The 288358-nt window shown below is 39.8% G+C and overlaps 4 protein-coding genes, 1 long non-coding RNA gene and 2 other non-coding genes across 20 annotated transcripts; 3 read left to right on the forward strand and 4 right to left on the reverse strand.

Annotated features, from left to right (window-relative positions):
* Window positions 1–26127: 26127 nt before the first annotated feature.
* On the reverse strand, window positions 26128–30401 carry LOC139363113 (uncharacterized). Its single transcript, XR_011623022.1, has 3 exons — window positions 30098–30401; window positions 29282–29397; window positions 26128–26384 (listed from the first exon to the last, which is right to left on the reverse strand). It is a non-coding gene; the product is annotated as an uncharacterized lncRNA (long non-coding RNA).
* Window positions 30402–31173: 772 nt separating this feature from the next.
* On the forward strand, window positions 31174–47435 carry CCN6 (cellular communication network factor 6). The gene is made up of 5 exons (XM_011772504.2): window positions 31174–31986; window positions 38541–38838; window positions 42338–42580; window positions 45685–45878; window positions 47154–47435. The coding sequence occupies exons 1-5, from the start codon at window positions 31885–31887 to the stop codon at window positions 47433–47435; spliced, it is 1119 nt and encodes a 372-aa protein (XP_011770806.1). The 5' UTR covers window positions 31174–31884.
* On the reverse strand, window positions 45534–65419 carry LOC105499733 (tubulin epsilon 1). 10 transcript variants are annotated; one of them, XR_011623295.1, is made up of 15 exons: window positions 65286–65419; window positions 65109–65182; window positions 64439–64491; window positions 62082–62139; window positions 59704–59829; window positions 59163–59278; window positions 57720–57841; window positions 54514–54606; window positions 54034–54268; window positions 52827–52967; window positions 50554–50694; window positions 49703–49877; window positions 49224–49378; window positions 47183–47429; window positions 45534–45805 (listed from the first exon to the last, which is right to left on the reverse strand). XR_011623295.1 is itself a non-coding variant. In XM_011772505.3 (14 exons), exons 1-14 carry the CDS (start codon window positions 65308–65310, stop codon window positions 47381–47383), a joined length of 1599 nt encoding a protein of 532 aa, XP_011770807.2. In that variant the 5' UTR covers window positions 65311–65419; the 3' UTR covers window positions 46857–47380. The 10 variants fall into 10 exon arrangements, 4 of the variants coding, with proteins under 4 accessions (XP_011770807.2, XP_011770810.2, XP_011770809.2 ...); XR_011623294.1 differs by having other exon boundaries at window positions 54034–54271; XR_011623293.1 differs by having other exon boundaries at window positions 45538–45805; window positions 54034–54209; window positions 54419–54606.
* LOC139363530 (U6 spliceosomal RNA) lies at window positions 60206–60312 on the forward strand. Its single transcript, XR_011624148.1, has one exon. It is a non-coding gene; the product is annotated as a U6 spliceosomal RNA (small nuclear RNA).
* A 30-nt stretch (window positions 65420–65449) lies between the features above and the next one.
* On the forward strand, window positions 65450–78825 carry LOC105499735 (family with sequence similarity 229 member B). Of its 4 annotated transcripts, none has more exons than XM_071096339.1 (4): window positions 65450–65585; window positions 75275–75434; window positions 77227–77365; window positions 78611–78825. In XM_071096339.1, the coding sequence occupies exons 3-4, from the start codon at window positions 77241–77243 to the stop codon at window positions 78726–78728; spliced, it is 243 nt and encodes an 80-aa protein (XP_070952440.1). In that variant the 5' UTR covers window positions 65450–65585; window positions 75275–75434; window positions 77227–77240; the 3' UTR covers window positions 78729–78825. The 4 variants fall into 4 exon arrangements, with proteins under 4 accessions (XP_070952440.1, XP_011770819.1, XP_070952439.1 ...); XM_011772517.3 differs by having other exon boundaries at window positions 65460–65585; window positions 75278–75434; XM_071096338.1 differs by having other exon boundaries at window positions 65466–65596.
* Window positions 78826–86105: 7280 nt separating this feature from the next.
* Window positions 86106–234934, reverse strand: LOC105499731 (laminin subunit alpha 4). Of its 2 annotated transcripts, none has more exons than XM_071096337.1 (39): window positions 234689–234934; window positions 234217–234541; window positions 197103–197204; window positions 187394–187518; window positions 182067–182147; window positions 172181–172395; window positions 169532–169600; window positions 167862–168019; window positions 165635–165745; window positions 158126–158237; window positions 155321–155488; window positions 152613–152806; window positions 145199–145315; window positions 138704–138852; window positions 134920–135061; window positions 134206–134302; window positions 130517–130633; window positions 128167–128346; window positions 124501–124640; window positions 121823–121996; window positions 121062–121207; window positions 120460–120622; window positions 119452–119585; window positions 118822–118993; window positions 115843–115974; window positions 114185–114327; window positions 110920–111058; window positions 110323–110460; window positions 108225–108358; window positions 107135–107299; window positions 105897–106050; window positions 98994–99181; window positions 97287–97476; window positions 96160–96315; window positions 94765–94924; window positions 92886–93016; window positions 91684–91777; window positions 91096–91215; window positions 86106–86571 (listed from the first exon to the last, which is right to left on the reverse strand). In XM_071096337.1, the coding sequence occupies exons 2-39, from the start codon at window positions 234409–234411 to the stop codon at window positions 86426–86428; spliced, it is 5451 nt and encodes a 1816-aa protein (XP_070952438.1). In that variant the 5' UTR covers window positions 234412–234541; window positions 234689–234934; the 3' UTR covers window positions 86106–86425. The 2 variants fall into 2 exon arrangements, with proteins under 2 accessions (XP_070952438.1, XP_011770804.1); XM_011772502.2 differs by having other exon boundaries at window positions 167862–168013; window positions 169505–169600.
* Window positions 176989–177095, reverse strand: LOC112423308 (U6 spliceosomal RNA). Its single transcript, XR_003013736.2, has one exon. It is a non-coding gene; the product is annotated as a U6 spliceosomal RNA (small nuclear RNA).
* Window positions 234935–288358: the final 53424 nt, after the last annotated feature.

Below are 288358 nucleotides of genomic sequence, written 5' to 3' on the forward strand. Positions count from 1 at the left end.
TATAAATGAGAAAATTTGTGGCTCAAAGTCACCCAGTTAGCAGAAACAGACTCTTCACCTTGTTCTGTGCGGTACTAAAGCACACACACTTATTACTAGGCTGACAGTGTAAGGATTTGTGTGTGTGTGGCAGTGGCATCAGGGGCCGGAGGGAAGGGGGACAGGTAGGAAAAACCAAGCTTTTCAGGGAGTCATTTTTGTCTTATTAGTACCTATTTGGATCTGGGTAACTAATTCCTATTCAACAATGATTAGAGCTGTGAAGATGGTTTTAAACGAGTAAGTCTATGAGTGGGTTCTCCCCATGAACATTTGGCTAGCACGCATTTCTCAGGTTCTCACTAAATTATACATGGACTGGGAAAAGCTTGGCCAATTTCAGAGACAGGTCCAGAGCTGTATAAAAGCAGTGGGCAGTGGTTTGAATGGCACCCAAACATACTTCTCCTCCCTGAAAATACTAACTCTCCGTTCCAATAAAATCAGTTTGGTTGTCAACTAAGAGGGAGTGGAAAAAAATTGAGTCCAGGACATAAATTCTGATGAGAGCAAGAAGGGGCAGGAATAGAGGGGCCCCCTAAGGGAGCGGGCCATCGACGGTTGGGATTACTTGAAGGAGTGAACACCTGAGCTTGTCTGGGAACTCCTAAATGAAGAAAGTGTCGATAATGAAAGAACTATGGAGGATAACTTTTGTTTTACAACGTTACCTAGATCTGGCCTTGAGGTAGCGGATTAACATTCTGGAAATCAACAGCTATTGCCCTCACATGCCAGATCTCAGTCTCATATGCACCATTTATTTTGGAGGGGTATTTAGTATTGGTGTCGTGTTAAATTTCAGCTTGTTAAAAAGCCACCATGATAATAACTGAAAAAGTCCTGGTTGGCATATGGGCTATGGGGATGTTAAAGTTACTTTTTGCTCTTTCCCCTTCTTTAACATATGCATTCCAGCTGAGCTGATAACCAAACCCCAACCTCCTTCAATAAATTTACGTCACCGCTCTGTCCAGAAGGGAATATCTACATATATACAAGATTTCTTCTATGCAAGAAGCAACCCCTTACCCCCACACCTTCTATTCCTTTTGTGGTTCTCTCTGGATTTGCAAATGAAGCTTCTCATGTTCTTTTTTAAATGGAGAATTTTAAAGGCCAAAGCGTTTTCAAATGCAGGTTTCTGGACACCAGACCTCTTCTGGAGGCCCTGGGTCTCTCTCTCTTGCTGAACTGCAGGCCACTGTCCTGGGTAGAAGAGGCTGTAGCTGCCATGCTTATGCATTCACCTGCAATTCCCATGGCAATGGCATGAAGCTACATGACCTCACTGAGCCTCATGTCCTCTGTCTGTAAAATGAGGCTAATAGAAGCAACCACTTCACAGGACTCTTGTGAGGGTTAAATAATAATGCACAGAAAAACATCTGGTGCACTACTTATCACAGAGCGAGCACTCAATAAACGACAGTGAGAATCATCCCTCCAGTCTTGTCTGAGCGTGGCCTGTGTCCTCCTAAGTGCCACAGTCATGAAAAGGTAAGTATACTCCTGTACGCCTGAGAAACTCAGGAGAGAACCTTATGATTTTCTTTAACTCCTTGAAAGCTGGTGCTAACTTACTTGTGCCTCTTTCATTAGCATTAAAGGAATGCCTCGCACTTTCTCAAATCTGGAATTAAAATCAGGGGCTGCATTCATTGCCCTGAGTTATACTAGGCATAAATAAGCTTCCCTGAGAAAGTTGGAAACTTGCCTAGATTGAGATTGATTAGCTCTGCATCTCCAGAGTGTGTACATAAAGGTGCGTCGACTTCTACCAACTTAGAAACCTTGTCATTTAAAGGCCTTTAGGGGTTTGGGAGGGGTGCATAGCACATTGATAAGGGTTGTGGCATTTTTGCTTGTGTTTGGGGCTTATGTGAGGGTGTGGTCCATCTGATCGTTGTGGTTAAGAGTTTTGGTGTCAGGGATTAGCCTTCTATTGGGAGTTTTCAGGTAATTAACCTTAGCAGTTTTAAGAAGGACTCACAAGGTAGACTTTGGGCAAAACAGCTGAGTAGGGAAAACTATGGCATCCATCTTCTCTCTGTCGGATCCCGGAATTCCAACTAGAACAGTTCCAATGGCCATTCTCTCTGCTGTTCTAAAAGTTATGGGGTCAAGGGATTCTTTTTGATTGTGCCTCCCAGGGCAAAGCATCTTGTTGTCAGTGATTGCTGTCTTTCATTCCTTTCTCACATGCTTTCCTAATAACCTCTCCAATCAGACGTTTGCCCACCTCTGCATTCAAACTGCTCTTGTGAAGTTCAGCGGTGTCCTCCACATTGCAAAGCCAGTGCTTGGAGATTTTATTTTCCTTGGCTTATCATTAGCATCTGACACTGGATTATCCTCTGCCGTTCGGAAGCGTTATCTGCTGGGCTCTTGGGGGCCTCCTAGTTTCCCCTCCACATCTCCAGCTGCTGCTTCTAAGTTTCCTTTGCTGATTTCTCCTGGTATTCCAGATCTTTGAACATTGGAGGGTTCCAGGCCCAGTTTTTGAACATCTTTTTCTTTTTAAAATTAAACTGCTTTATTGAGATATGATTGACATGCAAAAAGCTGTAGATGTAAAATGCATACAACTTGATGTGTTTGGAGATAAGTATTCACCTGCGAAATCATCCAACCATCATCACCATCAATGCTCTAAACTTATCCATCACCTCCAAAAGATTCCTCTCATTCCCTTTGTGGCTGTTATTATTTTTTCCTTTGGTGGTAAGAGCACTTAACATAAGATCTACCCTCATAGCAAATGTTTAAGTATACCATAACAGTACTGTTAGTCATAGGCCCTATGTTGTATAGTAGATCTCCAGGGCTTATTTATTTTGCATAACTCAAATTTGTACCCTTTGATAAACACTTTCCCCTTTCTCCCTTTCCCCCTTCCTGGCAACCAGCATTCTACTCTCTGTCTGATTCCATTATTTGACTATTTCAGATTCCACACATAAGTGAGACCATGCAGTATTTGTCTTCGTGTGTCTAGTCTGTTTCACTTAGCATAATGTTCTCCAGTTCTACCCATATTGTCACAAATGGCAAGATTTCTTCTTTCTTTTTTAAAAGCAGAATAATATTCCACTGTATGTGTAAACTACATTTTCTTTATTCATTCATTTGTCAATGGACATTTAGATGGCTTCCATATCTTGGCTATTGCGAATAATGTTGCAATGAACATGGAAGTGTGGACATGTCTTCGAGATTCAGACTTCAATTTCTTTGGATATATACCCAGAAGTAGGATTATTGGATCAAAAGCTAATTCTATTTTTAATTTTTTGAGGGGACATCTTATTTTTCTACACTCACTTCTGAGGTGTTCCAGACTTATGACATTAAATACTACTTGTATACTGATAAGTTACAGATTTAGACCTTCAGCTTGTACCTCTTCCTGAAATCCAGAGTTATATAGGGAATTGCTTATGCAACATTGCCACTTGGATCTCTGTGGTAGGCTGAATCATGACTCTTTCCAAAAGATATTCATGTCCTAATCCCTTTATATGTTACCTTAGATGGCAAAGAGCTGATGTGATTACATTAAGGATCTTGAAGTGGAGGGATTATCCCAGTTTTTCTGAGTGGACCCTAAATGCAACCACATGTATCCTTACAAGAGGGAGGTACGGGGAGATTTGACATACTGAAGAGGAGAAAGCAATGTGACAACAGAGGCAGAGACTGAAGTGATGCAACCACAAGCCAAAGAATGCTGGCCGCCACCAGAAGCCAGAAGAAGCAAGGAACAGATTCATCCCACAGCCCCGGCAGGGAGTGTGGTCCTGCCAATACCTCAATTTCAGCCCAGTGAAATAGAGTTAGAACTCCTGGCCTCTAGAACTGTGAGATAACATTTTTATTATTTGAAGCACCAAGTTTCTGGTAATTAGTTATAGCAGCCCTAGAAAACAAATGCAATATTCAATAGGCATCTCAAACCCTACACATCCAGAGCTGATCTGCCTGCAAATCTGCTCATCTCCTTGTCCTCCCTGTCTCAGAGAAATGAAAATTCTATTCTTTTAGTTGTTCAGGTCAAAAACTCTAGAATAATCTGTAACTCTTCTTTTTATTTCATACTTCACGTCTTACTTAGTGAATCCTGTTTGCTCTACTTTCAAAGTGTATTCAGAATCAACACTGCTGCCAAGCCACTGTCACCTCTTGTTTGAATTATTGCAACAGCCTCCTAACCTGTCTCCCTGCATCCTCCTGTGCCTCAGACACAGTCTAGAAGAGATTGCATGGCAGCCAATGATCTTTCTTATGCCTCCCTGTTGCACTCAGAGCAGAAGCCACAGTTGTTACTGTGTTTTCAAGGCCCTCTGTGACTCAGCCCCTGGTACCTCCCTCAACTCCATGTCATACCCTCTCTCATTCAATATCAGCCACACTGGCCTGTTCTGTCCCTTGAATTTTTTAAGCACACTTCTGCCTCAGGACCTTTGCACTTACTGTGTCCTCTGCTCACTTCCCAGATATCTGATGGCTCACTCCTTCACCTCTTTCAGATCTTTATTCAAATGTCGCCTTCTCAATGAGGACTCCCTGGCCACCTTATCTAGTATTGCATCCCTAGTAAATCCCCCACCCCAAACGTATCCATGCTTTGATTTTCTTTATAGCATTTGTAACTCTCTGACATACTATATACAGACTTATTTACTTGGTTGTTTATCTTTCTGTCTCACTGGAGTATAAGTTTCATGAAGATAGGGACTTTTGTTAATTTTATCTATTGCCATATTCCCAATGTCTAAAACTGTACTTAGCACATGATAGATGTTCAATAAATACTTTTGAATGACTGAAAGGATTTTCTAGTGGTCCTTTTGGCCAGGAAAATGCAGATATTCATACTCTTATACAAGAAGACCCGTGGAACCCACAAACCTTTTAACTAATTAAGGTTCACTGATGGCCTACAGCTGAGAGAGAGCCATGTTGGTTAAGCAGAGGATCCTTTGTTTAAAATGAAAATAATAATAATAATTCTTGAATTTTCTTTGGCCTCAGTCTCTCTCCTATTAGCTGTTTCAGTTCTTCATTCTTATTTTTTTTCCCTTAAAAGTTTTCCTGCTCTTTTGAATTTCCCAGGTTGTATAAGTTACAGGAACACTGGAAATGCTCAAGAGAAAGTGATGAAAATCTAGAATCATTTTTGCTTTTGAAGTTTCAGTGTTAGGAAACAATAAAATAACATAAAATACTTTTCCCTGTAGGTCACACCTGGCCGTGTGAGTACCACAGCTCTGCACCATGCATGGGGCAGTTGCTCAGTGTCTAGTGAATCCAAGTAATTGCAAAGCCACCTCACATTCATCGCTCTTGTGTGCTTCTTGAGTGCTTCTGTGTATCCGTGCTCTGCACTGAAGATAAATTATGAAATGTCCCGACACAACAACGGGTTGTAAATTAGGACTTATTATGTCAGAATTTGGGACATCTACTCCCATCACTGCCACACAGAATAGGAAATAATTTTGAACATCATGAGACATCATTGGTCTTCTGCGCCAAGGACTGTTCTAAGCACTATGCAAGTATTAACTAATTTAATTCTCATAACAACTCCATGAAGTAGGGACCATTACTAATATCATTTTTAAAAAATGAAACCGAGGCACAAAGAGGTTAATTTGCCGCAGGTCATCTAAGGCTGCCATAACAATGTACTACAAATTGGGTGGCCCAAACAACAGAAGTGTATTGTCTTACAGTTCTGGAGGCCAGAAGTCTGAAATCACAGTCTCAGCAGGGCTGTGCTCCCTGTGAAGATGCTAGGGAAAGATCTGTTCCAGGCCTCTCTCCAGGCTTTTGGTGGTTCGTTGGCTGGTGGCAGCATGATTCGTCTTCACGTGGCATTCTCCATGTGTGCATGTCTTTGTGTCCAAATTCCCCCTTGTTTTAAGGACACCAATTCTATTGGATTAGGGGCCCAGCCTACTGTAGTATTACCTCATCTTAGCTTAATGAATTACATCTGCAATGGCCCTAGTTCCTTGTAAAGTCACATTCCAAGGTACTGAGCGTTAGTACCTTAGGAGGACATAACTTCACCTATAACAATTACTTGCTGGTTAGTAAATGGCAGAGCCAGGTCTTGAACCTAGCTCTGTTCTGTTGCCCCTGATGCATGGCTATGGTAGTTGCAGCTGTCATTAATTATGTGGAGCCCAGAGTATTTATTCACTTTCATTTCCTACCTTCACGGAAAAAAGTACATCACAGGAGAATAGAACTATGGAAGATGTTTCCCAATTTTTATGACAGATTTTATGTGCTTTTGAGTGTTCAAATTGTATTTGTGGCAGTTTTGATGGCTCCCCTCTGGGCTTTAGGATTTACATTGGGACATTATGCAGGATCAGGGGATGGCATGATTCCTCCTACCCAGGGACTAACTGGAAAGCAAATGACTTATTATTGCATTCGTTAACCAGTAAATAACTACCAAGGCCTCCTATTGTGCCTGGCAGTGTGCTGAGCACAGGAGTAACCTGTGACCATGTCGGACATCAGGCCTGCCCTCTTGGAGCTCACAGTCTTGTTATCATAAGCTGGGTCACTACAAAAGTGTGATAGACCTCTGGAGGGGCGTGAGCAGGCCACAGAGGCCTGAGACCAGAAAGGAAGGTGGCGGTGAAGACTCAGCTTTTAGTATTGATGAACGCCGATTACCGTGCATGGAAAGTCCTGGGTACAGTTTCATATCTTAGAAGAAGCAGTGCTATGGATACATGTGGATGGCATTGAGATTGCAGTACTTTCCTGTTACTGAGCGATGAGGAGGATTCAAAGAAGGTAGAGTGAGGGAAAACCAAAATGGCTGCCTTCCTGTGCCCCTTCTGTTGTGATTTGCTGTGCAATGCCTCTCGCCCCCTGCCCTACCTGACCTACGTGTACCTGGGGTCAAAGGTCAAGCTGGAAAACCAGCTGCTGGACGTGTCATGGCTTACACAGGGGGCATCTGGAGTCTGGTTCTTCTCCAGGCGGAATCCTTCTTTATCTCAGTCTCCAAATACTGGAAATCACACTTTTGCTCACACTCTCCCTTCTCTCATCTTACTAAAGGCACAGATGGCCCAGAGCACTGGTAGGGCAGAGAGCACGCCCAGGACAACTCTCATTTGTGAGAGAAGCCAATCCCAAATGGGAAGGGGAGATCCAGGGGCAGCCAGCACGGTGCAGAGTGTGCAGTAGAGGGCCAGAAACACATCCCAGCCTGGAGAGAGGCAGGACAGGACCTTAACAGGAGGGGCGGCCAGGGAGAGCCTGGGCACACCAGAACCCAAGCCCTATGGTCATGAACTGGTTTTCACTAGTTCCTGGATGCTAAGGAGGTGGGATTGCCTCTCAGAGACCCGTGTCTACCATCTGAAGTTGTATATTTAGGGATTTCTACATGAGTGGTGTGGTAACAGGCATCAAATTCTCATTCTGGTGTATTGGTCCAATCTTTTCCTAAAGGTTGCTTTTGGTACATTCTTAAGGTCCTTAATTAAATAACCCTCCCAGTTGTCACTTTAGTTGGTTGCCTGGATGGAGCTGACCTTACCTAATAATTCAAATCTACTCAGTGGCCTAAGTGAGAAAACCGAGAAAACCACACACCTTCCAGAATGGAGCTTAAACAGGGCTTATTTCAGTCTGAGTCTGTTAGCCGTTATACCCCCATTGTATAGCAGGGGCTGAGTTGATAATTTATTTAACCCCCATAACACCAAACACAATGCCTTGTAAATGGTAGGCATTAAATACATAGGTTGAATTAAACCGCATGTTTTGACATTGTCAGTAAAACCTGCATATATTTGGTGGGGGTTTTCAGACACCCTGTTCCATCTTGCCCCATAAGGCTACCAAGATCTATGAATTTTGACTGTCTAACCACATCCTGTTGTGCATGGGTACTTGCAGCCAAGTGCTTGCAACAGCATTTAACACTAGTGATAAAAGATTACCCAAGATAAAGTTCTATAATTGCCTCCAGAGTAGGAGAGCTATTGCTGCTATTGTTTGGAAATCAGGTACAAGCTGAGATTGTCCTTCCTGAATTAGAAGGCAGATTCCAAAAATGTCTCTCATAGAAAAAAATCTCAGCATTCAAATTGGACTTTAAACACTACATCTTGAGAGGCAAGATATCTGATACACAGAGTAGATAGTCCCAGTTAAATGACATGCTGCAGATCAATGTGTAGATTCTAATTCTTAGTGAAAAGGTCAGAGGACTGCCACCCGCCTCGTGGGAGCTTTCAGTATCATGTGTCTGGGTGGTGAATTCCCAGGTTGGACTGGAGGGGGTTACTGTCCTCCAAGAGGCAAAAATTAGGAGAACTTGGCTTCAGTCTGCCTTTGCTGTTGCCTGCCTCTTCTTTTCAATCCCTCCTTCCTTCCATCCAGCCCTCAGAACTCACTTTAAGAAAGTGTGGGCTTTGAGGTCAAGAGATCGAGACCATCATGGCCAACATGGTGAAACCCTGTCTCTACTAAAAATACAAAAATCAGCTGGGTGTGGTAGTGTGTACCTGTAGTCCCAGCTACTCGGGAGGCTGAGGCAGGAGAATCGCTTGAACCTAGGAGGTGGAGGTTGCAGTGAGCTGAGATTGTGCCACTGCACTCCAGCCTGGCGACAGAGCAATGACCTCTGGGATATCTCCCTAGATACCAAAGTCCATGAAGCTTGGACAGGGTAATGCGTTTTGGATTTGAACTCAATGATTATATCTAAAAGTTGCTACTGGCATCTCCTTCCTTTATATTAGACAAATAAAATGCAAACCCAACTGATACATCTAAGAAGTATGGAATCCAGAGAAGCCAGAGACTTACACCAGTGTGAAATGATCATTCGGTCACGTGGCACAGAGAAAGCGCAAAAACATGGAGTCTTTGTGGAAATGCTTGAGCCTTTCTATTGGTTACACGTTTCCCTTCTCAAGCGTCTTACTGCTGGAGTCTCGCATTGTGGGAAAGGGAAGGGCTGTCGAAGAAAGGCCTTGATGTTCTTAACTGCTCTAAGGTTAAGAGCAGTTCAGACAAATTTAATGGAAAGACATTTAAGGGATCTATGGCAAGAATTATGTTTCCATTGTGTGCAGCATGCTGAATTCACCGCAGCCGTTTTGGACATCGCCCTCTGCTGGTGGTGGTTGCAGACTACTTGTTTGTTAAGGCAAGGACCTCTGCCCAAGTCGATTTTCTCTTGTTACCATGTTGGAATGATTAAGATTGGGCTCGTCTACAAAGAGGCAGCTGCTTTAGAACTGGTCTGAGGGTCCGACAGATGTGTTCTGGTGTGGGTACAGATAGAAGGCAGGATGAGTAACATGAGAGAAATGTAAGATGCCTGTAGTTCTGTCCAGGAAGGTTTCTGAAGACATTTCTTCTGCTGAAGACTTTGCTTAGGAGGCATCCTCCTTAAACCAGCACATTCTTCATCTGAAAGACTTTACTGTTTAAGATTCAGAAACCGGCTAATTTACTGCTCACTCTACAAATGTTCTACCCATTCTATGTCTTTGACTGTCAAGATAAATGAGATAGACTAGAAAGCATCTGAGAGTTAGGAAGGCAAAAGGAATCATGCAATTTAAGGTGTGGTGGCCAGTATGGACTTTTTTTTTTTGTTATACAGAAGAGGCCTGTTTAGTAGGCCTTCTGCCTCCGTGTCCTCTGTGGCTGCTTGCCCTGGGAACATTTTTGGGTGGAGGAGAATCTGTTTCTCTATTATTCCGCAATTAGCATGGTCTGGTCATTATGTACCAAGCACTGTATTCTTCCAGCGTCTACTCCTCTGTTTCCAAGTGATCCAGTAGATCCAGAGAGGCAAAAGATCATTGGCCTCATGGAAAGGTTAGACCTCTATCCATCCACAGTCTCAGAATAATTCCACAAAGATGTAAATGTCATAATTGTGTTTGGGCACAATTTGGACACTTAGGACTGAATGATTTAGAGAGTATAACTGTGTCCTGGGTCTGGGACAACATGCTTACTTGAAATCATTCATGCAGGCATGCACTCAACAAATAGTTTCTGGACACCTACTGTTGCCAGACTTTAACTAAAGGCTTCTAACCCACTCTTCTCCCTCTTCAGGCTTTTTCTGATATGGCCCCACCCGACCTATCGAATTTTTCTTCCCACTCAGGCATAACCTGCTTTACTGGCTCTCACACAAGTGTATGTCTGGAAGGCGTGTCGCTGCCCGCCAGCATGCTGTGTGTGCTGTCAGCCACGCCTCCCATCTGAATGTCACTGATCCTCACCGTGGTGCACACACAGCAGATCTCCAATAAATATTTGGTTCATTGATTAATCTGTAAAGCTACCATGGTTGAGCATCTGCGAAATCATCAGTAAGGAGTGTCTTAGCTCCCCGATGCAACAGAAACAGGACATATTGAGAAACGGAGGAATTTAGGGCAGTTTCTGCTTTGAATTTGAGACTGAAAGTAATGCAAAATGCAGAAATCTGGAACCATTTTGCTGGTTAGAACTTGCCAGTGAAGGCATGGAGAAGTGTGTTTCCTTTTCCTTAGGGCCCATTTATAACATCCTGGAAACTGTCCTTGGATCCTAAGTCTCTGCTCTCTGTGTGCTAAGATCTCTCTGTCTAACCCCTGACCTCCTCTCTGTCAGTCTGTCCTCTCCCCTAGACAAAAATAAACTTCATTACTTTCCTGTAAGTCTTGCCTTTCTCACCTCACCCAGACCATTGTCTAATTTTCTCCTTTCCTCTGGTTCCTGGAGTTCATTGCCATCCTTTTTCCCGTTCCCAGAGATGGCCTGAACTCTCACCAACATCAAAATGATCTTCCTCCAAAGTATTTACTAAGTGGCTTTCTGCATGCAGTGCTGTGCGGGACAAACACCACATAAGTTCATAGAGCAAGGTCCACGCCCTTCGAGTGTGTTGTCCTTCTGTAAATGCCAACAGGGATGGGACGTCGAGGACTTTTGGTCAGTTAATAAACACAGTACTTCTTTCTTTTCCTTTTATTTCTCTTGTGCATGAGCTCTCTTTTTTGTCTGTAAAATGGGAACAAGATCACTTGCCTCACAGAGCTGTTTAGAGGAATAAGTGAGGTAGTTTACCCAAAAGTACTGGACAACTATGAAGTTCCCTGTGTGCACGCTTGTTTTGATTTTCACCGCCTGGCATCATGCCTGGAATGTCAGGTGCTTGGTAATTCTTCTGTTGGAAGAATAAGTGAATGAAAGCTTAAAAAGTCTCTGCACTCCGCTAGAATCAGGTTGGAAAGTGGCTGTGCATACTCATGAAATACTGTGAGAACCACATATCACAGCACCTCGCTTACTGAGATGCCTTTTTTGTGTAAAAGCAATTATCTGGAACATAGGTAAAAAGCAGTGTTCCCAGAGCAGTCAGAAACAATGTCCCCGAACACAGGCACCCCAGTGTATGCACGTTATTCATTGAGAAGGTCTTGAAACAGAGTCTCCTTCGTTTGGGAATTTTATTCATTCTTTTAACAAACCTGCTTCTCCGGGATCCCAGCCCTACAGCAACATTTTAGGGTAGAAATGGAAAGTGGACTCACCCGTTAAAGGGAACACATAGCTGATAGGAGGTATCACTGCAATACCAGCCTTCTATAAAAATGCATATTTTCCATAATGGCCATTTGTGATCAAATAAAGTCCAAACTAGATTTAGTATCTTCTGAAGTCATTCGTGTTAAATAATGTGTTTTAGATATGTTAAAAAGAAAAGGAATATGTACTCTTAAAATATTAACTCCACTGGTCAGAAAAATGCAAGTTGCAAGTAGCACGCAGCATGATTGTCAACCAATGGGAAAGGACGCTGTCCAGGCTCAACACATAAGCGTTGGAGGCTCAAGCACAGGCTACCCACAGTGGGCACCTTCCCCTGGAGGGGAGAATTTGAGCAGTAGCAGCAGCTGTGGCAGCAGGTGCCTTCCGCAACGCTCGGCAATACTCTAATTTCCGTGTCTGTATTAACACATTCAATTCTTGCGACCGACCTATCAGGTAGCCTTATTATTATTATCCTTTTCCAGATAAGAAACGGAGAACAGAGAGGCTCAGTAACTTGCCCAAGGTCACACAGGAGTGGAAGTAAGCCTATGCTACTCATTACCGTGCTAATCGCTTCCCCAGGTTCTAAAAGAGAAGAATAAAATTCACTGGTGAGGAGAAGAGTAACAGGAGCAGTGCATTGAGCAGCGATGGCAATGGGAAAAGGAATTATTAAGTTGATGCTTTAAAGTACTGGAGATTTTAAAAGCTGCCATGTAGTTTTTTTGTAAGATAAAGAAAACTCCATGAAAAAAGTGTAGCTAGGGTATCGTCTGAAGGATGCATTTAAAGAGACCATCGTTCAGAAATGGGGTGACTATGTAACATGGGTGACTATGATTTCATACAGCTGTTTCAGGTGTGTGTGTTGGGATCTGGTATAAAATATTTTTCTTCCTGGGAATCCAGTCAAGAGACTTTGAAAGCACTTGCTCTATAGAGTTAGATGCCCCACAAGGACAAAGCTGGCAGGAGTGGCCAGGGACTGGCGATCAGATTTGGTGTCTCATTGTTTGCTGTCTCCATTTGTTCCAGAGACACCTTCTAACTTACTAGTTCCATCTGCCTTGCCTGCTAGTATTTGCAAAGGGAGGGACCATATCTGACCCAAGTGCTCAGGAAAGCATCCAGATGTGGGTATGTTTGCAAAGCTGTTCTTACTGGATACTGTGTAAATGCACAGAAGACCACTCATGCGATAATACATTGATGGAGAGCTTACTATGTTAAGGGCCCTATGTTAGGAGACCGAGTTCTGCCATTTTTGGTTTAACAAATAGATATCTGATGTAACAATTTTAAATGGCAGAGAGAAAAATTTTATTTGAAAGGAGAGAAAGAAAACAAATCCCTTCCCGTCTATCCCTTCCCCCTTATATCCCTTCCCCTGTATATCCCTTTCCCCATATATCCCTTTCCTCGTATGTCCCTTCCCCCATATATACCTTCCCCTGTGTATCCCAGCCCCTGTATATCCCATCCCTCATATATCCCTTCCCCTGTATATCCCTTCCTCTGTCTATCCCTTCCCCTGTATATCCCTTCCCCAGTCTATCCCATCCCCCGTATATCCCTTCCCCCATATATCCCTTCCCCCGTATATCCCATCCCCTGTATATCCCATCCCCTGTATATCCTGTCTCCCGCATATCCCTTCCCCTATATATCCCTTCCCCTGTCTATCCCTTCCCCTGTATATCACTTCCCCTGGATATCCTGTCCCCCGTATATCCCATCCCCTGTCTATCCCTTCCCCTGTGTATCACTTCCTCTGTATATCCCTTCCCCCGTATATCCCATCCCCCGTATATCCCTTCCCCTGTATATCACAGCCCCTGTATATCCCATCCTCTGTATATCCCTTCCTCTGTCTATCCCTTCCCCTGTCTATCCCTTCCCCAGTCTATCCTTTCCCCTGTCTATCCCATCCCCCATATATCCCTTCCCCCGTATACCCCTCCCCCTGTCTATCCCGTCCCCTGTATATCCCATCCCCTGTATATCCCATCCCCTGTATATCCCATCCCCTATATATCCCTTCCCCTGTCTATCCCTTCCCCTGTGTATCCCTTCCCCTGTATATCTCTTCCCCTGCATATCTATCTCTTCCTCTCTGTATCTCTTCCCTTGTATATCCCTTCCCCTGTATATCTGCAGCTTGACAAGCTTCAGTTTGAGAGCTGGCTTTAAGTCTGTTTTCATTTCCAGTGGGTACGCTTTGAGTTGGCACACAAATTCAATGTGTGAATGGTGTGGGAGTTAAGAAAGTTGCATTGCTATTTCTCTTTTTAAAATTAACAGTGGAATCCTTATGCGAGCCGTGTAGGCTCCGGAATGTGCCACACACTGTTCTCTAACTGCATAATTAGGGAGTTCTCCATAATAAAGTAGTCCTCATTCTTGCCGAAATTGGTGCCCCTCCTCCACACCCTCCTCTGAGAGGCAGGAGACTGACAGCTGCTCTGCAGGCTTCCCCAGCTCCTATAATTTCACTGTCAATGTAGCCTCCACATCCTGGCTATAGGGCTTCTTAGGTGAGGCTTACCGATTGAGTCTGCTTACTCTGAAGTCCCTGTCCCCTTTAGCTTCCTGGCTTTTCTGAATTCACCATGAATACCTCCCTGATCTACATTCTGTGCACATACACTGCTTGGCAAGGTCAGTTCCCAGTGGCTCTCTGCTACCCTTTATAGGGAAGACCTTTCTACATAAATGTGGTCCTTCAACCAGCAGAAATGGCATCATGGGAGTGTATTAGAAATGCAGATTCCAAGGGCCACCCCAGCCCTACTTCCTCAGAACCTGCAGTTTAACGAGCTCCCCCAGATGATTTGTGTGCACACTGCGGTCTGAGGCGTGCTGGGTGTATACTTGAGAGCAGATCAGAAGGCTGCCTAGGTTTCTGTCTTCGGTCTTGATTAACCAATGAACTAATCATCTAATCAAGGACTACCTTCCTATATGGATCATCTTTCATGTGCTAAATGTGGAAATCACAGTAATAAAAAGGTACCAGCCCTGGAGGCTGACAAGTAAAGACTTTTCTCATGGCGATTGCAAGATTAAGGACAGTAACATGGCCCAGGAAGGTTGGAACATGGGAGACATCTGAGAATTCTGTGGCCGCTGCGAATGCAGAGGCTGCAATGCAGTTTAGGCTCCTGCAGTGACCTATCGGGATTATCTTACATTGGGTGGTCAGTGCTGACAGCAGGGAAAAAGGTGTCTGATTCTGGTTTTTGAGAAAAAGCCATGGCTGGAGCAGGTGGGTGGGTGTGCAGGCAGGCCCTGTGTCCTGTTGTGGCTTCTGCATGGCTAACTTAAAATCTCTTCAAGAAATTCATCAACTAGAAAATTTTAGTTATAAAATTATGATGAAAGCATTCCTCAGGGATATACTGACCACATATTTAAAGTGTTCCTTTTAGGCTGCTTGCAGTGGCTCATGCCTATAATCCTAGTACTTTGGGAGGCTGGGATGAGTGGATCACCTGAGGCCAGGAGTTCGAGATCAGCCTGGCCAACATAGTGAAACCCTGACTCTACTAAAATTCAAAAATTAGCCGGGTGTGGTGGCGGGCACCTGTCGTCCCAGCTGTTCTGGAGGCTGAGGCAGAAGAATCGTTTGAGTCTGGGGGGCGGATTTGCAGTGAGCCAAGATCGCACAGCTGCACTCCAGTCTGGATGACAGAGCGTGACTCTGTCTCAAAAATAAAAATAAAATAGTAATAATAACAATAGCAAATTAAAAAATAAAGTATTCCTTTTAGGTTCTTAAAGTCCTGTTTGGCTCTTCTCTTTCCTATGCTTCCATCATCCAACATGCCTTCAAGGTTATTAATTCTTTAGAAATGTGTTTCCATTAACTTCTTTCATTTCCTTTCCTGTGCCATCCCTAAAGTCCAAGCTATTATAACTTCTAATTATAACAGTTATGAGATGACTACTTGTTTCCACAATATTTCCCCAAACACATCTTAAGAATGTCTTCAGCTGCAGAGAATTTCCTAAGATGATGTTTATCAGGCTACTTTCCTGTTTCATAACCACAGTGATGTTCCATCTAAATGACTCTCCTTTATCTTCAGTGCTTCGGCGACCTGGCCTCATGTCACCCGGACAAACTTGGCATGTATACCAAAAATATTAATCAAGATTTCTTTCCTAATATCATCTCTTGGCAAATAGAAAGTCACTTTAGATGTGTCTTTACAAAGTTGGGTGCCTTTTGAAAAAGCACTGGTAATGTGTGTATTTTCTCTACTACTTTATTTGGGGAAAAAAAAAGCACTGCTTGGGGATCACATTTTAGACTGATTGAGGATGCTTATTGAGGTTAGCTGTTCAAACAAAAAAAAAATGTAGGAAAAGACATCAAATACTAGTAATTACTTCTGGGAGCATGACCTTACTTCTAAGATTTTAAAAGTCATTTTAAAGATAAAAGTTTTTGCAAGATTACTTTAAAAATACAGTAAGAAGGTACTTTATGGAGATCATGAGTATGCAATTACAGGAAGAAGGTTATAAAAACTAATCTAATGGGATAGAACTGGTAAATTGTGGCTTGGGTAAAATATTTAATAACAACTTCATACATGGATTGAAATCATGCCATATATCCAACACCTTGGATGACCGTAGAGATGAGGTACTCTGTAAAATTGTGATAGATGACTCAAAATACGGCCTTAAGGGATGATGGTGATTCATGAGAAGAGTTTCAAAAACTGATGCATAAAATGTGAGAATGGAGAAAAGCAGTGTTTGTATGTTGTATAAGATATGCCTGTAAACAAGCATATGCATTCAAGGAAAGCCTTGTTGCCCACACATTGACACCATCAGGGCATTCCTTAGCAGGATTAGCTGCTAGCCTGAAGTCTCACTACTGGGTCAGTCCACATCAGGTGACCAAGCAAGGTAAAGACATAAAGCCCTGGCCACTTTGGCTTCACTGAGGGTAACTCTGGTGGGCAACATTTGCTCCAGAGCTCCCTGCAGGGTTGGTGGAGTCTTTGTCAGGCTTGTATCACAGTTTAATATCTTCCTCTGCTAAATCCTGCTTCTTTTCTCTTTCTTTGACAGGTATTGATCTCTGAAAAGTATTTCACATTCCAAACTCCATCTCAGCATCTGTTTCTGGAGAATTCAGTCTGTGACAGCATGGGTACGACATTAATAAATATTACAAGGAGATGTCGACTAGTTCATCTACCACCTTACCAGTTTACACATTCAGGTCGGTTACTAAAATTTTTCTTTAAAAATTATCTCATTGGGAAAACTGGGTATCGCCTTATGAATAAGGTCATTTTTTATTGCATACACTCAGTATTCCCATCGATACTGTATTGAGGCTGGTCCACTCACTGTCCCTCTTGCCTATGCCCTATCCCCATATCATACCCCATTGTACTCATTCCTGCTCTTAGGCTCTGGCTCATGCCATTTCCTAAAAGTAAATTTCTGTCCTTCTGCTCTCTTGCGCATGTAGACCCGACTCATTCTTCAAGGTCTTCAAAGAAAGCACCACTTCCTCCACAAAGACCTCTTTGACTTATGTAGCCTTCTCTTTTACTACTTAATTTAAAAAAAAATAAATGTTATTTTGTTTTAAAAATGCAACTCAGTTCAGTGCAGCTATTTTCTAATACTTTCATGTGAATTTTATCTCCCAGTACCTAATACAGCACAGACAGCATACAGTAGTTACCTGTAAAAACACTAGTCAATTGAGTAAAATTGATTGATAACGATATTGAAAATATTGGGGAACATCCAAAAAGTTTAAAGTTTAAATTATACCCTGAGAGAGCAGTGTGTTCCAAAGCCTGTTTCCTGGATTTTCCTTTTCTTTAAAAAAAGTTTTCATGGTCAAATTTGTTTGGAAAATGTTGCCTGTCATGTCTTCCTACTGGGGATGAGTGCACTGGGTAATTAAAGGATTTGAGAAGTCTCTCAGTAAATAAATCTGGCTGACTTTAACCCAAACTACTTTAATAAAAATGCATTTATTCCCTGTTTTAAATAGCATCTACGAGCATCTCTGTGGCATTTGTGTTGTGCAGAACATAATTTGGGAGCTGTGTCCCAGCAGATAGCAGAGACCTAGATGCTCATAGAAATAGACTCCATGCCAAATGGGCTGACGACTGACACCTTCAAATCTAAGGGGGGACATGGCTCTAGCAGGCTTGCGAAGTCACCGTTGCAGGCACAGGAAGCCAGTTGAAGGAACAGTGGGAGGAGGAGCTGGCAGTTAATGCCAGTGACTCATGGGAAAGGGTTGCTTTCGGGTAGCCAGCCTCAACCCTGGCTGCACATCGGAATCACCCAGGGAGCTTTAAAACATCCTGACGCCTGGGTCTCACCCCTGGAGACGCTGATGTCATGGGTCTGAGATGGGGCCTGAGCACTGGGATATTGTAAATTCCCCACATGATTCTAGTTGCAGCCAAAGCTGAGAGCCACTGCTTCAGGCAAGTGGGGGTGCTCATGTGTGAAAGGATTTTTTTCTTCTCTGTTCCAGGCTTCCTTTATTGAATGTATCTGCTGTACTGGAAATTACTCTGGGAAACTGTTATGTAAATAACCATGTTGCTGCTCACCTTGGCGCTTGAACCTCCGACTACAAGTAGGGTCTGAGAACCGTCAGAGCTGGTTAGAAAGGCAGAGTTTCCCACCCCACCCAGATCCCAATCATGACGCCTGGGTGATCTGCAGGAGCATTGCAGCCTGACAGCCCTGAGCTAGACTGGAGTTGCCCTGTGGAAAGCAGTTCCACTCACTGGAAGCCTGTGAACCAGAGGGCCTGCTGTGTGCCTGCTTCTTACTTCATCTCAGTCCCAGAGGCATAGTCAGACTGGCTTCTATGCCTCTGTCCCGCTTCCCCAGAAGATGGCTGCCTACCTCTCAAACGAGCCTTCAGGGCCCCCCCCAACAGTGCCGGTTTCAAACACCAGTTAGTTGGGGGATCCCAAACTGGTGGAAATCTGTCTTCCCCTGATACAATAAGCAGCAGGAAAACAAAACAAACAAACAAGCAAACAGAAATGTAATTTTATTTCTGTAGATGACAAACATTGTCAGAAATGGTTCTTCTCCTTCTTTGTTTTGGATTCAATAAAGAGTGGGAGAATATCAGAAATGAAGGCCCTGAGAGATGAGCCACATCATCCAAACGTATATGAGCAAGGTGTGGCCGAGTCTGTCCCTTCAGGGGCCCGAGGGAGCTGAGCTGGATGAACGCAGAGCGAAGAGTCAGAAATCCCACGGATGCCAGTGATGAACTCTTAGCTGTCCTTTGACTGTGTCGGTGCATCTCGCTCCACCATCAAACAGGGTCACAACTTGCTCCATCAGTGACCGGTTCACAGCGCGTATCTGTCTCAGGCAAGGTGTGCTCGTTACCTTAACTGAAGGTTTACCTTGTAAACGTTTCTCGGAAAAACAGACCAAATAACCTCACATTTTTGTGATGAGTAGATTTTTTTGGATCATCAGCCCTGCGCTTTCTCCATTACCGAGCTCACGGCAGGGCTGACATTCCAGGGCAAACACCTGCCTTCTTGGTGCCCATCAGCAGCGGACTCCTCATTCTGCTTGGGTTTACTGCTTCCGCATTAACTCATCCACTGGCTCCCTTATTCATTTGTTCAACAGACAATTATTATCTACCGTGTTGGCAGCAGTGCTAGGCACTGGGTCTTCATGTTCTTATCTACCTAGAATTCAGAGAAGAACACAGTGCATAGATTGCCTAGGATTGGAGAAAAGCTTGATGTGGTAACTTCCAGATCCTATCATAGGAGATGGAGCCGCATGTCCCTCCAAGATGTATATTCTGGGAGGTTTATTCCCAAGTAAGAAGAGAGTGTGGGTGATAGGCATCCCCAAACATAGCGAATGTTCACTAAAGATAGTATCTTTACTACAGTTGGTCCATCTGCATTCTCCTATTCCATGCCCATTGCCTGTGAAGAGTCTGCAAGGGTTAGGTGCTCCTGCAGCTGACCCGGCCTTCTGCATAGGGAGGAAGACAAGTTAGACTCCCAAACAAGGTGGCATACAAGTGAGAACTCGTTTGGAGGCAGTTAGCAGAAACCCAATCCAAATTAGCTTAAGCAAAACAGAAATTTTATTTTAAGGATGTGGGAGAGATTTGTCCATTACAGCTCAATACAACTGCAGAAAAAAAGAATATGGGGGAGGAGCATGTCTCATGGAATCCAATGGAATCCATGCTTGGACTTTGGGAATGACACAAATCCAAAAACATGAATGTTGTCAGGACAACATAAATGTAAAAATTTATTTTTTTTAACAAATAAATGTAAAAATTTATTTTTACAACAACTCTGTACAATCTGAACTAAAATTATTCTGTTTTTCAGAGGTGGAAGTCTGGGGAAGTAAAGACATGTGTCCAATGTCACACAGCTATTGTAGTAAGAGAGCGAGTGTGAATCCACAGCCTGTACTGGTGACCCTCACCACATCGTCGTCTCCTGCCTTGGTGCAGACTGCTGTCCTCTGCCCCTCAGCTCAACACACCCCAAGTTTCACACATGCCATCCATCAGTCTATGGAGACACCACACTTTTCTGTGTCTCCAGTCATCTCTCAAGGAAAGGACTATGATTGGCCAGCTTGGGTGAGGTCCCAGGGGTATCACCCAGAGGGGCTCTGCCATACCAACTAGAACAGATGGGTAGGAGTGAGGGCTTCAGAGGCAAGGCGACCATTTTCAGGAACTGAGTGTTTCTGAGCAGCCAAACAATGGTTAACTATAAATTTCACCTTTGCCTCCTGCATGACTTTTCATTTTTGCTTTACTTTCCAGCAATTTAGAAATAAATTTAATTTTCAAAGGCATGGACTAACTCATTCCATGTGTCTGGGAGCATCTAGTTCTCTGCTCTATTTTACAGAGCTTTCCTCTTCTTTTACTGTTTTTTTCAATCATTAAAAAAAACTCAATTCTCCTGTTTTATACTGTGCTTGATTTTTTTGTAAGCTGTCTTAGCTTACAAAAACATTTATGAAAATATGTGAGGGATAAATTATGGATTAAAAAATAAAAAAGACTTCAGAGTTATGCTATCAACATGGTAACTACTAGCCACTTATGACTATTTAAACTTAAATTAATTAAAATTAATTAAAATAAAAAACGTAGTTCTTCATTCACACTAGCCATATTTTAAATGCTCAACAGCACATTATAGTTCTATATTATAGACTATTTCCATCATTGCTGAAAGTTCTGCTGGACAGTGCTGCTACACAGGGTTCCAACAATGGTGTGCTGTCTCTGAAATAATGAGCTCCCTAAAGGAAGTGGCCTGGTGACCTGCATTCACCCTCCAGATCCCAGGGGTTGTGAGTCCCAGCTTTCTTTCCCACCATTATGCTTCCTGTTGATTACTTCCTGACTCACTTCCCTATTCATTTTCTCAAAGCCAACATTTACATCACATAAACTTAAGTTACTCCTTTTCTATAGTAGAAAAAAATATTCAATTGTAATAGACATTTTTGGGGAGTGGAAGGGACATTTATTACTGATACTACAAATGTAATGCCCTTGCTTAATTAGAGGTGGGACTGAAGGAATGCATGAACTGAAAATGCTGGCTAACAAAACAAAGTGTTTATACATGGAAATGCTTCAAGAGCCCCAAAGCAGAGCTCCCATGTTCTCCATGGTGGGAAAGTTTCCATCCTTCCTCTTTTTGTAACTGTCCAGAAAAAACAATGATTTTGATCAAAGTGGCTTTGAATCTTTAGCATTACTTTGCCCCATTAGAACAGAACTTTTTCCCATGCAGTGCCAATCCACACATTTAGTTTCTGCAGCTCCTTAGTTTTCTTGGGAATGGGGGTGAGGGTGGGGGCACCATCTTGTTTGAAAGGGTTTACAGCTGATACTACTGTTTACAGTAAATTCCTAGAGTGGGAGGAGGAAGTGGCACATTTTTGGAGCAGCTAGGTGACTGGAAGAGATTCTCTGCCTCCAAGACTGGTCAGAGGTCCTGTGAGAATGGGAGCTGCTCACCTCTCCTTGGCAGCGTGCTGGGCTGGGGAGGTGCCAAGACATCCCTAGCAGCGACTCCAGCCAGGGAGATTGCTCCCTAGATGCAGCATCTTCCAGTGCACCAATGTTCTCATGCCCCAAGGCTGATACTGAAATAGCAGGATTGTCAAACCCGAAGGAACCATTGCCTGTGGAATGCATGAACCTGGAACCCTGACCCAAACCAGGATGGAGGAGTTGCCCAATAATGATTATGACTCAGCTGTCCAACAGCTCCGTAAAAGGGGGACTTGGAGTTACATGCAACTTGATTTAAAGGATTCTAAAAATATATGATATGTATTTTGAACCTGAGTTTAAGAACTGAAAGAACTGATATTCTTGCTTACCGAAGTCGGACATACTAAGTTTGGACATAAAAACTGAGGGGCAGGTAAGGGCAGTGTCTGTGTGCCTGGCACGCACAGGACACAGATGGCATTCTGAAAGTCACCATCCAGGACTGAAGAGTTGCTTTCCATACTCTGAAATTGTGGCACGAGGTTCACTTTGGAGAGTCTTTGGTGGATGAGCCTCATTGATTAACAGTCCTAGTGTGTGTAAGCGTGAGCTCGGTTTTGTTCTGTCAAGTCTTAAGACAGCATTTGATTTAGCAATTGATTCAATTACATTACATGTGGATTTGGCAAAGTGGGGTGTGTGTGTGTGTGTGTGTGTGTGTGTGCATTTCTTTTAAACAATGATGATAACCTTTCTGAATTCAGGTGGAAGCTGTCTTGATTGACCTCCGCGTACCCGGACAGATTAATTAACTCTCAGTTTCTTTCGTGAAACATACGAACATGCCCTGAGCTCACTGAGAGCTTGCAGGTGGTAGGACAGGAGGCTCCTCTTTCATAGGCCCACAGTGTGTTGTTTGCCTCTTTCCTAGTCTGTTCATTCCACTTAATTGTATCCCGATAATGACACAATTTGAGCAAATATTAATTTGAGCAAATATTACTAAAACTAGTGATACACAGATACATGAAGAAAGGGGAGATATTTCCAATGAAAACAAAAGCAAAATGCTTGGGAAAGAGTCAATAGGAAAAGCTGCTTTAAATGTGTTGTTGAATTATATTTGATGGTTATGAGTACAGAATCTAAGATTCTTTAGTTAAGATGCTTTACACTGTCTTTAAATTCTCATTTCACAAAGGAAACTCAAATGAAACAAAATGGAGGATGCATTATATGTGTGGCTCACAAAGAGAGGGAACAATACAGCACTCTAATCAGCACATCTATATTCAAAGAAAGGCACTGGCTAAATAAAAGCACTGGTGAGTAAATAGACATCTCAGTTCCCTGCTAAAATAAAATGTTTGCATAGGCAGGGCTCCTGCGAGATCCCCTTTGACTGCCCATTGAGCGCCCTCTGCTGGCCCGGAGGGAAGGGTGCCACGGCGGGGACGGCGTGGAGGCCCCACCCACGGTTTAGTTTCAGATCAGCGCTTTTCAGTTCCAAGATGCCGATTTCCGGTTCCAGTGAATGCCGGCTGAAAATACGGCCGTGGTTTTAAATAGCATGAAACTATTTTACGTCCGTAGTACTTTCATCTATTTTTATAAGAATGCTTTGTAACTGAGAAACCTAAAGAGGTGATGAATCTCCCCCACTGCCCCCGACTATTTTGCCTTTCAGTGACTCGGTAATATTTTACGATAGGTGCCGATTCAAACCAGTGGCTTTCAACAAGTACAGCTGCTATTCTTTGGTGCCGCTATTCAGAATGAGAACGTGAAATAAAAATGATTCTGACTATGGGAAAGTCTGGTCTTCCTATGAATGAAAACAATCCTGTGTGCCACAGAGAGCTCTCTCTTTCCAGCTAACGAGGAACTTTCTGCAGAGAGAGAAAAGGATCCTAAAAGCATGTTTCCGATACTGCAGACTTGGCGAGATGGCGGCGGGCTCCTCCCGCCTCTGCGGCAACGTCACAATCAATAATGCAGGGCTCTGCGGCAGAGGAAGAGCCTGCTTTTATATACGGGCGCCCGGACCCCAGAGCAGGGCTGGTCCCTTAACCCATTGCGCCATCTAGCGTCCGCAGGGGCTCGTGGCCGGTTGAAGCTGGACAGTCTGGAAACTGCAATCTAGATTTTGCAGAAGGGTGACCTTCGGCCTTCTGCAAAACCTAGATCTCACTTAATGTAGATCTCACTTAAGAAGGCAAATAAAAAGTGAGTGGAGTGTTTATTCATTTGCCTGTAAGATTAGTAATTTTAAAGCTAGGAACTCTAAAGTAAATATTTACCAAGCCCCTGCTGTAGGTCAATCATGTTGTGGGTACCAAGGCTATGAAGATGTCTCAGTCTCTATTCTCAGTGACCCAGTCTAGTAGGGACAAGCCATATGAACATATACCCAGTTAAATTTGAACTTCAGGTTAACAAGGAATTTTTTTTTTAAGTGTAAGTGTGTCCCATATATGCTAAAGCAGTTAACTGGGCATCTATTATTATCATTATTTTTACAAGCAAAATCTTGCAACCCTGCATATAAACAGATGATTGCAGTATGGGTTTTACAAGGGCATGGTGGCGCACTAATTGCTTGAGGAGCTTTGCTGTGGGTGCTGGTTAGGAAGCCTTCTCAGGGGAGAAGTCACTTGTGCAAACCACTTAGATAAAGCAACGGGCAGGGTTGTTCTGGTAGAATCGCATAAGCAAAAGCAAGAGGCTGGGGGACTCACAGCACAGCAAGTCTGTGCTACCCAAGCTGGCAGGTGAGGCAAGGATAGCGCAGGAGTGAGGTTGCTTCATCGTTGAAGGCCTTCTACCGTGTGTCCCAGGAGCTGGGTTCTATTCCAGGGGGAGTGAAAATGGGTTTTGAGTGGGAGAGTGACTTGATCAAATTTGTGTTTAAGGAAAAGAGATCAAATAGCAATGTTGAGGCTGGACTGGGGGAGGTAGAAAGCTTGGAGGCAGGGAGGCCTGAAGGAAATTGTCTGAGGCGAGTGAGCTCAGAAAAGTAGCAAAGCTTGAATGTGAATGAGGGTCTTTTGACTCCAAGTCCAGGATGCCTGTCACTGTCCCGATCTGATTGAATTATGATTCACATGTGCAAGCATTTTACAAATCAGGAATGACACACACCACATTATGCATACTTTTCCTTCTCTGAAAGATTAACTTCACCCGCATTTGGAAATACTGAAAATTCTTCTGTCCTCCTCTTCTCTCACTTCTCCTTTGCATGTGGTCGGCCTCGGTGTCTGCCTCTGATCAACTCGGCCCTGTTTCCCACACAGAGCTCCCTCTGTAAACCAGGCCAACACGGCCAAGTGACAAAATGAATTATATCCCTCTGAGATATTTGGCCTTGTTTTCCTTGGGCCACAGCCTGACTTTTCTAAATGCCCTTGGAATGAGGATACCTGCTTATTTTCAAGGAGACTCTGACCCAAGCCCCACGCAGATGGCTAGGCAGAGCGTTTTGTGGTGGTTAGGGGTTGCTTGTTTTTGGACTTGGTTTATTAAAAGTTGGACTGGAGACCAAGCAGAGCCTGGCACCTCTTTGTCCCTCCATCCATGGGGGCATTGGCAGCACTCTAGCACACACAGAACAGCCCCTCAGAGAATGCACAGGTGTCAATTAACAAGGCTTGTATACATATTAGTGGAGGAAGAAGAGAAAACAAACCTTCTCTCTCATGCACATGTCACTAGAATCATGTTGGGATCTTGAGACCAGTGCTTTGTAAAAAAACTGGATGCTTTTAACAGAAAGACATATAGAAAAAAAGGTAAGTGAGATGTGCAATACAGTCACATGTCACACAATGACATTTTAGTAAATGACAGACCACATATACAAAAGTGGTCTCATAAGGTTATAGTGTAGCTGAAAAACTCCAATCACCTAGTGATGTCATAGCCACTCCAACATCACAGCGCAATGCATTGTACGTTTGTGGTGATGCTGGTGTAAACAAACCAGCTGCACTGCTAGTCATATAAAAGTATAGCATGTACAATTATGTACAGTACATAATACTTGAGAATGATAATAAATGATGACATTACTGGTTTATATATTTACTATACTATATTTTTATCATTATTTTTGTGTGTAATCCTTCTACTTATTAAAAAAAGTTAGCTATAACACAGGACAGGCAGATCCTTCCGAAGGCATTGTTATCATAGGAGATGACAGCACCATGCATGTTTTTGCCCCTGAAGACCTTCCTGTGGGACAGGACATGGAGGTGAAAGACAGTGATATTGATGATCCTACCCTGTGTAGGCCTAGGCTAATGTGGGTGTTTGTGTCTTAGTTTTCAATAAAAAAAGTTTTAAAAGTAAGAAAAAACATTAAAATTAGAAAAAGCATATAGAATAAGGATACAAATAAATTATTTGTGTATAGCAGTACAATGTGTTTTAAGCTGTATTATAAAAGAGTCAAAAAGTTGGCCGGGCACGGTGGCTCACCCCTGTAATCCCAGCACTTTGGGAGGCCAAGGTAGGTGGATCATTTGCAGTCAGGAATTTGATACCAGCCTGGCCAATACGCTGAAACCTCATCTTGACTAAAAATACAGAAATTAGCCAGGTGTGGTGGCAGGCACCCGTAGTCACAGCTGCTCGGGAGGCTGAGGCAGGAGAATAGCTTGAACCTGGGAGGTGGAGGTTGCGGAGATCTAAGATCGCACCACTGCACTCCAGCCTGGGGGGACAGAGTGAGACTGTTTCAAAAACAAACAAACAAAAATCAAAAAGTTATAAAAATGTTAAAATGTCTATAAAGTAAAAAAGGTACAGTAAGCTAAGGTTAATTTAGTATTGAACCTATTTGTTCATCAGGTCAACAGTAGTGCATAGTAATGTCCTAGGCCTTCCCATTCACTCGCCACTCACTCACCCAGAGCAACTTCCTGTCCTGCAAGCTCCATTCATGGCAAATATCTTATGCAGGTGGACCATTTTTAATCTTTTATACGATCTGTTTACTGTACCTCTTGTATGTTTAGATACACAAATACTTACCATTGTGCTACAATTGCTGACAATATTGAGTACAGTAACATGCTGTACAGGTTTGTAACCTAGGAGCAGCAGGCTCTACCATACAGCCTAGGTGTGTAGCAGGCTATAGGTTTGTGTAAGTTCACTCTACGATGTTTGAACAATGACAAAATTACCTAACAATGTACATCTTAGAACATATCCCTGTCTTTAAGGGACATATGACTGTAATGGTAATAGTTTGCAAATGGCAGGGAAGAATGCAATGGATAAATGTATGCAAAATTAAAGACATGCTTAGCTTTGGTAGTATGCAGTACGTAGTATAAGGTGATTTAAAAGGACTCTCTTTTGAATCACCAAGTCTATTGAGCACCCACCGAGCAAACGTCCTTCAGCCTTGTTGGGCCTGCAACCCAGCGGGTAGAATTGCTGCATTATTAGAGACCCAGTTGCAGGCCAAGCCAGGAGTGAACAGAGAGCCATGGGACATGGTACAGATGCTCGGGCATTGGTTTTGGTTCTGAGTTCTGTGAATTTTCAAGGGAGAGTCCACACTCCAGGAGAATGGCAATTTTGTGAAGCTTGTGGTATTTGTAGCAAGTATGAGTGTGACTTCACAAATTCATTTTCTTTAATTCAAATTAAACCAGGCTCTGGGCCGCGTGCAGTGGCTCACACCTGTAATCTTAGCACTTTGGGAGGCTGAGGTGGGTGGATCACACGGTCAGGAGATTGAGACCATCCTGGCGAACATGGTGAAACTCCGTCTCTACTAAAAATACAAAAAAAATTAGTGAGGCGTGGTGGTGGACGCCTGTAGTCCCAGTTACTCAGGAGGCTGAGGCAGGAGAATGGCATGAACCTAGGGGGCGGAGCTTGCAGTGAGCGGAGACCACACCACTGCACTCCAGCCTGGGTGACAGAGCGAGGCTCCGTCTCAAAACAAAAACCAGGCTCTGAACCCTCCTCTCCTGCCTCCACCATGCCTCCACCCTGCCTCCACCCTGAGATGGATTTATTCTAAGGTGTCATTGGTGCATTCCTCCCCGTCCGCAATACCATGGCCACCATCATGACCACCCACCCACCCACACCACTGCCACCACGAGTGGGGGTTGAACGATAATCCAGCAGACCTAGAAGGTGCCTAGAAAAGAGGCCAGGCCTCTGATTATCAGTTCAAGTATTCTGCCAATACCTGTATCATCCACGCCTGCATAGACACTTGAGGCTTTGCATCCTCACCAAGTTCTTTGAGGGACTTAACCAGCTCAGGGCATCCTGGTACTGGGTCAGCCTCCTGGAAGCACCATGAATCATCAAGTCCCTCTGAGCTTTAGCCACCTCCCTGGGGTGCCGCACAGAGAGGCCTGAACGCCCAGTCCTCACCCAACCCTCGGCTGCGCTCCTCTTCCTCCACCTTGTCTCCCAGCATCACCTCTCACCAGTGAGAACAAGGCAGGATCTCAAAAGGCAAGATAACGCATGCCAGCAGCTTCCACCCTGTGCTTAGAGGATGGATAGGCGGGAACCCTAAAGGGCCTCACTAACTTCTTGAAACCCAGGAGGGGAGCAGGCGGAAGAAAAATACAGAGAACTCAATGCAAATTAATATCTCAATAAATCATCCTGCTACTGATCATGGAGTCATTTATAGGCCATGCGGACAGCCGCAGAGCATGGTAATGAAATTCTTGCAGTCTTGGTTCTACCTCTTGCTATCCATGTGACCTTGCCCCGGTTTCCTAGTAAGTAAACCAAAGATGGTAATCGTAGCACACAGACCCAGTGTTGCTGAAGGGATCAGATGAGTTAATACTTGTACAGCACTCGGTACAATATTGAGACACAGTGACTCTTAGCCAATGTTAGCTCTTATTATTATTATAATTTTTTTTCAAGACAGGGTTTCTCTCTGTTTCCCAGGCTGGAGTGCAGTGGTGTGATCATAGCTCACTGCAGCCTCAACCTCCCGGGTTCAAGCAATCTTCCTGTCTCGGCTTCCCAAGTAGCTAGGACTACAGGTATGCACCACCACACCTGACTAATTGTTTTACTTTCTATTTTGTAAAGATGGGGTCTCACTACGTTGCTCAGGCTGTGTTATTGTTACTATATCTCTAGTTTCCCAGGAGCAAACATTGACCCCCCTCAGCACACATTCAATGCATTACTTCCACAAACGATAACTGTCTCTTTTCTCAAGGCTGGCAATACACCTTTCTCCACAACCAGTAAGATCAGAAGATAAGGAAAGAGGGGACGAGGAAAGGAAGACTCATACTGTACTAAGCTTGCTGACCACAGGCATGAGCTCCGAACCCTGCCTGCCCGGATGGCTGGTACTCCCAGGAGAAGGGACTATTCTAGCTGTGATGACGTTCCTAACGGAAAGATATTTAGGAATCTTATGGGAAGAGGAGTGGGACGTGCTCTGTGCAGGGAAGATCACCACCCTTAGAGGTGTGCATCTTGCCAGTGGAGGGAGTCCTGGACTGGGAGTCATCTCCTGACTCTTCATCTAGCTTCATCTCTTGACTGTAAGTGTCACTTCCTCTGATGTCCTCTCTGCCCCCAATCTAAATTAGCTCTCACCTGTCATTGTCTCTCATAGTCTCTTCTTTCCTCTTATTAGCCTTTATTCAACTTTCAACGACAGATAGTTTGTGTGTTTATTTGTTCAGCATCTTCTCTCCCAGTAGATTATTTAGCTGTAGAGGGCAGAGATTAAGTGTGTTTTATTGACCAAGTATAATCGCTTAGCTTTCACTTTTTAATCTGTTAAATGAGGATGGTAATACTGCTTTTGCCCACCTCACTGAGCTGTGAAATTAAAAAACATAATATGCAGGAAAATTCTTTGTAAATCACAGAACATGGTGCACATTGAGTTACGCTTAGCGCCATGTCTATTTTAACGTACATCACAAACGGAACACTTGTGAAATGGGCTCCTGGACAGATTAGCATTCTGTTAAATGAGATAACAGGGAAATATGCTCAGAACAGGACACACACTGTGATAGCTTTTATTGTGTAAGGTCAAAAATAGCAGCCCTAACCTCTAAAAATACCTTATACACGGAGTCCACCCACAGTTGGCTGGAAAGAGTTAGATAGGAGTTCCCACAGCCAAAGGTGTCTAAACACGTGACAGAGTGAGTAACCCAGCGCAGGTGTGTTCCACAGCTGGGGGAGGTTTTGCAGGTTACTTTTCAAGTAAGATGTTCCTTTCCTACCAAGAGGCAAGGACGGGCAACATCTATCTTCCCCTGCTCCACAGCAGCGAGACTGCAGAGGGATGGAAGACGATTCCAGAAAAACACCTGCTGCCGCCAGCATTTCACAGACAGCAAATGGGAGGAGGGTGACACTCCTTAAATTCAAACATTACACAGGTATGTGCATTACTCTATGTGGAACCGGGAGAGCTGGAGCTGGGGAGACACAGTTGATGAATATCCCAGCGTTGGGCTGTGACTCCTCTGCTTTTCATAGACAAACCAGAAACATGAAATTATCCATCCTGACGGCCGGTGTGGTGTGGGAATCACAGGCTGGGAACCAACAGACCAACGGTGCTACCAGGAGATAAAACGAAAAAGATCAGATTGAATCAAAACGGACACATTTTCTTCACTACTCCATTCTCTGGTTTTGTCCTATTTCTTAGGGAGGCAGGATAAGGCGCTGACACCCTAACTACAGTGGGTATTCCTTGTTGTTCGATGTGTGTATACTTACAGTTTAACTGACTCCGTAGTAAGCTCTGTGTGATCTGCAGGTTTTAGGGTGTCCGTGGTTCTCCAAGGACACCAGCTTCTCTGTGGTGGAGGACAACCTCGCTTTTCCCAGGCCCTCAGCTCAGACCTAAGTGAGGCCTGACATTGTCTTTTTACAGTAGTGACTGCCTTGAACAGAAACAAAGGTGAGCAATGTGTATAGAATAGGTAAGGCAGCAGGAAAAGGCGGGATAGGTAACTGATCAAAGGAAATAGAAATAGGTCTTGGGATGTGGGCAGGCAGGTGGGACTCCTCAGGGACCTGAGAGGGACAAAGCGCCATGGTAGTGGCAAGTGAAGATGGGACACAGACCCAGGCTGAGAACATGGAGAAGCAAAGGTCCCACATGATGACACAGGAGGAGATGGGCTGGTGGCCACACGTTTCAGGGAGGTGCGTGTGAAGAAGAGGAGTACAAACCTGTCAAAATTTTATTTTTAATCTTTTTTTTTTTTTTGAGACGAAGTCTTGCTCTTGTCCTCCAGGCTGGAGTGTAGTGGTGCGATCTTGGCTCACTGCAACCTCCGCCTCCCGGGTTCAAGCGATTCTCCTGCCTCAGCCTCCCAAGTAGCTGGTATTACAGGCACCCGCCCTCAGGCCCGGCTAATTTTTGTATCTTTTTTTAGTAGAGATGGGATTTCACCATATTGGCCAGGCTTATTTTTAATCTTAATTCATTAAATGAATGATTGCTACCAGTGTAACTGTTTTATTTTAGGCCCGGAAAAATGGAGGTTGACTTCATTGTCATCTGTCACGGAACTGTGGCCGCAAAAAGAGGCGTCTCTCAGGCCAGGTACTGTAGGAGTCTGCCCCCTGCTCCATCTATATTTTTTCCACTCAGAGTCCACCTGGCATGAGAAAGGTGTTGGGATAAAGGTGAGCCCAGGGCACTGTGGGTGCCTCCGAGAGAATCTGAGCTAGGGGAGTCAGGGTCCCTCGAGAGCCTGCCATTAATATGGAGGGGCAAAGCCAGGGCTAGGCTGCGATGGGTCCTGTGGGGGTCCAGGCGTGCACTCTGTACGTGAGGATGAAGGGGGAGGAGGAGGCAGCCCAGAGAGGACCCGGAGCAGGGCAAACACAGATGGAGAAGCTGAGGGCAAGGAAGGGAATGACGTGGGACCCCACCCGTTGTTGGGGGCAGGTCGCAGAGTCACTTAGAGAACAGTCACTACTTGCCCTGCCCTCGTGAGCCCCGGGAGGAAAGTGCTCGCCCGCTCCTGACCTGTGACACGCTCACAGCGAAGGCAGGTATTAGAAGAGTCCCATGAAAGTAAACAGGATATTAAAATGGATCCTTAAAAATAAAAGTGCAGGCTGAGAGTTGGTAGTGTGGGAGGTGGCGGGTGTGTGTTCTTGTGCAGAGGAGCTTGGGGTTTGCAGAGGAGACAGGGGAGCTTTGTGTAGCCGGAGCAATGAACAAGCGGCGACTTCTCTACCCCTCAGGGTGGCTCCACGGTCCCAGCGACATGCGGGGGCTCCTCTTCTCCACTCTTCTGCTTGCTGACCTGGCACAGGTAAGTCCTCTCCCCCGACTTTTCCCTTCCGGAGACTACAGCCATCCTCAGTTCTTCAGGCCAAAGCTAAACAAAACGAAGATGGGGAAGAGGGAGGATCAATGGCTTGTGCATCTACTTCATAAGAAATAGGAAGCCATTTTTCTTTCCAAATAAAGTTCTGTGTTAGTTCATGGGCTTCCTGAAAGAAATGTAAAACATTTCTCCCTTTCAGGTAATGGCACTGAAGCCTCCTTTCGCTATGTTTGAACAGCCCCCCGCTTTCCTATATATTTTTGTAGCAGAGTCTAAGGCATGGCCTGGCACAGTGTGGGAAACAGTGTCTCTCCATGCCAGCTCCAGGCGGAGGCTCAACTTTCCATTGCTGTCTGCAAAATGTGCAAAGAGTCCCTGGAAAAACGAATTTTGACAGCGGCTTTTTCCAGTTAAGCCTGTCCTTGTTTGAAAGGGGCACTTTGGAACAAACATTTACATTTTTAAAACATTCTCTTACTTTGTCTTTTCTCAGTCCATGTGTTTCTCACTTCCTGAAAGGGTAGCAGTCTATGGAGGCTTGGAAATATTTCAAGCAACAGACCAAAGGGAAGTTTAACTTACTATGAGCAATTCATTGCCTTAGTCTTTTTAAATAAGAAGATGAAAACTAGGTGACTTAATTGTTGATTTATTTACGCGGTAGACAGGGGACAGAGTTTTGAAATCTGGTGATTTAGAAAACATGGGCGTGTCTGTGAGTTAGTAGTTGATTGGGACCATAAGTAGTAGATATATCTTAGAAAACAAGGAATTGGAAGTTGTTATACCATATAGAGAGATATTTACGATTTCAAAAGAATCATGCAAGAATGTCAGTGGTGTAGGTCATTGCTGCTGTTCTGTGGAGGGGCTCACTCCCCTGTCTGTGTGTCTCCTATTCCACTGTTCTTGAGAAAAAGCCTGTCATTGTGGATTGAGAGCGGCTGCATGTTCTTAGACAGCAAGTATTCCAACACAGAGAGATGTGTATAAAATAAACAACAACAAACACAGAAAGGTGTTACACACAGAGAGGTAAGAATGGATTATTTTGTGCTTAACTTTGCTTTTATGAATTCACAAATTCATAAAATATCTGATAATACCTAGCATTTACTGAATATCTGCTATATGCCAAATACTGTGCTGGCTGCTTCATTTATTTATTTAGAGACAGAGCCTCACTCTGTTGCCCAGGCTGGAGTGCAGTGGCGCAGTCTCGGCTCTACCTCCACCTCCTGGGTTCAAGTGATTCTTGTGCCTCAGCCTCCTGAGTACCTGGGATTACAGGCATGCACCACCACACCTGGCTGATTTTTGTATTTTTAGTAGAGATAGGGTTTGCCATGTTGGCCAAGCTGGTCTTGAACTCCTGACCTCAAGTGATCCGCCTGTCTCGGTCTCCCAAAATATTCGGTTTACAGGTGTTAGCCACTGAGCCCGGCCCAAGGGTGCCGGGGGTTATATAATAATAAATCTTAATTATCAAAACAACTTTAAAGGTCGGCATTATTAATCCCATATTACAGAGGAGATCAAATGGTGGGAAGTTCTGTAAGATCACAGAGCTATCGCAAAGCTCGGATCTGTTGCCAAAATGCTTATTCTTTCTATTGCACCATTCTAGTGCCGCTTATTGTCTTGAAATTTTGCTGTTGAAAACAATCAAAATATGTCTGAGGAAAAGAGAAAAATATAAGATTCTTTATATTTACCCACATATTGACTATGTCCAGGCGTCTTCATTTCTTACTGTATTTCTAAGTTATTATCATAACAGAAGATCTGCCGACTGAAGATCCTCCTTTAGTATTTCTTGTGAGGCAGATCTGCTAGCAACAATTTCTCTTAGGTTGTGTTTACCCAGAAATGGTTTTTATTTCACCTTCATCTTTGAAAGATTGTTTCACTGGCTATATAATTCTGGGTTGACAGGATTTCTCCCCCCCCCCCACCATTTAACATTGTCTCTGGGCATCTGGTTCTTCTCTCTCTCTCCCTCTTCCTCCTTCTTTTGATGAGAAGTCAGATCTCAATTTTATTGTACTTTTGTATGTAATGCTTCCCCCTTTCCTCAGTCTACTGTTACGATTTTCTTTCTTTATTTTGAGATGGAGTCTCCCTCTGTTGGCCAGGCTGGAGTGCAGTGGTGCGTCTCGGCTCACTGCAACCTCTGCCTCCTGGGTTCAAGCAATTCTCCTGTCTCAGCCTCCTGAGTTGCTGGGACTACAGGTGCACGCCGCCACACCTGGATAAGTTTTTGTATTTTTAGTAGAGATGGAGTTTTGCCATGTTGGCCAGGCTGGTCTTGAACTCCTCACCTCAAGTGATCCACCTGCCTCAGTCTCCCAAAGTGCTGGGATTACAGGTTATGTCAGCTTCATTTTTGAAAGATAGTTTCACTGGCCATATAATTCTGGGTTGACAGGTTGGGTTTTTTTTTCCTTTCAACATTGTCTTTGAGCATCTTCTTCTCCATCTCTTCCTCCCCCTCTGTCTTTTGATAAGAAGTCAGATCTCATATTTAATGTAATTCTGTATGTAATGCTTTTCTCAGTCTACTGTTATGATTTTCTCTTTATCCTTGGATGTCAACAGTGTTACCTTTTGACTTCAGAGATGATCTGGAAATGCTTAAAAACTGGAGAGATAAAGAGGCATCCGGGGGGGCAGTTTTGGGAGTGCGCATTTCATTAGAAAGAACACGAGAAAAAGCAGGCAGGAGAAAACCAACCCAGGGAGTCCAGCAAATGGCAAGGCATGGAAGGAGAGTGTGTGAGAGCTAAAGCTCAAGAGGTAGGCAGGGGAGGGCTTTGGATACCTGGCCCAGAAGTTTAGGTTGCCCAGTATAGACTGTGGGGAACCCCTGATTGGGCTTTAAGGAGAGGAGTAATATAACCAGACATGTGCTTTAAAGAGATTACTCCATCGGCAATGTAGTAGATACACTTGAAAAGTCATTCTGGAGGGAGGAAGGCCAGTCAGGAACTCGTAGTGATAGTGCTTACTTAGTAGCAGTGAAATGGGGAAGAGTGTCTAGTTCTGGGAAGGCAAGGACAATAGAATACATAAGATAGGTCACTGAATGGCCATAGGAGGTGAGAGAGAGGAAGACGACATAGATGAATCCAGATTCCTGACTCCAGACTTTGAAGAGTGAAAAATGATGACTTTTGGACTTGAGTATTTCCTGGAGGACATTTGGGCGGAGACGTCCAGTAGGGAGTTAGCTCGTGGGTCTAGGGCTCAGTGGAGAAGTCCAGGCTGGAAATTTAGATTTCAAACTTGCATAGGATGAAAACTGAAAGCAAGGGGGTGGGTGAGATTGCCAAGAGACGGTGTGTAGAGTGAGGCAAGCAATACATTGAAGCTAAGAAACACCAATAGGCCTAAATCTAAGTCAAATTCAGGGTAACAGGAGCCTGTGGAGGAGACTGAGAAAGTACGTTGAAAAGTAAGGGGTGTATTGGGGGGACCAGATGTAATGAAATCCAAGGTAGAGGAGAGTCAAATGCCTTAGAGAGGTGGGGCAAGAGGGGGGACTGAAGAGATTTCACGGACGTGAGACCAGCAAAGAGGCCATGGAACCTGGCATCCTGAATCACTGGTGGCTATAGCTGAACATGTGCAAAATTGAGAAGTAGGCAAAATTTTTTAAGTTTAAACATTTTTTAGTATTCTAGCTTTACTATTTCTACTCCCTTCTCCACTTTGGTGTTTCCTTTTCCCCTGTTCCTTGTCCAGAAGCCCAGCAGTGTCCTATCCTCCCCATCAAAACCCATTCTCACGTTGTGCATGCAACTTTTGAATGGCAGCTGAAATGTTACTCTTTACTGGGGCATACGTGTTTTACCAGCGGTAGGAAAAAAGGCTGAGTGTTTAATATTAGGTGGAATTTCATACAGATACTTCTAAATGTAGAGTTTTTGAGGTGCAAATTGACTTAGATCTAGGAATCAATTCAACAGCCCCCAGTTCCATCAAATAAACATTAAGAGTTATTTACATAAGTGAATTGGCAGGCACTGTGCTAAGTGCTGGTGGTATACTCACAAACAAACCACAAGCACCTGAGGTTGGGTGACTTTATGGTTAGTGGAAGAGATAGGCACTTACTTGGGTAATTTCAGTTTAAAATTGTGCAAGGCAGGGAAGTTACAGGAACCTTTCTGGAAAAGATGATACTGAAACAGAACCTTGAAGGATAACTAGATGAAGAAGGAGCAGGGTCTCAGCAGAATGTTCCAGGCAGGAGGAACAGCATCACATATGCAGGGAACTGCAGGCACTTTAACTTTCTGGAACCTAATGCATACAAGAACTGCAAGACACGAGGAGGGACCTGAATGCTGTGCATAAGTGCTTTCACCTTTCCTGTAGGTCAGACACTTTCAGGTGTGAAGGATGAGGGAGAGGAAGAAATCCAGATGGTTTTCAGCTTCCTGACTAGGGGTCCTGAGTGAATGGTGATGCCATTCACTAAAATGGGAACTGCTAGTTGAGGAGCAGTTTGTCAGGGGGAGGCTAGTTGTAGAACCTCAACGTACATATGTCCAGTAGCAACGAATAAGTTGTAAGCTTAAGGGATGAGGTCTAGCCTGGAGAAACAGATGCAGAGATTCAGTGATTTGCTCAGTATCAAAGCTGGGTTGCAGTAGGAGTTGGACTAGGAAAGGAAGGAGGGTAAGTGTTGAGAGCTTAGGCTCTGGAAACTGCCTGCCTGATATAAATTGCTCTTCTACCTCTTGATCTGTCACATAGGACAACTTAAATAATTTGAGTCTCAGGGTCCTCACTGATAAAATGGAGTATACTATTGCTGCTGTAAGAAATCACCAAATTGAATGGCTTAAAGCCACAAGATTATTTACAGTTCTGGACATCTGGTGTCCAAAAGTGGGTCTTACAGGGCTAAAATCAAGTGTTGGCAGGACTGCTGCCCTTCTGGAGGCAGCAGGGGAGAATCCATTCTTTGCCTGTTCCGGCTTTTAAAGGCTGTCTGGCTTCCTTGGACCATGACCCCTTTCAGCAACGGCATCGCTCCTACCTCTGCTTCTGCCATCGCATCTTCTCTGACAGGCCTGACTCCTTCACCGGTGGACCCAATGTACTTGTGATTACCTTGAGCCCACCTGGATAATCAAGAGTGATAACCTCAAGATTCTTAAATTGATCACATATGCAAACTCCCCTTCATTGTTTTAGGTAATATATATGCACGGGCTCCAGGGATCAGGACATGGACATCTTTGAGGGGACCATTATCTGCCTATTGCATGGTATAATCACCACTGCACACTGTTGCTATGAAGGTTGATTGAAATAACCACGTAAAGTGATTTATAAAGATTGCAGTCGTCAAGACAGACATTAGGCAAAGACCTTGCTTTCAAGATGCTTACATTCTTGGTGCAGGTATCAGAAAGTAAACAACTGAAATGTGTAGGTAATAAGAAAGGTGGGAAACTCTATGGCAAAAGGACTGGGATAGGGTGCTCTTTCACAAAAAGTGGTCAAAGAGGGCCTCACTGAGAAATTTGAGCACAGACCTGAAGACAATAAAAGAGTGAGCCATGAAGATATCTAGGGGCAGAATGTGCTTGGAGTCAGAGAACAAGGATGCTGGTGTGGCTGGTGTGGAGGCACAAAGCGGGTGAGTGGCAGTGGGCAAAGTAATATGGGGAGGGGGACCACATGATTCAGGGCCATGGCGGCACTTTGAATTTTACATTGAAATGGGAGGCCATGAGGAATTCACTCCATATGAGCAAAGAGTGATATGACCTGGCTTATTTTAAAAGAATCGTTCTGGATGTCAAGTGGACAAAGGAGCAAGCAAGGCGAACATTCAGGAGGCTATTGTAATCATCCAAGGGAAAAATGGTGACTTGGATTACGATGGTAACAGAGAGGGCATCAATAAATGATTAGTGTGGGTATTTTTAAAGGTGTAATAAACAGCATTTATTGATGGAATTAGATGTAAAATGTTAAAGAGAAGAGTCAAGCATGATCTAATATCAAGGTATTTTGGAAATATATTGGCATTTGCTCAAATGGGGAAGTGTGTGGAAGAACAGATTGGGGGAAGCTTGGGGGCTTGTTTTTGGTCATATTAAATTTGCTATGCCTATTAAACATCGAAGTGGAGATGTTAAGTAGGCAGTTTGAGTTCAGAAGAGGGGTATGAGTTGGAGATAAGAGATATTAGTGAGGGAAGATACTTTAGAGGCCTTATCCATGGGGCTCTGAGGTTTATAGATTAAGAGGATGAGAAGAAACTGGCAAAGGAGAGTGAGAAGGAGCAGTCAATGAGAAAGGAGGAATAAGAGTGGAATAAGTGGAATAAGAGCCTCTAAGAGTCTGGGAGGCTGAGTGAAGAATAGTTTAAGGAGAGTAATTGTGTCAAATGCTGATAGGTGTTATAATGATTATAACTCACCACACTGTATACTACTTGTTTGTGGGAAATCTTCTATTCCTATTATACTATTACATAGAGAAGCTATTTCTAACATCACCTTTAATATCAAATGAAGTTCTGCTGCAGGGCACAGGGCACTGGACCGTTAGATACAACACCCGAAGGAAGGCCTGGAGAAGTGTCAGATGCACGTCAGCGTAAACAGTTTTGTCACTGGCCCTGCAAATGCCCTCATCAGAAGCCCCATTGCCCTCCTGGAGTGAGCCTGGTGAGAGACGGCTGTGGATGCTGTAAAATCTGTGCCAAGCAACCAGGGGAAATCTGCAATGAAGCTGACCTCTGTGACCCACACAAAGGGCTGTATTGTGACTACTCAGTAGACAGGCCTAGGTACGAGACTGGAGTGTGTGCATGTAAGTGTCTTCTTCTGGACCTGCTGGAAAAGATTGAGTCTAGACAGATTTCTTTCCTGCAATTGTTAGCTTCGAGTGATCAGCTTAGTTTGGCTAAATATGAAGTGGGTTTAGTTTTCATGCACCAGTGGGACTGGCTCCATTGTATTGGATACTACATGAAATTAGCAGATGCTTACACACATTCAGAAACCCATTATTTTCATTGCATTGAGGTGATCTTGCAGTTCTTCTCAGGTAATTGCTTTTAATGATAGAAAATAAAAGGAATTATCTAGAGTCTGACCTCTTAAAGTGCTACAAAATGACAGCTTTTGTTAATACTGTCAAAAACAATCCAACTTCAGCCTTTTCTGTAACAAAAAATAATCTGCTTAAAAATATTAGAATGTATACCCAGTATTCAGAGATACAACTTTAACCTCAGCTTTGCCAACTAATGATTGAGTTGCTGTGCCTTTTACTTCAGCAGAGTTGTAAAAAAAAGGTGAGGTCACCCGAAACCACAATCTGACCCTCAGCCTTGTGTGACTAAGCTCTGGAGATGGATTCAGACCATCTAAACATTGACACTAATTCAGGATGCCAAATTATTTAGGATAAAAAAATAAAATTTCTAAGGAAAGAGAAATACTCATATCACCTGGGCAGTTTAGTCCGTCTGCAGAAAAATCTAAGCAGGAAGGCAAATTACGATCAGAAGTTTGGTTAAGAGCCACCGAATGAGAGTCTATCTTTGGAGTCACGCTGAATGTGTAGAGTGCTCAAGCTTGATAGCCGAATGCCCCTGCCAGCACTGTATTGTATGGTTAAAAATGTGGGATCTAGGTTCAAGTCCTGACTGCTTTGCTCACTGAATACACTTGATCAAGTTGTTTATTTTCTCTGTGCCTCAGTTACATAATATGTACTTCCTAGCTTATAGAGTTGCTGGGCGGATCAAATAAAATAATGACATAAAACACCTAGCACAACATCTGGTATTCAGTAGGCTCTCAAAAATGTTATTTATTGGAATCCTATAAGGAAAACATGACCTATCAAACAATGTGGCATTCAGGACACCCATTTTTCCCAAGCTGGGCAGGTTATTTCATTAACCCCTTAGTGACCATCCACTACACAACCAAGCACTGTGGCCAGCAACTGAGGACATGACAGGGAAAACAAGAGATACAGGCCTTGGCCTCAGAAAATCAAATATTAAGGTGTCAGACCTTTCCATAAGTAATTTCACACAAAATGTGATGAGACTTTTAACAGAGCATAGCCACGAGGATAGGAATGGGGATGATCTGTAACTAGGGCCCCAAACTATGACCTGAGAGTCAAATCTAGCCCACAGCCTGTTTTTGTAAATAATGCTTTATTGGAACATGGCACATTAACGTAGAGTCTACGGCTGCTTTTCAATGGCAGAGTCAGTAGTTTTCACTAAACACTCTCTGGCTTGCAAAGGCTAAGATATTTTCTATTTGGCTCTTTGCAGAAAACTTGATGATCCCTGATCAAGAGCAACATTGTAAAAACTTTGATCTGAGGACCCCTTTATAGTCTTAGAAATGACCCCTTTTAGTTTAGTCATTTAGAAATGACCCCTTATAGTCTAAAAATTACCCCTTTATACTCTAAGAAATTAATGAGGACCTAAAGAGTTTTTATGTGGGTTTTATCCATTGATATTTGATGGATTAGAAATTTAGAAATATTTATTAATTCATTTAAAAAGAATAAACCCATTGCAGATTAATAAGAATAATGTTTTTATGAAAAAACATATAACTTATTTTCCAAAGAAAAATTCAGTAAAAGAGTGTCATTGTTTTACATGTTTTGAAAATCTCTCTAGTGTCTAGCTCAATAGAAGATAGCTAGAGTCACACATCTGCTGCTTCTTTCAATTTGTTACTATGTGTTTTTCTGGTTGAAATATGTGAAGAAAATCTGGCATCACACAGATATGTAATTTGAAAAGGGGGGAATATTTTAACAGGCTTTTCAGATAATTGTGAATACACTTTTATGTTTATTGATATGTTAAAACTTGACAAGTGATAGTGTCTTAAAAATTAGCTGCATCATGGAATCTGAAACCACATCAATGAACTTTCAACTCTGTGACATTAAAATGCATTGGTCTGTCCAAGACCCATTTGGAATAGATCTTTTACTCATGCATAATTTTGCCATTCTACGCATTGTTCATTTGGAAAATATGTTTACTGTGTTGTAGAGATGTTCAAAATATTGATACACTTAATTATGTAACATCTAAAAAAATCACATTAATGTCATCCTCACCAGAAAAGTCTACATATTGGATAAATATAAAGATTTCAGTGATGGATACAAGTTTTCCAAAATTTGAATTTTTCCTTGAAATCTCGAATTCTCGCATTGACAAAAAATGCTGTCACAGTTGTTTTCCTTGAAGTGGCAGGCTCAGTTTGCTCATTTTCAAAGAAAAAGGTTTCCAAAATACGAAAGTCTGAATAACCAGTTTATCATCAGTCATTTCTTCAAGTAAAATTCCCACTAAAAAAAGTGGTTAGCTCAGCTCACAACTTTACCAATGACATGGTTCCTTAAGTTTCCCTGAGACAGTCATTTGCTGAAGTTTCAAGACAGCTATTGCACTGTAATATTCTATGTATATTTCCTATTTTGTTACATAGAATATTAAAGACACCAGTGCTTGATGATTAAGATTTAATAAAATTAATACTTTTTACTGTGCCATCAAGGACATTCTTAGGTAAAACTCCTCCCCCTTTTAAAGTATAAGTACCTGGCAAGGAAAATACAAGATTACTTCTACAGTTTGATTCATGCCAAGGCACCAGCAGTTCAGTTTTAGCTACAGTTGCTTTTGTACACCAGTGCAAATACTAACACAGTGAAAAAGGCCAGCCACATCTTAGTATTTGGAAAAGAGTTTTGACCTTGCAGATCCCCTAAAAGTGTCTCAGGTACTGCCAAGGGATTAGAGGACCGCACCTGGGGAAGAGCCTATCCAGAAGGTCAAGAATACCCCTCAGAGGAAGTGAAACTCTCCTACAATCTCTTAACAAAAACCATCAGTACCTTGCAGTTCTGTAGTTAACTAAAGTATAGTTTCTTCAGACATTCACTTGTCCTGTCTTCCTAAGAATATATCCTAGCCTATTGTTGGATGTCTGGGAAAACCTGTCTCACTAGGCATCAGCCTATCTCAGATTTATTATCAACTGCTATTCTTATGGTGATTTTACAGGATATTTACTTGGTCTTAATTCTGGAAGTGACCATGTGGGGTGTATAGCCTACAATATAATGAAAATGCCTCACTTTAGAAACCGTTCTACAGATGTCCCATGAAGGAGGTTCCAAATGGAACCTAAGAGGTTGAGAGCTATACTTCATACAGGAGATAATCCATTTCTTCTTAGGTTTATAATTGGAGGTCTACACTGTCACAGGTTATGGCTTCTTTGACAATTTTGCTCTTTTCTCTTTTCAGACCTTGTAGCTGTTGGATGCGAGTTCAACCAGGTACATTATCACAACGGCCAAGTGTTTCAGCCCAACCCCTTGTTTAGCTGCCTCTGTGTGAGTGGCGCCATTGGATGCACGCCTCTGTTTATACCAAAGCTGGCTGACGGTCACTGCTCTGGAGCTAAAGGTGGAAAGAAGTCTGATCAGTCAAACTGTGGCCTGGAACCATTACTACAGCAGCTTTCAACAAGCTACAAAACAATGCCAGGTGCTCATAAGTAGAGTTATTTTTCATGTATGACCTTGGTGGTATTCCTTCATGTTCCTTTTATGTACCATAGGTACTCAGTAAGTACTTACTGATTGGTGGTCAGAGTGAGATATAGTTTGAGTGTATCATTTTACTCAATCTTTGCCTCAGACCGGGATAAACTTTTGAAAAGGAAATGTTATAATGTTTTAGAATTTTCTGGTAAAACATTTAAAAACATTTTTAAAAGATCTACTAGGTCAGGAAGCTCTTCTAAAATCTTACACCTCTGCTTATTCCCAAACTCTTCTCAGGAAAATTGACCAAATATTGTTCACAGGTACCCTGGAATAACTTATTTGTATTGTTCTATTATGGGCAAGAAGTTTGACCATCCACTTCCCCAAATTTTAAAAGGCAACATTTCTATGTGATACAGGCAGAAATGAGAGGCTACTGCTGAAAAATAAAAACTGACACATATTTTGAACTTGTAAATATTATTTCTAAAAATAGAAATCTCATAGGAAGTCCGTTCATTCACTCTGAAATTGAAGTTCAATTGCTAATCTCTCTGTCTGTAAACACACACACATACACACAGAGGCATTTTTAAGTAGGTTACCCATGTATCTATGTACTCAGAAAACTGAAGTGTGATTCTTCATTACTCATCTTGTATACCTGACCATTTGCAAACAGCTTAAGTATATTCATAAACCTTGTATCCTGGTCTGCTCTAAGTTAGCATTTTATTTAAGCATCAGCATATTTTGGGAACAGGAGTTTTAAAACCACCAGCAAATATAGAAGAGGAAGGACTCGGAAGGGGTAACATTGAAGTCTGGTTCTTGTTCACACCTCTGTGTTCTCAACCAGAAATCAAGAATGGCTTTTTCTTAAAGTTTAGAGCTTAGTGAGAGGTGCCATGCAAATGCAGAATACTTGTATATGTTAACAACTCATAAGTTCATTTTTATTAAGTGGATATTTAATAAAGGCAACCATAAGCAGGGAAATGAGTTTTAGATATTTAAAAACTAACTCTATAAAAGGAACATCCTCAGCAACTCCAGTTTTGTCAGTTAATTGGAAAAAAAGTTTACCAGGTTGTGGTGAATTTGCATTTACTAGACATGTTCAGTTGACAACATGACACTGTTAATGCTCTAAAACCTCTGAAATTATAAGCCCTATCCTTATTATTTTTTTTCAAAATGTACAGAACAGTTAGTTTTCTGCGTTGGATTTTAGTGATTCAATATAAGGCTCTTAGAACCCATGCATAAACTTCCCTGGAAAGACTACCTTAGAGCAGTTTTCCACGAGTGGAGTCCTTTGGATCAAGTTCAAGTTGGTCTCATTTTAGAAGTTAGAGCAGTTCAGTGGATTCACTTTGACCTTGGTTGGGAAAGGCATCAGATAGTCAGTCTTGGTAGTTAGCGCTTTGAGTGTTCTCTAGTATTTGCGATTTAGAGCTAGATGTGTTTCAAATGAAGTACATGTTCAGTCTAATGTCTCTTCTTTGCTTAACTGTGAAATTATATTTATGGCCCACACAGGAATTTGGCTTTTAAAATGAACCATAATGACAAAAACACATACTTTAAGATACATTTGTGACAGTAATTTGTAGTCTATGGTTGGAATCTAGCTTTTGCTAGGTCAGTATGAAGCATGCAATGACATAATGCCCTCATGCTTTCTTCAATGCTCACCAAACACTAAGCTTTGTTTAAAAAAAATCTCTTCTAGTTTTCTTGCTTTTTAATGAATGGTAAATTCCTGAACTACAGCTCTTGGTTTAACAAGTAGGATTACTGGTAACACGGTAATCTAACCTGCGTTTATTTATTGCAGATGTGTGCCAAGCTTCTAATCTGCTTCCTGCAAACTATTTCAGAGGTCTTTAAACTGTTGTCTACCTTCCAGGTATCTTCACGTTTCTGCTTCCTCTCCTCAGTTCTACGTGCAATTGCAAGAGACTTTACTGTAATAACACTGAAAGCAGTGTCATAGTATCAGTTAAAATAGAGCACATACTTTAAAGAGACTATTTCCTATGAAGAAGGCCTTTTTTTTTTTTTCTGGGTCTTTTTCAAGTTTTAAATTGATTTTTTTGAAGTAATATAGCCAGAATTTTGCTGTGCAGACTCAAATCACAACCGTACTCCCAAAGCATTCATTTCAAGATGCACATTAACCTTAAGGAAATGCCTTGAGACAGTAAGTCAATATGTAGTTTGCTTAAAATGAGCCAAGGGCTTGATTCATTTATAACAAGCAGCTCCCAGTGACCTTACATGGAAATGGGAGCATTATTATACCCTCTTATATTCTTTCTTCCCCTTCTATTTCCCTTTAGCAGCAGACATTGGAGGGTCTCTATCTACTCACTCACTGACCCATCTATTGATCCATCCATTCTGTTTTTTCATAAGTAATTTGAAATCCTACCCAATTGGAGAGTGCTTTGGGCCTAAGAACATAGGGAGTGTGACAATTAAGTTGAATGAATGAAATTATACACTTGCAATAACTTTGTATATAAACTATTAGTTTAGTTCAGTATAGCATTAGTTAATTAGACAGTTTTCTAAAAGACTAGATTAAAACAAGTGGAAGAAATCTGGTCTCGCTGATAGTCTCATTCTCAAATATAATTTTTGTATTTTAGATTTTAACATATTATGAAAGTTAACATTAAGATCACACTGTTCTGATCAATATCTCAAATTCTCTAATTTTTGTTTCAACGTCTGTTAGAAATGATCAGGCAAGAACCAGGGAAAAGACAACTCAACAGGAACATAAGCTTAGGCTTAGGATTCAGAGGACAGGCAAAGCAGAAAAATGCAAATGAGTAAATCTTCTCAGTTTTTCAAAGATAAAGTATTTTTATTCCTCCTAAGAGGTTGGACTGTAATACTTGATTGAAAGTTAATTCTGGGGTTGGGAAAGAGGGAGATAGAATGATAAATTAGACCATCAGCTTCTTTTATTCTGAGTTATATTATACAAAAATATTCAGATTTCTTAAACATTAGCTTAAACATGGTTAAAAATTATCTATTTATACAAGTACATTTATATGTATACATATGTACTTTTCTCCGTTTTAGCTTATAGAAATCTCCCACTTATTTGGAAAAAAAAATGTCTCGTGCAAGCAACAAAGTGGACTCCCTGCTCCAGAACATGTGGGATGGGAATATCTAATAGGGTGACCAATGAAAACAGCAACTGTGAAATGAGAAAAGAGAAAAGACTGTGTTACATTCAGCCTTGTGACAGCAATATATTAAAGACAATAAAGGTAAAGTTTAAATATGTTTAACTTAATTCCATATTAAGAGATTCCTGAAAAGTAAGCATGTGTGTGTTTTGGAGGGAGGGATGGTGTTTAGTTCTTAGAAAAATAAAACCATCTCATTATAATGCTTAAAGTCAAACTATTTCAGAGGAAAACAGGTAATAACTGCACGTTGTGGGGAAAATTTTACCAACCAGAGCAGATTCTAACTTGTCTTTTCTATGTTAATGAATAAAAGATTTTGGTTGCTACACTATAATTATGAAAACAGATACTATGAACATTAGAGAAGTCCTGATCTTAGTTATATATCACTAACTTGGAAGGAAGCCACACCATTTCCAAAATGCTCTATGCTTACATAGTAAACTTGCTAAAACACTACAATAAAATATTTACCCTAAGATTGTTTGGTATAACTAGAGCTGGTCTTACTTCTTGAACGAGGCAGGAAGTCTGTCTCAAAAAGGATAATTTTTAGAAATGCTACACAATCCTCTCACCCCAAAGTTATTCTCTATCATATTAGCAAGTTGACAACTCCGTTTTTTTATTTTTATTTTTTATTTTTTTTGTGAGACGGAGCCTTGCTCTGTTGCCCAGGCTGGAGTGCAGTGGCGTGATCTCAGCTCACTGTAAGCTGCGTCTCCTGGGTTCATGCTATTCTCCTGCCTCAGCCTCCCGAGTAGCTGGGACTACAGGCACCTGCCACCTCGCCCGGCTAATTTTTTGTATTTTTAGTAGAGACGGGGTTTCACCATGTTAGCCAGGATGGTCTCAATCTCCTGACCTCGTGATCTGCCTGCCTCGGCCTCCCAAAGTGCTGGGATTCCAGGCGTGAGCCACTGTGTCCGGCTGACAATTCAGTTTTAAAGAAAGATTAGGGTAAGTATTCATCTACCCATCCACTGAAAACTGTCTGGGCTGTGTTATGGACTTTGCTAAGTCTTAGATAAATATTTAATAAGACATGGCCCTTGATATTAAACAAAACAGAAATTTCTATTTATTGTAAAATTGAGTAAAGAACAGATAGCAAAAAACATTGAGGAATAGGTGCTATAATATGATGGAGGAAGAACAGAGAGGACAGTTAGGACAGACCTCTGATGAGAAGGGGATCTTAAGGGTAGAGAAGAGAGTGCTGGAAATCACTACATAACAACTTTTATTAATGCCTCCAAATAATTGTTTGTACTATAAAATATTCTACATGTTGTTTTTCTAAACTATTGTAATCAAATTTAAAGAATGACTTCATTTTATGTATCTTTTCAGATCCCCAAAGGAAAAACATGCCAACCTACTTTCCAACTCTCCAAAGCTGAAAAATTTGTCTTTTCTGGATGCTCAAGTACTCAGAGTTACAAACCCACTTTTTGTGGAATATGCTTGGATAAGAGATGCTGTATCCCTAATAAGTCTAAAATGATTACTATTCAATTCGATTGCCCAAATGAGGGGTCATTTAAATGGAAGATGCTGTGGATTACATCTTGTGTATGTCAGAGAAACTGCAGAGAACCTGGAGATATATTTTCTGAGCTCAAGATTCTGTAAAACAAAGCAAATGGGGGAAAAGTTAGTCAACCCTATCATATAATAAAAAAATTAGTGAGTATAAAATGGTGGCAAATCTGCTTTGTTTAAAACAGTATGAATGCCTGTTCTTAGATCACTACATTTAAGGCATTAGAAGCTTTTAAAAAAAGATATCCTAAAAATATACATAAAATTTGAAAAAGTTAAAAATTGAACTAATTTCTAAAACATATCCTATAATTATATAATATGCAGACATTTGATACCATCTAAGCATTTTGTATATGAAAAAATATGCAATTTACAATAAAATATTTTACAAAACAATCTGGAATACTTGCTAAAGATGTATAAAAAGCATACTAAATTTTACTCTGGGCACAGTGGCTCATGCCTGTAATCCCAGCACTTCGGGAGGCCGAGGTGGACAGATCATTTGAGGTCAGGAGTTTGAGACCAGCCTGGTCAACAAGGTAAAACCCTGTCTGTAATGTAAAAATTCAAAAATTAGCTGAGTGTGGTGGCGTGTGCCTGTAATCCCAACTACTGGGGAGGCTGAGGCAGAAGAATTGCTTGAACCCAGGTGGTGGAGGTTGCAGTGAGCTGAGATTGCACCACTGCACTGGCACGGAGGAGCAAGACTCCTTTGGGGGGAAAAAAAGCATACTAAATTTAAAAAATTTAATCTATATTTGACAATGTAGCCTGGGTGCCCATTAGTTGATAAATCATTATAGGGCAAGTGAAATTCTAGATTAATTCTTGAACAGTAATAAGATTAAGCTGTAAATATATTTAGACTTTTCATTGCCTGATCTTTAACATCAGTTTCTTTTGGAGAGGAGAAAATGCAACTTTTCTGGCCACTGTTAACAACTGCAATCTAAAATTTTTTATATTGAATATTATAAAAAATTAAATTTCCAAGACAAAGACCAAGAACCGTATCATTACATTGCAAAGGAAAGAAATATAAATAATAAAACTTAAAATTAACCTGTGGATCTGAAATATAAATTGCTATTAAAAATAAATTAATGTTAAGGCTAGAACTGAAGATTATAGTAACTGGAACAATTACAGCCATTTATTGCAAAGTTTGGAAGGTATCAAGCTTAGTAACATTCTGTTCATTTGTATAAATGACATGCAGAACAATAACAAGTAGTACTGTTGAAAAACATGGACATTTATTATAAAATCAATTGGTTTGATAAGAAAGCAATTATTTAAAAAGTTTAATACAAATACATGTTAAGTGTACAAATTAGGATTCTTTTGAGCAAATTGTTATCTAAAGAAGCAGCAAAACCTCCTTAACAGTTGTAATAAAACCTATGCCTGAAAATTTAGTGGATATTACACGGAAATATTTATACTGTGTTCTTCTACTCCCAGGATCTACGTTTAAAGAATCAGGATAACTTAAATAGAATATCAAAATATAAATTATAAATAATTATACAAATATATCTATACAAGATTTTAATTGAAGATATGATTATCAGTGCATAAATGCCTAAATATGAGGCTATAAATACAGCAAAATATTCAAGAACTCTGTTCTCTCAATTTTAGAAAAGGGAATTTTCTGAAGAGAAATGTTTGAAGTTAAGGTACTAAGATTTCATTAATTTCACACATTGGTATTACTAACAAATTGTGATTAAACAGAAATCACTCTTTTAGACAAAAATATTTCCTAATATGAAAAAACTGGTTTCCAAATTACAAAAATATTGAAACAGAAAGGTCAGAAAAAACAATGTGAAATTAAGAAAGTATTTTTGAGGGTTTCTTTTTTACATAGCTATGCTTAGTCTGGGTAAATCTTGCACAGGCATGTTTTTTGTGGCATCCAGTTGGTTATATTCCTGTATGAGTGCTGATAAAGATGACACAGCTTCTGTGAAACAGCTTTCTTCCATCCCTTCAACTTGTAGATAGTGATGAAGGTGAGCCTATAAATTAAAAAATTAGGTAACGTTTACCACTTCAGGAACTTTAATACATATGACTATCCTAAAAGGTAAATATTCCTTATTAAAATTAGAGTTCAGCTCTACACTTGAAAGAGAACTTGTGTCAAATTGAATGAATCCCATAAACTCATGAATGTTCTCATTTAGAGTAAAAGTAGTATGAGCAAGCCTCTCCTCTTCAGTTATAATCAGTACAACACATATAGAAAAGATCACCTCTGATTTGTAATAGTGTAATTTTTAAGAATACATCTTAAATAGCCAAAATAAACACATACAGTTACAAAGCTGTACGATAATTACCTTTTTCTTGTAGAGCCTCATGAATCTCTCCTTCAGTTCCATGAAGGTGGGCTTCACACATGTGTTATTTGCTAAAGCTAATAAAGAATGAGAATGGCCCACAGGAGGTATGGAACACAGGCTGGTCTTCCAGCCTTCTTGATTCCAGGAGACAAATTGTAGAGATGGTTTTAATCTGAGATTCAAAAAAAAAATCTCAAAGGTAAGAACTAAGTTACTAAAAATGTCTGCCATATTATGGCAGTGCTCATATTAGTTAAACCAGAACATTATGGATGGTACCATTCTAATTGCTTAGTTTAGATGCTAAATTATCTATGTTTTACCACTGGCAATAACATGGTACAGTCGGACAGTGAACTAAGAGACATTTTGTAGGGGAACATTAAGTTGGCTGTGATGGTGATTCAAGAAGCTAGAAACTCATTCCTCAAGAGGAGAAATCTAGGGATATAAACAAATGAAGGTACTATCATTTTCCTTACTTTGTAATTCAACAGACTAGTTTTCTTATAAATAGAATGAAATAGTAACACAAAAATCAGAAGTAGTAGTAGTAGTAGTAGTAGTAGTGGTGGTACTGGTAATAAAAATAGTATAGCTATGATTTTCTGAACACTTTCATAAAACATGTCATATATCATTTAATACTCCTAAATAAAAACTATGTACTATTATTATCCTTATTTTACACTTGAAGAAAACAAGGCACAAAGAGACTAAGTAGTTTGTTCAAGGTCACACTTTAGTAAGTGGCATTGTTAGAATTTGAAGGGCGGCTGTTAACTAACTACTATGCCACACTGTCCCAAGCAGCACACACAAATTATCTTTAAAAATAGAAACCAAACCTTTCAATATTTCTACGAACATCTGAAATGTGTACATTTCCTCTAACCATGAGCGCACAGGCAAGGTAAAGACTGTGTTTGGGGTCTGCCCGAAGCAGCTGGTGGTCTTTACTAAAGGCATCTGAAAACATCTGATCCAATCTGCAACAGTGAAAGTGTCATTGTTTATACAAAATACTACTGCTTTCCTCTAGGTATAACTAAAATGAAGACAGTCCCCTATCAGTAAATGCACCACACTAAACATTACACTAACAAAATATTAGATTACATGTATTCTACAAATATTAAATGACTATAATTTTCTTGAAGCAATCTTGATGATATGAAAAGAGAAGAAATCATGTAATATTTTCTTTTTCTGGGAGGAAAAAGCTTCTGCAGTATATTGGTGATTTCAGGTAGCTACAAAATGTTGACTGTAGTACTACTGAACTCTATGTAGTACTGATTTTTGAAATTTGTATCATTATTACTTAGTTCAGTATACCTTATTTATTTCATAGTATCCAAACTACTAAAACTAATTAAAAGCCTGTAACATTAAGACTATTACTTTGTAAAGTATATTATATCGTAAATTAGTTAACAGGAGGAAATTATCAAAGGACAATGTGAAGCTCTCCTATAAAAGATGAAACTCCAGCCGGGCGCGGTGGCTCAAGCCTGTAATCCCAGCACTTTGGGAGGCCGAGACGGGCGGATCACAAGGTCAGGAGATCGAGACCATCCTGGCTAACACGGTGAAACCCCGTCTCTACTAAAAATACAAAAACTTAGCCGGGCGAGGTGGCGGGCGCCTGTAGTCCCAGCTACTCGGGAGGCTGAGGCGGGAGAATGGCGTGAACCCGGGAGGCGGAGCTTGCAGTGAGCTGAGATCAGGCCACTGCACTCCAGCCTGGGCGACAGAGCGAGACTCCGTCTCAAAAAAAAAAAAAAAAAAAAAAAAAAAAAAAGATGAAACTCCATAGTAGTGCTCCTAAAAGCAGACTTTTAACCTAAGTCTTTTAACTGAAAGATAAAAGACGAAAATAAAGGTGACTGACAAAGTTTTTATGTAACAATACACAGACTCCAATGCTAGGCTGATGCCAATGGACATTTAATAATCACCATGTTGCACACACTGGGTATGATGCTTAGCTTGTTAAGGTCACCAGCATCCCATGCAGAAAGGGAGTCCTATCAGTTGGCAAAGTGGTCATTTGCTGTTGGCTTAGATGAAAACTTACCAATATCACTTGCGACATTCCTAAAGTATAGAATTATCTTGTCAAAACTTTAATTATAAAAAGGAATCTTTAATTTAGTTTTCTTTAAAAACTTTTTAAAAATTATTTTCAATCTGTTTTAGAGACAGGGTCTTGCTTTGTTGCCCAGGCTGGAGTGCAGGGTCAAAATCATAGCTCAATGCAGCCTCAAACTCCTGGGTTCAAGTGATCCTCCCACTTCAGTCTCCAGAGTAGCTGGGACTACAAGTGCAGATAGGGTCTCACTATGTTGCCCTGGCTGGTCTTGAACTCCTGGGCTCAAGTGATCCTCCCATTTCATCCTTTCAAAGTGTTGGGATTACAGGTGTGAGCCATGGCACTCAGCCAATTTAGTTTTTCCTTTCTTATTTACATACTGTCCCCTTACAGAGTTTGGCAGGACTTTTGCCCTCAGTCAACTGTGAATGCCACTGTGAACTTCTCAAGCTCATCGTCGGTATACATGCTAAAAGTATCTTTCAAAACTACATTTTTTGTTAAGTATACTGATGTAATCTTTATGCTTAACAATGACACACAGTTATAAAGCAAGGTGTTCTGGAAAACATACAAAGTTACATCTGAAATTCTTCTATGGTACTGGGCTGTGATAGTAGCTTTAAAACAAACTCATTTAATCTACCCAGTAAGTATATGAGGTAGGTACTATTTCATTTTTACAGATGAGAAAAACTAAGAAAGTTTAAGTCACTTGCCCAAGGTCCTGTAGCTAGTGACAATTAGGATTCAAATGTGTTTGTCAGACTTCAAAGGACTTTTCATAAGCCTACACATTTAATCATTAAAGTTCAAACAGTTTAATACTGACATTTTTCAACAATTAATTCTAAATAAAGATGCATTCATCTAACGGAAAAATGGCTGTCATCAACTGTATTTTATATACTTCTCACAGATAAGATGATACAATTAAATAACTAGAGTTATTGCAAACTTTTTTCTCTTAAAAATGTTTTTTAAAGTAATATGAAGCCTCAAAAAATTGAAACAGTTACACCTTACCTTCTAGGAGGAATGTTAACATCTGTAAGTGTATACAGAGGTGTTAGGCTTGACACGAGATAATGAAGTTGAGGAAAAGGAACTAAATTCATGCTGATTTCATTAAGGTCCATATTAAGGGATCCTTCAAATCTTGCAGAGCTAAAAAGTTAAGATTAAAATGATGAGAAAATGTTTAATTTTAAAATTATACACTTTTAAATGTAGCTTGATTTACTCAGCAGGTAGTTTCTCAAATTCTTCAGTGTAGAACACATGCTTTTCTTCCATATTAGTGAAATTTAGTATCAGAACAATGATGTATAAAATAAAACATAACACACAACATCTAAATTTTTTTTTTTTTTTTTTGGAGACAGGGTCTCACTCTGGTTGCCCAGGCTGGAGTGTAGTGGTGTGATCTCAGCTTACTGCAACCGCCGCCTCCCAGCTCAGCCTCCTGAGCAGCTGAGACTACAGTAGGTGTACAGTACCATGCCTGGCTAATTTTTTATTTTTTGTAGAGATGGGATTTCACCATGTGCCCCAGGCTGATCTCCAGCTCCTGGGCTCAAGCAATCTACCTGCCTTGGCCTCCCAAGGTGGTGAGATTACAGGCATGAGCCACCATGCCTGGCCCTACAGTAATTCCTGTTTCTGGATTATCTGAAGTGTAACCAATATACTATTACAGTTGCTTATTACACATACAAAAATATCCTATTTAAAACAAACTTTATATTTGAGTTAAACACATATAGGTCAATAATTAGGAACTGAGAAACAACTAAATTCCTCAAGAATCTGCTTAATATATTCTATAATCTAGAATATAATAATGTCAAAGCAATCTCTGATACCAAAAAGCCACAGAAATCTTTTGGTCCAGCTAATGAGGAGGTACAGATTAGTTGGTTTAAATGATTAAGACATTCCACAGCTAAAAAATATTTAATTTTGTCTAGGTGTTTCGCAAGTGTGTCAACCACAAAATCTTTTACATCATATGATACCTATTAATATTCCATGGAATATACTTGGGGAAATGCTGCTTTGGAGTCATAGAAATTAAAATTATGCTTGATCACTCCAAGAAAAGAAGATAGAAGACAAAATAAAAACAGAAGCAGCTTCTACAATTTAGAATAACTAAAAAATGATACTACAAAAATTCAAAATATCACCAAAAGCACAATAAAGTTTTTCGACTATCCCTGGATAGAATTACCTCGTTAGGTTGAGCAGCAAATTTGCCACAATGTTATTCATTGCATCAAAGGGCTTCTTATGCCGCGTTTTTAAAGCCCCAGAACTTGAAGTAACCAGACTCTTTGGCTTCACAGTTGTACCCAACTTTCCAGAATTCACCATGAGGTCGATTTTGCTAATGATGTCAAATAAAGACTTTTGAGGGAAAAACATCAGGAGAGAAGCTATTAAGAAGAGTGGATATAGATGATATTCTACTAGGAAAGAGAAAGAAAAACAATTTAAACTGATTTTTTCTCTAAGAAGGCTGAAAAGTGAAGAGAATGTTTAATATAAACACATAAACATAATACAAGACTGAATATACATAACATTCATCCATAAGTTCCAATGTCATTTCTTACTTGATTGTCAATGGGCAACACACAGTCTGCATGCTCATTAAGTTCCTTCATTGCCAAGATGCTATTATAAGGTGAGGTTATGACATCATCCTCACCAGAAGGATAAATGGAAGTCACAAATCTGTATACTTCTGGGAATTCGTCTTCAAGCATCTTTAAAAGAAATGTGCCAAGTCCAGATCCTGTTCCTGAGGATTAAAATATTTTAAAAAATTAGCATAAATGATTCAGAATATAATTGTGAGGAATTTGACACTTTATTTTTTTTGAGACAGGGTCTTGCTCTGTCTCCCAGGCCACAGTGCAGCAGCATAATCACGGCTCAATGTGGCCCTGATCTCCTAGGGTCAAACGATCCTCCTGCCTCAGCCTCCCAAGCATCTGGGACCGCAGGCATGTGCCACCAGGCCTGGCTAACTTTTTAATTTGTGTAGAGACAGGGTCTACCTATGTTGCCCAGGCTGGTCTTGAATGCCTAGGTTCAAGCAAGCTTCTGCCTTGGCCTCCCAAAGTGCTGGAATTATAGGCATGGGCCACCACAACTGGCCAGAATTTTATATTTGAAAAACTAATTTTCAACTTATTTCTGTGATTATATATTAACTAATCTAATTTTGGCAGGAAATGAAGGCAACATTCAGGAAATGAAGTCCTGAATTCCATCTCTGGCTCTGACAGTGAGTTTGGGAGGGCTATCTATATTTTACTCCTTTTCATAATTAAGTTATACCTATGTAATGCCACAAGAACCAACTGCACATGCACAAGTAAAAACTTCAACTAAGAGAGTGTTCAGTCTACATTTGATATTAAGCAACTTAAGAAAACTAACTTGACAGCTTTAGTGTAGTGTGTATACAATCTTCATGATGAAGAAAACTATCATGTCATCAAGCAATTTAAACAGTTAAAATTGTTTACAATTAAGCATGTCTACCTCGAATTTCAAAAATTTTCAAATATGAAGCACATCTTATTTAAAAGCAGAAACTCTAGGAATCTCATTAAAGGTACTTTTCTGATACATAAAGTTACACTTACATAAATTCAGAAATTTTTCAGAACTTAAAACTGGAATCCTCTAATCCAGTGTTTTTCAAACTGGGTTCTGAACTATTAGCAGGCTATGAAACTAATGAATAGATTAGTACTGTTTTCTTTTCTTAAATGAAACAGTAGAAAATAACATGTCAGATGTAGTATGAGTAAATAATGTTTTCTTAATATATTTTTTCGTGTGTGTATGCTGCACTGTGATATATAAAATGTATTTCATACCATTCTGTTAAAACAAAGTTTAAAAGCCAATGTTCTAATCCATGCAGATAAATATTAAAAGGCTGTGATGCTAAAAGTACTAAGTCAAAGTGAGGGAGATTCTTGGGGTGATCTTTAATGAGAAGGACTTTCTAAGCATCATTAAAAAACCGGAGCCATTACAGAAAAGACAGTTTTGATTTCATTAAAAAGAAACAAAACTTCTATATATACTTAAAAAACCCATAAACAAAATAACAGGACAAACTTACAAAAAAACCCTTCAATGTATATGATGGAGGACTAAGTTTCTCTAAGAAAAAGTTCCCACAAATCAACAACAAAAAATATGAATAATGCCACCATGAAATGGGCAAAGGATAGAAATATTTAACTCATAATAAAAGAAATACAAATTGCAAATAGAAGTAAAGATGCTCAACCTTTCTAATTAAAACTAGATATACTTTTGCATATAATAGATTTATGTCTCATGATACTCGGTGTTGGTGCTAGTGTAGGGAAATAGAAACTCATACACATTGTTGTCAGTAAGAAGCACTGGTGCAATATTGTAGGAAGGTGTATAGGTAATATCAGCCAAAATTTTAAATGTACATATGCTTTGGTCCTATCTTCTTCCTAGGAATACTGTCTAAAGCTATAGTGGCACAAATGCAGAAGTATTTGTCCCACACTTTCACTGATGATGGGATGTAAAAACTAAATATCATAAACACTTAACACCCATCAATAACAAACTCACTTTAAATTGTATAATTGATTCTATGACAGACAGCTGATATGGAAAGATGTTCAGGAAGAGATAAAGTGGAATATATTGAATAATAGTATATAGAATAGAATATATTGGATAATCTTGTTTATGTAAAAATATACATACATGCTTTGATAGGCATAGAATATATCTGAAAGAACAGACATAAAAAGACCCCGCAAACCTGACCATCTGTGAGGACAGGGAGTAGGGATTAGACGTGGGAAAAAAGCACTTTACTTTTAACCTTTAGTAATATTTATTTTTGCCATTTTAAGTGAATTGTAAGTATGTTCTTCTCAGATGCTGGGTAATAAAGGTATTTTTTAGAAAGATATAATGAACTATAAATCAATTAAAAAAACTAACTCAAATTTGCAGGTTAATTATACTAGTACAAAGACAAATTTGTTTCTTAACTGAATGATTATGAGGGTCTTTTAAAGACATGGTTACACAGCAATTTTAACTTTTAATTTTACAATGCTATGTCAATGAATAATATGTATAAAAATCAACTGTACATACACATAACTTGCTGAATATAAAATCTTAATCTCAGGTTGGAGGAAAAAAGTGTGACAATTTTATTCTTTTAATATTTGCTAAGCCTATTTAAAAATCAGCAAATTACATTCTGTTTCTATTTTTACAGAAGAGGGGAGCAAAATACTTCAGTTCTAAGGTATAGGCTTCCCTGGGGGAAGGAAGCAATGCTGATTATTTATTTTTAGTTCAAGTCAATTAACTGCCGTGTAATAAATGATCTAAAGGAATTGACTAAACTAGTTTTACTTTTTTTTCTCTTTTTGGAGACAAGAAAGGCTTGAAGATGGTTAAAGACAGGGTATTGATATTCTTTGGCAAGCATACTTTATGAACATGTCAAAAATGCTTCACTCTAGGAAACAGGACTGTACAGGCAAACTCTGAGGAGAAAGTCAGCATTCCTCAAAAGCTCATACATCCTGAAAAGTAGCTGCATGTTCCGTAAAAGAAACTAAAGGTACGAGAAAAAAAATTTTCCAGTATAGTTCTGTTGATTCTTAAGAGGGCTTACATTAAAAAAAAAAAAAGAGAGAAAATAGTGACATAATACCACAAAATTTTAAGATAAAAAGGTGTATGTTAACATACTCAAACTATACACCCTCCAAATAGTTCTATTTTTATCAAGCACATGTCTAAAAACAAGACTTATGTTTGCAAAATGAATTCCCACTTATACTTTAACACTGTTACAGGCAAGTGAGTGAAAAATTTTACCTCCTCCCATGGAATGTATTATAAAGAAACACTGCAAACAATCACAGTGCTCTGCCGACTTTCTGAGTTTCTCTAAAATCTGGTCTTGGTAAAGACTGCCGAAAACTCTGTGACCCACAGCCCTGAAAATAAGAACAAGGATTTTTAAAATTCCTTGCATTTTTTTATTAGTTCTAATCTAAATAAAAGGATTTTAAACAAATTTGAAAAGTATTTTTATTGAGCTAAAGTCTATTCTTGTTTCATGTAAATAAATCATACAATATCCTGAAGATACTAGATAGAAAACTTAACAAATATTCAATATCTATGATCTTCAAATATGTGGATAAGTAAGATCATCAGTAATGAATACTAAACTATGATTTTCTAAATTTATCTTCTTAACCTTCTCTTAAGGTACAATTCCGACAAAACAAGATTTCAGTTACATAATTTTTTCTTCTCTCCATTTAAGGTAAGCTCTGAATTGTAGTGGATTTTACATATTAAAAAGCAAAATATGGTAAACTAAAGAGACACTGAAAAAATTTAAACAAACCTATTCTGGTTTCATATATGAGAAAAAAATGGTCATATCATGTTATTAGATGAAATGGCACATGGTAGAAATTGATATTTATGCAGCTCGGCAAGTCTTTTTAGTGGTCCAGATTTGCAAATATCACTATGATGAATTAAAGTAAAAAAATTTCCCATAACATGCATTTCAGGTATAACTCAAAAGTTACATAATAAGTTACAGAACAATTAGTGAAAATGCAGTTAGGTGGTCAGATGGGCTCACGTACTAAGTGACTGGTTCTCTGGGAACACAAGATTCAAATTTATGTTTTAGTAAAATTATACATCACTCCACATTATGAACCTGAGGGACTGGCTGTAAATAGTGAAAATAATGAATATGAGAGATTTGCAAATAATAAGGAGCTACTTAATTTCTAAAAAACAACAACAGTCTCAACGTGAATTCTTAAGTAATCACTGTTGAAGCTTTTTTTACAGTAAAGAGATCATGATATACTCAAGGGCCTAAAAAGCCTCAGGCTCAGCTTGAATGCTAGGATACTGGTCTGGCTTGCATCTCTATCAATTCTATTACATCTGACCAACTGGACAACTTGAGAGCGAGTCAAATAACATAGATAACAGTTAATGGAAATACTTAAAACATTTGTCACTATTTAGTGTTCTTCAAGAATGAATTTATGAAAAGGAATTCAGCGAATTAATTTTTCATAATTCATCTTTTTCTTTAAAAAAGAAGGAACTAGGAGTAAATACAGATGGCTTCCAAGCCACCATTTATTAAGGTGGTGGGCTGAAAGGCCTAGCCTTATGTGGCAAATTGCATCTTGTTTCACATCAGTGGAATCTCACAATGAGGAAAAGATTGCTCATTTTTTTCAGAAAATATTCAATTTTTACGCTGTGTATTCTCACCAATTATTTCCTGAGCCAGAAATATCAGTGATCAGCTGTTTCGTATCAAATACATCTCTCAGTGGTCCCTGCAGAATTTCATTCACTACCCCTTCTTCCATATCAATCAAGACAGCCTGAGAAAGAAAAATAAAATTAATGTATTTTCCTTTAGAGTTATTTACTCTGTAAATGAAAATAATTTATGCACTGAATATTACACTGTTCTCTTGATAGTTTAAGCTTAAGTAAAATCTTTATGTAGAATCTGTTGTAAAAAGTAAAAAATAATTTCACTCTGTTTGAAAGGTGGAATCCAATTAAAAAATGGATTCTAAATTCTTTTATCCTACTCTAAAATGCCTAGTTGGGGAAAAAAAGCCCAAGAATAATCCCCTCAACTGAATTTCTAACAAGGTCTCAGAAATGTAAAAGGCATCCTTAACCAGAATAAGTTCTCAATCAATATGGGATGCATTAATGCATCTGCATACCGGGAACAATCATGCTGCTCTTTATGAACCACAGCCCAAAACTGCCCAATTCAAATGAGTAAATTTACCATTACGTGCAAAGCAAAGGCACTGGGATAGATGTGAAAAGTGACAACATGGTCCTTTCCCCCAAGTAATTCACGATCTAATTCATTACCACAAACTTTAGCTGACATGACAGAAAACCTATATTTCTAAGAAGAAATGAGAATACAAAACACGAAATTAATTATGGAAAGAAAAAACAGAAAAAAAAAGATGAAGGAAATCTAGTAAAACGTAAAGCAGGGATAGCTTGGCAGTAGGATTATATGTCCCATCCTCCCACTTCCCTGTACTTTCCATATATTCTACAGTGAGGAAGAACAGTGAAAAAGTAAACTAAGTAGAGTTAAATAAAAAAGCAAAGCTGAAACAAATGCTTAGGGTACACTAAACAATGATTTGTTAACTCTTTGATTCAGTGTCGCAGAAGAAGTGCTTGGTTTATGGCTTTCAGTTCTGTTACCATTATGCAGTGAGTTTAATCATTTGTGTAATTAACCATGCTACTTTAAGATTTACAATTAAGTGCTCGCTTCGGCAGCACATATACTAAAATTGGAACGATACAGAGAAGATTAGCATGGCCCCTGCGCAAGGATGACACGCAAATTCATGAAGCGTTCCATTTAAAAAAAAAAAAAAAAAAAAAAAGGTTTACAATTAAAATAATATAGCAGTATATCATAAAGACTATAAAACTATGTTTTACAAATGTGCTTCTTTATATAGAGCAATCATATATACACTTTACATACAGAGTACTGTATAGGATGTTTGGCAATGTTAGGTATTTTCAAGGATATTTCTGACAATACGCAATTTTGACTTCAAATGCTGACGACTTTAACACCTAAACCAACCAAAGAGAGACTTCACTGTATGGGCAAATTTTAGGACTACAAGTTGTGAGATTATAAAAGAAAAAACAAATTAGATTATACTGGCCTTGTTCCAAAATAGATTTATTGAGGTATGTGGAAGATTAAACATACATAAATTATACCCTCAATTACTCTGCTACTTGGCAAGGGAAGCAATATGCAAATACAAACTGATATTCGGGTACCTCCTGAAATTAGTTTTGATAGAATCATTATTGCCCTAGTCACTTAACATTAAAATCCTGACATATAACTCTTCCAGACCTTCCTTGTTACATCAGGCCCTTGTTTTTCCTTTGGAAATTAACTAAACTTTGGGAGAGTATTTTGGGTTCTTCACTTAGGCATCCAAGGTCTGGAGTCACAACTGTTCTAGGATTTGATGTTTGTATTTCCTTTCAGAGCCGACTGGTTTTTCCCTAATTGTAACATAGGATTTATAAAATTCTTAGTATTCATTAACCTAAGAAACTGAATACAGTGGAGGGACCCAAGCACCAAGCTATCTTATGAAGCCTGGACTCTTCAGTGATCACAACCACACAATACTGAGAGCTCCTAAGGAGAAAATGGAAGAGTACCTTCTCGGAAAAAAAGTCAAAGGCCACAAAAACATGCTGATTTATTTTTTCCTAATAGTGTTTCCTCCACCTCTCCATCTGCTTACTGATATGGTTGTAGGAAAAAGATTCAGTTGGGAGTAGTCTAGGAAATGTCAAAGTCTCTTTTTCTCTAAGATTTGGATTGGGATACCTGCTCTCTCTACATCACAAAGCATACTGTGTTAGTCAATTTTGTCACAGCCTGCAAGCACATGATCTCTGCCCTAAATTTTGTTTTCCAAGGACATCAGAGATTGCAGATAGAAGATGGTTCCCAGATGTCACAAAAGTATTGCTCACCAGTCTTTAAGCTACTACACCAGGTCTGATCCTTAACATCTCAATTTCTTCCATAACATTTAAACTTTCTTTTCTGTTACAGTCAAAGATCACTGATCAAAAATCAGAAAAAGTAGTTCGTTACACAGAAACAATCACAGAAATATTGTTGGAATGATTAAGACCGTAAATAAGACTGCAAATATGGGCTACGAATCTGAAGTACTTGGTTCAGGAGAACTTACATGGTTAACGGTTTTTATTCACTACAATGTGGCTGGTTCCATGTTTTGTACTGGTAGTAACCTTGATGCAAATAAATCTTCCAATATCTTTGAATAAAACATTAAACTGTACTAGTATGTATTTCAGGTCCTTAGAGTTAAGAAGGCTCCTTTTGTTATTTATGTAGACACTATTTCTCCTGAAAAAAGGCTAACTACAGTGTTTTAAAGTATGGGCTTTTCCCCCTAATGTGTTAGGTGGACACAAATGTCTGCTTAGTTATATTTATATTAAATGTGGCTTAGTAATTTTTTTCTACTTTGAAAAGTTTAAAGTTTTATTCTCATGATAGTTACTGAGCATAGTTATTTAAAAAATACATGTAATATAAGAATCCAAGCTTATGTATCTTACTCGTGCTTTTAAAGAACATATTTTTCCCTTGGAAATACTTCCACCATCACCAACCACTCTGAAAGATAAAAAAAATGAGAAATGGTCATAAGATCTTCCATGGCTAATAGCGCTATCAGGTAATAAAGTTAACTTCCATTTATATAATAAGACTGCTTATAGGCCAGGTGAGGCAGACGCAACAGCTATTCCTAACCTCTTTCTTCCTTACTTACCTCCCATTAGGCTGAAAAAGTGAGGTACTTATTTTCCTGGCTTTCTTTGTAGTTAGGGCTGGCCATGTAATCCAGTTCTAGCCAATGAGATAAAGGGGAAGTATTCTGGGAAGCTTTTAAAGAAGGACCAGATGCAGTTGGCGCCTATCTTCTTCCTTTTTCCTGCCTCAAACATGAATATGGATGTGATTCCTGGAGCAGAGACTGCCATTTTATAGTCATGAAGTAATAATACAAGTACAAAAAGCCAGCACACTTATGGACAGTGGAACATATATAGTATTAGATCTTTGAGGCATTCCTTTAAAACTAGAACATCTGATTTCCAGATTTGTGAGACAAATGGATACCTTTACTGCTTAAGCCACCATTAATGTGGTTTCCTGTTGCAGCTAAACACCCATCAACAGATATAACTGGTATTTACCATTGAGTATCTAAGGTTGTTCTGAGAATTTCACGTTGGAAATAAGTTGCCAAAGTACTGAAATCTAATGCAGTATATGGGTCAACAAAGACAGTTCACAAGACAGAATATATGAAGGGCAGCCAATTGTCAGGCCAAATCCAACTAGTTGCCTGTATATAAAGTTTTATTCAAATATGGACACACCCATTCCTTTATGTATTACCTACGCCCACAGTCATGCTACAGATCAAAAGTGGTGCAAAAGACTTTATGGTTCACATAACCTAAAATGTTTACTTCCTGGTCCTTTACAGAAAATATATGTATGCCAACCCATGCTGTAGGTAAATTCCTATCATGCTATTCAAAAGGTATAACAATTTGGTAAGAAGAATACACAAAGATATGGTCTTACTTCGAAAAAGATTTTTTGTACTAAGCTGTGGAACAGATGCTGCATGTGTTCATAGTACACAGAAAGAAGTGCAACATGCCACAACTCTGCTTGCTAAACTTACCGGGAAAAAAATAGTGCTCTCAGGTTAAAGTATAAAACACACAAAGGAGATGAGAGTGTAGTTATGAAGAGTCACCTTATGAAGAAAGAAAAGCTCCCAGGCTGACTCTCAACTATGTAATACTCAATGTAAGTGTTGGGTAACAAGAAGTAAAGAGGTGGGCATAGGAACTTAGTAAGAGAAGCGTCTGAAAGGAAGTATTACAGAGGCAAATTTGAGACTCCCAAGAGAATTTAGAGGTGAGGATATTCTGGGCTACAAATAAGAGGGAATCTATAGTCTATATGACAGATACCTCCATAAAATAAAGATAAATGATACCAGCCATTAAAGTAATACATCTAACTTCCTTTGGTCTGATTCCATGGTCACCAAGCAACCTTCAGATTATTACGTAGCTTTTCAGTAAGACTTCCTACTAATGTAATGTGCCTATGACAGAAAATGAGAATTTGGTCTTTGGTTAACCTGGCTGTACTGGAGAGCACTGAACTTATCTCAAGATGCCAATGACACTTCTGAGTTTGCAAGCCAGTGCCCTAGATAGACTCTGGAATTCACGCAGGAAGCAGGGACTAATCAGCTTTCTCTAGAAGATAACTGCTCACATACCCAGCCAACAATTTTAAACTAGAAGTGATGTTCCTATTGGATTAAAGCCTGATATGAAGTATATATTTTTCAGTTTAAGCACACGACAGTTAGTTTTATGAAGTATTTTGAAAACGCATGAAAGTAATAATTTAATATTAAAAGCTTATGGAGATATCCTGAACGGCAACTTAAATTACTCTTCCAGATAAAAGATATATAGTACTTACATATACTCTTTATTAAATAAAAACAATCCAATAACTGCTTGTCTCCTTTTTAAGTATATTTTTATACTTACAGCATATATGTAAACAACATATTTTTCTTTCAAAAGTTAGTTATTACAGGATGCATTAACAAGATGCCCTCTGGGAAAATTTCAGCTTTCCTTTAATGAAACTTATTTCAAAGTTAAGTTAAAAGAAGTCACACTAAAGGGAAACCTGTTCTGCAAGATGATATAATATTAATAATCTAATAGAAGGAATATGTTTTCAATAACAAAACAAAGAAACAGAACTTTGCAGCTACTGGCTATTTTTATTGTCCTTTGAAGAATTATATCCCAAGCTATTGAAACTTAAAAGTATCACATTGTGACAGACTTTAATACCATCTTACCTGGTGTCTACATTTCTAAAGAAGCTGCTTATTGCCTCATCATAAATTCCTTTCTAAAAAGAAAAACATATGTTAATAGCATTTAGGTTTTGCTTCTCGCCCAAATCAAATTCTTTCAATTTTAATTACATAATACTGTAATGGGTAGGATGAAGCTCTGAAAAGAAAAAGCAAGTATCACAAAATGCGGAGCCTGATTCTTCCCAATCTCCTTAGAAGAGTAAATGCCATGGGATCTACAGATAAAGTTCAGCAGGAGGTGCTAAAGAAAGGATTTCACCCATAGGACTGCAGAACAGGTCCATCAAATGAGCGTTCTCTGGATTCTTGGTGATCTTTTTAAAAGCTGACTGGTTAAATTAAGGAATACAATAACCACACGTGTTATCTGTTTTACACAGTACTTTCCCATATACAATCTCACTGCTCTGCACACGAACACCAATAAAGAGGAGACCCTGAGAATCAGGAAAAATGTTAAGACTAAGGTCGCCGGCCAGTGTTCTTTTAGTTTAGTGTGTGTCTGAACTAACATGTTTAAATACCAGTACGTTATTTACTGAGAAGATCCCATGCATCTTAAACGGGTCAGATGAAAGCTCAAGTCGGGTATTTCCTGCGTATAGGCTGGAAGACCTAGCTGACAGGCGAGGGGGCTGCGGGCGGGTACCTGGTTGACCGCGGCGTGCTCCCTTAGTGCCAGGTCCCAGAAGCAGCAGCCGATCTGGTTTCCGCACTGGCCGACTGCGACCGGAGGAGAGGAAGGAAAGAGAATAGGACATTAGGCAGGAAACAAGGCGGCTGGATTCCGCGGCGACCAGGTCTCTATCCGCCCTGCGTAGCTCACCCTGTACGACCACCGACTGTGTCATGCTGGTGCGCAGCCGGCTCTGGGCGCCTGCTAGCCCGCAGCCGCTTCTGCATTCCACCCGCAACGGCGCTCTACTAGAGGGCTGCCGTAAGTCACGCTGCTGCCGCAAGCCGCTGCCGTCGCTAAGCACGTCCCTAGGTTTAGGCTAAGGTTTTCCGTCAGAAGGCCGCGCAGGTGCACTTGCGTCTCACCGTTACCATAGCGACTGGGCCTCTGGACTGCAGATCCTAACTGCCTTGTCAACATCTTTGAGCATCGGCAGCTCCGGAGGCCGGGGTAACTGGCGGGTAACTAGGCTTTGGAGTGATATTTTTAAATATGTGTCGTTAAGCTGTTTGTAGGCTATCAGAGGTTTAATTTTTGTTCACAGCCTCAACACCCTGGGCGGTGGATCAGTCCGTTTATTCAGATTCCACGGGACGCTGCGTTAGCATCTCTGTCTAACAAGACCTTTATTCTAATAGAAAATGAACAATGGCGTTGAGCAAAGAGAAACCGCAGACAAACAGACATGTCAGGGCACAATTGGAACTAAATGGTTATACACTTTGACAAAAATGGCAAAGCTAAGATCACAGACCCCACCAGTATTTGTTAAACGCTGTATACTCCCCAAATTAACTTGTAGGCTCTCTGGGAAGATTAAAAAGAAATTAAGGCATAGATCCAGTACCAAGAAGCTTACAATCTGATTGAAGACATACACGCGAAATACTCAAAGAATTGTATGGCGTTGACTTTAAGTTCAATAAGATTCAGTGGTTGAGGATGTAGATGAGTAAACAGAAGTCTGATAGAAGAGACGAGATTAACACTAGGCATTTAGATGGGATAGAGGAGGAGAAGATTAAAAAATTAGGCATTATGACCACTACCAACTCCTTAAAATTGTCAAACATTAAAATATGTAAACTTCTATTGATCAAATTAGACCAGATTTTAATTAAGAACTCAAGTACTTATTTAATAAAATATTTTCCACAAAAATTCTGAAGAACTACGAAACTCTAAGAAGTCTTCTTTGTTTAATAAAAAGTTATATGGTATGTACTATGAATATGTGCTAATGTGAATTGTAATATTCAATTGATTAGAACACTTTGTTGTCCCACCAAGACATGTAGTAGTTACTATTACATTTCTCTGGTAGCTGGTAGGTTTAAAGTTGCAATGGATTTTATATCTTTTGGTAATAGGCAGCTTTTGGTCAGTAAATTTTTGTAGGCTGGATTTATTCTTGACTGCTTACTGAGTATGGGGTCAGTGGTAGAGGTAGAGTTGGGCACTTTAGATCTTGATGCTAAAGTCCCAAAGTCTGGGGCTTCCAAAATTTGCAAGTCTTGGTCCAGTTTGTAGGCAGTGATGTGAATAGGTCTGTATCAGTGTGTTATCAGTGCAAGGTGAGATGATACACTGGCTTTTGCAGAGCCCCACCCTTCATGCAGTCCCAATCATTATTCCCCAGAAGCCACATATAGGAAAGAAAAGTCCTAACATGTCTTATTAATAACTCCAGTCTGTAGAGAATCAGACTGAGAGACAGTTCTGCTTAAGAGTCAAGCCAGGTAGAGCCTCACATGCCAGCCACTCCAAAACTTCCATATATGCAAACCCAGGTTAGCCAAGTTGAGACTGGTTGAACTGCAGCGGGCTATTCAGAATCTTATAAGGAAAAGAAATGTTTTTGGTTGAAGCCACTGAAATTTTGGGGTGCAGTTTTATTATACTGATAGCTGACTAACATACAGAGCAAATAGAGTGAACAAAATTCCACATGCTGAAAATGAAAAAGAGAAAAAAAATCATTGGGAATCCTATGGACTACTAATATTGAAGGAAGGAAGGAAGACAGGGAGGGAAGGGAGAGAGGGAGGGGAGGGGGAGAGGAAGGAAGGAAAGATGTAAAAGATGGGTAAAGTACAAGACCTTGGGGTAAAACGTAGCCTAAGAGGGGAAAAAAGAAAATTCATCATATATATTTTGTGCTGAAGAAGAACTTAAGAATATGAATGCAATAAAACAGGAACTTAAAGACAAGATACCAAAATAATAAGACTCAAGCTCTATGAGGGCTGAGTCTTGTGATTTTTATCCACTACTAGGGATAGTACCTTGCATATAGTAGATAGTAAGTAAATATTTGATGAATAAATGAAATAAAATGGAGATAAAAGAACTAAGGAAATTAACTGAAAACAACATCCACCTTAAAGGACTTAAAGGAATAATTTTTAAAAGCATTAAGAAGCAGACTAGAGAGATGCACATCAAATTATAATGTAGAGGAAAGGCTTAAAATAATGACAGAATACTAGGCAAAACCCGAAGATGTGAAAGTTATTAAAAATAATATGTATGGAGGAGACAAAGATAACTCAACGTAAGATTAACATGTGCCCACAGCAAATGGAGGAAGAAATGTGCTTGATATAAAAAGTAAAGGAAGAAAAATACATAGATTAAAAGGATACACACTATGTTCTATAGGACAATTTCTACAGAAAAATCAACACCAAGACATGTAACCTCATTAAGTCATTCAACTTTTCAGAATAAAGAAAGAATTTTTTAGGTACCTAGGCATGAAATGAACAGGGGAGTGGGATGAAGAAAAAACAATTGGACTACTTTAGACTCATCTATAGCACATTCAGTATGGGAAGGCACTGAAAACATGCTGCAGAGTTCTGAAGGGGAATAAAATATTTTAGAAGAAAATTATTCTATAGCTTTTGTAAGTTGTCATTGAAATATAGTTCAAATTTGTGGGTGCTCTCTTTTTATTCTTGCTTGTACACACCGCCATTTCTGAGCTAATCTCTTTCTCATATAACTTGACAAACAATAGCAACTGGCATGTTATTGTTTTCCAGCCTCTTCTCCCAACATATAAATTCATTAGTTAAATCAAATTCTTTCTAGGCTATCACAGAGTTTTCCAAAGGTTTTTCCCAATAGGTTTGTTCCTGAGTGACATATATCACTATCCTTTTAGCTTTCCACAACAGTTTCCTTGTTAATTGCTCCTTGACCACTTAGGTGTGATGACTTATATTTTAGGTTTTTGTTATAGCGGTACCCAAGTCTGGACAAAAGTCTGTATACATCAGCATAAACTTTGTTGTGCCATGGTAACAATCAACCCCAAAATCTCAGTGGTGTAAAACAACACATTTTTTTTTTTGTACATGATGCATGTCCGTTGAGGGTGTCTGGGGGCTATGCTTTATGGTATCCCCCTTCTGGCACTCAGGCTGATGATCTGCCATTATTTGGTCCAGTTTTTGATTTATTTGATTTTAAATTAATTATTGTATATATTAATGGGGTACAGTTGATTTTTTGATAAATATTTACATTGTGGAATGATTAAATCAATCTGATTAACATATCTGTCATTTCACATACTCAGATTTTTTTTGTGATGAGAACATTAAAAATCTACTCTTTTAGCAGTTTTGAAATATATATTATTAGTAACTAGTCACCATGCTGGGTAATAAATCTATAAAACTTATTCCTCCTAGCTGAAACTTTGTGTCCTTTGGACATCTTCTGCTCCCTATCCCTGTCTCACCCTCCAGCTTTACTACCCTCTGGTAACCACCATTCTACTCTCTACTTTTATGAGCTTGACTTTTTTAGATTCCACATATAAGTGAGATCATGCAGTGTTTGTGTTTCTGTGGCTGGCTAATATCACTTAGCATAATGTCCTCCAGGTTCATCCATGTTGTCACAAATGACAGCATTTTCTTCTTTTTTAAGGCTGAATAGTATTCTATTGTGTATATATACCACATTTTCTTTATCTGTTTCTTTATTTGTTTATCTGTTGATGGATAGTTAGGTTGCTTCCATATCTTAGCTATCGTGGATAATGCTGCAGTAAACATGGGAGTGCAGATATCTTTTTGACATACTTATTTCAGTTCCTTTGGATGTATATCCACAAGTGGGATTGCTGGATCATACGGTGATTCTATTTTTGATTGAGGAATCCATACTGTTTTCCATAATGGCTGTATTAATTTAATTCCCACCACCAGTGTTAAAAAGGCTCTCTTTTCTCCACATCCTAGCCAACATTTATCTTTTATCTTTTTGATAGCTGCCATTCTAACAGATGTGAGGTGATAAATATCATTATGTTTTTTAATTTTCATTTCCCTAATGATTAGTGATATTGAGTATTTTTTCATATATCTGTGGGCCATTATATGTATTTTTTGAGAAATGTCTGTTCTGATTCTTTGCCCATTTTTAATTGGGCTATGTGTTTTCTTGTGAAGTTGTTTGAGTTCTTTATGTATTTTGGATGTTGTCCCCTTAGCAGATGTATGGTTTATAAATATCTTTTCCTAATCTGTGAGTTTTCTCTTCATTCTATTAATTGTTTCCATTGCTGTGCAGAAGCTTTTTAGTTTGATGTAGTCCCTTTTGTCTACTTTCGTTTTTGTTCCTGTGCTTTTTGAGTCGTATCCAAGAAATCATTGCCCAAACTAATGTTGTGGAGATTTTTTTTTTTCCTGTTTTCTCCTAGTAGTTTTAGTTTCAGGTCTTACGTCTGAGTCTTGAACTAATTTTGGTTGATTTTTATTTATGATGTGAGATACATTTCTGGTTTTTGTGGTAGCGACAAAGCTCAGGAGGGTCTTGCACTAGCAATTAATGGTTGCTTATAATTCACTGACTAAAACTAATCACATGGGCTGCACGTAATCATAAGGTGGCCAGGAATTTCAATTTCTGGAAAAGAGAAAGCCAGAAATATTTGATAAATGCTTGTGTGTACTGCACAAGCATTCTCAGACATTACATCAGAATACAGCATCTGTGGTAGGCATCCTCTAAGATGGCACCCAATGATCTCTGTCTCCTGTTCTTGTGTAAGCCCCTCTCCTTGAGGGTAGGCTAGACCTAATGTCACCTTTCTAATGAATAGAGTTCAAACACAACCCAATGGCCACATTGAGTTGAGGCGACAGAGTTAGAAATTTTGGACGATCAGACAGCTACAATTTGCAGGGCAGAATGCCAAAGAGGAGAGTATGCAAAAAGAAAACTCTGTAAATCTTTAGGGAGTTGCTCATGAGCCTAAACTGAGTGCTGATCCTTGCATGAATTCATGGAAACTAAGTAAAACTGAGGAAAGAACCGTTGGAAATAAGCGGGCAGAACATTTCCTAGGGTTCACATAGGGCTAGGACTAATTCACATTCCCTGTATCTTGAGTGGAGAAACCTTAAAATAGCTGGAACATTGAGTTGAATACTCAGAAAGGTACCTCAGTAGTGGAGAAAAATTAGCCCTAGATGAAAGGCTGTTGTGATCTAGCCTAAGAGAGCATGAAACCAAGCCTCCAAAGAACCAGGCTGTTTCCAAATAACTGTGTCCCAGACCAAAACTTAAAAATACTTAGAGGAATAAAAATAAAATTGTTTAGCAATGTAAAATCACAATGCCTGGCACTCAGGTCAAAAATTGCCAGATATGCAAAGATGAGTCCCATAGTGAGGTGAAAAATTAGTTAAAAACAGAACAAGAAATGGCACAAATGAAAGAATTAGTAAACATAACAATTACATAAAATTAAAAGAACATTAAAGCAGTATGTGTTCAGAAGGACAGAAGGAAGCCCAGGCTGATTGGGAAGGGACAAAGAAATATATAAAAGAGATCCCAATTAGACTTCTAGAGATGAAAAGTACAACATCTAAGGTGAAAAATGGATGGAATAAAGAGCAGATTAGACATTAGGCAAAAGAAAAGATTAGCAAACTTAAAGAGGTAGTGATGGAAACTGTGCAAAATAAAACAGAAAACAGAAAGATTTTTCATAAAAGGAGAACTAGTGAACTGTGGGACAACTTTCAACAATGTAACATACATGTAATTGGCATGCCAGAGGAGGGAACAAAAAAATATCTGAAGAAACAAAGGCTAAAAAATTTTCAAATGTGATAAGCATTATGAACCCACAGATCCAAGAAGCTCGGTGAATCTTAGGCACAAGAAACAGAAAAAAAACTACAACAAGTACGTTATAATCAAATTGCTTAATATCAGTGATAAAAAAACAAATATTAAAGCCAGCCAGAGAAAAAAGACATATTACATATAGAGGAACAAAGATAAAAAAAATCAACAGACTTCTTGTTGGGAACAATGCAAGCCAGAAAATAGTGGACCCAAATCTTCAAAGTACTTAAAGAAAACAAAACTGACAATTGAGAATTCTATACCCAGTTAAAATATTGTTCCACAATGAATATGAAAAAAAGAGATATAAAAGCTAAATTAATTAATCAGCAACAGACAAGCACTGTTAAATGAAAACATTCAAGCAAAGGGAAAATTATGTTGTATGAAAATCTGGACCTACTCAAAGGGATAAAGAGCACTGAAAACGATAAATATGTAGATGAATATAAAAGACTTCACTTGTTTTAAAGACAATTGCTTAAAAGAAAATGTATAACGATGTGTATGGGGTTTGTACTATAGATAGAATTAAAATATGACAACAAAATTATATGTAGTGGGAGGGGAAATGGACTATACTTTTATACGGTTCTTCTAGTGTATGTGAGGTGGTATAATTTATCTATAAATTATACACATATTCAAAATACCTGAACTAAAAACTGCAGAATAGAAAGGAGAAGTAAATAAAATTACAATTATTGTTGAAGATTTCACACCCTTACTTCCATAGTTGATAAACCAGGTATATAGAAAATCAGTAAGAATGTGGAAGACTTGAACAATTCTGTCAATCAACAAATTACTTACACTGAAGCCAACTATAGCAGCGTATACATTCAAGTACGTGTGGAACATTTGCCAAAGCAGTTTATATTCTGGCCATAAAAACAACTCTAAATAAATTTAAAAGAATTCAAGTCGTACAAAGAATGTTCTCTGACAAAAACGGAACCAACCTAATTAGAAATCAGAACAGAAGAGTAGAATATTCCTAAATATTGGAAAATACTTATATAGAACACTGAAGCCAACTACAGCAGCATATACGTTCAAGTATGTGTGCAACATTTACCAAGGCAGTTTACATTCTGGCTATAAAAACAAGTCTAAGTAAATTTAAAAGGATTCAAGTCATACAAAGAATGTCCTCTAACAAAAATGGAACCTAATTATAAATCAGTAACAGAAAAGTAGAATATTCCTAAATATTGGAAAATTGAACAATATAATTGTAAATAACCCATAGGCCAAGGAAAAAAAAAAGAAAAATTTTAACTGAAGGAAATGAAAATACAAAATTAAAAAATTTGTGGAATGCAGCTAAAGGAGTGCTTTGGTGGAAATCTATAGAATTAAATGTTTACATTAGAAAAGAAGAAAGCATTAAAATCAATGACCTAAGCTTCTACTTTAAGAAATTAGAAAAAGAAAAGCAAATTAAGCCCAAAGTAGACAGAAGAAAAGAAATAATAAAGATTGGAGTGGAAATCAAGTAAATGGTAAATAGAAAATAGAGAAAAATCAATGAAACCTAAATATGTGTCCTGAGAAATTAAAATTATTTGATGGGCTTCCTTGTTCATAAGACAAAGTCTAAAATTTTAACTTGAGTTTATGCTCCTGCATGATTTGGTCTGTACTTATGTCTCAGACTCTATTTATTTTCTGTTTTCCTTGCTTTGGTTATGCTGGCCTTTCAGATTTTTTATTGTCTTTACTGGCATGACCTTTGCACATGCTGTTTTCCTCTGTTTGCCCCCTCCTCAACTGTGTCAATGTTTTTGTCTCCCACTCATTGCCACCTAATTAATGCCCACTCATCTTTTAGATTTAGATTAAATATCCTAAACCAAAACAAATCCTATTGTAACCTATAAACTCTACCACAACAGGAACTGTGTTTGTTTTAGCTTAACCTTTTATCTTTAACACTTAACACGTGCCTGACTCATGGTGGATTCTCAGCAAATATTCGTTAAATGAATGAATGAAGTCCATGGGTCTTTTTTTCTTAGAACATGACAAATTCAAATATCACTCATTTTCTGCATCTCATGAATTAATATCTTGAGAATTGAAAGACTATTGCTCTTGAGCTTATGATACTTAAGGAGGTATTTGGATACTTCCCCATCTTTTTATTCACCATTTGTATTGCTCCGTTTATCTATTGCTGTATGAAAATATGCTGGAGACTCAAGTTCCTTTTGTGTTCTGATGTATCATTCTATTGTTGTAAAGTTTCATCATTAAGGCTAACGTTTGATTTGTTTCATTGTACCACCCGTTCTAAAGAAACATGGTATGGCAAATGGACTAGTTAAAATGGTAAATTACAGAATTTTAAGAATATCCCACTTACAGATATTTTACTTCATATATATCGGTGACTAAAAAGTGAAATCAGTGTCTTAATACTCTGATTTCAAGAATGACACAAAAATATGTAGGAAGTAGTGCTGATTGAATTCTTGTGTCCCAGTCATTGGCTTTATACATGTTAAATTGTTTTTAATTCCTCACAACAACTTTATAAGGTAGGAATTAATACCATTTTACAGACAAACTTTTAGTGATTTGCTTAAAATCTCAGAGTTAACATTGTGTCAAAATTCAAACCTGGCTGGGCACAGTGGGCTCATGCCTGTAACCTTAGCACTTTGGGAGGGCAAGGTGGGTGCATCACTTGAGCCCAGGAATTTGAGACCAGCCTGGGCAACATGGTAAAACCCTGTCTCTACAAAAAAATACAAAATTAGCTGGGCATGGTGGTTTGCACCTGTAGTCCCAGCTATTTGAGATGCTGAGGTGGGAGGATTGCTTGAGCCCAGGAGATTGAGGCTGCATGTAGTGAGCCATGATCATGCCACTGCACTCCAGCTGGGGTGACAGAGCAAGACCCTGTCTCAAAGAAAAAAAAAAAAGAAAAAAATCAAACCTAATTCTGATGCCGAAACCCATCATTTTCCCACTGCTACCACTTCTCAAACATGTAAACTATTTTTTTTTTTTTGCCATCCTAAGTACTAAATATTTAGGTCCTAATGATACCTTAGCTAACAATGGCCAGCAATTATTTGTTTGTGTGACTGTGACACCATCAGTTTTCCCAGCTAAAATGGTGATCAACTTATTCACAGATAGTACCCTAGTAAGAAAAAGAAGGTAGAGGTAAGATTGTATCCAACATCAAGTTAATTTTTATGTAAAGTGCCAGTGTTCTATAACATGAGTCATGTGAAAACACAACAGTGGTAAGAATGCTCACTAACATTTAATGGTTTAATCATCAGATATGAAAACTGAAAAACTGCTTAGCTGAAGAGTTATGTTCTGGTGTAAGGGTTAAACTAAACATTACTGAGTAGAGCAGCTGTTCATGAGGTAAGCTATTGATTTAGAAGCCAAAAATGAATTGGGAGAGGGAGAGCCGTTAGAGAAATCAGCAGAGAAGCAGCCCGGGGCCCAGGGAACAGAATAATGAGGACAGTACAAGGTGTGTTCTTCCTTTCACAATTGTAATTCTTCCAGCCATTTGGGAATTTGAAGACTCTCTTGAGGAAACAGGAAAAAAAAAAAAAAAAAAAAAAAAAAAGGTTAGTCCAGGCATTAGAGAGGGGGTGTAAAGAATCCCATGTAAAAGTTATAGAGGAATTTGTAAAGGTATAATTTGGGTTTGAGGATATTGGAGTGGAATGAGGATATAGATAGATTGTATTTATTTGGGATATTATAAGAGAAGGTCTAGGAGAGAAAGAGAATGAGGAAAACAGGATATAAAATGAGAAGAATCTCAATTCTGATTTTGTACAGATGGATCAGACTGTAGGTCCCCATTCATGGATGAAAATACTAATATTGTAGGGAAATAAGCCAGTAAAAACAAGAATGAAACTCTCCAAAAAGCTTTACAGAAAATTTTTAGCTAAGCCTTAGCTTGTTGTTGGAGCTATGCATTGAGATGTTTGATTCTTTAGCAGGTAGGAAACTATGTGAAAGAATCTCCTGATGTCATAATTTCCGGGTGTCACTGGAACATTTGATCATCATTCCTTTGGCAATTCCAGCCTTCTATGGAAGGCCAGTAGAAAGCATTGATTTATTCACCTCTACAGGAATCAGACTCAGCCTCTTTTGGTAAGTCTGTTTATCCTTGATCAAATTAGCTAAATGTTAATACCTGCATAGACAGGTAGTTATACTAAACCACAGAGTTTACTATGGTTTTACTAAATCATCATTGAACAAAACACTTTTTTTCTTGATATTGACACACAGTCTACAAAAGTTATTGTATTAAAATTCTTAAACCTTAATTTGATTTTATTATTACCACCAATAAACATTTACTTTTAGGCATAGAATACTATACTAAGTGTAAGAAATAGTTGCACCATTTAAAATTTTTCCTATCCTTTGTGTACTAATAGTTGAATACATGCAAATTATTTCAAGATAAAGCTAACCAAGCGCTGTTCTAGGTATTAAGTATTCAGTGATGACAAAGACAGACTTGGAATGAGGGGGGATATTAAACATTTACACAAAATGAGGATAGTGTTTCTCAACAGTGGGCAATTTTGCCTCTCTCTCCCACCAGGGGACATTTGACAATGTCTATAGACATTTTGTACTGTCACAACTTTGGGAGAGGGGTACTATTTGCATCTAGTGGGTGAAGGCCTTGAATGCTACAAAACATCCTACAGTGCACAGGACAGTATCTTCCCTCCCCAGCTAAGAACTATCTGATCTCAGCTGTGAATAGTGTCATGATTGAGAAACCCTGAATTAGAAGGATAACTGTTACCAAGGAGAAATAAAGGTTGCTATGAAAATGTGGATAATGGGGGTTATAAAAGTAAGTTATAGAGTAAGTAAAATGTAAATTCAGGCTTAGTGGATTGCATTGGCCATAGTGAGTGAAGGGTGGGAGCAATGGGGTAGGGAAGAGTTCCAAGGTAGGCAGTAAGGAGTTCATTTATATATGTTTGTGTGTATAAATCATATCGATTTCATAATAAATTTCATATATCAGGTATACTTGCAGACATTTCTATGCATTTACTAATGCTCAGTAGTACCTGCTGAATAGTAATAGTTAACACTTACTGAGCACTTACTGTGTGTTAGGCACTGCACTTTACGTGTATTACCTTACTTAATCCTCACTATTATCCTAGAAGTAGAAAATATTATCACCAATGTACCCTTGAGAAATATAGGTAAGTACCTTGACTAAGATCACATAGTTGGGAAGGGCCAGAGCCAGGGACTATACTGTGACTATAGAGAAGCAGGGGGGAAATGAATAATCACCTGGAACAGAAGGATTAGCTGAAGATATTTCAGTGAATGTGAAACTGTGCTCCAAAGGAAGAGAAGAGCATAGATAGGTAGAGAGGTGCTTGTTGATTGCAACAACCATTTAAAGGCAAACTGAATTTTGTTTTCACACAGCAGAAATGGTCTTCAGTTATGTTAACCATAGGGTACATTTTCCTTGCATTGCTTAGTGGCTATTTTGTATTTTTTGCAAGACTTAAAATTGTACGTAAGGGATGGTTGTGAAATACAGTAATTTTTAACACTTTTTTAGCTATTTAAAAATAGAATAACATTCAGAATGTTTCTATACGTCTATAACAAAATAGTAATATTAAAAATCCCAAGACCAGGCACATTGTGTCCACCTGTAGTTCCAGTTACTCAGAGGCTGAGGCAGGAGGATCGCTTAAGCCCAGGGTTTCAAAATTGTAGTGCCTTATGATTGCACTTGTGAATAACCACTGTACTCCAGCCTGGGCGACATAGTGAGATTCTGACTCTTTAAAACATTCCATACAAGTCTTTGAAGACAATCTTATCTCCAACCCCAACGTTTTAATTTTCTAATCTAGGTTTTCAATATTTTAACTTTCTAATCTAGGTTTTCAGTGAATTATGCCTTTTCGATTTGGAACCCAGCCAAGGAGGTTTCCAGTGGAAGGAGGAGACTCTTCAATTGGGCTGGAACCGGGGCTGAGCTCCAGTGCTGCCTGTAATGGGAAGGAGATGTCACCAACCAGGTAAAGTCTTCTATCCTCACAAGTGAGGAAATACGTACTGGCTATCATCAATACAACCTTCAGCTGATATTCAGTATTAGCAAGAAAAAACCCTCAGCAATTCCAAAATATTGTTGTTTCTAAGTTAGTATGAACAGAGCCCAGGTTTCCTTAGTATGGAGTCTGTATTTTGTATTTCTGTAAGTCTTGATGATAGACCAATTCATTTTCTCTCTTTCTGGTACATTTTTAGCTATTAACAAAAAACCCACAATTAACCTTGGCACCAACCTAATAGATTGTTGATAGCTTCACGATTAGATAACATTCAATTAAACAAACAAACCTTCAGTGCTAGTATGTGTAGGGCCCTGTGCTAGGCATAAGGCTAAAAATATGAAAAAGACTTAGACCTCAGATTCAGTGTCACTTTGGCTTTGATTAGTGTCACTTTGGCTGTGCTGTGACCTTTGACAGAAAGAGTGATATAGAGTATGAAGATTCTGTGAGACAAAGTATTTTTACAGAATGATTAGTTTCACTTCTGTGATGTTTACTATAGCAAAACCTTAGATACTACATTGTTAGATTCTCATGGGTTGGAAATTTTGGGAACACAGATTTAAGTTTAACAGGTGTAGGTACTTAAAAATTGGAGTTAGTCAAGTATGAAATAGTCTACTTTGGGAATTAGTGAGCTCCCGGTCTTTAGAAATGTGTAAGGCTAAATGACTATTTGGTGGGAATGTTGGAAAGGAAATTCATATACTAGATGTATTTTTGGACTAGGTGTCATTTAAGGGCCATTTCAAATATGAGATTCTATCAACATTTGAACAGTATGTGAAATACTATGTTCAGTTTTGTATTTTGCCACAAACATTCTTGTTTTGAAATCACTCAACTGAGGCGATTTAGGGTGCATATGCACATGAATTGCCACGATATTATCTCTTATGTTTGTAACTATGCACTTTTGTTTTGCCATTTAGCAATCATTGCATACCTTTTAAAATGAATATCTGGAGGATTATCTTTGAATATATGAATTTTCTGTGATTAAATGTATGTCAGAGGCCACAATTTCTTTGTTATATCAGTCTAAAATGGGTGCCTCATCAGCATCACCATGTTGTACTCATTTTATGACATTCAGAGATTTCAAAGTGATTTAAAACAGTAAAATATACAATCAAACTTTGGTGCTCTGAAAAAAAATTTCCTCTTTTTAATATCTAACTACATGTCATTTGCTTTTTTATTCAGGCAACTCCGGAGGTGCCCTGGAAGTCATTGCCTGACAATAACTGATGTTCCTATCACTGTCTATGCAACAATGAGAAAGCCACCTGCACAAAGCAGCAAGGAAATGCATCCTAAATAGCACCATTAAGTCTTTTGTCAAGGTCTGACTAGGTCAAGGGTAATGGACCAGTATCATCTGCTGATCTGGTAAACAAATAAAAGTGGTGGCACCTTTAGATGATGACAACAGTTGAACTATTTACTTTTGGTAAGACACAGAAATGTCAGCAAAGCACACGTAGTGTTAGGCTATCAGTTATGTCTGACACATAAGACAGAATAATATTTCACAATTAGAAAATACCTTAGAGATTGTCTTGCTCACGGCAGATCATTAACATCAATAATTAAAGATGAAGCTTAATCTATCTTGGTCGTCAGTCAGGTGGGGCTTATTCTAAATGCTTAATATGTCTTAGGCTCATTTCCTTGTTCATATTTGGGTTGCTACTTGGCTAAATCCTTTCACCTTAGTACCCCAAGACAGTTTCCTGGCTTGATATTATTAGATAATGCTCTGCTCGGGTATAATTATGTTGGGTGAGAAATGGAGCCCTGGGGTTGTGTGTTTTGGAAGAGTATTGAAGATCAAAGAAAATTCTTAGTCCATGGTTAATCTGCAAGGCATTTAAGCTACTTCCATAGAGAATCCCAGATTGTTGGTTACATGTATTGATAATGAAGTCAAAGCTATGGTTCTAACCCCGATTTTTCCAAGAAAAATGACGTCTGGTTATCACATTGTACCCCAAGTGCTAACCAGTTATCTTGATAAATTGTTTGTAGTAGGTTTTGAGAAACTTCATGTGGATTTTTTAATTTGGTTGGATGTAGGATCACTTTTGAGGTTGAGGCCAGCTCTCTATGTTCTCTTTTTCTTCTTGCAGTAGTCCCCAGAAACTCAGCATGATTTCCTTTTCTCTCGATGGCTGTCAGCATCCATCTAATGAAATTGTAGTCTCCAAAAGACTGACTTTAGGATCAGATACAATTTTCACCAGTGTTTTTTGTCTACCTTGCTGCTTCTGAAAATGTACATGTAAGCCTTAAAAATGAGAAGTTTATTAACTTATAATTAAGTAGACATAGATGCATATGTGTTACATTAGGTGAAAAAGAAAAACTGCCAGGGAGTTATAAGATGAAAAACTCTCAGAGCTCACACCAAGCTGGGAGATGTTTGAATGCCAACTAGTTAAAGTGGAAAGATCTTGAACATGTGGGGCATTGAGCAGAAACTCAGAAAAGTCATACTTTCATGGGAGATCCAAACTGGAGCTAGACTAAAGGCTCATGTATACCAACTTTAAGAAAGCTTAAAAATAATCCTTGAGAGACTCAGGATGATTTCTAAGTAACCTCATTTTGTCTGCCAAATAAAATGGAACATTCCTTAAAGGAAGAAAACAAAATTGAGGCAGGAAATTGCCTGAGGCTGGAGAAAGAATGACAGGAGAAAGGAGTGATGAAAAATTCCTCAGAGGGCTGGGCTTGGTGGCTCAGGCCTGTAATCCTGGCACTTTGGGAGGCCAAGGCAGATGGGTCATCTGAGGTCAGGCATTTGAGGCCAGCCTGGCCAACATGGTGAAACCCCAACTCTACTAAAAATACAAAAATTAGCCAGGTATGGTGGCAGGTGCCTGTAATCCCAGCTACTTGGGAAGCTGAGGCAGGAAAATTGCTTGAACCCGAGAGGTGGAGGTTGCAGTGAGCTGAGATTGCACCACTGTGCTCCAGCCTAAGCAACAGAATGATACTTCATCTCAAAAAAAAAAAAAAAAAAAAAAAGAAAACAAGAAAAAAGAAAAAAAGAAAAATTCCTCAGAGCTCATACAGGGCTGAGAAGAATGTGTGTTTCAACAATAGTGGATCTTTTAATATAGTACATGGATCATTGAGTAGAGTCTTCAGCAAGATATTGCCAAAGTAGGGTTAGGGTTAGGTTATGGAGATGGGAATAGACTGAAGACTACTCTGGACTTGCCTTAACAGAGTTTAAGAGCAACATTTGAAAGAATCAAACTGATTTCAAGTAACTTAACTGCATCCAAGGGGAGACAACCCCTCAGAATAAAAATAAAAACTACAATAAAATCCAGCACTGAAAGTGTAACATTCACAGTGATTAGCGTCTAATAAAAAATTACCAGGCATGCCAAGGGAAAAAAAAAAAAAAAAAAAAAGGAAAAGGCATTCCACAGTCAGGAGAATCTTTAGTCGATGGTAACAGACTCAGAATGACAGATGACAGCATTAGTAAATGATATGATTTGGCTCTGTGTCCCAACCCAAATCTCATGTTGAATTGTAACTCCTAGTATTGGGGGAGGGACCTGGTAGGAGGTGATTGGATTATGGTGAACACCCATATGGATATGAATATGGAGTATTCTCCATGGATATGGAGAACACCCCTTGGTGTTCTCATGATAGTGAGTGAGTTCTTACGAGATCTGGTTGTTTAAAAGTGTGTAGCACTTCCCCCTTTTCCCTCTGTCTCTCCTGCTCCACCATGGTAAGATGTGCTTGCTTCCCTTTGCCTTCTGCTATGACTGTAAGTTTCCTGAGGTCTCCTAGCCATGCTTCCTGTTAAGCCTGTGGAACTGAGTCATTTAAACCTCTTTTCTTCCTAAAATACCCAGTCTCAGGTAGTTCTTTATAGCAGTGTAAAAATGGACAAATACAGCAGACAAGCTACTATAAATATCATTCAAGTAGTAGACGAAAGCATAATGAAGAAATAAATGGAAGGTATAAAAATGACCCAGATAGAACTTTTAGAGATGAAAAGTACAATATCTAAAGTAATAATATACACTGAATACGATTAAGAGATTAGATACTGGAGAAGAAAATATTAATGAACTAGAAGACATAGCTATATAAGTTATCCAACGTCAAGTACAAAGAAAAAAGCAATTAAGAAAAGAGTATACATTTTGCGTTTCATTATCAAGCAGTCTAATATATATGTAAGTGGCTTCTTAGAAGAAGGGAGGGTTATAGAAAAATATTTGAAGAAATATTTTTCCCCAAATTTGATGAAAACTATAAACTCGCAGATCCAAGTACCTTAACCAACCCTAAGGAGAAGAAACGTGAAAACAAAACAATGACATGTCCTTATTAAATTGAAGAGAAAAATCTTAAAACTTGATAGTGAATGACACATGCATTCAGAGAAACGAAAGAATGAGAGCACACTTTTCATCAGAAAATATGAAGGCAAAAAGGCAATGGAGCAATATCTTTAAAGTATCTTTCAAAAATGAAGGTGAAGTAAAGACTTTTCAGTCAAACAAATGCTGAGAGAATTCATTACTAACAGATCTTCACTATAAAAAATGTTCAAGGAAGTTTTTCAGGCAGAAAGAAAATGGTACTAGATGGAAATTTGGATCTTTAGAAAGAAAGAACACAAGACATGGAAAATATGGGGATAAATATATAGGCTTTAAAAATTTTTAAACACTAAAGGTAACTGTTTAAGGCAAACTATGGCAATGATATTTCATGTAAAATTATAATGTATAATACTAGCAAAAAAATAAAGGAGGAGGAAAATAGAAGTTTACTTTTGTAATTCTTAGACTATTTGTGAAATGACACAATGGTATTTGACAATAGACTGTGATGAAGTAAATTAAACTTGAGTTATCTCTAAAACCTAACAAACAGAATTAGAGCTAATACAGTAGCACTAACTATTGTATAGTGGAGAGTAAATGGAATAAATATTACTCATTTAATTCTAAAGAAAACAGGAAAAGAGGAAAGAAGGAACAAAGGTAATATATTTACATCATATCATATTGATATTTGCATTAATTACAGAAGGTCTAAATTTCAGTCAAAAGGCAGAGATTGTCAGATTAGCTAGAAAAGATGCAACTATAAGCTGTCTACATGAACCCACCTTAAATACTAAGACTCAGATAAATTAAAAGTATAAAAGGATAGAAATAGATATACTATGCAGACATTAATCTGAAGAAAGCTGGAGTAGCTATGTTAATAATAGACAAGAAGATTTCAGAGCAAAGAATTTACAGAGGTAAAGAGAGACAATTCGTAATCATAAAGGAGTCAAGACATCAAGAGTACCTAACACTCTTTCATGTTTATGCCAGACCTTCAAAGTACATGAAGCAAAAATGGATGCAATTGAAAGGAGAAATAACTCCACATTTGTTGTTCAGGATTTCAGCTGGTAGAACAAGTAAACAGAATCAGTAGGGATATAGAGGACATGACAATCGATATACAACACTTTACCTAGGAACAGCAGAATACTGTATATTCTTTTCAAGTGCACATGGAAAATTTACCAAGTAGAATATATTGTAGGCCAGAAAACAACTTTCAATAAATTGAAAAGTATTCAAAGTATGGAAGGGTATGCAAAGTATGTCTTACAGTAGAATTAAATTATAAGTTAATAGCAGAAAGATACCCAGAGAATCTCACAATATTGGAATACTAAGTGAGACAGTTCTGAATAACTCATGAATAAAAGGAGAAATGACTGAATAAATTAGAAAGTACTTTGAACTAAATGAAAATGAAAACACAGCATATCAAAATGCATGGGTAGTGCTTAGAGAGAATTAAATTCCTGCATTAGAAAAGAAGAAACATCTCAAGGCAATGATCTAAGCTTCTACCTTAAGAAAACGGAAAAAATGAGCAAACTAAATCCAAAATAAGCAGAAAGAAAGAAGTAATAAAGATAAGAGAAGAAACAATGATATAAGAGCAGATAAATAATAGAGAAAATCAATAGAACCAAAAGCTGGCTCTTAAAAAAGATCAATAAAATTGATAAGCCTCTGGGTGGAATTATCAGGATAAAAAAGAAGACACAAATTATCAAATCAGGAATGATAGTAGGGGCATCACTACGGATTTAAAGGCATTAAAAGGATAAATGGAGTTTTTCAGCAGTATGAATTATTTAGTCTTCCAAGGCCTTTACCCTGAATAAATTGCCTTCCCACATTTCTTACATTTCCAGGTGTAAGCTTTCTGTAAGGGAGTATTACAAATAAGTCCTAGGGTAACTTGGTGACACCATGCTTTCATAACCTTCCACCTCGCTGACATCAGCTCATTAATCAACAGTCTTTAGACATGATCATTTGACAACATGTTCTGTTGAGGATGCTGATTTAGCTCTCTGTTTGTAAACTGTGGTCTGGCTGGGCTGGTGAGGGACTCAAGCCTGAGCAGCCACCATCACTACACTTGAGGAGTTCCTTGAGAGATTCAACTGTTTCTTTTGGCTGCTAGGGTCACGCTACATTCCACTTACATTTCTGCCTTTCCGTCCCATGCTTTGGCAGATCATCAGGCTTTCACCCCTAATCCCATCTACCTTCTGCCCACCTCATCCTACCCTCTAGTAGTCTTCTCTGGGAATGGTGTCCTTGGGTGCTGTGACGTTTAGAAACTGAGTGGTCCTATTCATGGTAGCCAAACTTCTTACCTACTCTTCAGGACTTGAAAGTTTATCAGAGACCTGAGAGAGTGCTTTTTGTCTCTCTGAGGACTGTACCATTATTCCCTCAGGCTTCTCCCAACACCCTCAGGCAAACGAGAGATTTCTGGGGCTCAGTGGAACTCAGAGAAGTCACTGTCTGTTTTTTCCTTTTCTCAGACTTCCAGGAAATTTACAAGTCAAGTGATTGCCTTAGGAGGTTAGGTGAGGGGATAACTTTATGGAAACTAGGCTTCCTTTAAATTCACTCGTTATGAGCATATACTTACCTGCCAGACACTGGTCTCAGCTCTTGCAACATATCAGTGAATAACACAGATGAAAATTCGTGGCACTCACATTTTGGACAGGGGCTTGTTCAGTTGGCTTTCTGTACTGTATATAGACTCCGTGTGTGCATGTGCTGCAGGTTTGTGTGTGTGGTGTTGGGGGCATCATAGTGTTGCACTGCCAGTTGTGCTGAAATGGTTTCTCTCACCCAGTCTTAAAGAAGAAGGGATTGGCCCCTAGAAACCTGCTGCTCTTCTAGATGAGTCAAAGCAAGTGCCCTCTTGATTTTCTCAGTGAGACCCTGCCAGCTCACTACTTTATGGTACCTCTCTGGCTCTGGTCAGCTGGAAGGCAGATAGTCTTTGGAGGCAGGCAAGCAAGGTGACAATCATGCTGCCCCTGGAGGCAGGCAGTCTTGTTTCGACTACTGGCTTCTTGGTCCAGCTGAATGACAGTGGGCAAAGTTATCTGAGCTGCAAATATTACCTCAAAGGATTAGTGGAATGAACAAATAAAATAATCAACTTTAGCTTATCATAGTGCCTGGCACTTAGTAAGTCCTCTATGAACAGACGTTAGCTATGTTCATCGATATCTTCAACATTATCATTATTTGTATATTTCAGACAGAAGGGTAGCAGGGGATGTAGGTAGGTATTGACATATGTACCAATATGTAATATATGTAATCATTTCAAGGTAACATTGTTTTATTTCCCTTGGTAATTCCTCAAAATATTTTATATGCTCTCCCCTCAAAAGTTACTCCCTTTATGTATTGTTAATTCTGTTGATATCAGGGCCTATTTTCTCTTTTTCTGTCTTCTGAGTTGAGTTTTTCAGATATAATTCTTTTATTTCATTTCTACATATTAATATTCTACCAGCCATTCAAGCCCATTTTTTCTAGGCTTTATTAATGTAGCTACTTGGAAAAAAGATTATAACATTTTAGAAATAAGACTAGTTGTGTTGCCGGTAATGCGGGGAGCACACTTTGTTTTTGAGACAGGATCTCACTCTGTTGCCCAGGCTGGAGTGCAGTGGTGCAGTCAGCAGTCATAGCTCACTGCAGCTTTGAACTCCTGAGCTTAAGCACTCCTCCGATCTCAGCCTCCCAAGTAGCTGGGACTACAGGTGTGTGCCCATGTACAAATTTTTCTGTAGAGATGGGATCTCATTATGTTGCCCAGGCTAGGAGCAAACTTTTAATAAAAGGACTTGTGTACTCTGAAATTGAATCTTACGATTTTGTCCTCCTGTTTTTGTTGTGATATCCTCAATGATTTCTATAGAACACACAATAATAGTAATAATAACCTACAGAAGCCCCCCCTCATGTATAATTTTATTTTTCTTTTAAACAGATAAGGAAGGGAAAAAAGTAGTTTCCCTTTTTCTTATTTAGAAAAAATTAAATTATACTACATTTTTCTAGTATTCTGTTAGAAATTTACTTTATTAAACCTTGATAACTGCAGCTATAAACCTAAAATATTCTTCTTATACCGATAGACCAAACAAAAGGGCTAAAAACAAATCTATTATCTAATTTTAGATTATATGTAAGTTAGTGAGTCTCTTCAAAATAAAGAAAGGTAGTTTTAGGACAAAGAGATTTTTATATAGATTGAAAGTTATCTTCCCTGGAAGAAAGGTGAATTTGAGAATCTAGCCGCACTTCAAAAATGTGTGCAAATGTTTATTCAGAATCCCTTCTATTTTATTAGAAAACAGAAACAGTAATTTCACCAGTAGGAATTGCGTGTGCTCTCAATACAAGTAAGTTTGCCACTCCTTCAATTATTGTCCATTGCAGACATTTTGGACTCAAGGTAAGAATCCAAATGAGAAATAAGAAATATCCAGTCCCTGATGATTCATTTAAGTCCTGTTCAACTAGATGAAAGCTTCCACCAGAAGGAAGAGTTGCTGTTCCTCCTGGCTGGCTTTGTGTTTCTTTCAGTGCTCTAAAGAACTTTGTATTTGGGCGGCTGTGTTCTGTTGTGTCAGGCTGCTGGACAGGAGTTGATGCTTACGGCGCCGCTGACCAGGGCTGCTTTACTGAAGCTCACTGGGTGTCCGTCAATCACAAAGTGGCGTATGCAGCCTGTGAAGGGTTTGCTGGGGGCCAAGCGTGGTGTCAGTAGAGATTCTGAAAAGAGCAAGAAATAAAAACAAAGATTGCAATTAAGGTATTCTAAGCCCAAATATTACTTCCTGGTAAAAGTATACATATTTGCTCATATCATCGACATGATTTACATTTCAAAAATGGAATATAGTTATAATTGACTCATTTCTCAGGAACGTTGTTTGTGAAGTTCTATGAACATGTGGTAATTTTAATATTTTGCCATGTTTTTCCATGATCAGATTTCTGTGTATTGTAGCTGTCTTTCAAGGCTGAAATTTACCACTTATATGTAAAGCCTCAGCAGTGAATTTTCATGATCTCCCTATTTTTTTAAAGTTAATTTCACCTGGGCCTCACTTATAATGTGTGCTTTGCTAAAAAGGAGGAAAGACATTTTAGCTTCTATACTATTTTTGGACTGGTTAATATTTCTGTTTAATTCATTACCCTTCACCCTTAAGCCTCCACATTTTTGCCTGTTCATAAAATATAATGAGAAAATAATGAATTCACATAAACTAAAAGTTAATTTTTCTGAGCTCAGGGTTTAAGAACTATAAATAGGATAATGATAACTCGCTTAGTCTTTGTGTGGGCACAGGTGCCCTGTGGTATGCCAAGGGAACTTTCTTCTCTTATCTTAATTAGAAATCTAGAAGAAGCCTTATACTTATTAATTGTACAGACACAATTAAATGTGTTAGGATGATAGAAGCAATATAATTTAAAACAATTTAGAGAGCTTAGAAAGATCATAAAATTAAAATCCATTTACCCAAAGCTTATTATTATTTACCAACAGCTATGTGAGCAATAGCAGATAAAGGATGGAAAACACTTAGAAATCAGTAATTCAGGAAAGAACATAGAACAGCAAATGAAACATCAGCAAGCAGCTGTAATAAGTTTTCTAAGCAATGTAGGGAAGAATATGCAGAAACCGTGTACTGAAAATAAATCATGGAAATAGCATTTCATATTTAGAATGATAATCATAAAAGGTTTAGATTTGGAAGGGGCCTGAGAGATCAATTCCCTTTATTGTCTCTAGATTAGTGTGACTATTCTTCAAGCCTGTTCAGTGTACTTCATCATCTGGGTAAGAAATGAGTGAACAGGAAAGCTTATGAGGGGTAAGTAATACCTCAAAGTAAGCAAAGTAATACTTCTGCTTACTTTGGATACCAGACTTAGAACGTGGGTTTTGATTCTGCCCAAGCTTACCATCCTTTGGCTTATGAGGGAAACCATCTGGAGGTAATAATTCACGTAGCAGTTAGTGGTCTGAATAATTCGCCACACAATTAATTGTAGGTAGTGACAGTACAGTGCCCTAGGACCCTAAGTAATTGATTAATGAAATTAATGCATAATTTTAAGAGAGAATGTTTCCCAGGTTGAAGGCTTGACTATATACAAATAATGCAGAATTTTCAGTAGAGGAATGAATGGTTAGACCTGTGGGTGGGCTACATTAACAAAACATTATTATTATTATTATTATTATTATTATTATTTTGAGACGGAGTCTCACTCTGTTGCCCAGGCTGGAGTGCAGTGGTGCGATCTCTGCAGATCGTAATCTCTACCTCCTGGGTTCAAGCAATTCTCCTGCCTCAGCCTCCTGAGTAGCTGAAAGGATTACAGGTGCTCACCACCACACTCAGCTATTTTTTATATCTTTAGTAGATATGGGATTTCACTATGTTGGCCAGGCTGGTCTCTAACTCCTGAGCTCAAGTGATCCACCCGCCTTGGCCTCCCAAAGTGCTGGGATTACAGGTGCGAGCCAATACGTCTGGCAGAAAAAAGGATTTAATTTTTAATTTTGATTTTAAAACTGTCACATACTAAAGTTGACTTTTTTGGCCTATAGTTCTATGAATTTTATGCATTAGCTTTTTATGGATAGAAATAATGAGTCACCAGAGTTCTGAGTGGTATTCTTGGAGAATTCAGTGCATTTAGGGGTTTTATTTAGCCTAATTTCTTTAGTTATCCTCTTAATGCCTGGTTTCTGATATGATTTTAGTGGAATTAATCTTGAACAGCTCAAAATGATATAATTAATTACATTTCATCTAAAATTATAATTGCTTTTGTTCTAGGCTGGCTGGCCTAATTCTTAGATGGAATTAAAAGCTGCAGTGGTGCAGCGGGCTAGTGGTTACGCCCTTCTGGCCTGCTAGCTCCTGCGCTGGCTCATTAGCTAAAGTTTGCTATTCATTCTATGTCTCAGGCAGGCTGAATTTGGCTTTAGGTACATCTTGCCTGTCCAGTCTGTGGGGCTTAGCAACTCTTGTAGTGAGGGATGATAGCAGTGTGTGAGGCTGGGATCAGACTGTGAAAGCAAACAAACAAACAAAAATCAAAGATAAATATCTGTTTGAAAGATGTAGTAAGTACATTGGGTACATAGTGAAGGACAAATACTCCAGCTTCCACAAGGGAAGGTCATGCTTGTTTTGTCCACCTCCCAAAGCCTAGCACATTGCTTAATAGACAATCTATGCTATGTGTTGGATATAGTCATGTTCCCTGCCATCAAGGAATGTACTACTTAGTTTCAACAATATTCTGTACTAAGTGCTACAACAGTGGTATGCGTACACATCCTAGAGGGAAAGGGGCATGTATGTAAGTAAATGTCTGAGCTGAGTCCTAAAGGTCAATAGGAGTTAGACTGGGGAGGAATAGGAGAAGTTGTTTCTTAACAAAGGTACTAGGGAAGTAAAGGAAGAACATTTCCCAGAAATTGAGGCCCAGTTCCCTTATGCAAAGGCCTGGAGCAAAGAGACCATCACTAAACATTTAGGAACTGCAAGTCCCGGAAAGTGTGGGGAGATCCCAAAGGTAGGGACGAGGAGGAGACAGATGATCAAGAAGCTTGCATGCTATGGTGAATTTAATCCTGGAGGACCTTGGGAACCTGTGAAACATTTTAAACTGTGTTGTGATTTCTGGAGGGAAGCAATGTGCAGAAATATGCAGTGATGTGAGACGTTTTCATGCTGCACCTGCATGAAGTACAGTGCTGGCCTTTGACAGAATCCTTTCAAAGCTGAAGTCAGAACAGGGAGAGGACTGGGGAATGGAGAAGGGAGTGAAATGGGGAGACAAAGGAGAAGAGTTGCTTTGCGAGGGTCTCAAATATTTCTTTTCACACCGGGTTACCATTATTGTCAATACTGGTATTTGAAAAGTTCAGACAAAGAAGAGTGCTTAGTTGTTACTATTTTTGGAGTACCCAAGGTCAGATGCTTAATTTTATCTGTGCTTTCTTGCCCTCTTCTTTAAAGCATTGTCTGTCTTTATGGGTCAGTCTAAAAATAACCTATTAGAAGATTATTAAAATCCCCACCAAGCCAAGCACAGAAAGACAAATATCATGTGTCCTCACTCACATATATGAGCTTAAGAAGTAAATCTCATGGAGAGAGGTAGAGAGTAGTTGGTAGTTACTAGAGGTTGGGAAGGGAAGGGAAGGGGGAAGAAGGAGATGAAAAGAACTTGGTTACTGGGTACAAAAACTCGGTAAGATAGAAGGAATAATTTCTAGTATTTCATAGTACAATAGGGAAATTATAGTTAAGATAATTTATTGTATATTTCAAAATAGCTAGAAGAGAAGGGTTGTAATGTTACCAACACAAAGAAAAGATAAACGTTTTAGGTGATGGATATTACAATTATCTTGATTTGATCATTACACGTTGTATACAGGTATCAAAATATCACATGTATCCCCAAAATATGTACAACTATGATAGGTCAATTAAAAACTCACCACCAAGTTCCCGCTGCAAAAGCTGGGTTATTTCCCTTTTAAATCCCACTCCCCAGCCATAGCATTCAGGTTTTCCAAGTTAGTGAAATGTGTAAAAACAAATGTATTCAATATGAGGACATGGTCCTTGCTTCAGAGGTTTAAAACAATTGGGGTGTTTATGTGTTGTCCATAAGTGTCTTGTCACAATCCTGGATTATACACCATTCTTGGCAGATGACAGCAGCAGTGACTGATGATGTTTACAGAATTGCAGCTGGGAACCTCTCTGAGGGAATGTCACTACCAATGGACAACAACTTATGGTCTGCAGCTGTTTTTGCAGTTCAGACTAATCATGGACAGAGAGAATTGTGCATTTTTTCCTACTGAGGAAGAGGAGCAATTAACAGCAAGCTTAATCCCCCAAAGTTCTCAGATCCTACTGTAGTGTTAGTCAATGAGTTTTCTTTGTGTTAGAGATGAAATAAGAGTATGTGTTTCACTGTGTGTATGTGTGTGGAGGGCACTTAAAAGGGAAAGGAAAGAAAAAAATAAGCAAACATGGCAAGGGAGAGTAATAGCTACTGGGTGGAATGCTGGGGTCTAGTTCTTACGTGTCACTTTATTGTGCTTTTTCCACTTAAACAACACTGTATATAAAATTCTTTGAGTAACTAGGTGCATCATGAAAACACATGGCTCAATTTTACAATAACAATTATGAGAACTCAGTTTTTTGGATTGGAAACTTTTCCTTTTTAAGCAACACTTACCTGGAACACCTCCAACAAACACAGGCTCCCTGTGATCAATTGGTTTTGGATTCAGGGGTCCAACCACGTGGTTCACTTCAGAGTCCACATCCAGCTGAACCACATTAGAATCTCTAATAACTGAAATGCAGGGCAAAGACCGGTCATAAGTGGCACTGGAGTGATGAATTTTTACATGAGAAAGACTATTTATCACAGTAATTGCTTTTATTTATTCCAGAATAAAGCTCACACTTTCTTCTAAATTATTAAAATCATCAATGATGTCTAACAATGTCTAACCAAGAGATTACTGTAACATTTTCCTTAGAAAGGGAGAGTATTTAGAATATTCTTGTGCTACTTTGTTTTTGCTCTGTAAGTTATGCATTATTTAAGCAACTCCTCAACACAATTTTGCAGCACTCATATTCTGAAATCACATGTGGATTCAGTATACACATAATGGTATAATAACATGATTTTCTTTTCTTGGATACTTTTAGACTGTCATGTGTTACCTATCATATAAGTGATAGTCTAAGTTCTGCCAGGTTATAATTTTACAGTTGGGTGTGCAGGCTCCCCAGGGCAGTCAACTTTTCTCACCTGTAATTCTGTGCCATCTGCCATCACAGAGACTCTGCTTGGGTGTTACTGAGGTGGAAAAATCTCTGATGCCATTATTGACTTTCACTATGACCTGCAAAATATAGGGCACATTCTATGATTTAGTTTCTCCTCATTGTGATAAAACAGAATTTCTTAAATAATTTACCACAGTGAAGCAATACTTCAACAAATATTCACACATGATTAAATTTGCAATTTGAACACAAGGGGTCACTATTTGGCAGGCTATAGAAATAGGTTCAGCTGGGGGTGCTCTTTGGGGAGAGAACAAGGTAACTTCATGGGGAGAAAATAGGGAGAGAGGGACACTAAGAAATAGAATAAATCCCTTCAATTTCTAAAGATTGAGTGTGTTATACGAAGCAGGTTAAAGTACTGGTGAAGAACACGGACTTTGAAGCTAGACAGCCAGTCTCCTATTTAACTTACTCTCTGCCCCAGTTTTCTCGTTTGTAAATTAAAAGCGATACTGTTACCTACATCATGGAGATAATTGGGAGGATTAAATGAGTTCATCTAGGTAAAGCATTTAGAATAGTACCCAACAAATAGTAAGCACCAAGTAGGGATACGTTTTATTGTGATGGCTCAATATAATTTAATAGAATGTACTAGAACCCAAATAAAAAACTGTTATATTAAGTTAGCAGCATCAATGAAAATATACTTTTTTCTTAATATTTATTTGAATACTTCTATGAATATTCTTTAGTAATATCTTAGGATGAAAGTGGCATTTAATTATAACATAATTTTTTTATTTCTATCATTTGAGAATAATATATATAGTATATATACATATCTAGTATATGTATATATGGTATCTGATATACATATATTATAGATATTTAGAAAGATGTTTTAGTGTTTGTTGATTTTGATAGTTATTTGGTGAAAAAAAGTGCTTCTCATTATTTTGTTAAAACTCTTTATGTTGTTATTGGTGATTATTTTTTATATTATTTTGCCGTATTTTCATGACTGTTTTGATCAAATCAACTTTCAACATAGGAAGCTGAATCCAAATATTGCCCACATTTACATTTCATGTTACAACTTTCCTATTTTTCTTTTTCAGTTAGGGAAGATTGATGAAATAATTCTGTGAAATAAATCTGCTTCAGATCTAGAATCCAAGGTCAGATGAGACAAATCATTAAACCTTTTTCAGACACTACCTGTCCATTTTTCATGTGAACATTTAGGTACTCCCCATTGACACTGTGGCCGTGGACCAGGGTTCCGGAACTGCTTCTGGGACGGACTTCAAATGCAATTTCAAACTTCAATCCAATATTGAAAGATTCATCTGTGGAGATAAACACTATAAACTCCCAAGAACAGCAAGATCATATTTGTAACTATGGTGTGATTTTGTAATTATATATCTTTTTTATCTGTTTTTGAAAGTTTGATGCATTTTTTAACAGATAAGTAGAAAGTGGCTTTTCCATGTCAAACTCACTGGGGAAAGCTCTGTGGGGAACCAAGATAACTAACGCATCCATCCTGTTGTGGGGTGTGAGGCTGGCAACAGCACACAAAATATGTGTTATGGGAGCTCAGGGGAGGAGAAATTAATTCCAAGTAGCAGCAGCACTGTTGAGTATTTCACCAGTGAGGAGGACGGGGCAATCTGGGCAGAGGAAGCAGACTGAACACAGCTACAGAGGCTGGAATGCTTGGAGAGCTCTGTGAAGGCCATTGTGGCTGGACTGTCTCTGCCAGGCGAGAAGGAGGCATGGTGAGTGGGAGCCACACTGGGAAGGGCTCTAGTGCTGAAGTATGGAAGTTAGGCTTTATTTTGCAGTCACTCAGCAAGAGAGCTGTCTTGATTGGACCTGTATTTTAAAATAATTCTCAAACAAAAACCTAACTGGTGCCAGTGCTGTACAGCATTTCAGAGGAGAAAGAGCAGAGAAAGTATTTAGGAGCTGTTACTGAGGTGATCCAATAAAATTCTTATTAAGAATAGTTGTGTTTACTCCAAGAGACTCATGGCAAACCAGGGCATCTAAATACTGTTCATTTAACGTATCTTATAAATCATTTAAAATTTTTTCTTGCTATTAGTTAATGCTCATGGAGTAGTATGCAAATTGTGCAGTTTGCTCCGCATTCCCAGCTGTCCAAACCATTAAGAGTTCTTATCACTGAAATTCCATGAAAGGCTGAGAATTGTAAGTGTAGGTGTTTTAGTGTAGGGGTAATGGTGGATGAGGCAGGAAAGTAAAATCATGAGCTAGACAAAAGAGGAAATACTACCTCTGGGTGTTGTGCTGGATATGGTGGTGGTTTAGAAAGTATACTTGGCTGCAGTGTAATTTCTTTATTCGAGGCATGTGCAAAGTACCTAAGTGCCTTGAGAGCAGGGAACATGCAGCTTTATACCCTTTCCTGTCCTCATTCCGGGCACTTATTTTGGTGTCTTCCTCACACCCAGTGATTGCTCCATAGAATATTCTTGGAATGAATTAGATGGTGATTGTGTGTAGTCTGCTAGGATTTTATTTATTTTTAGAACTGTTATGTCCCATCATCTGGCACAGGGACTGCCTTACGGGAGGCATACAATAAAAACTGAATGAGTGAGAGAGTAATGGTCAAGGAGAATAATAAAAATCCAGAAATAAAAATTTCTGAAGGATAATGTTGTCTGCTGGTGTTGCAGGTCTTGGGGAGAAACTGGGACTTCCTTTAGTAGAACAATGGTTCATGCCAAGAAGGAGCAGAGCAAGACCTCGAGGAGCAAGGTGGCCAAAAACTGACATGGATCAGGCCACGGAGCAGCACAGACATTCTAAAGGAGCCCAGGTGGTCTTCATCCAGAAGTTTGGCAGCTATGGAGAAGCCTGGTCAGGGAGAGTATACAGGGATGGGGACTGTATGTATGATTTGGAGTGCAGGAGGGAGAAAGATGGTTCTTGTGGGAAGAGGTCATCTTCTAAGGGCTGAGTTTGGCATTCTTAAGTTTTAACCCTGGGTCTGATATTCCCTGTTAGCCATCTCCAGGAAGAAGCATTTCATGACTGATATTTTTAACATGACTAATGTTACCTAGAACCACATATCCTCCTTCTGTTGAAAAGTAAGTTCCTGTTTCCATGGGGCCTTCAAAGCAAGGGGTCACACTGAATGTCTGAGAAGCAGAGGTGATGGAGGCCCCATTGAGCTGGAGATTGCTGAGACAGCCACTAAAACTGTAGATGGAGTTAATCTGAGGGAAGAAGACATTTCTTAAAATCCATTTTCTCAACACAGATGCACCAAGGGGAAGCAAAATGAGGGGGTTTGAGTCCTGAGGGAAACCAAATAATTCCTTGTTGTATTTATTTCAGATATCTCAATGATCAGTACTTTCCTGGATAGTTGCTTTTTAACTGGTTGTTTGAAGCTGGAATTTTGTATTTGACAATGTCAACCTGTAGTAATTAAGCTATGGACATTTTTATATTACACTTTGACACAATAAGTTGCAGCTGTGGTTTTCAAATTGCATATTTAGAAGTATCCTAGTTTTCCCTCAAGAATGACAGCTGCGCCAAGATCACCTAAGGCTGATGAGGGCTAGCAAAGTTCTTTACTTAAATCTACCATAGTCACATAAACAGCAGAAAGCTTTCATTTCTGGTTTCATGAGCTGTTTTTGTGGTTGAGAATTTATCACATCACAGGACATGAAACTTGGGCCACTTTAGATAACCGATTTTGTACTGCATTTGGACATTTTACAAAAGAGATTGCCATGGAATTGGGGCTGCTTATCTAAAAATCTAATTATAATGTAAACCATCTTTTTTGATTCATCTACATACATTAATGGGTCTTAGAAATTATTTTTAGCATTGCTAAAATAACCTATATTTATGTGAAGAAAAATTTAGTCCTTTGATGCATTCTTTTTATTGCTAAATTTTTTTATAAGTGCAACATTTTTAATTTTTGAATTACACAAATGATATTTTTCTACTATATTCTCACTTCTCCCCAGGGTAACCACATTTCCTTATACATTTACAAATTGTGTGTGTGTGCGTGTGTGTGTAAGAAACAAAAATGGGATTGTAGTTTGCATAATGATCTGAAACTTTTTTTCACTCAATAATGTATAATGCAATGATTTGCTTTCTTTTTTGTTATGCCTTTACATTAAAAGTATGGGTACTTTCTGAACAAATAAGATCCCCTTGAGACGTAAATTTTCATGATAATTTATACCTCTGAAACTTTTTCATTTCACATCTACCTTAGAATCGAAAGATTACTTCTGACTTTGTAATGCCACAGGGCAGACAGGCAGCCCATAAGACAGTACTTTGATGTCCCATGTCCAGAAAACTACAGCTTTACTGATGCTAGTTTCCAGTTTCTTAAGTTGTGAAATGAGGGCCTCAATTAGGTGATGTTCTGGCTCTAACGGTCAATGGCTCTACCTGGTCATGCCTGGCTTACCTGAACATTTTTCACAGCCTTTCCAGGAGCCACACCTCCCAAATAAATGGGACCCTTGATTTTCCAGGTAGCTTCAGTAGGAGGAAGACTTTCTTCTAGGACTCGAAGACCATCAATTACCAGTCGGCCACTGCTCCTTTCTCGAATAAATACCACCTGGATGAAGAGAAGGAAAATAGCACATCTCAGGTACATTCCAAGATTGGAGAAAAGGCTGTATTTCCTTTTCTTCCAACTTTGCTATTGCAATGCTGTGGGAAATCTTCAGAAAGTTTATTTTTAAAATGGTCCCATCTCTGAAGGTCAGGAGTTTATCTCTTCTGTTTAGTAGGCTTCTGGCAATGCAGTTTTTGGAATGGCAGAAACTTTATCCCTCATTTGATTCTGTTTTGTTATACAGCATATGCCTTTATTGTGAGTTGTCTCCAGGCCTCTTTGCTTTATATACATAGGTGTATTTTTTTCCTGCTTATCTTCCATTTACCGCTTCATGTATTAGAGGAAGTGATCCATATATTTTCTGACCATTAGATAGAATGATTTAAAGCTTAATTTCTGAATATAGCTTATGTTTTTCCATGTTCTCTATGAAGCTTTTCCCAGTTAACCAGGCCACATATGGCCAGAACAGGCCATATGTTCTCTCCCACTTAGATTTCTTGTGATTAATTATAATGCATGTTACATTGCTTACTCTTGACATTACATACCCACCAATTTCTTTCAATATTTATCTGCTCCCACTGTGGTATCCTGTCTTCCTAACTGATTTACTGTTCACTTTGTATCTTCCACAGCTTAGCCAATAAAAGACACTCGGTAATAATTGTTGAAAAGTAACAACCTATTGGCAGTAGAAAATAAGTGAGAAATCATTAAAAACTAAATTTCAGTTTATGTTGACCACTGATCCTTTGGTTAAAATAATTATGCTCAGCCTGTGTCTCTTTTTAAATAGTATGCTTCAAGACTTTTATAAGGAATACAATTTTTTGAAATTGAATTCTGAGTGTGCAGCAGCAGACTTTTAAAATGGATATTTCTAGAGAGAGTAATGGAGGCCCATGAGTGTCCATTTGACAGTGGTAGCTATTTGCTGATAATACTGTTCTCTGCCTTCAACTTACATCATGCCACAGGCCATCATTGTATTTCTCCTGGCTTCTAATCTTCAGTTTCTTGTGACCAACATTAAACATGTAAACCAAGCGGCCGTGGGCCAAAAATAGAGTCATAAAGTCATTCTCTTCTTGATCTGAGACATAGAAGATCATGCCATGGGAGGAACGAGTTCTCAGACGAATGGAAAACTGAGATCTGGTAAATGAAAAGAAAGGGATTACCATACGTAAAATGAGACTGAGGATAATCTCTAACTTCTTTAAAATAATACAGTGTAAGCAAGAATAAATAAGTAGCCATTCTATCTAATCCCAAGCAACATTATTCCATACTTCTACTATTAATGAATATTACATTAGCATGGCTAGTTAAAAAATGTAAATTCTTCTCTACTTCCTTGTACAACAAGGATGTATTCCACATTTGAGGAAATGTTGTTTCAGTTAAGGATCTTACTGTGTCTTGCTTTGAAAATATGGCTGCAGGCTGGGTGCCATGGCTCAGGCCTATAATCCCAGTAATTTGGGGGGTCAAGGCAGGAGGATCACTTGAGCCTGGGAGTTCAAGACCAGCTTGGGCAACATAGTGGAACCCCATCTCTACAAAATTAAAAAAAAAATTATCCAGGGATGGTGGTGCACACCTGTAGTCCCAGCTATTTGGGAGGCTGAGGTGGGAGGATCACTTAAGCCTGGAAGGTTGAGGGTGCAGTGAGCCATGATCATGCCACTGCCCTCCAGCCTGGATGGGAGAACAAGACCTTGTCTCAAAAAAAAAAAAAAAAAAAAAAGCTGCAATTTAGTAAAAATATGTATGTTAAAGAAATTTATCCATGTGGACAAAATACTAGTGAGTAATGCAAATAATATCACTTGTGTGCTATCTAAAATACAGACTAAAATTTTTTCCCAGTAAAAATTAATTAGTGGATACCATGTGTAAAAAGCAGCCACCTGAGTTTGTAGAAATTAAACAAAACCTTCTAGAAATTTAACCACAGGCTATGGATAAGATACATTTACTAGGTTAACTTCTAGTTTGATTAACTCTAAATTCTTCCCGAAAAATAGAAAATACTGATTCTGCCTATTAGGCAGGTAGCAAATTATAAGACATTAGAGATTTCTTATTGAATACTTTGCCTCTATGAATGTTTGACAGAGCTATGTAAGACCTATATAAAAATATTTGGGTGCTAATACTATAAAAATAATTCTTCAGTAATATCAGATAACCTGGAGATTTGTGAAATACTGGAAAGAGGTGATGGGGTTGGAGATAGCTGGAGGGTCATAGACAAACAAGCTTATTTGTATTTTCAATGCTTTATTAACCTTCTAGTAGTTCGAATGCACTCCCATTTACAACCTGAAAGCAATTTGTATGGGAAAGGGAGCGTGATATCAAGGTTAGATGATGAGTCATTTGAAACTTGCTCCATCTTCCCCTCCTTGACTGTCTTTTCTTTTTGGTCAAATACAGTAAACTCCTGGAAGAATATTGTTTTATGAACCTTACAAATGGAAAATCACAGAGAATATAATTCTTTGGATAATATAAATCATGTACTATTTAGTACTTATTTCGATGATAACATAATAGGATTAAGGTGGCACAGAAAGGAAAGATAGGTAAAAACGATGACATGTGGCAAACAAAGATGGAGCCCAGCCATGTCATTAAGAGTCTAGGAGTATAGTGTGTTACTTTACTTTGCACCAAAATCTCCTTTTAAGTGTTCAAACTCTTGGCGACTGTTGGCTGTTCCTCCATATTGATAGGCGTGCTCTATTGCTCTAGGGCTGTTGGAAAGGTGGCAATGAGAGTTTCTTGGAGTATTCCGCTCTGGGAATTTCAGGGCAACAGGATCCCATGAAGGTGCATCTTTACTTTTCCCTCCCTATAAAAGTAAACCAAATTAAGGGATAAAAGTGACATACTAGCACCAAAAAGTACTTTGTGATGTCCTTATCATTAATAAGGATAAAAAATTTGTATATTATTTGTGCATTTTACATTCATGGAACATTAGGCCCCCTCTCTTCCCTACCTCTACCGCTATGAGCAAATGACAGCAGTAGCTGCAGCAGTAACATCAACAACATAGCATTTTAATGAACCACAAATTCTTCCACATGGTAGTAAAGCAAAGTTAAACTGAAGCTACAGAGACAACTGCTCTATCATTTAAATTAAGTGCACATCTTAACCAATAGTGAAAAGTGGCAAAGTTGGCAATTAAAATGACCCTGAATCAATCAACAAAATCCTTACATAAGAAACAATATTAATATTACTTTAATACACAGATTATTACTTACGCATGGTATGTAAAAAGTTAACATAGCAACATCTTCAAAATACTTAAGGAGATTTTTGGTGATAGGATATGTAGTAGAATTTTATGTGACAGGATATAGAACAATTTTTAAACACCTTGTGCTCTTAAAATTGCATGGCCGATACTAAAATTTAGAGTTGTGCAAGTATAGGCTAATATTTAATGATTATTTAGTTTTAATTTCTGAAGCAAAATAAAAGTAAATGCAAATAAATTCAAGTATTTAGTCACTTATTCAAGCAAATGTTTAGTGACTATCCAATGGGTAGAAGTAAAGGGGAAGGAAATCCATGATTATACATTCCTCCCATGGGTGGCATGTAGTGGGGAATAGAAAGTCAATGAGAAATGATTCCTGTTTTTTAAGGAACTGAAAATTAATTTGGAGAAACAGTTATAACAGCAAATTGGAAAACAGGGTTGGTGCCAGATAGGACCTTAGATGATTGCTGGAGGTTTTGTTTTTTAGGTGATGAAGAGCCACACAGGTTTTGAAAGCAGGGAGGGAGTGGCCTGCTCTGACCCACCTAGGAAGACAGCTTGCAACAAGGAAGGCCTGATAGAAGAGGAAATGTGTGGCAGCAGGGAGGACAGAGACACAGCAAGAAACAAGATGAGCGATAGGATTAGATACAAAAATTCAGGATTACTGAATGAGCACACGCAGGCAACAGACAAGATGAGAGAGAGGATTAGATCAGAAAAGTTCTGGTTCAGGATTACTGAATGAGCACACACCTTTATTCCCAGCCCCCCTATTCCCATTGAAATGTCAGAACAATGTACATAAAAATAAATCCACAGCAGTCCTGGAAATCTGAGAGGGTTTCTACTGGCAGAACCAAGCCGTGTGGAATTTCTGGAAGATATAAAGTAGATTGGAACAGATGGACAATAAAACCCTTAATCTCATAAGGGCAAAAGACAAGACCTACAAAAAAAAAAAATAGTGTTTTAGCTAAATCTCAGAATTACATTCAAAATCTAGATGTGATTTTGGGCAGAGGGCAGGTTAATTAATTAAAGGACAGACCAGCTGTGCCAGTGTCTCTTGCTCTCAGGGCAGCAGCTCGTGCAGTTGGATTTTGGCAGTGGAGACTCTCACGGTGGTTAGGTTGGAGAGAGATGGGAGCTCATAGACTCTCATTTCCTAAAGGAAAGCCCACCTGGTTCCACCATTCCCCCTTCCCTTCTTTATGCAGTTGTCAGGACTCATAACCTGATTTTTACTGCAACAGAAATAAGGTTTCTCTCTTGGATGGAGGAAATATACCCAGCTACCAGTACTTTTTGGTCCAGGCTCTCGCCTACAAATAATGGCCATAGCTTCAAGCCGTAGGTGGGCAGAACGGGCTGGAGTAGGGCTGCCAGGAGATTCTTTAACTCTAATGCCTTAGGAAAATTTTCCCAAATCTATTTCAATCCCAGTGGAGTAATATACTTTATGATAGGAGATATGATCACCTTTGTCTCAGTGAAAGGCCCAGCTGGAAATACTTTGCACAGGGCCTGTAGTGAGGGTAAGAGAACAGAGTGAGAGTGAGGGTAGGGGACTTTCCCCAACTCTGGCTGCTTCCTGTTCTCTCCATTTGGATGGAAAGGATCTCACGCTTTCTTAGTCAGTGTATCCACTTAGCTCTAGGTGCTCAGTGAAGCACAGGGTTATTTGAAACAGAACAATCTCAATTTACCAGCCTTGCCTGACTCTGCTTCAATGTGGGAATACATGACTATGTAGGTGCGTCTCTCATCTGCTGCAAAAATCAATAAACTCTGATGTCTTTATATATGGCAACCAAATATGCTAATTCTTCTGCAGATACACATTCACACTCTTAATAATGATAAAATAGCCAAGGTATAACTTAATTACTTTATACCATACAACACAGAGACTCAGTTTGTTATCCTAAGATGGGTATGTATATGGTGATTCTCAATGAACACCACTAGACTTTGGCTTTACCAGTGTAATTTTTTGTTTTCTCTGTGGGCCTATTAGTTGCAATCCCACTGATAGTACCAGTTCAATTTAGCAAGATTCTTTTGTGTCAGATAACAACCAAGCTAGTTGAGCTACTGAAGAAAAAGACGGCAATGTGTTATACGGATATAGGGGTATCTTTTTTTTTTTTTTTTGAAACAAAGTTTTGCTTTTGTTGCCCAGGCTGGAGTGCAGTGGCATAATGTCGGCTCACTGCAAACTCTGCCTCCCAGGTTCAAGCGATTCTCCTGCCTCAGCCTCCCGAGTAGCTGGGATTACAGGCATGCACCACCTTGCCTGGCTAATTTTTGTATTTAGTAGAGACGAGGTTTCACCATGTTGGCCAGGCTGGTCTCGATCTCCTGACTGCTTGATCCGCCTGCCTCAGCCTCCCAAAGTGCTGGGATTACAGGTGTGAGCCACCGTGCCTGAACGGGGTATCTTAAACAATCTAAGATAGTATTGTGGTGTCCCAGCAGGGGCTAGAATCAATTGGAAAGCTAGAAAAAATCAAGGCACTCCCTTTCTGGAGGTTTCTGGTTTCTCAGAGCATCTCTTTTCATTTTTCTTTCTCGACAGGATAGCTTTCTGCCTTTCACTCTATGAAGCAGCTTTTTTTCCTCTTTGTATAATTAACATAATGCCCTTAGGTTTACATGTTTTCTATTCAATGGCCAGCTCAGGCAGATCTCTCTAGGTTCTAAGTTTCCAAGAAAGAGAATCTGATAGCCCAGCTTTGTGCATGTGATCTACCCTGGTCCAGTGATCTATATCCAGGGAAGTGAGGTCTTGCATCTAAAACACAGGGCCTGCCCACTGGGTAGGAAATCAGTTCTTAGAGAACAGAGTGGTTTGCCAGATACCCTAGCATGATGTCTGTTACAATACTTGAAATGTTCATTATTAAACACGAAATGAGAAACTTTTCCCAATTAAATTTGAAACGTAAACATTGTTAAAAAAATTTAAGACTGGAACATAGATGATAAGACAGGTATTCACAAATACCATAGGGAAATAGAAATCAATGTTACCTTTTTGGAAAGCAATTTGCCTTGATTCAGTAATTCTCCCTCTAGGAATCTATCTTAAAGATTTGTTCAGCAATACACTCAAAGATTTATCTACAAAGATCTTTAGCTTCCAGAAAACTGGAAGCAACTAAAAGTCTATTAATGGTTAAATGAATATAATAAGTGAATAAAATGGGATATTAGGAAGTGATTGTGAAAATAAATTATTACAATCCCAATTGCTTTGGTGCAGCCTTAATGAAAATTTAGGTCAGAGACCACATATTTTTCTTGGTAGTTATTTATGAAGCTGTTGAAACAAGGGTCAATAAAGGAAAAGATTAGCAAATGTTGATATTCTAGTTATCATAAAATATAATTGAAATCTATGGTGATTCTGTATCTTGTTATTACAAAGTCAAGTTTCTGTCTAACACTATTTACCATAAAGGTTAGCAAGTTTCCTATAATACAGAAAAACTTCTGTTAATAGGGCTGTTGATTATAACCTTCAGACTGAATGTTTGTTGGGAAATCACATTTGATAGACAACTTAATTTAGAAAACTGTGTTTATTTAAAGGGGTAACTGTGTTTGCTTGAGAAGGTTGATGTCCCTCATCAACCTGTAATGTTAATCTGCTGCCTATGACCCTCTGACCAGTGTTCAAGTGCCAGATAAAAAAAGTTTCAGGATAAATCTTTTAGCATCAATGTATGAAGGTAACAGCAAGACTCTATTAGAATTTTATAGTATACTCTGAAAACTCCTTCATAGTATCTTCCAGCAAAATCCTTCATGAGAATCAATGAAATTATCTGTCTTCCATGTCCAACTCAGGAAGGGATCCTAAGAAAGTACTAAGTTTCAATTATACACACACACAATTATTTTGTTAACATTGATAAAGCAGTCATGTATGAACAAAGAAGAAGTTTCAAGAGGATTGAAAAAGTAGTCCACATATGCTCATATATATGGAAAATGTCAAGATATAATGGTCAGTGAAAAACCATCAGAATGGAGAAGCTGGTGGAGACACTTCCCTCTTGCTGATGGTCCAGAAGCCAGCCTTGGACGGCAATCAGTTCTTCCCCTGAAACAATGCTCAACCTCACTAGCATTCAGAGAAATGAAAACTAAAACCTCAATTTGTCCATCAGATTGGCAAAATTATAGAAATTTGATTATATTCATTGTTAACAATAGTGTGGGACAATATGTTCTTTCAAATGCTGTTTGTGGGACTGTAAATTGGTATTGCCTCAATATTGAAAATGCGTATTCCCTTGAGCCAAGCAATTTTACTTTTAGGAACCAATCCTCCAGAATACTGTAAGGCGCTATAGAGATATAACCACTAATATTCACTGAATCTTTACTCCATGCCTTGCACTATACTAAGTGCATATCATTTCATGCATTAACTCATTTAGTTTTTGTTACAACCCTATGATGCAGATAGCTGTGTATTTATTGAACACCTGTTATATGCATTGTTCTGAGTGCTTATTATACATCAGGGAACAAGATGAATGAGCTTGCATTTTAGTAGAGGAGACAGATAATAAATAATAAACATAATAAAGAAAGCATACTAATAAAATATAAGTACTACGAAAAAAGAATAGAAAGAAGCAAAAGAGCAGCATTACTGGTGGAAGGTAGGAGACAGGCTGCAGTATTCAATAGGGTGTCAATGTAGGTCATTGAACAGATGAGAGTTGAGCAATTGTAGACGGAAGAGAAGTTGTCTGTGCAGATAGTTGGGAGAAGCGCGATCCAAGCAGAAGGGAAGCCTGAATAAAGAACCTAAGGTGGGAGTACACATGGCCCATTCTAGGAATAGTTGGGAGGCCAGTATGGGGAGAAGACTGAGAGAGGTGGGCAAGTAGGAGGAGATGAACTCAGGGTAAGGGGCATGGATCACATAGGGCCTCTTATGAATTATGGTGCCTTGGGCTTTTACTCTGAGTGTAGTCGGGGGGCCATTTGAACACAGTAGTGACATGATATGATTTATATTTATAAAGATCTGACTGTAGGGTTGAGAATAGGCTATCAGGGAACAAGGTGGAAGCAAGGAGACCTGCTGGGAGCTATTGCAGTTATTCAGATGAGAGTTGGTGGTGGCATGGGCCAGGATGGGAACACTGACACCTGAGCGCGCTCTTAAAATTGGATCATGAAAGAGGTGGGGAGGGTTAAACTGAAAGAATTAGAAGGGATTAAGGGTCCCACTTGTAATGAAGGCAAATAATGTACAGAGTTGCAGTAAATGCATGAGAAAGAATAGTAGGATGGAATTTTAGAACTCAAGAGTTTGATAACGGAGTAGCTTTAGCTGATGTCACAGACCAACTGTGCATGTGAGTGGTTGAAGTGAAGGCCCAAGAAGGAGGGGAAAAACCAGGGTAAGATCAGAAACTTGAATATTCCATGATTGTGACAAAAGCCTGAAATTGTTACACAAAAGCAAATGATACTAGAGAATTATAGTACCAAATAATATGTATTATTTATACAAACTGTTAAGTACAGGGACATTTTAACCATTGTAAGGGAAACCATTGTAAGTTGGAAGCATGAATAAATAGCTGATTCAGACTGTTCATTGGAACAGGAACTGATGCAACAAACACGGATGAGCCTGGAGGACATTACATTAAGTAAAATAAGGCAGGCACAGAAAGACAAATACTGCATGTTATCGTAAGTGGGAGCTAAAAATGTTGAGTTCACAGGAGACTAGAACTGTGGTTATCAGAGGCTGGGAAGGGCAGCGGCGGGAGGAGGATAGGCTGAGGTTGGTTAATGTATACCAAATTACAGCTACATAGGAGGAAAATGTTCTGTGTCTCTATAGTATAGTAGAGTGACTATAGTTAACAATAGTTTATTGTATATTTTCAAATAGCTAGAAGAGATGATTTTGAATGTTCCCAACACAACGAAATAATAAACGTTTGAGATAATAGACATGCTATCACTCTGATTTGATTATTGCATATTATATGCATGTATTGAAAGACAACTCTGTACCCCATACATTTGTGTAATTATTACATGTCAATAAAAAATAAAAAATTCCTCTATAACAAACAAAAAATTAATACAACAAAGCTGGCAAACTAGAATATGTGATACTGCAAGAATCCCATCTTTCCTATGTATGTAGTTGCAAAGGATCAAGTATATTCTCTAAAACAGCAGTGTCTAGAACTGTGTGCGTGGAAAATGATGACAATTAGGAAGTCAGAACAGCATTATCTTTTACCTTTTTATTCTGACTTGCTTTAGGCTTGGATAAATTTTTTCCTTTTTTATGGAGGAGAAACAATGGTGAAGACTCAATGGGACACTCATAAAGAGAAGTGTGGACCTTTTCAGTATACCGTTGGAAATCTTCAACCTCCACATCTCTATCCACCCTGTGTTTGTAACAGAGGAAAAAATAAATATTAAAAATACTGTTTAGAATTACATGATGAAAATTATGGAAGTCAAAGAGCTTTGGCAATTAAAGTGTGTGTGTGTGTGTGTGTGTGTGTGCGCGCGTAACCAGGACCCTTTAAATTACATTCAACCAGTTAATAACTATGTGCCTGGCATCACACATTTATAATAATGAACATCTTTTCCCTCAACACACTCTGGATGATTGGAACTGCCTCTGTTTCTTAATCTATATTAAACTCCTCCCTTGCTTATTCTTTTTTTTTTTTTTTTTTTTTTTTTTTTTGAGACGGAGTCTCGCTCTGTCGCCCAGCCCAGGCTGGAGTGCAGTGGCGCGATCTCGGCTCACTGCAAGCTCCGCCTCCCGGGTTCACGCCATTCTCCTGCCTCAGCCTCCCGAGTAGCTGGGACTACAGGCGCCCACAACCGCGCCCGGCTAATTTTTTGTATTTTTAGTAGAGACGGGGTTTCACCGTGGTCTCGATCTCCTGACCTTGTGATCCGCCCGCCTCGGCCTCCCAAAGTGCTGGGATTACAGGCGTGAGCCACCGCGCCCGGCCCTCCCTTGCTTATTCTTGTACTTAAGGAACCCCTATTGGCTTTGTTAAGGACCTAGATTAATAGCTTTCTTTAAAGTCATGCGTTAAATTAAGACTTTTGTAAACCTCTGGGTATGTTACTCTGTCATTAATGATAAGTACAAAAATAATTGCACCTAATATTTTTAGCTTGCTGTATGCCAGACACTGTACAAGTTGTTTTATGTGCATTATCTTCTCATTTACCCCTCATGACAAACCTACCAAGCAGGCACTATTATTATCTGCATTTTGTAGGTGAAGACATGAAGGCTTACTTAGTCAAGGCCATTTGGAAATTAAAGGGCAAAGAACCTACACAGAAATGCAAGTATGACAGTTTCTCAAGCACATATAAGCTTTTAATTACTATCCCCTAATGCCTCAGATACATTTCATAGTTCTCATTTTTAATATTTTTGCTGTTGTCTTGATTTTATTTATCAATCATGCAGATTCATTAATAATAAAAATATGATACCTGGTAAAGTAGGCATTACTTATGCAGCCAGTGAAATTAGCATACTGAGCACTGATTGGTGAGCCACCGAAGTAAAACTTCTTTTCACCTGCTTGTGTCTGTTCTATTTTCCCTTTGGTAGGATTCTTACTCCCAACTCTGCTTTTATCTACTATCAGTTCATATCTGCAAAAGAAAAAGGCTTATTTACAAACCACAGAGCTAGCATTTTACCTTGACCCACTCTAGTTTGGATAAGCAGGTTTCCTCATGAAATGGAACATCTGGTTAATGAAAAGACAGTGAGTTGCCAAACTCTTCATGAGGCCCAGGATAAAATGGCTGGATATTTCTATATGCAAAAAAGATTCTCCAAACCAAGATTGGAATTTAAACCCATAAGGCAAGAAATTCAGATGCCTAGTCATCAGCATTATTTGTGTGTGTGTGTGTGTATGTGTATGTGTGTATAAAACAGAGCATACCTCATGATGATAACTTAATCACATTTGTGGAAGACCATTTCCATGGCAAAGCACATTAGATTATTTTGATCCTTACTGGAAGTGGGATCCAGAAAAAGCCTCCTCATGTTTTCTGTGTCCACGTGTCCACAAAAGTGGACATAGACTAGTAGCAGAGGTTCATTTCTTATTCCAGAAAACTTTCTTATTACCAAAAATAAATTCAGTATTATCTATTTTAAAGATGAAGTTGGAGCTTTTAAAATGTGGCCATAAATGTTGCATTCTCAGTTGTGTGACTCAAGGTCTAAACAAGACCAACATTGGCTGAGCTCCTTCTATGTGCAAAATACTGCACTCCGTTCAGTATGTAATATTAGTAGGCATTTCCATCAAGAAGATTATAACCTATTGTTTTACGGGAAAAAGAACCCTTGTATTTATTTTAAGAAATTTCATAGTGATTTATTTTACATATCTTGGAAACTAATAGCAATACTTTTTAAGGAAAGTAAATTGTTCCTTCTAGCATTTTTGTTTTAACATTAGAAAAGGTGTAGGAGAACCTATTATTTATAGTGGTTTTTGACATAATCATGTCCCACAAATAGACATGGTAGAAAGAATATGAAGTGAGGAAGCTGTACCTTGTGGGTGAGACAGAGGTAATGACGAAGTGGGACAGCCCATCATTGTACTGCTTATCTACTGACTGAACTTTGATTCCCTTTACATCCATGACGACAGTACCGTTATCCAGTGAGATGGAGAACACGTCTGACTGAAATGCAAGCACAAACATGTAAGTAGGATCCAAAAGTCTAGGGATCCAAAAGATGGAAATGTTTTCAACATTTACTGAATGGTATTGCTTTTTTTTTTTTTGAGGCAGAGTCTTGCTGTCTCACCCAGGCTAGAGTGCAGTGGCATGATCTCGGCTCACTGCAAACTCCGCCTCCCGGGTTCAAGCAATTTTCCTGCCTCAGCCTCCCGAGTAGCTGGGATTACAGGCGCCACCCAGCGCGGCCAGCTAAGTTTTGTATTTTTTAGTAGAGACGGGGTTTCACCATCTTGGCCAGGCTGGTCTTGAACTCCTGACCTCATGATCCACCCGCCTCGGCCTCCAAAAGTGCTGGGATTACAGGCATGAGCCACCGTGCCCGGCCTTGAATGGTATTGCTTAAAGGCAATATAGTGTGTAGGAAATTTGCTTGTAAAATAATTTCTATAAATAACAACCAAGAACACCCTATTGCTTGTACTGGTATTGCTTATAAAATTAGACACATTTCAGTAGAAAATGTATCTCCTATATTTCCAACTGAAAATTTTTGGTGACTTTGTTATGCTGAGAGTTGTTAGCTCAGTCTCAGTTACTTTCCTACTTTCAATCTCACTTTTAATCCCTTCGAAAAGATGATAATTTAGGTCTCCTTGGGGATGTAGCTAGATGACTAGGCAAGGGTTAATTTGCTAGTTTGGCTTTTTAAAATCTTTCACTTTTTCATCTATAGAGGCAGAAGAGACATTTTAAAAAGCAAGTTAGCTCTTCTTATCTGAATTAGCTTATTGCTTATCTTAAAATATTTGGCAAATATTCATCTTGCTTCTCTTTCCTTATATGGGCACCAACTTCTTAAGTCTGCCCTCAAAATAGACTACTTTTTGTGGGCAAAAAGTGTTACTGAACTAACCAGGGTAGTCTGAGGCAGGTTTGGGGTCCGAAGTTCTACAAAATGCTTTGGGTAAATTCTCACAGATTCTACTGATTCCAATTAAATTGGAATATAAATGTGTCAGATGCAGGTAATATATATGAAAAGTGAAAGTTGCTTTCAGAAGTTCTATGATGACCTGGCACATCAGTGTATATATTGATGATGACCTTTTCAGAGACCCACTAGTTGGATGTTACGGTCACCAATCCTCTACAGACCTTATTTTATTCTTGAAATAGCATATCTTTATAAGCTGAGCTACAATGTTCTGTAGCAAATCTAAAAGAAGCATGTATGTTCTTTTTACCCTTTTATAAATTAAATCACAGATGTGTTTGTTCATAGCATACAAACAGGGACTCTTAACAATTTTTGTGCTAGAAACACCTTTGGCATTTTGGTAACACATAGGGACTCCTTCACAAAATAATGTTTTTAAATGTATAAAACAAAACATATAATAATACAAAGGAAACCAATTATATTGAAATACAGTTTTCAAAATATTAAAATAAATAATCTGTGATAGTATAACTTTTTATTAAGGCATTAAATAATAAGATTCCATAGCAGACCTAATAATATTAGAAGTAGCAATGAGCAAAAATGACATTCTGAGATTTCTGTGACAATTGTAATGTGAAACAAACAAATCTGTGATTTCTATCAATGACAAAGTCGCAGGTACTGGTAATACTACTGTGGTGTGTTGTCTAGATTCATAATCAAAGGAAATGATCAATTTCAGTGAGAGAAAATAAAGATGTAATCTTTTCCCATTAAGTCCACAGACCCCCTGAATTCTATCCATGATCCGTTGGGGGTGGGTCTATGAATTCCAGGTTAGGAACTCCTGATAAACAATACATGTAATATTTTTAAAAGTGTTTGAAATGAGGCATTCTGTGTGTCTACATGTGAGTCAAAATCTGAATAGAAAATCACTTCTAACATGCATTAAAAATTATTTTTAATAGGCAAAACAATTATCACAAAGAAGTTTCCTCAGAGAAAAACAAATACTTACTCCTGAAGCATAATAGAATAGTAACCCATTTGGTTGTAATGTTCGGAAATTAAAACCTCCTTCAAAGCCATCAAAGAAAGATATTTTCTGAATTGAAGCAATGAAGCTCTGTCCATTGAAATATGCTCTGCGAGATATCTGTGTGCCAAAACAAGTGGAGATAGTGTTTTTGAGAATTATCAAATGCTTAAAACTATCAACGTTTCACATACGGAGGGCCTTGCCTGTTAGTTTCTATGTAAATAGTTTATTTTCCCACTTCTGGTTTATGTTGGAATTCAGGCATACACCAGGAGCTCCTCTGAGAGATAGGGTTTCATCTTCTCCGCTGACTCCAACCAGAGTGAACAATGATGCTAGCACACACCACTTTAGGTGTTAGATGCCCCACCCATAGAAAACTGAAGCAAATGAACAAGTCACAGAGGAATCCCATGCACAAGAGCCCTTCAGGCTTAATGGTTCTTCTTTCTGGTGGTGGCAGAAAGGAACCCAAGGTGTACCTAGGATCAGAGAGAAGCTGAAAAGAGCTTTTCCAGCTTTTGGGAGTGTTAAGTATGGTGTCTATTAAAAAGCTTTTGACTGAGTGGTTCTTACAAGAGAGTCTTCTGGGCATCCATAACCAACTCCCAGGGTTTCTGTCTGCTCCAGTAAATTGAAATCTTTCTTTTGGAACTGGAAGCCCTTCATGCATCCTCTGAAGTTGATATCTAGGGGAAGGTGTGCTCTGAGGGTCCTGGAAAAGAAAGTCAGCCTCACTGATACAGCCATGATGATGATGTTACCCTGCATATGTAGGCTATGGAATTTGCATTTATTTATAGTCATTTGTAACAGCTTTATAATCATTCATATTCTCATGCTTTCTTTGATAGGCACACGGCAATGTCTAATCTTTGCCTATAGAAGAGTTTTGTTCTGAGTCAAGCCAATTTGTTCTTTATAGTTTTCAAAATGCTTTAACTTACATTATCTCATTTCATCTTTATAACAATTCAGTGAAATAGATGGAGATGCTATTATTGCCCTTTAGCAGGTGATTATTAGATTGAATCATAGGGAACTGACATATTATACATAAAAATAATCAATTCTTAGTAATTCCACAGGGTTTAACCTATAAAATGAAACTAAGAATAAATTATTCACTTATGTCACAAGTGATGTTAGGATTTGAACACAGGTCTTCAGACTTTTATTAATCCACGTTGTTAATGAATCCATTTTGGCATTATTTCCAACACATCTGTAATCAACAAAGTTTAGGGGAGAGTCTTAATGTTTCATTATACATAATACACAACCCTTTGGATAACCTTAAAAATTTGTGTAGCTCAGATGCTATTGGAGAGCTCAAAATGGGTTTAAGGCTAAAGCAAAAGTAACTAAGAGCTATTTATGACAAACCCACAGCCAATATCATACTGAATGGGCAAAAACTGGAAGCATTCCCCTTAAAAACTGGCACAAGACAGGGATGCCCTCTCTCACCACTCCTATTCAACATACTGTTGGAAGTTCTGGCCAGGGCAATCGGGCAAGAGAAAGAAATAAAGGGTATTCAATTAGGAAAGAAGAAGTCAAATTGTCCCTGTTTGCAGATGACATGACTGTCTATTTAGAAAACCCCATCGTCTCAGCCCAAAATCTCCTCAAGCTGATAAGCAACTTTAGCAAAGTCTCAGGATACAAAATCAATGTGCAAAAATCACAAGCATCCTTATACACCAATAACAGACAAACAGAGAGCCAAATCATGAATGAACTCCCATTCACAATTGCTTCAAAGAGAATAAAATACCTAGGAATCCAACTTACAAGGGATGTGAAGGACCTCCTCAAGGAGAACTATAAACCACTGCTCAATGAAATAAAAGAGGACACAAAGAAATGGAAGAACATTCCATGCTCATGGATAGGAAGAATCAATATCATGAAAATGGCCATGCTGCCCAAGGTAATTTATAGATTCAGTGCCATCCCCATTAAGCTACCAATTACTTTCTTCACAGAATTGGAAAAAACTACTTTAAAGTTCATATGGAACCAAAAAAGAGCCTGCCTTGCCAAGACAATCCTAAGTCAAAAGAACAAAGCTGGAGGCATCAGGTTACCTGACTTCAAACTATACTACAAGGCTACAGTAACCAAAACAGCATGGTACTGGCACCAAAACAGAGATACAGACCAATGGAACAGAACAGAGCCTTCAGAAATAATACCACACATCTTCAACTATCTGATCTTTGACAAACCTGACAAAAACAAGAAATGAGGAAAGGATTCCCTATATAAAAAGCGGTGCTGGGAAAACTGGCTAGCCCTATGTAGAAAGCTGAAACTGGATCCCTTCCTTACTCCTTATACAAAAATTAATTCAAGATGGATTAGAGACATAAATGTTAGACCTAAAACCATAAAAACTCTAGAAGAAAACTTAGGCAATATCATTCAGGACATAGGCATGGGCAAGGACTTCATGTTTAAAACACCAAAAGCAATGGCAATAAAAGCCAAAATTGACAAATGGGATCTCATTAAACTAAAGAGCTTCTGCACAGCAAAAGAAACTACCACCAGAGTGAACAGGCAACCTACAGAATGGGAGAAAAGTTTTGCAATCTACTCATCTGACAAAGGGCTAATATCCAGAACCTACAAAGAACTCAAACAAATTTACAAGAAAAAACCAAACAACTCCATCAAAAAGTGGGCAAAGGATATGAACAGACACTTCTCAAAAGAAGACATTTATGCAGCCAACAGACACATGAAAAAATGCTCATCATCACTCACCATCAGAGAAATGCAAATCAAAACCACAATTAGATACCATCTCACACCAGTTAGAATGGCGATCATTAAAAAGTCAGGAAACAACAGGTGCTGGAGAGGATGTGGAGAAATAGGAACACTTTTACACTGTTGGTGGGACTGTAAACTAGTTCAACCATTGTGGAAGACAGTGTGGCGATTCCTCAAGGATCTAAAACTAGAAATACCATTTGACCCAGCCATCCCATTACTAGGTATATACTCAAAGGATTGTAAGTCATGCTGCTATAAAGACACATGCACACGTATGTTTATTGCAGCACTATTCACAATAGCAAAGACTTGGAGTCAACCCAAATGTCCATCAGTGACAGACTAGATTAAGAAAATGTGGCACATGTACACCATGGAATACTATGCAGCCATAAAAAAGGATGAGTTCGTGTCCTTTGTAGGGATATGGATGCAGCTGGAAACCATCATTCTCAGTAAACTATTGCAAGAACCAAAAACCAAACACTTCATGTTCTCACTCATGGGTGGGAACTGAACAATGAGATCACTTGGATACAGGAAGGGGAACATCACACACTGGGGCCTGTTGTGGGGTAGGAGGAGGGGGGAGGGATAGCATTAGGAGATATACCTAATGTAAATGACGAGTTAATGGGTGCAGCACACCAACATGGCACATGTATACATATGTAGGAAACCTGCACATTACGTACATGTACCCTAGAACTTAAAGTATATAAAAAAAGAGTAAATGGACAAATGCTGTTTTGTCTTCACACAATACACATGTTCCACCCTTCCTATTGCTGATGAGAAATATTGCATTAGATCATGTTCTAAGAGTAATACAATAACTGAAGAAATCTGTGATTACATCTATGTGATGCTAATTTCAGGAGGTCCTGAGGACTGACTGCAGAGGGCTTGCAGGTACATGAATGTGTGTGCCTGTACCTATTCCTGTGTGTAAAAGTAGCAAGTAAGAGTGCGGACACTGTTACTAGACCTCTCCTGGATGTTGCCAGCCCAGTACATTGCTAGGAACAAACAGCTACTTAACAAAAAGCCTTACCTGGATTGTAAGATTTCTGGGGGAGCTCCTCCAATATATATATCTGTAAAAGGTATTTTCATCTTTTCATTATCCATGCTCTTGACATGCCTTCTGTCAACTACCAAGATCATTTTCTTATCATTGTGGTAAATGATTGAGATCTGGGAGAGATAATGTATAGTAAGCCTTGATTAACTATTTAATATTCAGTTCTTTGATGACTTCTATATATTTTAATTCTCCTGGCTATACTAGCTATTCTTCCATGCCTTTGTGCTTGTTTGTTCACAAAATGGGGAATAGATATAGATAGATTTTCTTTTCTCACAGACTTGAAAACTCTTGCTTCTACAAGTAGCAGTTCACATTTCCTGGGAAAGGAGGTCTGTATGAAGAGGGAGCCAGCCCAAGAAAAATTTTGCGATTAGACCTATTGTTTCCTCCTGCTCCTTCTGAGAGGATTCAGGAAAGAGCTATAAACAGGTGCCACTGTTCTCTTCTTTTTTAAAAACAACTTTATTCAAGTCTAGTTGATGTACAAAGAACTATACATATTTTATGTATGCAATTTGATGAATTTGGACATATACAAACACTCATATCATCCCACAATCAAGGTAAGAGACATATCACACATTTCCCAGCATTTCCTTGTGTCCCTTTGTGGTGTGTGTGTGTGTGTGTGTGTGTGAGCATGTGTGTTAAGCACACTTAACATGAGATCTATCCTCAATAAATTGTAAATTAGTTATAACTATAGGCTCCATGCTGTACAGCAGATTTCAAGAACATACTCACCTAGCACAACTGAAACTTTATACCCATTGAACAGCAATGTCTTATTTCCCCCATCCCTAACCCCTGGTGACCGCTATTGTATTCCCAAGCAGGTGCCTTCTGGAATCTAGATTGCATGTTACCAGGTGTAATTTTTTGGTGACACAGTGAGCAGTTCTAATGAATCTGCAAAACTGCTAGTCAGAGAAATAGTTAAAATATTCTTTTATTGTAAACCATTCTCATGAGGCTATGGACTTTGAACTGAAAAGGGAAATACAGTCTCCTACCCCTTGCATTTTGGTTACACTTAAAAGATATTATGCCTTGTATACACTTGATCAAATTGTATATTTAAAATAGTTAATGAAAATGGATGAAGTATATTTTCAGTAGTCTGCACATCTGTTTCAAAACTAAAGGGGATTCTTTGTGAGTTCTCTTTATAAGGAAAACTGTGCTACTATTTTCTACATGCTGGATAAGTGGTTTAAAAGGAAATTCTGTATATTCTTGTTACATTTAGTGGGGCTCAAAGGACAAGCAAAAAAAATGGCTGTGCATCTACACTCTGGCTCATTCCAGACGTGCACAGAAGTACTCTAGAGGAACACCAATTGAGATATTTAAGATTAATAGAAGCCTTCTGGTTAATGAAGCAATTAAAAGGAATCTTTCAGTGACTTTTTAATTGGAACATCAATAGGAAAAATACATCCATTGTTTTAAAGCAAATGTCTTCCTGGGGTTGAGAAGATGAGGGTCCTTCAGTTGCTCCTTGGATACGAAAGCTCTCAGTATATTTACTATCCTGCCTGTCTCATTTGTCCGCCTGATTAGATCAACAGATCTAAGTATAAAAAACAAAACCAAAACCAACCAACTACAATGATTTGTACCTCATGGTATTTTGCATCATTAATTTGAGCTTTCTTTAACGTATCTTCAAGATGCACAGGGCCACTGCTGAATCCAAAATCATAGAACACGTGTAGGTAACCATTGCGCATTTCCAGTCTGAAAAACATACTCTGGGGAGAGAAAGAAGTTGTAAGATAGGAACATCTGTTATTATGCGAGTAGAGTCAGTTTTGGCTGAATTTGAGAAATATGACTATATTCTTAGTTATTGGAGCTATTTGAAGACTAAGAAAGTCTTACGAAATTCTTATGAAATAAAAGTGACAACGGCTGGAAGTGGTGGCTCACACCTATAATCCCAGCTCTTTGGGAGACTGAGGCGGGTGGATCACTTGAGGCCAGGAGTTTGAGACCAGCCTGGCCAACATGACAAAACCTCATCTCTACTAAAAATACAAAAACTAGCCAGGCATGGTGGCAGGCACCTGTAATCCCAGCTACTCGGGAGGCTGAGGCAGGAGAATCGCTTGAACCCAGGAGGTGGAAGTTACAGTGAGCCGAGATCATGCCACTGCACTCCAGCCTGGGCTACAGAACGAGACTCTGTCTCAAAAAAAAAGTGACAACTACTTCCATATCAGCAGCTACTTCTCTTCTTAATATATAAAAGTTAATTTTATACACAGTGTAAAGATTCTTCTTTTGTTTTCATTCTACTTTCTGAATTAATGGATGAAGTTTTAAGTCTACATTATTGCCCTTTAGCAAAATCTTGAAAACAGAGTATAGTATACCAGTTTATTCAACTGCCTTGTCTTTAGGAAACTTTAAAAAGTTATAGCAGGCCAACAGATGTGACTGCATTTATTTTAGGTGAAAATTAGTAATATTAAAAAATAATTTCAAGGTATACTGAAAATAATTCTTCCATATTATCAGCAAATATGGATTTTAAAAAAGAAGGCCATTGCTGTATTGTTTTGAAACACTGGATTTATGTAAATAAATATAGAATTATTATGCACTTGGAACACATGATGTTTGAGAATCAAAGACATTTTGTAACACTCAGGTGACTTACTGATGAGGTTTGCTTGTTTCAGAAGATAGTTCATAGATACAAGAAGTCAATGGATTTGAAAAATAAAGCATTGTGGCAAGGTCCCTATTCTGTAGGAAGTGATCTCCTGAGTGGAGTTTGTGCATTCCTGGGACTGTGGAAAACAACTTATTGGAGTTTAGAAAGAAAATATTTCAACTTTATACTAATTTAAAAACATCTAAAATAGAGAAGAAAATATTTCAACGTCCATTTATACTCACTAAAAAATCTAAAATAGAGAAAGAAACTAATTTTTAATATTTAATACATGAATTATTGACTGTGGGCCTTCATTTTATCCTTTTGTCAGACTTTCACAAAATTCACATAATGTGTGTGGCTTCCCAAGAGGGGTTCCACACTTGAAGGGTTGAAGGTAGTTCCTCATCCATTTCTTTGCTTCTCGCCTATTGCAATTTATTGCAGTTTATGTGTGGCTAGTTACATGGATTTAAGGGTGATATAACTGAAATAATAGAATATTTAGATTCGTATTGAGATGGAGAGTGATGTGAAAACATTTTGAGACACACAGATATTTGCTGGCTACTTCCTACAAATTTCTGAAAATGCTGTCAAGTTTATAAAGGGTTACACATTTTTCTTTGTAACATGAATTATTCTAAATTTGTTGAACTTTATTTGTGATGAGAAATGTCTGACAGTAGTATGAAACCTACTAGTTAATTCAAAAAAGAAACATACTGTCACATCAGTGTAAGGGTATTATCATAATAATGGATGAGAAAGTAACTTTTTCTCTTTTTTTTAAGGACAGTTATACTGTGGAGAGATGGTTTTTTAAAAAGATGTTTGGGAATTTTTCTATTGTTAAGTGATTTTGTTGATAGGAACAATGCAAATGCAATCCCACAAAAACTCTCCTATCAGCACTATTAAAACATTTGAGGGAAGACATATCTAAACTTTAGAAAAATCTTTCAAATAAAGATTTTCAATAGCTTAGAACCCTTTTATTAAAGTTTACAAAATGATATCTGGTTAGCTTATAAGAATTAATATTAGAAAAAAGGAAGCATATCAGTCAAATCTCAAAGACAGCCTTTGCCACCTGGTGAATGTGATTGAAAACTATTTGAGTTAGTAGGCACAGCTAATGATATGCTTCTTTCATTTTTTACTTTTGTGAGGTATCTTGTCTAGTTACAACAACCAATAAAATTAGTGTTGAAATAAACTGGACTTAGGACCAGACTTTTGAATCACTGTATCACAAAGAGTTTAAGGATTTTCAAAAATATTTAGCATATTTAATTACATTTTCTCACGAAAACTATTTTGTTTGAGGTGTACAGTAAAGTGCTATTCAAAATAATTTCGAGTGAGAGAAAAACATTTCTGTATCATTAATAAAGTCAATTTACTCTTCACTTTAAATATATATAATCTTTTATTTTATCTTTGTATAATTTGTCCTTTATTGCAAGCTTTGAATGTTTCATACTATATTTATATCTGTTTATAGTACACATGTATCATTTATAAAGATATATGTGTGTGTGTACATACATATATACTTATATACACATATACATATATATAAAGTATGCAAGCTTTGCTTTTAAATTGATTAGGGCATATGATTTGGAAAAGTTAGGAGCCCAGTGCAGAATTTCTGCAGACACGCTGCTGTCCTAGATCTTGGTGCTAATTTCCTCAAAGTTCTCTTAGTTTATTTATATCCAAAAATGTACTGTAGGGAAATGCATCTCAGGGTTGCTTTTATTTATTGCTGTCATTACTTTCCTGAAGAAGAAAATCCAATCTGACTTTTCTAAACTAGAATTTCAGTTTGATGGCATGACACACTGGACCTGGGAAGGTTCCTGGAAACGTGAGTAGCAGAAAGTAAAGGAAATAAAGGAAAAGTAGTAGGACTTGTATTTTTACTCACTCCATTGACCATCAGGAGAATAAGGCTGTTGTCAGCTGGTGTTCGAACTTCTATGTCAAAGCGAGTCACCTGACCAAATTTCCCTCTCTTTGTGATGTCTCTCACCACGGCATAACCGGAGCCATCGAAGAAGTAACTAGCAGCCCGACTCTGAGTGAAGGCCAGCTTATCTCTGAAATGGAAACACAAGGGTCATTTGAACACTACAGTTTCTGTTACGCTTTTCAAGTGAAGCCCTTTTAACTCATTCTTCTAACATCTTCTGTGGCCCTTACAACATTTAAATGAAGTCCTGTTGTCTGCACGGAACAGATAAAGAGGTATTTGTAGGTATGTTAAATGGATTGTTTTCTTCTCTATCCTGTGTGCCAAGACAACTGAAGTCTCCAGGGACACCCTAGTGCCTGGAATCCTAAATCAAGGCTGCAAACAAATTGACACTTGATACTTGGGCATGCTCATCTATGATAGAGAATAGGTGAAGAGTTTTTTTGCAGGTATGACTTAACGTAGTTTCAAACCTGGCTTCCCCAAAGAAAAGTTTGAGAACCTGAATATTGACTCATACTTGTTCTATCTGCTGCTCTTGCATAAATATCCAAGTCTTTAGTACTCTCAACTGTCTCTTACCGGGCACAGGGCACTGATGTGGAGGGGTCCATATTATAGATGTGCTTAAAGTTGTATAAGCTGATCACATCATTATTCAAAGTGGCCAGTTCCAGGCAGCCAACGAAGCCAGGCAGGTTTAAGCTGTTAGGGAGCTGTTCAATAGAAAAAGCAAAACCAACTGTCTCATGGTCATGTTTTACTCAGACATTACAGAACAGACAATGCAACTAATAGTAGGTCAAGGAGACCTACCCCTTCATAGAAATGTCTTTCTAGACCCGAGTGTGTTTATGCCAAATCATTTAGATATGCAGTAACTTGTCAGTTGTGCAAATCTTAGCAGAGAAAGTGGGATTTACTGAGCATTGATTATGTGCTGGTCATAGGCTGGACAGTGAATTCATGACAAAAATCAGTCCTTATGCCAGCTTTGTGAGGTAGGTATTCTTGTTCTCATATAATGAGAGGGAAAATAATCCTCAGAGAAAATCCAATCATGTGCCCATAACTAGTAATAATAGTCCTGAAATTGGAACCCCAGATCAACTTCTCATCTTCTTTGACCTATCCTTTATCCCCTCTTCATCAGATTTCATACTCTCTCCTAGGTTCCACCCCATCTCTCATCCCAGATACTTTATTTCATACCTGTATTAGGTGAGATAACTGAATTTTTGAAACCACCACTGCAAAGCTGAACATTAGATCTAAACTGTGCTGACACCACAAGCTACGGACATTCCTGTGGCAGGTGGGGGTAATATTAATTACATATGCATGTATAAGAATGAATGAACGGATCTTCAGGAGTCAGCTATAACCTGAAAGCATTGACATTATGAAAATATGAGTAGCATAGACCAGATTTACACATCAGGTTTATAGATTCTGGTTCAGAATTCTACTTCCCCCAGAAGTAAGCTCTTAAAGTGATATCAGCAACCCCCAAGTCATTATAGGTTTATGGATTTATAAAAACAATTACTGTAGATTTGTAATAGGTCAAAATAGAGCTGTATGGCTGACCTTGAAGTTGGAAGGCACTCCACCAACATAAAACACCGTGTCCTCGGGGTCCAGGTCCAGCAGGGAGTCATCTCCTGAAAATTCCCCCTTTTTAATGAACTTTTCCTCTGCTGTGCTACTTAGACTCGGGACTGTTAAAAACACCTTTCCATGTTTTCCCACCCTATTGAGATAAATAATTTTCATGTGTTATTATATAATTTATAGAAAATACTTTTTAAATGTCAAAATGTTAATGTTTCCTCATCACAAAATGGGTAATTTAATTTTGTGACACTAGTAAGCATTTATAAAACATCACAATCAATGGGAAAGAGAAGAAAGACATTTCATTTTGAAATTAATTCCTGGATTGGCCAGGTAAAATCTAATAATCAGAGCGTGATTTAGAAATGACTTTTTTTTTTTCTTTTCCACTAAGGTGTTTGGGAAAGAATACAAGAATAATGGAAGAAAAGGGAGCAAGAATAAAGGGAGGAAAATGCTATTTATAACTTCCACAGGAAGACTGCGTGTGTGTGTGTGTGTGTGTGCACGTGCGTGTGTTCAACAGGTTTCTTGTGAATTGTGCATATATGCCCTGTGTCACGGATTCACTGTACCTTTCAATCTTGACAATGCTGAAGTAAGCAGGCCAGGAACTGACGGGCTTGGAGTCCAGGGGAATCTCCACATCTTTGGTTCCCAAATTATAGATGTATACCAGGTTATCATTTTTGATTGCAAGACCCATATACTCTTTTTTGGCCTGAAATATCAGGAAGTAAGAAGTCATTTAAATTAAATTCATAGGAATGAACATCATCTTTTTTAAAGGACAATCAGAAATCCAAATACTTGGGTATATACAAGTGATTTCTGGCCTGAATTATTACCCAAAGCTCCTGTGAGACCCGGCAGTGGCTCTTCCTCTCCAGCCTCCAGCTGTGGCCACATCAGAGTCTGCTGGCCCCATCCTTGCTCAGGCTCATGGAAATTTGTTGGCTACCAGGAATGGGCTAATTTTTTGAGGCTACCCAGGGATATAATATAGCCTGACAGTTCTGTTCACTATGCATCTCCAAACAGGATTCAGCATCAAACAGAATAGGCTTCTGTCTTTCTGAAAGACTTTGAGGTATTCCATTCACTCATCAAAGTTAGCAGTGCGATGGTAATAGGAAACAATCCCCACAATTTCCCACACAGAGAAAAAATCCTTGTTCTTGAGTCATTCTTTTAATCTTGTCATTAAAATGAGATCTTCTGAGTTACCAGAATGGGCATTGTTTTGGTTCATTTGCCTAGTAGCTTTATTTTAGGCAAGAGAAAAAGCAGCTCTCCTTGTAAATATTATTCCCTCCTTTCAAACTCATGTGCTTACGTTTTTGCTTCCAAGGTACAGGATAAACTGATCTGCAGTCTCGGTCAGTTCTGGCTGCCTCACAGGGGGTTTCATGTACAGGCTCAGAGACGTGAAAGCCTTTAAGTCATCCATACTGGTTCTTGAGTGCACTTCCACAGCTGACTGGCCATCAAACATCATGGAGACTTGGATCTGGAGTTACACAATGGTTTCATTAAAAGTGCTTTGCAGAAATGGGCAGAATGCTTTCTCATGGTTCTCAGTGGTCTTCCCTCAGAGAGAGCCTCTAAGCTCTCTTCACCTCCATACCTTTAGTTATTCACTCACATCCTCCCCTAGTTGAAGAGAAGACTCAGGGCAGATTGTGATATAGTCATTTAAAGTGGTGTGAAAGAAAGCAAAAAAAGTGGTGACTAAGTAGATCCAAGAATGAGGATAAATATGAATTCCACAACGAACGGCATACTCGGTTTGGGTGAACTAAACAACTTACTCAAGTTGTCTGGTCAGTATACAGTTCACAAGGCTCACAAAATTTGTATATAACTAATTGGGAGAAGTCGAACTAATTTCAGTTACTAATACAGCTGGGACTTTCTCCCTAGGGTCCTCATAAAACAGGCATGGGGTGAGACTGTGAGCAACATCCTTGCCCTTGTCTGCACAGTTGGGAGGGGTCTGGACTAGCTTTATAGTCTCAGACCAGATGGGCTCTGCCTCTTCCTAGCTGTGTAACCTTGAGCAAGTCACTTAACCTTCAGTTTCCTCATCTGTGAAATGAGGATAATAAATTTGTCGTGAGCATGAAATACGATAACTCTAAAGTGCTTTCCAGTGCCTGGTCCTACCATTATAACTGTAATAATGAGTTCATAAGGTGTCTCTTATAATGGCTCACAGAAAGGCATCACAACAAAGCACAATTCAGTAAGTGCATTTCTCAGAGGCCCAATATGATATGCTGAACTGGTCTGATTCAGGGGTAATTTGTAGAGTATTTACAAGTGGATGGATTGTGTATACTTATGCCATTTAGCTGAATCTTTCCAAATGATTAGACATCTTTACATTAATTTACTAATGTTGATTTGGCTAATGTGAGTGGTCAGTGAGCTCAAGGCTCTGTATTCCCAAATGACTGGAGTGCAGCTGTCCTATGTTACCAGTTGAGTAAAAACCAATACACCTTTTTTTTTTTTTTTTTTTTTTTGAGACACAGTCTCACTGTCACCCAGGCTGGAATGCAGTAGCACAATGTCAGCTCACTGCAACCTCTGCCTCCCAGGTTCAAACAATGCTTGTGCCTCAGCCTCCCCAGTAACTGGGACTACAGGTGTGCACCACCATGCCCAGCCAATTTGTGTATTTTTGGTAGAGACAGGGTTTTGCCATGTTGGCCAGGCTGGTCTCAAACTCCTGGACTCAAGAGATCTGCACACCTTGGCCTCCCAAAGTGCTGAGATTACAGGCATGAGCCACTGAGCCTGGCCAAGACCAATACATCTTAATAAACAAGACGTGTGGGGGATTAAAGTCTTACATTAATAAGTGAGAGTCTGAGAATAGTGCATGTCTGCATGAAAAGCATCTCACTCGGCGGCACTGAGTGAGCTCCCAGCTCCCAAAGGTAGGGCTAAGTCTGTCTTCAGCAAATGGTCTTAGGTGATTAAGGTCCCAAAGTCATACTCTTTATAGCAATAACATTACAAGAAAGCACTCATCAAAACCTAGCTTTTAGAATGCCATTTCTTGATGTACCTTTAGATAAGCATTTTTTGAAAATGTTCACTGGGGCATCTAAATAAGGTAATTTGTGACAGGGGACTATTTATCACCACCTAAAAGTCAGGTCTATTTATCAAGAATAATCTTCTACAGTACAAAATAGTTGATTTCTAATGCTTCTTTCTGTCAGTAATTAGGACCAGTAGTCTGCTCAGGCTGATTCTTAATTGAGAAAATAAAACCATATACTTTGTTCATAAAAAGGGAGTCTGGTCTATGAATCAATTAAAAAAATTCAAGAGGTCCAAGAACAAGCTCCACTTTGCCACACTGAAAAGTAATTGCTGTATCAGGAGATGTTACAAATGCCGGCTCTAGTTATCTTGTGCTAGGTTGCTTCTATGTGTCTCCAAACAGTGTCTTTGTTGAGTTTATTCCTCTTAGCCAGTATGTGATTTCTCGGTCAACCCTGCGGGCGGTCAGTAAAAGCTTCCGCATAATTTGTGTTGTATCAGAGAATTTCTTGAAGGGGTGGGACAGATGGGATAGATTATTCCATTGTGGTGATTGCACTAAAGTAGCTGTTAAAATAACAAATAAAATATAAGAACGAATTGAGGCTTTTATTGAGGCTTTACTTGATTTCTTTTGCTATATTAGCTTTATTGGCTAGTTTAACTCTGTGGTTTTTAAACCTGACTACACATTAGAATAACCTGGGAGCTTTGAAGAACATACAGGTACTGAGCCCTTCCTCTACAGAGTCTGATCTATTGCTTTCAGGTTGGGACCAGGAATTGGTTTCGTTTTCAATGTTCCTCACGTGTTTCTAATTAGCAAATGGGGCTGAGAACTACTGAGTTGGAGAATACAGTGGAAAGGTCCAGGCTCTGGAAGCTGCCCAAGCAGTTGGAGCTCAGCTTCGTGTTATTATTATCACTGAGTGACTGATGAGTCTTTTCATCAGTTACCTTGCTGGCAACACTTCTGGTCTGAGCAATGAGCTCTCGGATCCTCTGGATGCTGGCAGACACGTTGCTTGCAGGCCGCTTCTGCTCAACCGTACGAAGCTGATCCAGGAGCTGAGGCACAACTTCTGTCAGATTTCTTACTGCAGTCAATAAAAATTAATCACTTGAGTAAATATCTCAATATTAAGCATATTTCAAGAATCAGATGTAGACAACAAACACGGATTACATATGGTAGAATCCTGCAAAATTAATCGTAAAGCCTGTAAGGTACATGGATGTGCTTTGGTCAAGGAATAGGTCGAGGCAGACATCTGGGCCAGAGTGACTCAGCGAGTTTAGGGCACAGGTGCACACTCCATTTGTTATATAACCTATTTGTAAGCGCATACTTGGCTCAGAGCCACTGTTGTTTGAAAAGGTATAGCTGCCCTGCTGATGCCGTGCACAGGGCACATGCACTTGCACCCAGAGAAAGAGGGTGCCAAGGTGGCCTGTCTTGCAGATGGACAGAGGGAGAGCCAGGGCTCAACATGGCTCGCGGGTGTGCTGGTGCCCAAAGACAGAGTAACGCTACTGACCCCTGTAAGGGAGAGGCAGTTGCCTTGAAGGCAGGCAGTGGGGAGCCAGGAGCCGACTTGTGCCCAGAGAGAGTTAAGCTGTTGACCCTGAAGGCAAGGGAGAGCCGGCTGTGCAGCTGTGTGTGGGAGCAGCCCGAGCAAGCAGCTGAGACACAGCAGACAGTGTGAGAGAGCTTCTGATGAGAGAGCGGCTGAATAAAACTACGTTTCACCTGTCTACATCCCCCAAGTGTTCTTTCAGCAATCTGCCACCCACCCACTCCCCTCAGACCTCAGCATGGGCTCGAACCTGACCCCGAGCATGACATTTGGCATAGTTGTGGACCTAACAAAGCCCAAAGCACAATTCATTCCTATTTTTGTGACATTTATAATACTTATTGATCTAAAAATTGTATGTCGAGCAAGCTAACTTTTTCTAAAGGGCAGGGTCCACGGTATATAATCAAATGTTCTTTTAACCATGAAGCACAGGTTCTGCTTGCATTTCTAATATAACTGATATAACAGGTAAAAAGGAATACTGGGAAAAAGGTGGGAAGATTGTTTTCCAGAATGTCCATGCACACATCATGCTGCTGCTACTGTCCCAGAAGAGAGCACTAAATGGAGGACACAGGTAGCACTCAGAAAAGTGGCAACTGTGCCAAGGTAGGGGTAGGCGGCCATGGTCTGTGGGTGCAGACAAGGGTGATGCTACAAGCAGATCATAGTGACCTTTTATTTCTTTTTACTCTTGGACATCTTGCTGGAGAACAAAACAACCTCTGGGTGTTGGGGGTTGAGGGAAACAGCAAAAGAGGAAGTGGCCGGAGTGCGAGACAACACTCCCCTTGACTCAGTCTAGTGCAGCTGTGCCCAATAAGGCTGACACTGGCTACTTCTTATGTCCTTCTTTTTGAATGCATAACTTAAACATAGAAAAGAGCGTGAGTCAGCTGGGCGTGGTGGCTCACTCCTGTAATCCCAGAAATTTGGGAGGCCAAGGCTGGTGGATCACCTGAGGTCCGGAGGTTGAGACCAGCCTGGCCAACGTGGCAAAACCCTGTCTCTACTAAAAATATAAAAATTAGCCAGGTGTGGTGGTGTGCGCCTATAATCCCAGCTACTCGGGAGGCTAAGGCAGGAGAATCGCTGGAACCCAAGAGGCAGAGGTTGTAGTGAGCCGAGATCGCACCCCTGCACTGGCGACAGAGCGAGACTCTGTCTCAAAAAAAAAAAAAAAAAAAAAAAAAAGCACCAGTCATAAGGATACGGCTTGTTGAGAGAAACTCAAAGAGAATGGCATAACTTTTTCCAGAGTTTCATTGACTGAACAGTGATTCTTAAAGTGTGGTTCCCAGACAAGCAGCATCAGCATCACTGGGAACTTGTCAGAAATGCAAATTCTTGGCCCTGTCACTGAATCAGCAGTTCCAGGAGTGGGATCCAGCAGCCTGTGTTTAACAAGCCCTCCAGGTGATTCTAATGCACACTGGTATTTGAGAACCATTGGCTCAGAGACAAATACTTTTGAGGTATTCTCTTACCTAAGGGCAGGGCCATGGTCATTAAGCATTAGTAGCTGGGCAAGAGCAAGCCTCTTCCTGGAGAAAAACTAAACTCAGATTCAGGAGACTATGTCAGTGCAGACCAAGGAAACACCCCTTCTCTGTGCTTAGGACACACAATGTTTCTCCAGCACAAGGAATAGAATTAAGTAAAATAATAGCAACTATTAGTTTATTATATTGATTAATACAGAGGTAAATATTTATTGTTTGGATCACTGACAAGAGCATTTATTTCATAGTATACTAATCTTTAAAAACTAGACATAATATACTTAATGAATTATGTTAGATGTTGATTATGGAAATGTATATAAGAGAGAGTCCCCCTGCTCCCTACAATCAATTATCTCAGAAAAAGGGGGCCACCTTATATTAGAATATTTATAAAGTTTCTTACATTATGGTATCCTCTTTCATTTACTTTGTTTTGAACCACAAAATGCTATTTGAGAAAAGCACAGTAAACAATTTCAATTTTTTTGAAAGTTCTGGATGCTTATTGGAATCACTTGATAAAACTGGTAAAAAATGGAAAAAAGAATGTAACACAGATTTGGTACATATTCCCGAGGCCATATCATTATAAATGTAATAGCTGAATTTCATGTAGGCAAATCTTTTAAAGACAAAATTTTAAAAGCACTTCCATGAGTGGTTACATGGAAGAAACGAACATATACTTAAAAGATCATTATAAAAGAGCTATTTTACTGTTACGGGAATCGGTATTTGTAAATTGGAATAAAATTTGCAGTGGCAGGTCATATATGGATTTATGACCTCTCTTAATTCAGATACAAATGAAGGTAATATTGTATGCAAAACCATATTAGAGAACAAAAAGTTCTAGTCATGATATTGTCATGATATTGACAGACATTGTTATTTAAGAAGTTATGAAGTGATTGGATAAAAATGTGAGAATGGAAAAAGGGACATTTCACAAGTACTGCATGGTTCTAATATCTACAAAATAAATTAGGTGGACATGAAAATATTTCATTTTCACTTCTATAGAACTATATATTCAAGTTGGTCAACATGCTGTTCTTAATAGAAAGCTGGAGTTATGTTTGGCCATGTTCAGTACTTGTTGGTAATAACCTGTTTTACTCAGATAAAGAAAAAGCAATGTTGACTAGTAAAAGCAATGCCATTTAGTAATTTTTTTCCTAAAAGCTAAACAGTATTGTGTTAGGATTATTTACCCAACATTTGATTAACCTTGTTCCCTAAAGGATAAGTCTTACATTGATACAATTGCTACCATTATTTCACATAGAAAAAATTATAACTCTTTACCAATCTATCTAGTGTTCATTCAAAATATATGTATGTTTCTCATATGTATTCAGACAGGTATAGATAGATAGATAGATGAATAGAGCAAAACCTTTTCTTTTTCTAAGCTAACTTCTATAATTTTCAAATCCAAAACCCAAATGAAGAAAACTGTTTTTTGACAAAAGATGTATAGAGTTTAATGGCCAATTCCTCAATTAGATTCAAATTGTGAAATTGCTAAGTGATACCTGCATCCCTAGCAGAGTCCACTGCAGTGTTGTAAGCAGAAGAGTCAAAATGTTGAAGATTCTGTGACCAGTTGGTTAGATTGTTGGCCATGGGGGCAGTGGCCTGCTGCACCTCCATCGTCGTCCTGTTGGCTTCCTCGGTGATCAGCCTGGACTGCCCCAGGCGCTGCTGGGCATCCCCTTTACACAGAGCATAGGGTCATTCACTTTGCAGAGAAGCTGGACATTTGCTGGGGAACACTAACACCCCTTTAACCCTTCAGTGAAATAGATCTCACATTTTGGGCTCTTAAGCAAAAGTAAGATTTTTAGATAACCATGCGGCCCACTGAAAACATTTCCAAATTAAGAGATAAATTTAAAAAGAAGATTAATTGTATTTCCTGTAACCTGGTGAGAAAGCCATAGAAAATGCATATGAGTTAATATGAGATTTTAACTCATAAGAGGTTCGTGTCTGAAATTAATGGCAAATATCACTTTCTTTTCTGAAAAAGTAGGCTTGTGGAACACTTTTGCCATAAAAATGATGCTATAGAAATTAATTCATAAAGAAAGATGTTTTTAACAGAAAAGAAAGCAAATTTCAAAGAGTTTTATTAGTGAATTCTCATTTTGTTAAAAATTACATCTGTAAAATAACCATAATGTAAATTTACAACAAAATATTTTGTCTAGGGGATGGGATTATAGGTGATTTTCTTCTTTTTTTCTTATCAGAATTTTCTAATATGTCTATAAAAATAGTTTATTATTTTTATAATACTATAGTTCACTTAGGTGATTTTATAACTTCAAATTTTATACATTTGAAGTTATGCCCTAATTTGGTTATTGGATTGGTTATATGCCCTAATTTGGTTATTGGATTTCTTTGGTCCCAATTGTAACATAATTATAACTGTAAAACAATTATAAATTTGAAGTTATACCATCACCTAAATGAATTCTGATTATTTTTGTTATAAAAATGATACTTAATTTAATAATATATAAATAATAAATAATTTATTAAAGTGAGGATGTATTTCATTTAGCCTCACATATTCTGGATTCTGATAAATGCTGGTTTGAATCCTGAATCTGCTTCTTACTGGCTGTGCTTGTTGCAAGTTCCCTAACCTTGATGAACATCAGGGTTCATATCAGCCTGAAGGCAATAGTGGTACTTATCCCCATGACATAAAGTATTAATATGTTTGGCTGTGTTCCCACCCAAATCTCATCCATAATCCCTACGTGTCATGGGAGGGATGGGTGGGAGATAATTGAATCATGGGGGCAGTTTCCCCATATTATTCTTGTGATGGCGAGTTCTCATGAGATCTGTGGTTTTATAAGTGTCTGGCATTTCCCCTTTGCTCAGCAATCATTCTCTCTCCTGCCGCCCTGTAAAGAGGTGCTTTCTGCCATGACCGTAGGTTTTCTGAGGCCTCCCCAGCCATGCAAAACTGTTACTCAATTAAACCTCTTTTCTTGTAAATTACCCAGTGTTGGGTATTTCTTCATAGCAGCGTGAGAACGGACTAATACAGGTATGTTGAACACTTAGGACAGTGCCCAGCTCACACTAAGCATCAATAAACAGTCACTCTGATGATGGTGATGATGAGGCTTCTCCGTGAAAGACCACTCACCTGGCCAGAGCTTTGGTGCACTGTAGCACTGTAGCTAGGATTTGCTCATTCTAGTAAAACACGCGTATGCTACACTAGTGTTTTAACTTTCACTGTGCCAAGGAAGGCACATCTGCTTCCAATCGCATCTATCTAAGATACCACTGCAGTCCCAGATTAAGCAAAACATGTGTTTTTGTTTCTCTGTTTGGGCTTGCTGGTCTCCCTGGTCTCTATTTGGTCTCTGTTTGGGCCTGTTGCTTATATGATAAGAATGACTTGACATGTAACAGAGGGAAGCTGTTTACAGCTGGGGCCAAAGAAATCCAATAACCAAATTAGGGCATATTGTTATGAGGAAGGATATTCATAAGAGAGCCATTACCAAACACTATAAACAGCATGATCCCATTAAAAGACACACACATGCACACGCGCGTGCGCGCGCACACACACACACACACACACACACACACACAGAGGAAATGCTGGAAAAAAAGGCTCTCAAATCTAAAGATCACCTCTAGGTGGTGTAATTACAGCATTTATATTTATTTTCTTCTTTTTATTTTCTAGAACTTTTTTTTGGTAATGAATATGTTATTCTGTCATCAGAAAACAACATTTATGTATAAAAACATTGACAAATAAAGAATTACCTAATCCTTCCGTGAAGGTTTACCTTACACTCCAGTGAACCAACAGATGAGACTTCAATTCTTTCTTATGCTTACCTCTCTCTGCTGCTTGTAGTTGCTTAACGGCATCACTGAGTCTGGTTTTAAGGGCACTTTTCCTTGCTAGGGCTCCACCCACACGCCTGCTAGTGTCAGCCACTGCCTCATCACTGCCTGTGGAGAAGCAGCAGAAAGAAGTACTAGTGGAGCCAAGATGCCTCAAAAAGGTTTCCATTTCAACAAGGAAACTTCTCATTTGTACGATGCAGTCATCTGCAGTATTTGCAGCATTCTGAATACTCTGAACATAGATCAACAATTCTGGAAAGTAGCATTTAAAATTTGAGGTGCAGAATTGCAGAACACTTGTAATACTGCTTGTGAGTGACTTAGGATGCCATAATGGTTAATTTCTTTAATTGAAACATATAGCCGTGCCCTGACTTACAACACCAACCACACAATTGGTAAAGAGCTGAAAAGAAAAAAATCTCTCTGTCTCTATATATATATGATGATGACTGGTTATAAAAATAATCCTTGTTTTCTTATTTGTTTCAATAAAATTTTAATTGCTATATAGCATACATCTAGAAAAAGGCATCCTTTAAAAACGCACAGCTTGACAAATGTTCACAAAATGAACACAAAACATAAACCAGCATCCAAGTCAAGAAAATAGAAACTTATTACCACCTTTTAAGCTCCCTAGAGCCCCTGTGATTACCCGAAGATAATCACTATTTTGAATTCTATCTCCACCTGTTTGTGTCTGTTTTTAAACGTTATTCAAAAGAGAGAATACGGTATTGCAATCTTTTATATCTGTCTTAATTTCCATATAGCGCTATAATAAATCTTGATAATGCAGTTTGTCTTCCAGCTTTGTTTTTATTCTTCAAGATGATCTTGGCTATTCTTGGCTTTCCCCTCTCATTTCCATATAAATTCTAGAATATTCAGTTCAGGTACTTTAATCAATACTGAATTGAATCTGTAGATGAATTTGGGAGAATTGTCATTTTTACAAATTTTAGTCTTCTACTCAATGAATATGGTATTTATCATTTATATACAAATTCTTGTTTAGATCTTCATTTATTTACATCTTTATGTGTAGCAACCTTAGCCTCTTTTGTCAGATTTATTCCTATGTATTTGATGCTATTGTAAACACTGCTATTTTAAAAAGTTAATTTCCCTTTGTTGTGTATAAAATTAAACCAGATTTTTACACATTGAATTGGTAATGTAGCATGTCCTTGTATGGTTTCTAATATTAGTGGAAAAGCATTCAATATTTCCATTTTAATATATTTGCTGAATATTATTTTATTTTTCAGATTATGGAAGCTTCCTTCTATTCCTAGCTTACTGAGAGTCTTTTTTAAAAATAAAAAATGAGTATCAAGTTTGTTAAATAATTTTTCTGCATGTAGTGAGATGACCATATGAATTTATCCTATATCCTATAAATGTGACAAATTACAATTAATGTTTTAAATGTTAAACTATTCTTGAAATCCTAAAACAAACTCAAATTGGACATCAAATTAAACTCAAATTGGTTTATTGTTATCTTCCCCCCCCACCAAAGATGTGTATAAGGGGTGGTGGTGTCATGAAGTACAGTTAACCAAATACAAGTACTTCTTGTATTTTTTCTGGGTAGTGTGGAGAATTTGCATTGCACCCTGCCTTCTTCCTCTTTCTAATTTCAATTTCCAAACATTATAATACAAGCAATGTTTTAGCTCTTATTTTTGGGTCTCATGACTGCAAAAACAAAAAAAAAATCCTGCCTGATATACTGAGAAAGAATATATTTAACTCTATATTTGGAGCTCTTGATAAAAAGATGAGGAAGAAAATCTATTTTGGGCTTGATGTTTATAAGAAGAAATGTTTCATAAGAAGTGTGTTCTATTTGGAATTTACTGACTTGCATAAATATTTTTCATTTTGCAAATGAGTTAAGTAGAAGATTCATTTAAATAGCAGCTTCCTGAGATTATATTGATTATCAACTATTTGGTATATATAATGAAAGAGAAAGTTGGGAAGTAAAGATTACTGATCATTAAAGGGAATTTGGAATGAAGAAAAGGTAATCTAAAATTATAACATAATTTAGTAGATGACTATGGTTTAATTTGGAAACCTGAATGTACATCACAAATGTGTGTATTATCAAGGGAAGACAGCCCTGTAAAGTTCTAAGCCACACAGTACTAAGTCCCTATTGTTGTTCCTTTTGCAAATAAATACATGAAGGGATTTAGCCAAACGAGATCATGAAATAGGTGAACAGGTCTGTAAAATATTCAAACAGGCTAATGCAGAGAGATTTATCAGACAGAAAATACGGAACTTTGAAGGGATGTGGGTAGGGGTCGATTAATGGTTAAATTTAAAATAGAAAAGTTGCTTTTATGAAGTTCAATAGCTCAATAATGACAAGACTGAGAGAATATATTACAAGTTATCAAAAAGAATAAAATATTTAAGTCACTGTGTCATGAAGACTGACACATTCTGGTCTTCACAACACAAGAAATAAAAGCAATACATAGATATAGCAACATTTATTTAGAAATATTTTACTGTTAATATTCTAATTCTTCACTACTGATATTCTAATTATTTTCCGTACAGTATGTTCAGGATAGACTTATACAATAAATTAATTAGACATATAATAATTAGGCTAGAGAAACAATGGCACTTTTTACTGCCTTTGTTTGCCCAGAAGAATAAAATAACAGTTGTTTTATGAGAAATAAATAGTTAAGTATCTGTGTATGAAAAGCAACATGCATTTATCTTCTCTATGTAATGGCTCTTTGCAAAAGAGAAAGAAAATGCATGGTTAAATGAGATTAATTACTTTAACAAAATTGGGTGAGATTTATAGTTTCAAACTTGGCCTTTGTTTTTAGGTGGTAGTTAGAAGTTCGCTAGATGATGAATTTCCAACCTCATTAGTCAATGTTCGAAAGTCCTTAGGAATTAGTTCATCATCTCTGAGATGAATAATGTTTAGTGAATTTCTTAGTCCATTCAATTGTTTTTAAGAGTAACTCACAAGATTCAAAATTGTCTAATGCGATTTTGCTTTTATTTTTCCTTCCTTCCCTCACCCTTGGATGCGAGCACTTTAGCAGATGCAAACATTGGCCTTTGGAAATCCTTCTTACCACATGGCTGTTAGGTCTGTTCTAAATGCAGTAACCTATGTAGAACACAAACTACAAAAAAAAAAAAAAAAAAAAAAAAATGCAAATAACCAGATGACTTTGTGGTGCCCTTTTATCCTAATTGACTCACAGTGATGACCCATTCCTTCATGGGAAACATTTTAAAAGGGCTTCGGAATTGTTCAAGGAAGAGGAAATTTTGTGCAATACAGTTTTAGTGTTAAGTGTATTTTATGACATTTCCCCCTAAAGATGGATATTTATGGTAAGTTTCTATTAGTCAGTCTGTTTGATTAGCAGGCATAGCCACAGCATGTGAGATAGCTATATGTTTCCACGTAGTTTACTACGTGGCATTTTTTTTTTTAAATCACAATTTAAAGTATCAAATCTTTGCTCTTTTGTAACTAGACTCCGAGCAGGAACTATTGATATGTTATTTAGTTATTATCATTCTTTAATCCTAGATTTGGAAACCTCTGTATACATGTATGAAAGGAGGGAAGCAGCTATACATTAGAAGGGAGATAGGAAAGTGAAGATATTTACTAGACTCTGCCTTTGCTTGCAGTTCTCTGGCTTGATTGAGGAGGTTCTCACTTTCATCTTTATGGTAAATGATTTGAGTATCAATCCCACTCACCGCCTACAAAGGAATTGGGAGGAGAGAGTAAAAATGACAGCAGAAGAAATGAACTATTCATAGTTGTAGGATTTAAATGACACAGTTTATCTGCTAAACGCCAAGCAAAATTCATTCAGCTTCATTTTCACAGCTCAAAATTAAGGTCAAATCTGTGACCATGAGAAAGTAATGTGTTTGGCATTTTCAAGGTAATGTGTTTTTTTGGAAAGATTCAGTGAACCTAGAACAAAGCCCTGGCCAAGGCCCCACCAAAGTGCTTGCCACATAGAAGCCACGCAGCAAATAATTTTGAGTTGAAAAAAATCTAAATGAATGCATAAAGTATCTTCTCTATCAGCAAGAACAATTTTAAATACATATTTTTTTTTTCAGGGACTTTGGCTAAAAAAACGAGCTGTCAAAGGAACTGGCATTTGCTGACTGGATTACAGCACATCTTGAAGAACCTGCAGACTGAAACCTTCACGGCATTCATGAAATGGTCTTTCCTTAGTTCCCCTGACCTTTCCACTCTTTCTGCCACTTGGATTTCACACTGGAAGTTCAAGAGACGACATCAGAAAACAGAAAAGCCAGTGGGAAAGGCAAGGTATAAAGAACTTTAAGGGAGTACTCACATCATAAATTCGGTCAGTGGTGTTCAAAGCAAATTCTGCTGTTTCATTGGCTTCACTAACATAATTAACGATATTTTCATAGACATTTGATGCATCCAAAGCCTTCTGTACCAGCCCGTTCATATCTGAACTGTGTAACTTCCTGTTAATAAACAAACATTATTATTTCTCCCTCTTACCTTCTTGGGGCCATATTTAATGCTTGCTTTTTAAATACTTCTAGGATCACAAATGCTTCCTTCCTCTTATTCAAAGTCACCTAGCGTGGCAAGGTTTTCTTGAGGGTCACACCTCCTCTGCATTCCTCTGTCTTTGCTGAACCCCATTTTGGTTCTATGACGGCTGCCTGTCTGGCAGTAGCAGCAGGAAAAGGGAATGATGATTTAAAAACAGCCTGTGCACCTCTTCTAGCAGGAGTTTGTTTATGTGATAGAGGTCAGGCAGAGGAATGAAGCCATGATGCCAACTACCTAGTGCTTATCCAAATCGGCATTGTTATTTCCTTTCCACAGAGGAAGCCGAGGCTCTAGGAGAGTATGCAGAGCTTGGCCAGGGCACATATTGTCAAGGTTTGTCTCACTCCTGAGGCCTGGTTGCATCCTGGGCCTCAGGAGTGAGACAGCCCCAGCCCTTCCTCAGCACACAGCCCCACCTAAGCCCACCCTCACCCCTGTCCTTTCACACCATAGTCTCTGCCTTTGCCCCTCTCTGGCCTGTGTAAGGTTCATCCAATATTTACTGATTACTCATCACACAGGGTGCTTGCACATTTGCACACAGGGGCTAATAATGTGAGATATAACAGGAATAAAATATGGAAATGCATGGCATCTGGTAATCATCAGGGTTTATTATTATACCTACACTATTTCCTGAATTGGGATTTTAAAACTACGTGTACCCACATAATTTATTTTATTGACAAATACTTCTACTGCCTCTGTAATATAAACTCTAATCTCCACTTTCACAGTTCATCTAAATCCTTTGTCTTAATTTTATTCAGTCTTAAATCCGCCAATTCCTTATTTTTTTTCTCAGTCCCAAACATCGATGATTAGTATCATCACCTCATTTGTCGGTAACCTCCAGAAGGTCCTCTGTGACCCTCGTATGTGACATTGCAGATCCCACACTGGCTCCTGTCTTCAAACCGCCTGACCTGTTGAGCTCGGTAATTGTTCCTCAATCTCCTACATCCAGTTCCAGTCCCTGTGTGCTCCCTCAGAGTGACTTTCTCTATATTTCTTTGGCTACTTTCCTCTCTGTTAACCAAGTCTATCATCATGCTACCTCCTCTACAGAAGGGCTGATTCATTCATTAGGCACAGCGGTTTCATTTTAATTTTTTTTCATCAGAAGAAAAAAATGAGGATAACAATAATAATGGTATTAATCTTTATACCAATGCAGACATGAAATAAAGGTTTTAATGTTTTTATGGAGAAAAGAACCCACCAAGGCAAAAGTGCCTAGGGCCTATAGAAGTCACGGGGCTCTGCTCCACAGAGGCGAGTCTGATCTAAATACTCAATACCTCAATTTGATTCTTCTCTCTTTTCCCCAGCCATCCCATTACTGGGTATATACCCAAAGGATTATAAATCATGCTGCTATAAAGACGCATGCACACGTATGTTCATTGCGGCACTATTCACAATAGCAAAGACTTGGAATCAACCCAAATGTCCATCAGTGACAGACTGGATTAAGAAAATGTGGCACATATACACCATGGAATACTATGCAGCCATAAAAAAGAATGAGTTTGTGTCCTTTGTAGGGACATGGATGCAGCTGGAAACCATCATTCTCAGCAAACTATCACAAGAACACAAAACCAAACACCGCATGTTCTCACTCATAGATGGGAACTGAACAATGAGATCACTTGGACTCGGGAAGGGGAACATCACACACCGGGGCCTATCATGGGGAGGGGGGAGGGGGGAGGGATTGCATTGGGAGTTATACCTGATGTAAATGACGAGTTGATGGGTGCTGATGAGTTGATGGTTGCAGCACACCAACATGGCACAAGTATACATATGTAACAAACCTGCATGTTATGCACATGTACCCTAGAACTCAAAGTATAATAATAAAATAAAATAAAAAAAAAGAAAATTTGACAAAAATGTCACCAAAGCAAAAAAAAAAAAAAAAAAAAAAAACTCAGTACCTGTTCCTCCCCACAACCCCTTCTGAGAAAACGGCTCAGAGAGCAAAATCTGGGGAGGCAGACAAGAAAACATTTTTTTAAAAAAGGGACAAAATACAAATATTTATTAATATTTTAAAATGTTGCTGGCAAGAGTGGTAAGATATACCAAAGAGCATGAAACAAAGCCTTTATTACTTTGCTTTTGTTACTAGGCACAGAACAAGTACTACCTCAATATTCAAATTAAACATGTGCTATTGAAATGGAAGCTTCTTAATGAATTTTGTTTATCTTTGTTTGAGCACAGCACGTAAATCACTGTGTACATCAGACAGATGTGGAAGGATATTCACATTTTGAATGAAGATGTCTCTAAGTTGAAATACTTTCATGAATATATAGTCAGAAATATTCTAAATACAAAAGGACTTGAGGGTGATTGATATTTGGGATCACGTTTCATGTAAAGCATGTAGTAACTGTCTTAGAATCATGCTGGAACACTGTTTGTTGCAGAGTGGCATTATACATAGAAGTTGTATTTTGGAATCCCAATTAATGGGATGTAGCTACAAAATGACAAAAGAATACTGAAGAGAGCCATAAGATGGATCTCAAAAACAACATTCTGCTAATATAGTATATTATCAAAATAGTGTTTTTTCTAAGCTCTATTTTATTGCCTTCATCAAAAGCTTATTTTCTAGGGCCATGATACCGAGCGGGATACAGCACTGTCTCACCCACTGACACACCAAGATTTTATATTACCTCTCTCTTTCTTTTTTTCTCTCTTCATAGGAGATTTGGAAGAGTGTTTGAACATTTTGGCAATCAAGAATAAGAAGGTGATTTATAGTCCGAACAGAAGTTAATCTTGGTTCTTATTTTATTCATGACCTTTACTGGTCCTTTTTCTCTAGTCTTTCTCTATAATGATCTCATTATTTACCTATTATTTCAGGGTCATGAATTCAATTCTGATCTTTCAGTACTTTTCAGTTAACATTAATTGAGTGTCCAAGAGGTGTGTGACTCTCTTCTAGGTGCTGGGAGGAAAATTGCCAATTGATTTTCTCTTAACAGGTGTTGAAATCAAATAGTTCCTGCTGGGTGCTGTAGAGTGTTTATCAGAAGTCAGTTATATTGCCAATTCCCAACCAGCTTTACTTAAGACCCTTGGGTGTGGAAAGATAATACTGTCTATGAAATAAATAGGTGATGTTAGAATTAGACCTTCTAAAGGGATCTGATTTATTTGATAATGTTTTATACAGCATTTATGGCCCTAACCAAAATGTCTTTGGTCATCCTACCAGTAATTGTGGAACAGACACCCTCCTCTTCCCAGGACACAGGCCTTTAATATGACAGATTTTTTAAAACAAAAAAGACCAGCTCCCCCAAACAATTGCAATGAACAATGATGGACTCGCAGATGGACCAACCAACCAACCAACCAACCAACCAACCAACCAACCAACATATCAACACATAAGCATATCCAACCTTAACCAACCTGGTAAAACTGTATTCCAGTAGCTCTGGCATATGGAATTGAATAGTAATATTTTATTCACCCCATGATAGATATTTACATTTCTGAAACCAGGATATTACCTGCTCAGTTCATTAGCTTCTTGTTGAAGTTCCTGTGCATGGTCAATAGCTTCTTGGACTAAATCATGGCTGAGGTTACTTAGGTTAGATAGTTTTACTTGTAGTTCATTTTTAGCTCCATCTATTTCTGCATAAATCCCTGATGCATTCTAAAGAAAAAAATTTTAATAAATAGATTGAATTTAGAAGAACTTAAAACATTTTTCCTAGGCACCAAAAGATAATCTCTATTCTTTCTTATTATGAAGATCAGTAAATTTCAGTGCAGGACCACATAAGTCTAAAATACTCTAAGTAGATATCTATTTATCCTGCACTGCCAGCTCTTTCTTCTGTATTGATTGCTTCCTTAGCATTTACAACCCAGAAATCTCTGCCATTTGAGATCTAAAAACGAAACTAAACTAAAACCTTCAAGTATCCACACATGTCCCTAATGTTACTACAATACTTTTCTCCTCTCTTCGTAGCAAAGTATTTCAAAAAATGGAAGTTGCTTATATATGTTGTCTCTATTTTCTCTTACTTTATATTCCCCATTTTGACCTATTCCTGTCTGATATCTACTCCATTACTCTACCAAGAGAAGTTAACTTAATGACATCAAAGTTACTGAATCTAATGGACATCATTCAGTTCTCATTTGACCTTTCAGCTACCTTTCAGGGGGTTGACTACTTCCTGAAACTCACCTTGTAACCCAGGCTCTCTTGGTTTTTAATCCAACCACAGACCTACGATTTTGCTTAAAGATCATGAAACTGTGTAGACAGATATTCCTGCAAACCCATGACTTTCAGCCTTGGCTGGCCCCTCAATGCTGCAAAGAGATTTGTTCTCCTAGTCACCCAAAGAGTGATTCTAAACATTGTCATTCTTCCTAAGCCAACACTTCCTTCACCCACCCCCATCTGATTCTAAACAGATCACTTTATTTTCTTTTTTCTTTGGAGGCCATAAACTGTTAGTGGGGGACACTTCTTCCACACTTCTGATGTCTCCTCTATATGCAGGGAGCCCAGTGAGTGAAACTCCAGACCTCTCTGCCCTTTTCCTCACTCTACTCCTGTGAGAGGGGAATGGTTGATTTGATGGGTAAATTTGGGAAGAATAACTCTATAGGCTCTGCTCAACTCCACCCTTCTTCGTCTTGGGAGCAAGCTGCCAGCAGAAAGCCTGAATTTTCCTGTGTTCCTCCATATGAAAGCTATTTTGAGCAGAACCCCCATCTAAGCCTCACAGTGTTGCCTGTCTGGGTAGGCACGGCTGCCTAATACTGGGACTGAATGTCAGCTACCCCACTTGGCTAAGAGACCTAAAGCCATGCCTGCTGCTTAGTAGCTTCAGAAATAAGGCAACATCCTTGGTCTCTGTATTTACTATTTTATTTATGTTTCAACCTGTTTAGAACTTGGGTTCTGGATAGGGGCTCTATTTATTGGTAACTCCCTCAGAGACTCCAAAACTAATGAACCGGTATTTCCCCAACTTTTTGCAACCGGCCCCCAGCCCTTCCCCACAAACTCTATAGATGTATTTATAGCTACACCTACACATAAATTTCTCTCCAATTTTAAGAGGAAACGTGTTCATTTTCTGTGTAAAGCATGCTGCCCCATTGTCTTGGTAACCCCGTTATTCATTCTTGCTTCCCAGCTACTGACTCTTCTCAGCTATAAACATGCTCAAGTATCTCGCATCAAAAAACAAACAAACAAACAAACAAACAACCTTATTCTTTCACTTTAGGCTCCCTTCTAGCTTTTTCTCTTGCTTTGACACAGTGCACTTTACAGAAATGATTCTTGCCAAGATCACCAACACCTGGCCCCAAATTGCCAGATCCACTTGACATTTTCCCATCCTCATTTACTGGATCTATCTGTGGTTTGCTACAGTGTTGGTCACTGTCTTCGCTTAAAAGTCTTTTCTTTTCCTAGCTTCTGTGACTATGTTCTCTCCTGGGTCTCCTCTTTCCCTGACCAGGAAAGAGACCATGAAAGTTGGCATTTGAATCCCAGCCCTTTCCTCTCCCCTGAGTGATCTCGCTTCCTTCCCTGAGCGCAGTCTTTGAGTATTCTAATCCATTCTCTACCATCTTACAGGAAAGGTACTCTTCCTATTAAGAAAATTTGACCTGTCCCTTGTCAGAATCAGCCAGTGGCTTTGCAGGAATGAGTCCAATTTCTAAGCATGACATCATCAACTGACCACTCTTCTCTCACCAATTTTATCAATTCTCACAAACCCCAACCCACTATATCCCATAGTCTAATCTTGACCAACTGATTGTTGTTTTAATGCTCCATAATTTTTTCCGGTCTCTTACCTTTGCACATATTTTCCATTTCTGGAATTATTTTCTTTTATTTTCTGTCTAATCTACCTGGAAAACTCTGCTCCTTTCAAATTCAGCTCAAATATCACTTCCTTTTTGAGGTCATCCCTAACCCCCTCAGGATGAGTTAAGCGTTGCCATGTGTTTTTATTATTCATTCGTGTGTCACATGATTGTAATCATTTTAAGTGGTTATTTAACTCATCACATCATACAATCCTAGGAGGCAGGAACTGAGTTTAGCTTATTTTTGTAATCCCAGAATGTAGCACAAAGGGTTCATAGTACAAAAGATTTACTTTTGTGGAGGCAGTATTAAACCTCTAGCCATTTTGGTTGGTCATCTAGGGAACAATACTTTGAAAAAAAAATGTTTTTTATTGTATAAGTGGAAAATAGACCATGGACCTACCACTTTTACTCATTCATTCAATCAACAAATATTCCCCGTGGGCCCATTGTGGACCAGGCACTCTTTTGGGAGGTAGAATACTTTTGAACACAGTCTCCCCTTTTAAGGAATTTACAGTCTAGTGAGAGAGATACAGATAATACACAAGTGATCAAATAAGCAAACAAGCTAATTTCAGGGAGTAAAAGACATTCTGAATAACATACGACGGGTGGGGTGGGATGAGGAGTGAGTGGGGTAAGGGGTTCCTTTGGATGGAAGGGTCATAAGGACACCAGCCGTTTGAAGATCTGAGGACAGCAGGTGCAGAGATCCCGAGGCAGGAAATAAGTATGGTATGTCTGAAAAATAGGAGTTTGTTGGGCTGGAGTGCAGTGAGTGAGAAGAGAGTTGGGTATGTGGTCAGAGAAGTGGGTCTGAGCTGGGGCGTGTAGGGTCTCACGTGCCAGGACAAAATGAGCTTGTTTCTTACTTTCAGTGCCCCTGGGGAGTGTGTATAGTAGAAATAACGTTGGTTATGTTTTGAAAGGATTGTTCTGCTGCTGCATAGAGAGGTGGCCTTGAAGGACAAGGGTGGAGACAACTGGATCAGCTAGGAGGCTCTGGTGGCAATTTAAACTGCAGATGAGGTAACTCGGACCAAAGTGCAGCAGTGGAGTCAAGGAAAGTGCTCAGAAATCAAGATTCAAGGCCTGGTGTGGTGGCTCACGCCTGTAATCCCAGCACTCTGGGAAGCCAAGGTAGGTGGATCATCTGAGGTCAGGGGTTCGAGACCAGCCTGGCCAACACAGTGAAAACCCATCTCTACTAAAAATGCCAAAAATTAGCTGGGCATGGCGGTGGATGTCTGTAATCCCAGCTACTTGGGAGGCTGAGGCAGGAGAATTGCTTGAACTTAAGAGGCAGAGTTTGCAGTGAGCCAAGATCACTCCATTGCACTCCAGCCTGGGCAACAAGGACGAAGCCACATCTCCAAAAAAAAAAAAAAAAGGAAAGAAAAAAGAAAAAGAAAGAAAGAAATCAAGATTCATTTTAGAGATAAGGAGAAAGAAGGAAGCAGTAGTGACTCTGGAGTTTTGATCTGAGCAATTGGGTTGTGCCATTTATTGAGATGGGGAAGACTGGGGAAGGAGTGGGTTTTATTTAAGACATGTCAAGTTTGATATGTCTATTATTAATACACGGTAGATGAGATTGTGACTTTATTACAATCATACTGAGTTCTGACTTGAAAATGTCAAGTAAGCACTTGGATATAGGAGTTTGGAACTCTGTGGGGTGTCATAGCTGGAGGTATAATTGTGTAATCATCGGTGTGTAATTGTTCTTTAAAGCCAAGGGGGTCAATGAGATCAGCTAGGGAGAGAGTATAGTTAGAAAAGAAGGCCTAGGACCAAGCACAGAGCCATTCATTATCCAGAGCAGAGATCAACATGGCCCAGTGTCAAGTGCAGCTCAAATCTTTTTTTTCCTTTCTTTTTCTTTCTTTTCTTTTTTTTTTTTTTTTTTGAGACAGGGTTTCACCTTGTCACCCAGGCTGGAGTGCAGAAACGCCATCATGGTTCACTGCAGCCTCCACTTCTTGGGCTCAGGTGATCCTCCCATCTCAGCCTCCTGAGCAGCTGGGACTGCAGGCATGCATCACCATGCCTAGCTAATTAAATTTTTTTTTTTTTGTAGAGATGGGGGTCTCATTGTGTTGTCCAGGCTGGTCTTGAATTCCTGGGTTCAAGCACTGTCCCCAACCTTGGCCTCCCAGAGTGCTGGGATTAGAGGCGTGAGCCACTGCACCCAACCGAAGCCTGTTTTTATATAGCCCTGAGCTGAGAATATATCTTACATATTTAAGCGGTTGTAAAAAAAAAATAAAAACAAACAAAACCCAGAAAAAAATAAGAGACAGTGGTTGTACGTGGCCTGCAGAGCCTAAAATATTGACCACTTAGAGGGTGTGCAGAGGCGAAGTAAGCAAAGGGGGCTGGGAAGAAACCGCCAGCCAGGGGAGAAGCTGTGAGCGGGTACCACAGCAGCCAGGACAAGGGCACCACCTGGTGTTTAGAGGAGGGAGGACTGAGAAAGCCTGGGAGAGACAGGCGACCCTGGTTTTGGCTACAGGTGGGTCACTGGTGATCTGGACAGGAATAGTCTCAGTGAAGGGAATGGAACCCACTTCAGAAATGGCCGAGTATAGGGGACAGTGGGAATCTGGGAGGTAGAAACAGCAATGGTAAGTCACTGTTGAAACATTTTACTGTGAAGCTGAGCAGAGTGGTAGGACAGAAGTTAGAGGGGATGCAAGCTTTATAAAATATATATATTTTTTTACAGGGCTTTTTTCTTTTGGATATTTAAAAGATAGGAGACAGTACAGCATGTTTGTATGCTGATGGTAGTGATTTAGTAAAGAATGAGAAACTGGGTGATCCAGAAGAAAGAGGGTATAACTTGAGGAGTGAAACCCTGCAACCCGTTTTCAAGGTGAGGAAGGATGGGGTTTGGGGCACAGGAAGGGGCCGGGCAGGAGAAGGAATGCTTACAATGGAGGGGAGGCAGAGGTGTGGGTGCAAATGCAGGCAGGCCAGCGGATTTGGGGAGGAAAGATCAAGGGAGTTCTTTTCTGTTTGTCTCTGATTTTTCAGAAAGCAGGAAGCCAAGTCACCAGGCAGAACTGATAGCAGGCGAAGTGGGTTCCCACCAGTTGCATGCAGTTGCTCTGGTATGGCCATGGTGCTGGGGATGAGTCAGTAATCTCAGGTAGGCACAACAGACGAACAGGCAGATACGGTAGTTAAGGGTATTTTGAAAGAATGATTATGTCGGTAATTTGAGTTGCTTAAGGAGGGAAGAAAGCACATGAGAGGGGTAGGGTAAGAAAGGCAGGGAGGTCTCCATGTGGCCAGAGAATTACTGGAGTGGGCATTCTAAAGTAAGTGAGATAGGAGATGTGCTCTGGGAGGGAGATGCTTGAGACTAGGGTTTGGGAGGAGGTACTGTTACTGAGGACAAGACCTGGGTATGGCCACAGGTGGGATAAGAGGGGTGGGCTGGAGGATGAGCTTGCTGGAGGGGACAAGTTCAAGGAGCTGGAGGTCAGAGAGTTGATGACTTCATCCACATGGGTTTTGCTGTCACCAAGGAGAGTGATGGGGGTCAGGTTGGAGAGAAAGACAGAGAGTTCGGTGTTGAAATAGTCAAAGGATGAGACGACAATCAAATGGCCTGAAAGTGATATCTTTCAAAAGGTAATAAAAATGAGCTGAGAGTTATTTCATGAGAGTTCAGTTCACTGCATTTTATTGGAAATTTTCTACTTCTACAAAATGTGGTTTTTGTTGATTTTGAAAACCAGATTTATTAAACACAACTTTATGAGTAAAGAGCAAGTAGGATGGATCGAGAGCAGCACTTTCAGTAGAACTCTCTGCAAGAAGTTCCACTATATTCAGTGGCGCAATGCCTGTTTCTGCACATGCTTGTGCCACTGAATGTGGTCGCTGCTAGCTCTGTGGCTAATGTGACTGAAGAACTAAAATTTTAATTTTATTTAATTTTAAGCAATTTAAATTTAAGTAGTCATATGTGGCTAGTGACTGTTGTACAGTGCAAGAAACTAAAACATTCAGTCATCTGATCTTTATAATGCCTGCTCACTTGATAGATCTGAATTTATTATTATTCTGTGACCCTGAGCTGCTGTTGCAACCTGCTGGAAATACAAACCTGAGCAAATCACGTGCGTCCTTACCTTTATTATATCATGAAGTTCTGAAAGAGTGAGGCGAGGTGTTGTCAGAGAGTCCGCAGATGTGCTCAGAGACACGTTCACCGCTTCCATTTGTTCCCTCACTCTTTCCTGTTGTTTCTGCAGGAACGAAGAGTAAGGGAGAGTGAAATGAATACATCTTTAGGGAAAGCATCGGGGAGAGCATTAAATACCAACTTGCTCTCTTTGGACTCAGACAAATCTGGGTTCCTATCCCAGCTCCATCCTTGCTGTGTGCCTTTGGGGCACGCTACCTGTTTGATGCTGTTTTCTCATTTATAATATGGAGACAACGACAGTAAGAATCTTGGGAGATTAGATGCATGGAGGATTATTATAACACTGTCATTTCAAAGAGAGCTAGCGCATTAGAGAGGGCATTTGACTCTTTTTCCCAGAATATAAAGGACTATGGACACGCCTGTAATCCCAGCACTTTGGGAGGCCGAGGTGGGCGGATCACAAGGTCAGGAGATCGAGACCATGGTGAAACCCCGTCTCTACTAAAAATAGAAAAAATTAGCCGGGTGCAGGGGCGGGCGCCTGTAGTCCCAGCTACTCGGGAGGCTGAGGCAGGAGAATGGCGTGAACCCGGGAGGCGGAGCTTGCAGTGAGCCGAGATTGCGCCACTGCACTCCAGCCTGGGGGACAGAGCGAGACTCCGTCTCAAAAAAAAAAAAAAAAAAAAAGGACTATGGAGACAGGATTGAACACAGGCTCTACATTTGCAGTGATTGGAATATGAATTAGTTCTAAAAGCATTTATCATGTGCCAGCTCTGGGCCTGACACAAACAGCACATTTGGACAGGAACAGAGAATATACGAAAATAATCTTAATGTCCTTTTAAAAATTAAATGTGGCCCTACTATTAAAGCATCAAATTGTAATCTTGCTTCATACCACTCAGAGCTCTTTATTGTAAATGCTCAGATGTTTTGAGAAGGGAAAGTAAATATTAATACACGTCTTGATGAGTACTTTAATTTCTACCTTCACTTTTAGGTTCTAGAGGCAGGGACACTGATTCTGAAGAAATATTATGGAGCTTCCAGTGAGTTTAGCGTTTGAAAGAAACATAGAAAGAAACTTTAGGAGGGAAAAGTAAAAGACTCATTTTACAAGTTGAGTAAAAAATGAGTTGAAGTTACCTTAGAAACAGTGACTTAAGTTAGAGTTGAAATATACATTATGGTGAAATCTAGGATATCATAGAAATAATTATAGAAGCCTAGATAGAGAAGGAAATACTTTAAAACTTTTTAAGTTCATCTTGATGTCCTTTCTTACTCCCTGCAGCCTTTCCTGACTTCGTGAAAAGGAAGAATGGAACCCATCTTCTCCAAATATGTTGCTATGGGGTAGATGTAGATCTAGAGACAGAAAAGAATCACATTTGAACATCCTCTTAATGCAAGAACATTTTAAAAGAATCAATTTCCCCTGAATATCCATCAAGCCTAATACAGTGTGACTATCTGAGATCAATTATTCTTATCTTTACAAAGACTGGGAGTTACACAGCTGTGGACAAAAGCAATATTGTAAAATGTGTGTATTAAAGTATGTAAAAGAAGGGAGTTGAAAAAAGGTTGGTATTATTTACCTCTTACAGAACTGTTTTCCTTTTACAGTGTTCTTTACCCCTTCTGTAAGTTCTCTCTGAGTGACTGCGGGAGAACACTACTAACATCCTGAAGTCAGAGACAAACTTCAAAACTGTGTGCTAATAGCACTGTATATAAGCTTATTTGCAGTAGATGAAAAACAATATGCTTCAAGTTAATGAATTTCTCCCATTGACCATATATAGCATTAGACAGAAATGAATAAAATTAGCTTTGAAACAAATAAAGGTATTTCCACAGAAAAGTGGTCAGCTTGAACAAAGTAAAATGTTGAAAACTGATAACTATGAAAATGACGTAACTGTCACTATTCAGTATGCTTCACTGTGCATATCACATATGCAAAATATAGAAAAAGTTCCATGGTCAAAAAAAAAAAAAATCACCAAAAACCAAAAAACAAAAAGAAAAAACAGTCCCTGGAAGCTAAAGCTTCAGTATATAATTAATAATCCCCAAACAGTGCTTTTGAAGGAGTAGTTTACTTACTTTTAAAATATACTATCTCATGTTCATCTGATAAGATTTTAATCATTCTGTTACCCTTTGGGGTTAGAAGTAAGATGACAAAATAATGTAATTGCTAGTTGTATGGCTACTATTGGCACACGTCAAAATGATTAAGCTCTGTGGGTACTTTTTTGGTTTTGTATGAGAACTGAAATTTGGGGGTTATTCTTTTCTAGCCCATGCTATAGGTGTAATAGTGAAATGTAAAATTAAAACACTAAATTTGGGCCGGGTGTGGTGGCGCACGCCTGTAATCCCAGTTACTCGGGAGGCTGAGGCCACAGAATTGCTTGAACCCAGGAGGCAGAGGTTGTGGTGAGCTAAGATTGTGCCACTGTACTCCAGCCTGGGTGACAGAGTAAGACTGTGTCTCAAAACATCAACAACAACAACAACAAACCCACTGAAGTTTGTTTTCTAAAACACAGAGTCAAATTCCAGTAAGGTCAGATCCATTCAAATCTCTTTGTCGTAAGAAAGACTACAAATAAAACATTGGATTTTAAATTTTGTTGGAAAGAATTAAAATTTCATGATATTTAAATATGCAAAAGTTTGCAAAAGAATGGTAAAAGTAGGGTTTAGTAATTTAGAAGTCCAAGTTAATACGAAATAAATAAGAGTATTTGTAATCATGAAGAACCAGCATACATAAATCAAATCTGTATTACTTGAGAGTGCTACAAGCATTTGTCCATCCATCTGTTCATCAACAAATGTAGCAAATGCAAGTTATCGTGTTTGGTGCTAGGAAGATATAATTTGTGTGAGGCAGGAGTGCCACCCTTGGATGCTCACAGTCTAGGGGTATTAGACTAGATGCATACCATCACACACACACACACACACACACACACACACACACACACACACACAGTTATGCATTGAGCAATTAAAAGTGACTCCTAGACAGGAACATAGAAGAATATACGCTGAATGTGATGAAGCCTGGTGATCATTCCAGTGGTACAACCAATGACTGCACCAGTAGAGAGGAAGGAGGAACTCCTTCTGGCAGCTAGAGTTCTTTTTTTTTTTGAGGTGGAGTTTCACTCTGTCAATCAGGCTAGAGTGCAATGGCACGATCTCAGCCCACTGCAACCTCTGCCTCCTGGGTTCAAGTAATTCTCCTGTCTCAGCCTCCCAAATAACTGAGACTAGAGGTGCCCGCCACCATGCCCGGCTAAATTTTGTATTCTTGGTAGAGGCAGGGTTTCACCATGTTGACCAGGCTGATCTCGAACTCCTGACCTCAGGTGATCCACCTGTCTTGGCCTCCCAAAGTGCAGGGATTACAGGCGTGAGCCACCGAGCCAGCATTCTTAATCTGGGGTTAAGGTAGACTACCTGAACTTGCCTGTCAGTCTTATACGTGTGAACAAGTGCACATTTTTCTCATGGCAGGGATATGTGTGTGTGTGCGTGTGTGTCTGTGTGTGTCTGTGCACGCACATGTTCCATAGTTTTCACTGAATTCTCAAAAAGATATAAGACTGCAGCAATATAGGAACCACTGGACTCGAGTGAGTAGGTGAGGCACTCTACGGAGAGAGACACTTAACCTGGCTTAAAGGCTAGACAGAATTACTCATGGATGAGAGAGATGAGCGAAGGAGATACCATGAGCAAAAGCAATAAGAAGAAAATGTGCATGGTCTCCAGTGGCTAAGAGGCAGAGTCTGTAGGAAAGTCAAGAAATACCACTGGAGCAGTAGGTGGACTCAGACCATGGGTGGCTAAGAATTTACCTTTCTTAAGTAGGAAGCCATTGAAGGCATTTGATGAAGGTTGATTATATAGTTTCTATATATTTAGAGGGATACCTTGAAATCGAATCTGGCAGTAATCTCAAGGGGAGAGAAGCCAGGAGCCTAGGCAGGGGGCAGACCAAAATATATACAAGTGAGACACAAAGGACTGGAGAAATCACTGCTCACAGAACCCCAGAGCAGGAGGGGCTGACTTAGAGCCTGGGGACTTGGAGGGGAGAGAACCCTGGACAAGAATGAGAAAGAATAAGAAAATAGGAAGAGAAATGGGAGGAAAAAAGGTTTGATTTTCAGCAGGTAATAGCAAGGCTAATCCATGTGGCTATTCCCGCAAACAGACACAAATATGAAAGTTGTCCTGTGGGGCTCAGTTTTGAATAAGGAGGCAGATCCACAGATAAATCCCTTTTAAGGACTGAAGCAGTGAGATTGGGTGAAGTCACTGAGGGCGGAGATGGGGGCAAAAGGGGTGCAACTGTGGCTAATGCCAGATCCAAAGGTCAGGAAGAGGAAGGAGAACCGAGAGGGAGCAGGACTTTCAAATTCCTCAACGCTATGCTGTTCCCTTCCTGAAATCTTGCTCATGCTGTTCATTTGTACGCAGTAGAAGGGTCTGTTTGGTAAAGTGAAAATGAGCACTACCATTTGTCTGAATCAAAAATGCCAAATTTTTGGTAGCCACATGCATGAAGTTTAAAAACAAACTGTGTAAGTTTATTTAAAACCTATTTTGGCAATCATTCACTTTTAGAACTGAAGTCTCTTCATATAGGCAACACTGTCCTCCTGCTTGTTACATTTGCAAAGTCCACTGTGCCCTGCACACACCCTGACATTTACCAACCACCAGCAAATCAGCTAGTTTGTGCTTATGCAGACACTTTGGTTCTCAGTTCACTGACTGTGTGCTACCCTTCCTGATTATAAAATTTACAAAGGACTTTGGAGATAAGATCTATTCCTTAAAATAAATCAAAAGAGAACCGAACATGTTAACACACAAAATACGTGTTCTCTAGCACAAAGCTATGTAGAAGACAAAGCACTTGGCTGAGATCGAGAACTCACAATCTAAAATGAGAACCAAATACAGTTTACTACTATCGGTAGTATTAATAATAGGTCTTGCTTTTTTCTCAGCAGTAAACATCACTCCCTGTGGCTAAGGGCACAGCTGTAGTCTGGCTGGGGTCTCCTGCAGGCCAGTGCTTGCCCTTGTCCTACCAGGACCGGTCTGGGTTGGCAGGTCCACTTCTCATTTCAGGGCTTGCAGGACTGAACATAGTTCTGGGTCTTCATTGGTGAACCCTGGGAATTGTTGCATGAGGTTGCAGTGTTGTTTCCGTCTCACTTAAATGCTCTAAATTTTCTCTTGGGAATAGAATAGTGTTATCCTGCAGGCTTCGGGTATGGGCTTAAATCTTTCAGGATGGGAAGAATCACTCATTCTTTATATTACTTAGCACTGAAAATGCATCTTCAATAAACTTGGGCACAGTCTGACAAAACTACAGGATCCTCAAATTGGAAAGTCCTTAAGGTTTTCATTACATCAACACATTTTTTACTGAGTTGTTACTTTGTGTCAGGCATTGTGCTAAATGCTCCATGATTCAAAGACAAAGGAGACACGATTCCTTATTTTTTGGAGCCCTGAGTTCAATGGGGAAGACAGATTCATTAGCAAATGATCACAATTCAGAAACAGAGCTGTGCAAAACATGTGATGGGATTGGAGTATAGGTTGGGTCTTCTGGAGAAAGTGGTGCCTGAGGTAAGACTTAAAGGATGAGTGAGGTTAGCCAGATGAGTCGAAAAGAAAAAGTGGTCTCCATTCCAGGCAAGTGGGATTACTGGTAGTGTGATATTGCCTGAACAGAATGTGTGAGGCAGAGAATAAGAGGTGAGGCTGAGGAGGCTGGTAGGGTCAAATCAGAGGGAGTCCCGAATGCCACGTGAAAGAGCATAGGCTATCCTATAGGATAGTGTCTTTCAGAGGTTAACAATGAATTATACGTTGCAACCTGGTACACATATGTAAGGCAGAACTGCGAGGAAACTATACCTTGCTATATGTGTTACACTTTGATATTTTCTATTCCCTTGATTTCATTTTCTTTTATCTATCTCTTAAAAAAAAAAAACTGCTGGTTACAACCCATGAAACTTATTCTGTAACCCGCGAAATGACTCACAAGTTGCAGTGTCAAAAGCACTGTTAGAAGTGATGAGGAGAAATGAAAGGATGGATGGGCACACGTAGTTGCGGTCAGACTGTGACGAAGGTGAGCCGCTCTGGCAGGGTGGAGAGGATGGCTTGGAAGGAAGCAAGGATGGAGGAGAGAGAAGGGGAGACTGTTTTGGTAGAGAAACAACGAAAGTCAGAGCTAGAGAAGTTGTAGAGGAATGGAAAAGAAAGAAGAGAGCTAAAACCTGTCACATAGTAAACCTGGGAGGAACCTGTGGTTGACTGGATGTGGAGGAGGGAAAGGGGGACACTTCAAGGGTAAGGCGAGTCCCAGCGACTACCTTGAAACAATAAGATAATCATGCATTCATTTAACAACAAAAATGCTATCCCAACCGTATTATTCTAAAAAATACTGGCTAGGGATTTGCTCGCATTAGCAAATAGTGCTGATGAGTGTAATTAACTTTTATTTAAGAAATTTTACAAGGATTCTTACTAAGGGGCAATGATGACTGAAAATCGGGCTAGAGAGCCTAGTTGAAGTGGCTTTTGCCGACCACAACAATACATAACTGAATTCATGAATTTGCTCATAATTGGTTTGTATTTGTTCACAGTATTCTTTTCTCCCTAATCTTTTAAAGTATGTTTGAACATGCATGTGTCATCCTATCAAAAGATGACCCCTCTTGATGCTGGTGGCTGTGAATACACGCATTGCTTGAAGCAGACACGTGACCGCTACCAGTTCTCAGCTCTGTAGGTGTGGGCATGCACCAAGTCTGGCCCCATGAGATGACTATCTGTGTAAGCTATGGTCACGCCTGGGAATCTTCCTCACCTTCCTCTTTGCATTTGCATGGCCTTGGCAATTAGTCTCCTTATCCCTGCAGCTGCTGACCAGCCAGACTGTGAGATTTGCTTATAGTGCCTTTCCAAAAATTACACATACCCAGAACACACGGTTTTGAGATGCTTTGGCCTTCTAGTGGTCTCAGTGTAAAAAAAGCTATGCGTTGCTTACCCACTTGCAAGAACAACAGATCCATACACATGGATACAAGCACCAGAACTACTGCATTCTTATCAAAGCAAGAACTAGACAATTATCCTAGTTTCAAGTTGATTTTAGGAACACACATGTTAGTAATTTATGGCAGCAAAAAATACACCAATATTTTAAAATATAAGTATTTAAATATACCAATATTTTAAAAAAATTTATATCAACTGCCCCTTCTTGGTGTACCATCACACTGCTGATGCTGAAATGCATTGATGGTGAGTGTCCACTGTACCTCGTGGTCCCGCTGCCTGGCTGCTGTGGCCCTGTTCATGTCTTCGGCATCCCTGACGTGGTTAAGGGCCTGGTCAAGTGCTTCCTGGAGATCTGACAACTTAGCATTGTAGTCGTCCAGCTGCTCCAGGACGACAGGAAACAGAGTGCGGGTCTCATTGTGCAGCCGCTGCCAGCTCTCAGCCTGGCTCAGCACTGGGAAGAAGTGGAGACAGAGGCTCAGTGTGGCTTTCTCCTGTTTGCTCCCATTCCTCCCAGCATTTTGCAAAGTTGGAAAATTTTCAGGCCATGCCTTCTTTAGCAATGGGGATTGAAGCTATTGTTCATAAAGATAGCTCCTCCACCTTTTAGATTTGAAGTAAAAAAAATCCTAGTTTTTAGGGTTTGGGAGCCCCTGGATAACAGTCAGTTGAAAGAAGGGTTTGATTAGTTTTCCCACAGAAGTTGTGCTTTTTGTGAAAACCATGTCATTATACTATGCTTATTATTATCCAGAATATTAATAATTTTACTCTGTAAAGGGGACTTGGCTATAGTAAGGTTTTTACTATTAAAAATAACCAAACTCGTCAGTAATAAGGCAAAATGATGTGCATAACCACTCATTTTCTATAGTTTTTCTAGGCAACCGTTTTTAGTTGGCTCTACTAGGTCAAATCCAAACCATGATTTTGGTGGAAAAAAGATTAAATGGCAATGAGATGATGTTCTTAAACTTCGCATGTGTCTTTATTCTCTGCTCAAAGACACATGCATTGAATATGTGCCTTAATTTCTGTTTTCTTCAGGGAATATTAGTTTGTCTTGTTGAGATTTTCTTCCATCACTGTAAGCAGAACACAAAAGTTCCTGGCTGAGTATAGAAAGTGTTGGAAAATGCATTCTAGGTGGAAGGAGGCCGAGTGGGAGATGTCATTGGTCCCACCTCTCCAGGGCAGCCTTGTTAAATTCCACAGTAGGCGACGAGCTTGGAAACATCTGGCAGTGACTGACATCAGAGCTCTAGCCTTTCTGAGTCTGACTCAGAACTGGGGCCTGAGATTCTTCTTTGGTTCTTATTATTTCTAAGACTTTACACATTTGCCACCATAATGAACCTGTATGTCAATAATGTCTCTCTACAGTATCCACAATAATGGTTAGCAGAAGTTGATAGTGACAGTTGTAGGAAAACGACCTACTGCCCTTTAATCGTTTTTGTGTCACTAGTCCCTTTGTAATTGAATGAAGCCTTCAGACTGCTTCTCACAGTGTGTTCTAAAATGCATAAAATAAAATATATAGAACTTAAAAGGAGACTAATATATTTAAAAACCAAACTGGTAATATAATAATGTATATGCTTCTTTACTAATCCCGTAACTAACAAGATCTAAAGGTGGATCTAATAGCTACCATAATTTTGAGTTTTTGGTGAATTTAAACAGTGTTATGAGACAGCAGCAGCTAAAATATAATATGCAAATCTGTGATTTCTCTCACTGAGTGTGTAGGTTAAACCAATTGTTTGCAGCTCTTCCAATCAAGAGTGGAGTCTATCTCTCTACTTCTTGAGTCTGGGCTGGTCTTAATCAGTAAAATGGATGTGACATTGCTGAGCTCCAAGCCTTGCTTTAAGAGACCATGTGCTTTTCATTCTTGCTCTCTTAAAGCTGCTGTTATGTGAATAACCTGGACTAACCTTGTTGAGTGAAGACCTCACATGGAGGGAGAGGCCCAGCCTTCACAGCCAGCCCCAGACATCTGAGTGAGCTCAGCCAACATATGTCACATGGAGCAGAGATGAGCTGTCCAGGTTGAGTCCAGCCTGAATTGCCAACTCATGAAAGCAGGAGCAATAAATGGTTATTGTTTTAAATGAATACATTTGTGGTGGCTTTAGTTTAGTTTAGTTTTGTTTTGTTTTGAGACGGAGTCTCACTCTGTCATCAGGCTGGAGTGCAGGGGTATGATCTCGGCTCACTGCAACCTCCACCTCCCAGGTTCAAGCAATTCTCCTGCCTCAGCCTCCTGAGTAGCTGGGACTACAGATGCATGCCACCACACCCAGCTATTTTTTTGTATTTTTAGTAGAGGTGGGGTTTCACCTCATTGGCCAGGCTGGTCTCAAACTCCTGACCTTGTGATCCACCTGCCTTGGCTTCCCAAAGTGCTGGGATTACAGGGGTGAGCCACAGCGCCCGGCCTGGGGTGGCTTGTTATAATAGTAATTGATAACTGATACAGTGATCAAGTGATAGATTCAATAATATTACTGTGGTTTGGTGCCTATACTCATCGCTAAAGGAAATGTTAAATTTCCACTGGAGGCTAAAAGATACTAAAGTCATTCATGGTCTTCACAGCATGAATATTTCTGGGCTTGTAGCATTCCTGCCTTCTCAATAAAATTTCTCTTACTGTAGTTCTGGGAATTGGTTTCCTTTAGCCTTCCTTCTACTGTTTTATACGTTTTCACCAAATGCTATAGATTCCTTATGGCATCTCAGCTGTTTTCAGGGGCTCAAAGTTGGGCCTGAATCTAAAAATCTTGGTTATAAAGTCAAGTTGTCCTGAATGATTCCCTGTGGCCACATGTAGATTCTAAATAGCTCTGAACACAGGAAATTGGTTGCTTTGACTATATGTTGCCCTAGGTTTACCGTCTGCTCTTGGACCCACAAAGAGGGCAAACATGTGCTGGGTCAGCTACGAGAGGAATACACCTACGTTCGTGAGCCTCATCTGCCTCCTCATCGACAAGCTCCCGTTGGGTGAAAAATGGTTGACGGCGTCTAATCTCCTCAAGCATCTTCTGGGCCAACACCAGCTTCTCAGAGATTTCCTTGGGGCTAAGTTCATGCTCTTCCCCATAATAGAGCATCTTGTTGTTGATCTCTGAAAGGAAGAACATGGTGAAGCAAGGCAGCAGGGAGAGATGATCGGGCACTAGAAATGCAAGGGAGCGAGGGCTGTGGGCAAAGGACAGGGCAGATCCTGAAATGGAAAGAGAGACTTATTCAAAGGCAGCGTGCTGCTAGTGTTCATGCTGTGAATCGCAGCGAGCATGGAAGCTCATCACCTAATCCACGAAGGAGAAAGACACGAGGAAACCACTCTTCTCTGCTTCCTATGTGGAGTCTTCAGAATGGGAACTGGCTAATGCAAAACCTGCTTGGCTTTCATCCTCATCTGGTTTCCACAGTGATTCGAGAATGCTAATATTCAGCATGAAATACTGTAACTTGATACTCAAGGCATCCAAATCTACAGTCTTTGATCAGCCTTTTATATAACATATTTAACTTAGAGAAAATGCTCAGTGATCACTCCTGTCATGGGTGAGATTATTAATATGTAGGAGTTATTAATTGTATTTTAGACAAAGATTTGATCAAAGCTTTAAGCCAAAATGAGAGCATATTGCTAGCTGTCCAAATGAGTCTTTCAAATTATTTCACAGGCTAAATATAAAATGGGGGTTTGTTATAATATGATGTGAGCTTTGGCTCATTCATAGTTATTTTTTGGCAGTTGCTGTTTGCCTTTTAGAGTGTGACCACTCTGGGTCATTTTCACCCTACTTCCATAAGTCGGGTGGAGAATTTTAGAACTGGAGGGACCACTGAGGCTCAAAGGGATTAGGTGACCTGTCTAAATATTAGCAGACTGAAATACTTCTTTGAATCCCTCATTCCTACTACATATGATGAGAAGAAAGGTATGTAATTGTCACCTTGTTCTACTGCAGCTCCAGGAGGAAGCATTTTATCTTCCTGGCATAAATGAAATTGCGTGTCTGTGGTTTACTATGATCTATGTGGTTGGCCAGACCTGATGGGTAAACAAACATTGGTGTCACATAAATCATACCAGGATAAGGGGTTGTATTTTATGTAGATAATAGTTTGAAGGTCACCAGCGGTTATTTTAGAGATGGCTGGGAATAAGGAATGACATATAATTGGTGCACAGCATTCCAGAATTACATAAAGGGATGAAACATCCACTCTTCAAGTAAAGTCTAAAATATTAACCTGTGAAACAAACTAAATGAAAATTTTTTTCCTCAGCTCTAGCACTTGCGATGCTGAATTCTTTGGCATTTTGATGCAAGTCTTATATTTACAATTTTGGCTTGTTTTAGTTTAGCTACTTGCAGTATAGATTAGAAAAGGGAAATACAGGCAACAGTATTTTTGCCTTTGGTCTTTGGAGACTATTCATACATTATATTAAAAATTTAAAAACTGATAGAAGTTATTGTTTCCCATTTACATTTCCCTTGTATTTTTTTCATCTTTTCCCATGCTTAAAGGATCAAATAAGAGGGTTCAGATCCTTTGCAAATGAAACACTTTGAATCAAAACATGGGTTACAATAGCAAAGGTGAATTATTTTCTCTGAATAGCTTACTAGGGTCCTGGCATTTGCTGCCTAAAGAGGCATTTATTTCTTAGTTGGATAAGGTCATGTTTTCTTCCAGGTTCAATCTTACTTTTTGAACAAATCAATAGTAACTCTAAATGCTATAGAAAAAGAATATTTTGTCAGGAAATGCAAAAATATGAGCTATGAGAGAGGATGTGAGTGAGGAGTGTTTGGATTGCATGTCATTTGCTTTTATTGTTTATTATAGGCATCAAAGGAAACACGACAAATGATTAATCTTTTCTATATCCCTTTGCATGGAATATGCCCCAGTATAAAGACATGAATCTTCCACTGTGGGTCCCTTTACTGCCACTGTGCCCTGGGATGCACTTGGTATTGTCATCCAGCCCTTAACATATAGTGTAATAAAAACTATGGAAATGCAGATACTGGATCTTAGCAAACTCTCACCCAAGGAAATCTTCTTTATCCTATAACAGATGAAGTCTGCTGTTTTTTGCTGGTAAATTGCAGTCCAGCTATTAGTGCACTATTAAAATAGTCTTCAAGATTATCCTGCGTTTATTGGAAGTGAGAGCACAAATTAAGCAAACCTCCAAGAGGGAAGGTACAATCATTCACAATGCTTTAGGACAAAGAAATCTCCCACAGTCCCCCGCCTTCCTTTTCTTCTGGGTTGGGAGCCCAAGCATGTTGCCCGATTGGCCTTTGGGAAAGCCCATCATAGAAACAGCTTGTGATGATTTGGGTCAACTGACAGTTTACTGGCATTCTAAAGGCAATGTTGTTCTCTGCAAATAACTGGGAACAATCTGTGACTCCTACTCAACTCTTGCATTTTAGAGACACCATAGCATGCAGTCTCCTCTGTCAGAAGGGTATTCTGAGGAATGCCTAAAAAGGGAATGATTTCATACATTGATCCTCGAACATCAAAACATAGTAAGTAGGGATGAGTGCTCAGAAATCCCAGATAAACAAACTTGAAATAAAGACCTTACACAAGTTTAAACCCATAATACTGTACCAACAAGTTCCTGGCACACAGCAAACACTGAACAGTAGCCATTGTGTCTACTGTTGTTAATAACATGAGTGTTTCCTTGATATTAAACTGAACCAGAAGAGAATATATTTACCTTGGATTTTATCCCTCATGTCATGGGCTTGCTCTACAAGCTGACTTGCGTGTTTAATGGTGTCCATGCTTTCCTTCTGAATAAGTTGCCCTTTTCTGGAGGCTTGATTTTCCTACAAATAATCCATATAAAGCTAGATTAAATGTATGAGAAAAGAATGTTGCATAAGCACCGATAGGGAAGGGTGGGCATAATGTGTTTCATAAACATAAATCTTCCTGGCATGTGAAAGTTCCATAACATATAACATCATCCCAAAAATAATGCATAAAAGCTAATGTGATGGCCAGTTCTAAAATTTTTTTGACTTTTCCATAAGTTATTGGGGTACAGGTGGTATTTGGTTACCTGAGTAAGTTCTTTAGTGGTAATTTGGGAGACTTTGGTGCACCCATCACCTGAGCAGTATCGACTGCACCATATTTGTAGTCTTGTATCCCTCCCCCTCTACTCTTTCCCCAAGTCCCCAAAGGTCATTGCATCATTCTTATGCCTCTGCATCCTCATAGCTTAGCTCCCACACATCAGTTGGAACATACAGTGTTTGGTTTTCCATTCCTAAGTTACTTCACTTGATGGCCAGTTTTAGAATGACAGAATGCTATAAAATCTGGTGCTATTCCTATACCATCAGTCACAGTTCAATCCCAACCAACTGCCTTTCATATGTAATTTATTCTTCAAATTTTTACTGTATCTCAAGGTGCTGGACTAGAAAATTGCCTATGTCTGCTGATCATTTTGACATTGTGCTGACTGAAGAGTTTAAAGTTTCAAAGAGAAAATTGTTGAAAAAATAGGCAGACCTTGAAATGCACCATGCTTCCAGTGGCTCCTGGGTGGTCCAACCACTGCTGAAATTGAATTACCACAGAGATTTCAAGGATTATTCTCCCTGGGTTAAAATGCTGTTTTCAGTGCTTCATTCCAAATTCCCACCAACATTGAGGGCACTTGTATACAAATAACTGCACAAGCAGATTTGGCTCAGCGTGAATGGAGCTCTTCTCTGAGAAGCTGATTCTATTCTCTCAACTCGGGAGACACTGTTTCAGAGATCTCACACAGTATTTGTCAAAAATAATGCCCAACTCAAATGTGGCCTCTGAAGAAAGGGTTTGTGTGGGCGTCTGTGTGTATGTGTGTGTTTTTGTGTGCGTGGTTAGGGACAGAATGTGATCTAAGAGCACAGACATGATTCAAGGACACCACCCTGTATGCACAGCACGGGCGACACGTACTTCCTTTTGGGATTCGAAAGACTGATCTGTGGGTTATATTTAAGAGGAAGAAGAGTTCTTTAGTCTGGCATTTGGTAAAATGCCCACTTGCCTTGTCTGGTGCTGTTTTTGGCTCAGCTCTTTAAAAACTGCTGCAATACATGAAGGAGCTGTGGGGTGATCTGCCACCCAGAGCGCTGGTAGACCCATTATACAGTTTCCTGAGGATAGGGCAATGGTTGTTTTGAACTTCTCTCCTTTCATCCAGTGTTCTACCCAAAGGATTACGCCATGATTTTACCAGGAACGTTTTTACACTCTCCAGGAATAATCCAAGAATGTGGCCCTCTCAGGTGGTCAAGGAAAAGGATGCGGAAATGGTATTACAACAAACACATGCCCAGAGGCTTTTTATCGGGCAGATTGGTAATCCCCTCTCTACAGAGCCCACTGTGCAGTGGCAATGTGGTCAACAGTCCCTTCATAAACTGGGCTCTCTGAATGAACACCGCCTTCTGAATCATATTCCTTCCTGCAGTTCCAGTCTTCTTCTTGGCTTGCTCCAGTGCTTTCCAGATAAAACAGTATTTGTGGTCATTTTAAAACTAAATACGCCGAAACTACAATAAATCTTAATGTTACTCCTCCCTGCTTTTAAAAAATATGGACACAAACATTTAAAATTTTAGAATTGTTAATAAGTGGATCTTTGATCCAGTTTAAGTTATATTTGCAGAGCGTAACACCTCTAGTTTTTACTTTGACTTGATACTTCAGAGTAAATCTCTGTTGTTATTACTGTGTCATTAAACTTACTATTTTTTGATACGGAAACTTCAGTTGAAGTGATGAGAGACAGCTGAAAAATGTCATGCCTATAAGAAGACCTCTTCTTTGTGACAAACGCCAGAGGGCGCTGAGATGTAGGTAGACAGAGATATATAGATATTGATATACTGTATGTATGACTGGACCAGTGGCAAAGAGGAACATCTATTCCTTTACATTATAAGATTACTGAATCGAACGTATAGTGATGGCTTATTTGAATGTTTATTTTTTCTGTAACTTTGCCTGAGGAAGGAAAATAATGATATAGGCACATGGTAAAACGGGTGTGCCTCGGTTTAAGAAAAGCTGAAATTAAAAAATTACCTTGCAACTGTAAACCAGTTGGTGGCTTACATTACAAATGTATTAGTCATTTGCTCATCTCAACAGAAAATTCTTCTTGTACATGTTTGACATAAAAGTGGCAAGGGTGTCTTGGTAATACAGTACATAAAAGGTAGATTATGTGAGGATGATAACCAATATCTAGGGTGATCATATATTTTATGGTTCAACCTGGGGCATTTTGCACATGAAAGGGAGAACTTTTAGTAATTACTCTGGGACACAAGTATAAACAGCAACAGTGTTGGACAAACCAATATTGGTGTGCTAGGAATATTGGTGTGCTACTTTAGAATTTGTACAGTAATATCTACTTCTGCCTACCTCCTAAACATTAATGACCTCTAAATTCCTTTCCAGCCCTGATTACCCTCTGAGTTGCAGATTCACATCTCCATCTGCCCTCTGTGCATTCACAGATATTTCACTTTTAAAATGTCCAGAGTAATCCATTCGTGTTTGTAGTCTTAGTCATCCATGTCTCAGAATGGAGCTTCTCTCTTTGCTATTTCTCACCTCCGATTGGTCACCAAGTCTGTTTCATTCCACCTGCCACTCTAGCCTCTCTTCCTCTTTTCCATGACCACAGTCTCAGTTTATCCTTGTTCTCTGCAAATCCTTTTCAAACGAAGGCAAGACAGCAACTCACTACTCTCTTGTCTAGACCACTGTGGCAGTCTCCTAAGCAGTGCCCCTGTTGTCAGTCTTCGCTGGCTAGTCTGTCATCCACACTGCAGAGGGACATTTCTAAAGTGCAAATCTAATCAGCTCATCCTTCTGGGTAAATACCTGAATGACTTCCAGAGTCCACAGACTGAAGTTCCCACGTTCATGAGCATGTTTGGGAAAGTTCTTCACAACTGGGCCTCTGACAGCTTCTTCAGCATTATCTCCTGCTCTCTGCCTTACAATGAATCTTCCACAAGGCCACAGTTCCAATCCCAAGAACACAGCACGTTGCTTCACATCTATCTGTTCTCACAGTACTATCCCTTGCTTGGGAGTATTTGATAAATTCCTACTCATTCTCAATACACACGCCAATACTCACCTTCTCTGAGAAGCCTTTCCTAGTGTGCCCCTGCCAAAATAGTTCACTATTTCTTCCTTAGAGTTACCCTTCAGCCTGTACCATGTTTCTCTTATTAAATGCTGTTTGATAATTATGTTTTTACATATCTGTTTCCCTGCTAGACTGAAGCATCTTGAAAGCAGGGCCTTATTATATTTCAGGATACCTAGCACTTAGCATAATAACTGTTATATACAGGCCGGGCACAGTGGCTTACGCCTGTAATCCCAGCACTTTGGGAGGACTAGGCGGGTGGATCACAAGGTCAGGAATTCAAGACCAACCTGACCAACATGGTGAAACCCCGTCTCTACTGAAAATACAAAAAGTAGCCAGACGTGGTGGCACACGCCTGTAATCCCAGCTACTCAGGAGGCTGAGGCAGGAGAATCGCTTGAACCCAAGAGGCAGAGGTTGCAGTGAGCTGAGATTGCACCACTGCACTACAGCCTGGGCGACAGAGCAAGACTCCATCTGAAAATAAACAAACAAATAAATAGATAAATAAATAAATAAATAAATAAATAACTATTATATACAGACGTCCAATAATGCTTCTGGAATAGAAATGTAAACAGTTGCCCCTCAGCATCCATGGGGGATTGGTTCCAGGACCCAGCTCCCATAGATACCAAAATTCACGGTTGTTCAAGTTTCTTACGTAGACTGGTGTAGTATTTGCAATACTATAACCTATGCACATCCTCCCATATATATTGCATCTAAATTACCTGTAATACCTAATGCAATGCCTACACATCACTTCATTCATATGGATTCAAAGTAATACTCAGCATATGGTAAATCTGAATTTTGCGTTTTGGAATTTTGTGGAACTTTTTCCAAATATTTTTGAGCCATGATTGAATCCACGAATACAGAGGGCCGACTGTACTTAATTTTGTCCTGCCTTTCTGGCAGGACAAGAGATGAGGTTCAGATACTTTTGATGCTTGGAGACAGCCTACTTTCCTTTTAGTCCTGTGGGTCTCTGCATGAGTTGTCATTCAGGGCGCTTCTGCTGTGGTTCAAGGAGTAGAAGTGGAGACGGCGCAGCACCTCATGAGCTGCCCTTGGAGACTATGCTTTGTGACTCTGGGCTCTGCAGTGGACCTGCAAGATCCAGATGGTGAGGGGTAGCACTGAGACTGCGAGAGGGCCGCATCTCACCTCTGCTTGTAGCCCAGTGACACTCTGACCTTGAGCACAGTGCCTCTGGGAACATGGAAAAGTAGAATCTTGGCATGATCTTTGGAATTTTCATTGCAGACAAGATCAGCAGCAGCAAAAGTGAGCATCTTTTGAGCACTGGCTATTTATGAACACAGATGGATGGGCATCCTTTAGGGGAATCCCAGACGTAAGTGGTGGGAAAGGGCTATAGGACTTCCCAGTAGGAGGCTGGAGGATTTAGAAACGGAAGTTCAGACAAAACCGGTAGCTAGGTGGATGTAACTTGTGAGATTTGGGTCGTATGAAATCTACGTGGCAGATAATTTGCAAAAAGTGGTATTACTTGTCAAGTTCAAGGGGCAATATCACTGATTTTTATCACTATGGGTATAGACAATGAAATCCTTTACTCAATTTAAAGCCAAATATTGGTTACTTTCTTGATAGAAGGCTTTCTAAGACACAGCTTTCCTTAAGTCTAAACATCAATCATGGACTTTTCCAGACCAAGGGCTTGAAGATGCTTAAAAAGTCATTAAGACCAGCCCTGGGCATTTGTTTTGAAATGTTTCAGCAGGTTTTTGCACCATCGGGACTGTAGTTAGAACATTATATTCAATAAAAATCGATGGAAACAGCCGAGTGAAAGCTCCTAGTATAGTAGCTTTATCGTCAACCTTCTGTGTTGGTGGTCTGTTCTTTTTGTCCGGGAGCGTTTTCTACTGTGATGTTACTTTCAAGCGTACATTATTTCCTCTCCATGAAAGCCTGCATTTAGCTTACATCAGAAATTGTACCATCATTCTTAGCAAACTATCACAAGAACAGAAAACCAAACACCGCATGTTCTCACTCATAGGTGGGAACTGAACAATGAGATCACTTGGACTCGGGAAGGGGAACATCACACACCGGGGCCTATCATGGGGAGGGGGGGTGGAGGGATTGCACTGGGAGTTATACCTGATGTAAATGACGAGTTGATGGGTGCTGACGTGTTGGTGGGTGCAGCACAGCAACATGGCACAAGTATACATATGTAACAAACCTGCACGTTATGCACATGTACCCTAGAACTTAAAGTATAATAATAATAATAAACAAAAAAAAAAAAAAAAGAAATTGTACAACAAAAGGATCAGGAACTCTGCCTGGCCTGTGGGAGGAGCTAATCTTAGTGAAAACATTTCCTCAAATGTTTTCTTGAAAATACTTTCCTCAAGAAAGAATTAAGGCCAGGCGTGGTAGTTCACAACTGTAATCCTAGCACCTTGGGAGGCTGAGGTGGGCTGATCACCTGAGGTCAAGAGTTTGAGACCAGCCTGGCTAACATAGTGAAACCCTGTCTTTACTAAAAATACAAAAATTAGCCAGGCGTGGTGGTGTATGCTTGTAATCCCAGCTACCCAGGAGGTTGAGGCAGGAGAATCACTAGAACCCGGGAGGCGGAGGCTGTAGTGAGCGGAGATCGTGCCACTGCACTCCAGCCTGGGCAACAAAGTGAGACTCCATCTCAAAAAAAGAAAGAAAGAAAGAAAAAAGAATTAAGATACTTTTAGCAAGTTTCAACCATATCTGATACCAACATGAAGTAACAATGAGTTTCCACAAAGATTTGTTTCTTGGTATTTCCTTTGCTGTTTAAGAGATTTCACTGCTCTTCAAGCACTAGTGGTTGGATTAATATGTGCCATTGCTGGGGAACTAGGGACACAGTGTTCATGTGCATTTCAAAATAGATGAATCTTCCAAGGGTACAATTAGAGTAACTTACATTTTTAAAAGCATAATCTCTTAAAGGGTTAGGGGTACAAGGTCAAAAGAGAATGCTATTGTTATTTTATTTTTTAAAAATTTTTGTTGAACGTGAGAACTGTTTATAATGTCAAGTACCAGTTTCTGAAAGCAGCAATTGGGAAGTACTCTGGCCAGCACTGGTGGAAAGTCATTAGAAAAAAAAAAACAAAAACAACAACTGTGTGAAACATTCTAATATGCTAAATATGGTGCCTCGTGACTCCGTTTGTAGTTTTAAAATTAGTATAGCACATGGATGGGTATTTTTCCATTAGGCTCTTATGGAGTGCATTGAATAGCCTTTCACACTGACTCTGCTCATGTTTTAATGTTTTTCCTGTTAATTTGTACAAGTTGTATTTTTCTCAATATTTTTCTCTGTCTAGTTGTCTTTTTCGTTTATTTAGTTGTTTTATTGGATATTTGAAATTTTATCTTGTCAAATCTGTATCTTTTTATTGAAATTCTTTGTAATATATTTAAGTGTTCTGTTATGCCCTTTCAAGATTTAATAAGTATTTTGTTCTATTTTCTTGTGAATTGAGATTTATAGTCAACTCTTTAAACAGATTAATTTATTTTAGTCTAGGATGTAAAGTGATGGTTGAAAGTGGTTTTTTTCCTGCCAAAGAGCGAAATTGCTTTCTCAGGACAATTTCTTTCCTTTCCATTTATCATTTAATGTATACTTTAACAATATTTAAATTTTTTATTCCATATAATGAATTTTAATTCTGGATGCTCTATAGCTCTTAGTCATAAGATGCCTTGGCAAACAGCTGAATGACCATCCTAGCTAAACAAATCAACCGTATCAACCCTCCGCAAATACATAGAAAATTATCCACAAACATAGCTTTTCAAGAAAACCAATCAAAACGGGAAGAGATGGTAGAGACTGAGTATGTTAACTTTCTCCACAGGTCTGGTCTTGATTTATTTTAAGGCACATGGGTCACTGCATTTTTTCTGGACAGTGTTAAGCCTCAGTCATTTGTGACCAGCCAGCCTCACATCAGCTAAATCCTTTCTTTGAAGGCTGTCCCAGTAACTGAATACATACATACATACCTTTTCAACTAATTCCTCTACGTCAGACAGAAGGCTTTTCATCGTGTTCTCAGCATTGTTGATTTGTATCTTTCTTAGGGCGTATTGGTTTTCTCTTTCTGACAATTTTGTCTACAGAAAAATGTGTTTTGAAAATAATTAGTCAATGTGCACACCAGGTTTTTAAAAATGTACATAAAACTCTTTCAATGTAAGAGGACTCAGAGTAGAGTGTGAGGCTCTTTTCTCAAAATAGTGGGGTCCACAGCCTGCTGCAGCCTGGTGTGAAGGGTGGGGTCTGCAGAAGGGACTGAGGCCCTTAGGGACTAAAATTTTGCAAGCTCCCCTCACTAGACTAGGGATGCTGGTCAGGGACTGGGTTGACCATGGGGAAAGGGCTCCTTTTCCTGATTTGTACAAAGGTACAATATAGGCTGGTGGTGACCCTGGGTGTCTGAGCTTTAGAATTTTAATTTTGTTGGGTCTGGAAGAACGGACCAACCCACCAGGATTGATGTAAATGGAGTACAGAAATTAACTTTTTTCATTTTAATGCAAGTCTCTTTATTTCAGACCCCTTGCTTTCTCCTTTTTCATTTTTGAGGAGGTGGGTCTAAATGTGACTTTACCGAGATTACTTGGGAGTGAGCCCTTCGGTCTTGACACTGACTTCCTGTCTGCTGTAATGATTCCTGTCTTGAAGTTGTGCCTTTGAGGAAAGAGAATCTGAATGGTTTCAGGAGGCCTGGATCTGGGTGACTCCCCTGGGAGGTAGTGTCTTTATGTGTTCCAAAAGGTAATTTTGGACAAGAACAATTTCAAAGTTTAGAATAAAATTCACAATAAGATTCTATCCAGGCTACATATAATTTTTGTTTTTGTTTACACTTTACATATTTGGCCAACTGCTATGGATATCATTTGCACCTCCAAAAAGCAGTGAGTACTTAGTATGCCAGGTACTGTTCTAACTTCCCTACACATATCAATTCATTGAATTCTCTCAACAGTCCATGAGATAGATGCAATAATTATTCTCAATTCCGTATGAGGAAAATGAGGGATTAAAGAGGTTAAATAACTTATCTACGGTCACACAGCTAGTGGGTGTCAGAGCTGGGATTTGAACACAAGTAATCTAGTTTCAAAGTCTGTGCTCTTAATCATTTTCCTAAATTGACTAACGAAGTAGAACAATGTGCTGGTGTTAATTCTATTTTCCCTCAGATAATGATCATTGTTTTAAAAATATCATTTGGTTGTGATAGAAGCCCATGATTTAGTGGGAAAGAAAACTTTTAAATCCTAGCTATAGAAGGACCTTTATATAGTCATCCCTTGGTAGTTGTGGAAGATTGGTCCCAGGACCCCGTGGGGATGCTCCAGTTCCTGATACAAAATGGCCTAGCGTTTGCAGATAGTGTATGCACATCCTCCAGAATACTTTAAATCATCTCTAGATTACTTATAATGCTACTTATAATACTAACACAATGTCAATGCTATTGTAAATAGTTGTTATACTGTATTTTTCATTTCATTATTGTTGCATTTTTTATTGTTTTTAAAGTATATTTTCCATCTAAGATTGGTTGAATCTGAGGATGTGGAACCTGTGGATATGGAGGGCCAACTGTATTCCTGTATTTTTTTTTAATCTGTTGGCTGCTTTTAACTTGTTTACTAGGCATTAACCAGTAGATCTATGAGGAGAAACAAGGTATGTGTGTATGTCTGTGCATTTGAGTGTGTGAGTATGAGAAAATGAGAGAGAATGTGTATAAATGAGAAGGAGAGGTGGGTGGGTGATGGGGTGAGGAGAGAGAGAGAAACAGAAGGATGCTTCTACACAAACTCAAAACCTTGCAAATTAAGGCTAAGGAAATGGTAGCCTTGTGGTACCATTTGTGGTAATGACTTGAACAAGTAATGTGTGGCTGCACCAAGGAAATAAGTATTTCTCTTTCCTCAGTAGTTTTGTACGTAGATACTAGTCTTTTAGTCATTTCATTTCCCATATAACCTCTTTTGTAGACAGCAGCTCTTGTTTGGCCAAAGCTCATAGTTACAATCAACTTTTCATAATTTCCTATGAAATTACTTATGTTTTGTATGTTAGACCTGCAGGTCTAACAACCTGTAATACAGGTATGAGACTCAGATACAAAAAGGGGTAGAAGGAATTGCTAGCTGCGGGCCTGTGAAGCCAGGATGAAAACAGAGTGGAAGGTAGAACATTCCTGCGTACTTTGAGGAGGTAGATGGTGGCGTTGATTTCATTCACGTGCCTATGAGCGGCGGCCCCAGAGGATACGCTCAGCACCCCGGATTTGCCTTCCTCAATGGAGAGTGCTGCTAACCGCAGGTCATCAGTCAGGTCCCAGACGCACTTATCACAGCCTGGAGGTGAAACAATTCTTCAGAATCACGAGTCAAAGCATGCTGAAAGCAGACTGTTTTAGCCGAAAATTAATCTCTATCTCCTTGGTTAATACCATTTTTATTTTTGTCTCTCTTGTCAGGCTTTAGTATCTTGCTTGGCATTAGCTAGTGAAGACAGCTATTGGCTAGATGCCCCTCCTCTCCTATTAGCTTTTCTCAGTCAGTATTCAAGGGCTAGCACCAACCTTCTCCCCACCCAGAGAGGGCACAGCTCCTCCCCGCAGCCCCACTTCCTGGCAGGATGAACACTTCAGCACCGGGAGGTCTGAGGTTATCGCTGTGAGAGTTGCTTCCTGACATCTGATGAGGGCACCAAAGTTCAGGCTGAACGTGGGCACGTGGGGAGGCAGGTCCCAGTTCCTCATCACTTCTCACTTTTCACATTTGAGCTCCTCTGACCACTGTCATCACCTCTAGAACCCAGGGCCCTCCTGTGACACACTCACAAGGATGGCACCCTGTGTTTCAGAACTGCCTCGATCACCTTTTGCAACTTGCCTATTCCCGATCTCTTTCCCTCAGATGGTGCTGTCCTCTACAGATGTGACATAGGGAGACTGGCATGTTAATGGTTGTTAATATGTTAATTTGTTATTTGAAGTTTAACATGGTCTTACTTATAAGCTTTCTCAAGGAACTGAGTCCCAGCCAGCACTTCAGGCTTGGTGGGGGAGATGCTTAGGACCAGGCAGGCATCTTCATGTTCTTGAATTGACCTTGCCTAGGGGGCCACCAATTCAGTGGGTAAACTTGGCATTGCTTGCGCCTCACATCCTATGCCGTCTTCTAAGATGTGATCCAATGGTAAGGTTTATCTCTTCTGCTCAGAGGGACTGAGAGACCAAGATACTTTTGTTGGGGGAGGGGGTGCCTACTATTATATAATTTTTAAACCAAAAGTTTTGTTCCTAGTATAACTCCTCATGATTTAATTAACACGAGCGCCAGAGAAATCCAGGAAAGATAAAAGGCAGCTCCATTTTGTAAAGCCTGAATATTTACTTCTGCTCCCACTTCAGATTTGGGGTAACTTGGGAGAAGCCACTTGAATCTCTTGGTATCTCAGTTTCCCCAGGTGTTGTAAAGTATTGTCTGTACATCAATATTATCTGAGGACCTGAAAAGACAGTATAGAAAAAGGAGCTGAAAAGAGCTCTGTCACTGGGAGTTGTGTTTCTGACTTTGCCTTTAGCCATCAGGCAAGATGCTGAATGTAAAGACTGGATAAGGTAGAGCTATGCAAATGTAAACCACCCATTTGCCTGAGGGAATCAAGTGGACCACCAAGTACTTGGTGCAGGATCCATTTGTTGAGATGCAGAAAGGGTTAAGTCCAGGAGGTGGGACTCGGCAGTTTCTAGAGAGTGATATTGCATAGCACTTCTTAATCCCACACCTGCAGCACATTAGAGAAAGTGGGGTTAGTCAATCATGTACTGTTTTTTTTACTTATGGTTGAGCAGTCCGTGCCTGTAGGGGGTTCCAAACCTTCTTCCAAGCATTCTCCGGTTACACTGTCACATGGGCCTCCCCCGCAGTTGCACACTGTGGGAAACAAAAACAAGAGACGAGAGATTCACTTCTTAATGCTTAAAATATGGCAATATTTTCCTGGTTTCTAGAAACACTAGCTATCAGTGTATAATTCGTCAATGGGGATTAATTACATTCTTCCTTAAGACTGTGTAGAATCTATGATACAGAGATTATGCCCTTCATCCGATTAAGCTCCAGCCCAATGAGATTTTCAAAGATGACCCTGGGCAAAACTGAATCTAAGTTTTCTAGGATTTCTCTCCCAACTCTTTGGGATTCGGACATGACAGTGCAATTGCTTCAGTCCAAAAATGTCCTGGTAAGTTTCACAAGATACTAAATGACCATGAGCTCATCATTCAACTGAAAATTGAAAGCCATCCCTTCCTTGCAGACTGATACTCCAGTTTAATTTAACTCGGGGGTTGATCATTGCCAGGTGTGAGGGAGGAGCAGCTCAGCAAGGAGTGAGTGAGGAGGCCCAGGAGCAATTCTTGGCTCCCACTACTCTTGACCCTTGGCAAGACGGACTCCAAACTTCCAAACGACAGCTATGAGTGCAATAAGAACAATGTGCTGCAAGGAATCAGAAACATCTTTACATGAATTTAGAAGACCTGGGAGCCCATTATTCATCTACTGATGATTTTCTCTAATGCCTTTTGGAAAAAGCAAAAACAAAAACCCAATCTCATCAGACTGTTCAATTTCCACTGAGTTTCTGTGTGGGAACTAATTTGTAATATTTAAAGAGGAATTCTCTTACTATCTATGCTAGCAATTAACTGGAATAGAATTGTGTATTTCCCCCCACTTCTTAACTGTCTTTACTGAATAATCACAGAAACCAGGTTCATAGGGAGATCTATTTATTACATTTCATCTGTTTAATGTTCCACAAAATGCAGATTTATTAAACCATTCAGCAAGATCATGCTTTATTGCTTTTAAAATTAGCTTCTCTTCCAAGAGTGACCTGAATCTTTGTAGTTTAAACACAAATTTAGTAAATGTTTTGAGAATCAGGATGTCAACCTTTCAGGCTTTGATTTTGCCAACATTATTTCTGACATCCGCCTTCTCTCTCTTTAGCCTGACTAGACACACTGCTCCTTCCTTTCTGCTGTCATTCTCAGTGTTACGCCTCTGTGCACGTCGCTTTTTTGTAGACATGTTTACTTTTATTGTGACTTCTGCAGAACATATATGTTGCATTTTTTGATTTAAAACTCCTTACTCCTTGAATCCTTTCCAGTGGAAATCTGTTTCAGTGAGAGGATTTCTTATAGAGCCATGCCACAGGAGTACAATATCTCCTGCTCTCCCTCCCTCCCCTCAAAGTCACATAAGAGTAAGACATTCTCAATCTCAGCCTTCCTGTACTCTTAGAGGAAAGCAATTTCACTTCACTTTTGAAGAGCTTCACTTTATGTGGCAAATGGATTGGAGACATCATGAATAAGATTTGTGCGTTTCAGTCTAGCTGAAGTCTAACTGAAAGTTTTCCATGCTATCTTTGAAATACTTACTCTTATAATTTGAGGACATTGGAGGGTGGTGGTGATTAAAAATGGTACCCTTGACTTGCTAATCTATTTCATGGAAATCTTGATTTTACCAAACATAACTGAAAGAAAGAGATATAGCCCTCTGAATAAGAAAACTGATTTGAACCATGCAAGATTTCTTCCTTTCCTTTCCTTTCCTTTCCTTTCCTTTCATTTCCTTTCTCCTTCCTTCCTTCCTTCCTTCCTTCCTTCCTTCCTTCCTTCCTTCCTTCCTTCCTTCCTTCCTTTCTCTTTCTTTCTTTCTTTCTTTCCTTCTTTCCTTCTTTCTTTCTTTCCTTTTCTTTTCTTTTCTTTTCTTTTCTCCTTCCTTCCTTCCTTCCTTCCTTCCTTCCTTCCTTCCTTCCTTCCTTCCTTCCTTCCTTCCTTTCTTCCTTCCTTCCTTCCTCCTTCCTTTCTTTCTTTCTTTCGACAAGAGTCTCTCTGTCACACAGGCTGGAGTGCAGTGGCACAATCTTGGCTCATGGCAACCTCTGCTTCTACCTCCTGGGTTCAATGGATGCTGGGTGGGGCAATAGGCACCCACCACCATGCCTAGCTAATTTTTGTTTTTAGTAGAGATAAGGTTTTGCCACATTGGCTAGGCTGGTCTTGAACTCCTGGCCTCAAGCGATCCGCCTGCCTCAGCCTCCCAAAGTGCTGGGATTACAGGAGTGAGCCACCATGCCTGGCCTGAACCATGCAAGATTTCATTCAGTCTCCTGGTTAATGGCAGGTAATCCATAGAAGTCTGATTTCTTTCTTTGATTAAAACTGGAAGGATATAAGATGCTAAGACAAAAGTTCATTTGTGTTAGTGTCTCCTAGTTTATTCCACCCATGAGCAAAGTTATATTAGTAGTCTTGATACAAATTTCTATTCCTGGCGGGTTTGGGATGCATATTACTGAGAATGTATATTGCCCTGGGAAAGTGACAAGGCGGCACTCACAATACTTCCCCAAGAGAAATTCTTCATCTAAATTCAGTATTCGCAGAGGGTCATGCTGGCCAGGTAGCTGGCTTAATATTTATGATACTGCACCTGCACAGTTCTTGGCTATTCTGGCGTCCCCATAGTAGCCAGGAGCACAGCGTTCACACTTGAATCCGGTGGTGTTGCGTAAGCAGTTCCTACACTGGCCAGTGACTTCATCACAATCTTCAAAGATCAGGTTGGGATCTGAATTTCCACTGCAGTCACATTTCTTACAGGTGCTTCCAATGAGTAAGGGGTTTCCATAGTAACCAGGAGCACATCTGAAGAGAAATATCACACATTTAAACATTTAGCATCATAGTTTTTCTTCCTTTTAATCTTCTTTCCTACGAAGAAGAAAGATGTAGTGGGTATGTGTTGATCGCCCTCCCAGAATCCATTTGCACTCTCTCATCTTCTTCATAGGACCAGACTTTGTTTTTAAGGAACCACCCCTCCCCACTATTATAGATCATTTGGTTCACTTCATCTGTAGGCCATTCAGTTCAGCTAGACTTCCAGCTATAGGATTGAACTAGTATATCCAGCCAGGGAACTGTTATACACAAGTGATATATGATGGGTGGGACCAGATATGCCAAAGGTACTGCAGTGAGATGTATCTGTAGCGTACAGCTGGGAAATGTCCTAGCCACAACGTTAATAGCACCTCTGCTGAGAAACCTTGATCTGTCTAGTCACAATGAATTGTTTAAGTAAATAAGCTTGAGCCAGTCAGTGCCTGGTATTCTCCTGGCTGAAAGGGATTGACTCAGGAGTGTAGCTTGGGCTCTCATTTGAGGGTCATGGGGCGGCATTCTCTTCATCTTCAGGTGAATGAAGAGGCAGCAGGTAGTAGTACTCTTAGCTCACGGAAGCAACTTGTGACTGAGCAAAGCCAGCCTGGAGTCAAAGCAGATGGCAGAGCTGAGAGTACCACAAATCAATGGAGTTGGAGCCCAGACTGCCATGGATGTTTTAGATATGTGCACCTACAGAGGCCAGGTGCCTACCTGCATTTATTGTGTGGGCAGAGCCAGTGCCTATGGTCATGCTGGCTGGGTCTTTGATGAGACCGCCCAGCTGAGTCAGAGAACGGAGACTGAAATCCATCCAGCCTTTGCTTGGCTTGCCAAGCTATGCATTCTAGGTGAGGCTGTCTCTGCCCAGAGAAAGAACTGCCTTTCCCTACTTTCCCCAAAGGTGCCCTGCAGGGCAGCAGAGGCCCTGCTGTGAATGGTGGGCCTGTAGGCCCCATCTAAGGGAACAGCTGTTACTAGGCTCCAGTTGATTGTTGCCAGCCTAGAGCCTTGAGAGGATGAAGGACTTATGTTGCCATATTTTATTTTTGGAGAAAAAAGTGGAAATTTGAATGTTTATGTGAAATTGCAATTTTTAAAAGTTGATTCAAACTTTCTAAGAGTACTGTACAGGTCAAACTACATGCTTGTTGGCTGATTGTGCACTCTCTTTTGCTGTGGACTCTAAACTAGTGTGGAAGATGGGCCAACTGGAGCTGCAGACACTTTGGGAGTAGCCAGAAAGAACACGTGGTCACATCATAATGGGATTGAAGGTCAGGTAGAGAAGTTGGTTCTGATGCATGAGAGAGAAAAAGAAGGAGAGTCAGCAAAGGGTTTTGAGCATGATGGAAGTGGTAGTGAAGGAAGCTGGTGCTGGCTTCAGCATGCAGGATGGACTACAAGCTGGAGCAGAGGGAGGGGGTGGGGTGCAAAGGGCCTGGGCTAGGGTGTTGGCCTTGGGAGTGGAAAGGAAGGGAGATCTTTCCAAGGAAATCAACAAGCCCTGGCCAGTAATAATAAACACTACATTTTTTTAAAAAAGGATTCCCTTTAAAGTGAGGGAATTATGATTCAGAACATTTGAAAAACAGATTAAAAAAAAATCACATCTGTAATCCCAGGACCCTAAAAAAGTCACTGTCAACATTTTGTGTATGTTCCTTCAGCCTCTGTTCCCATGTCTCAGTTTCTTGGTGTAGTTGTAGTGATAGTATATGGTCAGTCTTTAAACTCTTTACCTGCATTGAACCTCATAGCTTCATCTATGTGAGTTTATTTAGTTACCACAGACACCCTGGGAGGGAGGCCACACAGGCCTGGCATTCTGGGAGGCTACTTCAGTTTTCCAGGGTCACATAGTTGGAAAGTCACAGTGCAAGGTCCAAACCTTCTGACCCTGGAGTTCTTTCTTTTGTTCCACCCTGGACCACACTGCTGCTGCTGTAAATGAATAAGTGGATTCATCCAACACAAGGACAATTCATGTCCATTGTATGTAAGGCATAGAGGGAGACAGGATGAAGAAAAACACATAGCCCATGCTTTGAAAGAATAGCAAATGAATCAAACATAATGATACAGAATATGAACTTAGAACTCATGTCTATGAAAAAGACGGGGATGAGTGTAAGTTCTACACAACCCACAAAGAGACACCCCAAGAGGAAATAGTCAATGAGTGTTGTTATGCACTCTTTCTCATGTTTTTGCACCTCAGATTTATAGACCTGCAGGTGCCTAAGCCAGCATAAATTATTCCTCTATGGAATGTGTGGCTGGATTGAATTTCTGGCCTTTGCTGCGATTCACCAAACAGAGAATATTAGGCTTTTGGGCTGACTGAAATGAGACTCAGATCTACCAGCTCAATGTGTAGCTGGGAATCTTAAGGTCTGGGAGGGAAGGGGCTTGCCCAAGCTCATAGAAGTCAGATGCCGGTAACTTTCTTTCCATTTAATTCCACTGCATGTGCTTTCCATAGGAGGTCCCCTGGTCTTTTACAAGAGAAAACTCAAATTTTCTATTCTGTAAGTTGGAATCTCAATCACAGTGGAAACCTATTTTGAGTTACTCTGAGTCTCAAGAACATCTTCTGGTGGTAGGTTCAGAGTTTGACTATAACTCTGAAGTTGTAGTCAAAACTCTGGACCCTATGGATTTAACAAAATGAGCATACAAAAGTTTACTTATGATAGTTCCTGACAAACCCCTACTTTTATAGATAAGAAAGCTAGAAGGCAGAGAAGCTAAATGACTTGTTCATTGCTACATAGTTCAAACCTCTGTGGGACCCCAGGCTTAATGTTCTTTCCACTCCAGCAGTCTAGCATTAAAGAATGAACTAATTAATAAATTAATGATTATAAAAGTGCCCAAGCCTGCCCTCAAAGAACTAACAACAAAGACACAAAAGCACCAGTATTTGAGTTTAGAGTCAGCGTTGGAGCCCTGGTGCCCTGTAGCCTGATCCTATTTTTTCTTCCATAATCTCATTTCTAGTCTATTAATGACTTGATCCATCCAGGGAAAATAGAACTGATAAGTTTATAGCTCAAATGAAAGGATTGTGGCATATGAAACTTTGCCATTTTGGTTAGTGATTATATTATTTGGGCAAAATGGACAACCAAAAGATACTTTGTTTAGAAAAAAACATTATTTTGACCAAAAACTTTGTTTCAGGAATGTTTGAAGCTCTCCCACTCTGCCCGCCCTTTCTCTTTCTCTTCTGCTCCTCCTCCCTGGGCTCTAAAACTGGCACTGAAAGTCTTTATCAAGAGTGCTCAAACTTCTGGGCTAGGTGGCTCAGAAATCTTTCTGGGAGGGATGTCACTCTGTAGCTGTCATTGGGATTAAACAAAATGACATGAAAAAGAAAAAAAAAAAGCACTTGTTGCAAAGTAGGTGCCATGTAAATGCTCTCCACTTCTTTATGAAAGACTGAGAGATAAGGCTAGGAAAACGTATGTAACCTATTCAGGGTCACAGGACAAGAATTCAGGAGTTGGGCAAGCTAGAGAGTACGGAATCATAAGAACTCTATGCAAATAACAGGGCTTAAGTGTGAAAAACTTGATGTCTTCAGAGAGGATTAGACTAAATCCCCGCATCACAGTAAACCTCAATAAATGTTAGCTTTCTCTTGTTCTTCTTCCTTATTCTTCTTTTCCATCATCAAGGCCATCATTGAAATCATCATGATTATCATCTTCATCTCTGATGATACTGTGTACTGCCTTTCCTGTTAGGGGTTTCAGTCACTTTGGATTTGCTTTAATTTGCCCCATTCTTTTCTCCTGATCCTTAAGCAACAAGACTCACATATCAATTATCACGTAGTCTTAGCATGTTTCTCACTCCACCACCAAGTTTGACGCATGAAAGTATACTATTAAAGCTGCTATGGGAGGCAGTGTGCATACTGAGGTATTGAGATCATATGACTGAAAATGGTATTGAACGTTGAGGGTCCTGGGTTTTAGTTTTGGATTTATTGCTAACCCAATTGTGTGATGTTAGATTAAGTCATTTCTGGCTCAGAGTCTCAGGTTCCTCATCTTACTTTTCAAATGAACTAAGTATACACACACACACACACACTACACACACTACTATATATTATATATCTGGGGGCAGGTGAAGCTGGTGAGTCCTGAACAAGGGTTTTTTTCCCTTTTATTTTTTAGTTGACATGTAATGATACACATTTATGGGATACAGAGTGATATTCCCATACATGTATACAATGTATAATGATCAAATCAAGGGAATTAATATCTCATCACCTAGAACATTTATCATTTCTGTGTATTGTGAACATTCAGAATCCTCTTTTCTAGTTTTTGGAAAACAGAAACTAAATGATTAACTATATTCACCCTAGAATGCTGTAGAAAGCTACAACTTATTTCTAGCTGTAAGTTTGTGTCTGTTAACCAGCATTTCCCTAGCCTTCCCCCCATCACTTACCACCTGCCACCTTTCTCAGCCTCTAATAATCAGAATTATTCTCTCTACTTCTATGAGCTAATTTTTTTTAGCTCCCTCATATGTGGGAGAACATGTGGGATAAAAAATGTGGGCTGCTTCACGATTCTGCACATCATCCTTGCACAGAGGCCATGCTAATCTTCTCTGGGTTATTCCAATTTTAGTATATATGCTGCCCAAGGGAGCACCTCATCTTCAAAATGTTCTTAGTTGTTCCTACTGAGATGAGAATGAGAATTGCAAAACTCTACAAGGCTTGTGCATTTTACAATTATTTGTATCAGAAGACAACTTCCATGTGCAATCTCTATTCAGCCAGACTCAGTCAACTCTGGGTCACCCTTTCCATTTTCCTGAAATGGGGTGGGAGGTTGGGGGTAAAACAGGGCAAGGAATGACTAACTCTTGTCACTACATAGTACCTTTTTTAAAGGAACATGAAAAGTGCTGTTGTTATTTCTTATTGAGAAAAAATCATTTTTACTTAAATAAAAACAACTGAGGCCTTCAACATGCCAGATACTGTGCTGGGGGAGGAATAGACAGAGGAGGGATATGATACTGCATCTGTCAAGCAGCTCATGGTTTCACAGACAGATAAAGAAGCCATTGTGTGATTTTGAGCAAGTGACTTAAATTATGTCGCATTTCTTCCTCTGTAAATAAGGATGAAAATGGTATCCCAGAGGATTTTGGGGGCTTTTGGGGCTTAAATCATTGTCTGTAAAGTTTTTACAACAGTGTCTGACACATCCCCCAGTAAGTACCTAATAAATGTTATTATTTTTATCATCATGATCATGGTTTAAATACAATACAATGTGGAAAGCTTGCCAGCTGATCTGGTGGATTTGGGGAGTAGCATGTCCAACATGGGGGGTTTAAAGTGTGAGGTGGGAGAAGGTCTTTAAGGAGGAAAAACAGGTAGGGCCCAGAGCAGGCCAACACTCATGGACCTAATTGTTAAGGCAGGTGGGTGTGCTTGAGCTGTTTTTTACCCAGTAGTGTAAGAGGCAGAGTAAGTAAAACATGCTTTATGTTTTAGACCAATGTTTTGCAAATTTGCACATAACATGGATTCTTTTAAAAGGAAAAACATTTTCATATAATACCCCTTCCAGTGTTAGCTTGAATTATCTTTAAATATTTCAAACATGAAGCTAGGTAGAAACTCCTTGTGTCTATGGTTTTTACATGTCTTGAAAACCAAAATAAATTTTCAAATGCAACATAAATAAAACTATGAAACTAATCAGTTTCAGATTCACATTAATTCAATACAATAATTGATGTTGTCTTGTAACCAAATGTCCACTTGCAAAATGATGTGGTAGAGACTGCCTGCGTTCAGCATGCAAATCCAGCCATGTGCCATGTGACAACTTATGTGTCTCACCAATTTTCATTTTGGAATCTTTAGTTTTACGGTTTGCCTTGATGTCATGCCACTTGACTTCCAATTGTCTGCAATGTGTCATTGACACACTGTCACCTCTATTATTTTCTCCCAGCACTGAGGGAGATCTTCTCTTATAACATGACACAGCAGAAAGTCCAGAACGTGTTTCAATGAATGTTTTCCTTAAAGTTATTGTTAAAATTAAACATAAAATTGGGAAAATATTCACCGAGAACTCACAAACCTTCATTTCCGAGGACAACCAACATTCTTAAGTCACGGTTTGAGAAATACGTCCCTAGTATGAGAGTGTGGTATTGAAGGTCAAGGTAGAGCAGTAGTTCACAAAGCAGTAAGAGTCCTGGTGCATGAGAATCCAATGGGAAGTCAAAATACAGGTCCTGGGCCTGCACCCTGGATATTCTTTTTCAGTGGGTGGTGAAGGGCAGTTGGGGAGGGCTCAGGAATCCAAAGTTTTCCTGGAGACAGACTCAACGATCTCTAAAGTGCAAAAAGAACTAGTATGTTCTTGGTTTGGACTAATTATTACCTGTGTTTAAAACAGATATCCATACAAATCAGCTGCATATTTAGAAAAGCTCTTTTGGAGAGGTTCAAATTCACAAATACATTGAAAACACAGATTAGGCAAAGGTTAACTCAGGCAACTTAAGAGCTTGGCTGTTCAAGCAGAAATCCTCCTCTTATTCCCAGGGTCAAACACAAATAAAAAGCAGCAAAGGCCACCACCATTTGGAAGATGAAGCCTTTCTGGCTCAGTGTCCTCATCTGCAAGATGACAAAATACAACCTTTTCTAAGGTGGCTGTGAAGATGACAGATGAAGAATGTAATGCAATAAGGACATAAGTGACCATTAATCAGTGGCACTATTTAGCTCAGAACCATAATTTCTAGCTAAGAAACTGGGACTCAGGGAAATGAGCCAACGTGTCCCAGGAACACATTCGGCAGTGGCAGAAGTTGGACAATGACCACCATGACTCATACTGTCACCTGCTAATTCTTACTGAGCATTTATTCAGTGCCAGGTCCCATATTAAAAACTTTACGTTATTATCTCATAACAGTTTTACGAGATGGGTAACTTTATTTTCTCCATTCCGTACAAGTGGAAATTGGCACTTGGAGAGGTCAAAGAACTTGCCCGGGTAGGTCACAAAGTGGTGGAACTGAGACTCACACTAGCCAGGCTGATGCACAAATCTCTTCTTTTCAATACTCTACTTTCACTTCCCAGACTATTGCTCTTGTCTGGAGCCTACCACTCCAGTCGCAGATCTGACCCAGTCTTACTGGGTAATGGCAGAGCTCATGAGCCTCCTATGTGGGCTGAGGCATTTATTATCTGTAATTTCTTGTCAGAGGTGGGCATGCTGTCCTGTTGAGGGTTTGGGATGACAGAACCCTTCTCTGCACCCCTGTGTGATTTTACAGGACTGTGCCCTTAGGGTCCAGGCGATTTCACTTCTGGGAGCTTTGCATCTGGTCAGCAGGGCTCTATCTAAGGCCATTAACTCTCCCCATGGGGGCCATCGAACACCCATTAGCAATACTGCTTAGTCATTATCAAACTAAACTGAATTTAACCTCAGATACTGAGGAGAAAAAGCTCCATCCTGGCTGATTAACAACTGCCGCAGACCTCCTGTGAGCCAGAAAATAAGTAGATCAGGTGCCTCCTATTCCTGTGTCCCCAAGTAAGGAAATATAGGATAAGTGTGTCACAAATATTAATCAACCCAATGTAATTGATCATCTCTGTCAGTCCCTCCTAAGAGATGAAATTTATGTGGGCCCTAAGCTCACTTTCCCTCTTATGGCAATAAATAAATACATTTTAAAAAGTCCACAACCCTTTAGTGAAATAATTATCCACAGTTTGCACATTTAATAATCATAATAATAATACCTTCCAAGTGCAAAAATTTTTCTCTGTATCACAGATACTGTGGCTTTTTTTTTTTTTTGAGTTTCAGACCCACTTTTTGAGAGATAGAGGGTGTTTTCTTTGGAAGTGAGATTGCTTATAATTTAAAGTTTACATTTTGAGCCCCAGGTTGAGTTTGTGAGCCTGTCTGTGCTGTTGAGGGCCTGCAAATGAGGGACTGGGTGCTTGACTAGTTCTGCTTGCCTCTTCCTTCCCTGTCTCTAGGGCACTACACATCATTTAGCTGCCTAAACACAATGGTGAGGCCAATGCTAATGGCATTTCTGTTAAAACAAGCAAACCTGTCTGAGAGACTCTTTTAGCAAAAGTAATTTTATCTTACAACACTGTGAGCAGCTGGCAGGTGGAGGGAATGGGAAATATCTTACCAGGAGTCATTCAGTGGAAAGCCTCTCGAGCTCTGCGGAGAAGGCCTTTCTTACATGAACAAAGCCCAGAGCAGTTTAGAAAACAGTGTCATGTGCTTTTCAAAAGAAGACATTTATGCGGCCAACAAACATATGAAAAAAACCTCATCATCACTGGTCATTAGAGAAATGCAAATCAAAACCACAATGAGATACCATCTCACGCCAGTTAGAATGGCGATCATTAAAAAGTCAGGTAACAACAGGTGCTGGAGAGGATGTGGAGAAATAGGAACACTTTTGCACTGTTGGTGGAAGTGTAAATTAGTTCAACCATTGGGAAGACAGTGTGGCCATTCCTCAACGATCTAGAACCGGAATTACCATTTGACCCAGCAATCCCATTACTGGGCATATACCCAAAGGATTATAAATCATTCTACTATAAAGACACATGCACACACATGTTTATTGCAGCACTATTCACAATAGCAAAGACTTGGAACCAACCCAAATGCCCATCAATGATAGACTGGTTAAAGAACATGTGGCACATATACACCATGGAATATTATGCAGTCATAAAAAAGGATGAGTTTGTGTCCTGCAGGGACGTGGATGAAGCTGGAAACCATCATTCTCAACAAACTAACACAGGAACAGAAAACCAAACACCACATGTTCTTCGGAAGGGAACATCACACACCAGGGCCTGTCAGGGGTTAGGGGGCAAGGGGAGGGATAGAATTAGGAGAAATACCTAATGTGGATGACAGGTTGATGGGTGCAGCAAAACACCATAGAACATGTATACCTATGTAACAAACCGGCACGTTCTGCACATGTATCGCAGAACTTAAAATATAATCAAAAAAAAAAAAAGAAAAAAGAAAAGAATGTCATATGTAAATACCAGCCAGGGATCCAGAAAACCCAAACTCCTGTGGAATTTGTTTACTTTTTAGTATGGTATAAAGCTGGTATAAAGAATGGGCAAAATAATAGCTTTGTGGGTTTTTTTTTCTAATTTATTGCTCTATTGACAAAAGGTAATTCACATTTTATTTACTGAGGAAACCTCACTCTTTTTTGAGGAACACTCATTTTAGTAGTATTCCTCAATGATGGAGAGAGAAAAGAGTACTACCAAAATCATCTAGAGAGTCTTTTCAAAACACATGTCCTCAATTTCCTTTTTCCCTGTGTGCTTATGCTGAGATGTGGCCCTGGCCTGAAGCTCTAGGAAGCATATTGTTATTTGCTGTATCTGGGGGATGGGATTTGGGAGAAGCTTCCCTAAGGGGTTTTGAAATGCGTCCCTCAACCACACTTAAGCATCTCCTTCAGGACCAGCCAAATGGGAGTATGGCGGAGCTGTTGAGTGTGAGAAACAGAAAGCTTCCTTTGACCTACACGGAAAATAGAGAATTTTATTGGCTTACCTTTCACAGTTAGGTCCAGCATAATTTTCTTTACAAATACACCGAACAGCTCCATTTTTCCTATAGCAGGATTCTGCAAAACTAAAATTGGAAGCAAATATTAGATGTCAATTCCATACAACACCGAAGAGACTGTCTTAACTGTTTATCGGATTACCTCTATGATGGTCCCATTTAAGTTCTAATGGGTGTAATCATTTTCTTTATGTAAACTTGCACGCATTTACCTTGCAGGAAAGGTTAGGCCAGCAGGCCCCAAAAGAAAATGTCACTCGTTGGTGGGGCCGTTTCCCAGGTCCTATATGTATATTTCAAGCACAAGTCCAAAACATGTATTCCAAAGCTGGAAATAATCAAATTCTACCTGCAATTTTGGATTTATAGGAGAATCCCCTTTTATTTCCATCACTGTCTGTGTAGTCATTTAAAAGTATCCCCTTTTTTTCTGCACTAGAACTTGTCCAGTTTTAAAGGGAAGGAACCAGTTCTAAACTACATAATCTCCACAGAATTTTAATTTCTTTCATGTGTACTTTAGACATTGGCAATGAGGGTGCTGAGACTGGCTGAGCTGATGAAAGTCCCAGTCAAGTACTGCAGCAAAACATAGGACCCACCATAAAAGGATTTTATCCCATGGAACCCTCTCTCTTCCTTCTTCTTCCTTTTTTTTTTAAAGGTAATAAAAATTAGGACACAGGACAAAAAAGTAACAAAAATATTGGTTTAGTGGAATAAATAAGTCTCCTCATTATTAAGGCAAGGGAAATGGGGTTATGGTCTCCACGTGTTTGGAAAATTCTTCATAGACACATGAATTGTGTGGGGCATGGGGTGTGTGTGTGTGTGTGTGTGTGTGTGTGTGTAAAATTTTAAGGACTTTTAAATTAGCTTTGGCTTTGGTACTGTACAACCAATAAAGTGTGACCCGTTGCTCTCTTGTTCCTTTATGTATCAGCATTTCTTACCCTAATGGTGTTTGGAGGAAAGCAAACAGATGTGTTTATTTATTTGAAGACACTTCTAAAATCAGTCAGAAAACAGTATGTGCTTCTCAGTGAAAGGCAACACCCACAACTTATTTTCTCGAACAGTTTGATAAAAACATTCCAACAAAATTACATTTCTTTCCCCTTTTACCCTTTATTGTGCTTGTTCTGATTTCTTAGCCTACTTAAAGAACCACGGTCAGTTAAGAGTCCAGAGCAGGAACCCCCACTTCCATCTTTCTTTGAAGGTGTTCCACCCAGCAGCCCGCCCACGCTTGAAGGATGCAACATCTGCTAGGGGCATCTGGAGTCATCCGCCTGTAGCTGATGTCCTGCTGTTTCAAACAGATGACATTTTCCTTAATTGGAGCAATTTCCATAGCTACTGGTAGAGATGGAGGACGTCTGGCCAACCCCCAGATAAATACACGGACATTATGCAAATCGTCCCTGGGAACAACGGCATGACCACTGGTCTCTGTGGTGAAGGCAGACTCAGCGGCAGGCAGGGCCAGCCCTCAAGGGTTCATTTTTGTTTCTCATCAGCATTGATTGTTTATGTTTTGTCTGGTTTTGGCTAGGGGAGGGAAAGCACTGCGTCTCTCTCAGCCACTGTAACCACTGTGGTGCCCATTTCCAGTGGAAGGGTGTCTTTTGCTCTTAGAAAATCCTTAGGAACTTAGAGAAAAATAGACTCAGCCCTTTGTTTGTTTGCTTAACCCCCTCAAGCATTATTTCCTTGCTTTCTTGTAACTGGAAATCCAAGTCCTGCGTCTGTGGGCTCAGCTTCATGAATGTTTCAAAGTGTAATTCAGAGTCTAAACTAGACACCTTTCTGAAAAGTCCGGGAATTTCCATTTCTATAGAAAGTAGCAATATGAATTCCTTAAAAAGCTGAAAGAGGCAATGGGCATTTGATTTTTGATAAGATATTTAATTAGTATTTGAGATTAGCTAACTAAGTTAATAATAAGGCCAGATTAAAGGTTAGAACTTTTTAGAACCCAAGAAAATTTGTTCTGTTCCATGATCACAGACTAACCCCTCCTCTCCTTTTTTGCAGCCAGATTCCCCTGCAAGGGATTCAAGAAGTAGAGCTGTTGTCACTACAGAGAAAAATCCGTAAAATCCCTTGGTCTCTCACACCCTTACTAATTCCTCCCTACACCGACATAATATTTACTTATAGGTGACATACTTTTGATTTCATTTTCATTTTCAGTAGGTTTTTCAGCCTTGAATCTGTACTATTAGAGACTTGAGTTTTCATATTTGTGAATATGTACCCAACTTTAGAGCACATTCTCTAAGTCCCTTCAGTGCTTCTTTGAACCCTGGATCCACTTACACAGAGAAAAATCATGGGCAGACATGGTGCCTTGACGCCTTTGGAAACGGTTTCCTCTTTCAGGAAAGGAGACTCACTTCACAGTTGGCAACTTTTGACTTCATTTCTTAAAGAGTTAACAGCATTCAGAAATGCTTCTTGCTCAACGAACATACTGGATAATGTGATTCAAAAGGTAAAGGGTCATTTGCTCTAGGAGTTTCAAAACACTGCTGTATTTTGACCTATCTCAATAAAGATGAGATTTTTTGACTGTTTTATTCACTGCTGTGTCACCAGTGACTAGTGCATGACTGGCACATAAAAAGTACTGAATACCAGTTTTTATACTAGTGTATAATAAGTGCTCAATAAATATATGATTGCATGTAGACAAGGCTTCTCAGTCCATAGGGAATGATGTTCTAAAGGTCTCATATCCTAAGACCAGGTAATTTAGATAAGAAAGTCTTGTCATGCAAATAGGGTGAAAAGTGCAAAAGTGGAACAACATAATTAGAAAGAACCATCTGAGATTGCCTGCCTAATTCATCTGCTACTGTCTGAACAAAATACAGCATGGCAAGAGAACTGTGCTAAATATCTCACCAGATGTGATTAATACTAATGCTTGAGAGCCGAATATTAATGAACAATGAAAAACTATACCAAGACGGAGTGAAGGGAGCTCATAAATCAGGACATACTTGAGTGAAAATAACAGAACAGTTAATGTTTGCATTTTCTACCCTCACTGTGAGTACCATCCATTTTGCACACGTTATTAATACTATGAGACATGAAAAATTACAGAGCAAGGTCTGAGGCGGTTTAATAGTTTCTAAAGAAGGATGGGGCTGAAAAACGTCTGACTACTCTGACTGTTAGACTTGTCGTAGTATTTGAATACATCACAAGCTATTAGGTAAAATGTTAGTTGATACTGGTGTTCAGGTAAGGAAAAAACTTTGGGGGAATCTGATTGCCATCTCTCTTTTTCTTTTCTGTTTATCAGTAAGTGTGTGAATATGAGTGAGTGTGTGTGTGTAGTAAGCATTCAGATTTTTAAAAGTCATTTTATGCGTATCATTTAATCTTTAAAACAGCTATCAATTACATAAATATTACATCCAAACACTTAGAACAGTGCCAGGCATTGAGTAAGAAAAATCTAAGTGTTAGTAAAAATACAGCGGTATGTGTTCAAGAAAGGCAACATCTACCTCATACCTTTCCACGTTCAGGGCACCAACCCAAATGCTCCTCACATATCCTCGTCCAGTCCTCACAACTCTATGATGCAGATCCGTACTTTCTAGTTTGACTTACTGTACTAAGAGAAAATCTGAGATATGGGGCTGGTAAATGAACCAAGGAATGGAGCCAAGATCTGAACCCAGGCTTCTTGACTTCAAATCCCATGGAAAGGGAGATCTAGGGAGAAAGTAACTTGCCTGAGATCACACAGGTATTATGTGTCAAAATATGAATATGAACCTAGATTGGCTACTCTTTCCACTTGTGGCATAATAAAAAAAAAAAAAAACACAGTATTTAGCCTTTGTCTCTGGTTCCTGGCACAGAACTCCTGTAATTCTTGGAATTTCCTGAGGGAAAAGACTGTCTTTTGTTATTCATAACAGCCACCTTTTAACCATATCTGAGTTTATGCTAATGAGGTGACTCACAGTGGATCCCTAGATATCTTCAGAATGGGAGCCCACGACCAGAGGAACCACCAAGGAACCAAACATAAACATGTAATTAGATGTTGGGAATTTCAACCCTCCCCACCCCCAACCTCTAGGGAGGAGAGAGAGGCTGGAGATTGAGTTCAGTTTCCAATGGCCAATGATTTGACCAATCATACCTATGACATGAAACTTTGATTAAAAACTCCTGAGCAACAAGGCTTGGGGGGCTTCTGGATGGTGACACATGGAGGTGCTGAGAGTGCAGTGCTCCAGCAGAGAGCATGGAGTCTCTGCACGCTCTCCTTCTTCGCTCCCACCTCTCCATATCCTGCTCTATGCATCACTTTCATGTAGCTCTTTTGGAGTTGTAACCTTTATAATAAACTGACAGTCATAAGCATAGCACTTTTCTAAACTCTGTGAGTCATCTTAATGAATTGTCAAACCTGGGGAGAGGTTGAGGGATCCTTCCCAAATTTGCGGTCTTCTGGGAAGAAGTGTGAACTAGCGTGGGGACCCCATTTTTGGCTGACATTTGTAATGGGGGCAATCTTGTGGAACTGATTTCTTAACCTATGGGATTTGTGCTGACTGTGGAAACTTAGTGTCAGAACCGAATTGGTTGTAGGACACCCAGTTGGTGTCAGAGAATTGGTTATTTGGAAAACCATGTATCACTATACCTGTTAAATTCCATACTCTGTCATTTTAAAGAGAGTAAAATGGCCAGTGATGACTTCATTACTGGATTTATGGAAACATTCCATTATTTCCATTAAAATGTATGTCTCTTTCCTTTAACTTCTCACTCAGGTCAAAATATAGCCAGAAAGTGTTCCTGTAAATCTTCTGTGAGCTGATTGGCCTAAAGCATGCATTCTGTTGATCTGTGTTCTAATTCTGAGTGAAAAGCCATATGCAGGGAAATGTTTCCTTTATGAAAATCATAAGAGGCAATAGTACTGAAAATATGATATTATGATGAGTCTGTTGGTATTACCAGTTGTGATTGCTCTAGGTCAAGGGATAGTCAAGAAAAGATGAGACTATCCTTGCTTATAAAACTTAAGAGACTTTATTGACCTTATGAGGTACCCCAATATTTTGGGAACAGAGCTATCATCTATATTGTAAGTGCTTAAGTTTTCCAGGTGGTGTATTTAGATGAGAAACCTTTTCTCTATCTTTTCCAGTCTCATCTCAATATGAGGTTTTGCCTATGGAGAAGCTTCAGAACTCTGGATAAGGCAAAACAAAACAAAATAAAAAAATACATAGACTGATCATTAGAAGAGACCATCCTCCTTTAGGACTTACTTGGCCAAATGGGGCAGGGGACAGGGGCACAGCTGGCAGAATCGGGGTGCTCCCCTGATGGAATCTCCGATATAACCATCCAGACATTTTTCACAGTGCTCTCCTGTTGTGTTCCGCTGGCAATGCTATGAGACAAAAGACAAGAAGATTGATGAGGATGCAAAAGAAATTTTAGAGACAGTAAACCTAAGCATCATGCAATATTTTTTCAAGCAAAAGGGACGTCAGGTCAGATAGCACAGACAGTGTGTGGCAGTACTAATTAGTACGAGGAGTCACTCAGGCCCCTGTCAATGCCAGAAAGTGTGGGTAAGTGGTGAATGAATTTTTCCTGGTCTTTTGTGTGTGTGCTAGCAGCCTAGGGACTCTGGAGTTTGTGTGCAGAGGAGATTATTCATCAGTTACTCATTTCAATTCAGAGTGATAATCAGAATGATCAAATCCTGGGTGTTCCAGAAATATCAGCTTATTGACTTTGAATGAATATGAAATGAGAAACCAACCAACCAACCAACCAACCAACCAACCAACCAACCAACCCAAAAACATCCTTCTGGTATTTACCCATGACAACGGGAACAATAAGGATTTATGGTCTTGGAGGGATAAAATGTGTCAGATTGTAGTATAAATGGAGTAGAAGGTAGATAAAGAGCATTCTGCTCATGGGTTGGTATCTTGGATAGTGACATATAAGAAACAGTAAGGAGGTTTTTTTTTTTGTTTTTGTTTTGCACTATTTTTCCACTTGTAGTAAGGATTATAGGAGTAAAAGCACAAAGCAGGCTGACCCTTCTGTCTGGAATGCCATTCATCATTCAAGATCACACTAGGCTGCAAAATCTCTTGAAAGTAAATCCTAATTCTCCCTTTCAGAATCCTTCCTTCTTTTCCACCACCCACATTGTAGTGCTATTATCTATTCTCAGCCTCATCACCCCTCTCCAACTCTGTGTCTTTTAGCACCGTATTGCCATTAACTCGAATGAAGTAGGCACTCAGTAACTGTCAAACTGATGGATTAATTTCTACAAGGGGCAGTGAGTTAACACACAAACAGCTTTCTTCTATGGGATTGTACTAAATGGTTCAAGGCAAAGCCATTAGCTCTACATTTTCATCTTTACCTTCATCAGAGTGTATAAAGGTTGAATTGGGGTTGCAGTGGAAAATTATACTGTTAGAATTAGAATGCCATTGAAGAAGCACCCTCCTATTTGAGCAGTTGCCTTAGTCACACAGATGCATACGAGCTTCAACAGAACAACTTTTTAAAAACAGTGGAGGAACCTTGGGAAAGCAAGATGGAATAGCAGTAGGCTGAACTCTGAGTTCCTTATTTTGGCCTTTATGCTTTATTTGAGGTTCAGAATAAAAGAATAGCAAGGCTCTGCTCTAAACATTTTATATGGATTAACTGACTTAATTCTCACAACAATCCTGAAATAGGCTCCTATTTCCCCCGCCATCCCACCCTCCGCCATTTTACATCTGAAGAGATGGAGGCCCAGAGAGATTAAGTAAATTGCCCAAGGTCAGATGTAGGTGTCAAAAGCGAGATTTGAATTCAGGAAATCTGGCTCCAGAAGTGAAATTGTTAGTTTCCATATTATACTGCTTCTCCAGTATTGCTGAAGAAAAGACTTAAACAGTTGTAAAATGAATGCATTAGAAAGCATCGGTGTTACTAACACTTTGAGCTTCAAGTGAAATATAATATCAATACATTAGTCAAAGGGGAAGAATCTTAATAAGGGCAACTAGCTATCCCGGTTGAATGTTCTTCACGCATTTGATCAGCCATCAGGTATGAGCAATCTTTAGACCCTGATTAAAATTATGTCTGCAGAATAGAATTTAGGGGCTAGTTCAGACTGCTTAAGAGATCAATGAGAAACACTGAAAAATAAAGTGTGATATGCAGACAATAGGATGGTAACATATTTCCCTCACAGTTCATAATACTGTGTCTTGTGCTAAGTCAGCCTTCAGAAATATTTATTGGGGAAAAATGAAGGAAAAGGGAAAAAGGTGAATTAACGAATTTGTGTCTGGAGCAAATGAAGGAAATTAATACACACCCAAAGCTAATACAAAATTGTGGCAATCTCTCATCCCAGGAAAAACCAGTGAGCCTTACCCAACTACCATGAACCTAAGCCATACACGATCTGGCAGGACTGCTTGTAGGCTGGGGTTAAATTTGTCTGAGTTCTTGTTGGACAGATGAAGCCCCGCTGTCCAGAAGAAAACAGGCCCATTGTAAGATGTTAGGCCATTCTTTGTGCCCAAAGTGACTATTATGCTGCAAAAATGAGCTAATTCCCAATTCTGTCCCCTTATGGCTTGAGAGATGCTTTAGATTCCTTGTCAGGGCTTTAATTCTGCCATGGCAGCCATGGGAAGCAATGACCCTCAAGAGCAAAGCCACCAAATTTCTCTTGCCCTCTAAATGCTCAGCATGCAAGTATGAACTTTCCTTATCTGCCTTCTTTCAAAAGGTTTATTATGAAATTCCCTAAAAGGCTTCGATGCACATTCTGGGAGATTGGCAGACAGAGTGCTGGAGGCAGGGAGAAAAGGACCCTAGCTCTTCTACTTTCTAGCTGGTCAGCTTTGAACAAGTCTCCTGATCTTCTTGGTTTTCTGTTCCCTTATCTGCACAGTGACGATTTAGACTAGATGACCTTTCAAGTTTCTTCCAGTTCTGATAATTTTTTACTTTGAGATTGCAAAAGGTCTTCTGTTTTACCTTCAGTGCTCTGGCATTTAACAAACAGAAAACAAAAATGACAACAATAAAAAAGTATGTTGTTGTGAGGTGATATGGTTTGGCTCTGGGTCCCCACTCAAATCTCATGTTGAACTGTAATCTCCAATGTTGGAGGTGGGGCCTGGTGTGAGGTGATTGGATCATCGGGGTGATTTCTAATGGTTTAGCACGATTCCCCTAGTGCTGCCTTGTGATAGAGTTCTCATGAGATCTGGTTGTTTGAAAGTGTGTAGCACCTCCCCCTTTGTGCACTCTCTCTCTCTTTCCCCTGCCCCCGTTGCAGGCCATGTGAAGATGTGCCTGCTTCCCCTCTGTCTTCCATCATGGATTGTAAGTTTCCTGAGACCTCCTCAGAAGCAGAAGCCTGTACAGCCCACAGAAAAGTGAGCCAATTAATCCTCTCTTCTTTATAAATTACCCAGTCTCAGGTATGTCTTTTTTTTTTAATCCAAAGAGTAAAGCGAAAGCAAGTTTATTAGCAAAGTATAGAAATAAAGAATGGCTACTCCATAGGCACAGCAGTTAGGTATGACTTTATAGCAGTGTGAGCATGGATTAATACAGGAGGAAAAGTTTCTTTTTTAATAAACTGACTCCACTTAAAAATGAAATTAGCATTCTGAACTTTTAACCAGTGGTTAAGAAAGCTGTATCTAGATAATCGATTGCAGGTAAGTGTTTGGAATGCCATTTGGACACCAATTGTGCCTCCCCAACATGAGAAATTATGTCTCTCATCTACTTGGTCACAGGACCAGAATAATGTAGGAAGAAGGTTCAAAAGAATCCGGTTTGCCTTCTTGTGTTTGTCAGCATGCTTTATGCAAGACTAGATCCATGGATCTCAAAGTATGCCCAGGGAGGTCAAAACTGTTTCTAAATAATACTAAGATTTTTCTTATATTTTGCATTCTCATTTTCTCATATGTGTAAGGTGAAATTGTGTAGAGGTTACACAACACAAGATATCACACAGGCTGATGCAGAAGCAGATGGCAGAATCCATCTTCTTCTATTAAGCCAGACATTAAACATATTTTCAACTTGTAAAATATGTTTATGTTTGATAAAAAACATATTGTCTTAACATGCAATTGGCATATTATTGCTATTTTAAAATGAATGTATAAGGATTACAATTTTTTTCAGTTTAAATTTCAAATGTAGTAAATATTGGTAGATATAGTCCACATAAAAAAAAGCTCTCTGGTATCTTTAATAATCCTTAACAGTGTAAAGGTTTATGATATTATAAGGTTTGTGAACTGCTCTCTATGTAGATCAATACTTACCCAACTTCAATGTGCACGTGAATCTGCTGGAGATCTGGTGAAAATGCAGATTGTGAGTCAGGATGTTTGCATCCTGAGGGTCTGCATTTCTAACAAGTTCCCAAATATCATCAATGCAGCTGGTCTGGATTGCACTCTGATAAGCAAAGGTCTAAATAAAAATACCTAATATTGGCAGCACTGTTTGCTAGTTACATACAGGGTTGGGCCTGAGCCTGAGTTTCTAGCATGAGACAGTACATCTTACTGCCATAAAGAAGTGACCCAAGTATCTCATAAATTACGAAATTAAAGATTTTTGCAGTTAGGGTAGCTTGTTATTTTAGTAACCTATTCATTCATTTAACAAACCTTAATTAAGCGGATATAATAGACAATGGGCTGTATCTGTTATTAAAATGAAGAAGACCTGGTTCCTGCCTTTGAGTAACTCACAGACTTGTGAAGGAAACAGAGAGGTCAACAAAGAATAATACAGTGTGTGAAGGGCTATGTCCGAGGTATGCAGAAAGTACATACCTGCTATGGGACAAAGATGAGGGAAAGACAGCTTTTAGCTCTTCCTGAGAAAGTTGGAGAAGGCTTAATGGAGGTGGTGACATTTGAACTAAGCCTTGAAGTTATCCTTCAAGAAATCTCAGGTAGAAAACGGGGAAACAAGTTCAGGCACAAGAGAGTGAAAGAACAAAGTATGTTTAGGTGGCAGTGTGCTCAGTGTGGCTGGAGGAGAAACTCCAGGAGGATTTTGGAAAGAGGGATGCCTTGATTGGGTTATGTTTTTGAAAGACGTCTCCATTGCTGTGTGGGAGAGAGAGTAGAGGAAGGAGAGTCTGGAGCAGGAGACAGACAATGAGTGGTTGAGAAGCCGTATCGGTGGTCAGGGAAGTTGTGGCTGTGAATCAAGGCAGTGGGAAGGGATAGATGAGAGCAGGCTCTCTCCTAGTTTGAATTGGTAGCATATGATGTGAAATTGATAGCTGGGGAGAAAAAAAGGAGATCAGTGGAGCACTTGGAGTGTCTAAGCATGGGGGACCAGCAGAGTAATGCTGTTACCAACTCAGGTGGGACTATATGGGGAGGACCAAGTTCAGGTTGGGAGAGAAATGATGAACCATGTATAGACAACTCATTACCTGCATTCAGTTTCTGTCATATATATATATTTATTTATTTTAAATGGAGTCTTGCTCTGTTCCCCAGGCTACAATGCAGTGGTACGATCTTGGCTCACTGCAACCTCCACCTCCTGGGTTCAAGCAATTCTTGTGCTCAGCCTCCAAAGTAGCTGGGATTGCAGGAGCCCACCACCATGCCCAGTTAATTTTTGTATTTTTAGTAGAGACAGGGTTTCGCCATGTTGGCCAGGATGGTCTCGAACTCCTGACCTCAGGTGATCCTCCCGCCTCAGCCTCCCAAAGTGCTGGGATTATAGGCTTGAGCCACCATGCCCGGCCAGTTTCTGTCATATTCTTATGTTGTTGGGCACACAGCAACAGGGGACTCCATTGAGCTGTCCAAACTTAGAATTCCTTGGACATGAAACTTTCTGACTTTGTTTCAGAACTTCAGTTATCATGGAACCAAACTGATGACGCTTTCCAAAATTTCAGGTCTTTCCAGGTTTGCAACAGATGGAAAAATTGTCAAAGTTTTTATGAAAGGATTATGCACTTGATCTAGATACCAATTTTATAGTTGCAAGAAAAACAGGAACAAGAAGCCTCTACAATCAGTTTCTTCCTGTTCTTGGACACCTAATGAATATGCTGGTTTATTGATCACACATCCTTAGTCTTAACAGGGACTTATATGGTTGATTTCTGCCTTACACAGTAATAAAATAGAGTTCAAAAATCATGAAAATGCTAATGTCTGCAGAAACTAAGATGTAATATCTTTGCTTTCCTGAATAGGGTTTTAATTAAGCTCTGAGACTAATAAGAAACAATTAGCCTCCAATATACTGGATTACTTCCCTTCTCATTGTGCTTAGGGTAGGTTGGAAGTTCATTTGGATGAATTAAATTAACAGACAAATTAATTCTTAATCAAAAGGAAAATGAGGAGCCCTGTGCCTGTGGTGAACTTCAGGTCAGGTTTGTCCCATTCTAGTTCTGGCCATTGGGCTCCTGGCTCTTTCCTAATGACAAAGGACATTCTTTGACCCTCCTAATGACATCCTAATGACATTCTTTCTTTAGATGGTAACTAACCTTAGTTAGAGCTCCTTCTGGTTCTATGTACTTAAGCCTCTAGGGCTGGGATGAAATACAGATTACCTGTGACCAGGCATTTCTGCCACCAGCCACCTATCTGCTTCCACTTGTTTCTTCCCCTCAATTCTTATCTTGTGCCTCCTTCTAGAACCTTCCTAGAGAGCCAGCCATATCCACTAGAGTTGCCTGCCTTTGGGGCCCCACCGAGCTGACTCAGCTGAGAATCCTGTCCAATGTGTTCCAGTTCTCATAAGATGCAGAGTGGCTCATTGGAAAGACACTCAAAACATAGTCGATTTCTAAGCTGTTTTATTTTCACTTAGCCACTATTCTGTATTTGAAAGATCAGTGTTCCACTAGTAAATAAAAACTCTTTGCTGGCTTGACATGTGTAAAATGGTAGCATAATTTTGTCTACTCTATATTTTGTGGCCGAATGGCTTAGTTCAGCTTTACCAAAAGCTTAGTTAAAATCAGTCTATAAATTTTAAGGTCAAATTGACCTTGGATATTGGAATTGAGGAAGAATTAGAAGTTAATTGAGGCCGGGCGCGGTGGCTCAAGCCTGTAATCCCAGCACTTTGGGAGGCCGAGACGGGCGGATCACGAGGTCAGGAGATCGAGAGACGATCCCGGCTAACACGGTGAAACCCCGTCTCTACTAAAAAATACAAAAAAATAGCCGGGCGAGGTGGCGGGCGCCTGTAGTCCCAGCTACTCGGGAGGCTGAGGCAGGAGAATGGCGTAAACCCGGGAGGCGGAGCTTGCAGTGAGCTGAGATCCGGCCACTGCACTCCAGCCTGGGTGACAGAGCAAGACTCCGTCTCAAAAAAAAAAAAAAAAAAAAAAGAAGTAATTGAAGGTGGATAAGGCAGATCCAGAGGTCTTATAGGCCTTCAAAAGAAAAGCAAAATAAGACAAAATGAGATAAAAGAAGGCCTTTTATTTTTGGTTGCTTACAGGAAATGAGAGAAATGAGATAAGTCAGGCAACCTGCAAGAACTGATTGAAACACTGGTGATGAGAGTGAGCTACAACAAGTGCTCATGTTGGAGCCCTGGCTTCTCTGGCTCCCTGAGAGCTGAGAATGAACAATAGGGCAGAAGCTGAAAAACCTGGGTCTTCTCCGTCAGTAAGCTGGGATAGGGGCACCAAAGGAAACAGAAAAAAATGAGTTTGATTCCAGTGTGACACCACGGACTTAACATGTTTGCAACTAAGTAAAAATAAAAAATTCTTCCAACATTCATGTGTAAGCATTTTCTGCTCCTTCACTTACATTTAATTAAATATAAATATATCTTTTTTCTTTTGTTTATTTATTGTACAAATGGGATCCCATTATATTGCCCAGGCTGGTCTTGAACTCCTAAACTCAAGTGATCCTCCTGCCTTGGCCTCCCAAAGTGCTGGGATTACAGGTGTGAGCCACCGTGCTTAGTCCCTATATCTGTTTTCTTTCTAAATTATATTTATAAAAATACATCTATATGTGTAGCTCTGGGGGATAGGAATGCGATTTTTACTTTGTACTTCAAGCCATTTATATTTAAAATAATCTGTTTAACAAGGCAATTATACTAATGTATCTATATTTTTTGTTTGTTTTCTTACACTGAACATATATTACATTAATAAGGGAAAAAAGATATTTTTCTCTGGACAGGATGAGGTGGAGGAACCATCATTAAGATGAATAAAATGGTTATTTCTTTCTGTATTAATTTTCTGTGTTGGAACAAAGTAATTGCAGGAAGGTTTCACTGAGTGTGCATGTAAATGTGTATATGCTAGCCCATCCCTAAACATTTATTAGAACCTGTTATGTCACAAGACGTTGGAGGGAATCACATGATGTTTGTCCCTCTCAGAAGCTCACCACTAGGTCAGAGATAAAGCCATGGCCATTCCCATTCTGACAATGTCATTGTAAAAAGAGTGGTTTAGTCATTGGTTTCAATAGGCACCAGCAGGAGGGACTTCTTCCCTTTTTAATTTATCTCAGTCTTTCATAATATTGACTGCCTGATAGCAGCTGATGTGCCTGACAGTCTCCACTACTTTATATTTTGATAAATCAGATAACAAACAACCTTTAATTGGTCAAATTGTCAGAGATGTACATTATTAGTTCAAGTGTATCCATGGGATTTTTTCCCCCCAAATGTCACTGGGATTAAAATAACAGGAAACCGGAGCTGGAAGCATTAGAAAGGGGTAGACTTTGGCAGCTGCAGATGCCTACACTGCGACAGAGGACATCCTGGTTGTGATGCTTATTTAAGAAGATGGGGGAAGGCAGAACAAATATCAGGACTAAATAAACACTACAAAGAGATAGCAACATTAGTATTTTGTCACTTAATTCTCTGTCCCTAGAAAAATGGCAACTTCTAGGGTTAAGGATTAATAAAAACATTTGCATTTGCATCTTAATGTGTGAATAAAATACCACTTTCATGTACACACCTTAGAGGCCATTTATAATAAAAATTATCTAATAGGGACAATTATGCAAATGTTGAGTGCATTTAAATAAGTATTCTTATAGTTCATGCAAAAATACCCTTGTAGTTTTGGAAAGCCTCTTTTTGGCCAGATAGGAACTTGAAGAATTTTTCTGCTGTATCATACAGCTCACAAAGGAAAACACGCTATTTGAGCATAAGTCCTTATAAATGCCCTCTATGACTTCCACTGAAGCCACTTCCAGTAAATATTTCAACACCCATTTTCACTTAAGTTGTCAGTCCATTCATTAAAAATGGGAAATATGTAGCAAGTACTTTTCTGCTGGAAGACTTCTCAATCTTCCGCACAAGGCTCTATCATGCTTCAATGAAGAACAGTCTATTGGAGAATTCATTTCAGTTAAGGAAAAAAATAAAGTCTCCTGGGGGCTTAAACACAGACTTGCAAAGACCACAAGGGCAAAGCTTTCATTTTCATCAGCTATTGGGTTCAAATTTAAATTTCTTTTTTAAAAACTAATTTTGATCTATAGACCTGGTTATTTTAGGTTCTGAAATAGGCGAGACAACAACTGTTTCATTCTCCTGCTTTATGTGGAATGAAGCCAAACATATGGCAAATTATATGATTACAGAGGAATTTGAATGTATGGGTTCCTCCTCTGCGTATTATTTTCAATCCCACCACCATTGGCCTACAGTAGGCAACCAGCTGGTGAGGGTGGTGGGGCAGGAGCCTCCGGGTGCATGTGCACACTCATGCATATGCCTTGGTGGCCCCTTAAAATCAGAAGTAGTTTATATGAGGTGTTTCACAGGAAAAGTTGAAGGGTGAACAAAAGCACTTGATTAGCAGTTTGTTCCTATGTAGCACAAACATCCAAAGAATATTTTATCTTCACCCAAGATGCAAATGCCCAGTGAAGTATGTGAAGCATTATAGGTGCCCCAACTTACCACACAGAATCCTGAGCCGTCCAAACACTCGTTGGAATTGCCATTACAGTCGCAGGGCACACATTCCCCCGACAGGGTGCGAAAGAATCCAGCATTGCATTTCTGCAACAGACACACCAAATCATTTTGATTATTGAAAAGACTGATTTTGGTCAATATTTTCCGAGAAGAAATCAGAGACGTGATTATTAAACAATCTAAACATTTCTAAAATGAATATACTAAATGATATATACAAAACATACTAAAATAAACTATTTATACTACCATTCAGTGATAGATGATGTATATACAATCTTCTTTGTTACATAACTTTTTTCCTCTTCTTTTACTTTTCAGGACAAGAGAAATGCCTTTAACACTGTCTTATCATTGCAAGGAAGAATAAGAAGGTTTTAGGTAACAGTAAGGGAGAAAAAAATGCTAATGTTTTCTTTCAGTATAAACAGAACAAAACAAGACCACAATTAAGTATTAGTCAGGGTGAGGTCATGTTCCCTATAAATAAAGACTTCTCGTTTCAGAAATCATTAGCTATAGTACAGCAACTTAGAGCTGAGTCTTTCATGAACTTCAGCTCTTAAAAACATCTGTTTCTTCAGATGCTAACATGTTAAAGGGAGGGATAAGGAAGTTAATGAGTTCTTACACTTGTCAAGCCCTGTGTGGGTGCTGTTCATATATGTATTTCATTTGTCTTCATAATGCTGCGAGGAACACATGACTTTCCCTTGTCCTAGCAAAGAGCTCATGAGACTGAGAGGTGCTAAGTGGCTTTTGAGGATGTTAAACTATCCTGTCATGCACCAATTGACCTGCACAATCATAGCTGCCCTCCCCAGATGTCACTTGTGTGCCATTTGAGACACATTGTTGGTTTATGCGACTGGGCTGTGTATATGCATTTGGTATTTCTTTGGAATGTCTCAGTGATGAAGGGCAGAAATGGCATCATGGGCCTGGAAATCCGCTCCCCGCCCATCAGACAAGTTTACGTCTAAAGAATTCCAGACAGATAAGAATCTGCTTTGTTTCCACAGACTTACAGAGTCCGAGATTTCACATCACACACCCCCATTGACCCATTGTAGTTTGCACTTCCCTAGCGACCAGGAAATTTTCATTATATCTGGCTGAAGTCCCTCTGATTGCTATGCAAACCTGTTTCCTCTTGCTTTTTACTCTGTAAAGAAAGAGTCACTAAACACCATTCATAGTATTAAAAAAAAAAAATCATCAGTTCACACTTTAAAACTAAAATTTAATAAACCCCATTTGGAGGAAGTTTAATAAAGAATAACAACATTTGTCTATGAAAAAAAGGCAAGGAAATGCCACGTTTCCGAGTTAGAGAAATAAGGCTAAGAGAAGATCAATTTATAATTTTATAATGGGGAGTTTGTGGTTGATGGTAAGCTTCTTAGTTTCCACTAGAAAACAAGAGAGGGAAAGGCACTAAGATTGCAGTAGGAAGCATTTGATTTAGACCATTTAATTTCACATTTTTAGCCTTTGTCCCAAAGTAAAACATACATGTTTTCATTGTGATGCAGTACATGGATTGGTATCTATATCTGTATTGGTGTAGATATGAAGATAGATATAGATATCCATATATATGTATCTCAGATAAAAGATTCACAAAATAATAATGTACCTTAAACTTCCCTATTGTATTTAAAAGCATATCCTGGTCATGACCGTAAAATTGATCTGATGACCCATGAATGAGTTGCAGTTTTGCATTACTGCAGGGTTCTCTTTATAATAGTAGCGGATAAGAGTAGTGAGGGTCTTAATATTCGTTATCTTAGTAGCCTCTTAAATGGTAGTTTCTGAGCTCTCTAAATGACCATATTACTGTCTTCTGGGGAGCTTCTGATTCAGTGAAACCAAAGGATCTGCATTTTAAAATACAACTTTTGTGTTTCAGAATAATTTTAGATTTACAGAAAAATTGTGAAGGATCTGCATTTTTAAAAAGCTCCCCAAAGACTCTGATATTTGACCAGTTTTGGAAGCATCTCTCACAATGCCTTGCGTACATTAATTGCTCAATAAACACTTGGTGATTTGGGTGGTTTGGACAAGGACAGCAAACTGGACATATATACTATTGGGAGCTCACAAAATATACTGATAATCCATCCACTGCTCTCTGCTAAGGCTGGATTTCATCTCAACTCTTTGTCAACAGTCCAGCAGCCAGTGCCTAGATTGGACCGCATGCAAGATGAAATCTTTATGATGTGCCAAGTTTAGGAGGAGAGTTCACTGTGAGAGCCTGTCATTATCCACTTACCACTCCCCAATCTGAGATTATGACCTTGGGTGAAGGATAACTTGGCTCTGATCTCTTATAATGTGGGAGATGGGAAGCAAAGGGAGGCAGGAACAGGGCTGTGTTGAGTCATCTGACCCCCCGCCGAGAGGGCGAGGAGGGCTGGCAGGGAAACCTGGCACACTACGTTCCTGCTGGGCCTTGTCCACCTGGAAGAATTATATTTTTCAATCATCTATCTGGAAGCCCTGGGCATGCCCTGCTATAGCACATGTCCTGGGTAGCTTGGGTCTGGTGTTGTGGAACTTTGGAGGACTCCCTGGAATGGAGTTGTTAAGTGGTTCAAGAGAAGTTTGAGTGTACTGAAGGGTGAGCTCTTTAAGATTGTTTCCTTTAGGTGGAAATATTTCATCATGGCTCCAGGGAGTCCTGTTATTTATTTGTTTTTACTGAATCTTTCTTTGAAATTTCAAAGGACTGGGCAAAATTAGCCTCTTTATAATATCAAAAGGCAGATATTTTCAAGTATAAAAGCAGAACGATGCATTTTTAGTTTTGCTCCTGGTTAATGTAACCGTTATCCTTAGTAATTCTAACACCTGTGCTATTTAGAGGCCTGTGAGAGCTGAATGGGCTCTCCACAAATTAGTGTCTATTTTCTTTTGGAAGATTCTCCACAGTTTACTAAACAAAGATGGCGTTTGTGTATGTCTATGTATGAGAGAGTAAGACATGAAGCCTTCCAATCAATTTTTTATACCACACTGAATCCTCTTTTCCACACAAGAAGTCTGTCCTATACCAGACAACTGTAAAAACACAATCTTAGCACTCAGAGGATCTGTACCTTTTGGGGTGCCATGGCCTATTAAAAAATTGTTAGTAATAACAAGGATAATGATAACGGTAATTATAATATAGTGACCATCAATGTCATACAATTCCAAGAGGTTCAGACTGATCCAAATCTTGTTCTTTCTTTGCTATAACTTGCTGCCCCTCATAAATAAATAATATATAAAGTTTATTTATTTAATTGAACATGAATATCTACCATGTTGAAGTCACGGTGTCAATTATGTTGCACAATTCTCTCACTTGACCCCACAGTAGCCCTACGAGGTCAGTTCCCTTGTCTTTGTTTTACTGGTGAGGACTTTGTGACTTACAGGGATGTATTACTGAAGCTGGCTAATACAGATAAGAAATGGTGGACCCAGGATTTAGATCCTTTGTTTTTCCCTCAAGTTTTGGCTTTTAACCATCTTGTATGCCACTAATACGTTGAACCAAACCTTTCTTGTTGGACATTTAGGTTATTTCCAAATTTTTGCTGTTATTAACATTTCAAAGCAGGCTGAAATGGATAAAAAATGTAAAATGCCTCCTTTAAACCCCAGAAAAAAACCTGCTAATAGATACAATTACTTAAAAATACGTAGTTATTAATATATGAAAACCATTGAGTGGGATATTTACTTTTAAAAATATTTATTTTAGCCAAATTGTCTCTTTGACCGATTACCTTCCACTAAGTCACTTGTAGATCTTTTACAGCTCTTCATTAAGAGACTCTTATTATCACAGCTTGCCTTCTGCTCTACCATTAAGACTGAATTAATCAATACCATTTACTTCTGCCTTTGAAAAATGAGTGAAAATTCCCATTTGCTTACTTTGTTATAATTAGTATGAGGTCTGGCTTGGAGTAAAATCATTGTATGTGTACTGCCTAATTTTACATTTATAGAAATGAGAACTAGATGTAACTTTATGAGGAAATGAGTATGGTGTATCTACATGTGCCAACTACATTTAAAGGAACTGGGATGACAGGACACATTCTTATCATTACAGAAGGAATTATTTCCAGAGGTTTATCATATGATCATAGTATTATTTATTTCATAAGATATAGTTATCATGAATTAAGATTGTTTAACAAAGTGGACAAAGCGAATGATCTTTATATGAGTGTCTGATTATTTTTGTCTTCATTTGAAGAGCCCCTTGAGAGTATTAGAGTCATAACAATAATACTGTCATTGGATATAACATTTTTTAAACTTTCTAAAAATATTTAAATCACTTCCTTTTGAAGGATAGTCCGGTATGCATACTTTGGCTATGGCAAACTTTTAAGTCATTTGCAGTTATTAAATAAAGTGGGTACCAATCTAAGTAATAAAATTTTAGTTAAAACGTTTTCACAAAAATCTCACTGTTTCCCAACCACTATTACAGAGGAGCTAATTAATTGCCCACGAGCCACTACTTTTGCATAAAAACAGAATCTCTGAGAACTTCAGAATTTCTGTTGAGAAGCCTGATTTACTAAAGCACTTACATACTCGAATAGATCTTCTAGGGATCTAAGGTCCCTAACTACCCTTTTAAACAAACCAACAATGGCAAAAATTGAGGGGATTTAGGAAGAGCTTGAAGTTGTCATTTGAGAGTATGAGATAAATTCTGAGGTTTCTGAGTCCCAAAGAGGATCAGACCCAAGTCTCCAGCTCCAGCAAATGACAATGAATTAATTATAACAAAATTCCATCAGAAAGAACACACTCTACAGCTCCAGTGTCTATTCTAATAGGAGCTGATTGGAATAGTTATTCGCATTGTGTTTCCAACCAAAGATCTACGAACATATTACATATATTGATTCAACTCATCTTCCTTTCTGAATTAGACTTAGAATTTGATTCAACAACTTTTGCTTCAGTTCACTGAGGCTCAAAATGGAAAGCATAAAAAGAAAAACAAAACCCAAATCCCTCTAAATTCATTTACTGGTGTCCAGAATCATTGCTACCATCCAAATTAGTCTTCTTCAAACTTAACGGCCCACATTACATTATCTTTCTGCTTGGGTTTTTGTATGTATTTAATGAATCCACTTTTCTCTTGTTTCCAGGAAACAATGATTTTTAGTTCCGGTTTAGTTATAGTGAGTTCCATGTTTTGTTTTACTAATTAATAAAAGTCAGCTTAAGATAGAATATTGTGCTCAGTTAGGAGCTAAAGCTGTGTGCCCTCACTGAAGAGTCTGTGGTTTCTGCACAATGCTGACTTCCATCTGCCTAAAACTTGGGCAGACTTAAGAATCAGATAGTATTCAAGGATCTTCTTGTGGGGAACAACATGATTTAATCTATTCAAAAATTTCCAAAATATCCCACCCTTTGCTAAGGAGGAATGACTTCTGAGAACATAAGAATTTATTAAATGAGTAGGTATTTCACAAGCCATGTTTTTCTGTGTCAGGAAAAATAAAATACGAAATATCTGAAATGACAAGCAGTTCTGAATTTAAGCTTTTGCTAACTTTTGGCTCCATATGTTTTTCAGATAGGGCTTAACATGTCCTGATTTTTAGTATACAAACCTATAAAGTGCCAAAATGAGTTAAATGGATTATGTGTTGCAGTTACCAAGAAGTTGGCTTCTTGATTGATTTTGCTTGAATCTGAAGACAATTACTCACACATCCTCCCTTGGGTATCTCTGAGCTCTTGTTTGCGTAATTGAAATTCCCCACATTTTAATAGGCAAAGTTAATTTTTAGATTTTGACAGCGATTTCACCATAACTCAATTAGGAAAGTGGTTTCAACATTCTTTAGAGATTTATGCAGTTCAAAGGCTTTTTTTCTTAGGATGGCATAACAAAGCTAGGTCAAAAACCAAACACAGACTATGGTGTTGGTTTCCCCTACTTGGCCTAGAGAGTTACCTTTGTGCTTACTGCTTAGGCCCCGTGTCTGCCGTGCCTTGCCCAGCTTACAAAACACTCCAGCTTTCAACTTAATCATCAATAAAATAGAGACACTGACTCAGGGCCTGAGGAATTCCGAGGAGCACAGAGCCATCCTAACCACTCTTAAGCCAAGTCCTTTAATTTTGTAAGGAGTGGAGATAGGGTTATCACATGTTTACATCACATTTCTGTGGCTACTCCTCAGCACTCTTTACGGGCTTCATGGGTGGAAACCAGCGCTCCACTCACAGCTCTCAAATAACTGTCCCTGAACCCTGTTCATCAACTGTTTGTAGATACCAACAGCCTTGGCGTGTGTTGAAGTACTTGCTACGCTAGCTAGAATCAACCAAGAAAATCCACACCCCCTACAGCCATACAGGTTTTCTTTTAGAAATGTTGGATTTGAGGATGATTCTATTTATTAATGCTAATGAACATTTCTTTAATTTGCTTCTTGAAAATCATTTAAAGTAATCGTCAAGTCGCTTGTTTATAGTAGAGATTGTTGCTTATATAACATAACGAGCCTTCAGTGGTGTCTTTTTTCCTTTGGTTTTTCTAGAAATAAATCTCCTGCTAACATCTGGCTTTCTGCTCCGGGTTCATCTCACATCGCCTCCTGTAACTGGCTTGTTCTTTTCACTCCTCGCCTTCCAAGCTATGGTTACACAACATAGCCTCTGACGCTGCCAGATTTTTTTTTTTTTACATCTGAAAACTGACTCAGTTTTATTTAATTTACTGGGGCAAATGCCTTGGACACATTTCCAAGAAAGGAAGAGATGCGGAGCACAAGGGTTAGCAATAAGAATGAGTAGACAGAAATGACTTCAGAATTATAGGCATTTAGGGGATTTTGATTTGACTCCTTAGCCACTTAGAAGGAATCAATGTTGTGAGGTGACAGACATCTCTGTCATCTTCATCTGGTTTTCATAAATCACAGCTAATAATTTACTGACGGACACGAAACACTGAGCTAAGTGCTTTTTATGGATGATCCAGTTTGATCATTACCGTTTAATGGCCTATAGTCTTGCAAATGTCTGCCTAAATTACTTTTTGTTATATAAGAAGTTTGGAGGATGAACTGCCTATAAATGACAACAGCTTCTCTTCAGTGTACTCAGGGAAGGCAGTTGGGGTGTTTCATCAGTGTTCATTGCTGGTAGACGAACCTGCTTCTGTCTTGAGGCCCTGTGGGGATTTCAGTGCTATCCTCACCCTGGATTTCTTAAGATGCAAGGCACAAGGTGAAAATGACTGGCAGGACATGTCTTTCCTTCCTTATGCTCTTCCTCACAGGTTTATGCATTACTGAAGAAATGCTATTGTGAATTAATAGGAAAAAAATGTATCCCAAACTTCTGTTGCACCCACTTACTCTCAGCAGCTAATCCTGCCTCTTTCAATGAAAACACAGAGGCCTTTGGGTGGGAAATCTCATACTGTCTCTTTTTTCTAAATTCCCCTTTGTCTTGACTCATCCTTGTGTCTTCTGCCCATCTCAGAAGCAGTACTCCTTCCATTGTAGGAAAGAGGAGTCCTCTATCTGTGCTCTGGGATCCACGCATCATCACACCCTGCCCCATCATCTGGCCTTCCTCTCAAGTACCATGCACCTTCACATCCACAGGGATGAGGGGAGGCAAAGAGAACACTTAGGTGCTGCCTCCTGTGTTGGATGAGTCTTGACATCTTTACCTGGGCTCAGATCCAAGAATATCCTCCCTCAACTCTGCCTCCCCTTTATTTCCTCCTTCTTGTCCAGCAGATCTTTAGTGAGAGCTTAACCGCACTGGCTCTGCTTCCTTCATGCTATGCTGATCCATGCCTCCATTCATTGTCTGGCTCTGCTTCCACTGCACACTGAAACTGCCCTCACAAAGATGGCCAGTGATGTCTTTGTGGCTTTGCTTTTCCAATTTTACTTGTCCTCATTCCAGTACTTAACATTGTTGATGGCCAGGTGTGGTGGTTTATGCCTGTAATCCCATCTCTTTGAGAGGCCGAGGCAGGTAGATCACTTGAGATCAGGAGTTCGAGACTAGCCTGGCCAACATGGTGAGACCCCCATCTCTATTAAAAATATAAAAATTAACCAGGTGTGGTGGTGTGCACCTGTAATCCCAGCTACCTGGGAGGCTGAGGCTGGGGAATCACTTGAACATGGGAGGTGGAGGTTGCAGTGAGCCAAGATTATGCCATTGCACTCCAGCCTGGGCAACAGAGCAAGACTGTCTCAAAAAAAAAAAAAAAAAAAAAAAGCAAACTGTTGAAATTTCTTCCCTCCTGGCTTTTCTTCTGCCTACCTTTCTTTCTCAGTTTTTTTAATTTAATTTTTTTTGGCAGGGGGCAGGGGAAGGGGCAGAGGCAGGCAGTTCATCTTCTGCTGCTTCTACATTGCTAATGTTCTCCGGGTAACCTTCTTAGCCCTCTTTTCTATCTATACACTTTTAAGTATGGACGAAATTTGTGGATGATGTTAATCCCTCCCACAATTTTATACTCCAGCTATATTTTGGTAATTCCTAAATATTTCTACACATCCCTGATCTTACTCTTTCATGCCACTCCCTTGTTTCTAAGTGCTTGTTAGATAAGTCCATCTCCAGTTTTATAGGCACCTGAAGTTGAGTGTGTCCCACACTGACTTTATCATAGCCTCTCCCAAATCTCTTTTTCTCCTTACATTATGTCTCAGTTAATGATAAAGACTATAGAACATAAAAAGAAAAGGTAATGGATTAACACTTTTAAATTACATTAATGTATTTTGCATTAATGTAAGTTTTGGAAATACTTCCAGAAATGCTTCCTCAAGGATCAGAGGATGGTTTGCACATAGAGTGACACAATGTAAGCACTCAAGTTCTCTCACCTTTCAGAGTCACTGTACTATTATTGTTTATTTCAAATCTGAGGCTTAAATGTAGATATATGAAGTACCACAGAGATTAGAGTCTCAAGTGAGAGTGACCTTACACAGTTCTGAACTGTTATAAACGTACTCTCTAAACTGATACCCCTACCTGTGTTGGAGTGGACTGTAGGACTAGGAGTCCTCCAAATTAATTTCTGGATAGAATGCAATGTTTACTAAAGGTTAAGAAATTGGAATGTGTTAATTTGAAGCTTACATATTTGTTATATTATCAAAACTCAACAGTAACCACAGCAACTGCTTAGATCTTAGACAACAAAAGAGTTCTCAGGGAGGATAATTTTGTCATTGACATTGTTTAGAATTGCTGGCACATGGTGATAATAAAAAGCAGACTGAGTTTTAGTAAGTTTTATTGTTGTTTTTAAATTGTCTACACATAATGCATGCCCATGCGTCCTCCTGGGTTAGGCTGTTCCTACCTCCTGCCTCCCTTTGTAGGCTGCTGCCTTGTAGATTTTATATTCTGCCCCTGAAATGCTACCAGGGAGATCCTTCCTCCTTGTTCCCAATACCACCATTTAGTTCAGGATCTTGGTGCTTCTCTCTCTTGGATGATTATAATTCCCTCCACTCTACTCTCTCCATCACCAGAAGTTCTTCCTTCCAGTTCATTCTTCATTACCAGAATTAATTAAAAACCTTTATCATACTACTTTTCTACTTCGAACCTCTCAGTGGCTCTTCATTCATTATCTACATGAATACGTAAAATTCCTTAGCATGACATACAAGGATCCAACCTTAAACTATTTCTTTAGGGTCAACCTTGGCTCCCTTTGCTCTAATGAAACCACATACCCCATTACCCTCATAAATACCATGCTCTTGCCCGCCTTGCCGTTGCATATACTATTACATAGGCTACAGAGGCCTGGGATGTCTTTCGCTACTTCGTCTCACCTGGGAACTCCTTCCCTAGACTTTCAGACTCAGTCACTCACGTGGCACCTTGCACAGACCTCATCAGAGCATACAGAATATGACATTTATGCTCTTGCCTCCCTGAAATCACTGTGAGCTCCTTGAGAACAGGGATAGTGTCTTACTCATTTTTGTGTCCTCATCACCTATCGTAGTCAGTCACAAATAGCAAGTCAATGCCGAAAATATGTTAGCGGAAAAATGGGTTTGAATTGGTAAAGAATGAGGCAAGTGAGGGCAAATTGTGTCAACACTTTGGAGGGCAATTTGGCAGATTTCACAAGTGAAGACTAACTACGAATGAATCTTTTAAATACAATATTGAGGAAAAAGCCAGTTGCAGAGGAGAAATAGCATGATGTTTATATTGTATTTTAATGCAAAATAATACTATGTAATACATTGTGTAGGGATACACATATATAAAGAAAAGTATGAGAAAGAAACAGGAATCTGAGAAATCAGGTCAGTTAAGGGTAAAGGAGTGGGGATGAGACTGAGAAGGAGTCTCAGGGCTTTGACTATTTTATTTATTTATTTTTATTTATTTATATTGAGATGGAGTCTTGCTCTATCACCCAGGCTGGAGTGCAGTGGCGTGATCTCCGCTCACTGCAACCTCAGTCTCCTGGGTTCAAGCAATTGTCTGCCTCAGCCTCCCGAGTAGCTGGGATTACAGGCACCTGCCCCCACCCCACGCTAATTTTTGTATTTTTAGTAGAGACAGGGTTTCACCATCTTGGCCAGGCTGGTCTTGAACTCCTGACCTCGTGATCCACCCACCTCGGCCTCCCAAAGTGCTGGGATTAGAGGGGTGAGCCACCGTACCCCGCCTGACTATGTTATTTCTTAAAATCCATGGAGGGCATACACATTCTCATGAAAGAATGAAGGAAAGAGGAAAAGGAACAAATGAGGGAAAAAAAAGAAAAGAAAGGAAAACAAAAGATCCTACTTAGGTTGTCTGGATATAGGATTTCCATGTCTATACGTGGTGAGATCTCTAAAACATCATCTCTAGGAAGTGACTAATGTGGTCTTGACAATAGATTCAGACGCTTGTGTATAATTTCCCCAACTTCCTGGTTATTCACTTTATGTATCATTATTATTAACACAGTTAAAAAATAAGCAAAATAACATTCCTTATTTAATTTGTCCTTCCTTTGTTTTTCATCTTACAGCTAGCAGCTGCCTCATCCCATGTGGCGCATTTCACGCATATCTGTCTTAGTTAAAGCATACATCAGCCTTTAGGTCCTTTAGGTTCTTCTATAATATTTGAGTGGCTACTCAATTTGATTTCCACTAATTATTTTATTCTTGCAGTAAAGCTACATGTCCCAGGCTACCTGTGCAACTCAAAAGACTTTTAGGGTGCTTATTTATTCTAATTGGGCATTACTAAGTTAAGGCAGAGGTAAAAGATCCTCAAAATAGTGCACAATACTCCCATTTTCTAGTTGACTGAGAAATTATAATATTAAAATGTAAGTAAGAGGGTTTACAGGCCAGTTTTCTGTCCTAAGAAAGGATCTATGACCCAAACTCAGAGAGTCTTGCTTCCTTAGGAATCAAGAGAGCTAATAATGGAAGCCCTAATCATCTGTGGCCTTAGATTGGTAGAACATGACAAGAGTAACCTGTAAGTTCAGGCCAAAGGTTGCCCTGTCCAGCTGGCCTGGAGTTGAAATGGGGGAACCAGGAGGAGACTGTGCAATAATTCAAATGAAGCTGAACTACGGAATTTAGATTATGTTCTTATAGTTTGCTAAAATTTTTTTGTATAATCTCTTCCTTTATGTGAAGGTAAAATAATTTGTCAATTAAAGCAGATGGTAGTAGATGCTTTTGGGAAGGCTTCCTCTAGACAAAAGGAAATGGAAAAAGCCATGAATTACAGGAGGGGGCTTTCACTGATGTAGTCAGGCCCAGCAGGAATAATCAAAATTCACCTTAGAGAGTTTACATGAAGGGAAAGAAGAGAATTAAGAGTTTACTGAGTTGTGGGCAGGTTAAGGGAGCAAGGAATGGAGAGGCCATAAAAGCTAGAAACAGTAAAATTGGTAAAGATCTGCTCCCTCTAGGGCCTAAGGGGATAAAGATAGCCTGTCGCACAAAGTCAGGGAAAGCTGGAACTGTGGAGGAGAGGAGATTGCCGGCAGGAGCTGCCGCCTTGGGGGTCATGGCTTCTGCCTGAACAGCAGTGCTGAGGCAGAGAGGAAGCGGAGCAGAATGGCCCCAACTTTCCCTTCTCTTATTACTTTCCCCGAAATGCAAGGGAGCTTGTGTGCTGTAGCCTTTGGGCATCAGTCTCTTGAGGCAGGGGCAGATCCTGGATCTGGGGGGACAGGTGAAGAGTCACCAGCATACCCTTGTTCTCAGGGTGCTCAAGCAGTGGTAGGAAAGACCAGTGGGCTCTTGATCCAGGGACTATTCAGTGGTCCAGCAGACGTGCAAAGTGACATCTGATTCACTTTCTTTCTCAGACAGTCCAAGGTCAAGGACTCTTTCAAATAATCAAGTTGCCTTTATCAAATTTCAAAGGCTCATTGAAAAATGTTAATTGACCAATTAGGATGGTTTTAAACCCTAAAACAAAAGCACAGTCAGCTTTTGTTAGAAAATCATTAAATATGACACCAGAAATCCCTGTGGCTCATAGGCTGAGCTAGAAATAGGCCAAGAGTTTAGGATTACTTATATTCAGCTTCTTTCAATCATGTCTTCCTCATGGCCCCATTTCTCACTTTCTTTGTTGGTGGAGAGCAGCCCATCTCCCTTGCTTTCCCCTTCTCCTCTTTAAATAACCCTAATCCTCCTCAGCCTTCCTCAGGCACAAGTCTCTGGAAACAGCCAAAACCATACCAACACCCATTATTTCCTCCAACATCCTGAACTCAACTTTCCATTTCAGAAAGTTGAGTTCAACTCTTTGAAGTCATCTCTTGCAAGATAATTGTTCTTTGTTGAAATGGAAAGACCTTTTTAGCTGTAATTATTCTAAACATTCATTTAGTGGTGACAACAAAAGTTTGCATGGTCTCTTTGGGGGCCACAGGTAGGAAATGGCGTGGACATAAGTGCTTCTTACAAAACATATTTCTGGAATAGCTAGTAGAAGACTGAAAAGAGCTAACAAATGGAATTCTATCCATCTGGGGATTGAAATTGCACTATCTAAAGAAAGATGGATTGCACTCCACATATCATAATTCCCCTATCATAATTTATAACAACTTGAGCAAAATGACATTTTCCCCTGTTCAATTGATGGAGCATATTTTCAGAGAATCAAAATAGATAAGGGTTTGTATACAAAGGTGGGATCCATGTCAACTAGTCAATTTTGATAGATTTCTCAATACAATTGTAGTGAATTAAATGTTAAATGAAAGAATCAAGAGCAGTTCATAGGTTGGGAACAAATTTCTTTTAAATTCTTTGTCCTTTTTTTTTTTTCTGATGCTTCTAATAGCTCTATAACTACTTCTATTTCCCCAGGAACATGCACACTTAGGTATTACTTCTTTAGTATTTACAGCCAGAATGGCTAGGATGTGATAAATCTACTTTTGGCTGTTTTAAGAAATGTCCATGTGTGTCTGTGTTCAGTCCCCATTTTTTCACCATGCACCTGGCAGCTGTGCAGCAAATGCTTGTTGAGTGAATGAATGAATTTCTCCTGCAAATATGCTCACATTTAAGATAGCCCAGCCTCTAGACCTAACTGATTGATCTGCCATGGGCATGACATGATACACTGCAATCTATTCCTTGCGGTGGATGTAATTTCCTATAGTTATGTCCTTTGGAGACAGCCTGAGGCAGCAGAAAGCCTGAGATCATCAGTATTTCAGTTCCAGCTCTACCTGGGTGACCTTGCCCAGATTATTTAACTCTAGGCTTTGTTTTCCCTTTCTGAAAAAATGGGGCTGCCCACCTTATTACCTTCTAGAATGGTTGTGAGGATCAACTAATATTTAATGCATTTAATGTCCAATATAAAGGCATAGAAAGTGTTCAATAACTGTTAGTTTCTTCTCTTCTTTTAGGACTTGTCTGTACCAGGGTTATTTGTTTTAAGTGGTTCTCCTGAGTGAGCTGCAATTCTTTTCTTCTTTAGGGCACACAGTTTAGCAATGTTTAAGTTAATGGTTCCTTGTCTTTCTTCCCTGGAAGACTTAACTCCCTGAGCACAGAAACTGGATTCACCTGATTTGTTGCTGAATCCTCAGTGCCTTCATAGAGCAGATGCTTAATCAATATATATTGAATGTGTCTTGGCATTACAGAAACACAGAATGCCAGAGCTGGGAAGGACTGCATCTAACTCCTAATTTTAAATTTGGGAGAACTGAGGCCTAGCGAAGTAAGGAACTTATTGAAAGCTGTTTACATAGAGCAAGGAGATGCACCGTTAGTGCTCTACTCACTCAACCACACTTCTTGACGAGGATGATGATGAAGAAAATGATGCTGGAAAATTGTGGTGTTATTGCTGAAGCTCACACCTCTTCTGGGGCTGCAAACAAACTTATGCTGTCCATCTCTGCCTTTCCCTGGGATATCTGAGATAAAAGTCAACTCTGTTCAAGTTTATCAGATTTATCAAGAGTCTCATAGAAGATATCCCATTAGTATGTCTCCCTTTTTTTCTCAGGAAAGTGCCATTGTCATCAAAAGGTCTCAATACCACTCCCCAGGCTTCTTGGAGGGGAGAACGCAGGTGGTGGATGGGGTAAGGTGGAGTGACCTCTCTTAAGCAAACTCAGGTTTGCTCCACGAGTGTGTGTGGCTGAGTCTAGATGGACAGTTCAGACTATCAGATAGTCCTCAGGGACTGCTCATCAGCCCTCTCTTATTACTTGGTTTGACATATGACAATTATTCTTAATTTAAATATAATAATTTATAGCTGATGTTTTAGTTAACAGTTTTTATATAGTGTAGATAGAAATAGGCCATGAAGCAAATAATGTAGATCCCTCATTAGCAAAGTCAACTCCTGATAGAAGCCAGTGGTATCCCGCTGTATCCCTGACACCTCCTTTGTTCCATTTGAGGGATCTGACAATGGGCCGTGGAAAAGGATGCCTCTTTGTGTAATATACACCAGCCTGTGTGCAGGTGTTTCCCTTATGAATCAGAGGCAGATGTCTGCTCAGGCAGAATATGTGGCAGCTTGACATATGTCTGGCCCCACCTAACAGGAAAACTGCGGCCCATAAATTGTACTAATAAAATACCATCACTGCAATTTTGACTGAGCCATGAAACCAACACCTTCATCCTTCAACACTAAGGAAGGCTATATCCCACAGAGGGTTTGTAGCTGGATCCGAACTTAGGATTGTGTGTTGAACTCCCACTCTGTCATGTGTTTTATGAGTCAAATTTTATGAGACAAATGATAATGAGATTCTACCCCAAGTGCTCTTCTTTGTAAAATGTGAGCAGTAGAACCCATCTAGCAAATATTTTACATCTCTACTCTGTGTCAAACACCTAAAAAGGCTCAGAAGAATGGATTTTTAGGCTAAAATCCAAGTATTTCAGAGTGGCAGTCTGCTCAGGGACACTGGTAACAAGGTCATTTTCAAATAGTTCGTTAATAAACAAATACACCAAGCACTAACTGCTTACAGAAAGCAAGGCAGATGAATTACTATCCTGAACACTCAGCTCCTTAATTTGGGGAGCTTATTTAAAAACAGACTTTTGCAACAAGTGGTAAATACACACGAATACAATTTTAACTACAATATCATGAACCATTCATAAGCTACTTCTATTTTTTTTAAAGCGTGAATGGTATTTAAAATTGCTACAGAATTTCCATCCTTTTCATGTTATTTAAGGGTATTTTGTATGATTTCTTCCCCTAATTTCTCTCCCCTAAGATTTCATTTTTAGATTTTTGTGAAATACTATTTAATGTACATATGTATTTTGTTTAACTTTTCATTTATAAATGGCATAATGTGTACATTTCTTTTGGGTAAAAATTTTGGAGGATAGTTTCAGAATTGCTTTACAATATACCATCATTTTGTAGCTTTGAAATTTTGCCCCCATATAACTGTTGTGATCGAGATAGTTATTCTGTTACAGCACGTTTCTAAAAGTGAAGGTAAAGAACATAAACTGAAGTGAAAACAAAATGACTGCAAAGGGAATGGCAATGTCTGGGGTGCAACAAATCTAGTCTTCACACTGCCATTTTAATGACAACAAAATAATACACATTTACGAAAGGAAATGAATGGGGAAGGCTGAGAGTGTTTGATTTAAGGCAACTGTGTTATCTGTCATTTGAGGAAAAAAATTGTGCTGATGTTAAAACAATACTTTCATTACAGATGTTTCCAGACCCCTTCCCTGATCCAAGGAAACAAAATACCATTCAGCAACAAGCCCAGATTTAGAGATGGGGCTTGTTCCAATATAAACATTTCTTAGCTAGACCTTCTCCATGAAAGTGCATAGTCAATTTTTCCATATACAGTGGGAAAGACAAAGCTTTTAGCTTAAAAGGCATTCTTGCTCGCAGCACGGAGCTCCTGGAATGAGCAGTCAGGGACACCGTGGTTGACTATTGATGTCACGCTGAATGCTATCTCGACTTGTTCTTCAGAATTACACAACAGAATTGTATCAGAGCATACACATACCATGAGCAGAAAAGTAGGCACTGTTTTGGCTTTCAGTATTTGGTATGGTCCTTTATTCATTTTACCTCTGCTTCAGGTACCACTGGCTATCCAGGGCCCAGCCCAGGGGCTGGCACAAAATGGGTTTTCAACGAATAATTGTGGAATGCATAAACAATTTTTTTGAGCACCGATTTTAAAAGGAACTTCCACAGGCAATTTGGGGAATCAGAAGATAAATCATGGACCCTCCTGGCCTTTAGGTGTTCAATGGGGGAAATTTAAGTAGTATCTGTAACTTACTAGAATATTCGGAAGAAAGTGCTAAGAATTGTAGTATCATGAGAGGTACAAAGAAATGCTGAGTGAGCTAAGAGGAGCAAGAGATTACTTTTACCATGGAGAAGAGCGGTAATCAAAAATAGTTCTTTGGTAGATGTGGGGTGTGGAGGACTTTCTGAAAGGAGGAAAACTGAGGCTGAAAGTATAGGGGTTTTTAGTTTACTCCTCATAAGGTAGAGAGGTTAAACTTATATTCTGTCTGTTGTTTCATTGCTTCAAGCAGGCATCTTTCACTCCTGGTAATCTCTCTCAATAAAAACACCAATGAATTTACTTTTTTCTACTTGCTGGGAATTTCTTTGGAATGATTAGTTTAATATCAGCAATTAAATTCTGTGACATCTTCAGCAACCTTCTGGCTTACAGTATACTCACATGGACACACCACTCTCTCTCCACAGATTGTAGATAATGTTGGAGGCTTGCCCTAGTTCCTGAAATAAGTGTTAGGCACATCTGGAAGACTCGTTAATTCTTTGTGGCCACCAGGATCCCATGAGTCACTCCTATGTGGCTTGAAAGTTAGGAATCTTGGAAGCAGTAATAATTTTCAAGTTATAACTTATACATAGGGAGAATGTCATTCAACTATAAAAACAAATATATTTTGTTTTATTTTTCATTCTGCTGTTTGATGCATTTTACCCAAAGTGAGCTAAGCAAGATAACAAGAGGAACACTTGGTTTTGTGGCTCTCTGAGTAACTGCAAGACTGCTTTAACGAACTTAGAACCTATCAAGAATGAAAACAAGAACCTGGTGCACCTGGTTTTCAGTACTCTACTGTCATAAACCTAGTCACTGAGTAGCTGAGATACAGCAAATAAAGTATTCTCATAAAGTTTTGACATTTTAGTATGTTTTTTCTTTTTTGAAATTTGTTAATTTCTAGATGATTTGAACTAACTCAAAGGAAATTCATGCTGATTCATGACTTTGAGGAGAAAGTGCATTTCTAGATAAACATGAGCTTGTGTTAGCAGATTAAAAAAACAAGAGATTATAATCAAAAGAAAACCAAACTAGTTTAGATAATCTCAGATGAAGATCTAATGTCATAACTAAAAAACAGATCCAACACGTAGCTTTCAACATACCTGAATGGAAGAGAAGACAAAAAAAAAAAAAAAAATGTACTAATAAAAAAAAAAAACAGAATGCTTATTTCTACTGAATACTTTGATATACTGCATGTCCAAAAACACAGGGCACGGCAAAAATGTGCTTCATCTTCCAAAGTAACCACAAATACTGTTTGAGACTGGGAAGAACCCAGCCCTTTAATAAAAACCTAGAGGTTTTGAGCACCTTACAAAGATATTTGGATATCCAAATATCTTTGGATAATACTCATAAAGACGATTACTCTGACCTTACACAGACATCAGCTTCATCTTAAATACAGTGTTATTCTCACCATATTGAGGATCCTCCTGACATCAAGGACTAGGGTGAGAATGAGGCATGACAGTGTCCGTCATTTTGAAAATGGGCCATGGAATGGGCAGGGTTAGAACTCTCCTGCCTCCCCAAAACCTTCCTATTTTGCAGACCACGTGGGGCTGCTCCAAACTCCTGAAATATCCCTTTTCCCTTGTCCTCTATTAGGTTCAGGGCACATCTCAGCAGATGCTGTTCACAGCAAAGTCCCTGGATTATACCATAAAGTTCTATAGTTCTGTTGGGAATTGGCAGATTTTCTTGAGAAACAGGTATTATATATTTTTTTGCTGTTAGAAAACTAAGGTGATTTGGCCTGTGACATTAACAGTAGAAAAATTCTACATATAAAAATGGAGCTGCTGAAACTCAGAATTGTTATAAAGCAGGTTGAGAAGGTCGTGGAGGGGTACAAGTGCCAGAGTGGACCACTTCGGTGCTATCAACATTTCCTTTTCTTCATTAATTTCTCACATTTCAATTGTTTTGGTACATGTTAGGGAAGTTTCTTAAAGTCATGTGGAAATCTGACCGATCACTGTGTACAGGAGGAATACCAGACATGATATGGTCTAGGGATTTTAAAAATAATTCTTCAACTTTTCAAACAAAAGTGGTATTGTTCATTTTTGAAATAGATCTTTCTTTCTTCCTTTTAAGATCAAGGATGTTTTGTTTATTTTTATGTGACCACCAGAAAACTCTAGCTGGAAATTCTGAAATCTTAATGGACTCCAATGCTTACTTTCTAAGTATAGGTGCTGAGAGCATGGTTTAAGGGGTTGATAGCCATATGGGGCCAAGGCAAAAAGTGCTTGAAATGAAAGAAACGGGATGCGTGATTTGGTTATAAATTAAATTCAAAATTGACATAAATATAATGACCAAAGGCAAAGAGAACTTTCAACGTTTTAGTAATTAAATAAATTACTTAGTTCTATGACACAGATGGCTACATAAGTTATAAGATGAAGGTAAACATGGATATATTCTTGTCTGATCCAGTTCACTTAATGTCTCAACACCCCCGTGATGGCATCCCTGCTCTGTGACGCAGTAGAGAAAGACAACTGACCCCAGAGCCAGTAAACTTGGTTGTGGTTCCAGTTCTAGAAACCCTGTGTGGGAACTTGGGGAAGTGACTCAACGTCTGACTCTGGTTTCTTCCTCTTCAATGATATTAGCAGCATGACGATTTCTAGGCTCTTCACATTCTAACAGTCTAGAACTCTATGAAACTTCCTGCTGTTTCAACAAGGTTCCATGCTAGGAGACTTTGGGCTTCTCATTTAACATTTCCATGGTTCCATAAATTAGATGAATAACCTCCGGCCTGCCTGGTTTGTAAGATGGTTGTGAAGATTAAAGGTGGAAGTATGTAGGAAAACACTTTGTAAATCATGAAAGCTTAGTAAGTATCAACACTATTTTTTACCTGAGTCAGTAGTTACTGGAAATTCCAATATTTGACAGTTGTGAATAACTGCCAGTTTAACAGTTGTTCAATATCAACAGCTTTTTAAAAGCTGAGGTCTTCAAGCTACAGGTAGAAGGACATAAAAGAAGCTTTCCTAATTCATTAGAACATCAGTTCTCCCTGGGTATACTGCAGATATGTTATAAGGCAAATTAAAACAAGCTGTAGTTTGCCTTCATGACACAATGAAATGCTTAGGTTGATGCTTTTGTAATTCGCATGAAAAACTGAAGTTTTTGATGCTTATTTTCTTGATTTTTATAGACATAATGTTCATCATGGAAGTACTTTTGCCCTTTGGAGATCATTGGAAACAGTTTCTGGACCACAAATGGGGTGAAATTCTGTATCAAGGAAGGAGAGAGTGAAATTCTGTATCGAGGAAGGAGAGAGTAAGACTTGAGAGCTATCTTTTTAGCTCAGGGTGCAGGTAAGCAACTGTGGTTTACGTTTCAGAGTAAGATGACATTCTTTGCAATGGAATAATTGGTTTAGAAGACTAAAAACTGAATAAACATCTGGTCATTCCTACGAAGATCAAAAGATAGTGGTTATCTGGTCTACCCACTACCATCCTATCCTCTCTCCGAAGCTCCTTTGTTGTTGTTCTCAGTACTCCCAGGTAGTGACTGAGACAAAAGTGGAATTTCCTAATTTCCTTGCAAAGGGCCAAAAATACCATCAGACAGGGAACAGGAAGCACAAAAATATCTCTCAGGAGAGCACCGATTGTTTAAAGATTTCTAGCTCATGTTTGGAGCTATTACAGGGGTGCTCTGAGCATCAGCTGCTCAATGCAACCGGTGACACGTACTGGCCCGAGGTAGGCGTGTGTACTGCTGGGAAACTGCCTGGGAGGCACTGATTTGAATAAGGTTTTGAGTAACATTTTGGAGACTTGTCTTGATTTAGAATATCAACTTGGGAGGCCCCAGCATAGTGGTTCTCAAATATTTTAGAGCAGAGAAGCCCTTTTTTGAAAACCAGCAAAATTTCATGTGAAATTCATCTATAAAACAGATGACAAAGAAGCTGCTCTGATTGAAGGAGGTAGGGAGCAACCTCCTGCTGCTCCGGAGGCCTTGTACCCTCAGGCATTTCCATGGAGCCTCAGTCTGAAAGCCACTGATTTACTAGGTTTTATGTTAAAAGGTCTCTGCAGAGACTTCTCTCCCATGATTTAATACATTTCTACAAACATCAGCAGCACCTTTGACTTCTCCCTCATCCTTACTCTTCAAACATATGACAAACCATCTTGATAGAACCTTGGCGATGATCCCAGCGTCTGTTCTCTCCTTTCCAGACCACAGCCAGCATCCAAATCCAGGCCTCCTTAGGATCTCCTGGACGGTTACCAATGCACGACATGGGTTACCCTGATTCCAGGCTCTCTGCTGCCTATTGCCCAATCTAGCCAGGAGCCTGTGTCCAGATTAATGTTGACAATCACGATTCTCACTGTGTTTCTCTTTCTTCCGCTCTGAAGTCTTTGATGGCTCCCTGTGGTTCAGCCCAACAAACTGGGATTCTTCCCTTTCCAGAAGAAACCCTGTGTCTTTGCATTTACTCATCCTGTCCCCTCAGCTTGTATCCTTTTCCTCAATCTTAAAGATTCAACTCAAATGCCACGTGGCCCATGAAGTCACCTGGGAATGTTCCACCAGGAGTGAACTTTCCTTCTAAATCCTCCAAGAGTTTTCGTAACATAAGAAATTAGTTATATTGCATTACAGTGTACTTGTTTCATCTCTGTGTTTTATTCATCTTTGTAGGGTACATGGCACTTGCTGGGGTAGTGGGCACCTTTTTGCTAAAAAAGAGAGTAAAGATATTGATACTGATCATGGAGTGTCCCTGGACACCTAAGGAATACAATGTGGCAGTACAGAGCCTGACATACTATTTTCCATATTTCAAAATATTGAATTAAAAGTTGGCCGGGTGCAGTGACTCACGCCTGTAATCCCAGCACTTTGGGGAGGCCGAGACGGGTGGATCACTTGAGGTCAGGAGTTCGAGACCAGCCTGGCCAACATAGTGAAACCCCATCTCTACTAAAAATAAAAAAAATTAGCCAGGTGTGGTGGGCACCTGTAGTCCCAGCTACTTGGGAGGCTGAGGCAAGAGAATCGCTTGAATCCGCGAGGCAGAGATTGCAGTGAGCGGAGATCACACCACTGCACTCTAGGCTGGGTGGCAGAGCAAGACTCTGTCTAAAAATAAATAAATAAATAAATAAATAAATAAATAAATAAATAAATAGTAATGGTGACATATTTATTAAAAATGTACAATTAAAACGAAGTGCTAAATTTGGCTTTTGCTTAAAGTTAAAACAGGGCAATTACACTCATTATCTTATTTTCTCAGAAGTTTTCCTTTGTGGTTATAAATTACTTTGCCTCATTAAGAAATGAGTTACTACTTAATACATTTCACTTGGTAGGTGTGATGAACTGAATTGTGTCTCCTCAAAATTCACCCCTAAAGTGACTGTATTTGGAGATAGTGCCTATAAAGAGGTAATAAATACAGGCAATAAAGATTAAATGGGCTGGGTGTGGCGGATCATGCCTGTAAATCCCAGCACTTCGGGAGGCTGAGGCAGGTGGATCACTTGAGGTCAGGAGTACAAGATCAGCCTGGCCAACATGGTGAAACCCCATCTCTACTAAAAATGTGTGGTGGCAGGCACCTATAGTCCCAGCTACTTGGGAGGCTGAGGCACGAGGATCGTTTGAGCCCAGGAGGTGGAGGTTGCAGAGAGCAGAGATCATGCGCCACTGCACTCCAGCCAGGTGACAGTGAGACTCCATCTCAAAAAAAAAAAAAAAAAAGATATTGTAGGGGGAGCACCTTAATCTTATAGAACTTACATCTTTCTAAGATGAGGCAGAAATACCAGAGACCTCTCTCCCTCTGCATATACACAAGAGAAAGGCCATGTGGGGACACGGTGAGAACGTGGCCATCTGCAAGTCACGAAGAGAGCCCTCACCTGAAATTAACCTTGACAGCACCTCGATCTTGGACTTTTAGCCTCCAGAACTATAAGAAAATAAATTTCTATTGTTTAAGCCACTCAGTCTGGAGTACTTTTTTATGGCAGCCCCAACAGACTAATACAGAAGGAAAAACATTTTAAAACATGAGGCTAGAGGAGAGGAGAAATAGTAAAGAGATGCCTGCACGTGAAAATCTGGGGTAACATTATTCTCACACATCTCCCTATTCAGGTTACAATGCACTTCACAAGTGACTGCTGCTACAGTCCTTCTCTTAGTTCAGAAGGGCAGAAGACTACCTGGGTGTGTTCCAGATCAAATCACTGCTACCTTGAATGGTGAGCACTATACTCTTATTCCTTGGGTGCGGAGTGAATACCTCACTTATTTCAGACAAATTGTTTTATATAGTGCTTAAAGGAGTTAGCAGCCTGTGTTTCTTGCAAGCCTGTCTTTTGAATCCTTTTCGTTGTTAAATTTCCTTTCTTTTTCTATTGTCATTTGTAGAGAAACATTTTAAAAGGTAAACTGTTTCTAAACCTTCGTTAGTTTTCCTGATTGACATACTTTATCTAATCATTTCCCCGAGGTCATTTTTTAAAAATTGTTTTATTTTTAATCTTTTTATTATTTTAAAAATTGTTGTGGGTAAATAGTAGGTGTGTATATTTCTGGGGTATGTGAGATGTTTTGATACAGGTATGCAATGGTGGAGAGGTGGGAATTGTTAATGGGCACACGAAAAATAGAAAGAATGAGTAAGACCTACTATTTGATAGCACAATGGGATGACTATAGTCAGTAATAACTTGACTATGTGCAATGGGAAATAAGCACACCACAGAGAATGGGCTATCCATCCCCTCAAGCATTTATCCTGTGAGTTGCAAACAATCCAATCACATCAAGTTATTTTAAAATGTACAATTAAGTTATTATTGACTATAGTCATCCCCTTGTACTGTCAAATAGTAGGTCTTATTCTTTCTATTTTTTGTGTGCCCATTAACAATTCCCACCTCTCCACCAACCCCCTACTACCCTTCGCAGCTTCTGGTAACCATCTTTCTATTCTCTATGTCCATGAATTCAATTGACTTGATTTTTAGATCCCTCAAATAAGTGAGAACATGTGACATCTGTCTTTCTGTGCCGGGCTTATTTAACTTAGCATAAAGTTTCATCCATGTTTTTGCAGATGGCTGGATCTCATTCTTTTTATGGCTGAATAATACTCCATTGTGTATATGTACCACATTTTCTTTATGCACTCATCTGTTGATGGACACTTAGGTTGCTTCCAAATCTTTGCTATTGTAAACAGTGCTGCGACAAATATAGGAGTGCAGATATCTCTTCTATATACTGATTTTCTTTTTTTCAGGTTATATATCCTGCAGTGGAATTGCTGGATCATATCATAGCTCAATTTGTATTTTATTTTTTTTAGGAACTGAGGTCATGTTTTTACTACCATGTCAGCTCTTTCCTTATCCTTTTCAAGATCTTTTAAGTTGTAGGTCCACAAACTAGACTCAGGAATCTACTGAAAAACCAATGCTCAGCATAGCTGGAGTCACATGAATATATATATACACATTCAGAAATTTCATCAACTGTTACTCCTCCTATGTTTAAGGGAAGGACTCCCCATTGTTACTGGGATGATACTTAGTTTACTCTATAACTTAAAAACAAGGCCAAAGACTAAACATACCACTAATTTAAATGTTCTTTACAGACTTGTCAACTGCTAAGACTACTGCGGTAGTACGGGAAACCTTTATTAGCTGGGGTATTGCTAAGGCACTCTGAGACTTAGAAACAGATGTTACAGGGTCATTATAATGTGAAGGTTACGAGTCTGAGGTCAGATTTCCTAGCTATGACCGTAAGTTCCTTAACTGCTATCTGGCTCATTTTCGTCATCAGTAAAATGGGGTTAATATTAATGCCTTCCTCATGGGGTTGTTATGAGGAATAAATGAATTCATAATACACATAAGTGCTTAGAACAGTATTTGCAACACAGCAAGTGCTAATCGAGTGCTTAGTAATTAAAGCTAAAATGCTGCAGCAAGGATAGCTCGAGTCTGCTGGGAGAATGGGGACGTCTGCTCTGATAGAGAAGGAGACACAGACCTGACTCAAAAGCACTTGCCTGCAGATTTCAATCCCTCTAGAAAAGGACCAGCTGGAGGAATAGCAATTGGCAATTTTCATTTTGGGGAACTAGTTCTTCCCTGTCTCCTAACATTATCTTTCTAGTCTAGGACACAGACTGCACTCCTCACTCCCTGGAGAGACATCCTGAATCAGAATGACTCTCTTGTTACCAAGAAAAACATCACAATCCCACTATTCCCTGAAAAGTGTGAGTAACCTCCTATTTTTGAGCAGATTCCCCAAGTAAATTCTTCCCCTGCCTCTGCTCTACTTCCTTCAAGGACACAGAGTCTTCAGTCTTTTGGTAACTGGGTTATGGGTGGTGAGAAGTTAGGTGGGAGTAAAAAACCTGCCATGTCATTTCATGTCTTTTCTCAAAAAATACATTCTGAGCACCCAGTATGTGTGTGCCATGGTTTCAGGAAGTGACTTTACCTTATCAGCTTCCTTTAGATGCCTCAAAGCAGCAGTTTCCTTTGAGGCTTGTATTTTATTCTGAAGTACACATTTTCAGGTAGCATGGGTGAGCCTGTGAACCCCCTTACTAGACTTATGTATAATTTATGTTTTTTGGGTCTTCCTCCATAATTACATCAAAACATTTTTGAAATTTTCTGTATTTGCAATTTCCCCTAAGTCCATTCAAAATTCAAGCCCACCTGTATTTGAGAGCCTAGCATTTCTCATATTTTAATGTGCAGATGAACAGCCTGGGGATATGGTGAAAATTAGATTCTGATTCTGGGGTGGAACCTGAGATTCTGCATCTCTAACACATTCCCAGGTGATGCTGATGCTGCCGTCTTTGAACCACACTTTCAGTGGCAATGTTTTAGAGCCCTCTTCCCCATAACCAGCAACAATCAGGGCATTTGGACACCAGTGCATATCCCCTCACACACCAACGATGCTGACTTTTGCTTCCACATGTTGTGTTCTGCCAAATCTAAAGCAAGATAATTCTTTACATGGTCATTAAGATCTAGTGGACAGCTGTACGATGTATAATATAATGTATTTCATGTTAATGTTTATAATGATTAATAATCTGTCACTGGCTTTCCCTTCCTTTCTCATTGAGTAAAAATACCTTCATCTTTCTGGACCCTCTGCCATTTGGCACTGAACTGTTATGTGTTGACATGAGTCTCTGCTCAGCGGGTCTCCAGTCCCTGATCTCTTCCATTGTCTACTTCACTGTCTCTCTGCAGTGGGGATAGGTTTAGGGGCATTCTGGAGGGTCCAGATAGAGTAGGGGGCAGCACCCTTGGACCCTGGCATGGGAGACCCATGAACATTCATTGACCACACGGAGACACATTTAGCCTGTCTGGGAAGCCTCGTTGTTGTGTCACCTTGGAGAGGCTCATGTCTGTGGCCGGGTTGGTACCCTGTGCTGCGGATCAGCCCCAGCCCCACATCTGGAGTTGTTAGGAACCACCCCTCCGCACCCCCTTCCACAGGCCAGGACCCTGTGTTTCCTTCAGGCTCTGGACTCTTAAAGTCTTGGGTCCTAACTAGGGCAACAGCTATGACTATGTGATTCAGTATCTTAACCCAGGTTCCCTTTAACTGGCATAAATTTTAACCTATTTCTTAAATAATTATAGAATTTTGTTGCTAGAAGTAATCATTTAAAATTTTTTTTAGGATAGAAACTGAGGCCCCAGCAGGTAGAGGAATTGACCAGGTTTCTTTACCTGGCAAGGGTGATCTGGTTGTTAGTGACGGAGCCGAGAATCAGAACAGTTACAGACTCATAGTCTAGCTCTACTCAGCTACATGGGAATCTCCTACTGATGACTCAACTTAAGGATAAACAGAAACAAGAGTAAAAGAATAATAATATATTAGAAGTAGATATATTTTACAAGATATCTAGATATGCCCAGGTAATAATCACTAGTTCTAAAGCTAGGATGAGGCTGGGTACGGTAGCTTATGCCTATAATCCCAGCACTTTGGGAGGTCCAGGCAGGTGGATTGCTTGAGGTCGGGAGTTCGAGACCAGCCTGGCCAACATGGTGAAACCCTCTCTCTACTAAAAATACAAAAATTAGCCGGGCATGGTGGCGGGCGCCTGTAACCCCAGCTATTCAGGAGGCTGAGGCAGGAGAATCGCTTGAACCCGGGAGGCGGATGTGGCAGCGAGCTGAGATCGTGCCACTGTACTCCAGCCTGGGCAACAGAGCTCCGTCTCAAAAATAAATAAATAAAATAAAGCTAGCATGATTCAGTCCATTAAAACAATTGGAAAGAACATAAGGCAAAAAGTCAGAAGACACAGTTCCTTGTGAGCTAGGAAGTCAGCAGGACTGGTTTCACAAGGTAACAGGTCACAAAGACCCTGCTGATAAAACAGGATGCAGTAAAGAAGCCAGCCAAACCATGCCAAAACCAAGATGGTAATAAAAGCCACCTCTGGTCTCTCTCACTGCTTATTATATGCTAATTATAGTACATTAGCATACCAAAAGAAACTCCCACTAGCGCCATGACAGTTTACAAATGCCATGAAACGTCTGGAAGTTATCCTATAAGGCCTGAAAGGGGGAGAAACTCACGGTTCTGAGAAATCCCATCCCTTTCCTGGAAAACTCATAAATAATCCATCCCTTGTCTAGCGTATGATCAAGAAATAACCATAAACACAGCCAACCGGCAGCCCTCAGGACTGCTTTTCTGAAGAGTAGGCATCCTTTCATTCCTTTACTTTCTTCATAAACTTGCTTTCATTTTACTCTGTCGGCTGGCTCTTGAAATCCTCCCTGGGTGAAGCCAAGAACCCACGTGGCCTCCCAGGCTGAACTCCAATTTGGGGGTTTACCCTGTGGCACGTGTACTACTGCTAATGGGCATCGTGTCCGGGGTCGAGCACCCACACCTCCCCTCTCTTCTCAGCTTAGGTTCCTCACCTACAAAATGAGAGAGTTGAATCTCTAAACTTCCTTTCTAAATCTGACATTCTATGATTCCTTTGATTTCATGGCTCATGCCGCAAGGTATGATAGATTTACGTAACCAGTAATAACCACCCACTGCCTCTGCACTCAAACAAGTCTCCTTTATGCTGAATTTTGCGCTGCAGGACAGGCTTCAGGTCTCTTATGAGTGGAATTTCAGGGTGTCTATTGGCATGAACCATGGCAGACAACAATTTCAAAGGAACAATATAAAATGAGGCAATTATTCATGTACTACAATGAAACTGCAGTCCATCTCCAGATATTCAGACTGTTTAATCTCCAAATAGCAGGCATTTAGCACCTCATCTGTGACCTGGGGGTTGACAGCACCACCTAGGACTCAGGACAGATCAGCAGGAAAAGAGGTAACACTTAGGTAACACCTTCAGCTTGTCAAATTGTATCGCTGTTCATCAAAGGGAAACACACACATATAGCCATGAAGCTCGAAAGGCATCCTGGACTACCTCTGCTGTGGAAGAAGAGGCTTGCCAGGGTTTTCAGCCCCAGACCCTGAATTTGTGCTGTGGCTCTGTGCCGTGATTCTAGAGGGTTCTATAGTCCTAGCATCCCAGGGGCTGAGGCTTACTAGACATTTCTCTTCCTTTTGGCTGGTGTCTATGTTATGTGTTTCTTTGGACTGACATTTGGCTTTCTAGAGCTGCTTAGTTCAGCATGCCATGTTGCATTTCACTTTGTACATAGACAACAGTGTTCCATGTAATAGTTGTGTGTGTGAGGGAAGTTTTAGTGAAGGTACTTTCGATCCCTAGAGTCCTTGATTTCCTTTGAAGCAATCACGCCACTCCAAAATGGCATAATTTCAAAATAAATGTTAATATGCAAAGTCTGCATCATGGTCAGGGGTCCTTTTAGCTGTAGAGTACAGCCTGGATTAGTGGTCTAGTTTGCACAAGACGTGTGCTAATGCAGCTGTTAATGTTACGGGATTTCTCTAACTCATCAGTTCTTATGAAGTAAAAAATGTATATACTTCATTCCATTTAGGTAAACACGGATCTCTAGCCTACACCAAAACACAACATAAAAACTAAGAAAGTCCTAGGAGTGAAAAGAAGGTCATTTTGCATATTACTCAAATTATATTCACCATCTCTCCTCCCGCTTTTAACAGAATTTGTTTAAGTATTTTTTTCTTTATGGAGAGGATTTGGGCTGAATATGGAAATTTTCCCATTACCATTCAGCTTCAGAATGTTGTTTCCCCCAAGTTTCTCATGATAAAAAGACTCAGATTCAGAGCTGAACTGCTGGCAGCTGAATTTCATTAAGACTTTGATGGGAAACTTAAGTTGGAATTACAAACATCTGTGGTTAAACTTCCCTTTAGTAAACTATTTCCCAGAATTTAACTTTACCACACCAAGAGCAAAAAAGAAAAACAGTTGAAAAAAGAATGCTGCTCTTTTGCAAATATGAGTAGGTATTTAAATATTATTCTATATGGTCACTAGACATCAATAGACTAGATTTACTTATTTTAGAAAAAAATATGATTGTTTGGAAATGCTAAGGTTTGGATTCAAAGCATATACTAGCAATCTGGTTTTAATGGCTTTTAACCAATCAAAGTTCTCAAAATTATGTCTGACCATCATTATATTCATATGGTTACTACAAGCCAGAAAAAACCCTAAAGTAGGGGCGTGTTTTTGGTATTTTAAATCAAGAAACTGTGACAAGTCAGATTTAATAATTTAATTATGAGGGGAAAAAAGGTATTGTCCTTGCCATATCAAAGCTGCTTTTCTTTTTTTTTTTTTTTTTTTGAGATGGAGTCTCGCTCTATCACCCAGGCTGGAGTGCAGTGGCATGATCTCTGCTCACTGCAACCTCCGCCTCCCTAGTTCAAGCAAATCTCTGCCTCAGCCTTCCGAGTAGCTGGGATTACAGGCGCCCGCCGCTATGCACAGCTAATTCTTTTGTATTTTTAGTGGAGACGGAGGTCTCACCATCTGGACCAGGCTGATCTTGAACTCCTGACTTCGTGATCCACCCGCCTTGGACTCCCAAAGTGTTGGGATTACAGGCGTGAGCCACCGTGCCCAGTCGCTGTTGGCTTTTTTCTTTAGCTTTTCTGGGGATTTAGCATTCATTTCTCTTAACTGCTCAGATCCTCCTATTGCTGGGGAAAGGCTGTTTAAAGAACCATGAAAGACACAATAATTATAAAAACTAAATGACAGTCTTCTTCTCCAATGTTGGATGATCAGCAAATTTTAAGCAAGAGTTAAAAGTACTTGTATTTATGCAATAAGTAAGGAGTTTGATAACAAAATACTTTTAACAAGATAGTATAAAGCTTTACCTGAAGATAGACAGAGGCAGAGAGTGGAAAAATTAGGGAAAGGAAGGAGGGACAGACTGAGAGAAATGAGAGCTAACTTTGTGTTAGGCAGCTTACATATATTATTTCATCTAAATTTCACAAGAATTTTGCAAGGCAAGTGTATTTCTATTTATTTTGCAATTAAAGGAACTGAGTATCTAAAAGATGGTCCAATTTGCCCAAAGTCAAACGGCTAGAAAGTTGTGGAGCTGGATTCACAGCACATCTGTCTGGTTGTAAGCCCATATTCTGCCTGTAATGAAAGGTGAACTTCAAAATATTGTAAAACAGAGGCTGCAAATAAATTATCCTTGGGCTGAATCTGGCCCTCAGATGTACTCAGCCTACAGGGCATTAAAAAATGTTTGAGTCAGCAATTTCACTTATGAATCCAAATTCTGTCTTCTTTTGAAAAAGACAAAATAAAACCAGAAGACCTGGCAATGCTGAAAGGTGGCTGCCACTCTGGAAGAGGGACCCTTCCATCTCCTGTTCCTGAGTCCCACCAGTCACAGGATGCATTTCTTTACTGAGCTAAATTCACTCAATTCTTTTTCACCTGGCCCCTGTAAGACGCTGAGGCTTAAAACTTCCTCTGTACCATATGATCCAGCAATTCCACTTCTAGGTATACACCCCCAAAAAACTGAAAGCAAGAACTCAAACAGAGGCTTGTACAGCAATGTTCATAGCAGCATTACTCACAGTAGCCAAAAGGTAGAAACAACCCAAATATCCATCAGCAAATGAATGGACAAAACATAGTGTACATATAAACAGAGTATTACTCGTTTTAAAAAGGAATGCAATTCTGACCCATGCTACAACATGGGCGAGTCTCAAAGACATTATGCTAAATGAAATAAGCCAGGCACAAAAGGATAAGTATTGCATGATTATGTATAGGGGGTACTTAGAGTAGTTAAATTCATAGAGACAAAGTAGAATGGTGGTTGCCAGGGGCTGGGGGAAGGAGTTAATCGGAAGTTATTGCTTAATCGGTTTCAGTTTGGGAAAATGAAAAAGTTCTGGAGATCGATGGTGATGGTTTTATAACAACGTGGATACAGTCAATGCCACTGAACTGTGCCCTTAAAAATAGTTCAAATGGCCGGGTGCAGTGGCTCATGCCTGTAATCCCAGCACTTTGGGAGACCGAGGCAGGCGGATCACAAGGTCAGGAGATTGAGACCATCCTGGCTAATACAGTGAAACCCCATTTCTACTAAAAACACAAAAAATCAGCCAGGTGCGGTGGCACACACCTGCAGTCCCAGCAACTTGGGAGACTGAGGCAGGAGAATTGCTTGAACCCAGGAGGCGGAGGTTGCAGTGAGCCAAGATCACACCACTGCACTCCAGCCTGGGTGACAGAGTGAAACTCCGTTTCAACAACAACAACAACAAAAATCAAATGACAAAGTTTCTGTTATATTTATTTTATCACATTAAAAGAAAAAACTTCCTCTGGTTAAATCAAAGAACTCTGGAACACTAGGGAATGAAATTCTTTATTTTTTAGCAATTTTATAATAAATTCTATAAGATAGACTAGGTATTCCTTAGGTAATACTGTTATGAGTTTCCTACTTATTAATCTAAATCAAGAGCTTTTAAGATAGACTGTAGCATCATGTGGAGGACACACACTAGAATATCATTATAAAGAGAAAATAAGAAGACTATAGTTGAAAAAAAAAGTGCTCTATCAGGGAGACTCCCTGGTATACAGAAAGCAAAGAAAGGAATTTGAAAATTTGGTTAAGGTACTTACCACTTTTAAATGTCAATGAACTCATCTGTAAAATGGGTATAATTTTCACTATTTAGTATTAAATAAGATAATTCATGTAGGTTGATGGGACACAGTACAAGTCAACAAGTATTAGTTTTTTTCTTTCTTACATGAGTAGTTCTAAAACATGGTTATTAGACTACATGGGGAAGCGAAGTTATCTCAACTTTTTGTAACTTATGCTACTCATCCAACAAGCACTGCAAAAATGGTCTTTAAATTGCATTTTATATTTCTTCATTTTAAGAAATTCCCAGCCGGGCGCAGTGGCTCACACCTGTAATCCCAGCACTTTGGGAGGCCCAGGTGGGTGGATCACAAGGTCATGAGATAGAGACTATCTTGGCCAACCATGTCTCTACTAAAATACAAAAAATTAGTCGGGCATGGTGGCACGTACCTGTAATCCCAGCTACTTGGGAGGCTGAGGCGGGCAATCGCTTGAACCCAGGAGGCAGGAGTTGCAGTGAGCTGAGATCAAGCCACTGCACTCCAGCCTGTCAATAGAGCAAGATGCTGTCTCAAAAAAAAAAAAAAAAAGGAATTCCCAAAATTTTGACTAGAAGTATTCCTATATATACTTCTATTTATCTAATCACCTCTTCCTAGCTACTTTTGCACAGTTCAACTGCTTTTATAAACTCCTTCCTAGCTGTGCCACTTACAAGTAGGGGCCTGGGCAAATGCTCTGTGCCTCGGTTTCTATGTGTATCAAATGAGATAATAACGATACCAGTCACATTGACTTGTCATGAAAGTTACTGGAAATTACTCATGGGAAGGGTTTAGATCCGTATCTGGCATGTGGTAAGTACTCAACGAGTGTCAGCTGTGAGCCATGCTATTCTAACTATCACCACTACCGCTATATTGCAGTTCTTCTAAAATAAGGTTTTGGAAGCCTATTTTGGTGTATGGCAAGTAAGTTTTGTGCCCTACTGGTCTAGCTCAGGAATAATATTTTTTTCACATTACCTTGCATGGCACTTACCTTGTAGCCACTCTTACAGAATGTTAGTACATTGTTCTTTATATAATGGCCGCCTATTTTTTTTTGTCTCTTCAATTGCTCACCCCTGAGGGCAAAGATGAGACTATGCTTCTTTCTATTCCTCCTTGTGCCTATTTTATTGCTCTGTTTGAGGTAAGGCTCCAAACCAGCTTGTTGGGTGAATAAATGAATGAAATAATGACTGCGTGTAAGGGGTTCAGATTACCTAATTGAATTGTTAGAACATCAGTAGAGAGTGATAACCCAGGCTAGCAACTGGAGGTCTTAGTGTGATCCCATGGGACCTTTTTCAAAGCAAGTGACCAAGATAAGAAAAAAGAAAGCAGATGGTTAAAGAGATCTAAAATATTTTTATTAAACATTTTGCAATCTTTTAATGGCAGGAGCCTAACAATGCTTTGGGACATGGGGTCATGTATCAACACGGGAAAGAGTCAAAAGGGAAAGTCCCTCAGAGTTAGTCTGCTTTATAGAGTTTCTTTTTAGCAAGTCAGTTTTTCTGGTGTAGGGTGCATTCATGGGCACTGATCTTCTTGGAGCAAAGTTAACACAACAATAATGACAATAGCAAAGCTGAGGTTTTTAGGAGAGAAATTCCTCTTTTCCCCTCTGAGGGGCATTTACTCAATGTTGTCAATTGTATCCCTTATTCTCTCATTTATATGTGAAAGCCAGTAACAGCACCGTCACCCCCTCCACCACTTTCCACCTTGCCCTGTCAGCAGAGTCCTTGCCTTCTCAATTTCTCAGTCTCTGTGTGGCTTCTTTCCAGCCACACAGTGTAACCTCCAACCTCATGTTCTTGACCTTGTTTAGTTCCTGCTTCTTTTTGATGGACAAGGATCTCACTCTTCCCAAGGACATTCTGTTACTGGCTTCTTGTGGGGTTGTTCCCATCTTCATTCCTGCCCCCACTCCAGTTCTTTTCCATATCTACCATATTTATATTGGTCAAGAAGACTTTGGACTAGTTTTTCTTGCTATAGTGTGCATGGTGGAATGAATAGACTCTTTTCCTTAATGTGAAATATTAGAATACTGATTATCCTTACTGAAACTGCCCAGTCTTCCCTTTCGAGAATCACCTGTTGAGAATCACTGTTCTCACCGTAAACTCAGCAATAATGGACTCAGTAGATTAATTGTCAAGAAGCAAAGGTGGGAAAATCCTCCCCATAACTAGTATGGAGTTACCCACAGGTGCTCTTCTTTTCAAATACTTTGCATCTCGGGGGAAGCTTTGACTTGTTTTACAAGGAAAAGAGGAGACTTTTTTTTTGGTCAGCCAACAGTCTCTATCCTTTTATTCTGTGCATATTTCATGTATTTGCTCCCCAGCTCACATGGAGCAATACAGCATGTCAGAGTTTGTGTCTTGGGCCAAGTACTCAGGGATGGAGAGTCCACAAGCTGGCCTATTGAGGAGCTTAGGAGAACCTCAGGAAGGCCTTTAGCCAAGCACCTCCCACTGCTCCATGCTTGCCTTAATATTTTTCTTCCTTCCTTCTGAAGGAGAATTGCAGAATAACCATTCATATAAATCCAAGTAAAAAGAACGTATTTTTAGAATATCCTCCCATCCACACATTGAACCTTTCGCATGAATAATGTGTCCGTGTTCTCTTTCTCTCTCCATATATACACAAATACCATCTCCTGAGCCAATCCAGTAAAGTGTTTGTACCATGTTATTAAGTCTCCGGAATGTATTTGGTTTAAGGTCTGCTTACTGCTATAAAGAGCATGGGAAACCTGATGGTGGGGCGTTGGGATCGCCATGGGACTGCAGGCTAACTGGAGGCATTATGTGAAACTATGCAGTGGGAACATAATTACCTCAATCTCACCCTTTCTACACCATATACTTTGACCTTCCTGGAATGACTAATATCTTCTTTCTGTTTTTCAAAACTGAAGGCCTCCACTGGCATTCTAAGCCTATTAGACTCTGACAGTATTACAAATTTAACTCACCATATGACTTTTTTTTTCCAGTTGGAAGAATATAGATAAACAGATACAATAACATTAAGTAAAAGAAAACCATAAACGTAAGGTTCTAAGGAATATTCTTGAATAAGGGTTTTTTAAAATCTGATCATCCACATTTTTGATAGTAACAATTATAACAACTCTTGGCATATATAAAGCATTTATACTATGTCAAGCACTATGCTAAGCAGTCTATTTTATCTAATTTCATTACAGTAACAGTATGAGGTGTGAAGTAGGCATCAAGAAATTCTGTCAGTACCAGTTTATCTGCAGTCTGGGGATCTGTAACTTGCCCAAGGTCAAAGAGCTTGAAATTTCAACTTGGGACCATCAGACTGAAAACCTGCAATCTAAGACACTTTGCTGTGCTGCCTTCCTATTATGTCACCAAACATATGCACGCATAAGAAATTTCCTGGGGTCTGAACATTAATTTTAAGGTTGTCTAAAGCTCAAAAAATTACTTTCCTATTTTTTTTTTTTTTGGTGGGATGAGAGTTACAAAAAAAAATTCTATATGGCTTGTCTCTTTAGACGTAACAGACACAAATACAGCATGCCCGGATAAATTTGAATTTCAGATGAACAGTGAAAACAAATTTTAGTATAAATATGTCCTCTGAAGTATTTGGGATGTGATAAAAATGCATTCATTATTTATCTGAAATTCACATTTGAGTGTCCTGCTATTTATCTGCCAATCTTACTCTTAAGTCAAGCATTTCATTCAGGGACTTTCCATGCTCAAAGCAACAGGTGGAGATAATGCTTCCCTGGGGTTAATTCCAAGCCTGTAGAGAAGCAAAGCCTTCCCATTGCATGAAATCCCTCCTGGTCTGGCTTCTCCCCAAGTTTCTGGGCATGAAGCTGACCACAAGCCATGCTCCCTCTTTCTCATGGAGGCTACATTTTATACCACAGTGAGAGGTTGGTATATTCTGACCCTGTCCATACTCTCTCTTTTTTGGGGCATGTGAGTAGGGCTTACTCTGAAGAAGGACCATGTTCATGCACCTTATTTTTAATCATCAATAATTAATAACCATAATTGTACTAACAACAGAATTCATAGCAATAATCCATGCATCAGTGATGTTAGAAATGGTGTCAATCCACATAACTGTTTTAGTTGTACAGTTGCTGTAACCATAGCTATAGAGTGTGGTGTTTGTTAGGTCAATTGCTCCTTCCTTTCCCATGAACTTAGGTGACTTCATTTTCCTCCCTCTTAGCATCTCCCATGCAATGGACACGCTGTTGTCTGTTTCAGTTCAGGGGGCTCTTAAATCACTTGTTCTGGATTCATTTTCCTTTACCAGATCTCTACATTCCGGCTTTGTTTCCAACTTAAAAGCTATTGTAAGATATTCAAACAGCAGCTCTTTCAATACACATATTATCAATAGCGTATCCTGAGGCTTGATTTTCATGGAAACGTCTTGTTTCTGGAATACAATGGCTCATTTCTACTTAAGGTATCCTCTCAGCAGTTTCCTAACAGCTCCTTTCATGACCAGCCGCTCTCACTCACCCCTTCACCTTCCCTGCTGCAGAAGACTTCTTGTCTAATATGAGACAAAAAGCCTGCAGTAGTGTTCCCACTGTCCTAACAGTGCAGAGGACAGGAAGCCAGTGACAGGGCACACATGTTAAGTGCTGTGGCTTGACAAAATGACTCCCGGGACACGCAAGTGGCAGAAGTCACCGACGTGCTGCTGCAGTCCCCAGTGAGAGTCTAGCAGATGAACTCAGAGCACCAACACATGCACTCTCGCCCGTTTGAGCAGACACACTCCGAAGCCTCAACTTTCAACTCTCAACATCCAAATGCAACTTACAAAGGAAAACTATTTCAAGTTTCCGAACTGACCTAGCCCAGGTGAAACTCTCAAGGCAATGGGGAGAGGAAATAGGCGGAGAGAGAGAAGGACGAGTGTGGCACAGCCCGCGGGGGCGCAGGTGCCCTAAAAGGGTGGCAATGGCAGGGACACTGTACCTCGGCAGCAGGCGGAAGGCGTCCCAGAGCCACGCGGGGCTCGCTCGTCTCAGGCGGGTCTTGCCTGCCAACCGCTGAGCTCCCTTCAATGTCAAAAGGAAAAGCGTTGTCGTCCCCGGACGCGGCGCGGGAGCAGGCAGCGCTCCAGAGGAGCCACAGAGGCAGGACCGAGCGCCAGGCTGAGCTCAAAGCCATTTCTCCGCTGACATCCAGCAGGGCTCGGGCGCTGTAGGTCTCCGTGGGTCCCCCGCGTGGTGCGGCGGTACCTCGCTTATTTTCCCTCCAATCCGTGTGCAGTATCCGGAGGTGGCAGCGCAACCAGCAGCTTAGGAAAAAAGGGAAAGTGCTAGAGTAAGGGAGAGTCCCAGCCTCTCTCTCTCTTTCTCTCTCCCCTTCTCCCCTTTTGTCTCCCTCTCCCTCTCCCTCTTTCACTTTTTCTCTTTCTCCCAGAGGTTCTGGCTCAAGAACTTACAGATGGACGGAGCCTACAGTCCGGCATCAAAGGGCAGACGGATTGGGGTGAGCCCCGCCAGCGCCAGGCCACCTCCTCTCCCCGGCCGTTCGGTACTGGGGACTGCGCTGTCCTGGCTTCCTTCTCACATTCATTCTCACCACTCCCTTTTTACCTTCCACTTTCAGACCCTCCCACTCTAAGCTGGCTTTTCAGACACTGAGGTCCGCCTTTCCCTGCTGCCTTCCCTCCCCTCTCAGTTTGGAGCCCCTCCAAGGGCTCCAGAAGAATATTCAGCTTTTGTGACCGCTTCCTCACCACTCTTATTTATGTAGTCAAGGTACCGGATGTCTTATCTGTATTTATATAGATCTTTTATGTGGCCCCCGCTAGTTCGCAGGAAAGTGGGTGGAAAAGGGATTCCAGCGGCAGGAACCAGAGGTACATTATTTCTGAAGGCAGAGGGTCAGGATGCCCACTTTCTTGAGCACGGTTGCTCGGTTTTTTTTCTAGAGATAGACTGTTGCACTCTTTGTGCTCATATCTTCTCTGGAGATTCACTGGCCACCCCTCTTCCTCCCGACAGTCCTCACCCACAGGGCTTGGGAGAAGAATATCTTTCACTGCAGCGCTGGAAAATGACTTCATTACCCAAATGCATGAACTTTTATTTACAAAGAACATCTTGTTTTCATCCTAAAGAGGTGCTTTGTAAGGGACCCGGAACAAGGCTTGCAGTGTAGGAGCCTGTCAAATATACTGCCCACAGCCCCAGCCTCTTCCTCTTGGCCTGTAATCTCATGCCTACTACATCTGTCTGAATCATGTAACCTTTCCAAGACTTCAGGGTGAAGTTGGGCTACCGTTATGTCAGGGGCGCCCCTGTGGATGGGATAGTGTCTGCAACAGCTGATAGGTACCTTTGTTTACATTGGCTTCATAACGAGCTCTAAACATTTCCAGAAGATCCAACCATGGTTTAAAAATGGTCAGATAAGACAACCATAAAATGACACCCAGGTAAGCTTCTAGGTGAAATAAAGCATTTTTATAAAATCTAATCATGAAATAAATAAATAAAGCCTTTTCATAAAACCTAATCATTAGCTCCATTTCATAGAACAAAAGTCATTTTATCTAAGCATAAGCAAAACCATTTATTTTGCACCTAACATGTGCCAGATACTTGGCATATGCTATTTATAAACCTCACAGCATTCCTGCAAATACCATTAATCTCCTTTTATAGAAGAAGAAAGCGAGGTTCAGAGAGACTAGGACATTTGCCCAAGGCCACACAGCAGGTGGAAAGCAGAGATGGGATTTGGATCCGGGCCTCACTGATTCCAAAGCTCTCTTTTACTAATCTATATACACGACACTACAACTTCAAAATAAAGAGTATGAATTCAGAGGTGAAAGAAATGGTCACTTTTATTTTTTGAGTGCCTTCCATGTGCAAAAAAAAAAAAAAAAAAAAAAAAATCACGTGAATTGTCTCATTTAGGCCTGGGTGCAGTGGCTCATGCCGGTACTCCCAGCACTTTGGGAGGCCGAGGTGGGTAGATCATGAGGTCAGGAGTTCGATGCCAGCCTGGCCAATATGGTGAAACCCTGTCTCTACCAAAAATACAAAATTTAGCCAGGTGTGGTGGGAGGCACCTGTAGTCCCAGCTACTCGGGAGGCTGAAGCAGGAGAATTGCTTGAACCTGGGAGGTGGAGGTTGCAGTGAGCTGAGATTGCACCACTGACTCCAGACTCGGTGACAGAGCAAGACTCCGGCTCAAAAAAAAAAAAAAAAAAAAAAAATTGTTTCATTTAATTTCATCTTGATGATAATCTTGTGAAGTAGGGATTGTCATACACATTTGGTCATGGGTAAGTGGTAAAATTACCACTATAGCCCAGGTAAATCTGATGGTAAGGTCTTTGATTTTAAATGATAAAATTGTATGATACAAAAGAACTGAAGCCAAAAGAAGCAAAAACAATTCTTAGAGATTCCAAAGTGATATTTTGATTTTAAAATATTAAAATAGTATTGCAAGGAATTATGAAACTAAATTATGATAATCTTCTTTTACATAGACTAGTTAACCTACTAAATTAAGTGGGAGAAGTTAAAAACATGTTTGGTTTAGTCGAGAGACTGATACTGGGAGAAAAGGCAGCCAGACTCTGAGACAAAACAGATTATACTCAATTATCCCAACCCACTCTCCCTTTAAAAGAACATTAAATAATAATAATATTAATTATACATGATATATATTAAATATTCTGACTTCAGATATAGATCTCCTCAGCACACCAAAACTCAAATATTTGTTTTCTGAAGGATTTCATCTTGTTCTTTACTAGCTGACAATTAATCACACACTTTTAATTTAATCTGGACCCTCTTCTGTCTGCCTGCCCAGTGCTGGTAGGCCCAGTGCTGGTCTTCGTCCAAGACCTATGGACTTCTTATTTTTGGTTAAATATGTGCTTCCAGCTCTTCCTCTTCATCTTCTTTATGTGGGTACTATTATTATTTTTGAGGCAAAATGGCATACGACACAGGGGGATGAATTTTTGTATAAAATAAATCAGGGTTCAAATCCTGGGTCTGCATGTAGTAGTTTTGGGAGCTTGGCATGTAACTTAGTCTCTCTGAAAGTTTCCTCTCCTGTAAAATGGGTATAGTGATGCCTTTTTGTCATAGGTGTTTGAACTAGAGCAATTCCATCTTGAATAGGGGCTCGGTAAAATAAGACTGAGACCTACTGGGCTGCATTCGGAGGAGGTTAGGTATTCTAACTCACTGGATGAGACAGGAGATCAGCATAAGATACAGGTCACAAAGACCTTGCTGATAAAACAGCATGCAGTAAAGAAGGCAGTCGAATCCCACCAAAACCAAGGTGGTGACCTTGGTAGTGCTCACTGCTCATTATACACTAATTATATTGCACTAGCGTGCTGAAATACACTCCCACCAGCACCATGACAGCTTATAAATGCCATGGCAACATCAGGGAGTTACCCTACATGGTCTAAAACAGGGACGAGGCCGGGCGCGGTGGCTCAAGCCTGTAATCCCAGCACTTTGGGAGGCCGAGGCGGGTGGATCACGAGGTCAGGAGATCGAGACCATCCTGGCGAACACGGTGAAACCCCGTCTCTACTAAAAAAATACAAAAAACTAGCCGGGTGAGTTGGCGGGTGCCTGTAATCCCAGTTACTCGGGAGGCTGAGGCAGGAGAATGGCGTAAACCCGGGAGGCGGAGCTTGCAGTGAGCTGAGATCCGGCCACTGCACTCCAGCCTGGGCAACAGCTCGAGACTCCGTCTCAAAAAAAAAAAAAAAAAAAAAAAAACAGGGACGAACCCTTAGGTTCTGGGAGTTGCCGACTCCTTTCCCGGGAAACTCATGAATAATCCACACCCTGTTTAGCATATAATCAATAAATAACCATAAAAATAGGCAATCAGCAGCCCTTGGGGCTGCTCTGCCTATGGAGTCACCATTCTTTTATTCCTTTACTTTCTTGATAAACTTGGCTTCACTTAATTCTATGGACTCGCCTGGAATTTTTTGTGGTGTGAGATCCAAGAACATTCTCTTGGGGTCTGGATTGAAACCCCTTTCCGGTAACACTTTCACTGAATTATTATGGGTAGTAAATGAAAGAATATAAATAAACATTAACACAGACCAGCACAGAGTCAGAGCTCAATAAATACCATTTAATTATACAATAAGCCCTCATTTAACATTTTCTAGGCCGGGCGCGGTGGCTCAAACCTGTAATCCCAGCACTTTGGGAGGCCGAGACGGGCGGATCACAAGGTCAGGAGATCGAGACCATCCTGGCTAACACGGTGAAACCCCGTCTCTACTAAAAAATACAAAAAACTAGCCGGGCGAGGTGGCGGGCGCCTGTAGTCCCAGCTACTCCGGAGGCTGAGGCAGGAGAATGGCGTGAACCCGGGAGGCGGAGCTTGCAGTGAGCTGAAATCCGGCCACTGCACTCCAGCCTGGGTGACAGAGCGAGACTCCGTCTCAAAAAAAAAAAAAACCATTTTCTATATATTCTTGGAAACTGCAGCTTTAAGCAAAATAACATATAATGAAGCCAATTTCACCTTAGGCTAATTGATATAAATAAGATTTATTAAATTCCTATGACACAGTTCTGGTCACAAAAACATCACCAAACTTCTAAATAAAGACCAAAATGCTTATAATGGTAAATGTGAAAGTAAATGTGAGCTATACATACACTTCAGATTAACAAAAACCAGTGAATTATTTACCCAATGTTTGGTGAATCAGTGAGTGACAGCAATCATAGTGGTGGTGGGTTAAAGCAAGGAATAAATGTTTAAAAGCAAAAAATTGTAAGAAGTACCTCTTACCACCATGCAATTCAAAAAAACCCAACAACAAATAGGATGGGCTCGCTGAATGCTTCCATGCAGCATCGTTTATTGTCATGCGCCTGTATGATCATTGTAGACTTCATGAATTTTTATTTGATAATAATTTTTCTTCATTATTCATTCATTTTCCAACCTGCTTCTTCCAACTCAGAGTGTGGGGTGGCTGGAGTCCATCCTGGCAGCTCAGAGTTCAAGCTGGGGACACTGGACAGAAGGCCATCCCATCGCCGGGCGTGCTCACGCACACAGCCACACTCACTAAGACTGGAACCATGCAGACATACCAAGGAACGAGGACTCTTTGAGACGTGGGAGGAAACTGGAGTACCTGGAGAAAACCCACGTGGGAGAACAGGCAAATTCCACACAGACAGTGGCTTCAGCCAGGAATTGATTTTTTTTTTTTTTTTTCTCACCAATGTTATGACAAAGCAATGTTGAAAGAAACAGTGTTATTCTGGGACCTGCCTTACTATATTTTCAAATCTTAGGGAAGAACAAAATGACTATTCTAAAAGAGGAAAGGCAACCATTTTATTTATCCGGGTGTAGGTAACCTCCCATGTTTGAGAACAGCCATTCACATTTCTGGTTGCTACTGGGCCCTTCCTTGCATTAACCATGAATGAGGCAGTCATGGGCCACAGAGTCACAGGTCAAGCAGACGAGGAGAGAGCACGGCTGACTAATTTACAGCAAGTTAGAAGGCAGCAGAACCCTTTGGCGAGTTACCTCCTCACCAAAGGGCCACTCCCCGACCACCAAACGACTGAGTGTAGGAGGATTTTATCCCTGCCACCAGGACAACTGGGAAGCATTTCTGGTGCGGCTGCTTTCTTATCATGACTCTCCCTTTCTCTCCCTCCTGGGATTGGGGCTGGGTGTTCACCGAGTCCTTTCATGGCTGTCATCGTTTTTGGGACACCTAGCTGCCCCGTGATGAAAGGGGTGCTGCCCCCTCATCCACAATGCATGGAAGACAGCACGGGCATTCAGAGACGCTCACAGTGCCTCCAAGGACACTAAGCCAGTTAGTGCAGACGAGGGCCCCCACACCATCCAACTCCCAGACCAATGCTTTCCCAACTAGGCTAAGCTATTTTTGGTTCTGGCAGCAGCAGATCTGATGGTTTTGAGGTTTTATCAAAAGAAGCTTCTGGAATTCCCTTTTGAGACCCCTAGTGCGGTAATCAGCAGATACATATCAGGGCTGCCTACTCCTTCAGAGCCTGGCTGTTAGGCCTGTCCTCAGCATCCAAAGCCCTAAGGAGGGTGTTACTAACACATCCCATGTGCCCTTCTGTAAATAGAAAGTCACGTCAGATGCTATTTTGAATTTGTAGGTGCTAATCTTGACATAACTAGACAGAGGATTGTTGTGGGGACTGTGTACTAGTGACAATAATTTTGTGATGAGATCAGTCAGAGAAGCAAGTATGAACTGAGCTATCCCCCACAATGAGGTCTCTAACTGGCACTCAAGTAGCAGGACTGGAAAGTGTAAGATGGCGATTCTTTTTTTCTGCCGATCCTGCTGTCCTCTCAGACCAAGATTCCCTTCTACGAACGACTCTGGTGGACGTTCAGGTTCTATGAGGAGGAGGAGCAGCAGCGAGAGTGCTAGGAGGTGGATAGGGTTTAAAAGTTGTTCTTCTAGGCTGGGCGCGGTGGCTCATGCCTGTAATCCCAGCACTGGGAGGCCTAGGCAGGTGGATCACCTGAGGTCAGGAGTTAAAGACCAGCCTGACAAACATGGAGAAACCCCATCTCTACTAAAAATACAAAATTAACCGGGCGAGGTAGTACACGCCTGTAATCCCAGCTACTTGGGAGGCTGAGGCAGGAGAATCGCTGGAACCCAAAGAGGTGGAGGTTGCAGTGAGCTGAGATCGAGCCTTTGCACTCCAGCCTGGGCAACAAGAGTGAGACTCCATTTCAAAAAAAATAAAAATAAAACAACAACAACAACAACAAACTTGTTCTTCCTTCTGTTACTCAGCCTTTTGTCCAGGACATGAATAGTATGTGCTACCTATGCTTCCTCTGCAGTCATAGACTCATTTGACTTTTAGTATATGCTACCAGCATTCTTCCTCATTCATTCTTTCATCCATCTATCTATTCATATATTATTTATTTAATCATCATTTATTAAATAGCTCAGTACACCAGGTTTAGATGCTGAGGATAAAATGCTAAAAACATTATTCTGTCAAGGGTTTTAAAAAATTATTTATTTATTTATTTATTTTGAGACAGTGTCTCACTCTGTTTCCCAGGCTGGAGTGTAGTGGCGCAATCTAGGCTCACTGCAACCTCCACCTCCCAGGCTCAAGTGATTCTCCTGCCTCAGTTTCCCGAGTAGCTGGGGTTACAGGCGCATGCCACCACACCGGGCTAATTTTTGCATTTTTTAGTAGAAACAGGGTTTCACCATGTTGACCAGAGGCTGGGCTTGAACTCCTAACCTCAGGTGATCCTCCTGCCTCGGCCTCCCAAAGTGCTGGGATTACAGGCGTGAGCCACCTTGCCCAGCTGACTGTCAAGGAGTTTTTTGAAGAGTCTGGTAGGATCTGTAAGGAATGCAATGATTAACAGGAGTTCAAAGAGAAAGTGCAGAAATGCTCCTGATAAAATACATCGAAAAAGCCTTTTACCCAGATGCACTTCAAAGAGGAAGTGCAGAAAGGTTTCTGATAAAATATATCAAACAAGCCTTTTACCCAGGGGAGGTCAGGGAGGTTTGAGAAGAAGAGGGCAACCAGGCGAGTCTGAACTGATGGGAGGAGGGGAAGGATGGTGCTCCAGGAGTGAAATGCAGATGCAGAAGGACAGACAAGTCTGGGCGTGGTGGCTCCTGCCTGTAATTCCAGTATTTTGGGAGGCTCAGACGGGCAGATCACCTGAGACCAGAAGTTTGAGACCAACCTGGGCAACATGGTGAAAGTCCATATCTACGAAAACAAAAAAACAAACAACCCCCCCCCCCCAAATATTAGCCAGGCATGGTGCTACGTGCCTGTAGTCCCAGCTACACGAGAGACTGAGGTGGGAGGATCACCTGAACCTCGGGTGGGAAGAAGTCGAGGCTGCAGTGAGATCGCACCACTGTACTGCAGCCTGGGTGACAGAGTGAGACCTTGTCTTGAAAAACTAAAATAAAATAAACCAGAGGAACAGACACATCAGGGACCACGATGCCATGGGAAGGTGGGAAAGCCATGTGATTTCTAGATGCTCTCTGAGCCCCCCCTGTTCACAGGGTACCGTCCCTGCTCTCAGGCCCACAGAGCCTGCAGGAAAAGAAAGGACTTCCCCAGCCTCTTAATGGTCTCTCAGCACTGCCCGTCAATCTCCGCCCAGTAAGTAACGGAGGATCCTTCCCCATTGCAAATCTGAACACTGGGAGTTGTTAGTCCTAGTATTTACAGCCTGAACAAAAACCCAATAAAACTGATGGGAGAAAGAACAACTTTTAAAAGGCCTCCATCCTCTCCTAGCACACTTGCTGTCTGTTGCACCTCCTCAAACAGCCTGAACTTCCACCAAAGTCATTCATAAAAGAGAATCTCCATCTGAGAGGAGAATCAGCAGAAAAAGAGACACTGTCCCTCTTACACGTTTCATTCCCACCACTGAGTACCAGTTAGGGTACAGGGTGGGGGAGAGCTGGTGCTTGCGTCTCTGACTGATCTTACCATAAAATTGTCTTCACTGTTTTTTAGGTGAATAAATTTAAGCATAGGAATGACATGATCATATTTGTATTAACTTTCTTTTTTTTTTTTTTGAGACAGAGTCTTGGTCTGTTGCCCAGCGCAATCTCAGCTCACTGTAGTCTCTACCTCCTGGATTCTAGTGATTCTCCTGCCTCCCAAGTTGCTGGGATTACAGGCACACACCACCATGTCCAGCTAATTTTCTAATATATGTAATTTTTAATCTTACTATATTTACTTTATCTGGTATATTTGCAATTTTTATACAAAAGTTAGCTGGGCATGGTGGCATGCGCCTGTAGTCCCAGCTACTCGGTGAGGCTGAGGCAGGAGAATCGCTTGAACCTGGGATGTGGAGGCTGCAGTGAGCCAAGATCACACCACAGCACTCCAGCCTGGGCAACAGAGCAAGACTCTGTCTCAAAAAAAAAAAAAAAAAAGAAAAAGAAATTACATATATCAGAAAAGGTGGAAATAATCGTTACCAGAAATCATACTACTCTAGGGCAATAACTTACAACACTGAAAATGCTTTGGTGTAAATACCTTCAGACTTTTGTGACATCTATATTAACATATCCTATCTATTTTTATACTTTATATATTTTATTATATATTATATATATATGTTTCGTACATATTCATTTTGTCTATTCCATCTTTTTTTTTTTTTTTTTTTTTTTTTACAAAAACGAATCCAACCGTACGTAATATATGTCAACTTCTTGCAGTGTTCAGATTTGAATTTTGGGAAGACCTTCTGGTGTGGATGGGGCCTGGAATTGAGGGCAGTGCTAACAGACCAGTTAGGAGGCTGGAAAAGCCCTTGCTTCTCATGCAAGCTCTGTTAACCCCAAGGACAGGGACTGTACTCATGAACTGGGGACTCAGGAAGCATTTGGGGATGAGAGTAGCAATGAGTGGGTTGGCCTGATGGAGAGTGAAACAAACAGATGAGAGCCTGATCTAACAAGGATTATTGACCAGCCTCTGCTGTGGCCATCCCTTTGGGTCTAATAGGATAATTACTTCATCAGCCCTAAAGGAAAGTGATAGATGCTCCCAGTAATGTATTCAATAGAGAACAGCCGGTGTCAACATCAATTAGCTCAGCTGATGAGACCAATAGAACATAGGAGCTCCTGGGACTTGTTAATGAAATGATATAATTAAGAAGAATGGAACAACTTTCAAAAAAGTAGGCCTAAGAAACTGACTTTTGTGTCAGTACATCCACCCCCACTCCCAGTACCACAAAGGAACTGTCCATTAAGATCAGGATTGCTGTCAGCATGGTGGGAAGATACACAGAATGAAGTGTTAAAATCTGTTCTAACCTGCTCTGTGTGAGCAGCTGTAGAAACTAGTCTGTGAGATTTTAACTCAAAAGCTCTATAATGGAAAGTGCATCCTGGACATGCTCTCTTTAGGAAACCAACTGACTTCAGAAGAAACTTTGGAAGTAGAGAGGGCATAACCATAATAGTGCTTCAAATTTTCACAGTGCCTTACGATTTGAAATTGATATATGGTTCTTTCTCCTTCTACAAGTGAGAATGATCTAGCTTTAAATGCCAAGTGTAGCCTCCAGACCTTTAGGAGAAAGATTCCTGTATCACTGTCCACCACATCCCTTATTCCTTGAATATTTAACAATCGAATTAAGATGTTAAATTCACCATCCATTCATTCAACAAATATTTTTCAAATATCTACTTTGCAAGCTGCATTTTTCTAGGCTCCATAGCAAAAAAGAAATCAGACAAAAATGTCTGCCTTCGTGGAGTCTACATCTAACTGAAGAAAGGTAGAAGAGAGATAAAGAATAAGCAATCAGATAAGAGAAATAGTAGGTCACATGGTAAATACTTTGGAGAAAAATAGAGCAGAGAGGGTGTGGGGGTGGTAGAACATGCAAGCTGAGAAAAGTGGGATGAAACTATTTTAAATTGGGTCATCAGGGCCAGGTGCGGCCCTACACTTCGGGATGCCGAGGTGGATGCATCACTTGAGGTCAGGAGTTCGAGACCAGCTTGGCCAACATGGCGAAACCCGGTCTCTATTAAAAATACAAAAATTAGCCAGGCATGGTGGCTCACGCCTATAATCCCAGTTATTCAGGAGGCTGAGGCACAAGAATCTCTTGAACCTGGGAGGCGGAGGTTGCAGTGAGCCGAGATGGCACCACTGCACTATAGCCTGGGTGACAGGGCAAGACGCTGTCTAATAATAATAATAATAATTGGGTCATCAGGGAGGCCTCACTGACAAGACAATATCTGAGCAGAATCTGGGATGTGAGGGGGCAAGCCAGGCAGCTATTAATGTAGAGGAGCAGGGCAGAGAGAAGAAACAGGAACTGAGTAATGGAAAGGAAGAAGGTACTTCTCTCATTGAGGAATAGACTAGAATGAAGTGTTAGAGGTAAAGCATAGCTGGAGATAAAGTCAGAAATGTAGAGGCTGTGGGGAGGATGATTATATAGCTCCTTCGGGATCATTGTGTACAAAGACTTTGGCTTCTTCTCTGAGTGAGTGGGGAAGAATTTGGAGGGTCTTGTGCAGAGAAGTGACATGATCTGACTTATTTCGTCTGTGATGTGGGGAGTAGACTGTAGTGAAAGAGGTAAGGGAAGAGGCAGGGAGGCTATTTAAAGGCTATTGCAATAATACAGTTGAGCCACGATGATGACTTGGGTTAGGATGTTGGGATTATATATGAAAAGTAGTTGAATTCTTGATTTATTGTGAATGTGAAATCAATGGGATTTGCTGGATATAGGAAATGAGAGTAAGAAAGAAATCCAGGCTGATGTACATATTTTGTCCTGAGCAGACTGTAATGACGAATTTGCCATTACTAGAATGTGAAAGACTATGTGAAGAGCAGGTCAGGGTAATGGAGACACGAAGAGTTTAGTTTTGAACAACACTTTTTTGAGGCCGGGTGCAGTGGGTCACGCCTGTAATCCCAACTCTTTGGGAGGCCGAGGTGGGGGGATCACGAGGTCAGGAATTTGAGACCAGCCCGGCCAACATAGTGAAACCCCATCTCTACTAAAAGTACAAAAAAATTAGCCTGGTGTGGTGGCATGCGCCTGTAGTCCCAGCTACTTGGGAGACCGAGGCAGGAGAATCTCTTGAACCTAGGAGGCGGAAGTTGCAGTGAGCCGAGACTGTGCCATTGCACTCCAGTCTGGGTGACAGAGTGAGATTCCCTCTCAAAAAAAAAAAAAAAAAAAAAAAAGGCCTTTTTTGAAATCCCACTCAGATCATATTCTTACTAAGAATTCCTTACTGTATTCCTTACTTAAAGATACTCATTTTTAAACATTATATATCCATAATATGTAAGGCATCTTTTTTTTTTTTTAAGTTTTTTTTAACTGGGATCTATTATGTGCATGAAACTGTAGATAAAACTAGAGGACATCGTTATAGTCTAGTAAGAAAGATTTGTAGCATGAACTTCAGTACCGGCAATTCAAATCACCCAGTGCTCAAGATGGGCAAAAGTCCATTGCCTTTGGGGGAGAAAGCAGGAAGGGATCCCTTTGAACTCCACGAGAAAAGGAGGCATTAAAGATTTGAGCTGGGGCCAGGTGAAGTGAGTGGCTCATGCCTGTAATCCCAACATTTTGGGAGGCCGAGGCGGGCAAATCGCTTGAGCTCAGGAGTTCAAGACCAGCCTGGGGAACATAGTGAGACTCTGTCTCTATAAAAAATATGAAAATTAGCTGGATGTGGCAGCTAATTTTTAATTAGCCTGTGGTCCCAGCTACTCAAGAGGCTGAGGTGGGAGAACTGCTTGAGCCCAGGAGGTCAAGACTGCAGTAAGCCGAGATCATACCACTGCACTCCAGCCTGGGAGACAGAGGAGACCCTGTTAAAAAAAAAAAAAAAAAAAAAAAAAAGATTTGAGCTGGATATCTACACATGTATAGGAATTAGATGTGGGAAGATCGGTGGGGAAGGTAAACAAGGAAAGGAATTTCTGGCAAATGGAACAGCATAGGCTCAGGTGTAGAAATGGGAAAACACATTCATGTTTAGGCAAAGGCAAGTTGATAGATGGCTGAGCGTCGCACAAACCTGGCTTGGGTGAATAATGGGAGATAATATAGAATAGGTAGGTATGGCCTGATTACTTTATAGTTTGCTGCTAGGAGAAAGAGAGATCACCGGAGAGTTAAGAAGGGTTCATTGGATAACTCTGTGGAGGCTGCACTGCAGTGGAGAGAGACTGGAGGCTGGTCCAGCTGGGAGATTGCTGCAGTAATAATGTAGGTCTCAAGGGGGAATAACATTTATGAACTGTCACTGTCCCCTGAATACAATGTCCCATCCCTAGATTAATCCAGGTGTAATGCAGACATCTAATTTTGTAAAACCACTATTTCCTTGACAGTGACATAAATTTTAGCTTGAATAGACTCAGTCAATGGAATAATAGGCCAAGAAAGAAGGCAATGCTTGATACTGCTGCTTCCCAACCAACACACACTGTGTGGCATTTACCAAGCCACAGTCTGGCTCCTCTGCCAGGGAAAGGTGTTGCCTGACAGCAATTCCTATGAGATAGCTTCTTCCTCTTTTTTTTTGGCGGGGGACAGGAAGTAAGGGGGGCAGCATTATGGAAGCCCTTGTGAGTGCAGGGGTCTTCTGGAAGGAGGAGTTCTCATTCTTTGGAGAGAGCTTCCAAAGGTGGACAGCTTTTTTTTTCTCTTTTATGTGGAAGAGAGACTTTGTTGCCCTTGGAGCTGTTGACAAGTCCTGGGAGAAGCCAGGTTTAGCAGAAACTGACCCTACAGAAGGCAGAGTGGAAGGAGAAGAGACAATGGGTCCCAGAAGATGATATTTAGCTGTAGAATCTGAACTTTCCAATTTCACAAGTCCAAAAATACCCTTTATTGCCAGGTTGAGTTAGATTTTCCGTTACAACAAAAAGGTTTCTAACTGATACAAGAACAGTAGGAATTTGAGAAACATATGGTTTTGGAACAGACTGTGATGAGTGAATCAGTGAGAAATAGGAGATGGTTTGTGGAAAAGAAATGTCTTTTGGAGGAAGTCCTCAAGAAAGCAAAACTAGTATACAGAATATCTTGATTTTCCACAATTCATTGATCTGTAGACATTTATTTATTTATTTATTTATTTATTTTAGCAGGAGTCTCACTCTGTCGCCCAGGCTGGAGTGCAGTGGCGCGATCTCTGCTCACTGCAAGCTCCGCCTCCCAGGTTCACGCCATTCTCCTGCCTCAGCCTCCCGAGTAGCTGGGACTACAGGCGACCGCCACCATGCCTGGCTAGTTTTTTGTATTTTTTTTTGTAGAGACGGGGTTTCACCGTGTTAGCCAGGATGGTCTCGATCTCCTGACCTCGTGATCCACCCGTCTCGGCCTCCCAAAGTGCTGGGATTACAGGCTTGAGCCGCTGTGCCCGGCCAACATTTATTCAAAAAGAAGTTAGATGTTAAAAACTCAGCCCATGGATTCGGACTGTGAACCTGTGTATTGTAGTTTGTTTTTATAGCCTTCAGTTCTCCAACTTAATCAGCTCTGTGAACTTGAGAAGTTATTTCATTCTCAAAACCTCAGCTGCTGCATCTGTGAAAAGGGAACAGTACCTGTCTCATAGAGTTTTTGTGGCTGTAAAATAAGATCATGTATGAAAATTGCCCAGAATAATGCCTGGCACATAGAGAATGCTTAATAAACTTTAGCTGCCATTATTATTGCTACTACTACTAATATTAATACTTAGATGACTAATATGTTCTGGAGAAAACTAGAAGACAGAGAGGTAGGTGGTCAACTATAAAATTAATAGAATTTTCTGTTACCTATAGCATAATGCATAAGTATTCTTATTTTCTTTCAGTTGTTTCAATATTCAGAAGCTGTAACAACAATTATAGATGCATTATTATCAATGTGGTATGTAATATTTGTTAAGGTTTCTCAGAGGCTGCTCACCAGGCTGCCACATGGTTATAGTCTCATTAGGAGCCGAAGACAACATCTAGCCCTTGACTACAGGTCCCATCTTAATTCTTAGCACCATCCAGATAATTCACGGCGTCAGCCACTCTATCCTTAGTTACCTGGCTCTTTCAGTCCATAGTGATTTTAGTATGGGTCCTCTGTCCTTAACAAACTCAGTTCTGTATTTGAATTGCATTTGTGGACTCAGACATAGTAAAACTCCCTAGGAATAAGTGCCTAAAAATGAATAGGCTTTTCTAGGAGACTGGACGATAATTTGGGGGACAGTTTTCTCTCTGGCATTGTCAGGCACTCAGATTCAGACTCTATAATTACCACAGGTTTTTCGAATTATGGCATTTTACATTGGTTTTAATTTTTCATCATTTTGAGTATGCAGACTACTATCACCGACATTGTCTCAAATAATTCTCCTGACCCCTCTGTGAGGTGAGCATAACTATCCAACTTGAAGCGGAGAAACAGAGTCATGGGCGAGCAGTGGAAAATGACCCAGTGACTGGTCTTCAGGCCCCCAGGCTGATGTGATTTCTTCCCATCACTCCTGACTCCTGAAGTTATCAACCTTTGACATTTTAAACTTTACAACCCAACTTAAGTAACAGCTGAGCAGCAAGCATACAAAGACAGCAGTGTTCAAAATTTCTGGTCATCAGATTTTGAGGACGAATTCATGTATTATCATTCTTAAATTAATAATTATTAGAAAATCCGTGGCTCACACCTGTAATCCCAGCACTTTGGGAGGCCGAGGCAGGCAGATCATGAGGTCAGGAGATGGAGACCATCCTGGCTAACACCGTGAAACCCTGTCCCTACTAAAAATACAAAAAACTAGCCGGGCGAGGTGGCAGGCGCCTGTAGTCCCAGCTACTCGGGAGGCTGAGGCAGGAGAATGGCGTGAACCCGGGAGGCGGAGCTTGCAGTGAGCTGAGATCCGGCCACTGCACTCTAGCCTGGGCGACAGAGTGAGACTCCGTCTCAAAAACAAAACAAAACAAAACAAATTATTGGAAAACAAGAACACCAATGACAAGAAGTCGATTGTGGGCTAGAGGGAGAGAAGGATCATATGATTGGAAGGAGGCATATTTCATCTTCAAATAATTGAATAAAAGTGAAAGCTTGCTTTCCCTGTCTTTATTAACTAGGATGTTGGAGCACTGAGAATTTAAACATTGGGCTTGCCATGGCTCAGGCTTGTAGGGAAGAGATCTTCCTGGTGAATATGCTGATGTTTCAAAAACCTTGAAATGAGCATTTCCTCCAGCCAGCTACTAAAAGTGGGCCTGTGGCATTTCTGTGCTTAATTCAACTGGATAGCCTTTGGGAAAGGGCTGGTGCAATTTTTAATCTGGTGTTATGATGAGTGATGAAGAACAGTTCCATCGAGGGCATGGGACAGAGCACACGGAGGAGAAAAGGCCCTGGACTGGGGCCTGGAAACCTGGTATTCTCGTCCCAGGGCTGTCTCTTGTGAGCCACCGTCTTAAGCTAGTTTCTTAAGCTGCCTGGCTTTCACTTTCCCCACTCTATGAAAATGAAAAGTGAGACAAGATGATCCTGGGGTCCCATTCAGCTTCAAAGCCCTGATGTTCTGGGAAAGCACCTATCCCCAGACACTGTTCTGGCCATGGCCAAGAGCAGAGGGATGGTTTAGAAAGCAACACATAGAGGACTATTCCATGGCATTACCTGCTGAGATCATTAAACCCAGGGTCTGGTAATTTGTGGCCAAAGCTATATTTTAGGTGCCGAAAAAAGCCTGTGGACGGTTCATGTAACAAATTAAATGCAACAAAAGGAAGATAAATATGAGTTATTACTTTAAACTGTCAGATTCAGAACTGTAGGCCAGAAAAGAGATAATGCTGCTTGAGACCACAAAAGGAAAAGAATTAGGAAATACATCTCCTGTCCTGGATTCACCCCTCTGTGATACAGCCCTCCACTGGCATTGTGGTGTGTGCTTCCTGAAGCAACAGGCCATCAAATCATGTAGTGCCACACATGGAAAAAGACCAGACAGACTACACAGGACACTGCAACAGGAACTTGTGACTCTACCAGCAGAACAGGGTAGTGTTTCTCAGCCGTTAGTTCACCTGCAGGGGAAAAAAACAAAACAAAACAAAACAAAAAACCTTTATTGAGTAACAAGTGTTTCAATGAAGTTGAATTTTATTTTCTTTATTTAGCCTCTATTGTTCTTAGCTGTGAATGATGTTATTCTTGCTATTTGCAAAGACCCTAAATGTACTAGGTTGGTGCAAAAGTAATTGCTGTTTTTGCCATTGAAAGTAACAGCAAAACCTGCAGTTACTTTTGCATCAACCTAATATAATTACAAACGGTAAAAAGCAAAAGCGAGAACTATGACAAAATGTATGTGAATTCCACAAATCCAAGGCCAGGTGTAGATACAAGCCTGGCTGAACTGTGTAGGACAGGGAGCACCTGCTTGTTGCAGGATGCTGAGGAACATGGAGGATTAGTATGTATGTAATTTTAGCTGTCGATTCCTTGCTTATTCATTAATTTTACATAATCTATGACATAGACTAAGTAGAACCCAATCTTTCCTAGGAAATGTTCTTATTTAACCCTATGAAATAGCTGTGAAACCCAGATCATTAAGCAGTTTTGAGTAGCATCTATGTCCAAAGTAGGACACAGGCAAACCCAGCCCTTCTGGTCTACGTGTAACACAGTCATGAGGACAAACCCACAACAAGAAAAGAAATTTAAAAATAAACAGAAAACCACAAGCCAGGAGCGTTAAAACACAAAGCAATCACACAGAGATCAGAGGAACATTGTCTGTGCCTTCCGTCTCCCCACTCCCAGCCCTTTTAATAACTTAAACAGTTGTCTCTGATCCTTCCTTGGATGGTGGACAATACCAAAAGCTGAGATCCACCCTCCACCCTGGCAGTTCCATTACTGCATCATGGCTGGACATCTGAAACAGTCTGGGAATAGCCAGCTGGTTCTAGGCAGAAGGCCCAGTATCAACAGTGTGTCTGACGGGTAGTTGGAAGAAGGCTGGTGAGTGACTGAGCCTCTATTCCATAAACAACTGGCAGGATGTTTTAGCCTTTATCAGCCACTGCCTTAATGATGGGCTGAGCTGCTAATAAAACCTACTCAAAATGGTAGGTCAAAGTCCACCCCCAGGATCCTGGGAATTAGCAGACATTTTGATTTCATGTTTAAATAAGCCAATGGGTACTGCTTTTACAATTGAGGCAACACTTCTATCCCCTTACCTAATAGTAACATTAGCAAAGCTATGCCGCTTTAGATGAAAGCCAGTGGCCTATCATTTGAGTCAATCAGTCACTCCAACAGTCACTCTGTTGGTCATCAGTGTAACAACCAGTATCTCAGTTTGCTGCCATTTTCCTAAGCTCGGAATTTTTCTCATTAGCTGACAAGTTTCAGCTTATCATTCTGTCATTTATTACTATGAAACACTTTTTACCCCCCAGGACTCACCACCAGGCCCTTTCACCATCTTGTCTACTCCCCACTCCCTTTTCCTGCTTCTGCTGTCATTTATAGGCTGCCTGGCATTGACACAGAATGCCATGGAATAGTATGGACTTAATGCCACTATTTCTTGGTTTTAGGCTTATCAGGGTCCTCACAAATGCCTGGCAATCCATCTATTCATCTGTTTTGAATTTTTTTTTGCATATTTTTAGAAGCTGTCATACTGGACTGGCACTGTCACTCTCAAATTGTGTTGTTTGGTAAGTCCTTTAACATCCTCTTCTGTAAAGTGGGTGGTTGGACTGAATGGTCTTCAAAGTCTCTCCAGATGTAAAACAGAGGTCATGTTCTGGACCTTCTCAGTCTTCCTCAGATGTCAGTCCTTCCCCACTACCCTTATTCTCACGGACGACCCTGGCTCCTGCTTTATTGAGACACATGGTTTTGTTCCCTATTTTGACTCCTTCCTGTAACTTCTCTGTTATTCACTACTCTCTTTCAGGAAGAGCCTTTGCACATGACTCTTGCAAAGGCTAACTTATCCTGCTGCACTCTTTTTCCCTTTTCTTCAGTGATTTTATATATTTTATTGATAGATTGAAATTATGAATAAAATTCGTATTTGGAAAAGTTTACTAATACATAATTAATTAAAAAAATTACTTCTCATCCAATCCTACTCTATAAAGATAACTATTTTAATTTGCTGAGTGTTCTTCCAGAATGTTTACATATATGTATCACATTTATCCAATATATTTATGATATATATCTGTTATATAATGTTTTTTATATATATATGTTTTAAATATATATCTGTAAAACAAATGTTAATCACATTATGCATGCTATTCTGCAACATATTTTAAAAACTTAACATTCTATTTCATCCAATAGGTATTTATTGAACACTTACTAACTGTGGGTCAAGCTCTATGCCAGGGCATGGATATACAAGGATGAGAAATACAAGGATGAGAAAGCAGATACGGTCCCTGCCACAGTGGAACTCACAATGCAGTGGAGGGATATTTTGAGTTTCATTCCATTTTAGTACATACACATTTTGCTCATTGTTTCTAATAATTGCTTGGTGTTCTGTAGAAGAGGTTTACCATAATTTACTTAAACATTTGTCTATTGAAGGACACTTGGGTTCTCCATTTTTTCCTATTGCAACTAATATAATGAATATCCTTGAATATTTGCATGAGTTTTTCTGTGGGATAGAATCATATTACTGAAATTGCCTGGGTAGAAGGCAATTAAAAATTTTATGCATATATATGAATACACATATTTAAAATTTCAGTATTTTCACATTACTTTATAAAAAGGCTGTAGCAATTTATCTTCCAACATTATCAGCCAGACTTCTGACCCCAGTCCCCGCATCATCTTTGAAATTTTAATTATCAACTCTTCTCCCTTTGACTTGCATCCACAATCACTCCGTTAACCTATAAAAAAGCTTAGGCAACCCTGCCCCTTAAAAATGAGAAAATTCCCTCTATTCTGCAATTTCTTTCTGTCTTTTCTTTCTTTTTTAAATTTTTTTGAGACAAAATCTCACTCTGTCATCCAGGCTGGAGTGCAATGGTGTGGTCTTGGCTCATTGCAACCTCCACCTCCCGAGTTTAAGCAATTTTCCCGCCTCAGCCTCCCCTAGTAGCCGGGACTACAGGGGCTTGTTGTTTTTTTTTTTTTTTTTTTTTTTTTTTGCATTTTTAGTAGAGACGAGGTTTCACTATGTTGGTCAGGCTGGTCTCGAACTCCTGACCTTCTGATCCGCTCACCTCGGCCTTCCAAAATGCTGGGATTACAGGCGTGGGTCACCACACCTGGCCTGTGATTTCTTAAGTTACCTATCTTTCTCATTTCCTCTTGGCCATTACTTCCCTCAATTCGTAACCCTTTCTATAAGGTTTAGGTTCTCATCGTAATGCCAAAATGCTCTCAAGGAGCTCCCCAGTCACCTCAAATCACTACATCCAGTGAGGGCTTAGTCTTTTTAATCCCCATGTAGCATTTTTTCCTTCTCGAGACCTTCTCTTCTACAGAAACATTCTTCTCTTTTTCTCTTCTTAGCTTTCTGATGTGGCCCCCTTAATACAGGGAGACATTCTGCCCTTGGCATTCTTTCTTCTCCCTTTACCATTTCCTCCTGATCTAATTACTGACCTGGCTTTCATTATTGCTTCTGTACGTGACTGAACTCTTCATCTCTGGTCAAGGCCATTCTAATAAGCTCTAGACCTGAATTTCCAACTGCAGAAATATTATACCCGAAAGACACCCTTGCACCAATCTCAGTATGCTCAAAATGGAATTCATTTTCTCTACCTGAAACCTTCCTTATGCTGTGTGTGTGTGTGTGTGTGTGTGTGTGTGTGTGTGTGTGTGTGTGTGATGGAATCCTGCTCTGTCACCAGGCTGGAGTGCAGTGGCATGATCTCAGCTCACTACAGCCTCTGCCTCCCGGGTTCAAGCAATTCTCCTGCCTCAGCCTCCCAAGTAGCTGGGACTACAGGTGCGTGCCACCACGACTGGCTATTTTTTTTTTTTTTTTTTTGTATTTTAGTAGAGATGGAATTTTACCATATTGCCCAGCCTGGTCTCAAACTCTTGAACTCAGGCAATCTGCCCACCTGGGCCTCCCAAAGTGCTAGAATTACAGGCGTGAGCCACCGTGCCTGCCTGCCTGCCTTCCTTCCTTCCTTCCTTCCTTCTTTCCTTCCTTCCCTCCCTCCCTCCCTCCCTCCCTCCCTCCCTCCCTCCCTCCCTCCCTCCCTCCCTCCCTCCCTCCTTTCTTTCTTTCTTTCTTTCTTTCTTTCTTTCTTTCTTTCTTTCTTTCTTTCTTTCTTTCTTTCTTTCTTTCTTTCTTTCTTTCTTTCTTTCTTTCTTTCTTTCTTTCTTTATTCCGTCTTTCCGTCTTTCCTCTCTTTCTTTCTCTCTCTCTCTCTCCTTTCTTTCTTTTCTTTCTTGCCTTCTTTTTAACAAAATCACTATTCTGCCAGTCATCTAGCCTCAAAATGTCAGCATATTTTTTACTACTATCTTGTTCTTGACTCTCATTTCCCATCCATTGCCAAGTCAATAGATTCTAAGGCTGCATTTCACACATCAACATCTTATAGAATAATGGGTTAAACAAAGTTAAAAAAAATTAAACTGCGATACCTCTTATACCTTTGCATCGTGAATCCCTAAAAAGGACAGGTCCTATGCGCTTCTCCCTTTATAAACCAAATGCATTTTTATTTTCAAGAGAGATCTATTGAAGTTTCTCAGGAAGTTAAGGAATATATTTTGCAAGTGCATGATAGAAAAAAATGCCATTCTCTAAAAGAGCATTTTGATGTATCATTTCACTGAATTCATTCAGAAAGAAGCTATATGAACGGGCCAGATCTGGTGAAAGCCATACAGAATAGGTGGTGGGTTTCTCCTGACATTGTCTCTGATTCCAGATAGTAAACATCTGTGCAGTTTATTGCAAGTGAGTTTCATAATTGGTGTAAAAGTAATTACAGATGCACAGGCATTTAGAAATGGGTTAAAACAATTTTGTGCTTACTCAGTATCACTCTGGCTCAAAATTCTTTTAAGTGTTCATCAGACGTCTCACTCTGTCTATAATTTGGTCCTGCTTGGGTTTAAAAAATAGGTGTCTTTCAAGTGGTATATACTAATTTCCTTTGAGAGCTGCTATTTCCATGTATCACCACGTAAAAAAAACTGTGCTCCAACATTATTCAAACACACTGATAAATTTGGCTTCTATAAAAAGCTAACTACGAGCTGACATAGATAAACAATATCTTACACCTTCTTTCAGGTCCTAGAACTGACTTTGGTTATATCTACATTAGCCGATATGTAGCCTAGAAATGATATTCATTGTTACTATGGCATTATTTTATGTTTCTTTTGACATCAGATAATATTCACAGAATGTAATATAAAAATGTATGAAAAGAAGAAAAATAACTATCTTATTTGTATCTATTTCTCTTAAAAAAGATACGCATTTTATGCAATGGCTGTAAAATGTTTAATGCAAGTGACACACTTCTAGCTGCCAGGTGGCATGTTCTGCTGTACAGGAAATGAGTGCGCAAGGAAGGCAAAGTGTCTGTTAGAATGCAAGAAATTGAACACTCCTATGGACAACAGGGAAATTCCGGTTCTCTATAAAAAGAGGCTTGGAAGTGGAGGCTTCAGGCATAAGCACAGGGTGTGAGAGCTCCAGCTCTGCTCTTCTGAGAATCTTTGGGTTCTTTATTCTATATGTTGGTTTTATTCTTAGGCTGGGAACAAAACGGCTGCAGCAGTTCCAGGTCTCACAGCCAGACCTGACATTATCTAGAAGCAGAGAAGGATCCATTCCTCCAGCAGACCTCCCCTCAGATTTCATTGGCCAAAAGGGGTCACTACTTATTACTCACCAAGCAATGATAATAGATCAGTTACAGCCTGTAACTATCAATGGCTTAGGCAATATGCCACAAACAACAAGACAATAGATTGATGGCTTAGATCAATCAAGACTTAGTCTTAGAGAAGGGAATTAGGTCACGGTCACTATCCTTTGAATTACTTGAATTAATTTGCACTCTGCCAGCAAGAAAGGAGGGAGAATGGATGTTGAATGTACAAGTGGCCTATGATGGAGTAACAAACCACCAAAAACATAGTGCTTAAAATAACTACCATTTATTTAGTTCGTGTTTCTGGGGTCAGCAATTTAGGCTCGGCTCATCTGGATGGTTCTTTGAATTTGCATGATCTTTCACATATGACTGAAGTCAGCTGTGGGTTGACTAGTGGCTCTGCTTTTGTGGGTAGGCTGGCTGTCAGCTGGGGTACTTGGTTCTCCTTCAAAAGTTTTCTCATTGTCCAGAAGGCTAACCTGGACCTCTTCACATGGTTAAGGCAGGTTACAGGAATAAAAGGACAAGTTTCAATGTGTAAGCAAGGTCAAGGAAGTGGATAAGTTTCTGGCCATATTTGCAATATAGCATAGTGAGTTTGCCATCATCTATCTGGCATGGCAAAATGTAGTCAAAGATCATTAAAAATATATGCTGCTCTCCTTGTCCTTTTCCTTCATTTTACCCACTTAAACACAGTAATACTTCATATAATAATTTAAACAAAACTCAGAAGATATCTAGCTATCCAATATGTTGGATTTTTTCTCTTCAACCATATATCTGCCTTAGGACCTGGCATGATGTTATTGTACCAGGTGGAATATTTGTTAGGAAAGCCCAGCCTCTTGGCCCCTTGCCTAATGAAAGGCTTAGAAACTTGAGACTTTTATTCTAGAGATTTCTAAGCAGAGGCCAACATGCCTCAAGGTATTCTAAATTCTTTAGGATAATGCTTTGTGGTGGGAAAGGCCTTCCAGTGGAAGATTTAGGTACACGGTGATGATCAAGGCTTTTTTTTTTTTTTTTTTTTTTAAACTTTTATTTTAAGTTCAGGGGATACATGTTTAGGTTTGTTATGTAGGTAAACTTGTGTCATGAGAGTTTGTTGTACAGATTATTTCATCACCCAGGTATTAAGTCTAGTACCCATTAGTTATTTTTCTGATCCTCTCTTTCCTCCCACCCTCCACCCTCCAATAGGCCCCAGTGTATGTTGCTCCCCTGTATGTGTTCTCATCATTCAGCTCCCACTTATAAGTGAGAACATGTGGTATTTGGTTTTCTGTTCCTGTTAGCTAAGGGTAATGGACCTGGGGCCATTACCCTTCAAAAGACATAATCTCATTCTTTTTAATGCATAGTATTCCATGGTGTACATGGTGTATATGTACCACGTTTTCTTGATCCAGTCTATCATTGATGGGCATTTAGGTTGAGTTCTTGTCTTTGCTGTTGGAATAGTGCTGCAATGAGCATATGCGTGCATGTGTCTTCATAACAGAACAATTTATATACATTACTGGATCAAGCCTTTCTATACCTGAAGAGAAGTGGTTGTTTAATTTCATAGATGCATAAACTGAGAGGTATAAAGGATGATATAGTTGCTTAGTCATAGCAATCAAACATCAGAACTGAAACAGAACCTCAACTGTGGTCTAAATCCTCTGCTCAACTATCTTAAATAGTTGGAATTTGGCCTTTTAATAAATTCGCTCACCCAAAACACAACTAGAAACAAAAGCATGAGCAAAAGGAGCCTTTAACTCTGAAAAGTTATGTCATAAAGTCCATGAAATTCACTTTACTTGGAAGAAAGCCTCTTCAGGCTGTTGATCAGAGTCTGTTTACTCTTATGCTACACACAACTATAACAGTGGCTTCCTTTCTGTCTTTCTTTTTGACATGGAGTCTTGCTCTGTCACTCAGGTTGGAGCGCAGTAGCACAGTCTCGGCTCATTGCAACCTCTGCCTCCTGGGTTCAAGTGATTCTCCTGCCTCAGCCTCCTGAGTAGCTGGTGCCACCACCATGCCGGGCTAATTTTTTTGTTGTTGTATTTTTAGTAGGGACGGGGTTTCACCATGTTGGCCAGGCTGGTCTTGAACTCCTGACCTCAGGCAATCTGCCCACCTCAGCCTCCCAAAATGCTGGGATTACAGGTGTGAACCACCACACCCATCCCTGGCTAGTGGTTTCTAAGCCCATAGTGTATTAGGAGAGCACTTCAAAGGGAGAAAAATAGGCATAATTAAAAGAGAACGTGAAGTGATAGTTGATAATTTGACAGGAGGGAGAAGAGGGCAAACTTTTAAAAATAAAATTCAGGGATTAAAAAATACACCATTTGGATCCTTTCTTAAAAATGAAAAGAGCTCCCTCTATTTAACCGGAATGGAGAGGCATCACTATCATTGTGGTTCAGGAAGGATACACAGGTAAGTCTGTAAGGCAGTATCTGTAGACAGTACAATTTATCTAATCGCCGGCTTCAGATACCAGAATTTTGTTACATATGTTAGTGTCCCTCACATCTCTCCCCCAGTTCAAGGATTAACCATAGCAATACTTAGAAAAGCATCTTAATTTGGAGGTTCATAAAGCAAGAAAAGAATTTATTGAGAATGATTGAGCCTGCACACTATGGAAATAACTTTCCTCTTTTCCTATTTACTAAATAGCTAACTTAATCATAAAAGATACACCACAAAACGCAGCTCTTCACCAGCATGCTTCTAATGTTAACTTTGAGCCCTTCCACACCAGAATTAGCACAGCCCTCTGCTATCTGTGATCTAGGGCCCATCACTGTGCTTGGATGGCCACTGTTTAGAGTCTGCATTGGCCACTGACACATCTTCTTCAGGATGGGGCCCCTTTTTGAATGTAAACTAAGGGGCACACTTGCCTGAGAATGTTTGACATTATGTTGTGAGGCTGAACATCCTCATACCCTGTGGCCCAGCTGTTCTACTCCTAAGTATATCCCCAAAGGAAACTCTGGCACATGCATCACAGGACATGTGCATAAGAATATTATACTGCTCACAGCAAGGAAAACATAAGAACGGTCCAAATGCCCTGCCAATGGGATACTGGGTGAACAAACTGATAATACAAACTGATAATAGACACAGGAAGATGACCGTCTAAATGAATGATTAATTTTAGCCATATAATATTAAGTTAAAAACATTAAGTCCCCAAAGAATACCTATGGTATGTTATTCTTTTTCAAAGTTAAGAACAAGTGAAATAAAAATATGACTTTTAGAATATGTATAGATGTAATAAGACAATTTTAAAAAGGAAAGCAAGGGAATGATCAACCCTGTACTCAGGATGAGGTTATGTGGTGGGGAGGGGGGGTTGAGATGAGGAGGAGCCATATGGATATAGGTAGGTTATTTCCAAAGCTCTGGACTTTTAGGGGGTAGCGATAGTCTCACAGGCACTTATTAAATTATTGAAAATATTAAATTAGATAGATAACTAGGTAAATAAAAGCAGGACACACATGTATCATTGATGAGAGTGTGTCAGCAAACAGGATTATAATTAATCTAATTATTTGTATCAGAAGGCCAATGGAAGGTCCAGGAAGAAACTCAGGTAAATTAGCAGCTGACATTTCCAAGAGTCAATTTGCGGGAGATCTATTCTTTAAACCACCTCGCCTCTGCACCACTGAAGGAGAAGAGAGAGGGAGGTTTGCAATGGTGCCTTGGTGAAGTGGGAAGGAAAGGGCATGGTATCATAAAGTGGTAAATTTACAGCCATCCCCAAATCTTAGCTCCCCAGTAGGCTGCCTGGCTAAGCACAGAGGCTAACTCCGTTTCCCCTATTGCACATCAGAAGCTCACCAGCATCCATGCTGTGTGCGATTGTGACCCTAGAACCCAGCCCATTTCAATGTATTTTGCATGTCCTCCTCTGAAGCATGCTGGAGATAAAGAATGATGAACAAGCGAGAGTAAGTTTGATTAGCACATGCCTTGTAATATTTCCCCACTCTGAGGATTAACCATGCTTTTCTGGTTTTGGACAGAATCTTAAATCCACGTTTTTAAAAGGGTCTTACTTTCTGAATATAGTTTCAGATTAGATTTTAGAATCAGCACCTTATGCACGAATCTAAGAAACAGACATTTTGCACAATCCAAGGTAGCGGTTAGTCATCATTTTGCCTCTCTCTACAGTTTGTGAGAGAGAAATTATAGCGGCCAGAACAGCACTCTAGTCCTCTAGAGAGCAATGTTTCTGCTAAAATAAAAAGGGAATGGACTACAGGATAAAGATAATTATGCACATGTAACCAAGATGCAAACCTTGGCTCCATCTCCTCCCGCTTCCCACCCTGTGCTGCTCTATTCCTTGGAGAAGCAGCTAAAGCAAGACCCTGCCACTTAGCAAGACTCAGCCTGTGGCTCGGCAGCTGTGTTTCTTATACAGCATATTTGCCTTACACTATTTGTATTAAAGCTCTATCTTTACTCCACCCAAGTGAAATCATTTCCTTTTACCATTCTGCAGCTTAATTCTTATGGATGAGGGGAGTTACAGTTGTAAGGGAGACAGGGCGGATGGGCAGGGAAGGAATAGTGAGCTTATAAACATGCCAGGGCTTAATATGGGAGCCAGGGAGAAAGCTCACACTTGCAGAAAGATGATAGTGCTTAAGGCCTGTACTGGCCGTGTTTGTGAGGGATCACTTTTCCCACCTTCACCAAGCCAGACCCTGAAAATGTACCATGCCATTCTCTGAGAAGAATTCTTGTTAATTAGCTATGTTTTATTTTTGGAGCTTGACGGTATCAAAATCTTTTTGGGAGTTAACAAGCAATTCTCAGTCATGTTAAATCACAGGATGGAGAAAGTACTCCCTAATTCTCATACACTTGCAAGAATGGAAAATGGCAAGCTTTGCCTTTCATCTGCAGCACGTGGAATTTGAAAACCAGCATAAAGACTGTATCCAAGCACTTTCTCTGCCCTAAAACCGGCACTGCAACCTAGAGAATGAATATATGCATTTGCATGTATTGCCAGCGGTCTTGATAAAATGCTGTTTTCATAATACAGTGTTATTTCTTTAAACCACATTCAATATTCTTTGTTGCCAGCTGACAAGATGGGGAAAACAAAATACAGACTATCATGGGAGGGAGTAAAATGATAGTTTGAAATTTGCTGCTCTTCTTGACTGTTCTATTTAACTTTTGAGATGAGTGGGGAAGAGACACATAATACAGGAGATTTGGGGAAGACCAGTTATCTCAATGTTGGCAGTGATTTGTAGGGCATTTTACATTTATTCTCTCATCAAATGCTTTGTTAATCCCCAAGGGCCAAAGTTGGGTGACTATGGACTGATAGCAAGAGAAAAAGACTCTGCTACTTTTAAGCAGCCTTCAAGGAGGTGCCCCCGTTACTGATGTTATAAGGGCTGGCCTCTCCAGAATTTCCTTCCAAATTGGGCAGCCATGAATGGAATGAGTTATTGGCTTAAGATATTTAATAAGGATGTGGTAGAATCTGTGTGTTATGTTCCGAGTCTGATCTCTCCTAGCACACACACGCATACACACACACACACACACACACACACACACACACACACACACACACACACCCTTTAGTTTTAATTATGTTTAAGAGAGAGTTTTGTTTTTATCCCTAAATACCATAGTTCATGTGAAATTATTTTCAGTTTTGTTACACACAATGGCAAAAGTGAGTAGCTTGAGAAGCTGGCCAGTGGAGGAACCTTTTGAAGATCCCCTTTTATTAAAGAGTTTAGAGCCTTCAAAGGACTTGAAAATTGCTGACAGTGAAAAAAAAAACAAAGAAAATTAGTTGAGACTATAAATTCTTAACCCGGTTTATTACATGTTCAAGGAAGATTGTTCCTTTGGCCTCATTTTCATCCATGTCGACACAGTTTGGACTGTAAGTCATTTGGGAGTAGGAGCAGTGACTGTGTGCCCTAGATTTTCCAAGATATGCCTGAGTTCCCATGTTCTGCTCTGTGGTCCTTGAAATGCCCTCAAATTAATGTGAAGATTTGCACCCCCAGCTACTCTGTTTACATAGTCTCATATTCAGAAGGGGTCTTAAAGATATGCAGTGGGCCAGGCACGGCCGCTCATGCCTGTAATCCCAGCACTTTGGGAGGCTGAGGTGGGCGCATCATGAGGTCAGGAGTTTGAGACCAGCCTGGCCAATAAGGTGAAACCCCGTCTCTACTAAAAATACAAAAATTAGCCGAGTATGGTGGTGGGTGCCCGCCTGTAATCCCTGCTACTCGGGAGATTGAGGCAGAAGAATCGCTTGAACCCAGGAAGCAGAGGTTGCAGTGAGCCAAGATTGTGCCTCTGCACTCCAGCCTGGACAACATAGCAAGACACCGTCTCAAAAACAAAAAACAACAACAACAACAAAAAAAGGTTTGCAGTGATGATGTAGTGGTGTAGGGAGCTTAAACAGCATGTCCTAATTCATAGCTGGTTAGTGGGGACACCCAGGTTAAGGTCTCCTGTGGCAGCACTGGACTCACAAGTGGACACTTTAGTTTTGTTGTTGTTAGTAATCCAGAGGAAGGAGAAAAGCCCCACAACAGCACCAGAGTTAATTTTATTTGTAAAAAATTGTGAGCCTGAACAGTTTTTCTTGATAAAGTAAAATTTATTCCAGTGTTGGCAGGGATTGTACAAATGTCCTATTTTCAGGAAATGATCTTCAGCTCATAAATTTTGCCAAAACACGAATATAATTAAAATATATCCCTAAGTGAACTTAAAATCATCCTGGAACAACAAAGTTCCCCAGTGAGATGAGATGTGCCTTTTCTTTTTTTCAGTTAATCATTGAGAATTAAATTTTACTTATTTTCTTTTCCTCTTTAGTTTTCTTGATAACTTCTGCAGTTCAGTGGAAGAATCATCTTTTTTTTTTTTTTTTTTCATTCCGATGGAATACTACAATGATTTAAGAACTTTACTTGCTTCAATTTGGATCTTATGTCTTAATCCCCCCCAGACTCTCCTCCCCATACACACACACACACTGGGAATGCGGCTTCTCTGAGTCGCTGCCTCAAGCAGCAGAACGACATCTGCTGTGGATGTTCAGCAGCACAGCTGACATGTATTTGAAAAGTGAAGTGTTGGAGTCATTTAGGGAGCAGAGCAATTTCCTCTGTCAGAGATGAACGCTTGGATTAACAGAGAGTACTTCATTCCCATACAAGTTGATTCTGAAAGTGCCTGAAGAAAATCTCTTGACCCTGAAGTTGAGGCTAACCACTCTTGGGCAGGGTCAGAAGTTTAAAAAAAATGCTGTTTTACAGTTTAATGGGGTGAGGGCTATTTCCAACTGAGTCTTCAAAAGCGCTTCAGACTGCAATTAGCATTTACTGTTTACTTAAAAAATGACTTCACTCATTCACAGCCATTGATTCTTATTTATGAATATTACTTTTTAAAGATACATTAAAGTAATATAATTAAAATACTTGATGTTCATCTTTAGTCTTTTCCCTTCCTGCTCTAGCCATACCAAAGTTCTTAAAATTTTCTGAATAAGCTATGTCATTTTGTTGTTAACCTTTAAACATGTTGCTTTTTGTTTTAGGAAAACGATATTTTCCCCTGCTTCTCTTTGCCTGGCTAATTCCTACTCATCTTTTAGGTCCTGAGTTCCCAGCTGGGTGGTGTATTGCTCCTGTGAGTTCCCTGACCCCTTTCTTTATCCCCAATCCACCTTGTCACATTTTTTCTTGTCTGCCAGGACCTTCCACCACTGCACCATAGCTATCCACTTGGCACACATTAAGTCCTCAACAGGTATTTGTTGGATGGATGGATACATGAAGAAAGGAGGAATAGAGGAATGAATAAATGGGTAAATCACTTTCCAATTAGCGGAGGTAGAGTTGCTTTCAAATGTTATTGTGCTTCACAATCACTTGGGGTACTTTGATAAAAATGTGTATTCTCAGGTTCTAACTGCAAGGATTTTTCATGACACATAGGGGTATATGTGGCAAGCCTCAAATAATTCATGACTACAGAGCATACTATGTGAGACAGAAAGCGGGGAAGAGCCTGCCAATGAGCCTGGGTTCGATCTGCAGTAAAGATGATGGGGAGCCAGCAAAGGATTTTAAGGATGTTCACATTTTGGTATCTGTGTAGAAATTAGATTCAGCATTGATCTTCAACTTGGCTGCATGCTGGAATTACCTGAGGAACTTTAACAAGTAAGTAATGATGCCTAGGTCCACCTCGAGAGGTTTGCATTTAATTAGTCTGAGGTGTGACCTGGGCTCTGGAATGGTGATTGAGAACTACCAGAATAGAGGAGAAAATTCATCCATACAATTTGGCAATCAATCAACTCTCTTCTGACATCTTTTAAGTATTGTGTACTGGTGAAAAACAGTTAAAAACCACAGTACGATATTACTGCACACCTACCAGAATGACTAAAATAAAAAATGGTGATAACACTAAATGCTGGAGAGAGTGTGGAGAAACTAGTTCTCTGATATGTAACTGGTGGGAATGAATGGAAATTTCTTCAGCGCCAACCATGCAACTATTATGTGATCCAGAGTAGGGTAAATGCATCTGATTGCAATAACTTAAGCATACTCTGATAATGTGGCAGAGACACCTGAATGTATGTTCCCAGCTAGGGAAGCTAGGAGCAGACAACCTGAAGATTAATTATTTTTCTATGTGGGATGTCTGGGCCTCTGACTGATCCCATAGAACATCAGCCACACATGGCATTGAAGCCCCAAGTTTTGGATTGAATGAAGGTTACCAGGTGGAAGTTTTAGGGAAAGAGTGCTAAGTGAAAATGCTATAATAAACTGGATGCTTTTTGCCAGTGGTTGCAGTTTTCCTGTCCAGCCCACCTCCACTAGGCTATGTAATTCTCCTGTCTAGCTTGCTGCCACCAGACTCTCTCCCCTAAATGTAAGCCCTAAATAAAATCCCATGTGTCATTTGCTGTCTCTGAGTCTCTTCTTCATCTTCTTGAACCGTTGCCATCTCTACTGAGGTCAATAGGTGTTCAGCCTGACACCCAGCATTTGCACTCCTGGCATTTATCCCAGATAAATGAAAATGTAAGTTGGCAAAAAAAATTGTACATGAATGCTCATAGCAGCTAAATTGTAATAACCAAAAATTGGAAATAACACAAATGTCCTTTAATGGGTAAATGGTTAAACAAACTGGTGTGTCTGTATCATGGAATACTCTTCAGCAATAAGATGAACAAATTATTGGCACAGGCAACAACTTGGAGGGATTTCATGGGCATTACGCTTAGTGAAAAAAAAATCTCAAAATGTTGCATACTATATGATTCTATTTATATAACATTCTTGAAATGACAAAATGATAGAAATAGAGAACAGATTAGTGGTTACCAGGAGACAATGAGGAAGATGGGTGTGAGTACCAAGGGGTAGCTCCTGCTAATTCCTTTATGGCAATAGAATCATTGTGTATCCTGATTGTGGTGGTCGTTATAGGAATCCATACAGAGGATTCAATTTTGCAGAAGACTATACTCACCTACACTTACTTATTCATACCCCCACACATAATGCCCGCTCTCCCCAGTTGAGTGGCAGGTAAAAACTGCTGAAAACTGAATAAAGTCTGTAGTCTAGTTAGCAGCATTGTAAAAATGTTAACTTCCTGGTTGTGATATTGTACTACAGTAATGGAAAATGGTACCTTGGAAGCTTGGTTAAAAGTGCCCTGGACACCGTGAACTATTTTTCTGACTTCCTATGGGTCTACAGTTATTTTAAAATAAAAAAAATGATAGTTGCATGTTTTTATTTACTAGCTGTAGTTTTAAAAATGTCATACATACATACATAATTTAATTCCATGGCTAGACTGTAGATTTTAGTATAGTGGCAATGTCTTATTGTGTTCATTCAGGTAAATTTAGTTCAATTCAATTAAACTTCGTTCATCTCAATAAATATATGAAGGCCTACTAGACACAAAAGGAATTATGTTAGTCCTCTTACTCTTACCCTTAATCTTATATTGTCCAGCCAGCCTACGTACAATGATGTGTACATAATAAGACCTCAAAAAATGGCATCATCTGATTGGACAATTGCCTTATTAATTTTTTATGGTGCTATGTGATACATCCCTTATTTATAAAAAGACTGCATTTCTTTCACTTTGTTTTCTTTCTCTGAAAACACCAAAGTTTATGTAAGGAAAATACATTTTCCAAGTTAATTTCTTATATCTCATTACCAGGATTGATGAAAATATTAATATGTTTCACAAATTTATTTCAGGTTTTAAGCTGTAAGCATGTTTTACCATATTATTTTACATCAAAAGACATGTGGTACCTTGAAACCAGGACAAAACAGCTTAGACTACCAAATAATATTCTTCGTTTTATTTTTTTCTTGAGATGGAGTCTCACTCTGTTGCCCAGGCTGGTGTGCAGTGGCATGATCTCGGCTTACTGCAAACTCCGCCTCCTGGGTTCAAGCAATTCTTCTGTCTCAGCCTACTAAGTAGCTGGGACTACGGTATTGTTCGTCTTTTTTATTTTTATTTTTAATAATCACCAAGCTTAAATTTGTGGGGAAGAGGGCAATTTCCTTAATGTTTTCTACTTGGTTCAACATTCCCAGACAGCAATTACAAGGCAAATATCATTTCAGTAAATGAGAAACTCTTGTTTTCTTGTACCAATTGGCTTTATGACACACTAAGGTTAATTGGGAAGCTTCTCAGGCTTATCTGAGTGATAATGAACAGCTGCAATAGATTGCACTCCCTTATCCCCCACATCATTTTAACAGAGCAACACCAAAACAAAGCCTCATGAAATGTGTCATTAAACCGCACTGCAGACCTCGTTGCAACTGTGTCTGAGATAGCATCATAGGAAGCCAGAAGGAAACCAATAGCCTGGGAGAAAATGTTTAAATTAGCAGGGGTAGCCAGCCACCCTAGACCACAGCAGCTATAGGATTTGGTTACTGGAATTCCAATGTATGGTAATCTAGATAGTTCTTTATCTCACATGAATAAGTAGTGCTATTCCAAGCAAAAATACACTTGTCTAACGCAAATGCCCTAAATGCCAGATTTTTATAACTCTAATATAAGAATCACATTGCTGCTTTTGGTATTAAAGTAAAAATGGATGTCTTTGACTGCTTTGAAGAGCTTATAAAGGGCTTTACTTGTCATAATTTTTAAGTAACAACAGCTAATCTATTTGAGCATTTATTATAGCCCAAGCACTGGACTGTTTCTCGTGTATAATCTCAGTTAATCCTCCCCATAACCCTGGGATAGAATTATTATGCATCCATTACAAATGATGCCTAGCACACATACGAATCTTGTTCAAGGTCACAGAGCCAGTAGGTGTTAGAGCCTGGACTTGAGTCCAGGTACATCTTTTCCCAAAGTCTCACTCTTACACTAATGAGTAGGTTAACAGAGAATCCTTTACAGGGAACTCATTGAGAGAAAGTTGCCTGGTAGAGTAGTTTCTAGGTCAGCAGATGTTTTTCCAGTTCAGTTGCCAGTTGGCCAGGTCACCAAGTGGATAACCAGTACTCTCTCTGGTTATCTATGTGCATATTTGGGATTAAATGTCTTCCACTGTGTGGTATGGTGATGCTGCAGTGTTTTTAGGGAGTGTGTGGGTCAAAGCAACTTGCTCAATGATTAAAAAAAAAAAAAAAAAAAGAGTTAGTCTGTAATGCTTTAGTTGGAAGATGGTTATGTGCCATTGGTGTCCCTTTACTGGCTTCTGCTTATCCAGAGGCTCCTCTTTTTCGCTCCTACTTCTTTGTCCTCTTCCACACAGTCTGGTCCAATCATGCTCTTCATTTGGGTCTTGAAGGGGCTTATTAACTAGTTGTTCATTCTGCTGTTTGTTTTTCAAATAGCCCCATTTGTGTCTCTTATCTTTCTAGTGTATGAAGCAGGGAAGTGGAGTAATAGCTTAGGAGTGCCGATTTGGAGTCAGACAGACTTAGGTTCAAATCCCAGTATAGGCACTTGCTGACACTTAAACTTTAATTTTGGTCAAGCCATTTAATTTCCCTGAGCCTCCATTTTCTCATCTGTAAAATTTAACAATGACACAATCTTATTGGGTTGTTGTGGACTTAAATTAGTTAATTTATGTAAAGCTGAATTCTTGGCATTGGAAGGGCTAAAATGTTAGTTATAACATGTTAGTTATAAATAATTGTCACCAATAGTTCAACCTCACTTATTTTTAATCCATCATTACTGTTCTTTCCATAATTTGGGATTTCTTTTTGCTTCACTAATCTTTGAACTTCCTTAGCCTCAACATACTACAGTCACCCTTCGGTATATATGGGAGATTGGTTCCAGGATACATTCCCCACCCCTCTTCTTGGCTAATACTGTATTTTTGTTAGTATTTGCTTGAGAAAAATCCCAGTAGAAGTGAACTCTCGAAGTTCAAATGCGTGTTGTTCAGTGGTCAACTGTATTTAGTACCCATGGAGCCTTTCAAAACTTACATTGATCTGTATTCTAGTTGTCAAGCACTGTAATAATCTTCACTTTCTTAATTTTTCTTTCCCTGATATGCTATTTAGCACCTGTGTAAACCTATGCAGCTGTGCTCAGCTATGTATAAATGTTTGCTTATGTGCTTCTGTTATGTTTATTTATGTGATGCTGTGGAGAGCCAGTTGCTCTATTAAATTATAAGCTCCTCAGAGGCCAAGGACCACACTTTCTGTTTCTGCTCCAAGTCCGGATGTCCTTCCAAGGACAGATTTTAGGAAGGCTGAAACTCAAACATACAGAACGGCTTTAATAGGATGTTCACGACAAATTTTCAAACATTGTGTTCTTTTCTAGGGTATCATTTCTTAAAGTAATTTCAGTCATAGCTAATAGAATTGTTCAACTTGGGGGCCTTTAGTGGGTGACTTTTACATTTAAAAAATTAATAGAATAAGTCTATACTTTGAGAAACAATTGAATAATAAATAATAAAAAGGATTTAGTAACTGTTTCTCTCCAGAAAATTTCAGGCCACATTTCCTTTGATCGGTTAAATGATTGATATATTGGATTAAGAAAATATCAAGTCATGCATAATGGAAATAATAATAGCTACACTTTTAGAGCACTTAGTAGATACTCGGTGCCTTGCCAGGAGCTTGGTTTGTCTTATTCAATCTTCCTGCCACTACTGTGAGGTAGGTACCGTGTTTCTCCCTCTTTTGCTTGTAAGGAAACTAAAATAAAAAATGGTGTGACTCATGTCTGTAGTCCCAGCACTTTTGGAGGCCCTAGAATCACTTGAGCCCAGGAGTTCCAGGCTGCAGTGAACAATGATTGTAGCACTGCACTCCAGCCTGGGTGGAAAAAGAAAAAAGAAAGGCTACCCATTGTCCAGGATGCAGCTGAAAAGTGATGGAGCCAGGCCCAGCACCCAAAACCTAGGCTAATCACTAAGCTTTGTTGCCTGCCACAAAAGAGAAGGAATTTTATAGATGCATTATAAAGATAATTATAATATTATTTTTCTTATTCTACAACACCATTCCCTCACCCCTCCACCCTAAGGAAAGGAAATTCTATTAGTATATAAAATTTGATTAATGTAGACAAATACACTGCAGCAAGTTTTGGATAGTTTGCGAGAACAATTAAAAAAAAAATTATCTCACTGGCTGTTTGCCTTCATATGCTCCCGTTCTCCAAAGGCCCAGCTCTTGCTCACTGCCTAACAGTGGAGTCCTCAGGGAGTGTTGTCTCTGTCAGAGTGAAGCCATTAGGGACATTGTCTCATTGCCTTTCAAGAGGACAGACAGGAAATATATTTTGCTTCCCTCTCTCTTACCCCATCCTCTATCTTTTCCCTCCTCAGCTATATTCTTTTGGAATAAATAACAGGCTAAATTCTCCCAGGAGTTCAGTAACTTGAGCCCTCCCCAAGCACTGTCTGAGAAAGCTGGCTCTAAACGCACACACACACCACAGGCAGCTGCTTGGGGGCCCTGTTCTTTGGCAGCCTCACAACTCCCGCCTGCTTTTTCTGGATTTCAGGACCCAGCAATTACAAAGCCGGCCTCTGGGCCTGCACGTAGAGCATGCTTTAGTAATAAAAGCATCTAGTGGGTCTCTTCCAACTTCAAGTATCCTGGGAGTCTCTCAGCTTTGAGTCTTACGGATCCAAGAACCTCTCAGTGGAGTCAGCATTATGCCGTAGCTAATTTATAGCAGAATTCTTACATTTGTTCTTTTTTACAGCAAGGGTACCGAGAGAGCTTCCAAGTCACTGTAACATGCTGTGCTGTATAATGTGAAGGAGGAGCGCAGAGGTGGCTGTACCAGCGGGCTGATGATGCCTGGGCTTCGGTCTGCATAAGCACCTGGATTCTGGCAGGCAGCGGCCCTGCTGCATTCATAATTCATCATTCTGTTTCTTAAACGTGGTCTCCCCAGTTGTATAATCTTTAAGCCACTTAGAACATCAACCTGCCCCTGGTTGAGTGTCTTTTTGAGCAGTAGTTCAATCTATGCCATGTTTGACTAACATGCTCCTATTGCAAGGCATTGAAGACACTGAAGATTAAATACAAGAAGCTAGAGCAAATAATATGGAAAGTTTTTTTGTCTTTTCATGTATGATCATTTTTCTTATATTTACCATTTTCTTCTAAGCATTTTTTTCATATTAGCTCCTTGGATCCTCACAACAACCCTAAGCAGTAAAGTCTATAATTAGCTCCTTTTGGGGATGGGAATACGAAGTTAAATAATTCACCCTAGGGCTCTAGCCAGTAGGTGACAAAGGCTGAATTTGAACTCTGGCAGTGCAGAGCCTATCCTGTTAGCCACAAGGTACGATGCTGGTGTTGACTGAGAGCTTCTTTTTCACCTCCATCTCTCCTGATGTCTTTGTTCTTTGTACTCAGTCAATGAACTTCTTCTTCTTCTTCTTTTTTTTTTTTTTTTGAGATGGAGTCTCACTCCATTGCCGAGGCTGGAGTGCAGTGGCGTGATCTCGGCTCACTGCAACCTCCACCTCCCAGGTTCAAGTGATTCTTGTGCCTCAGCCTCCCGAGTAGCTGGAATGACAGGCATGCACAACCATGCCTGACTAATTTTTGTATTTTCGGTAGAGATGGGGTTTCACCATGTTGGCCAGGCTGTTCTGAAACTCCTGTCAGTCAATGAACTTCTTTTTGCCTTACTCTCTCCATTAGAAGATTTTATCTCTCTGCTTCCCAGAAATGAGAATGGATTAACATAATATAGGAGATAGTGTTTAATATAGGAGATAGCAATATAAAAATCTGCAAAATGTATTTCATCTGAAACCCAGAGAGGGTAGTGGTTTGCCACTTGGCAATGGAACTGGAATTAGACTCAAGTCTCTACCTCTCACTACTCACCATGGAGGTTCTTGTACAGAACATACTTCCATCATAATAAAGTATGGACTGGTATAGTAGAGTAAGTGAGGAGGGTAGAGGAGAATTTCTATTTGTGTTCAGTTAAGGTTTGATTTAAACTAGTGTTTGTACCTTAATTTTTTTTTTTTTTTTTTTTTCCGAGACGGAGTCTCGTGCTGTCACCCAGGCTGGAGTGCAGTGGTCGGATCTTGGCTCACTGCAAGCTCTGCCTCCCGGGTTTACGCCATTCTCCTGCCTCAGCCTCCCGAGTAGCTGGGACTACAGGTGCGTGCCACCACTCCCGGCTAGTTTTTTTTTGTATTTTTTAGTAGAGACGGGGTTTCACCGTGTTAGCCAGGATGGTCTCGATCTCCTGACCTTGTGATCCGCCCGTCTCGGCCTCCCAAAGTGCTGGGATTACAGGCTTGAGCCACCGCGCCCGGCCGTACCTTAATTTTAAAAAATAAATGTAATTTAAATATTTCTTCTTTTCTTGTAAATAAATGTATATTTGTTCACATCAAAAGAAATTCCAAGTTGCACTACAAAAGGGAAGAGTAAACTTCTGTAACTCACATCATTGTTTTTTTGAAGAGCCATTTAATAAATAAACAGTCTATATTTCAGTTCAGTATTATTTATGTTTTCAATACATTCTTCTGTAAAGTGTATGAATCAGTTGTTGTTAGTTCAGACAAGATTAAAACCTTTACTCCCACACGAAGAATGAAATGTCAATTTTTCTTTTGATGTTTAGATGTTGCTTACAGAATTATAGCGGCCAACTGGAGTTCCATCTGTAGTCAAGGTTGTTTCATATTTGAAACCCTCAGGAAACACGTTGTATTATTGTTCTTTTTTTTTTTTTTTTTTTTTTTGAGACGGAGTCTCACGCTGTTGCCCAGGCTGGAGTGCAGTGGCGCGATCTCGGCTCACTGCAAGCTCCGCCTCCTGGGTTCACGCCATTCTCCTGCCTCAGCCTCCTGAGTAGCTAGGACTACAGGCGCCCGCCACCGTGCCCGGCTAATTTTTTGTATTTTTAGTAGAGACAGGGTTTCACTGTGGTCTCGATCTCCTGACCTTGTGATCCGCCCACCTCGGCCTCCCAAAGTGCTGGGATTACAGGCTTGAGCCACCGCGCCCGGCCAATATTATTGTTCTTGAACCTCTTGAACATTATAGGTTGACTGACTTCAAAAGCTGTATCATGGGTAAAAAGCATAAACTTGTATTCTTATGTTTTTTATTTCAAGTAATCCTAGATTTTAAAATGATAGCTTTAATTTTGTATGACAAAAGCTTCTCCAAACACTAAACCTTTTAAATAAATACATTCATTATTATTTTCTCTTGTGTTCCCTACGTGTAAATTGTGAAAGCTCACCGTATCTTCTGTTAGCTCTGCTTTTGCTTAACCCACACTAAGAATTTCCTTTTTTTCTCATTGCACAATTATTCCTCACTAAACTTTTGGGCTATAAAGGTAACTTGAAAATCAAGAGACACAACTGTCCTGGTCAGACTTCTGTCAGGTTTCTGAACCTTCTCACCTCCAACCCTTTGGCTTCTCAGTCTCCCTGATCTTAATGAGGACAGAAAGAAAGGAAATAATACCTCTTTTCTACCATGACTTCTGCTCAAGATACCACACTATGCTTCTGGCTTCTTTTCACCTTCACATTCTTAGAAGGAGGGGTGACATTTATTAGCTTAGTGTTCTCATTTCTTTTGGTCCCTGGAAATTTTTTTATTTTTTTATGACAGCAGCACCCCATTCTCAGAACTCTCTGCTATGTTTACTTTCTAGACACTACTTATATCTGTTTCTCTTCTGAGCTCTTGAACTGCTTTTTTTCCTCCCTGTCTCCTTTGCTAGTACCTCTTTCCCTGCCCAAATCTTAAATGTTCTCTAAATTTCCAACTATATTTGTTGTTCTTTTCGTCAGCTTTGCAAGTGCCCCTGAGTGATGTCACCCAATCTCTTGGCATGAGTTCCACCATTTTCTCTACAATTCCTGCCTCCAGCTTGATCTTCTCATCTAGGCACCAGACACAGAATTCCAAATGAGTGTGGAACTGCTTTAGCTGGAAGACCTGAAGCACCTCAAACTCAGCACATCCAGAACTAAAACCATTACCTTCTTTCTAAAGCCTGTCTTTTGATTTGTGCTTTTTATGGACATTGGTAAATGTTCTCACTGTTGACAGGTCTATTGTATCTTAAAACATCAGAGTCCTTCAACTCTTCCTTCTACCTCACTCTAATATTTAATCATTTCAGGGATTCTTTTCCCAAATCTTAAGAAAACTTCAGACACACCGAAATTGAGGGATGTTCTACAAAATATCTGACACTCCTAAAGAGTGTCAAAGCCAGTAAAAACAAGAAAGATTAAGGGACTTTCACAGATTGAAGGTGACTAAGGAGGCACGATGAATACATGCAAGGTCATACCCTGGACTGGATCCCTTGAAAGAAAAGGACATTAGTGGTGAAATGTGAATGAAATCTGTAGTTAGTTAATGGTAATGTGCCAATGTTAATTTCAGTTTTTTACAAATGTTCTGTGGGTCTAGCAGATATTAAGATTAGGGAAAGCTGGGAGAAAGGCATATGGAAACTCTATGCTATCTTAGCTACATTTCTACAAATCAACAATTATTCTAAAATAACAACTAAAAAGCAAAACAAAAAGTATGGCTTCCCACTGTGTTTCTCAACTTATTTTGAAAAACTCGTCTGTATTTTTTTGAAAAAAATATGTGATTGGGCCCTACCTGGGATTCAGCAGGACTGTGGTGGAGTCAAGGAAGCTGCATAATTGTCAGGTGCCACAGGATATTTTTACATACTCCAGGTATTGCAAAATTACTCATCTACAGGATGAACAGAGTTTGCCTGTGACATTTCCTTGATATAGACTTCTAAATTTTTTATAGCAGAGCAGTGCTCAGATATCATAGACAGCCAGAATTATCTTTTATAATAAAGAATATACTATTGGCTGGGCACGGTGGCTCACACCTGAAATCCCAGCACTTTGGGAGGCCAAGGCAGGTGGATCACTTGAATTCAGGAGTTCAAGACCAGCCTGGCCAGCATGCTAAAACCCTGTCTCTACTAAAAATACAAAAATGAGCTCGAAGTGGTGGTGCATGCCTGTAACCCCAGCTACACGGGAGGCTGAGGCAGGAGAATTGCTTGAACCTGGAAGGCAGAGGTTGCAGTGAGATCATATCACTGTACTCCAGCCTGGGCAACACAGCAAGACTTCATCTCAAAAAAAAAAAAAAAAAAAAAAAAAAAAAAAAGGAATATACTACTTAATAAGACTGAACTGATTCTGAGTATAAGGAATAAAATTGATACGTTGAATAGTTTTTCACTTAAAGAATTGCATGAAACCCATATATTTTATTTTTAAATATAGTATATTGTAAGTTTGCCACTTGATTTCAATGACCCTAAAGGCTTATTAAATATTTGTGAGTCAGGGAATTATTTCCACATCGTTTTGCATTCCATTTGCTTTGAAGTGAACATTTGCACATGATACATTTCCAGCAGGATTTTCATATGGTCATCCTATACTTGCAAGCTTCTTGCAAAACAGAAACACTGCAAGGTTATTTCAATAAACAAGAAAAAAAAAACACCCAGCTTGGAAAAATGTTACAGAAATCTTTAAGAAACATACAAGTAATGAGAGATTGAAATCAGGCCATGTGTGTATGTGTATGTCTCTGTGAGTGTATGTGTGCATGAAGCCTCTTACCGGGTTCCATGAGATTTATGAAGAGATGTCGGGAGTTCCTTGGACTCTCTGAAACTGAAGGAAAATATATGTATGTACATATTGTTGGGAATTCTCAGTGAGGACAGTTAGCCAAAAAGCAGTTAGAAATACTGACCATGGGGAATCTTTCGAGAGGGAATGGCATAATTTTAGATGGCCTAAATGATTGTTTTAAATCAAATAAACGAAAGGTAGAGGCATTGTGATATGATCTTGTAATAAGACCTATTGCTAATGTAGAGCTTATTTACTTTTCCCAATAGAGGATTGAGAAAAGTCTTAGAATGCAATGGACTTTTCCTGAAATGATCCATACTGAAGCCTTGGTGTAAGAATACGTTATTGTAATAGTTTGTGAAATGTTTATTAAGCCCTTACTGTGTACCAAGCAAAGTTCTAGAGTTTTAGTTCACATTAGTGAACAAAACAGACAAATATTGATCTCTACTCAATTTTACATTCAGTTAGGGAAGATAGACCTTAAAGAATAAACAAAATAAGTACATTGCATAGTATGTTAGAGTGTGATATAAATGCTATGGAAAAAAGGAAAAAAAAGAGCAGGGTACGATGGGTTGGACTGGCCACTTGGGGGTATGGAGAAGTTGCATATTAAATAAGGTGAAAGGGTGGGCCCCTCTGAATAGGTAAGATTTGAGCAAAGATTCTAAGGATGTAAGGGAGTTAGCTCAGTGAATCCTGAAGTGGGGATGGGGTGGGGTGGTGGGACATTCCAAGTAGAGGGAAAGAGCAATGGTTACATGTGGGGAGCTGTGAGGGGGCCTCACTGTGAAGAATGAAGTGATCAGTAAGCTAGGAGAAGAGTAGGAAAAGAAGCCAGAGGAGTAACTGAGGTAGTGAGGGCTTTGCAGCCACTGTAGGACTCTCTGTATGCGATGGGAACTACCACAGATGGTTTTTGTTTGTTTTATAGATCCACAAGTATAAACTTTAATATACTTTGGTCAGAAATGGAATAATCAAGTCAACACAAAATATGTAAATCCAGAGGGAATTTGATAAAATTAACATAACAACCAGCTCTAAAAGTAGAGAATGTGGCTGGGTGGCTCATGCCTTTAATTCCAGAACTCTGGGAGGCCAAGGTGAAAGGATCACTTGAGACCAGGAGTTTGAGACCAGCCTAGGCAACATAGTGAGACCTCATGTCTCTACAAAAAAAAAAAAAAAAAAAGAAAAGGAAAAAAGAAAAAAATTAGCTGGGCATGGTGGTATGTGTCTTAGTTTCAGCTTCTTGGGAGGCTGAGGTAAGAAGATCGCTTGAGTCTAGGAGTTTGAGGCTACAGTGAGCTATGATTGTACTACTAGCACTCCAGCCTGAGCTACAAAGTGAGACTTCTGTCTCTTAAAAAAAAAAAAAAGTTGAGAATGCATTTGCTTTCAAACACACAGGGGCAGTTAATAAACATTGTCCATGTATTAAACCTCAAATAAAATCTGCCATGTTCAAGAAGAGACCATGCACAACATATTATCTTACAACAGTGTACAAAAGTAGACTTTAACAAGATGTGAATAGTTTTTTTTTAAATATAAACATTTAAAGATTTAAAAGCACTCTTTCACATATCTCTTGGTTTAACAGGCATGTCAAACGCGAAATTGCAAACTATGGAAAAACTAACAACAGAAAAAACATTGTAGTTTGAAAGTAGCCCGGCCAACGTGAAATCCCGTCTCTACTAAAAGTATGAAAATTAGCTGGGCATGGTGGCAAGAGCCTGTAATTCCTACTACTTAGGAGGCTGAGGCAGGAGAATCATTTGAACCTGGGAGGCAGAGGTTGCAGTGAGCTAAGATCGCACCATTACACTCCAGTCTGGGTGACGAGAGCAAAACTCTCTCTCTCTCTCAAATAATAATAGTAAAATAAAATAAAATGAAAACAAAAACATTGCACAGTGAAACCCATATGATATAATTAATATGGTGCCCAGAAGTAGTAAATTGAATTCAAAACCTCTCAGGATGTCTTACGTTGAAATTTCAGTATTATTTGTGAAGCAGTGACCTTGAAAATTGGGATGACTCTAATGTAGCTGAAGAAACTGAACTTTTGAATTCATCTTATGTTACCAGTAGAAGTAGCTTTTCTTCTTTAACAGAGGAAGCATCTCCTCTGGCTTAAAGAACCTGCACTGGCCTCCCTTGAGGAAAGAATTGTCTTGCTAGGGAATTTGTAGGACTGTAGGTTTTTGTTACCGTTGTTGTTTTAAAAGAGAGGATCTCACTCTGTCACCCAGGCTAGAGTGCTGTGGCATGATGAGAGCAGAGGATAACAACTTGTTTCAAACAAATCACTGACTGTTGTGTTGCAAAGGACACTAGGGGGCAACAGTGTGGATGCCAGGAGTCTAGGAGGCTATTACAGTAATCCAGATGAGAGAGGACAGCAATTGGGACTGTCCTGGGAGCAGTAGGGGTGGTGGAAAGTAGTATGCTCTTGATATATTCTGTATGTAAAGCCAGCATGATCTCCTGATTTGTTGTGAGGGTATGTGGGGGGAAAAGAAGAGTCAAGGATGACTCCAAGGTCTTTGGCCTGAGCAATTAGAAGATGGAATTACCTCACAGAGATGGAGAAGATTGCAGGCAGGAACAGCTTTGGAAGGAAGATTAGGAGCTCAGTTTCAGATTTGTTAAGTTTGAGAAGTTAAGCTCCAAGTGGAGATATGGAGGAGACGATTGGCTATATGGGCCTAGAAATTTGGGGAGAGATCTGCCTTGGAGATATAAATTTAGGAGTCATCAGTATGTAAATGATGTGTAAGGGTCATAAGACTAGAGATCACCAAGGGAGGGAGGGTAGCCGGAGAAGAGAAGAGGCCAAGGACTGGGTCTTGGGGCTCTTTCCAACACTAAGTCATCAGGGAGAAGCAGAAGAACCAATCAAGGAAACTGAAAAGAAGCAGCCTGGTAGGAAGAAGGAAAGCCAAGAATGTGTTGTCCTGGAAACCACATAGAGAAACTGTATTAAGGAAGAGTGAATGACAGACCTTGGCACATGCTGACCTGACAGATCAAGTAAGATAATCAATGAGCACTGACCAGTGGATTTAGTAATATGGCTATTACTTATGATTTTGCCAAGAACAGTTCAGTGGAGTGGTAAGGGCAAAAGTCTGACTGAGTGGATTCAAGACAGAATGGGAGGAAATAACTAGACAGTCAGGTGATTTGCTGCAAAGGGGAGCAAAGGAATGGGGCAGTAGCTGGTGGGAAGATGAGGCCAAAACGAGTGTGTATAGTTTTTTTTTTTTTTTTCTATTTAAGGTAAGACAAAAAATAGCATGTTTGAGTCCTGATAGAATGACCCAGTTGACAGTGTAAAATGAATGGTGTTGGAGATAGAGAGGAGAATTGGTGGATTGATATTCTCCATTAGGCAAAAGGGATGGGATCTATTGCATAAAGGGTGGGGCTCATAGGAAAATGGAAATTTCATCTGTGGAAGAGACGGAAACGCGGAGAATGTTGGTAGATACTTTGGTAGAAGCCTGTGGACATTTTCCTCTAATTGCTGCTGTTTTCTCAGTGAAGGGAGAATTAAGGTGAGCAGTTAAAAGCAAGGGTAGTCCAAAAATTCTATGAAGATATAAATGTGTCAGAAACTTACTACTTTGGTGCTCCTTCTATTAAACTGTTTATTTGCCAGAGTGTCACTTGAGTAGAATCAATGAAGGTGTATTAGACCATTTCACATGGCTAAAAAGAAATACCTGAGACTGGGTAATTTATAAAGAAAAGAGGTTTAATTGACTCACAGTTCCACATGGCTGGGGAGGCCTCGGGACACTTACAATCATGGCAGAAGGTGAAGGAGAAGCAAGTACCTTCTTCACAAGGTGGCAGGAAAGAGAGTGTGCAAGGGAAACTTCCACTTATGAAACCATCAGATCTCGTGAGAAATCACTCACCATCACGAGAACAACATGGGAGAAACCACTCCCATGATCCAGTCACCTCCCAGTGGGTCCCTCCCTGGACACATAGGGATTACAGTTCCAGATGAGATTTGGTGGGGACACAGAGCCAAGCCATATCACAAGGCAGAAGAAGTACCATAATGATGTGGTACAAAGAACATCTGCCCTGTGGTACTCCTGTCTAGCTGTTTGATATATAACTAAATGCTACTCTTCTAGAACTCAGCATGCAGGGAGGGAAATTTCAGGGCCTCGATCCCTGGGAGAATATTCCGAAAGAAGGGTAACCCTTAGCAACTGCACAAACTGCTCCCAGATGACTCACCAGAGAGCTTCTGGGTGGAAATCCAGTGGAAATAATGCAACCAGATTCATCTTGACCCCAGAGGTCTAACTCCACCCAAGGCTTAAGTTTCTCTCCTCTGTTGTACCCTGTGAGTTTCCTGCAGCAAATATTCATGCTTAGCTCCCATGTCTCTTCCCATTTAGCTGTCAGTTCCGCTTAGGTATGAAAAGGCACTCAGTTCTCACTGCTTTTAAAATTTCATGATTTTTCCCTGGCGTTCTCCTGAGATTCCTCACAGTATTGCACCTTCATGGGTGAGCAGCATTAATGCCTGGGCTTCCTGAGCGTCTGCAGCAGCTTTCAAACAGAGAAGCACATTAGGAAAGCAAATTCACTCAGTCATTTAACCATTCATTCTTCTACTTAGAACTTAAGAATACGTGAGGCACCTCAGTCATTAATGCCTTCTTGAGAAACGAGGGGAATATTTAAAAGCAGTTTTAAAAAAGAAAACATTAGCTCTGCAATTTTTATCTGTGTCTTGGGTAGTTAACCTACAGAGAAAATTAATTTGTTACCACAGTATATTTCTCTCTCTCTTGCTCTCTCTCTCTCTCTCTCTCTGTGTGTGTGTGTGTGTATGTGTAAATCTGGGAAGATCCCATGAACTTTTACTTACTCTGGTAGAATAGGCAGTTTAAGGCACAAAAAGTCTCAAATTTCTAAATGTCTAGTGCCAGGTATGAATCAGCACTGCAACTTCCATTCTAGGAGAAGTGCCTTCTCCTCTCCCTCCCAGCAGCAGACCTGTTGTGGAAGGGAAGGCTTCTGCTCTCTGCCCCACTCCTTCAGGCTGGCTGATTCCTCAGGCTGGAAGGGAAGGCGTGGGGAAGTGGAGGTAGTTGTGATGTGTCAAAGTATTGCCTCCTGAGAGCCACTTAAATATCAGGAATGTTATAAGCTGGTTGTTAAACTGCTGGTAGCTTGAGATTAGTCATAGTGGGTGTATCTACACCGCAGAGATTGGCAAATATTTCAGATTAAGGCTTCCCCCTCCCTGCCCTTGGAGAGCTGTTTTATTAACACACCACTGGCTTAGGGAATAGGAAATTCTCCCTGGGCTTAGGTGGCTTTGAGTGCTATAGTCTTGGCAGACAGTTCACCTGACTCTTTCCCTACTTGTGAGTTCTTTGGAGACCACTATCATCAGGTACCTCTCTCCAGTCCCTGGGATATTATGGGTTGTTTAAGTTGTCCTCGGGCAGGCTGCTTCCAATTCTCAGTCAGCTTCCGCTTGTGGAAGATGACCAGCCCCACACACTCTTGCTGTTGGGGGTCCCTTTGAGCTCTGGGCAGGATTCACTTTGATACTATCCCAGGGCAACATTCCTTTTATATTAGTTTTCTATTGCTGTGTAAAAAATGACTACAATCTCAGTGGATTAAAACAACACTTTTTTTTTTTTTTAATCTCAGTTTCCATGGGTCAAGAATCCGGGCCTGGCTTAAGCAGGCTCCTCTGCTCAAGTCCTCACAATGCTGCAATCAAGATGTCTGATGGACTGCATCCTCGCTGGAGCTTGGGGTCCTCTTCCAAGCACTTGTGGTTCTTGTTGGAATTCAGTTCTGGGCAGCTGTAGGACTGAGGTCCTTGTTTTCTTGCTGGTTGTCAACTGGGGCCTGCTCTCAGCTCCTGGAGGCCACTTGCAGTTCTTTGCTGTCTTAGCTTCCTCTCTTAGGTCCTTTGATCAGATATCTGGCAAAGAAAGAGAATCTAACTAGTTTAACTATATGGATGTAATGTAATGATGGGAGTGACTATCCTATCACCTTTGCCTAATCAAGGTAGAAACATCCCATTCCTTTTCCACACCATGTAACATAATCAAGGGAGTGACATCCAACTGCCTTTGTCATATGCTATTGACCAGAAGCAAGATACAGACTCTGCCTACATTAAACAGGAGGGGACTGTACAGAAGAATCTTGACTCATTGGAGGTCATCTTTGGGTATGTCCACCATACCCACTACATCTGGTCCTTGAATTTCACAGACCTGTGATCATATGCCAGAGGGGAGCCAGTTTCTTCCCACAGAGCCTCAACTTTCTGCCTGTTATGCCACGAAGGCAGTCTCCTGACGTCTCTCTCTCCTTCTGGATTTCCAGAAGTGCAGCACGTGTCTACTGTGTTCCTGCTGCAGGGGCCTGTGAATCCCTCTGATGGTCACTTTGGAGCCCACTGTCTTTAGGCTTCAGGCAAAGCAAGTTGAAACTGACATAGCATTCCTGTCCTTGAGGTGAAAAGAGGGCTGGTTGTCACAGCACCAATTTGTCCAAAGAATGCTCCTGAAATTTTCTTTCCTGTCCGTATTCTGAGTTCTTTGTGTAAATTTGATCTTGTCAATGGGCTCAAAAGTCAGTAGTATCTCCAACTTCCACATAGGAAATCAATACAGTGTAAACTTTATAAACAATGAATAGTAGCATATGGAGAAAGTTTAAAAATATGAAGGTGAATATTAGAAGAAATAGTTAAAAGAATAAAAAGTGGTACTATTGGAAAGCAGGGCAGGATAAGGATGGGGCAGATATAGTGCTATTTTTCTTTATATTCCTTTTAGACTTATTTAATTTTTTCAGATATCTTCCTGTATTATTTGGTTTTTCAAAATACATGATCAAAGAGTCACTATTTTCATCTGGTCTTTGTGTTTGTATATCCTACTGCAGGACTAGACATAGGAATTTTTATACTTCAGTTTACTCATCTGCTAAATAAGCACAGTAATGCTTTAAAAATTAAGAGATGATAACTCTTGATAAAATACTTTGAAACCTCTAAGGAAATATGCTTTAAAATATCAGCTGTGACAAGCCAATTTGCTATCACCAAGCCTTCTAAACATCAAATCAAATAGCCTTTGTCTAAGTTATTTCTGTGCCAAAGTTACAATTCATTCTCAGCTGAAGATGTATTTACTAAACACAGCTACAACGATGACTTGTATTTAATATGCCTTAATGGTGAATTGTTGATTGCATGTTTGACATTTTTGGAAGTCAATGCTCACTTTAGTGAAATACCTTCCGTCTAAAATGTATACCAATGTTCCTCATCATACCAATCTACATTAATAACTTAGACATGTTGATATACAGACATGTTGGGCATGTAGACCATGTGGAATAGGAAACCAAAGGAAATGTCAGACTGTTGAAACCAGCATTCAGAGCTGAGAACCAATTGGTCAGTGTGGCATGGGGCAGCCTGTTTCAGAGATTACAAGGATTAGACCAAAGTCACAAACAGGGATAGTCCCTGGCATCAGCAGCTAGAATTGTCAGTCAATATCCAGGCACGAGGGGCTGGTGCTCAAGGGAATCTTTTTTGAGCTGTACTTTTCAACACTTGAAAGGCAAATTAGAAAGCAGCAGGTCTTTCTATTAAACTTAATTATGTACAATAAATTGATCCAGGCCATTTTAGAAATGCTCAACTCTTCAGTTGTATTTGGCAGAAAATAGGAGGTTCCAACAAGTTCGATGTGAGTAAAGTTTAGTTCTTCTCTCACCACCTTAACATCAGGTGCTGATGAAATAAAGTCTCACAATTCTGAGTCACAATTCTGAGGGGAGACATTTGTTACCATTGATTACAAAGTGAGGCCAGGCCGGTTCATGCCACCTATCCTTTTTCTTTAAATAAATCTTACTGTGTATATTTGAGGTTTATAACATGATGTTATGGGATACAAATAGATAGTAAAATGGTTGCTGTAGTGTAGCAAATCAAAACATCTATCCTCTCACATTGCTAATTTCTTGTGACAAGAACAGCTAAAAATCTACCAAACAGAATTCCCTAGTAGAATTTTATTAACTGTAGTCCTCACGTTGCACATGGTATCACTAGACTTGCCCGTCCTACATATCTTCTACCTCGCATGCCACCTACTGTAAGTTTCAGGAGGTCCTAGGTCTTGCCTTTAGGTGATTCACCTACTCGTTACATGGCAGATTGTTTTACTTGAGGCAGACGCACTGATTTCCCAAAAGCAGATTCCTTTTACCCTGAGAGTTGACATCAGAGAAACAGAAGTTTTATGACCTTCCAACAGGATTCAGGCCACAAGGGCACAGGCCACAGGCCTTACTAAGTTCTTATTCTAGTGTGAGGAGTATCTTGAAACCATTTCCTTGGCTCATCTGTATATCTAGCATGTCATTAATTCATCGAGAGCCTATTTCTGATATTCTTTCTGATAATTTCCTAAGCCTCTGTGCAAGAAGACTTGTGCTAGCCTCTGGAGTGCAGACTTCCCAACTAACTACTGACTAGCTAACTAACCAACCCGAGGGCAGGAATTTCTGCTTCAGACAACAGATAATACCTAAGGCTATACTTAAACCAACACGTGCTGTTTATGCTGAGGTGTTTTTTTTTTTGTAGGACAGTTTTGTTGGGATGCAATTTACTTTCCTTTAATATAAACTTTATCTATTGTATGTGTATAATTTATTAATTTTAGAAAATGTATAGAGTTGGGCACCCATCACAGCAATCCAATTTTATAATATTTTCATCACTCAGAAAGATTCCTCTTGTCCATTTGCAGCCAATGTCAAATTCCATCTCTAGTTCCAGGCAACCGCTCTCTATCTGTTTGTATAGGTTTGGATTTTCTGAATATTTCATGTAAGTTGAACTATATAATGTGTGGATTTTGTATCTGGCTTATTTCATTTAGCATAATCTTTTGAGGTTCAGCCACGTTGTAACACGTATCAGTAGTTCACCCTTTTTGGTTGCTGAATAGTATTTCATTGCACATACACGCTGCATTTTGTTATTCATTCACTAGATTTTGGACATTCGGGTTGTTTCCCCTTCTTGACTATTTTGAATAATGCTGCTATGAACATTATCCTTGAGTGAACATACGTTTTCATTCATTTAGGGTAGGTAGTTAGGGGTTGGACTTTATGCTAAAGTGAAGTTTAAGCATTTTAAGAAACTGTCAACCTGTTTTCCTAAGTGACTGCACCATTTTTACATTCCATCAACAATGTAGGAAGGTTCCAGCTTCCCCACATCTTCACAAACCTTGTTATTGTTAAAGCAAACTAAACATGGCTTGAGAAGGACTCCATACATCCATATTTGAGTCCCTATGGATGAACAGCAACCCACCTTAATAGACAAGACTGAAAACCTGACTTAGGAGTGTGAGCCTGTAATAATAGCTGAGTCTTGGCCAATCCCAGCGGCCGTACTTCAACCATTCGTACACTGCTGAGTGTTCAAACTGTGTTCAAATAAGGCAAATGCCAACCTGCAACCAATCCAGCTGTTCTGTATTTCACTTCCAATTTCTGTACCTCATTATCTTTTTTTTTGTCTATAAATCTTATTCCACCACTTGACTGTGCTGGAGTCTCTTTGAATCTGCTGTGATTCTGGGGGCTGCCAGATTCACGAATCGTTTATTGCTCAATTAAACTCCTTTAAATTTAATTCAGCTGAAGGTTTTATTTTAACATTATTATTTGTGTTTTTTATTGTAGTCATCCTAGTGGGTGTGAAGTAATATCTCATTGTGATTTTATTTTTATTTTTATTTTTAAATTTCCTTTTAAATTTAAGATTCAGGGGGTACATGTGCAGGTTTGTCATAAGGGTATATTGTGTGATGCTGAGATTTGGGCGTCTGTTGATCTCATCACCCAGATGGTGAAAGTAGTACCCAATAGGAAGTATTTCAGCCCTTGCCCCTCCTCCTCCCTCCCTACTCTAGTAGTCCCCAGTGTCTGTTGTGCCAATGGTTATGTCCATGTGAACCCATGGTTTTGCTCCCATTATGAGAACATGTGATATTTGGTTTCCTGTTTCTGCGTTAATTCGTTTAGAATAACAGCCTCCAGCTGCATCCATGTTGTTGCAAAGGAATTATTTCATTCTTTTTTTTATGGCTGTACAGTATTCCACGGTGTATATGTACCACATGTTCTTTATCCAGCCCACCACTGATGGGCACTTGAGCTAATTCCATGTCTTAGCTGTTGTGAATAGTGCTCTGATAAACATACTAGTGCAGGTGTCCTTTTGGTAGATCGATTTATTTTCCTTTGAGTATATACCCAGAAAAGGTATTGCTGGGTTAAATGGTAGCTCTATTTTTAGTTGTTTGACAATCTCTAAACTGCTTTCCTCAAGGGCTGAATTAATTTGCATTACCGCTAACAGTGTATAAGTGTTCCCTTTGTCTCTGCAACCTCACCAAAATCTGTTATTTTTGACTTTTGAATAATAGCCATTCTGACTGTTGTGAGATGGTATCTCGTTGTGATTTTGATTTTCATCTCTCTGACGATTAGAGATGTTGAGGATTTTGTCATATGTTTGTTGGTTGTGTGTATGTCTTCTTTTGAGAAGTGTCTGTTCATGTCCTTTGCCCACTTTTTAATGGTTGTTTTTGTTTCTTGCTGATTTGTTTGAGTTCCTTATAGATTCTGGTATGCTGAAGTATTTTAAAGAAAAACACAGACATCATAACAACACCCACTCGTTGGATTATATGCAGCTGCATTTTCTACTAAACATCAGTTCTCCTGGAGCAGGCAAGCACATTTGAAAACAAAACACTTAAGGGAATGATATTACATTAATCTCCAACACTGGAGCTTGTTTCAGCTATGGACTAAGGGAGAACATAAATTTTGTTGTTGCACTTCATTCCTTTTCCATTTCTGATATAAACTTGGCGAAAAGTCTGTGCAGTCCTGATCATCACTAACTAAGGTGCCTTGATCCATTGGAAGTTCTTCATCTTTTCTCAGTGGCATTAGTAGAAAATTGATGTTTCATACATGGCATTAGTTGGAGCGTAATGCCATCTCTCAAGCAGAGGCATACTCTTTATTTCATTACTGTACTCCCAGGTGGACTAAAGGAAGAAACTAGTCTCTCTCTCTCTTTCTCTTCCTGTCTCTTCCTTTCTCTGTCCCCACTTCTTGCTTCTCTCTTCTATATCCTGCACTGTTATAAAATTTTTCTTCTAATAAGATAATTGATGGCTTGGTTCTTTGTAAAAGCAAGATTGAGCTATTTTTACAAAGAAAGCTGGTTAAGTTTCCATTATTCCATGCCCTAAGAAAGATCTTCCAAGTACAGCAGCTTCTGTTGTTTCTGCTACATGTTTTAAATGTTCTGCCTCTACAGGTTACTCCCTGGCCAATAACATGGAATCTGGGTTAGCACACCCCTCTGCTGAGTGGCCCAGAGCCTTTTCTTTTTTGAGATGGAGTCTCACTCTGTTGCCCAGGCTAGAGTGCAGTGGCGCGATCTCAATTCACTGCAACCTCCAACTTCTGGGTTCAAGTGATTCTCCTGCCTCAGCCTCCCCAGTAGCTGGGACTACAGGCGCCTCCCACCATGTCTGGTTATTTTTTTTTTGTATTTTCAGTAGAAACAGCGTTTCACCATGTTGGCCAGGATAGTCTTGATCTCCTGACCTCTTGGTCCGCCTGCTTCGGCCTCCCCGTGCTGGGATTACAGGTGTTAGCCACCGCACCCGGCCTGTCCCAGAGATTTTTCTTGGTGCCTTTGTTTCCTTCCACCAGGTGTTATAGATCATTAGTCCCCACAGGCAGGCACTTAAACAATCAGGTTGCCTTTGGTCATTTATTTATTCTTTCACTCATTCATTAAATATTTACTGATCATATCTCCTCAGGAGGAAGAGAATACACATATAAATGAGGGAAACACATCATCTAACCACAAGGAGAGAGTTAGTAACAGCTTTTTAACAGTAGTGCTGGAATATTTCTCTGGGGCTCTTTCCCCTACAATATTGAGCATCTAGGGAATGGCAGGCATGTTAATTCCCCTTCAAAAAGCAATGGGTTAAGACAGTAAGCCTAGGGACTAGAATTAACCTTATACTTTTTTCTTTCTCCCTCTCTCCATCTCTTCTTCTCTTCCTCTTTCTCTTCCTTCCTCTCTTCCATCCATCATTCTTTCCTTTCTTTTTAAAAAATCTGGTTTTAGAACTGGACTGAGTACTCAGTTAAGTGAAGCAAGCAATCATTTCCCAAGTGATGCCA

Source organism: Macaca nemestrina, chromosome 5 (genome assembly GCF_043159975.1).
Source record: "Macaca nemestrina isolate mMacNem1 chromosome 5, mMacNem.hap1, whole genome shotgun sequence".
Classification (NCBI taxonomy): Eukaryota; Metazoa; Chordata; class Mammalia; order Primates; family Cercopithecidae; genus Macaca; species Macaca nemestrina.

What these genes read in the sequence shown, in the direction of transcription:
- CCN6 (XM_011772504.2), top strand. Translation starts at nt 31,885, where the DNA reads ATGAACAAGCGGCGACTTCTCTACCCCTCAGGGTGGCTCCACGGTCCC. An exon ending in AAGCTACAAAACAATGCCAG is followed by an intron (nt 42,581 to 45,684) that starts GTGCTCATAAGT and finishes TCTCCGTTTTAG; the next exon opens with CTTATAGAAATCTCCCACTT. An exon ending in ATATATTAAAGACAATAAAG is followed by an intron (nt 45,879 to 47,153) that starts GTAAAGTTTAAA and finishes GTATCTTTTCAG; the next exon opens with ATCCCCAAAGGAAAAACATG.
- LOC105499733 (XM_011772505.3), bottom strand. Translation starts at nt 65,310, where the DNA reads ATGACACAGTCGGTGGTCGTACAGG. An exon ending in GTTCGTAGAAATATTGAAAG is followed by an intron (nt 49,878 to 50,553) that starts GTTTGGTTTCTA and finishes TTTGAATCTCAG; the next exon opens with ATTAAAACCATCTCTACAAT. An exon ending in TGAGGCTCTACAAGAAAAAG is followed by an intron (nt 49,379 to 49,702) that starts GTAATTATCGTA and finishes TTTAATTTATAG; the next exon opens with GCTCACCTTCATCACTATCT.
- LOC105499735 (XM_071096339.1), top strand. Translation starts at nt 77,241, where the DNA reads ATGCCTTTTCGATTTGGAACCCAGCCAAGGAGGTTTCCAGTGGAAGGA. An exon ending in AAGGAGATGTCACCAACCAG is followed by an intron (nt 77,366 to 78,610) that starts GTAAAGTCTTCT and finishes TTTTTTATTCAG; the next exon opens with GCAACTCCGGAGGTGCCCTG.
- LOC105499731 (XM_011772502.2), bottom strand. Translation starts at nt 234,411, where the DNA reads ATGGCTTTGAGCTCAGCCTGGCGCTCGGTCCTGCCTCTGTGGCTCCTC. An exon ending in GATGCCCAGAAGACTCTCTT is followed by an intron (nt 110,461 to 110,919) that starts GTAAGAACCACT and finishes TTTGGCACACAG; the next exon opens with ATATCTCGCAGAGCATATTT. An exon ending in AGTAATGCCTACTTTACCAG is followed by an intron (nt 106,051 to 107,134) that starts GTATCATATTTT and finishes TTACAAACACAG; the next exon opens with GGTGGATAGAGATGTGGAGG.